Here is a 245,000-nt window from a genome sequence, read left to right as displayed (position 1 = left end):
ATATCTTTTTTTGCCAGGTATAAGCCGGCGCTAATGGGAACCGGTAAATATCAAATAATTGAATAGAGGAATCTCAGATAGTTTGAACTCAGCACACACACGCAGCTGAGTTAGAGGTATAAACGAAGGAAAGTAGAGCATGGATCAGTCTCTTTCTGCTGGAGCAGATTTGCCTTTTACTTTTAAACTGGCAGCTCTGTCAGTATTCTAATAAAATAAGATAAAATGTCAAAATATACAATTGTCACAGCGAGATCATTGTGTACATAAACATGATGTGCTAATCAGTTTTGGGGGAAATGTTCCTTTCTGTAACAGAGCCTAATCTATTCCAGACCTTAAAAAAACCCTACTGTAAAGCACATTCACTTCTGTGAACCATGGCAAGGGTAGTTTTTTACATTTAACTTGAATCGGATGTATTGTCTGAACTCAGTGAAATTGACAGAAAATAATAAAATTAGTAAATAAGTGCATCCCATTCGCCTCTTCAGGAATGAATGTTTTTTGAAAATATTGTATGAAGCCCAACTGAACTGTACCCAACCTAACACTGTGACAATTATATTTTTATTGAGAATGTCAGGCAAAAACAGAACTTTCTATTTTTATCTAATCATTGCGACAGAAGAACATTTCTGTGCAATTTATGCACAGTTTACAGGCTGAAAAATGGATTTACCTCCTCTCAATCTAACTCTTAATTTTAATCAAATACAGTTTCATACACAAATATTGGGGCTTCATACATTCCACATTTCAGAAGAAATTAAAAAAATTAAATTAAAACCAGCCTTACCACCTTTTAGATACCTGGTGACAATTATAAAACAATTAAACGCCAGCTTCTTTGAACTAGTAAGTCACTTTGCATGTTGTAACACATTTGCAATGTTTGAAGCCAGGAGTAATCTCTCATTTCGAATTAGACTACATTCCTAATACAGTATGTTTTAGAGTATTTTCCTAGTGAAAGTTCTGGTGACTATGCTCAGTAGACTCTAAGAGGAGAGTCTAGAGAGGTCTGAAATGTGATGACTGAGGTTCCTACATTAGTAACATTCAATTATGAACTCAGAGCTACCTTCAAGAGCTGCCAGCTCCGACTATAAATATCCACAACAAGCCCATCTGGTCAACTCTGTTTATTTGCTCACTCCTCCCTTTCAAAATGTCTTCAACACTGTGACTTCTCTGCTGCTTGGATTTTAATACACTGCTTCCACTGGTTCCGGATAGACACCTTTTCTGTAGTCCTCTGGCCCGGGTGGCCCACGTTCCTGTGTGTTTGCTGGTTTTGCATTTCTTTCCTTTGTGATCCAAGGTCTCTGTTCCATCTCAAAGCAATGATCTCTGTCCTCAGCATGCTCAGAGCTGTACATCTAAGAAAGTTTTACATTTTTATAGCTTATATAACATGGGACTTTTTTCTTTTTTTCTTCTTTTCTTTTCCACAAGTACTAGACCACAAATGTTTTTAGAACATTATACATTTTCTTTTTCAATGTAAAATTTCTTTATCACTTGCACAGTATCTTAAACACATTTCTGTAATTGAGCATTGGGAAAGTAAAACACGTGTTGCACAAAGATAGCCAAAGTCAAAGCACCTTCCAGGACAAAGATACCCTTTTTGTGGTAAAGTTATGCCCTCTCTGACTGTGAGATGGAAGGGTGTTCCTGGGGAACTCTCTTCCTTGGTCCGCGGTGTTTTCTTTCAGTTCCTGTCATTATACTGGAGATGATGCTTATATCACATGATTCGGCTGAAATACCATCAAAGTACATGCTTTACAAAAAAAGCATCTTTCAAATGTATGTACCTTAGCTATATGCGTCTTATAATTATACCTACATTGAAATAGTCACGAATCCATGAATAATACACAGTTTGGAAGATTTATTTTGAGAAAGGTGTTGTTTGATACATTATTCCAACGTAACTATTTTGATGTGAATCTAAAAAACATAGTTGCAGTACATTAAACATGTTTTTACATATGTTACAGAATAAAGTGAATGCGTACTGATGTCCCTTGACATTGTAGTACAGTACAGTACAGAAGTTGCGACAGTTTATATTAACATAATTCATCCCAAAATGCACAAAGCAAAACTGTACCATAAACTTAGCCCCAGTACAAAAGCTGTTGATGCGTTGCTAAATTACATCCTCTTTTATGAATAAATACCGCCAACTCACATATACAGTAATTCTCAGTGCTATCGTCAGCTAAGAAATGTATCGGGTTATATCTATTCAAGGTCTACATCAAACGTAACATTAATGATGAGTAGTTAAATGAAGAAGACTCTTTATGTAGAAGAAGGAATGTTTTGTATGTATTTTGTGTTTTTAGCATATTCAGATACACACCCTTCACTACCCCGGGCTTTGGAAGTTTCCCGTATCCAAGGTGACTTAAATAGCTTTCATTTCAAAGCACATAGCAACTCAGGGGTCTCCAATCATGAGTCTCGGGGCCTGCTGGTATGTTTTGCTGCTTAGCACTTAATTAACCAATTTGAAAAGTTGATTACACAGTTATCTTGCATCACCACTTTTGATCTTTTTTGGGAATTTTGGCTCTCCACACTGTAAAAAAGTATCCTAGAAAGAACAGCAGTTAAAAAACGGTTTAATGAAAAGCTGTATATGACTACATAAATCCGGTAGCTGAACAAAGGACTGTGCTGTGAAGGGCTGTGGTAAGAAAGGGATCTCCTGTGCCACAGCATTACACGTTTTGCTGAAAGGTTACAGGACTGAACTGCATGGACATCACGCCTGCGGCCTTCTTCTTGTCACACGCACAATTCAGTGAGCCGAGCCGTGAGAGCCACACTGCCGGCTGCACGTTAAACGCTCTGCACTCGAACGCCACGGGGATACGAGCAGAGCCACACTGCCGGCCGCACGTTAAACGCGCTGCACTGGAACGCCACGGGGATACGAGCAGAGCCACACTGCCGGCTGCACGTTAAACGCTCTGCACTCGAACGCCACGGGGATACGAGCAGAGCCACACTGCCGGCCGCACGTTAAACGCGCTGCACTGGAACGCCACGGGGATACGAGCAGAGCCACACTGCCGGCTGCACGTTAAACGCTCTGCACTGGAACGCCACGGGGAAACGAGCAGAGCCACACTGCTGGCCGCACGTTAAACGCTCTGCACTGGAACGCCACGGGGATACGAGCAGAGCCACACTGCCGGCCGCACGTTAAACGCGCTGCACTCGAACGCCATGGGGATACGAGCTGGAGCTTCACCCAATGCTGCAGCTGTGGAGCGGGGGGCGCAGCGAAGGTAAGTGTGGCACCATCCCTAGGGAAACCAACTGTGGACCCCACACTGTACTCTATGTGAATCGCCCACACTGTACTGTATGTGAATTGCCATGTGGTCCCAGGGGTTTCATTCCCGGCCATGACACATTTCGCACTGATCATATCTCTATCGGTAAGTCTCTCTCCTCTTTCCCCACCCATCAACCCATCTGAATAAGGTACCACAGTGCGCAAGAAGGGAGAAAATCTTCTCCAAAAAAATAGATATATATATAACATATAGTCATGGTGGGAGGGGTGCAGAACCCCTGAATGAACACTATACAAGGAAAAAGGCTTTGGTGGCATACTGTATATATCTGCCACTCAGTCACCATCGCCGTCCAATAAATATCACCACAGGACTTATGCCACCATAATGGCTTTGGAAATGGAAAATTATTAAAAATGTAATTTGATTTCAAATTATGCTTATAGATGAGGTTTAAAGGTCTTTATTTCATTAATCTGTGCTCTCTGCTTTTAATTGCGTTGTAGTGGTATTTTTCAAATATATTCCAAAAAACACTTATTCTTCACCATTTATCTATTTATTTTATCTCGGAGACACAGAGGTCAGCCAGGCTCAGGAGAGCCCAGGAATGCTGTCACCACTGGCTGGGTGAAAGTCCTGAGGTGATTAGTTCCCCCCCCCCCTCCAGTTTATAGAATGGTCCAGCCCCGGGTTGCAGGCTATGGGAGTGTATGTGGTTGCAGTGTACAGTGTATTTTGGTATGCCTTCATTACGGAGAGCAGAGTGCTGTTGCGGCTGCTGATTGTGGCGCCAGTGTGATTGTGGCGTGGCGTGGCATGGCTGCTCTGATTCTCGCGGCGCAGACAGGAGTCAACGCGACAGACTAAGTGGGCCAAGTTTATATCCGCCACCATTCTCACACACCTTATAATCACACGTCTTCTCCGACGTTTGGCACGAATGACAGCTTGCCTCTCTGCGCTAAGGCAGGCAGTTTCTTGCAATCAGTCAGTTTAAAAAAAAAAGTTAAAGTAAATATAATTAATAAGACAGCCGCCGTCCTCGTAGCAAGCCTCCTACACAGCAATGAGGATGAGAGGATCCTGGACGGCCATGGCTACGTGTGACTTCCAAACACTTTATTAAACAGCTGAAATGATCACACAATTTTTCTCTTTGCCTTTGGTCATATTTCAGTTTATACATGTTAAAATGAGAGGAGATGGTAATGAACGCTTAGCGTACGTGTTACAGTGAAAAAGCACCCCTGGAGGACCGGCTGAGAGAGAAATGCGTCTTATTCTATCTTCCCGTGGAAAGGGAGAAGGAGGAGGCGTGGGGGATAAAATCAATGTTTTAATATCGCTGCGTTTCTTTGGTTTGCGCTTCTAAAGAAGCGCTGGGAGGCGCTCCCCGGGCGACGCGAGTGGACGCGTCTGTGTGAGGGATGTGAGACGGGGCACGGGCCTCGACGTGAGCGGGAAGCGGGAGGGCTTTGAACGCGGGCGTCTCCGCCGCGGCTCCGCACTCGGCTTCTTGAATGCCGCCATTGATCCGCGGTAGCTCGGGCTCCCGCGCTCTCTCTCCGCCTGAGAAGAAAAGAGGGGCCTGCGGCTACTGCCCCCCAGAGCCCGGCCGGGCCGGGGCCGGGGCCGGGGGCCGGGGGCCGGGGCCCGAGCTGGCCAGAGGGCCGCAAGCGTCGGGGGAGAGGAGCCGCCGCGGGCCGCGGTTGTCTCACAGTAGGGGGCGCTGTTTCCTTTATGCCAAGGTCAGCGCCGGCCTGCGGGAAACCACTTAGCGCTGAAGGTCTTGGAAGGGGCCAGCTGCAAGGATGCGAGACCGTTTTAATATCTGAGATACGAGGGGAGAAGCGATAGTCGGCCCCTGAGTTCTCCTTGGAGAAGAAACGGAGAGACGGGAGCATGGTGAATTTAGCTGACACGAGAGCAAACAGACACGCTTATGTGTTGAAAGCCCCGCAGCTAAACATGTGTCTTCCTCATGCACTTTTGTTACTCTTGCACAGGCGTGCAGTGGAACACAGAGCCCCTTGTGCCATCACCTAGTTGTAACGATAATGCTTATTTCACCCTTAGCCTTAGCATTGGGAAAGTTGTGTGCAATGAAAGTTCTGTGAAACATTTCACTCCATGAAATGATTTTTTCAGTAGTTAGAGATTTTATGTGTAATAAAATAGCTGTTGTGTATATATATGTGTGTTTGTTTCAGCATAGGCCTGATGTACAGGCACATGAACTCGAGGAGTTGAGGATCTATTTGGGTTTTGTAATTATTGTAGACATGAAGAAAGACAAACGTGTTAAGGTCTCTCTCTCTGCCTTTCTCACGTACATATGAAGTTATTCTTTCTTTGTTATTTCTTTGTGTGTGTCTGAGCGTGTGTGTGCAGGCGTGAGTTTATATCAGTGGCCTTCCAAATTCCAAGAGAATAGCTAGATGAAGCCAAACAGGTTGGGAGGGTTTCGACAGTGCACATTTTTTGTTTGGTTTTGTTTAAATGTAAAATAATATAATTAGGGTTAGAGTTAGAATATAATTTCAGGGATGAAGGGCTTTCTTGGCAAATGGAAATTTTTTTTGCAAGACACAGCTGAACTTTGAGGGGCAATTAATATCAGAGCCAGGCAAACCTCGTCAACCAAATTGTACTCAGTTTGGTTCACATGAACTCAAAATTGTCGTGCCATCATATTTAATTTTTTTTTAAACATACCTGTCTTTCACTACTTTGGACACAAAGTGGCACCCTTTGACATGATGTGGTGGGTGTCACATTAAATTCACATAAAACCTCTGTTCATGTATTCTTGGTTTCCTCATAATTTTCTAGCACATAATGTACTCCTTCAAACCGATGTAAAAAAGGTTTCCATTTTGTTCTGAAAAACATAACAGACAAGACAAATAAAAGTGATGAGTAGAATTAAGCAAGCTTATGTTTCTGCACATTCCTACTCCTCTCTTGCGTGGGAGGGCTAAATGCCCAGATTGACACCTATTCAGCTGACACAAACAGATGTCATGTGTTGAAATATATGAAATCTTATTTCACTGCAGAGGAGACAGAAGGCATCACAGGTTATGGCAATAGACAGTGAAATATGTCTTCCTACACAGTAGCTGTGTGTTGATTTGTATCTTTCAGACTCACTTCATATCAAACCGTTAACCTATTCCCCAGTTCCCACTTGCATTTTTAAAATATGTTTCACACGCGCCGAAGTTAAGTTAATGAAAATCTGTCATTTCAGGATGATTAAGCTGTCATAGTCAATGTTCCTTAATAGGCACATGAAACAGAAATGAAAAATAAAAACAATAACAGAATATTTGTAGCAGAGTATGAGTAATTTTGGTTAATTCTCTGCCTTTGTGCAGGTTTCAGATTAAAGCTTTAAAATGAGGTTTGAGGTCAGTTTTTGAAAAGAACATGACATACACAGATAAATCTGGGACCTTCTGTTCATCATCATTAAGAGAGCTGTTCGTTCCAGTCTCATGCTCTATACCTGTTCAACCGTTGCTGTCTCACAAATCAGTAGCAATACAGCGATTCTCATAGATTGCTATGCATAATTACAACACATCCACACAAACACACACATTAGCAATATCTACTATATACAGTAAAACACCACTCACAGTGGTTCATAAATAAATAAAGCAATTATAATATTTTTTACTTTAGAATTTTTACATTTTAAATAAAAGGGCTAGCATATTGGACTCATTGGAATATTTGTGAAAAATGTATGTTCCCATGCAGCACAGGATAGTCTTCTACTGGCCAAATCAAAGACTTCCTTTTCAGCGGGTGGCGCTGGATATCCTAAGCTATAAATACAGTGACCTCTAATGAATGTGCCGTGGCAATGATTTGCAACAGGAATTTATTTCCAAATCATGTCAGACACTCCACTACTGTTATTATTTTTCAACTGGTTATCCAGGGATTTGACATGTTCAATGATTGTTATCTACACTTGAAGAGTAAAGAGAAACAACTGCTATAATTTTAGGGCTCTTTCTATGGAGACTGCACCTGCACTCCATGCTCTGATAATTACCCTGGTTTGACTTGATTAGTTGTATTATTTTGCAAAGGGAAACACACAATTTCACCGTGCCCGTACTAGGTATATTAATCACTGAAATGTGTTTTTCTCCACCTTTAAATGATGCTGTTTAAGGCTATAAGAGACCATGTAAGTGTGGCATCACGCCTCTATTTATGATCATTATGCAAGGTAATCACTTCTAACCACTTCTACTGCGAGATGACACAAAACAATATCGCAAAACATCCTTTATAAACACCCTTTTTAATGTTTCATATGTTTAAGGCCATCTGTTGGCTGATTCTCTTCCTGAGTGGTCAGATTTTAAAATGTATTTCCTGTCTTTAGAATGTATTGTCGATTGTGTGTAATGTGAAAAGAGAAGTATGTATTATGTAACTGTGTGTCTGTGTGTATATGCGTGTGTGTGTGTATTCAGCGGTATGCTGCTAAATCTGCAGAACTAGTACCCAAGATGATTATTAGTAGATTATAGTAATATATACATAGTATTAAAATATAAATAGTAATCAGTAATCAGTTTTGGAATGCCCGGTCATTATCGTTAACCAGTGACATTGTTGTGATGTCATTTGCGAATTGTGGAGGGCCATTATTGGATTTAGTTGACTAAAATCTGCGAGTCAGCAAAACACAGCACATAAATAATATCACCATATATAATGAAATATTCCAGGTTCATGTCAACTTACATGACCCACACCGCACACTGTATGAAACGCTCTGTTCTCATCCTGCATGTCCAATTCACGTGTTTTGCAAATAAAATGCGACTGTTTAGACGAGTACTGCAGGAAGTGGGTCTGAGCTATTTGTCATCTTATCCTGAGAGAGCGGAGGCTACACAGCTGTTAGCCAAGAGAAGGCAGAGCGTGGACTCCGTCGCCCAGCTGACCTACTTACGCAGGCGTTACCCGCCTGCTTCCGAGCCCTCCACTTAGAGCCCTCTGCTCTGAAGCAGCAGGCCTTAGAAACCTTACCTGAATGGGTCTGAGAAAGTAGCCTTCAAATCTGACACACCCAAGCTCACTGCAGAAGGGAGGCGAGATCTTTCCTCTTCAATCATTTCTGTTTTCTCAGAAAGAGAGAGTGAGCAAGAGAGCACATGCTAGAAAGGGAGAGGAGGAAGAGGGAGAGAGAGGTTGCAGAGTGTGATGTGTAGAATACTTACAGTATAGTATACATTTGCTGAATGTGTAAGTTTCTCAATTATATGTATGTTGTATTAAACACTATGTGTGAATGCTATTTTTGATATAAAAAGTGAATCTCACATGCTTTACAAGGAGTCATGGCTTGTCACAAAATTATTTGGTGTAAACATGTGACCTCCTGCACAATTCTCCCATCATCTTCAATTGAATTTCTGCTGATGAAATGTTGATTATTTGGAGCAGGAAGCAGTTCCTGAGTGTAAAACTGGTATGTGCAATCCTAACAGGCAGCGAACATAAGCAGTATGAAATGAAGAGCAGAGGAAGTTTTTGCGGAATGATTTTCCAGTGATTCATGCAAGCTAGTCAGCGAGCTGGAATATAACTTATGTACCATTGTGTAACTTACAGTGTTTCTCTTCTATTACCATAGACAAACTTATACTGGGACATGATGTTCAGCACAAAAATAAAACAATAATTTGCTTGTGCCATTGTTGAGTTAAATATACAAACAGGTTCAGCGGGGATAATCCAGTACGTGGTCGATGTCATAAGCAAAGGGTTGATAACACATGAGCAGTCCAAACACAAGGATAATCCAAAATCAAAAACCTAATAGCCAAACAGGGTCCAAACAAAACGGGTCAAATAAAAACAAAAGGGTAAAATCCAGAGACAGTGGTCTAAAACAAAACAGGTCAAAACAGGTCAAAACAGGAGTCAATCAGAAAATACCGCTGGAGAGTATGGCTAAGGCGCATGACAATCTGGCAACTAACTGCACAAACAGAGTGGTTTTTATACATGACAAATGACAAATGACAAATTAACAAACAGGGGGCGACATTGGCTCAGGAGGTAAGAGCGGGCGTCTGGCAGTCGGAGGGTTGCCAGTTCGATCCCTGTCGAAGTGTCCCTGAGCAAGACACCTAATCCTCAATTACTCCTGGCGATCTGGTTGGTGCCTTGCATGGCAGCCAATCGCCTTTGGTGTGTCAGTGTGTGTTTGAATGGGTGAAAGAGAAGCATCAATTGCACAGTGTTTTGGATAAAGGATAAAGTATATAAATCCAGACCAACAGGTTGGTGCACAGGCCTACCTAATAAATTGCTCACTGAGTGTATACCACCACTGAAAGGAAATAACTAACATGAAAAATAAACTAAACAAAATAATAACAATAAAAAAGGCATAACCCATAAAAACTAGAACATGTATTTATATTTAATGTAATCTCATCTTTTTTATTATGTACAGGCTATATTAAAACAATTAAAAAGCAATCTTTTTAATTTGAATATATAATGTTCAATCCTTTTTAATAAAGCTATAACATCACAATCAAACTTTCTCAGTACGTCCTTCTCTGTGACATTTTCCTCTCCCATTTGGAACTGCCACCCGCTGGTCACACAGTACAATGATCCAGGGCACAATTTATTTTTGTATCATCAGCAACACTCTCAGTTTAGGGCCCATACATTACATTCTAAGTTATGAATATTATGAAATATGCCAGAACGAATTTCAGAACGAGTTCCACAGCAGTACAATGTGATTCCGGCTCCCTAGCACAGCAGCTGCTGCATGTCTACCCCCTGATTCCCTCACTCATCAGCCAGTGACTATTTGTAAACTCCTAGTCATAGTCAGTTCATGACAGTCCTCTGTCTGTCTTCTAAAATAGTCCTTCAACAGCACCAGCGTGGCACCTGTCCTTAATAATGTAGAAACCCTCAATACCGCTCAAACTCTCAATACCCACTGTCGATTAATTCTATAACGCGTTGGATGAGTTGCAGGGGTAAAGAAAAGAGAGGGCAAAATGGTGGTTTCCCGTAACGATTTCAGAATTTCTGATTTGTCTTTTTACATGGTGATTCATTGTGTTATTTCTACATAGGTTCTACGGTGTACAACAAGGTCTGAGACTTTCTGTGGGCATTAATTAGAGGCCTCTGTGGGAAGACAGCGGAGAGAAACAAAGTGTAGAGAGGGGATGGTGAGTTTTTACAGCCATGCAGAGGAGCCTCTGTGAGCCTTACACACATAATGCCGCAGCATGTCTTCAGCTGACCTATTTAAATAATTGCCCTCTTCATTATAAAACTCAGGCTGAAAGTAAAATCACACTTTCACATCAGTATCCAGGTAACAGACAACCCCCTTCTGCCAGACAAATTGCACCGCACAATAACCTCATAGGCTGGCCCGGTTTCCCTCTTTCATCTATAGGATAGAAAGTGGTATTGATTTGATTAATTTGCTCATCGCACGTCTGGGCCAAGGTTAATGATAATACGCACTTCAGCTGTACCGCAAAGATGTGTGCGCTTATTAGTTCTCAATGCCTTCCACTAATTTACTGGACAAGTACATTCCCAATACAGTAACACACTGAGAGACAAAGGTTTAGTAGGGATAATAGCGAATTATTTTAGGCAGTACAAATCTAAGCTCATCACCAATATTCCTCCCATAATAAAACACATGCTTCTATTTAGTTATGACGTATGAACACTGATACTTATATATAAAACACACATCTTTTTGCCATCAAACACTCATATTTAGGCATAAAAACCTTTGGTTTCACAGCACGGGGCATTAAATATGTAGTACGCGAGTTTAAAAAAAAGAAAAATCGATTGATGTTTATTTGCTACTGCTTAAGATGTTAGCCTTCACACCACACTTTGTAAAAATGACGCTCAAGGTCTTGAGCTTGCAAGGACAATTTAAAAAGGGCTCTCTATGTGCTTCCTCCAAGGCTACCAGTACTCAGTACATTGATTGGCAGCCTTGCCTATGTTGGGCATATGGGCCAGACCAGAACCTGTCCCCAAAATAACTTTTTCAATTGTATGATATTTTTTTCTTTACATCAGCCGCACAAGATGTCCTAGCAACATAACCAGTGTAATGCTGGTTATATTGCTAGGAAAAGGTTGTGAAAGCCAACAATCATGTTTTGGGCATAGTTTGTTACCATAGTATTATCGGTTTTAGAGCATATATTCATCTTCAAGCTAAAGGTTGTTTTGCTACACAACAGTCTACACAGTACTACAGGAGAGCTATCAACAGCTGGAAGAGATGCATCTGTGACTGATAACCACTGGTGACCTATGAGTGCCTGGCATGTCTTTGGAAGGGGCTAATGCATTGCTGACCTGAGAAACCCTGGCTTACATACAGCTGAGTTGTGATACTGTGGACTCGCCCGACAGACTTGATTTACAACACAGCCTAGGCTCAGATCAACAATGGCTTAGCTACAGGGCTCGCCCTTTGCTTGTGTTGTGTGTCTTCTGCTAAATGCATTTCTGTTTGTTTGTTTTTCAATTGCTGTGAATGTTTTTTCTCTTTCATCTACATTGTGCAGTGTTAATGTTAATTCTTTCTTTTTTTCCTGCCCTTTCATATAACATGAGAATAAACAAAGGGGTGAACACATTAAAGTCAGAGAAAAACTAGTCTAAAGCTAAACACTCACTCCGCACTGAACCGGCTGTGACTGTGGTCTCTGTACACCCAGTTGAAGGTGCTGTTTGCCCGTTACGCAAGCGCTGGACCCACTGCACTGCGTCTAGCCCCAGAACCCGGAAGGGTACACGCTCTGCACATATAAATAAAGTCCCTGTCTAGACTTTGGAAGTGAAGCACAACAACAGCTCCCCGGTATAGGGTAACGCTGGCTGCAAAACGGCAGCGAGGTTAAATGGAACTACGTGTGCATGTATATATAGGCCAAAGCCTTAATGGTAATGAAACGCAATAGTCCACCATGGACTTCCAATGATGCAACAGAATGGCAATTCGCAGTCTGGAAAGTCCTGAATGGCAAGAGCAGAGCCGCTTCCTTCCCTGCCACCGTTGTCCAGCCAACAGATAAACATTTATTTCACTAATTGTTGCCTGCAGACTCTCATGGTGAATATGCCTTTGTTGAATAATAAAGATTTGGGGCAGGGCAGGAATATGGTGATATGACATAGTTTTTCGGGTGCTGAGTTTGCTCTCCGATGGATGCCAAAGCTGTTTTTTATAGCGTTGATGGGGACTGTGTAAAATAATCAACAGTGTGATCAGTGTTAGCGCTAGTGTAAAGCTGCTAGGTTCAGCTGAGAGGCCTGTTTCCATGGGCAGTGTCTGTGTTCACCAGTACGTGCAGAAATGTCCATTCTGAAAACGCAGTCTTGATCAAACCCAGCCACCTTCTCTAGCACCCAGTGGGCATCCTCCCCTAAAACCAGATGAGACAAAACTCAACTCAGTTCAGTCCACCTCTTTTGGTGTGTGCTCTTATGTTAAATAGTGAAGAATTCTGTGATACGTTTTCTTCATCGCGGAGTGTACATTCATGAGTATGTGGGATACGTTGAGGTAAGAGAAATTGTCGTGATTTCAAACATAGACGTCCAACACATGTTCCACCAGCTGCTCACCACAGGGGAAATTCGGTCTTCAAGAGTTACTTTCCTAAAATACTGTTTCTGGGAAGGGTGCCTGTGTTAAAACTTTCAGATTACAGGTCATAAAGTTTCCACAGCAAGTCATTCATCCAGCCTTCATAACCTGCAGGGGAATGAAGGAACTACCTTTACTTTGAAACGTGAATTAAAACACTATTAAAGCAAATTAAGTAATGTAAGCATGGTGTGTACAGTATCTCTTGGTGAGGCCCTTCTGAAAATAAAGACCAGTAGATACACCCATAGATCTCTGGTCATGGAAAACGTATCTAGAGATTCTTAACTACCACATACCTTGTTGCTCAAAGGAACTCTAAATGAATTTCAGCCCTTGTGACGCCGTTTATACCTTATAAAAAATATTGAAATAGAGTACTCCACACCATATTTTATTCTCAGCATTAAGTGTTCTGAAGTTTACAGATCAGGACACAGTCAACCATAGCAAACGCTTTAAATACTGTTGAAGCATTCGGTCAAAATTAATAAGGTGAAAATTAGGAATTGGAATGAATAGGGATTTCTGTCCATATACACTAATAGATTTTAGTGTCACAATTTTTCACTGTCAATGACCTCTGTATGTTGTGCTGTTTATGCTTTTGCACACATGTGTGTGTTCATGTGTTGGTATTTACTTTAGAGCTTACATTTATTCTTCTGCAGACTTCTGCAGAAAGCGTCATGGTTTCACAGGCCTGAATTCCAGATTAGATACTGTCTCTCTGTGCTTTGTGTTTGCTGTGTGGGTGAGAGTATGGGTATATGTGTGCCTGCATGTGTGCATGCTCACGTGTGCATACTGTTTAGTGCATACACCAGTAATTGGAACCATCTTTGTGTTCTATCGATTTAAAATAGTCATTTCAATTACCTACAGTCTGCCAATGTTTCTCTGTTTAATCATGCATGTCTCTATTTACTTTGGGAAATAACCCGGAAGGGCTCCTTCATAACTACATTTATAATTTAGCGTCTATCCAAATATATGGTTTCAAGAAACGTCCACAATTGAGAAGCAGACAGTTTCTTCAGAATGGTGTATAATCAGATGATTATGAAATGTGAGTGACCAAGGGCATGAAGTATGCACAATGCCCAAATTTACCGGAGGCAGACAGATATTATCAGCTTCATTACCATACCAACACCAAATTAAGCAATGAATTTGAATTTCATATAGCTGATTACTTTTACAACACCCTTAATTTGCATGTCAGTAAACAAAGATCTTACATGCTATCTTTTTCCCTCACAAATTCCTCTGATACCAGGAAAGTAGAGTGAGTAGGTTGTAGGAATGTCATGCGGAAAAAAAAAAGAAAAACACATATGTAGATGGCCTTCAGCAGTCACATACTGCATACTGATACAGTATGCAGACTGATGACAGATTTACTAAGACTGGTTCTAATTACACAAATGAAATTCCCTCGTTCACAGTTTTGTGGACACATAAAAACTGCTCTGAAACAATGTGGTATGCTTACACATCTAGACTGCAAGTCACCAAGAAATGGATATGGAGCAACCAGGCACAACAGAAATGTACAAAGAGGTAATCGTAAAAAAGGGTACAGAATCACAATTATTATATTAATATTATTATCATATTAAAATATTGAAATGCAACAGCCAATATGTACCCTCAGTTTCACAAAGGCAATGAGAACTGGCAGACTGCAAAACTGAGGGTATGGATTGGCAAACTGAGAGCACGGTTTACAAAACTGAGGTTACAGATTTGGCAAACTGAACGCATAGTTTGAGGGCAAAGCAAGAGCTGATTCACCTGATTGAAAGCTTGCTGTGCTTTTACAGCGGCAAGATGCACTTTACAGAGAGCTGACAAATCTGCCCTTGGGAAAATAATGATCCACTTCTTCCACATAACAAATTATTTTTATTTTGAAGCTGGTCCTGATTGGGAATAATGTCACTCAGAGTAGGAAAAAGAGTGGAAGTTATGGGGCTGTGCAAGAGTAATGCTATCATTGTGTCATACTGGAGACATGACCGCTCAGGGGAGTCTCAACCGACAAGCAGGAGCTGAGCTGAACCCAAACTACTCAACAGCATGTTATACTAAAGCCTGACAAGGCAGGGTTCAGTCTACATCGCCACACATTGTTTAATAATAATAAGAATACAATTTATTTGAGACGCCTTTCAAGACACCCAAGGTCGCCTTACAATGGATAAAAGAATACAATAAAAACAGCCAAACAAATAAAAATCCAATTTAAAAACAGTGTAATGTGTACACGACGTGAACAAGACAGGACAAGAAGGTATATGGGGGGGGGGGGGGGGTCATTTGAATCACATTTGAATCACATCCTGTCATGTCAATCAGCATGACCATGGACGGGTCGAGGGAGGCAAGGAGGTAGGGAGGGGATGGGTGGGACCCCCACAGCTAAAAGAACAGGCTGTTCTGAGAAAACATGGCGGGTTGCAGCGATGAGACGGGTTTTTCCCGGGGCTGACTGTGGAACTGACAGTCAACTCACGGACAGGAGCCTCTGCTGGAGATCTGCTTCCTGTCTGACTTCCTTAAAAAACCCAGCGAGTGAGACTGAGGAAGTGACGAGATTCAGCCTAGTAGCACCATGTTCCTCATCACAGCTCAGATTACAGCAGTATTCAGTTATCACCATGATTTAGCATTTACTTCAATGTTGTTTACTTACATTTAGATTAGCTGCACCCACCAAAGGCAAGTTAAACAATTATGTATGTTGCAAAAGGTTGAAGGTAGAGGAAGGCATGTTTTACTCCACATCTGGAGTGGTAGCACATGGACATGACACTTGCTCTAGTGACACATAAAAGCCCCTGACTCAGATAATATGCCTTACATATTTCAAAGTCAGCTTTACAGTACAGTAGAGGGGGACTGTTCATTCTTTGGGGAATGTTTGTTTGTGCCATGCTCATCGGGGAACTGAATGTCCTTCAGATGCATATTATTACTGTGTTGTGGTGTTTTAACTATGTTTTAAATTCCTACGAGACAATTTCTATCCCCCTGGCAACACTTGTCTCACAGACTGCCTTTTTGAAAATATTTTTTTTTAATCACAAACACAGATGGCAATTTTAACAATAATGCATTGGTAAACTTGTGTTTGTCTTTAAGAACTATACATGTTTTATGACAGCATAAATTAATTCAGATGCTACTCTGAAAATATTGTTTAACTTCTATATACCAGAGGTAGGCATGCGAGTCATTGAGACAGGCAAGGTATCACCAAAAACTCACTGTACAGATGCCTTAAGCTAAAGAGGACAACGGCTAACCTCCACGGCAGTGTGGGGTCTATTTCATTTGTTTGTGTTAACCTCCATGTCCAAACTCAGCACCATCTATTCATTTCATCTTGCATTCCTTACCAGAGTGAAACAAATTAACCTCTTGATTCAGACACCTCTAAAACAAGTACATGCTCCAAGAGTTACTTTCCAATACTGGAATCTCTTCAATGTATCATGGAGCCAGGCTGATGAATGAACACACCCGTGTAAACCAGACATGAGGGACTGCACAGTGACCACTCTGAACCACTGTCTGTCAACCAGTAAGGAACTCATTAAATATGTATTTTTTACAAGAGTAATGATCTCACGTGGGTAATTAAGGGGGGAGTCTTCCATAAATGCAAAGCTAGGAACCAAAATGGAACGACACATTCACAAGTCGCTCGACATTTATCTGTATTGAAAGAAATATTGATGCTCATATATGCCACCAGTAAAAAGTAACACCGAGATTATAATAATTTGCATGAGAGTTACACTAAACGCCATAAAGGACTGAGCTGTGTGGTTTTGATATTGGCACAATTACTACGCTTTGGAGGAGAATTTCCCTACTGTGGTCCTAATGGCAGACTTTATTTTCAGTTGAGCAGCTGTTAATTTCATTCAAATCTTTATTTTACTCATCTACACATGCCATCTTCAGCCAATACTTCATCAAAGGAATGTACTGTCGGGGGTTTGCTAATGCTAATGTGGAGATGTGAAGTTGTTTTTCGCATCGTTCTGCTTACGTCTACAATAGCTCCCAGAACAAATTTGGTGCAGCTGTCTCTATTAAGCTTAATTAGTTGTTTAATTGACTGTTCCCAGCCCCATCGCCCAACTAATTACTCTTAATATGTAAGGTTGAATTCCTGTCTGAATTCTCCATTTCTGCTGCTTAAATTAATATAAATAACTGACAGGAACAGATTCACCTGTGTTAATCTGCTGTCTTTAAAATGAAGACATGTCCAGCCACCCAAATCGGAAACAAAGAGCAAGCTGTGGAGCCTTGTTACATGATGTAAAATTCAGATCAGTTTTCATTTAACAGTCCAATTAAACCTAATTGGCAGAGGGCCCAGCTGATGTTTCCCCTGGGATAGGGTTAGGACACACTGCTGTAGCAAACTATTGTATTGTAATGATCTCCACCTCCTATTGGACTAATGCACACAGCACAAATGTTCAGTGTTCAATCAACATACGGCCCTGAGTTGATTTAATACTTAATGTCTCACTGTGCATGTATATGGAAATACTAGGGACTTTCTTTCTGTGCTGTGTTGGATCACATCATATCATTATCTCTTCATCTTTTGGATATGCTGCCATAGTATAGCACATGGAGGTATTTCTATATCATAGTCAGGTCTCTGCATGTGCAATAATACATCAGCTTACTCTTCTGACCTACCTATTAATATACACTTCTTTGCGAAGAATATGTTTTTTTTTTACCAGCTACAGTAATACCCTGGCCTATAATCTTCCTTAGTATTATGATAATTTGGCTGGTAGATTCCCCATTGACTCCCTATTACCATTTGCTGTAACCTCATTTTAACTGCTGACACTGAGCTGATCAGGAGAGTACTGGACACACTCCCCCTCTCTAGCCTGGATCATCCCAAGATTTCTTTCCAGAAGGGATTTTTCCTCACCTCTATAATGTTGTGTCTTCCTCCATGCAAGCTTTTTACCTCAACTGCGGCATTCTTGGGGGTTCAGGTCCAGTCTTTCCTAATATCCATATTTCATGTTTTTCATTAAAGTCTGTGTAAGAATCTATGCATATGCAATTACATTATACGATGTTAAACTTACAGTAAATTAACAAACATTTATGATCCAACTTAAAATCAATGACTTACTCTCAGTTGCTGTACTATGCAGTGAACTTAATAATTTATAGATTAATACTTAATATCTAAAATACATTGTCAAAGTACAGTGGTTCAATTAGCATATCACATGCCATTAAACCATGTCATTGTATACATCGCTGGTTGCTTTACAACCGTTATATTTTCTGGTGTGGTGTGAAGGTAAAAATACTCCAGTAATACAGTATATCTACCTGTCGCATGTCCGAGTTTGGTGGTTCCACAACAACGAATCCTGAATCAGGTGATACCGATCGATCCAGCTGAGATAGGTTGAAACCCAACCATGCGTGTTCATGGTGAACTTTAACAGCCATTTCCAATCACGCACAGAAATAATTATTTAACATGGAGTCAGAGAAACACTGCGCTTCATTTTTCTTCATGTCCATTTCGCAAGAGGCTATGATTAGGGCAAACAACAAATAACTACTGTATATATTTTCAATAAAAAAGCATACCTCAACTGCAGCACCATATGAAGGGAGCTTGCTATCGTGTTTGTTAAAGTAGCTGTTTAAGTTGTTTATATTTTTAATTATAGCTAGTACTAATTGAGTGTAATTTATCTGTATGCTTATGTACAGTACATTTGAGTTATGAGTTACTTATATTAATATTATTCTGCCACAACTGTAAAATCTATTGCTTATGATTTGATCACATGCTTAAATGGTAAATGCTTAAACACTGTAACAATGAATGAGCATGTCAAGGCATCTAGTAATCTAAGTGTGTTTGAAACACAGATGGTTAAATATAACGTTTCACCACACTACTCTTTACATATATAATGCGTAAAATATAAGATAGGCTGCACATGTGTACTTCGCCCTTTAGGTATTAAGCCTGTCAAACATCATGGTTTCACAGTGCATTTGACTACCTGCCCATGTATGTATGCTGCACCTTTGTATGCAGTGCTTTGTTCATATGGTCTACATTTCTAGTGTTATATGAAAAGCTCCCATTTGCTAAAAGGCTGGCCAATGCAGAGGTTTTGTTGTTGAGTGAGTGTAAAAACCCATGACTACTGATATGAGTCTTTAGAAAGTTAAATGAGAAATTAAAAAAAGATAGCGTCCATGAACATATTCTTATTTCTGAATGAGAGAGAATATCTAATCACGGTCAAATTATTATTTTGTGCTGCCTTGCCGAAAGATTCCCATATCCAAAAGGTTTTACAAAACACACGCCAACACAACCAAACTGTATTTTTGCGGTGAAATGTTTGTATGACTAAACATTTACATGATTTCACTGTTTTTTTTTCATATATAATTATAAAATCTGATCAAATAAAAGTATTTCATACAGTTTTTCCACCAGCAATAGGCTAGTTTCTTATTGCCATTTTCTTACAGCACATGATCAGTTCACCTGCTAAATGCCATGTTTGCCTAATTAATCTCACGAAACACGGCAAGCTAAATCGGGTTTGTTCAACTTAAACCTAGATTAGTTTCAGAGCATAAGTTACCATAGTTACTGACACAGGCTTTCTCTGATCCCTGTATTTGGAACCGAATATTCAGGAATTTCTTTCATTTTGATTTAATAGGTCTGGATATTTTCTAATACCACTTTCTGGAACGGACCACTGGTTATGGTGCTTCATTCGAACTTTTTATAAGCAAAATACAATTACAATTGTTCTATAGAACTGTAATACTTGTGCTGTAATCATCTTCACTGGACGTATGGCATAACTGATTCACAGCTTCTCTATGCAGGGAGTAAGCCAGCAGCTTATTTTCTCCTCCCTCTTTTCTCTTTCTCCTCCCTTACTCCGCAGCAGAAAGTGTGGTCAGGGCAGAGCAGGAAGGCTATAATCTTCTGTCAGATTTACGGGGTGGGGTGGCCCTCGTGAGTTCTCTGAAGTCTGAGAGACGGGCCAGATGTTTGATTCTGGAGCGGTACACTGTGGCTATCATTTCTGCCAAAAGACCCCCCCCACACACACACACACACACTTTCTGCTGGAACACTGGATGCCCAATCATTTTATTCATCAAGGGCAAGAGCAAAAAAAGAAAGAAAGAAAGAAAAATTATGAATAATAAATAAAACATCTCTTGGATCGCTCTCCATGAAAGGCTACCAAATCATTTGAGAGCTAAGAAGCAGGGGAGTTCATTGTTTCATTGTGCTTGGCTGCATTCAAAACACCTACAAAAATATATCTTTTAGTTGACTCAACCCAACAAGGCTAAGACCTAAAGCCTAAAGTATGAGACTTCATGGCTGAAAGATTAGTCTGCACACATTTGTTTGAACAGAGTTTCTTTTCATTGCCAATAGTTTCAGAATTATTACTTTTTTATCCTTAGTCTATTGATTTATTCAGATGCCATCATGATGTGATAACAATAGCAATAGCACACATGCTGTGCAACATACTGTATATAATTATGAATATACCATTAGAAGAAAAGAGCTTTCTTCATGCCATATGACCTCTCAAACCACATGGTTTATTAATGATTGTATGTGCATTCCTTAGGTTGTTATACATTATACGATTAATGGCTCGGGACTGTAGAAAGCTTTTGAAAGCAATCGTTATTCTGTTAAAAAAAACAGAAGGAAAACAGTGGGCAGAACGTTAACATCATAAACCCACCTCAGGGTCGTTATTGAGTATTTCTCCTGCTGTCATGGCAACTATCATCACAGTACCATCGCTAATGGCATTGGAGATAGCACGTGAGACAGGTGTGGGTAGCCCTGTCATTTAAGATTAGAGTATTTTTCTGCACTTGACAGAACACCAAAGCATTAATTGATTGCTGGAAACTGACGGGAACATTTAGCAATGTTAATGTATGTATTTTTATATGAATGATGCACGACACCTCCATTGGCTTTCTGAAGTAGCAAGACATGTTGCATTATCCCTGAAATGAAACAGGATGAGTTGGTTCATGTTTTCATTTATTGAACTATACTAGAAATTATAATGTGTCAAAAAGTGTATTATAAATTCATTCAAATTATTCAATTATTAAGAAAGCAGCCCTAAAGTTACACTCACTAAGCACTTTATTAGGTTGACCGGTACACCAGCTCGTGAATGCAAATATTTAATCAGCCAATCATGTGGCAGCGACTAAATACATAAAAGCATGCAGACATGGTCAAAAGGTTCAACTGTTTTTCAGACCAAATGTCAGCATGGGGAAGAAATTGACTGTGACTTTGACTGTGGAATGATTGTTGGTGCCCGACAGGGTGGTTTGAATATCTCAAAAACTGCGGGGACTTTCGGGGATTTTCAGTCTCTGGAGTTTGCAGAAAATGGTGCGAAAAACAAAAAACTTCCAGTGAGCAGCAGTTCTGTGGGTGAAAAAACCTTGTTAATGAGTGACATCAGTGGAGAAGGGCCAGGCTGGTCAAAGTCTAAAAAATAAGTCAAATAAATACCTAATAAAATGCCCACTGAGTGTATATTGTTTATTCTATAATAAAAAGTGCTTCAAACATAAACATCAGTAAATTAACTGTCAACAGATATTCTTTAGTTTGCAGGTCAGGTGGAATGTGTGACCAGGGCCAAGCTGAGAATAATTCTGAAAATATGACAGCAATAACACAAAGAACCAATAAGACAATGTCTTTGGAAACACCACGAGATTCAACTCGGAGAGGTCCTCCACAGGATGCTGAGCGTGTGCTGTACTGCCCTTGAGAAGCTAAATGAGAAACACACCCGACTAACTGGCAGGTGGTTAGGAGAAAGCAAGTGAAACCATGAGGATTTTAAAGAGCAGGGTAGTGGAATATTCTAGATTGATGAGTCCCATTTGGTCAACATGTTTGTAGATACAGGAATGCAGCAGTGGTTGTGGTGGTCACGAAGACTTGGACGGCAGAATTCTTGTGGCTAGACGGCGTTGCCACCCCTCCCTCTCCTGCCCTCGTTTTTCAGGCCTCGGAGAATTGCTGTCCTGCAGTGAACAACAAACTTGTACAACTTCAAACTGAGCTGTTAATTCAGAAATACCCACTCCACAACAATAATTATAACAGCAGCAATATATAACAACAGCGATGCCAGCCCTACCCACCATATACTCAGAAGTCTGCTGTTCCTCAACTGGTAGTGGAAACCTTAGGAATCGTCTACCCAATAACATATTTAAAAAATGAAGAAATACAATCTCATTTTGGTTTAAGGACAAAAAAACATATAATTTTCATTGTATTTGATTAACATTTTAATCACATTTTTATTAAGTATTTTGGATGTATTTAAAAAAGTATAATTATGGGTCAACTTTGAAGGCCCCTGTCTCAGAAATCAAATCACATTGCAAACCTCTCTCATGTACTGTAGGTTAACAATGTGTATAAAAATTGGTTCAAGAACAACAACAAGAAGAACCAGAAGACTTTGTTTCCCTGACTTTTTCAGTTTTGCCCTAGACAATACTTCCACGTATAACATGATTTGCTGATCTTGTTGTTCTTTTGGTATTATCCTCTGGATGAACCTATGCATATACATGTTGTGTGGATTTATAAGGACGACTTAATTAGAGCATCATTGCTGTATTGCGATGGAGTGCCTTGTTATTGCTCCTCGTGGACTCATTAATTGAGACTCAGCCAACTTGCAGGCCGATGCAAGTCTGGTTTTCATCTTTGATGTAATCCAGAAAACTGACATGAGCTGACATGGGGATGGAAGGTCATAAACCTCTTTATTTCATCAACGCCTCCATATGCACACACACTAATTCAGAGAAATCCAGCAACCGCACCAAACGGTCCAGTGACAGCAAATAAGAAAACAGGGATTACATTGTCCTGATCAGGTAATTCACCAAAAGGTTACATCAGCCATTGAAAAACCTCTAGAGAAAAATGCACTCATTCAAAATCAGATATTGCTGTGGAATACATTCCTCGTACTTTTGAAAACACCAAAGTTTTTACAGTGCAGAAAATACTTTTTAATTTGAAGGAACCTGTATTCCTCCACTGAAAAGAGAGGCCACCTTTTATTTGAGCTCTTACCTCTCTATTCAGAGAGAGTCCTTGGAGAGTGATAATAAGATCACAACACAACTTAACATGAAATAAATATGCATCTTTGCATTTCTGTATGAGATGCTTCCAGAACAGCATTAACCCCACAAGTGTTCTTAGAGCCGCTTGGAGCTGTTTATCTTGAATGTCACCCTTAAAGGGTAATTCTGAGACAACAACTGAAAACCTGAATGCTGGTAGATGTGGACATTTGAGGAACTTTGGCCTGCCTGGGTATGCAGAAAAACATTGTTCGTGAATGAATGTGCAAGCGGTGTACATTCCTTTTCGGAGAAAACAAAATGACCAAATTGTGCTGTACAGGGTCGGACCCATAAATGAGGCTTGTAAAATTGCATAGGGCATATAAAACACAGAGCCCACTCAGTGGTATTTAGCTTGCCACAGTAACATCAAAGTTGCACATACGCATTAAACAAAACCTCTGCTTCCGACTCCTAGAACACAGGAACTTAAGAATAGCCTAGATAATGACAAGAACAGGACTTTCAACCCATCTAGGCTTGGAATTTGTCTTGTTGTATCGTACAAGAAATTCATGTGCTAAGAGATCAACTGAAAACAAAGGAAGCATATTAATCCAGGGACTTCTGAACTCCAAACAAACATGCCACATAATTGCACATTAGCTACACCTCAGGTACAAAAAGGATACATTTATCTTTGTAGTGGCAAACCATCAACTGTTAAAGGCAATATCCCAAATCTCTTTGAGCCTCACCATTGTCCCATTGGTCTTGTTCTTCAAATTGTCCCACACTGTCACTTCATGTTGCTGGCTGCTCATGTTGCTATAGACTATTCTGTTTTGTTTGCTGATTAACAGTATTTAAAAGAAAATATTGTTTTCATTATTCAGTCGACTCAGTTTGATTTAGGGTGCCCACTGTTGCATTCTGAACCATGCTAAATCTGTATAATCCATGCAATCCATTCTAAACAATAACCTGCACCAGAACTGCCACAGAGATATATTTTACATTGTTAGGCATTTGGAACCAGACAAACTGATAAGTACAGGTGTTTGCATTTAGTGACACAGAAATCATTCACCGGAAGCTTCTGTGTTTGTAGACTAAAATCTTATTGAATTTACTGTTGTGGATATTGTGCTAATGATTTGCATATCTGAGAATATTTTTGCAAGCTTGGCAGAGAAGAAGACATGTTGCTTAAGAAAGAAGTGTTATTTCTTTGGTACAAATGGGTTTCAGTGTCACAATGTGTCAAACAGTCATCAAACATTAATCAGAGCTGTTGTTATTGTTGAAAATTAGTGAGGATACAGGTATAATATTAGATAATTTATCCAATTTCCTTGATGCCTTATAAACAAATACAACACATAAACTTTTGACTCCTGAAGTTTAAAAGAAGATTCAAATACTTCCATTCAGATACAACATATCTGTTTTGTAATTCAGACAAACCACAATAGGTGTGTAAGGAATATTTCTAATATCTTTAATTAAACATTAAAAATATTTAACAACAAACATAACATAAAGCACTACATTTTTTATTAGGTATATCCTAGTTGGATGACATGATTGCACTCTAAATGACACAACAAATTCTTATTAATATGAACATAATATGAGAATGAACAGATATGGAGCTGCAATTGCCGACTATTTGGTCCATTAAAATAGCTAGAAATATAATAAAAGCATAATTAGCACTCCAGCTTAGTACATCTGCTCGATGATTTGTGATGTGATGTGTTTCCACTTTTATTAGAAAGGCTTTACCTCCATACAAAAGGCCCATTCTCTTAACCCCTTCATCGTCTCAAATGGCCCTCAGCTACTCGGCCTATTTTGCTAGGATGCTCGGCTGGACTAATTCCATTATGTGAGGACGCAGAGTAATTGACAGAATGCGTTACTGTTCCATTGCATCATACGTGTCTGACACAGGGGCTGTGGAAACTCCGAGGCCTGAATGTTGATCCAGACTATGAATACACTCCCCCTGAATGACAGTGCGTCCCCACCCGGGTGGGGGGCTGTCAGCATACAGGGAGGACTGACCGTAGAAGGAGAGGCCGCAGCCCCGGCCCGCCCCAGCCCCGTGCCTGGTTATGTGGCGTGTCCAGCACCCGTGAGCTGACCGCGCGCTCCCTGCCCGGACGCCGTCCCCAGAACCACAGCCTGTCCATCTATCTCAGACCCCTCATCCACACTGACCTAGGGAGTCCTCCCCACTGTCCATCTATCACAGACCCCACATCCACACTGAGCCAGGGAGTCCCCCCCACTGTCCATCTATCACAGACCCCACATCCACACTGAGCCAGGGAGTCCTCCCCACTGTCCATCTATCACAGACCCCACATCCACACTGAGCCAGGGAGTCCTCCCCACTGTTCATCTATCACAGACCCCACATCCACACTGACCTAGGGAGTCCTCCCCACTGTCCATCTATCACAGACCCCACATCCACACTGAGCCAGGGAGTCCTCCCCACTGTCCATCTATCACAGACCCCACATCCACACTGACCTAGGGAGTCCTCCCCACTGTCCATCTATCACAGACCCCACATCCACACTGAGCCAGGGAGTCCTCCCCACTGTCTATCTATCACAGACCCCACATCCACACTGAGCCAGGGAGTCCTCCCCACTTTCCATCTATCACAGACCCCACATCCACACTGAGCCAGGGAGTCCTCCCCACTGTCCATCTATCACAGACCCCACATCCACACTGACCTAGGGAGTCCCCCCCACTGTCCATCTATCACAGACCCCACATCCACACTGAGCCAGGGAGTCCTCCCCACTGTCCATCTATCACAGACCCCACATCCACACTGAGCCAGGGAGTCCTCCCCACTGTCCATCTATCACAGACCCCACATCCACACTGAGCCAGGGAGTCCCGCCACCATGGCAATGGCTTCATGCCACCAGGCCTCTTGGGACTCGACTTGAAGTTACTAATTACATGGAGTGGAAGTGGTAGCACTGTTGATGATAATTCTACAGGATGAACAGTCATTTGGTCCAAGAAAAACTGTGCTCCATTTGAGATTTCCACCACAAAAAAGCACAGAACTGGATTTAGAGATAAAGAATCTCAAAAATAATTTCCCAAATTTTGTCATGCCATAATGTTTCCTCACATTCCAAATTTCCCAGAAGCTTAAGTATGTCTAGACAGCTAGTCTATAATATTTGGTTTGATTTGATATCTTTATTTTGAACATGTAAAATACTAACAAAACAGAAACAGTAGTTAAAAACAGATGAACGACAAAATATAAAAAGACATCATAAATTCCCTCCACCAGCACTTAAACTTAATATTGCAGTTCAAGTCATGTTGGGCAGAGTGTATTCCTAGAAATCCTGCCGGTGCTTAATCTCTGCCCATTAGAGTAAATGGTGATAGATTGCTCTTAATATTTAGGGATACCCTAATGCAATGTGTGTTTGGTCGTTTGTAGTTACAGTGTTTTATTTATTATTGTGTGTGGTTTTACACACATGCCAAGATTACAAAATTAAAAGATTCATTCAAAGGCCTGGCCAGTGTTCATTCAGAATTTAATACTATACGGAGAAAGGTCAAAGGTGAATTTACTCAGGGCTATTTGTACTATCTTGAATAGCTATGTGTGCTTTGTCTTTGACATAATTCATTTGTTGAGATTTATTTAATAGTCTTGTTTTATGTTGTATGTGACGTTGTAACCACCTTCATGTCAATGAAAAGTGACAATTAAGTATTTATACACAGATAACAGAATGTTGAAGAGTGAATATCCCTCTCTGTGTGTGGGGTGTCCTTGTCCCTTTCTGTGGACTAGGAAGTACCTGGAAGAGCAAGGTCACAGCACTGACACTGGAACACCTGTCAGCCATTATGTGAACTATTTTCTGCATGTGACAGTACTTGCCCTTTGACCTCTGAATGGCTGCCACCTGCTCACAGGGCTTGGAGTGGTTGTTGTTTATTGGCCCACTGTTGAAGGCAACATGGGCCATGGCTGCATGTCTCACATACAGAGGAAGGCTCGTTTCTCCTGGGAATCTAGCGCTTGATGCTGGAATCCTCTCCATAGAGCCTTCAGACTGTAAACTCTTATTATCTGTATTGGTTAAAGGTGTATAGTATTGCATCAATTTAAACAGCATAGTGACAGCAGGACCACACAGTGTGTTTCTGAACTAATGTCAGTGAACAGTCCTGCCATGGATTTAGATATAAATTAGATATAATGCAAGGTTTAATAGTAAAATTAAACCTTGCCTTCGCTACACACATATTTGTGTTCGGAGTCATACTCATATTCATGATTCATACAATAAGCAATAGGCATAGTTATGAATGCTGGGAAACTTGCTTGGCATGAGTGATAGCATATTTAGGCAGATGAATAAGATCATATTTGAGCTAAACGTCATTTACCATATCCTGTTTCTGCTCTGGATGATGTTGAGTTGAGCAGCACAAATAAACATCATAAAGATGTTGTGTATGTGGATGCCCAGAAACATAAGAGGAAGGCAAACAGATTCTTTCAAACAGATTTAAACATTCCCTCTAAGACCATTCTAAATACTCTGTCAAAAAATAAATACATGCAAATTGTCAGTATAAAATGGCTGAAAAAAAGTCAAGAAATGCACTTCTGAGAAATAAAATAAAAAAACCGAACAAACATATCACTAAAGCTAAACTTTTGTATCTACTAACCTAGTAGGAACTGAGACCATTTGATTGCTTTTATTTATTAAATCATATAAATTAAGAGAAAGCGAGGGGTATTTAAAAAGGTGTTTGCTGTGTGGGGGAGGGGGCCGGGCGTGTTAGCAGTTAGCGATGTTTATCTGCACGAAGGCTCTGGAACACAGGAAGTGGTGTGACACTGAGAGGGAGCTCTGTGCAGCGTTGTGCGGCAGGGGCCAGGCCATCAGATACGGCTGCTCCACGGATCAATCTCCCAGCTCGGCCTGCTGCAGGGGCACGTTACCCTTCTGATATGGGCAAGTCCATTAAGAGGCCCTTATCCATTGCATATTGGGGTAATTAAAAGGCCAGATCTGGGAAGCCTCGTGCGGCTTGCTTTTATCAGTCATTGGATCCTTTGGTGGATCTAGCAAGAACTGACTGTCCATTTGTGTGTGTGTGTGTGTGTGTGTGTGAGAGAGAGTATGTGGAGACAGAGGCTTCTCCATACTTAGCTGTAAGGGGAGTATGTGACTTTATTGTCTTCTTTCATTTTAATTTTAAGGCAGACACATTTGAAAACTTGTACATACCCTCAGTGAGAACTTTATTAGTATTTAGTATTTATTCGACTTATTTTTTTAGACTTATTAAGTCTTCTGCTGCTGTAGCCTATCCAGTATTCAGAGGTTTGACACGTTGTGTGTTCAGAGATGCTATTCTGCACACCACTGCTGTAATGCGTGGTCATTTGTGTTACTGTCACCTTCCTGTCAGCTTTGACCAGTCTGGCCATCCTCTCTGACGTATCTCATTAACAACGCATTTCTGTCCACAGAACTGCCGCTCACTGGATGTTTTTTATTTTTTGCACCAGTCTCTGCAAACTATATATATATACTCAAACCACCATGTCTGGCACCAACATTTCATGGTCAAAGTCACTTAGATCACATTTCTAGCCCATTCTGACATTTGGTCTTAAAAACAGCAGAACCTCGTGACCACGTCTGCATGCTTTCATACAGTTAGTTGCTGCCACATGAATGGCTGATTAAATATTTACATTAATATTAACAAGCTGGTGTACAGGTCTAACTAATAAAGTGATCACTGAGTGTATACAGTAAATTAAATCTAAATAATGAAGCATAATGAGCTGTAAGGTTGGATTCCCACCGCTGACGCATTCCATTAGCCAGTGCACTCCTTCCAAGCACTCCTCAGTTTCAACATTAGGATAAGCAGCTAAATGACTGGGGCTGCATTCTTCACCATAACCAGTTCATTAAAGGCATCTTGCTGCAGAATAAGTTTCCTTTTTTCTCCATGACAAAAGCAGGGGAGGCTCAGGGAGCAGGGCGGCGAGCAGCAGAGTGACCTTCGCTGAGCCCGTGCTGAAGGCTTTGTTAACTGACACCCTGTCTTTGGGGAGGGATTAATGAAGCGTGTCCCCGAGTCTCGGCAGGAGAGGAAGTCTGGGCTGGACGCGAGTCTCTCCGCTGACCCGCGTGACGTCACAGCGCCATTGCATAAAGAACCAAAGGAAAAATAACCCTTATAATTAATAACCAAAAATATACACGTCTGTTTGTAAAGGTCAGTGGCAAGATGTCTGATTCGAGGCCGCTTTGATAGGACCCTGGGGGAATATTTAATGTCTGAGTGGCGTGCATCATCAAGGTAACGATGAGAAGCAGAAGAAGATTCATTAAACCATAATTGTACATTTAGAATTTGTTTTTACTAATGTTTACATACAATTCTGGGGTTTCATATAAGAAATTATGAAAAGAAAAATGTAAGTATAACAATGGGATTGCCATTAAAAATATTGTCATGAAAATGGGTTCTTCTCCCTTTAGGCACATAGATTGTAAACTTGCACTCTGGCCATTGTCTCACAGACAGAACTGTCAGAACTGAATTGAAGCAGACTGTCAGAAAAGATTTTTCAAAAAGAAACAATTTTAGTTCGAAAAATGTGAAATGCAATGGAAATCCAGTTTCTTTTTAGACTATAGATATAGCTGGCATTCTGCCTGCCCCAGACACCTCCTATATTCTGAATATCCAAATGTTTTTTAGAATAACCTTTTGTCTTTCTTAATAGAAATGCTGTAAATAATCTAGTAATAATTAACGAAAGTGTTATCATTGTTCTCACTTAATTATTACAACAATGCTTATATTAATTAATCTGTATCTATATCTGAAGTTTGATTAAAACATGCATGTGAATCAATGGCAAAAAAATGTATTTGCCATATATAATATTTTTAAATAGTCTATGTGCTATTAAAAACCAGTTTGTTTTCTGTGAAAAGGAAATTAGTTTAGACATAGATCTTTCACGCATGACATTTACTCGTATATGTTTAGTCCCTTTGGTGCACTGTGCTCTTTTTGTTTAAACGTATAGATATGTCTCTCTGAATGTAGAGGTGGTTTGCTCAAGAAATGCAATTAACTTTTGTTTCATTTTCATGCGTTCACAGAAATGAGGTTGTTGAACTGAGTTGAAAAACTGGTTGTTGAAAAAGTGTAAAGTTTATGTTTACTGGTAAATTGAGTTAAGGACAAATATATAGTAGGTCATAAGATAATCTCTTTTTAAGCAATGTTACATAAAGTTCTAGATTTCGTTATAACTGTTTGCATGTTTTTTTCCTGCTGTCTGGTTTATTTGACTTTTTTACATATATTCATTTATATACTGGTTCAGGCCTCAGTGGTTATTAAAATATACACTCAGCGACAACTTTATTAGGTAGACCTGTACACCAGCTTGTTAGTGTAAATATTTAATCAGCCACTCCTGTGGCAGCAAAATGTTCTGTGAGCAGTAGTTCTCTGGGCAAAAACGCGTTGTTAGTGAGAGTAGTCTGAGAAGAAGGACCAGACTTGTTAAAGCTGACGAAAGTGGCAGTAATGCATGTAACCATTCATTACAATAGTGATATGCAGACGAGCATCTCTGAACACACAACGCATCAAACCTCTAAGTGGATCGGCTACAGCCAAAGACCAATAATTCTAAAAAATAAGTCTAATAAATACCTAATAAAGTGCTCACTGAGTGTATGTACTGTAATGTTTCAGAATTTCTTCACAAAAAGCCTTTTCTAGCAAACTAATAATTTGACAAATAAACAATATTTATTTTTATAATTATCAGGAAGTCCCAATGAGCAAAAGCCCGAATCAAGATGTATAGAGAGGTGGAAATTGTGGTCAAGAGACATTTTGACATAGAGGTACTAGGTTAATTCCAATATAACGCAGGTTTTGCCCTGATAATACTACATCTTAGTCAGCTAGAAAACGTTCACTTTTCAACCAAATGCAACTGGGCTTCACCTGAACACCTAGACAGTTTTTCACCACAGAAATTTTCACTGGAGTGTTCATAAACATTCAGATTTTCCCCAAATCTCCTTGTGACTAATCTTATTAAAATTAATCTGAAAGACCTTGATACTGTGGGATTCCTGCATTTTTTTCAGACCCAAGATTTAATGTTGACTAATGAAGGTATTCTATTTCCTTGTGTTATTTTTGGTTACTTCTGCATGCTAATTGCTTGCTTTCATATGTATTGTTTTCAAAATAGGACATAGTAATTACCTCAATTTTTCAGCTGCATAATTCTGGTATGTTTCATTTTTTCGAAAGCAACACACTAATTGACAAAGAAAGGACCTGAGATGCCGGCTCCTCTTGAAATAACATTTCCAGCCACAGAGTTGTACTGTATTCATGAACACTATTGTTCGGTTTGCTCCCATTAACAGAAGAGTATTGATACGCATCAGGAAATATGAGAGATGGCAGTAGTTGTCAAGCAGTAAAACGTGGCATGCTATACATACACAGGCACTCAAATGAAGGCACAGGTAAGGCCTTGACCCCTTTCTACAATGAGTCGAAAAAAGTTGGCAATGGTTTTGTTATACAGCAAAAGCCCCTTTATGGGTATGTGTGTGTACATATATAATGACCATCTAACTCCTTCCTTGTTTTTGTTTGAAGTTTTGTTTAAATTCTTGTGGACACAAAATTGTAAAATACACTTCAAAAGGATGGAAACTCTTCATTAATCCTTCAACATGTGCAATCTCTCTCTCTCTCTCTCTCTCTCTCTCTCTCTCTCTCTCTCTCTCTCTCTCACACACACACACACACATGCACATACACACACTACAGATTTTATCCCTATCCTGCTATTGACAATGTATGCTGAACATACTGCACCTGAAATGGAGCTACAGCTCCTGCAGCTACTGCCGGGGTTCTTAGACATGGTTTAGCTCCAAACAAGGCCAAATCCTCCTTACGCTCATTAGTACTTTACCTTGATAAAAATGTAAATGTTGTTTAATTAGTAGGTACAATCCCAATGACTCATAGCAACATGCCCAGCACTGGAGGAGTGCTGGAGATTACCATTATAATTTGAAAGGTTATTATTCCACTTGAGATATAGTGCACATAATTATGTGTTGTTTCATGGCTCATCCCCACATTTTTCTGCCAACTGATATATCATTAATTCCTATATATCACACACATGGCTTGTCCTTAAATAATTACATTTTACATTTAATTACACTTACATATATGCAAAATATCAACTGTAAAACGTCTGTTTGTAGATGGTCCCACTGGAAATATTTACCTCCAGTTTCATGGTCATAAACAGCAGATCAATGCGAGTCAAGCATCTGCAAGCAGTGTAAACGAGCTCTTGACTGTTTTTTTTTAAATATCAGGCTTTACTAATGCGGGTGGAAAGCCCTTCTCCCGTGACTCCCACTGCTTCCAAAATGTGGCGGTTCAGCCATCTTAATGGCACTGCTGGGAAGATAGGTAGTCTCCATGCTGTGACAGAGAGATTGGACAGCAAGGAGACAAATAGCAGACAGGAGAGAAGGTGGATACTCATTAGCTGTGTGGTGCTATCTGGGAAGTGTCAATACGACAATGCTACTGTGCCACTGAGCCCAGCGAAGGAGAGAGACCTCTGTCAAGGCACCTGTCACGCCTCAAGATAATCATCCGTCGCTCCAAGTCAACGACTGGAGACTGTGTGGTCCTTTTAATGGCTTTTATTGACACTATTTATCTTCTTCCTCACCCACTGCCTGTCAAGAATGTGCTAGCACTGGCAAGCAGCAGTCTGGAGTGGCTTTTTTTTTTCTGAAAGAAAGAAAATAAATTAGGAACGCTAACAGCAGGCTCTTGAAATGACCGAGGAGATTCACCCTGCGCTCCTGCGTGACTTCACTCTCCGGGAGGGCAGTTTTGGCACACTGCAGAATTTAGGTTGCATCTTGTTAAATAAGAATTTCTAACTCCCGTTGGCCCATAACAGCGCATTTACGTAACCAAGAGGAAAAGTTTTTACACAGTGAAAAGGCTTCAGCACGTACGGGTTTCGAGTTTTTTCCAAGTGTAATATTGAACTTAAGTGCGTATCAGTAGCGAAGCGCATGGGCAGCAGGGGATAAACTGACACTCTGTCCGATGAGCAGAGTGCATTGTGTGGGTTGAGAGAATTCACATTACGCTTCGGGATGAACAGGACTGTTCACATCAGGGCTCAAAAGAATGAGACCAGGCAGCATGCTGCATACACTTCCATGTGGATATCTAGAAAATGAGGGCAGCCTCAAAAGTACAGCATCGAAAGGTGGATCCAATAGAAGGGAGGGCGGTCAATTTGAGTAAAGAAGCAATTCTGCATGTCACCCAAATACCGATTCGGTATGGGTCACGTTGTATGTCTAAAAGCAGTCTTTGTTTTAAATTTTTTAAAGTATTTTCCTTCTGCTGACTGAACCACAGTTAAGTGAACACAGGCCGAAAACCAGCCAGCCTGACACTTATAATGCTGCAGTGAATTCCCGCTTTAATACGGACATCCAGGCACGCGAGGGGCACGAGCCAGCCCCGGGAGGACCCTGATGGAAAGGCTCTGGACGGAGGCCACTGGCGGCTCCTCAGACACGTTCAGCAAGACGTCTGCCGCTGTGGTTTCTCAGCTCCAGATGATTCTAGTTTCAGGTGACATGCATCATGCTCTATTAGCAGACTCTTCCGACCGCAGTTTTCTTTGGCAGCCCGTGCGATCTGGAGCTCCGCGCTTTGGGGCGATGGTTTTCTACCCCGGGCCGCCCCCGCTAGCGGCTGTGTGCTTCCCGCTAACGTGGGCCGGGGGAGAGGGGAACCGGCTTCTCCTCCCCCCATGCGGACAGCGAGCGCTTTAATGCAGTCTGGCCTCACTGTTAAAACCAAATGGCAGAGGCTGTCTGACCGCCTGCGTGATTGATGCCCTCACCGTCTTTTAAGATCGGTCTCAGCAGTAGTATCTTCACAAGCCTTCCAAGAAAAGCATATCAATGCATGTTTATTTTTGACCAAGCTAAGTATTCACATATTAGCCGTGCAGAGAGCCCTGTGCTGGAACTCGCACTGAACCACCTTCAGCACTGGGGTTTATGAATTAGGCATATTTATAAAATGATATATAGCATCAGTCTGCGTAATGTGGTCCGTGGCATTCTGTCTTGGGTTGGACAGGAGTACTTGAGTGCTGAAGCACTCCAAATAGGACAAGTGCTCGTGCGTACGTTTCCTTATTATGGAGGATTCTACAGCATCTACAGTATGAATGTGCTTGGCTGAAGCCAAATCCTTTATACAGCTGGCAAGGCCATCTGAATCAAGTGAATGCACAACTCTATGGTAACTAATACGTGCCTGACCACTATACCTTAGATCCAGATATACCAGCATATACCGATGCGTGTGAAGATTTAATTACATCACTCAGAACACAGCCCTAGGAAACTGTCAGTCAAAAACCTCAAGATCTGACAATGATAATTCACATTGTGTCCATTTCGTTATGATAGTAAGACTTTTTTGCACATATGAGCAAAACAAAATGATAACCTTTCCTCCTAATGTCATCCGCTGAAATGCCGATGACATTACAAAGCAATATGATGTGCTCATCCTCCAAGGCTGAGAGACAGGGGTACACAATGCATACATTATTTACAGAACATTATACTTGTATCATCTCACACAATAAGAGTATCATTGAAGTAGCACAGCAAATCGAAGCAATAAGCAGATTCACTAGGTGAAATGTAGTTTATTGGATTTTTGTTTATTTCTTAAATTACCCTATTGACACACATAACATGGTCAGCAGCACATCATTTTTATCAGAGCAGAATAAAGTACCATTGTGTGTGCATACTTGATTTTTCTCAGATAATCAGGTTTCCCACAGGCAAAGATTTCATAATCTACAAATGTGACAGACGGCAGGTAATTGCTTCATGTTATTAATCACTCTGGAAGAGTAAGACGGATCACAGTGAGACATAATATTGGATATTATGTGTTGCTACTTATGGAATAATACTCACAATATAGGATATTATTCAATAGCTAGCATGAAGGATTCCTGTGCAGCTGATTCAATACGATTCAAATAAAGGGTTATCCACTTTAAAAATGACTGTTGTACCTCTTGAAGAAATTATATTCTCACTACTGTACTTATTCTGTCAGAGTTGTCTGGTTTTGACAAATCAAGTCCAAATTCAAAATGGCTATGACAAGGATGTTTAGTCAATACATTGCGTCCCTAGTTACCATTTCTGAAGCTAAATGGAAGTGAGTTCATGCCTTGGACAGCTCCCATCAAACTGTATGCAGAGCTGGGAGACTGCAGTGTGTGTAAAAATAAATCACCCCAGCTCGAATATTTTACAAACCTTTAATGATCCCAAAGTGTTTTCACTCAGTTGAGTGCATGTTTCCCGATAGCCAAAAACATGTTGATATGTGTCATTGGAGATAATGGAGAAATGTCAGCAATTAAGTATAAATGGCAGTTGGAGCAAATTGATACTGTGGGACAGATTAACTACACCACATTTATGAATTATATTACTTCTATTTATTTATTTATTTATTTATTTCACAAAAGGATGAACCTGTTTAGTAAGCATTTTAAACATATACGCAAAGGGTTGTGCAGTAAGCACTACAATATTTTTTTAGTAGATATTTCAGTGAATGCTCTTCAATTGCATTTACAATGATCATTATTCCATTACTTATTCATAATTATTCATTTTATTCATTTAGTTTTGAAAAATTGTCATTGTTGGATTTGAATAAATGCAGTAAGGAGAAGCAATTATGTTTATAGAGGACCAAGGTAATTATGATAATATGAAAGATAATATATGAACATGTGATGGGTCACCTTAAATTTATTTTAGTGAGTTTGCACCAAAACAAAACACAAAAAAAAAACATTCAAGAACAAAATATTCACAGAAAACCTAAAAATTATTTGTTTATATTAAATGTCTTAGAAATTATTTTATAATATTAATATTAGGAACTACCTAAAGTATATATAATACTGTTGTCCTTGGATATACTTTATTCTGTATCCTGTAGTATATATATTACATTATAAAAACAATGAGATGTTGGCTGAGATGGAAAATCCAACAGACCGTTAAACAGACAGAAACATAGATAAACACTTGGTCTGACAGTGATCGTACAGTGAGAAGACACTTGTTCCTCTGAGCCCAAAAGACAATATTTGAATAGACACAATCTTCTAAATACTAAAAGAACACATGCAGTATGAGGAAAATATATTTCCCTGCCCCGTTGCCCACAAATCCCAAACAAGCACATCAAGAGCTCAGAGCAATTGCTCCTCCGTACCACTCAAACCCAAAGCGCTGAGTCATCGGGCGGTGGAGTAAGACTCTCCCTTCATTCAGGATCATGGGAGAACACTGCTGTAGACTCCAAGCCCATGTGTACATGGTGCCTGACTCAGACCACCCATCTGAAAAGCCCTACTTCCTGGTGGCCATCTCGTGGCATCAAGAGGGAAACTGGCAGGCCACTGCTAACAGAGGGTGCTGCTACTGCTTGCTTCACTTTCCTCTGGGATAACAGCCTTTTACTCTTGATGTAGCATTTCACTGTTAAACACAGAAAGGGAGAATGTAAGGGTGAACGGGCATAAATTTACTTTCAAGGCCTGTGGAAGTGAAGCAGATTTTGGGTGTTTCATCTTGATGGTGACCTCAATTGCGCCACAGCCTAAGAAGGAACAATGGGACTGAGGGTAGTCACATTCAAATATATTTATTATTGTTGTATGAAACATATTTGACAACTGGTGTAAGATTACAAAAGCATTACCTGGATTCACATAGAAAAACAAGGTCTTCACAGAGTGCAATAAAGCTTCCCAACGGATCAACCTTGGCCTAGATGTAATCAATGTCCTTAAAGTTGTCTGCAATCACCAACATTAATTTGTAAAAATGCTGTTGTGAAGAAAAAACTACAATTTAACGACAAATTTATCGAATCCAAGCCCTTGATGACAATAATTTTAGAGCTTTTTTCACGCTGTTCCTGTTTATCAGTTTTATTAGCAGGGCACTTCCTGAAAGCATTGTACATTCAAAATATTGTCACTGAATGAAATGAGAATATTATAGTCAATATGCTTTATTGACTATAATCCAAATGTACACAGATCTGGCCATGGTTCTGCAGACATTATTTTGACTTCTCCAAGGAGATTTTCCATGGAAATGAGAGGCTTACCAGCAGAAAAAAAATGCTTCAACAAGGACGAAGGCTGTTCAAGAACAACTAGGGTAGATGCCCTTGTAATTATAAAGGTTGTCTGTTTGTACCTCCAGCAGAACAACAAACAAAGCTGTGGTGTTTCTGGTCCTGCCAAACCATTCCCTCCCTTCCTGTAAATATCACGTTGCCCTGCCCACAGAGTTGGCTGTGGTAGCTATGGAACAGCCTCCGCGAACGTCCACAGATGCCATCCCACTATTCTCACTGCCATTAGACCTGTAGTGCCAAGGAAAGGGGAAAGAAAACCACACCGTGGTCAATGGGCCCAACTCATTTGTGTGAGAGGATGTAGATGCTTTGACATCCTCAATTTGTCTTTTGGAACCTAAACTGTCTTTTTAGAAACATAAACCAAGCCTACACTAGTTCAGTTCACAGCATGTCTCCTCTATAAAACATATAGCTGAGGGCACATAAACAGTTTGAATGAATTTCCTTTTTTTTTTTTTTTTGGGGGGGGGGGGGGGGGATTTTTTCATTGGTTTGGCGAATAGAGAACTTCTTCAGACTAGTTTCAGAGAAAAATCCCTTTTCCAGGATTACACAAACAAGACAAAGTTTAGTTTCTGACTTCTTTTGTTTCACTCAGCAAAAAAGAAAGCGGGTTGGCATTATTCCATTACTTTCATTTGAAGGGTATGTAAATACCGCCCTCCCACAACCTCTGGCATGCCGTTATTAAAGAATCTTAAAATAAACGCTGTTGCAGGGCTTCCGTGGAAGGAGCGGGGGAAAGGGAGACGGAGCAGATCAACCATACTGTCGGGTTCCACATCCGCCCGATGTTCATTCGGGGGGCGACAGCAGGCACCCTCCCGCCCCAGCACCTGTTGGAACCGAGCAAGCGTATTTACCAGCCTCCCGAGTGCTGTGACTGCAGGGAGAATCTGGGGAGGAGGGTTCATAGCCTGGGGATTGCTTTACGCCGCATCATGGCTTTGCCAGTAACACTATCTCTTGGGGTAGGACAGGGAGTTTGTCAGGGCCGCTGGCTTCGCGGCTTCAGGACCAGCTGAAAGATGGACCCTAATCGCAACTGGTCCTCTGGAACGATCCACAACAGCTGAGTGTCAATTTCACCCCGGCCGTCCGGAGAACACTCCTCCCTCCACCCTCCCAGCCGGAGTTGACAGTCTCCCTGGTAACCTCGCCAGTGTGCTCACCACATGATATGACTACTGTACTAACAGTCTGAGTGCAGTTGGGATACATGCTATTTCCACCCTTTTGGTACTTTATGGCTTCGGCCTACATACAACACAATGGGCCAGATTTAAGGTACATGGAACTCTTTCCTCGTTTATTTTCTGTGATTATTTTGGAGGATAACTAATACAAACAAACACACAACCCTGTTTTTATTATTTTAGCAATGCCAGTTGAGCATGCTCTGTTTCTAATAATGTTCTGTCAAAGGCAAAAAGCATGTCTTTCCATAATGGACATAAATGATTAAAAGCAGGATATCGATGCATTCAACTCAACGTTTTTTTAGATTTTTTGAAACTTTAAACACTTGTTACTGTCACTATGGTTGCTGAGCAGGTTATTTCAGTAATTTCCCACAGCTTTGCATGAGATATTGGTTCATTTAATAAATTGTTTTCAAAATATATTCTGTGACAAACACCCAGCCTTAATTATTGCTTGGCTGCAATCGTTGATTAATATTTAATATAAATAATATGTTATTTTAAGAGGCGGATACATTTCGCGCATGAATCGACTGTCGTTAATTACGTGAACTTTACTAAATTCAACGGAATATATAATCAGCCACACTTATAATATCTCCACCATTTATTTGCGCAGTGTGTGATGAGTTGCATACTGTGGTTCTAGCCTTGTGTGCCAGTTTGATACATACAGCGCATGTTTCCTGGGCAGAATGCCTCATATGTGCACCTGAAAAACATCCAAAGAGGCCTAGTAAATCCGGCCCAATGTACTTGCAAATGAACAGATTTTCATTAATATTATTAAAATCAATATATATGTGCTGCAGCACTTAAATGCACAATTGATTTGAAAGAGCATTTCATTTAGATTGAATAGGAGCCTTCCTTTTGTTTGGCTTAGCTTTGATTCTCTCTGTAGGTTATCAAAGCTGACCATGTGATACGAGATAGATTCTTTAAAAGATATTTGTACATTCACACAAATTAGTGAAAATTCTCAGGGGTAAGTGTAAGTACTGTATCTGAAAGGGAAAGAGAACATTAAAAATTAAACGTAAGCAATGGTTGACATTAAAACTAAATATTTTAAACCAAAACTAAGTGAGTGCTTTTGAAAAAAAAAAAAAACCCTCAGGACATTTTAGTGTTAGTATTTCTGATTGGTTGACAGCAGGAAGATGGTCAGAGCCTGGTTTGACGCATCTGTCTTGGGGGCAAATTATATGAAAACAACCCGTAAAGTACAAATCGGATGGAAATCCCTTTTTATGTTCGCTTTAAAGCTGCTTAGAGAACCAGATTTGTAATTGGTGATTAGTGGGTGGACTTTTTTGAGATTTTACTCTGGGAGGGATTGAATCTGCTTTCATTGGCTAGTACAGTGGGAATTCCAGTTTCATGGTTGTTTAGCTAATCAATTTTCCATCTCGAGCACGCTCTGTTTTGAAGAACATGAGCAATGCCAGTGCTAAAACTGATGCTCTAAATACATTTCAGAAAATCAAACGCCACGCTTGTTTTATGCCCCATTTGTTTTTTCCTCTGCCAAATGCACGGATAACGCTGTCAATTAAAATCCATTAGGATGGCCATCATTGTCTGCACCTTCTAAAATAAGTCACTTGGACATCATTGGACACAGTGCTGTTCTACCCTACTACTGTGCAGGCACAACCACTGGGTTGGATGCAGGCAATTCGCTGGATTCAAACATGATTGTTTTAATTGGTCCAGAAGTCCATTGTGAAGATAGATACATCAAGAAGTGGCCGTAATAATTGTTCCTAGATCAGTGTGGGTTTCTGTTACAAAATAATGAACATTGTATTTGAGTGGGGCAGGCTGACCTGGGATTTGGGGAGTGTCTGAGTAGCCCCACTATATGCAGTAGATTTGGGTCGTGCAGGAGGTCCACATTTTGGTTTGCTATGTCACAAGTGTGAGAGTGACCAGAAGATGGTCGAGTAAGGGAATGCCTGACATCAGTAATATTGGCTTTACGGTATGTATCAGGTGGCATTGATGGAATAGTGTAATGGTGGAAAGGAATCCCAGGCTTTGTTTCACTGGATCACGTCAACATCCCACCCCTTTCCACCCCTTCCCTGTTACCTCTTCACCACTTCATCCATCTGCCTCACTAACATATTCCTATACAGTGGCTTCAGAAAGTATTCAGACCCCATCACTTTTTTGCACTTTTTATTGTGTTTTAGATTTAAGATTTTTATTTAGATGGATAATATGTATATCCATCAAAAACATTTTTGCCGAGCAACTCAATAACTTATACTGACTAAGTGAAAACATGTTTTTAGAATTTTTTTTCAAATTTATAAAAAAATCAAAAATGGAAATCTCTCATTTATATACGTACTCAGTCTAATTCAGAAGTATTAAATCAACCATGCAATAAAGTGTACAAAAACTGAAGGGGTCTGAACTTTCTGAAGCCACTGTATGTAAAACATCAGACTACACGGATAGCAGCATATTCATTTCACCATTCTTCCAAAATCAGGGAAACAGAACTCGTGCCTGGTGTAAATATCAATGTGCACGTCTTTACCCATCAGAGATAGTTTAATTACAGGGATGCGTAAGGGAATAGTAGTTTTACAGTCATGCCTGAGCAATCAGATGAGAAAATCCAGTTGCATGCCATTGCCCCCTCAGGTTCACAGCACCTGACAGCTGCCTGCAATAGGTAGGAGTGTGTCTGCTAGCTGGCTTAAATACTTTTATCTTCACCCTTATTTCCAAAGCTTAATAAATAATCGAATCTTTGTACCATAATTACATATTTAGCCATTGCCTTGATTTCATTCACTTCAATCATATTACTTGTAATAATAGTAATGCTCCGTTTTAAAATAGCATTTATGACAATCACTTTACGGTGTGTTGAAATTATTCGAGTACCGTGCTCTAGCTGAAGACAGCTGTGCCCCATTCTGCATATACGTAAACCTGCAATCATCTGATTACCCTACAAATACAGGCGGTGCAAGAGTGCATTCTGAATTAGCAGAAGTGAAAACAGCTCATTATTCAGGAATAGAGAAGCTGCTTCACTGAAAGAAGGGGAATTTTGGGTTTCATGACAAAACTTTGCTGATCAGCTTCCTACACATTTCCCCGCCTGCAATTATTAAAAAAGAATGGAAGGATTTCATGTCATATCAGAAACTTTGCAAAATCCATGGCAATCAGTACGAGTTAAAAATTACTGATATATTTGGTTCTTGTACATCCACATACATTTATATATTGTAAAATTCAAAATACTGTGAAATTTTGATGTGATTTGATTAAAATTTGTTTTGTCATCAAGTTTAGATTTCAGCCACCACTATTAGTTTTCTGTCCTCAGTGAACACAGGGCGATACAGTATGCAATATAAAGTGGCACAGGCTTGACACACATATGCTGTGAATGATGTAACTTCCATTATACCCTTAAAGGTCACACTAAGGTGTCCTGCAGGTGGTCTTCCTGCCTGACAGTTTGCACCCAGTAACCCATGAAAAGTGTTCATGGCTGGGCCTATGGCTGGATGCTGCTGATCCTCCCACTCCTGCTGCGATGCGGCTTTCTGGACCACCAGTCAAGCCGGCCCAGAGCCCTTTCTTGGTTCCGTGCCATTCTCCCGCGATGTTTTTGCTGTTTGGTCGTCAGGGAAACCAGATTTTTTCCTTTTTTTAAAGTTTGCTTTTTCGCTTAGAGTGATTCTCAAGGTGGAGGTTATGAGTTTAGTCGAAACAAACAGATTGTCGAGCGGTTTCAAATGAACCCAGCATTCAGAGCAGTTAAGGATAACGGTCCATATGCCATAACTTCCCAATAAAGTTACATATTCAGATGTCTCATGCAGTAATAGAAAATGTATTCATTTCTCCATTCTGTGGTGTATTTTGGCTGGTTCATTGCAAAATATGAGCTATAAAACATTTGTTCCATTTTTTTATGTTTTTAAATAAGGTCGCTGTGTGAAACCTCTAGCTAGCTTGCTTAGATAAGTGTATTTTATTACTTTTATTGTACATGTGTTTTGGCTGAGCTTAAGTCACACAAATACATTTAAATTGAATGAGTGCTTTCTGGGGTCAGCCCATATGTCATGAGATGCTGCAGAATTGTAATGTTATGTTTCACGATCGAATGTTGTGAACCAAACAATAAGAAACAGCATCACTCATGAAAAAATGAATAATATCTGAGCTGCATCCCACCAATGGGAAGGGCTTTGCAGGTTTTGGACACAGGAAGAGCCCCCCCTCTCTGGTTCAGTGACAGCGCTAGTGAGGAAGAGTCGCTGAGCGACAGCTCAATTACTCTGCCAGCGTCCCTGTCGGCTGAGCCTCCATCATGGCAGCCATGAATGATGAATAATTGATACAAGGAAGGAGAGCCGGTCTTCCAGACTGCCTGAGCGTGACACGAGGGCCCGTGCTGTACAGACTGCCTTGGTTATCGTACGTCACCCCCCCCACCCCACACAACCTCAGAATAGGGAACAGCAGCCCTTCCTGAGAAGAGGGGCTACACTCTGCTGTAGGTAACATTACCTGGGGACCCCGTTATAAACACAAGGTTAGTATGCAACACACCTGGGATTATTATAACCTTTTTCATTTTTGAAGGAATTTATAGTATGATCGCAGGCGCTTTACGGCTGTGAGATTATTCAGCGGGCCTGGATTTGAGTGCATTAACCTCCTGCTGTGTTCGTTTCATCTTCATTAATTTGGTGTTTCCAGTCAAAAATGACCGCCCCATTTTAGCTGATTATAAATCCATAATTATACATATATTATCACCTAATTTTGTTTTAGATATTTTTATCAACTTACGTTATTGTGAACAAGTTTTGAACTTCATTTTTGCTATTTATTGACCTGACCTCATACAACTCTGTATTTGAGTGATGAAAAGCATAATTTATGGATTATTTTGACTATAACAAATACTCAGATAAGTTTAACAAGGACATTGTTAAAAACATTTTTTTTAAACCATTTAAACATTTTAAATAGTGGCACAAAATAACATCTGTTGTGTTCTCGGTCAAAAGTGATTTTAGTGGTAATGAAAGGACAAAGGCGCAAAACTATGCATGAAAACTTTACCATATTACAAAATTAATGTCTGAACACATTAAAGAACAACAGTAACAATAACAGTATTACTAACAATAACAAAAACATTGAAATGCTCACAATCTGTCAATCAATGGTGGTTACATTTTGTGTGTGCACATGTCGGACAATACGTGTTGGTTGTTGCGTGTGCCTTGCAAATATATGCACTGCATTTATGGCACATAATGTTCTCTCTTGGTGCACTTCCTTTGGTACCAAGTTGGTCGTGTTGATTATGATAGTTTCGAAAGACTGTCAGGAACAGTTTGAAGCAGGATTTTATGTCATCAAACCCGGATATGGTAAATGGTAAATGGTTGGCATTTATATAGCACCTTTATCCAAAGCGCTGTACAATTGATGCTTCTCATTCACCCATTCATACACACACTCACGCACCAACGTCGATTGGCTGCCATGCAAGGCACCGACCAGCTCGTCAGGAGCATTTAGGGGTTAGGTGTCTTGCTCAGGGACACTTCGACACAGCCCGTCTCTGCCAGACGACTGCTCTTACTGCCTGGGCCATGTCGCCCCTATATGGATATGGCATATCGCGTTGTCCCTGGGGTCATCCTGATAACATTTTCAGCCGACAGCCAAGCTCTCCTCTCAGGTGGGGATGAAGACCAGGACAAATCCCCATTCTTTGACCTGCATGTAACAACAACTTCAGCAGGGCCCTCTTCCTCATCACAGGATTGTTCCACATCGGTTGTCTCTTGGTCTAGATCAGTGGTCTCCAACCCTGGTCCTGGAGAGCTACTGGGTCTGCTGGTTTTCGTTCTTACCCTGCAATGAACTATAATCAACTGCTCTAATTTAATTAATTAACTCACCTCACCTGGTTACCTGGGTCTCAACAGGTGTTGATTTTAAGGTGAAAACAAAAACCAGCAGACCCAGTAGCTCTCCAGGACCAGGGTTGGGGACCCCTGGTCTAGATCATATTCTGTGTTGTCTTCCAACTTCTGACACTTCCTCCTCTAAAGCATCTTCATTGTCAGTTTCCTGGCCTCTCTCCTCCTCACCAGTGTCTTGATCAAAGATATAATCAAGATCCTCAAATACAATATATTGTTAGGTCATTGTGCTGTCACAGAATGAATTGTGAGCAAGGCCTCAAAAAAGCTTTATTTACCAGAACTGCAAGAAAAGTTCAACATATTATTGAAACAAGGTTGTGATTGTTTGTGAGAATGCCAACAGGTGTGGTTCCCATGGGGGAAAGATTCTATTGGGGAAAGGATCCTGTGGCGGTTTCCATGGAAGCCAAGAAGGGGAGTGTGTGTGTGTGTGTGTGTGTGCTGAAACACACATGCATGTGGGGTTCTGGGAGAGGAAGAGTGTTCATCTGACGAATGGGCATGTGCCTGAACTCAATTTTAAACACTAAATGTAGTCTTACCCATTCATTTCTAATGTCCGGTCATTTTTGACTGTGAACACCACAGGTGTACAAAAGTGAAATAAAACACCCAAGATTTGAAATTTATGATAATTATCACATTTTATTTTGTGTATTCAGATGCCCTGTGTGGACAAAGTCATAGAAACTTATGATAATCAGATTAAATTAACTACAATTTGACTTCAAATTCAGTCAAATTGGAGCGGAACACAATGCGGGAGTTCCCACACCCTCTATTGCATTTTTATATCAGTCTTTGGGGAACAGGAACTTCCTACTCATATCCGAGAAAAAAAAAAAAACAACAAAAAAACCCAATGTTGATCTAAATTAAGTTCTTTTGACATTTTGAAGTCAGTCAGCAAATTTTCTGTTTGTAGACATCAACACAGACTGGAAGCCCACAAGCTATTTTTAGCAACTAAGAAACCAGTTATTGTAACATGTAATTATAGACCTTTATACAGCACTTAATTCACAAACAATATGGTGTCCTTTCAAACAACGTTGTTAAATTGCTAATGATCATGCATTTATTCCGGACACACTGTGTAACAGCAAGCTCCAACTGCAATTTATTGTGCCACTAAGTACGAAAAGCCAAATGAATTTAACTTTTTTCTTTGATTTTAGCTTGCCCATCAAACGGCAAATGACTGGATTTGATCTTACCACAACGTGGCTAACGTTGAATTATAAATATAACATATTAACCAGTCTTTCTTGTTAAATGACTTTCAAATTATTTTATTTTATTAAAATAAAATAATGTACATGTAGGGAAAAAGAGACTTTCTGAAATCTAGAACAAATAGTCCAAAGTTTATTGCAGGAAGAAATCTCATCTGAAAACATTTCACAACATACATAATACCAATTCTAAAAGCTAAAATCTAAAGGAATACATTTGTACTCTTTGGAATGGATCAAGACACAATTTTTGGGTATCATTTTACAACATTACAGGTGGTATGTTGTATTATGTCAAATTCATATTGTTCATACATAGTTATTTGAAGTTATGGAGTCAAATCAATATAATTTGTTATTTATCAATTTGTCAATTGCATTGAATTGACATGGTTTTTGGGTATAGATCCTAGTATTTTTTTTAAATATTAATTTGAATCCATAGTCTCTATTAATTTTAATTGTTAACTCAATATTATCTCAATTCAGCTCTATTTTAGTCTTCAGACAAATTTATGACAATTTCCACATAAAGAAGGCAACTATTGCCTTAGTGGCCTGAGGTCTAAAAAATGTCAAAAGACATCTCTCTCTCTATCTCGTACTTCCCTTTTCCCCCTCTCCCTCCCTCCCTCCCTCCCTCCCTCATTCTCTCGGGAATTGAGGATTCAATTTAGAGCCCCTCAATTCAGAGAGGAAATGACAAACAGACCAAGGGACAGGGAGATCGAAGACAGGCATCAGGGACCCTGTTTTAAGGACAGGAAATGGGAGGCACAAATAGACTCCATCACACCAAACAACGTTGTGATTCTCGGAACAAACTACCTAACCATGGTGCGTGACGACAACAGACTGGAACTTTTCACTCAGGTGTCTGGTGTGGTTCCGGCACCAATTTCCTTCCCAGTGGTCAAGTGTTCTCTCAGTCTCCTACCGCCCCGCTCACCACTCTGACCGTCCAACAACAGTCTCTGAGAGGGCCCCACGCGCCCGAACACTTCCCTTTGCCCTGCAGCCCTGGGCTCTTAATTGGTGGAGATGTTCGCTGCGGGGGAGGCCTAGCGATCGCACAGCCGGCGACTGGCGGAGTTACTTTTGGCGCATTCCTGGCCTGTGCCAGCGAGCAGGAGCGGCTGCCACTCTGCATTACGGTCCCCCCTCGCTTCCAGAAGAGACAGCCATTTCATGCATCCAAGAAATTACGCGGTTTGAGAGCAAAAATTCGATAATAAGCTTATTTTCCTCTCCCCGCAGGCAAGGAAAAAACGAGTGGAGGAATTATATGGTGTGTTAACTTAAAAAAGAATCTCCCGGTGGTATGTCGTGTTCTGGTTCTTCTTTTTTCTTCCTCTTTTTTTTTAAAAGGGGGGAAAGAAACGGCTCTCCCATGTGGAGAGGAACCAGGGCGCCGTCGGTGTTGAAAAGAGGTGGACTGGAATGGAGGCTGGCTTCTCATCCCCGGCAGCCATTCGCAACCCCTGGTGTTGGAGACTTTTTCTTGCCGTTTCAGAGACGGAGAGCTCCATTCCCTCAGTCCACCTGCTGTGTTCTTATCTTGTTCGCGCAAATGGCGTGAAAAATGTAAAGCTGAGCTTTACCTCCGCTGACTCTTTTTCCAGCAGGTAAAGTGAATTAGGTTTTGAATTACACATCACAATGGAAGTCAGCCATCCTGCAAATGAGGAGAAAATGTTATGCGTGGTGCTAAAAGTTCAGTCTGTGATCACTGCCGTCTAAATCTTCCAGAAAGTGCACTCAAAAGTACATTGTTTCTAAAGTTCTAAGTTGATAGCCTTTTTTACTTTGTCCGCAGAATCCAGGAATTGCTTTTATGGCATGACAACATATCTATCGCTTGTAACTAAAGCATCACCCACTCAGTCATTACGCAACCGTGCCATTAACCTACTGATTTATCAACCCTGACCATAACCTATAGGAGTCATAGTGGAAACAGAGATGGTTGTATTCAAGACTAAGGATAAAAAAGTGTTGGGCACCCAAACACAACAAACCTAACATCACTGTGTTCTTATAGCACTATGGGAAAATGATGGGTGAGTTCAGGGGGCACATAATTAGGATTTCAGAAACATGAGTGCCCTGCCCCCCACAAACTCCCATTTCCTCATACCTCCTGTCCCCAAGTGAAGGGGGTCAGCAGAGGCCTTGGGCTAGGACCTATGGCTGTAATCCCTGGAGCCTGGAATAGTTAGCTTCACAGTAGGGTTCCCACACACCAAGATGACCTCCTGGCCCTCCCTGCGATTGTGACCTCAGGTCAGGCTAAATCTCTTTAAGTACCTTTTCCCCTTTTCTGTTTTTTCCTCTTTGTTTTGACATGTCTGCATAATGAAGACACCCAGCAATATAGGCTGGATTCAATCAACAAGTTTAAAGTAAGCCACATATGAAAGGGAATAAAAAGGAACAAATGTTCTCTACACAAACAGAAATAATGAGCTTATTTTTCTGATGGCTGAACTTTACAAACTGCGATTAAAATCAACACTTTCACTTCAGAGCTTGCACAAATGATAACTGTAGACCTGTGTTGTGTTAAGAATGATTGACACAAAATCTAAATTGGCAGATGATTGCTTCATCTCCTTGCCTTGTAGAAATGTATACAATAAAATAGATCATGCGTTAGGACTATGAGCTTTGTATCATCTATAAAAGTTGTCAACATTTCTGTCAAAACCACTTTGCTCATAAATGCAGACATATAGAGTCGCATTTATTCAACACGTTCATAAGCATGCCTCCACAGCTCTTAATTAAATTGAAATATTCTGGCATGAATAATCTTTCAGCTGACTTTTTTTTATAGTACTGAGTGCAGAATTCTTAAACATAACTTAAATTAACACATGCCGAACTTTAATGAAGAAGCAATATGTTCTGAGATTTTAATAAAGGGCACGAGGTGCAATTCAATTTCTGTGTAATGTCATATAAGTACAGAGATAATTTTGAACAAGCAAACTTTGGAGGAGATGAGCGGGAGCATTGGTATTAACCAGAAAAAGTTTATCTTCTTAAAACAACGCAAGACTGAAGTTACTGACCTCTCATTGGATATTGCCAAGTGCATCTCTGCCAGCAGAATTCAGGTAATCAGCTGCAGTATCTATGGAAACTTTTAGGAGTGTGAATACACATAAGGTGGTATGCGTGGACAATGCCAAAGACAGAATATATAAATTACAACGCTTGTTTCATTCACTTTGTCTCATGGGCTGTATTCAGGCCAACAGGAAAAGTATCCTCATGAGGTCTCACCTCCAATACACTGGAAGAGAAAGCTAAACTTTTGGCAAGCACTTTATGAGGGAAAAATGAGTCAAATAAAATCAATTATTAGTCTTATAACAGCCTATTGCATGTATAGTACTGATAGTGTGGTTGGGTGGATTATGGATATAGAAAAAAAAACAATGAAGCCCAAATAAGTAACAAAATGTATAAAAACAAAATAGTCTTATTTCTATCTGGACTTTGGGCAAGCCTTGGGTCAGGCCCACACCTCACAAACTGCAGAATGATCTTCTATCCCTGTACGGCTAATGGCCAAATCAACACACTGCAGAATGATCTTCTATCCCTGTACGGCTAATGGCCAAATCAACACACTGCAGAATGATCTTCTATCCCTGTACGGCTAATGGCCAAATCAACTCACTGCAGAATGATCTTCTATCCCTGCACGGCTAATGGCCAAATCAACTCACTGCAGAATGATCTTCTATCCCTGCACGGCTAATGGCCAAATCAACACACTGCAGAATGATCTTCTATCCCTGCACGGCTAAAGGCCAAATCAACTCACTGCAGAATGATCTTCTATCCCTGTACGGCTAATGGCCAAATCAACACACTGCAGAATGATCTTCTATCCCTGTACGGCTAATGGCCAAATCAACTCACTGCAGAATGATCTTCTATCCCTGTACGGCTAATGGCCAAATCAACTCACTGCAGAATGATCTTCTATCCCTGCACAGCTAATGGCCAAATCAACTCACTGCAGGCCTGAGGAGCCTTTGGCGTAGCATCTTAAATATCTGGGGTAGAAACAGGGGCTGGTTCCAAGCTATAGCTGGGGTATACGCGAAGAGGTAATGGCAAGGTACGTACACATCGTACGCTGTCACAGCCGTAAAGCTGCAAGTGCAGAAAGCTTTACGTATACGTGCACCTGAACGGTAGCTGAAGTGTGTGACGAGCGCATTGTGTGAAGAGGTGTGATCAGGAGCGCCGGGTGGGGAGATGTGTGTGTCAGTGGAATTTCTCCCGTGACAAGCCCAGGGAAGACTATCACCAAACTCGGGGGAGGCAGTGACAGAGTCGGGTGCTGATTAGTGGCAGATGTGCTCGGGCGGGGCCACCAGGACGCCCCCCCGTGTCCTGCGGGACTGTCGCGCGTAATCAGCGGGCCACTTCTGAAGTGCGGACAGTGGCGCCGTGGGCCTCCCGCTGGTGACCAGGATCGCCCTGAAATATGCCAGCTATTTTTTTTTCACCGTGCCACAGCGTTTCACCGTCAAAACAGGCTCGTTGAAATATCTCACTCTCAGCCTCGCTCCCAAAATAGAAAACAGCAGTGACGAGTGGAAGCAGATCCAGCCTGTTTTAATACGGACAGTCAAGGGGTACAGTACGCCAATCGTACTGTATGCCTATGCATCACTGGGCTGTATTCATTTACGAGAAGTTTGTAGTTTGGTGATCTTTGTGTTTTTTTTAATCTTTAGTCCAGGGGTTTTTTGTGACCACATGGGAACATGCGCACTGACTTGTCAATTAGTCTGGTTACTCTCATTTCAGGTAGACAGGCATGCAATGAGCAGTACTGCTGCAAAGGCATCAGAATAATCTGTCTGCAATTTTCAAAGCATAAGCGTCTGTATAAGTATGTGATTAAGCAGCGTAGTATTTTACAAATGGGAAAAGGCTTATTTCCTGCATCTTCCCCGGAAAATGAGTTCTTACAAAACAACTCGGTTTGATTTCGTCAACATCGGGTTATGCTGTGATTTTGGCTTCTGACAACGCGGTACAGTATTATAAAGATTTCTTCACATTCCGCTGTAACAAACCATCCGATTTAAAGAGTCGTGTAATGTCCTCATGTTTTTTAAATTAAATGCAATATTAAATTAAGTAAAAACGTGCAGACAGACCAAGCGGTTCCCTATTAACAAAGCACTCTGGCGAATCTCACGTTTAATAATTCATCACTGTGAGATGTAAGGGCATCGCTAAGAAGCAAATTGGGACCATCCCTGCGTGGCCAGCAAGGATTAGCAGGCTTGAGGCATAACTGTGTTTCTTTAAAGCCTGCAGCTTTTATCGCTTTTAAACTACAGCGTTTAAATGGATAACCCTTGAAAGATATCACATTCTGTACAGACACACACTCAATGTACTTCTGCCCTGTTTAATTGTGTTACCCCCCTGGGGTTTTAATATTTTGGCATTACAAAATTCCCTCAAATCCCCCTCTCCTTCTCCTTTTTTAAGAGGCCTGCCTTATATCAAGGAGAAATAAGATGTGGATAATTTAGACATTTTTAAAAAGGGGTACATTGAATATGATCGGAAATATCGCGATTAAAAATGCTGACTTTAGACTTAAGTTAGACTGAGTTAGAAAATTAGTTTGATATCGGCCCTAACCCCACATCCTCCACCACATCCATACCCCCTGCAATACCCACTGGTTTTTGCCTGCTCTATCTGCCCATTTCATTATCTCTCCCTGTCTCACTCTGTCTCTCTAGCTCCCTCATCAAGAGCGATTGAATGACTGACTGGAGCCACTGAACATGCCACCTTTTAGCATGCATTCCAAATGCCAAATGGAAGTGAAGTGATACCCTGGGTTATGTACTAGAGCTGGGTGATACCCTGGGTTATGTATTAGAGCAGCTGAGTGATACCCTGGGGTATGTATTAGAGCTGAGTGATACCCTGGGTTATGTACTAAAGCTGGGTGATACCCTGGGGTATGTATTAGAGCTGAGTGATACCCTGGGTTATGTATTAGAGCAGCAGAGTGATACCCCGGGGTATGTATTAGAGCTGAGTGATACCCTGGGGTATGTATTAGAGCAGCAGAGTGATACCCTGGGGTATGTATTAGAGCAGCAGAGTGATACCCTGGGGTATGTATTAGAGCTGAGTGATACCCTGGGGTATGTATTAGAGCAGCAGAGTGATACCCTGGGTTTTGTATTAGAGCAGCAGAGTGATACCCTGGGGTATGTATTAGAGCTGGGATTTCCCTTCCCATTCCCTCCTAGCAGGCATTCAAACCACACTGGATTCATTAAAATAATTACTGTTTGTTCATGTTTTAACACTTATATTCACAAAACATAATAATAATAATAATAATAATAATAATAATAATAATAATAATAATATGACAAATATTAATAGAACTAATAATCTAACTAAATATATAATTAATATAATTATAATATAATATAATATAATATAATATAATTAATAACTATAACTATAATAATAATAATAATAATAATAATAATAATTACTTGAAGGTCGTAGTATTAGTTACTAGTGATGCAACTTGTAGCCGAAGCAATAATTCACAAAAGAATATCCAAGAGAAAAATGCTCCTGAGACAACAGGGCAGCATCTCTCACGGCTGATCTAGGCAGGAGAGGGGCCACTCAGAGGCACATTCATCAGAGCGATGGATAAGATCCTGCGCCCTGGAGCCTCATCCGGCAAGACTCACAATCAACACAGGCCTCACTCTCCAAAATGTCCGCTCCCCCGTGATCAATAGACAAGCGGAGCTACAGGGGCTCCGGCGATGGGGAGGGGTGCAGGGCCACACAGGGACTGAGACAGGGGCCGTTCCTCATCGGCCCTGGTGGCCACTGGCAGAGGCTGGGATGGGTACCTGGGGAGAGAGCTCGCAGTCAGACCCCGCCCAAATACCAAAATAAGGCTTGGCTCATTTTTACAGTCCTGTTTTCCCTCCACATAACCACAGTTACTCACACTGTGAAGGGTGCTGTAGACAAATCCAACTGGATTTTCAGTTTTATCAGAGGTCACACTAACACAGGATTCAATTAATTAGACCAATAATAATAACAATAATACAAAATATTAAATATGAATAATATATATAAACCATAATGTAATTATGAATGACATACATTTACTGTGCTGTTCTGAGTTTCCATATTATGGCAAAAATAATTATTTATATCAGAACACAAGTGAATTAATGTAAAACACAGATTTTTGAATGCCTAACTGTCCAAAAGTCACAGCATTCTGTGGGCTAGTGCGACTGCTGTCTATTCACTGCCTGATAATAATGGGGTGCTGTTTTTTTGTTGGCCGTTTGTGTGTGAGTCTGAGTGTTTGTCTGTGGTGCAGGCGAGTATAAAACTAGAATAGAATTTGCACGGGATTAAGTTGGTCAATCCCATATATCACACTGTTTCTGATTTATTCGGTTATGAACTTGGTTATTGCACACCCCACATTATTTCCTTAACCCTCAGAACTACAGAATGCTGAAGACTCTGCCAGGTGTATCTGTCACGGTGGGGAGGACAGAGGAACCAGAAGCAGACACAGGGGTGTGGAAAATGACAGGTTTACTAGCAGATGAAGGGGCAGACAGAGCGTAATCACAAAAAGGCAAGAGAAAAAATCAGCCAGGGGTCAAGCACAGGAAATCCAACAATAAACAAGATGAACTAGTAAGGTGCAACTGAAAAGGACAGGTATAAATACACAGGGGAATGAGACAAACTAGGTGGGAGACTAGGGAGTAGACAATTGCACAAAATCAGGAGATGCAGAGATACGGAGAGACAGGTGCGAATACTTCGCTGAAACTAAGCAAGTAATCAGTGATGGAATAGGGAGGCGGAGTTACAGAACAGAATTGAAACTGGAGGTCTGCACAACAAATAGGAGAAAATGATGTAACCGGCATTCATCAATGTGTAGACAGCATGCAAATGACAATTTGTCTAACGTGGCAGGCTACAAGTCTACAATAGACATAATTGTCAAATAAATTCATATTCAAATAAATAAAACCTAAATATGTGCCCATTAAAGTAAAGTAGGTTGCAACATTTAATGAGACATTTAATGAGACGCAAATGTTTTCATGCAATTACTTTAAACAAGCAAGAATATCAAATACTTCTGATGGCATTTTCTATTTGACAGCACTTAGATGCTGCTTACCTTTCTTTTGCATAAAGATTAATATTGAAGGCTCAAATATATTCACAAGATAATTCCCTCCCCTCAGTACCCAATGCAATAAAATTGAGACAACTGTTGCTCAACCATGACGAAATCCAGAAAACATCCTCCTCTACAGAACAAATGGAGACAAGCACAGAGAATTTGAAAATGTTTTACACAAATGTTAGGGTAGGGCAATGAGGAGTCTGCTCTCAATCATTTAACAAGCCAAATCATTCACGTGGTCGAACATGGTCGTGGTCAAGATTTCTTGACGAGCTCATCGAACTGCTACTGCTATTGTGACCCTACATGAAGCATTTCATTGTAAACCAACCTAAGAGTGAAGCAGTATTATTGTATCCAGGTAATTGGCTAATTGACCCAGGGTAATTGGTGGAAATGAAAACCCTCCAGGAATGGAATTGCCTATTCCTGTATTAGGGGAACAAGGCAGATTGTAGACTTATGGCCCAGTGCTAGAATCTAGTATGCCCCTTGAGAGACATTGAATACTTTTCCATTTAATATTACCCAAAAGAAGAGAGCAGAGAATAGTCATAGACAGACATGGTGTCTTCCTAAAATCTTCAGCAAATCTGTTTAGTAGTTATTAGCTATTTGCCTTACAGTTGTAGTAGCTACTTACTCTATATATAATTCTATATGCCTATTTGATCCTTGTGTTTGCAGTGATTCCAAAACTCGCTACTCCTAAATGTGATTTTCAGCCGCCAATGTAGGTGCTACTGCAAATTAGATGTATTAATAATTCAGTTTTCACCATAAACCCCTGCAGCTTAACCCATGCACTACGGTGTATTATATTTCTTCTACATGAGATGAGGCTGATTAGTAGCTCTCTTGCTGTTTTGATGGAAAAAAGAACAGGAAAGCGATGAACTGTTTCTAAGAAAAAATACTTTCAAATGCATCACCGGAGTGACAAGTGACAATTTAACTCTGTGTTTTTTCACCTAATTTTCAGTTCTTCTGTTATCAAGACACATGCTGTGCATTTTAATTGTTGATGTCATATGTCAGTCTTAATTCATTACAAACAATGTTTAGGGTGCATCGGTTAGTTGGCAAATTCAGTTATCCTAATCTGAAAATAATAAAGCTAAAAATGCATGTATTTCTCTACACACAAGGAAGACTGGATGTATTTAGTGAAAGTCAGACATTTTAAAGACAAGCCTAAATATGTCTGTTCTGAATGACATCAGCCGGAGCAGCTGGCTTTGGGCTCCTCAACCACAGTGTTGGATGGCTCATTCCCCCTCTCTCTGTGTGCAGATGAAGGTAACAGTGGAAACCAGGCCTGGCCCTGTTTGCTCAGGCTTTTGGACAGACACGGCCCCTGGAGCAGACCAGCACTTGGCAGAACCCACTTTTTTCCCAGCAGGCCGAGGGGAGCGGTGTTGAAAAGCCAGCCCTGCTGAAGACAGCCTCGAGAGAATATGTCTGACGAACAGGCTTGGGAGATGTTTGAGAACAAGGCTGAGAAGCCATATGATGACAGCGGTGTGCACGCAGCTTGCCCAGATGGAAAATCCCATTTAGGGATTCAGGAATTCTGTTTTCCAGAGGTGCGCACAGTCACTGACATACAGTACAGCACAGGAATACCTAACCCCTGTCTTTAAATCATAAAAACAGTTCTAGCAATGACAGTGACGCTCCAACCCCAAGCCGTGAGTTCTCGGGTACAGAGATGAAATGGTAATCTGACCCCCCCCCCCCACACACCCTTTATCATTTCCCCTGTTGGAGCAGTGACGGTGGGCGCACTGTGTGGCGCGTTGGGGCTTGTTCAGCAGCACACTGGCTTGAGTCCCTGCAGAATGGTCAATAGAGACCGCTGAGAGTACGTACGTATGAGGGCGAGCGAGGCGTCTCATCTTTCCACCGTCCCCGCTGCACCTGGCCCCCGGCGGAGTGACATCACAGGGCCGTCGCCCTGTGCGCTGTATCTGCCACACTGCATGCTGGGGCCTGTCCTGTCTGAGCGACAGCTCCCTGGAGGTCCACTAACTCTCACCGACAAATTATGACTAGAATGATGAAAAGCTATTCTCCAGCTTCCTTCATCATTTACCGTTTAACTGTCTATTATCCACATTATTATCCAGCTCCCTTTACCATTACGTTTTGTCAATTATAAATATAAATATAAATTTTGAGGCTGATGGACATTTTATCATTTAACATCCATATTATGTGAACATTAGATTAACCTCCCTGTTGAAAATTAATTATTTTACATTTTAGACCTAATAACTGTTTTAGTTCACATCGATGAAAAATATGTTTTTTTTTATTTGTATTAAATGCCCCTTATACAGTAGGTTTTAGCATATTGGAATACATCGTTCTTGAGAGGCTTATGTTACCTATAGGAGACAAAAATAAATTTCTTAAATTAAAATTAAAATATAAAGTTAGACTAAAACATTTACATTATTCTGATTGTCTATATTTTCCAAACATTAAAAAAATAAAATAATGGGTTAACAATAAATGAAAGAAATCGGTCAACATCCAGAAATTATCATCCTGATATTTCCAGAAAAGCAAAAAAGACTATAAAAATATTCAATATAACCTACAAATCTCACCAAACTACAGATCCATAAATTGTTAAAATTTGTCAATAATTTGAGCTGACTCCTTGGGATTTGGCTGACAAGTCAAAACTCCTCTACGGGGATAATATTTACCATTCAAGTCTGGTTATTGCAGCTGTTGAAGAACAAAGACCCCCTGCATTAATCTGTGACAACCATTCTTTTGAAGTTGCATTTAGAGGTCTACAAATTCAAATATTATATAATAATGTGCCTATATTCACACTACTTGAGAATATAGGCACATTATTAAACAGGGTTGTGTTTAAATTTATTCATTCATCTTTAATAAATATATTTCTCTGATAACCTTCCATTAAGAAATGAATTAATCTATCATCCACATACTACACACTCAACAGATGATTACTTTTTACAATGCTTGATGGCCGGAGATTATATTGTAAATGTAAAGCCTTCAGAATCCAGAGATTAGGAAGGGAATTGGCCCAGAACGGGGCAATTTCCATTCACTGAAGAGCCACCTTTAGCCAAATCCTCACTGTTGTGGCTACCCTGTCACCTACAGAACTTCCGAATCCTCAGCAAAGTACAGTATCTTGTTTTGGAGCAGTATGGTGCCCATTCTGTTTTTACTGGTAAAAAAATATTGCAATACATTTTAAAAATATATAAAATCAGTTAGTTTCTCTGAGCTAAACAGGCTTTTTTGGTTGAGAGTTGCATATTTTTTCACAGTGGGTTTTTCATGCTGTTAATTGGCTAACCGATTGGGTATGGCACAAGTGCCCCTCCCGTTTCCTGCCCATATTCTCGCTAATATTTTTATATTTAATTACATTTCATAATCTAATAATTCAGGTTTTTTTCACATTTTATGTGCGTACTCACTGCAGCTTCAAAACGTTACTTTAGTGACACTCCACACCAGTGGGATATACAATGATTAGAATTCATTAGAGGCGCGCAATATTTGCAATTCATTAGCAATGGGCTCTCACATGACATTTAAATATTTACTTAAACTTTTAATATTTTAATATTATTATTAATTTGAGCATGAAACTTTAAATAGCCACTAAATCAATCATGCTGAATCAGTCAGTATGTGAAAGCATTGTTATTCAATTAAAATAATTTGAGGTGAAATTAAATGTGCCAATATGTCTGCCCGTTTTATTTCATGTTTGTGCAGGCAAAAACTGTGCAGATAAAACTGTATAAAAAACAAGAGATAAAATCTCCAGCCAGGATTCAAATTTTATTTTCAGTGAGACTCCATCCCACTTATGTCATACAAAGTAGGATGCACAAAGCTCATCTTAGCAAAAATTCAAGCTAAATGTATAAATCTCTAAGCCAGGATTCGGCCTAAGCTGAGTGGTCTGTGGAATTAATATGCAAAAATGTATTTCTTAAATTTCTACACAATTATATAAACCAATAATTTCAATGTTACCGTCCTGAGATTTATGTTTGGCACTACTCATTCTTCTGATGATCCTCCAGGTGCATGTCGTCTTTTCAATTAAAACATGACCTTGTCAAATTCCACAATGGAACTAACCTTCCGTAAAGGCATACTGAGTAGTATTTGTACTTTGAAAATATTAAAATAAAAATAGCCAAGCTAAGGCATATCTATGATACTCTGGCAATGCCGATCTTTGTGTAACCTTGCCAAATTCATGCTCATTTATCTGAATTTGTTATTTGTTATTATAACGTATTCAAGATGTTTCTGGGCATGTTCTTTTCTATGTGTGGAAGGGTGGGTGTGGCTACAGAGCCTGTGGTGGAGGATCAGGTTTTAGGAGCGTATGTAGCTAGCTAGCTACTGCAATGGCGGAGGTGAATAAGGATAAGAACAATGCAACAAAAACGGCAAGCCAACAGGGCTTGTTCAAAAATCAGGGTCAACCTTGGACTTGCTTTTCCTTGCTAATGACAGCGATAAAAACAGAGATACAAAGATGAAAACAGTAAAACAAATTTTGGAATTTACAAACAGAGATGAATGGGTGGGGTTGAGTAGGGAGGAGGAGACTTCTTTGAATGTATACACAGGACCACAGCAATGAAAAAAAAAAAAAAAAAAAAAAATAAAACCTGCATCGTTTGCCTTTAAACAGAGATGCTAAAAACCTAAAGGCTGGACACATCATCTATTAATACATGCTGTAGTTCTTTATCAACCTCAAATGGTTGGAGGACTGAAACGCAGGCTAGAGAAATGGCTGTTAAAAGCCCATTGCCATGACAATGTGAAAAGAGGTCACAGCTGAAAGTTTGGCTCCTGGCAGAAAGGAGAGCAGCATGGCTTCTGGGCCTGAAGGTCACAGATTTGAATCTCGAGAGATGGTACTGCTGTTCTGTTCTTGGACAAGGTGCCCTGCCTCAATTGCTCTGGTACGATAGTAAATAAATAAATAAATAAATAATGCAGAAAACCGCTAAGTAGGTTACAGACACAAGTGTGAAATTGTACATGCTGCACAGGCGGCTCTCCCATGTTTCTGCAGAAGGAATGGTGATAGAAAGCGACTGTAATCCAGTGTAGACACTCTGAGGGTGTACCCTCTCTCAGTGCTGTCCAGGTATGTCAGGCTGGCCTCTGCCTTCAGAGGGTTTTTAGATGTTTAGATGTTAACTTAAATCACAAAGCTTGACGTGTTTATTTTTTTCACTGTGGTTTTTATGTATGTATTATCTGAAATTTCAACAGGAGGAAATTCTGAATCCACCGGTTTTATTGAAAAGTACACTAACAAAACCAAACCAGTTTTCTTCAGTAATAATTTCAAAACATGAAAAACATGTGGCCAACCTACAGCCTTTTAAATATATTTAGGCCAGCTGCCAAAACATTTTCTTGCACCGCAGGACAATAATATTACGTTTTACAATGAAATCTCATTGTGCATTTGCCAGTTAGCCAATGTTTCTGTTCAAATACACCAGTCCCTTTGTCTCTGTATCCCAGCCCACCTCCACCCAACCAGTAACCGGCACACTCTAAACAAACACTTTATCTCCCTCTCTGCTGCACCCTGCCTCCTGCACGCCTCACCTCGGGTAGAGCTGCTGATGGGAAATGTGTCCGCCGGAGGCAGAAGTGTGACGGAGGTGAAAATCGATGTCATCCGTCTCTCGGGGTTAAGAGGGGGGGCGTCATGGAAACGTTCTCAGAGCTTGCAGCGCAGAGATGTTCACCTGCTAATGCAAAGCAGCACCTCCTAAATCTGCCTTCTGGGTTTCTTTCCTTATTAAACCTAACAGGAGAACAGAAATACCGTGTTAATTTTGTGCTACTTCCTGTCTACCGTATACTGCTCGTTGGCTTTTTTAAACAATGCTAAAATAAGGACAGGATTCATAAGAAGAGACCTGCCTGCCTCGTGTTAAAAGAACAATTGTTGTTGGGAATGCAGGCTTTATTTTGGGCCCATTCAGCTGTAAGACCCAACAGAAGTTCAGTGGTATACAGATAGACCAAACACAAAGCCTTAATATGCAGATTCAGCCAAAAGAATGCCTTAATAATAGTCCTGGAGAGCACATTGTCCCATTACCAACAGGCTAGGAAGGGGCCACTGTCTGCTTAATTGGTACTTTTCACAGCAGAAAACAAGAGCCACATTGAGCAAATGTTCCCCATGAAAAAGCCAGGAAGACCACGCTCTGCTGTGTGTAAGATGGTATACCAGGTGGTTTTGGTGAGCATCAAAATTGCACGCTTGCACAGAAATCCAAGACACTGCCAAAGACACATTGCAGCCTGTGTAGCATGTGCTTTTCTGATGTGTGTGCACGCGCGTGTGTGTGTGTGTGTGTGTGTGTGTGTGTGTGCGCGCACACGTGTATGTGTGTGCGCATACATATGTGTGTGTGTGTGTGTGTGTGTGTGTGTGTGTGCGCGCACACGTGTATGTGTGCGTGCATACATATGTGTGTGTGTGTGTGTGTGTGTGTGTGTGTGTGTACTGTGCAGTCTGTAGTATTTGGACAGTGACAAATTTTTTGTTGTTTTGGCTCTGTACTCCAGCACATTGGATTTGAAATTAAACAATGAATAAGGGGTTAAATTGTCAGCTTTAATTTGAGGGCTTTTGCATCCATATTGGGTGATGTATGTCAGAATTACTGCACTTTAAATAAATAGTTACCCCATTTTAGGGAAAATCCTTTTCATTCAATGACTGCCTGAAGTCTGCTGGGTATTTTCCATTTGCCTGGCCTGTACAGCAGCAACCTTCTGTTCCTGGGTTAGGGGCTTTTTGGCAGTTTTGTCTTCAGCAAGTGAAACCATGTGCAATTGAGAACATTGCACTTTTTGCCCCTGAAAAACTTTGTTTGGTTGCTATGTTTGGGCTCATTGCCCTGCTGCAAGCTCTAGTGCTGTGAGAGTTTTTTGGTTTGGTTGCATTTGGTTTGATCTGAGCATGTTTCTGTACACCTAAGAATTCATCCTGCTGCTGCCATCAGCACTCACAGGATCAGTAACGACAAGTGACCCGGTACCAGCGCCAGCCATACGTGACCAAGCCGTAACACTACCTCCACCATGTTAGACAGATGGGGAGGTATGCTGCAGATCATGAGCAGTTCCTTTCTTTCTCCACACTTTCCTCTTTCCATCACTCGCTACAGATTCATACTGGTTTCATCTGTCCATAAGACTTTGTTCCAGAACTGTACAGGTTTTGATAAGTCTTTAAAAAAAAAAAAGATTTTATAGCAAACTCTGACCTGAGTCTTACTGGTGGATTGCATCTTGCAGTGAACCCTCTGGGGTTATGCTGGTGTAGTCTTATATTTAAGGTATTCTTTTAAATATCTATGCCCACATCCTGCAGAGTGTTCTTAATCTGTTTCATAGTCGAAAAGTAGTTTTTCTTTTACAGCTTTCATTAAAATATTCATCAGTCATCCACTACAGTGGTCTTCTGTGGTCTTCATTTTGACACACCCAATGTCGTGCCTATCTGATTGATTCCTTCTGGTTTTTAACAATAATCTGCTTTACTGGTATCGACTCTTACAGCCTTTGTTCCTTGTGTTGACAGACACAGACAGATTCCAAATGCAATTGCCACTCCTAGAATCAACTCTAGACCTTTTCTTAGCTTTTTTGTGCATTAACTAATGATGTGACACCGAAGATGTACAGCTGGACAAGAAACAATTACTCTATGTCCCCTAAAATCGGGGGACTATTTGCAGAAAGAGCTGTAATTCCTAGATGGATAACCCAATAAGGAAATACCCACAAATTAAATCTGACAGTCTGCACAGAATACAGTCAGACTGTATTCATTTTTTCATTTGTGCTGGAGTACAGAGCCAAAACAACGAAAATGGTCCTAATGCCATAGACGAGATAGCAGTCAGACAACAGCTACAGTAGGCCAGTCATATGTTTGCCATATGACATTCTTTTGAAGTCAAGAGTCATTTTCTGCCTCTTGAGTGTCAATTACATGAGCTCATCTGTGTCATGTCAGCTCTGGTTGCAAAGAAACTCAAACATGGCAGTGTGAACCAGCCCTGGCCCAACATCACTGGCTGCTCCCTTACCCAGGCCAGGCCCTGTCTCTTTACCCAGCACTCAGCACCTCAGATGTGCTCTCTTCTGGCCCAGATAGACACAGCGAGGCCCTGGCTATATTGTCTTTTGTGGGTGCCGCACGTCACTCAGATAAAAGTGCCCGAGTTCGCTGAGGAGATGGTGAGGAATCTTACACCTCCAAGCTCTGTGCTCCAAAAGCAGGTTTTCCCTTCATCTGTAAGACAAGCTACATCTCCCTCTCTACTGATCTGCTTGTAAAAAAAAAAAACCCTTTTCAAAACTAACTGTAAAAACATTATTGGATACTTTTTGCCCAGAATAAGAGGCTATACTGTGTGTATGTGTGTTGTCGTTGTTGTAGTTTTTGTGTGTTTTTGGCAGTTTGTTGGCGCGGGGACAGACAGCGTCGCCTCGACACTGCCCCTCTCAGTGTGCTCTGCGCTCCTTTGTCAGCAGCGGCACTGGCCACATTTCTCGGTCGTTCAGAAGTCAGGTTGATATGCTACTAACAAAGCCACAAAATACAGACATTTACAAACACAGAGGGGAAAATGCAGGCCCTCCACCCAAACGGTGGCTTTGTGTTACTCATGCAGCATTACACAGGCATTATGTGGTTTTCCTGACCAGAATACGAGCCTGGGGACAGTGGGTCCCTCCCTCCAGCTGCCAGGCGTCCTCCACTGCTGTGTCTCTCATTGCTACTGGGTGGAAAGCGCTGAGGCTCTCTGAAAATGGCCCCCGAGCCTGCTGCAGTCCAGCTCTTCGCCTTCTGTACTGAAATACATTATTCAGATATTGGAACACTTATTTGAACATATAAAACAAAATACTATGGAATATAGGTGGAATTATATTTACGTCCATTTTTAAGCTACTATAGTTCACAAGGCAGAAGTTCCACTCAAGTGAATACACATTGTTTGTTTTAGTCAGCTGTAATAAGAACATATGATAATGAAAACAGCCTACCATGGCCCTCATTTGGCTATAGTCTCCAGACCCCTATCGCTTGTGAGTTAAGGCCATAGGTTGAACCCCGCCCAGCAAAGCAAGGAGTCTCTGTCACTACGGTACTCTCATTGACAGACGTAAGACACGCAGGAAGATTGGGAGCCATTTGTAACTTTTTAAATCTGTATATTCAGATTATATTCAGTGGAGCTGCAGAAACCCTGGTCATCTGGACATGGTTTGAGGAAACCACAGGACCCCCACCAGCAGAGCTGGACTGTGTTTTTCTGTGGCAATGCTGACAATTGCCTTTTGTTACTGTATGCGTGACGTTGGGCGACTGACCGCACGCGTAAAAACACAGTTTACACAACGCAAATTCAGCATGTCCAAACCTCCATTTATTTATTTCTTTTTTTTCTAGAACATCCTCCTTTATTCATTGACAGCCCCTGAAAGCGCACCGCATGCGTGGCGTTTTTCGAGCGTGGTCGGATGAGCTTCAGCGGTCGCCCATCGCCAGGGAATAGAGCCCTTTCCACGTCTATTTTTCTTGATCGTGCAAAGCCGAGTCAGCTGTTTTTGAAATCTCCTTTCTTCGGTTGTTTGCCTGTTGTTGTCCTCCACCGACACCCCCCCTCCCCCAGCCCATCTTCCCTTTGGAACCAAAGGAATTCAGCGCAATTTCTCTCTCTTACGATGAAAAATGTGCCCACCAAACCCACGCTCTCTCATTACACCCTTCAGCCGGGATTAGGGCCTCTGCAAGCTCTCCTCATCCGCTCCTGTCACCGTCTTATTCAGCATTTCCACATCCCCACCGTCACCTTCCCAGCCTCTCTGGTCTGATCCCCAGCAAATCAGCAAATGCGACATGTTGCACAGCAAACAGATGGCTTTGCGAGACTACCCGACATAAATTATTCAGGCTAAACTTATGGTGGTGTTTATGAAGAGTTCTATATTTAAAAAGATGGATGCACTAGCATCTATATATAGCTGGATGTGGGTGAGCAGGTATGGAGTGTAGCCTGGGGAGGTTTCTGCTGCACAGTGGTGTGTGACGCTCCACTCATCTGGGACTGAGCTCAGCAGCCCAGTCACCACCATGCGCTGCTTCATCTTTCTGGAATCTTCTTTTATTTTAAATGTTTTTTGGTCAAGAATGGGCAAGATACTTTTTTTTTTTGAGTAATTGGTTTTTGCTATGCCTTTCACTTTCCATTGTCTCTGTTTGTGACAATGTTTTGTGACTGCTTTATGGTGGTGCTGTTACCAAAAATGTCAGTGTCGTTAATTTGTGAGACATTTTTTTGAGAACTTTGTAAGGCACATGACAACATAGAATTTGTCAGTGGATGTGTTTTGGCTAAACTATATTTCATTTCTAACAAATCTCTTTTTATAACAACGGAGGATCAATGAAGACCAATTTCAAATTAATTTCAATTGTACAGGTTTCATTATCAGTCTTTTTTTTCTTAAATAATAATGACATGATCCAATGTATACAGTATTTGTGGTTGGGTTGTAATTACCAGAGGGTTTTCCTAGCCAAATTCCCTGTTAAATTATTCGCAGCTAAAATGTAATTCATTTTCTGCCATATCTTTATAAGTGTCTTATCTCTATGTTGTGCATTTCATTCAAAATAGGTTCATTTTTCTGGCACTCGTCGCGTAATGAGAAGCATTTTGCATTGGCTTGAACCGTATCGGAAATTAATTAATGGCAAATTGTATTTTAGGGTAACCACTTCCAAAGCAGAAAGTTTTGCATGCTATTACAGGCTGTTTTGATACAGTCCTGGAATTTAATTACTCCAGAATTTCATTAAAAGCAACACATTTTCAATTTAATTTGTGCGGAGTGTTTAAGTCACTCCAGAGCTGCAGAATCCCCCTTTGGAACGGGGATTAATTAGCTGAATCAATAAATTCTCTCTGTCGGGTTTGCACTTGTCTAAATAACCCAACTCAAGAGCTGGGCTTATCTGAAGCAATGAAAATCTGAACACCGCTTTATTACCGGGATAATGTGTTAACAGGAAAATTAGAGGCATGTGTGACTCTGCCCATTTCCTGTTGTGGTAATCACTCATCCGTTTGGGATGTACGTCTATGTTGTTGCCGAACCCATTACAGCATATGAGTTAAAGGAGAGTCTGGCTCTGCTAAAGATGGGGTTTATTCTGTTCTTTAAAAAGCATGACAATAGCTGTGCAATTAGAGACCACCTTTTATAGTCTAAGATGCTTAAAGTCAATGAGTGATTTAGACACTTTTGGTTGTAGTTTTTTCTCCACAGTGAACCAACAGAGAAGTTAGTTCCCCTATGAAACCGCCATCTGTCTTTGTAATTTCACTCACGCGATGGAAGGCTATATCGCCTTTCCTGTATGAGACCTGGACACGATGGATGATGAACCAGTATTTGAACACAGATACTTATGAGCAGGTCCAAATATTGAAGATATGATGTTAAAATTTGTTTGAGGGGAACTGTAAAGAACAGCATTCGATATTCACCATATAGTATGTCCCTCCTCCTTGGTTTACACAGAGAGGGAATGGTATTGCAAAAGACAAACATATTACATACATAATGTGAAAGCAGTCTATTATGAATTTCTTCTTGTTGTACTTGTGATCTTTGCATCATCCGCCCACACATGTATACCCAATGCAGATTTTTCATTAATATCTCAGGAGAGTGCTACTGTGGCCTTTCCTTCACATTGACCGACTCACAAGATCGACGGCACCCCTCTTTGTGCATTAGGCAGCAGAGGAGATTTCAACGGGTTCATGGATAATCTGGATGAAGAGATTAGTTAGTTGTCTTCAAAACATCGATTTGATCCCTGCTATATAAACATACAAATGACAAATGTGTAACTGGTGTATTTTACCACAGCTCTAAAGAAGAACGTCAGTTATCTTGTTCAGGACAGAAGTACACCCCACCCCCTCCCCATTTCTCCCTGACTCTGCCGGACTGTGAGTAAGATTCATCGGATGCAAGATCACTTCCGCTCGCTGCTCGTGACTCATGCTTGCTGTTCCTCAGTGGAGAAGGGGGTCCTTCTGTCTCCACTCGGCTCCATCTACCCGTGCAGCCTAGATATTGTACTGTATATATGTACTCTCCTGTATATCACGTCTTGTCGGAAAGGACACTAACTGTCAAAAAGCTCTTCAGTCCCCCAAACTGAAATGTGTGTGTAATGTGCCGTCTGCATTCTATCAACTGCATTAGGGAGTCAGTGTTACATCATAAATCATGTGACAGAAATGGGCAAGTGGAGCAGGCATCAATAGTGCAAAATTATGTTTATTGAAAAGGAGAAGGAATAAACATAAATGATATGTTGTTTCCTTTCTTTCTTTCTCCTTCACCCTCACTTTCTCTTTCTCGCTACCTCTTGCAAACACTGTGAGAAATGTCTAGGTGAAGTGCTGCATTTTTTCTGCCTTTGAGCCCAGAGTGACAGGATTAGCAGAAGGGAGTTGCAGTTTCAGAATGTATTCCATGAATTCAGTATATTTCATGTGTTTCCATACTTCAATTGCATTTGATCACCTTTAAATAAATTTTTTATTCTTTACAAATTATTACTTTAAAAAAAGAAAAGTAATTTTGCAGGTCTCTTTAATATTGTTCTCTCCTCAATTGCATTGCATTATATATTTTCAGAATGACTGAAAGAATCTGTGCATTGGCCCATGGCAATAAATTGTTACAAAAATAATAAAAATAATGACAAAACTGAAAAAAAGTTGACTTGACAATCACTGATTTTATACATGCATGATGTTATCATTTTGATTCAAAGCAGTGATATGAAACTTTACAATGACATACTTTCAAAATGATATTAAGTGCTGCACCCGGTTAAGTATTTTATAACTGGAGGTATAGCTATGTGCTCTTTGGTTCTCAATAACTAAATTGAACCATATGCTGTATTTCACAGCTAAATTACAGGCTTAACAAAAAAGACACATCTGTGTTTACTGGCACTCATCGCATCAAAGCACATACAAAAATGGCACCACATACAAAACAACGTTGTGTGTTGGTTGCATTTTGTGTACCAGATGGTTTTACGAGCGAGAGGGTGTTTCCGAATGAAACAAACCGTGGTTTATGTTATTAAACTGTCACATCTGTGCCCTGGTGCAAACATTTCCTTGGCCAAAACCTCACGGATTTAAAGGAGAAAGGAACCGCTGAGAGTGTGCTGGGTAAACAGCCGTCCGTCATAGCGTGAATGCGTGCGTGCCGTGCCTGCTCAATGTTATCTCCCTCCCCTGGACTGTTCACACTGGCCAACAGCTTCCTCCAGCAAGCTGATGGATTAGAACGGGTATTCAGGGTAGCATGAAGTGCACATGTTCTCTTCAGTTCTTCACACTTGTAACGGATCCGAACATCAGAAAGGCTTATCCACCCCAGCTCCCAGCCTTCATGACTACCTCCTCACATGACCCACATATGGGGTGATCGATGTTTTTTAAGCTGTCCAAACCAATAAACGCCTGCAATAAATGTGCTAAAACACAGTTGGTGCCTCAACCCTGAATTACATTCATTGCCATATATTATTTCTTCTTCTTCTTCTTCTTCTTTTCTTCTTCTTCTTCTTCTTCTTCTTCTTCTTCTTCTTCTGTTTTTTCCCCCTCCACATGACAGAGCTTAAGACCAAATATCAGCAGGAAGACAAGAACCAGGAAGAAGTCCAATGCAATGACTCCATGTCCCTTGGTGGATGCACTCTTCTGGTACCCATAGATATGATCTGATGGGTTCATTTTTCATGCCACACTGAGGCCAGCTCAGGTCTCAGACTTATTTGTAAATTGCAGAAAATGGTAGAAAGGTGTGAGTGAATACAGAGGAATGGGAGGGATTTAACAAGACTGTTCTGGGCTATTAAGTCTGCGCATGTAACGCTCGAGGGCACCTCGGAGGGAATGTTTGAAATGATTATAGAATGTGACAGAGCTCCAGGATAATGCTAATCGCAGTGAGCCGGGCCCAAACAAACAAGCAGGGATTTAATCAGGGGGATTACAACACAGCAGCCATGACAGGGACTAATGGGGGAACACAAGCCCTAATTAAAGTAATGTAACACATTGTACTGAGCAGGAACTTTCAAAAGACCGCAGGCCAAGGCCTTGCACATTTCAGCCATTTTGGGAACAGAACTGAACCCTTGAACTTGATCATGCAAATTTGTAAGTCTTGGGTTGACAATATACACAGCATCCTGGCATCTCCCATCTTTGAAATTAAAATGTATATATATATATTGGTATTTGTGGGTAAATGAAAAAAGGGAGAACTCAGAGACTCTTGAACTGAATGTATATTTTACCAGCCTGTGTAAGCATCCACCTTGTAAATGATATGCAGAGCTGGTCATCAATAAACCATGTACAGTGTGAAGTGCTAAACAATTTTTCCTAAATGTAGGTTAGTATGTACATTTGCTATTCCTGTCAGTATCATATATGTTCCAGGAGTCAAAGTCGATGAATTGCCTTTTAGGGAGAATTTCCCAATTTTCAGAAATCATTTTTTATTGTTTCACTGGTGCTTTAACGCACCAAAAAAATGGCTAAGTCATTGTTACCAAACTATAATCACAAAGGTCAATGTACTGGATCTGCATATACTGTATCTAAAAATATATTTTTGCTGTGTGAGAGTAAAATGAAAATGGTGATGATGTCAATAAAGAACCCAGTTGACTTGTTGCATTTTTTAGTCAAAACCAAGGTGTTTGCTTAGTGCAAACTGCAGGCCTACCAGAACAACACTGACATTCATGCCTTGTGTTAAGTTGTTACTTTATTTTTTAAGTGGAACAAATGAACCTGTCCCTGAAGTCCCTTAATGTCTTTCTGTTTGGCAAGCCTGACAAATGCACCGTGATGTTACAATGGCAAAGATGGAGGCTGATCCCACATTTCTACTGAGGTGATTGTCTTTCAAAATAGACTGTTCTGGAAAACCACAAACCACTCCACTTTTTTCATTGAGATAGGCATTTCCATCGAGGTAAACTCATAATTAGAAGCAAATGTCTCGATTCTGTATTGTGCAGTTTCACTTCATGGTCATCCTGTTGATGTTTGGACCACAAACTATTGGTTTCACTTAACCGCTCTATGAAATACGACCCATAGAGGTTACTGATAGATGTCTCATAATTATAGGCATTCTATACAAATGTCCCTAATTGTAGCCATTCTGAACAGATATCCCTTTACATTACGGTGTTTTGTCCATTCAGTATTAATATACTGGATAACTAGTTACATTTTTAATGTAGTACAAGTTCAATATTCTTAGCAGAAGTATTTCTAATCTAAACTATGATTACAATTTCAGCATCAGTTTTAAGAAGGTGTTGAAGGAACTTAGCATATAATTGGATAATAAATGAACATTTGCTGACTACTACTACTACTACTACAACTACAACTATTACTGCTACTAATCATAATAATAAAATAATAATAAAGAACTAACTTTATCCCAAGCATTTCTCAGGATTGTGAGGAATAATTTAATTGTTAACTAATATTATGAAGATCAAGTTTTGCAATAGGACACATATTTAAAAAGCAGACTTTGTTGGCTACCCAAACAAGGAATATGCCACAACTGTTTAGTCATGGACAGATATGCTTCAGAAGTTAAGAGGATCTCTAAGAAAAAGGGATCACATTTTAATTTATGCCATGTCTGTTTCACATGACAATAATTGCAATTTTGATCCAAAATATTAATTGACTTTGTTTTAATCTTACGTTTCTGCAAGACTTCCCCCTCCCCCCTAAAATCCCACTCTACCCCCCAAGCCTAATATTTCATATCTGTGTCAGATTTCTTAAACAGAGACATGCTGCAGTCCTAGTTGGCAGAGTAGTCGGGCCTGAGGCCAGGACCCAAAAAGTTTCTGCTGTAAAATGGGGCTGCTTTGTGAAACTGGGCTCAGCATGGGCCCCGCATTAAAGTGAAAAGACAATGTAAATCAGTATTACAGTTTCCAATATCAACCGAAGGATCGGAAAATAAAGATTTACCACAGAACTGTTGCACGCTCGCATGCTAGGTCAAGTTCTCACCCTGCCTTGCTTTCTTTGTTCCTGGGTGTGAACTAATGATCAAAATGCGACCATAACGATCAATTTTCTCCATTGTGGACATTTTTACCAGTAAGTGAATTTATCACAATTTTATTGTCATATCATTTACTTCACTCACAGTGGTGTTACAACTCCTGTGGTTACCTCCATTTATAATTTTGTATACAGCAGTGTAGTGCATACAATTGGTTTGTGGCCACTGGCGATATGGAAACTACTGGGTGATATTTAAAAAATAAAAAATCCAGTATTGCACTTCAAAATAAAACATATACATATTTTTCTATGGAGTAAAGCAATACATTATGTCCCTGTGTGTGTATGTGTGTGTGCTTACAGTACATCTGTGTGTGTATCTGTGTGTGTGCGCAGATGTGCAGGCGTACATGTGTTTGCATGCTTCAGTTCGGGAAGGTTGTTTGACAAGGAAGAAACATTTCCTTGCTACTTCACATCATGTAAAATGTGAATTTCACAGAATGATGACATAAAAGCAAACTCCACAGGAGACATTCAAAGACAAGGGCGACTTAGTTTCCATGGACTTCTGCCGATATTTTCATATCTAGCATCCAGACCAAGCCGGAATTCTTCATTATACAATGATTTCACGAATCAGGAACAAAAAATATTGATTTCCCTCATCTCAATGTAATGGATCCGATGGTCAGCTTTCCTACCGAAAATCGATTTGTAACTCAAGTGTTTTGCAAACATTGAGAATGAGATTACATTGAGATTACACAAGCTCCATCCTGTAAAAAAGGACTTGTCATCAGAGCTGATCAGTTCTATTACTATGCTCAGCGTACGTATAGAAGATTCTGATCATAGAGTGTGGTGCAGTCATGTACAAAGATAATAGAGCAGGCCTTAAAATACAACCTACTTAAAACTAACTCCTCTGATAGGATGTCACAAATCTTTACTCTTTGTGGTCTGAATGTTAAAAAAACAAAAATTTCAAATTGCATAATCCAAGGTTCTGCAGCTTCTTGATCATATTACATTAAAAGCAGAACCCTATTCTGTAACAAGCATTCTCACATAGGATTCCTGCTTTTCTAAATGACCATTGACTGAATGGAGAGATAAGGACAGAGCATCATCCAGTGACCTATTCTTCCTGTAGGGGAACTGTCATGAGTCCAAAGAAGCAGGTACCTGTGCCTTGATAAAGTCCAGGATAAGGTGCTCTATACTGGTCATACTAGATGGTAGTCATAATAGCAAAAGGTCAGTATGTTCCTATGAACTGCGAATATGACTGATTTATTAAACCATCTTGGGACATTGCTCTAGTGATAATATAAGAATTATGTCATGAAGGGAGCGAGCCTATGGTCCTGCCAGGTTGTCAGAGTTCCCAGAAAGAAAAATGGTGTTGTTGTCATTGTGTTGAAATGTGAATTAAAAAGTCTTCAGATCATTTGGCAAAGTATCGTTGCATATCATGGGCGATTTTTCTTTTCCTTTATAGGATGTAATGGAACCCAAGCCCTGCCATATATGGCGAGAGTCTTCCTTCAGAAGTCTTTTAACTTTTTCGCCTTTTTCTCTTATAGTCCACCCACATGGGGCATACAGTAAATTTGTCACTTAGCTAAGTAAGAGAGATTATTATGCCTCCTGTTATTTGTGAATGGTACACCTGGCGCCCCACATTCACAGCAAATGAACAGGAAATGGAGGAGAGTTATTTGGCCTTTACAGCCTTTTCACTGAGCCAATGGCAGGTACATTAGCCCTCTTGTGCCAGCCACCAAGACTATAACTCTGAAGGAAACATAAGAGAGACATTGGGTAAAAAATTGACTTCTACCCTCTGATGATCCCTCCTTCAAAAGAACTGAAAACCAGCAGTTGAGTTCCACAAAAAATATTATTTCTGGAAAGAGACGTACGAGCACCCCCTCTGTTTTTCCTCCCTGTGTTCTTTCATTCTATCTTTGTTTTTCTCTTCTCCTCCTTCCTCTTGTGTTTTATCAGATCGCAGGACCCTCCTACAAAACACACAGACCTCGTTTGGAACATCTTTGCGAACTGCTGAAGGGGAGACTTGCGTTCTCTGCGGTCATCGTGCGATGGTGCCTTGTCTCTGCTTCAGGGTGTGGACACACACAGTGCCAGGCCTTGGGACCGAGCGGGGCGCTCTTTCCAAAAGAGGAAGGTCCATGAGAGGACTGGGGAGCCAATGGGAGACAGACCTGAACACTGTCAGAAACAGTCTATGTGCTGGAGACATGTTAACAATGCTGTTTTCACCAGAGAGACTAATCGCAGTGAGCCTAATCTCATTTTATATGGGTGTATAAAAATATACACCCATATCTGTCAGCATGAACATGAATGACTTTGACATGGTGATGGTGCTTTTAATGAGAACTGATGAAAAATAAAGCAAAATGAACCTCCATACTGATGCCATATTAAACAGACAGATGTCATGTTAAACATTCACCAACTGCGCATGGTATACAGTAGCCTGTAATGCCAATTTCTGGAGTGGCATCTGCTCAAATGTGTGCATTGTAAAAGCCTGTCTTGATCTGCACACATATGAAATCAACTTTTTCCTTCACGATCCCAGTTTATGTGGTCTTGAATTAATCAAATTGTGATTGTTAATAAAAACATATAAATATAGAGAAGGACATCCCATTATCTGTCTACATAAAGTTAATTAAACTGAATTTCTATCTACACAGAAGAAAACATGGTTAGCTGCACCTCAAAGCACATGGGGCACTGCACAGCAAACTAGTGTCAAATTAACTCTGATATAGTACATTTTACTCTGATGGAGTACTTTCTATCCTGTTTGGACTCATTGCACTCATAGTGGAATTGGCAGAGGAATCCACACTGAAATAAGGATGTGAACTCCAGGCCAGAGCAGGTTCAGAATTTCAATTCACACAGCTGTAGCAGCATTACGAGGCCCTAGAGACCGGGTCTGCAGGGGCCTGTCTGGTGGGCCGTGGTCAGTGCAGGATTTAATCAACGGTTAGCACGAGGGCTCAGTTAGCACAATGCTCAGCACTCATGAGTCTGGACTTTGATCTTCTTGATTGGTCATCAGTTGTGGTCTACGCCTTGGGAGTCTTTGCTTACGTGGTTGCTTATTTGGTCTTTCTCGATTGATTATTGGGTCTTGCTGTTCGGACAGACTGACTCCTGATGGCTAGGTCTCGAAATCTGCGGAAGGTGGCTTACCCATGAGCCCCTGTTGCTGTTTGTTTGTCAAAACGAAACACCCGGCTTTCAGTGAATGTTTATGAATATTTATTAAAGGTGTGTGTTGCGTCAGGTTTGTCCAAATGTAATATGAAGCATGTGTAAGTAAATCTCTTTTTGGTCATCGCAACTTTGGTCGTCACAAGCCTGTCTCTCTTGTACTCTAATTTGCCAGTTGAACGTATGAAACAGTGCTAGACCAATGAAACACTTTCACTCCCTATGTTAAACTGAGACTTTCAGTCAACATAAGGGAATCCGTGTGGGGAATTTCAGAAGATCATCTATCGCTGCGATATCTAACTGAAACATCCGCTGTCACATAGAAAGGGGCTTCAGTTACATGGGCTATCAGGGCATGTAGTCTGCACATCCACAAGTCAGCACTAGCTACACGTTTAACAGGTGGCTCCATTTCCTTCCCATTTCCCCGCACTTGCTTCCTGTCTGCATCTAAAATTCAAAGCCACAAATCTGGTTGTTTCATTTAGATTTTACCATGATTCTTCTTTGGATTGCAAAGGTCAAACATTGCAAAGTACTGTAAACAAAAAAAAACGTTTTTCATTTACTGTGAATACATGCTATGAATCCTTTCTTTTAGATACAGTCATTATGTATTTGGTGGTTTGGATGTTGTTAGCTGGTAATCTTTAAAAAATAAAATAAAATAAAATAGCCTACTGTAAGTGATGTAATTTGAACATTTCTAGTATCAATAGGATAAATAGCAGTGGGATGATATGATATAATTTAAGTCAAAGATCATATTCCACCATTTAACCATTCCACCATTCCATTTAATTTATTTTTACTCAGTAAAATGTCAATATATTTGTTTAGAAGTAAAGCATTAGAATAAGAAACAAGAGGAAAAGGACTACAGCTGACATTTATTTTTGTGTAGGAGTACACTATGTATTATTGTGTTTACAGCCGCGCTACATGTAGGTTGAATTAACCCAAATTTTCAATTTGACAGAGGAAAAAATCACACAGCTTTTTGCATCTTGCCTTCCATAATTGCATTACATGTGCTAATCCATTGGAAAATTCCTTGGCAAGACTTCAATTAATTGAGTGTACTTATTGAGCATTATACTGAACTAAAAAACTATCAAGACAAAACACTGGTCTAGATATTTTTTCTTTGTATATTTATGTTCACTAAATGAACAAACACATAAGTGAAATGTTCAGTGTTAAATCAACTCTAACAGAGTACTCATGGTCACAATTGGACTCACATTAACACACAACATTTTACTGTGTATTTCTGTTTTCAGGTACATGGGGTAATTATTATAGTAAAAAACAGAAACTGTGTATACTCGGAATGAAAGTCTTTTAAATCCTTCCTTTTTCCTGTCATTTTTAATTATTAAAGGAGATTTGTGGTTATTTATTTATTTCCATGTTACATGATTGCATACTTCTACGGGCAATAACCCTGGGCTCTTGTGCCAGTACTGGGTGTTACTGATATCTGTCAGGGCTAAATATACCCTAAAGTGACAGGGACAGGTGCAGGGGTTGGGGGGAGGTTGCTGGCACTTGTGTTGAAGGATCAGGCACCCTACAGGTCGATGCAAAGTTGGGGGAGGGGGGGGGGGGGGGGGATTGGACCTCTCTCTGTTCAGTGTGGAGAGAGATCTGCGCAAAACACAACCCAAATAGGGGTTTTCTGCTCAAAGCCAGCTGGTCTGGCTTTATTTCTTTTGTCTTTTTTTCTCCCTTTCTTCTTTTCCCTGTTGTCTTTCTTTTCCGTTTTTTACCCGAAACTGGTGAATGTTTGATTGACCTGGCCCACAGCAGGTGCTGGAGGGTGTATCTTCCTGGAGAAGACGGTAAACGGCGCTGGTAAGTCTCGCCGACCTCCTCGCTAACCTCCCCCCGCATGTGCCCCCCCTTGGAAGTGCGCTTGAGTTTGAGTGTGTACTGAAGAACGGGACCATCCACCGTCTAGCACATGAACCTGGGCAAACGGTGAGGGCTAGGGCGCGTACACTGCCTTACCCTTCAGGGGAAATCACCTCGATGGAGCCACAGAAACCACTCCGCTCTCTGCACCAGACATTCCGACGGCTGCCTGAAGGCAGCCAAACCAGCTGCTGTCACTCCGCTCTGTGTATATATCAAATCTCCCCTCCAAAGTCTGAAATGGATGTTTAAATCAACATTTTACATGCTTCCATCTTCAATACCGCCATGCGGTTTGGTTCAGTGAAGGGGTAATTTATGCGGTGCAGTTTGTATTGTTGTACGCAGTCGGTCTAATTTACTGGAAGGTTAATTATTAAAAACACATGCATATACAAAGCCCTGTGATCTGCATGCGAGAAACAAGATGGCTTTGGAACAATATTTGCTGTAAAAACAGCTTCACCCTCTGAAGTATCAAGTATTCAAGTGGCCAAGAAATGATTACACCCAGGCTCAGATTGCAAAACTTGGGTATTTTCTCATCTACTGTAGATAATGTTGATACTAAAGAACAGGCTATTTGTCATATTAAACCAACAAAAGAGTATTATGATTGGAGGAAATTTAACAAAACATAGAAGAGAGAAGAATCATATTCCCGAGGGGAAATATTCCAATACAATGAAAACAAAAGTTGATTTCTATCTTGCCTGCTTCTGTTGTTGAGGAAATCAGTACATGTTGAGAATTCACATAAGTCCTGCAAATGTGTTCTTGAAAATATTTTATTTTTGAAGGGGCATCTTCAGTCAAATGCTAAAGTGTTTAAGGGCACTGTTTCTTTGGGCTTCATTCAAATATAATAAGGAAGGACTGAAATGAAATGCAATTTAACGTTTAAAATTTTTCTTGGCATACAGACGGAAAGTGAGAAAATGCTGTACATAGTTTGAACAGTTTGTTCTCATAGAAATGGACAAATATTATTTGAATATTGAAAAATATTGATCATAAAAGATTGAAAAATAAAAATAAAAGAATATTGAAGATTATTGAAGATGATTTAAAAATGGTCTTTTCAAAGCGTTTGTGTTTGAATAGTTTTTAATGTGTTGCGTTGTGTTTTATTCAACAAGTTCAGACAGTTCAAGTATCAAGAGGTAAACACCCTTGAAACACAGGCATAGTTTAATCCACCCCCTTCCCCCTCCTTCCCACATTTTAAGGGAACGTCAATCTCCCCCCTCAATTTTGAGCGACAAAGCCAAACCCACCAGCCCACCAGTTTTAAAATGAGAACTACAGCAGTGCCTTAAAAGAAAAAAGAAACTGACCGCTGTCATAAAAAAAAAAAAACAGAAGAGAGAAAAACAGCACGGGAGAAAAAGAGCAAGCGTACCAACGTTCTCTCGGCCCTGAAGATAATTCCCCACTCCGAGCGTAAGGAGAGGCTCAGTTCATCTCCATCGTACCTCTCTTACCTCTCCCACTCCCTTTGGGCTCCGCACCTCGCCACAGTAAGGCGGAGCGGCAGCTGAAATGAGTAAAAGGCGAAGAGCGCAGTCATACGCGGCCCGTGAAAGGTATGCCAAGGGCACATTTGGCGAAACGCGTCTCGCTGGCCACAGCGGCGTCTGATTTAACACTCCCGACACACCTCTCGCCCTTTGTTCTTCATTGGTCCCTAAACCCTGAACAAATGACCTTACATTGTTGTGTCTTATATCGATTTCAGCGAAGGAGATTAAAGCCTGTGTACTGTTAGAAATAGACACTACTAATTAGGGCTGCAAATGTTAAAGTGTTAATTTAAAAGACACGTCTTTTTACTCAATTGAACTTGACTTTGCTATTATTATAATTTCCACAAAATGCGCATGTTGTGATCTGACTAGAGAGCTGACCCTACATGATAAATAATCAGCAAGAGAGACTGGAAAGTTTATATGGTACATTTGTTTTCTTCACAAGCCTGTTATCTGAAGAACACATGTCATATGCTGAAGAAAAAACTCTTTGCCTTACCAAAAGCCCCAGGTGAAAGAAAATGTGTACCAATTATAATATAATATAAGTCAATGTCAATTACAGACCTTACAGCCTCGTACTTATTCATGTGATTTATTTATCATTACATCTTCAGGATACATTCACATGTCACAATTGACTAATTAAATGTAATTATGGCTTAATTACAATACAATTTAAAAGTGTGATTAATTACTGCAAACCCTGAAAATAACGAGTTACTACCTACATACAATCTGTTAATCGCAAATGATTTTATTATAAGATCCAGGCAGTATGCAAACTTAAGTAATTACTTTTTCTGGAATACGCATTTAAAGTTCTTTCTCACAGTCAGCGCGTGCCGTTTTTTACATTTTGCACAAAATCAAACGCAGCTATTGCAAACAGGTCATGCAGTGCTGAAGAGCCGCAAAAAGGGAACTTTTTGTGCTGCTGGGGATTTCAAGTGAGCTGCCACCACTCCACAGCTGTACTGCACTAATGGGGAAACTCTGACAATACCATCTCAGTGCTCTGCGAGGCTGTTGTGTCCTGAGGCGCTACAGTGTTGGGCAGAGCCCGCTGTAAAGGGACGGGGCGTGATGGGGCGGGCGGCGTCTCGCGCAGGCCGTGAGGAGACGGGCGGAGGGACGGGGCGGCGTGGGCGTGGGAGGGGCGCCGTTCGCCGGCACGCCCGTTCCGTAGGCCGCCGCTGTAATTACGGACCAGGGACCGACTGTTCCCTTCACTTTCTCACTCGTGCCAAGAGCTGGCCGGCGCGGAATCTCGCCCTGCTCCTGCGCTTCTGTCACGGACCTGTTCTGCCCGGATACAGCCGGGCCGCCGCCCTCGCCCAGTGAGGCATGGGCACGCCCACAGCTAGGGAGGCGATAGGGCAGAAAACACAAGTGCAGTTTTTGCCCTCCCGAGGGCTCAACCCAGCACTCCTGGAGTGTTAGTTCAGAGAGGGGCAAAGACTGTTTAGGAAACAACTCTCGCTGTTGCCACCTTTAAATGTTGGGTACTGTCATCGCTCAAGCGAGCAAGAAAAAAAAAAAAAAAACACTTTCATACCCCTGCACATTTGGTTGAATGCCTTATTCCTGAATTATAACTTATTGTTCTTTTTTCCCAAAATGGCATGGCATAATGCTCACACAATCTCCTCATCACTGCCTGGAAATGAAGCCATTTGCTGAGATTGAGGAAGCAGCCATCAGCCGTATCTGTTGGGCCAGTGAAACATATGGCTGGCATCTTTATTTTGTGTGTTAAATCAGAGCTTAAGCAATAAGGTCAATGTGCAAACTTTCTGAAATTACCGGAAAATTCTTTCATGACCTTTAAGAGGGGTTAAGGAGTTGAAGGCTGCCTCAGACTATGCTTACTTGCATGAGTCAAGGCAGCCATCAAATTATAGCTAGACAAAGGACACTTTTGATAAAGCACGGAGCCAATAAAACCTCAGTGACCGGGCTTCACAGACTAGGGAAAAGACTTACTCAAAAAACAGATGTGTCCCTTATGGCATTCATCATTTGAAAATAGAGGTGCTTGATGGCGGTGGACGTGTTGTGATCTCTCAATGTACTTATCTTTTATCTGACATTATAATACATGCTCAATGCACATTTCAGCACTCTAAGTCGTCCTCGGCAATATATACTTTTTGTCCCAGGGAGTAGTCCCCCCAATAACATGAACCAACATACTATTTTTTTCTGTTTAAAATGCATTTTGAATAGTTCAAGAGGGGCACTTTATACATAATGCTGACGCATGAAAGTTATGAACTTCATATCTTCGTAAGGTCATTACAAATTCCAAAGGCACAAAAAAAAGCAAAGAAATGCAAGGTTTATTTTTCTCTGGTGATCCGGCACCCTCAGAAACAAACTTTAGAGTGTCCCTACTGGTGAAAGCTGGTATTATACTATTCTTCTCCTGTTCTAAATGGAGTCAAGAAACAAGTAGAAGTCAAATAACAGGCGCACACAAAAAAAAGTTCATGCAAGGGACTGGGTCTCACTAGATGCACCAAAAACAAATAATTTGGAGACATGAAAATGGTTACGGTTTTGAAGTGTTCATCAGAAACACAGCGATCACGAGGCAGCATTATGCATTACAGTGTGATTCAGGCTCTGTGACTGTTCCACACACATCCCTTTGTGAGTGAAACGGGAGCATTGCGTGAAACAGAGGAGAGCGTGTTTCCCTTCTTGTGCTTCATTTATAATGAATCACAGGTGTACTGTGGCGCTTGGGGTGTTCGCTCAACACGTCATGCTCATGACCAAGTCTCAGGCCCCAAAGTGTGACACAGAACCATCTGGGCCAAACAGAAAAGTTTCACAATACTCCGGTTGTTTAAAATGTTCGCACTGTCCTGCACACATTTGACACACTTGACACAGAAGTGCTCATATGTGTGATGCAATTGTGGTTGCAGGATTACTGCAATGTAAGCACTTTACTTTGGAAACTCAAGGCTTATATTGGCTTTTAATGATTAATTCCAGTTCCCCCTTATTTTATTCCACGTTTTACCTTCGTGGAATTCTAATCAGTGATATAAACTGATCACCTGGTACTTTCCATAAACAGGGATTTCCATGTAAAATGTAATGGGTGCAAGAATGTTTGGACATTTTACAGAATACCCGAGCATATAGTGAAACTGAAACTGTTTGGCTCAAATGGGTCCCACTTTATTTGACATGTGCCTAAGATTTTGCACAGTACCGTGTGTAAACTTTTTATTTGTCAATTGTTACAACTTACATTTTATTGAAAAAATGGTATTATGGTACAATGTCATGTGCTGCTAGTAGGACACCCCCCCCCCCACACACACACACACACACATGCAAACACACACACACACACACACACACACACTCACACAAATAGGCCCAGATGTGTCTCCATGTATCTATGTCAGGTTGGCATGTTTCATAAACCTTCTTCACTGTTCTCAGGAGCTGAATGCTGTCGAACTGATGCTAATACCTGCCTCACACATGCTCCCTGGGGAGCAAGAGGGAAAAAAGGATCTCTAAAGGCTGTGGGAACACTCACTAGTCTTCAACATATCCACCTGTACTGCAATCCATCGAAGAAGCCCGCACTCCAGATAACATTATTATTCTGCATCCTAAAACCAGATTTTATTTTCCAGCCTACTTACAGTACAGTACTTTGCAAGCTGACTTCCATGTGAGGCACTTAGCAAATCTTTCATAATTAAATGTAATAATTGTATAATATTATATTTACTTTCAAATAAATGTATTTTGCAGTTTAATTTCATTATTACATTCCTCTTAACATAGAGTGGATGGAAGAGCACGCCCTATTAGGGGTGTTCTGTATAAGGGCTTCCTAAGCTGGTGTATGCCTCTTGCTCAGAAATGGTGACATTCTAAACAATTTAAGAATTCATATTTCAACCAGTGGAAAGTAACTTGCCAACTCTTATTGATGCTAATACCGTTCACTGTTGGATCCTAACCCTTGGCAGCTGTTGGGGGAAAATGTTAAACAGTAAAGCACTCCCCTGGGACTGGCTGTGTATGAGAGCAAGAGAGGGTTCTGGGAAATGGTCAATTGGGATGTGTGACGTTTTGTCTTTTTTTAGAGACCATCTCCCTAAAGGTGTGGTATCGATCAGATCACCTGGTACTTCTATGGGATAAGAAAAAAGAAAGTAATGTGTGGTATAATCAGTAATGTGTGGTATGGCATGTGCGGAACCATAGGTTCCTGGTGACATAATTTGGTTTAGCATGAGAGTTATCCTGGATATTCTGTATTCCTCCGTACACAAACTCAGTGTTATCAAATGGTTTTTGTTCAGAGGCTTTTGTTAGAGGCTTAACATGCAATAACAAAAGGCTCATGCCCATGTTTGAATGATAAAACAAAATGTGATCAAGATTTCAAAAGAAATGTACTTCACATACATCTGTAATGCAGTTGTCTTTTAAAACAATCTGGTTAGTCTAAAAATGGGTCTTATGGGAGTCCAGAATTCTTGGAAATAACAACAAGAACAAAACCACTTCTAGGTATTTTGAAAATACCCATCACCACAGACAAGCTTGACAATTAGTTTGCAGAGTTGAAAGCAATTGTTGCGGAAATGCAAAGAGACCTCTGATGCAAAAAGCATGTTTAACAGACTGGTTTTACATAGCTCCAATACTGAAAGACCACAGAGCAACACGAAGGGTGGCACAGTATCCAAAAAGCATGTTAATAAGTGCACAAGACATGGTATTTTTTGACAATTATGACAGCTACATACTGTCTCAGTATGCTTTTAGTAGCATACTTATAAGAAACAGCATTAGCCTGAATGCTAACTATAATCCATGGAATTTTCACCACAATAAAAATGATGGCTGTTTGGTTTGTTTCCTGGTCTCTGAGTGATTGCATTGATACTGGTCGGTCAAAACCACCTCCACCAAGAGGACCTGACCCTGGTTTCTAGTTTCAGAACTGAGGTTGATTTGTCCCTTCACACTTGTCAGGATGCGGAGGTATACAAACTTGCTTCTGAAACAAACTACAAACAAGACCAGTCTGAAACCCCACTAAAGCAGGTTGGATCTTACCAACTCAGATTGAAATACCTCAAAACTCGTTGGACAGTGCTTCACCTTGCAGTAGGACAAACAGACTCATTGAAAGAAAACCAAGAAACCAAGGAGTTTTTCAGGGCCAAAAAATTATAGGCAAAAATCCCCTGAATAGAAAACAGGAAGTGAAGATGGCTGTAGTACAGGCCTGGCATTAGGTGAATCATATGCTACGCTCTTCGCAGTCACCAGATCTCAACCGAATTGAAGACCTATGGGAGTTAGGTGGCGCTCTCCACCACGATCATCAAAACACGAAATGAGGGAAGAATGGTGTTCCATCCAGTAGTGTTCTAGAGACTTGTGGAATCTATGCCAAGGTGCATTGAAGCTGTTCTGGTGGTGCTTAGTGGCTCAATGCCTTAGTAAGACACTTAGTGTTGGTTTTGCCTTTAATTTGTCACCCGTATGTCTATAGGCCACTTGATTAGGTAGTTATTTTTTAGACTAGACTATTTCTCTAGAGACTGTTTTAATAAAATCCCAGGATATCAGCACTTTCTGAGATACTCAAACCACCCCGTCTGGCACCAATAATCATTCCACAGTCCAAGTCACTTAGATCACATTTATTCCCTGTTCTGATGTTTGATCTGAACAATAACTGAATCTCTTGACCATGTCTGCCTACTTTTATTCTTCCGGTTGCTGCCACATGATTGGCTGATTGCATATTTGCATGGATGAGCTGGTTGATGGCCGTACTTCTCTCATTAGCAAGGCACTTTCACCCACAGAACTATCACTCATTGGATGTTTTTTGCTTTTTTCCTCACACTCTTCTCTGTAAACTCTAGAGACTGTAGTGTGTGAAAATCCAAGGAGGGCAGCTGTTTCTGAGATGATGAAACCACCACATCTGGTACCAACAATCATATCACAGTCAAAGTTGCTTAAATCACACTTCTTGCCTATTCTAATGTTTGGTTGAACATGTTTCACTGTCTTGTCCACTAGTCTCTATCGTTGTAATGTTTCCATCTTCATCTCTTATTTTTCCTTTCAATCCTTTATCTGCTGCACTGGTAAACACTTTGAATTGTATTTTCCTGTTTGAAAAGTGCTATACTGTATACATAAGACTTTGATTGATTGATTGATTGCTATGTGTCCAATTTCAGACAGTAACGCATGCTGTCTTGCAGAACAGCAGCGTAAGAATAATTATATTCTGTTGGTTTAAACACAATTTCCGAGATTATCCCGGGATCGTCTTGTGCCTATTTATTATTGTGAATTATGGTTCTTTGTTGGATGCATTCAGTACTAACAGATACTTTAATATTTGACTTAATGTTTATGCACTGTATGTGAATATGATTGAATCATACCAGTCGCATGCTGCCGTTTTTATTGCTTTGATGTTCCATGCCTTTATTAGCTGTCATACCTACATGCACATGTAGCCTTTTCCTTCTTTCTGCATAATATAAAAAAATAGACAAATAAGTAGGCTACTCATATTTTCATAAGTGCCGTGTGTTACTCTGCCAAAATATTCCTGCCAACGCAAATAAATGCTTGCTGGGAGCATTGAGTGGTTTAAAATGAATGCATTTGTCTTTCAGTCAACCCTACCCAATGAGTTTTCCGTCCTGGTTGCTGATGTACCTGAATCCAATGGAAATGCGACATGTCAGTCCACACATCTCTCTCTCCCATTTTCACAAATAGGTGCCAAAGAAAAAAGGGCCCTGGAACCTGGGAAGACGTTGCCCATGAAGTGCTGAACTGCAGAGCAGAAGATAGACGGAAGGATCTGAGGTTGAAGGTTTGACAGAGGGAGACGCGCATGTGGTAGGTGGCAGCTGCTTACGCAGTGCTAAACCCCCGCACAGTGCCTGCACATTCTGCGAATCGCAGAGCCACGCAGGTTTCAGTAAACTTTGAAAAAAACACACTCGATTTCTGGGCTTCCAGGTTATCAATCACACAGAAAGTACGATCATAAATTAAAGTGACACCTAACAAAGATGACATGCAACCAGATCCAATTTCACTTTATTTTCACAGTTCATTCCCTTGTAAACTAGCTTATATTAGTTAAGCTAAATGTATTCGGGTTTGTTTATTTCTATTAGTGAATTCAACATAATCATTGTTCATCTATCACTTGCCTTCATTGGTCCTTTCTAACGGTATCTGTTCCGATTGGTTCCGTTGTCGAGGATTTAATCTCTTCTTAGAGTTTCAGTTGATCTCAACATATTGTATAAGCTTGGTGTTTAATTTAGGCTATTATTATGGAAATGCTCAACTCGGTCATATGGCTGTAACTTTACCAAGACTACAAGCTACACATGTTTTTTTGGGGGTCACACTTTACAATAAGGTCCATGAATTGGCATGAACTAATATCATTGTTAACTAACTACTACTGGGAAGTTAATCTGTACAGCTCTGTTAATGTATTTTTACATGATTAATTAATGTTAAAAACCAGTCAATGTATTTATTATTGGCTAACTAATTATAAGTTCATCACATAGTTTGGTTAATATTCATGTACAACTACGTTTCTTAGTTGTTAACAAATTCATTAACTAATGAGGGGTTAATGTCATGCTTAATTAATGTATTTTCCATCATAAATCCATGCTAACAACTATTTACTCATTATAAAGTGTAACCTTTTTTTGGACAGGTAGGCCCCTGTATTCAATTCCAGGAGATACACCAAAATCAACATTACAACTCAATCCATTTTACAGTAGGCCTAATATAAAAATGGATAAAATCTAATTTCCTGATTAAATAGTAATTACAAAATTCTCATTTCATATATGCCAATTGTATTTAACTATTTTGAATTGGTTTCTTTAATTACCTGTTACAGTCTCTTGCTTTATACAAGTCATTTTACAATTCTCAGAACTAATTCTGTTAAAATATTTGAAACTGTGCTCATTGCCATCACTATGGAGACTGTTCATCACTCATATAGGTACAACCTGTAGGTTTAAAATAAAGAACATAAATCATGTGGTTGCCTGCGAGAGCGTGCAGCCTGCTTGCTTCGTAGCCTAAATCAAATTCCCTTTAGTGTAACTATTTTTCTTTCTTTTTTTCTATTGTGGTCCTGATATACGATTTTAGATCTCCATAACACCAAATACGAATTCCATACTGCATACAAAAAAATACAAAAACAAAAAATATATATATATTTTGCAATCTGCCTAGTTGCCTGATCGCGTTATCAGTATGATTGCGAATTGCGATAACAATACATTAGTGCAAGGCGTCTGTCATTAAACTAGTTGGGGAGGAATTGTGCCCGCCCCTTTTCAATAGCGAAAGCAGCACTGGAGCAAGGCGAGAGAGAGAGACTGGGCTGGGATTGTTGGAGAGAACAGGACAAGACCTCAATATCATTCGGCAGGCATTCCTCGGCTAATCTTTCTTGCTTTCCCCGAGGCACTGCAAGATATTTAAGCACGCTTCCTACTATTATAGAAGGCAGTGCCATTTAATCAGTGTTCCACAATTTCAGTCTGGCCAGTTGTATCACCATTTCAGAGCGACTTTTTACGTTGTTTACTCGAGGTCCATTTACTGCCGTGCTGGATTAAGTGAGTTTTGCGAAGACTCACATTGTACAGTTCAGCTGGACAAGCCACCCGTAGGCTAAACGTCTCCGGTCGCTGACACATACCGGACTGCTCAGCTACATGCGCGATCAAGTAAGTAACGGGCACCAATTTTATTGTTACATTCAGCTGTCAACATCTGACCGTTAATACGAGCTTTTGATAAGTTAGTTCTTCAAAGGGTTCCACTCTTTGAGTCGCGTCCTTATTTTGACATCAGTAAGGAAGTAAGATACCGTCCTGAACATGTGTTCAACTAAAGAAACGCTTTTGTTGACGCTATTATTACACCTTGGTTCGTAGTTGCAACAGTGCAATCTAATATAAAATAAGATGAGCGTTTGCCTCTTGTCTTTAAATGTGTATGAAGGATTTGATCTTGTACCTAAAACATAAAATATTGTTTGACAAAGTGGACTTTTACCTTCACATTCTTTGCCTATATACATGGTAAATTAATGTATACTAGAAATAAATATATAATACATATAACATAAGCAAAACACATTCAACAATGAAAACAGGTTAGACAGAGCGTTCACACCTGTTTTGTTTACCCCCTACACACACACCCACACACACACACACACACACACACACACACACACACACATATTTAATTTACATGATTTTATATCTGTGGATTAGAGATCAGAGATTAATACCTCCTTGCTCAAGGTGTTGCAGAGTAAACTGGAATAAAAACGGAGAAAACAATTTCAATGAATTTCCTTGGAACACAGTGACTCAAATATTAAGATGCTCCGATGGACTAAGACTCAGTAGAGCTGACCAAGTACTGGCATAGAGTCAATACTTCACTGTTGGCCTATGTAAAATTAGTTGCCTTGGCAAAAGTTTGCTTTTCAGTAGTGTGTTCCTGATGGCAGGCTTAATGATGGCAATTTCAGGAGGTGAAGTCGGTCTGTTTTCTCACTGTCGTTACACTTGGTTGTAGGTGGCCAATACTTCTGGCTATGCCAGGGAGAAAATCTGACTGGCAATGTTTCTGTTGGCATTGTGTGGGGGGGATTGTGGTTGCAGAGTGAAGATGGTTATATGGGGCACAATAACTCTGATGCCCAGAGGTTTTGGCAAAGCTGTAGGAATATACCCACCTGTGAACTAATGGTACTTTTGATTCTTGTTGCGCATGCTTACAGTATAAATGAAAGGCTTCCAGTGTGTTAACACTGATTTATTCTTGAAATTTCCATTGTGCTTTACACGAGTATGGCACCATTTACGAAAATAAAGTAAAGCCGGAGTTAAACATGACAATAAGTACCTCAGGTTTTCTGACAGAAATATTAGCTAACAGTGCTTTATTGGTTCTCTAGCACAGGAGTGAAATCTGGACCTCACTGTGCCAATTTCCTCAAAAGGTTGAGGAAATTTTGTTCAGAGAGCAGATTTTTTTCTCCAATTGGAAAAAAACACTTCACCATCTGCCACACCACACAAAACCCCTCAAGTGTTTTTTTTCTCCACACTTTCCTGACATGTATTTTCCGACTGCTGTCAGTATCTGACAAACAACACATATATAATGGAAATGTTTAACAGCTACAATTATATACCTTAAAGATTCAAATGATCAACATTGATCATTTTATTTTATTTTGTGTTTCCTTTGAAAAACTTGGCTGACATTTTGGCTGACATGCAACATACAATACATACATGTATGTATTTTATTTTATTTTATGTCAACATTCTTCAATGTGGAGTTTTCACTGACTTGGTCTTTGCTGCAGTCACAAGGCCTTACAGAAGGGAAAGCACAGTCAGTTAAGTTGCTGAATCTATTCCTTCGTATTTGTTCCAGGGGGCTCAGTGGGCTTTAATCTCCTTATCTGTGAGCTAACAGCACATGCGGACAGACTCTTGCACAGGGCCTCCTGTCTGTTCCCGGTCACACCCACTGCAGTGCACAACTTACCTGCTCCTTGGGGACCTGTCGTCCCTGGGAAATCACTCAGGATTTTTGCGACCGATTCGCAAAAGCAACAGTGACAACAGTGCCCTGCGCATCGTCACAGAGACGGATTAGGCGCTTGACGTGTCGTTGTGATTGGCCGGGGCCCTGAGCTGATCTTCGGGGCATGGCGTGGCGCGCACGGGGCCCGGCTGACGCTTATAAAGGAGGACACCGGTTCCCGGCTGCTCCCTCAGTGTGGAGTGTTACTCAAACGCAGCCGCCTCTCCACAGAAAGCACTGCTGCTGCGCCGTGTAATGGCTTTTTTAAATATGCTTTTTTTTATAACCTCATATGCATTCAGTCCTCTAAAGTCTACAGAGGAAAGGCATCGCATTCGCATACTTTATCACGTCCGCTTCAACATATTTAATTACAGTTTCAGCTTTTAAAGGGGACACTTCTCTGTGTTTTATTTTACGGAACCTACTTTTCAGAAAGTCAGGGAAAAAAATTACGATTCCTTAGACCGATCAGACTGATGAAATTTAAATAAAGCTTTTGCTCCCACCGTCCATGTTAAGGGATAACTGGATATATGATATTGCGTAATGTTCCAAAAAACGACAATTAAAAAAGAAACTGAGCACTGCAGAATTTACAGTAGGTTCTGCTGAGATTAATTAAGTACAGTATATTCTCAATGCTCTTCTTCACAAAAGCTGCTTTTTAAAATGAGTACCGTCTTCACAAATTAGTCTGTTTTAGCTCAATTACACATAAAATGGATATACTTGTATTGGATGGATATACAGACCACATACACAAAGGGCTAGACCAAGGATAACTGGCAAGAGTTAAACTAATTAACCAATGTTATTTGTAACTATGGGAAATTGATTAATTTTTTATTACACTGAAGGTGTACCCACATGAGGAAAGACAAACAGATTTGTTATAGATTTTTGTGTTGTTTGCTTTATGTTATATGCCTGTTTTTTATTCTGTACTCGAGCTTAAGACAATTCTTTCTCACACTGTTTTAATTGCATGGAGCCTTACATGAAAGAGAGGTCTATTGCCCTCACAGACAGATGTCAACAATTATATTTTATATGACGAGGACTCTGTAGACCTCTTATTATGTCTTATTATGTTTAAACGGATTTGTGGGCAGGTGCTGTGAATGGGAAGAAAGGCTAGCTAGGGTTTTCTTTTTTTATCATCATAACAATAACAATAAGAAACCCTGGCCATGAAGCTTACAATAGGCCATCATTTATTAGAGACAAAGTAACAAAGAGCACAATGTGTATTTACATCCTTTTGTAGCCACCTCCATCGGAGGAATGAACATTGAAATCCCGTCTTAACGTCATGAAAATGCACACGTTTTAAGATGAATGACTATATATTTTATTAAGGACTCTCATTTCAAAAAGGAAATAAATTAGCTTGCAGTCTTACTGTTGTTTCCGAATATATGTATATGAGTATATGTATATTAATGTACACTTGGCTTAGCATAACAACGGAACTGCTGCTGTCTCTATCTAGTAATTAACACTGACATTCAGTAACTTATTATTTCTCCATTAAGCAGAGAAGGATGTTCTGGGTAAATTCATCTGGGTATTTAAGATCACAGTGGAATATATCTGGCTTTGATGTTTGATTGTAATTGTGGAAATGCGTTATGGAATATCTCTGCATATAATTTAGCATTAGCTGTGTGTGCAAATGTGTTGTTTCTTTCTATCTTTCGATCTTTCTTTCTCCGAAAGGGAAAGACATTCAGTTTTGATAAATGACATGATCTGGCAAATTTGGCTGAGCAGTCAATGTCAGGCACCCTGGAACATGGCAGAGCAGGGCACTGGGGACCCAGGAACTGGTCCCCTCTGTGGGCCCATGTATGCTGGAGCTTTAGCACTGGGGACCCAGGAACAGGGCCCCTCTGTGGGCCCATGTATGCTGGAGCTTTAGCACTGGGGACCCAGGAACAGGTCCCCTCTGTGGGCCCATGTATGCTGGAGCTTTAGCACTGGGGACCCAGGAACAGGTCCCCTCTGTGGGCCCATGTATGCTGGAGCTTTAGCACTGGGGACCCAGGAACAGGTCCCCTCTGTGGGCCCATGTATGCTGGAGCTTTAGCACTGGGGACCCAGGAACAGGTCCCCTCTGTGGGCCCAAATGTGCTGATGCTTCTTACTTTAGAATGTGATGCATTACACAGGGGCTGGAAAAGGTGAAGGAGTCAGGAGGAGTCTTGGTCAGGACTGACCCTGGGGGTTAAAACTGTGTAGTCATGTGGGCCTAGCCAGTAAACAGAAAAAAGTATGATGAAAGTATGTTGTTCAAATATATTGTTGTTCAAAGAAGTGCATTTCTTGTCATTCCAACAGTTGAAAATGATTCGTTTTTGGTACAGCTTAGACTTATGTATAACAAAATAAAATTTAATTTCACCTCTTTTTTAATTGATGAGCCATTACATTTCAGTGTATACTTCAGAAACATACATCACATTACAGTCAGGCACTTTTATACGCAGAGTGACTAACACAGTGTATATTTTTGCATAGCATCAATGTACATGGCTGGATAAGTAGTGAAGCCATTCAGAGTGAGCTTTGTCCTCAATGGTTCTGCAGTGCTCCACCTGGGACCTCCTTTCCTTAAACATCAAACTACTATACTGTTGATGGATGAGGATGGAGAGGCAGGACAAACATATGGAGAAAAAAACAGAAGACTAGAGGTGAAGGGAGAGATAAAACATGGTCTGATGCCCATTAGTCGTTATATCAGGGCCAGTTCAGCACCATCAAATGCTTAGATCTTAGAGTTTGTCATCGATCGAAATGGAAGCACAGGGCCAAATTCATTTCCATGCTCACAGAACGCCAGTGAAGGTCGGCATTCACCAATTACTGTACAGACGGGGCATTGTGATGTGCAGTTTATTAGCATTATTTTTAGATGGTGTTCATGAAGCTTTCCGTTTCTGGTTTTAATTCTGACAGAACCCAGAAACTTTGTTCCGTCTTCCCTGGAACAACCCGTACATAATCCTCAAAGCAACATTTCTAATTTAGAAAAAGTTTAGAGTAAACGGAATGCTTGTCCCTCTCCCTCCTCTCGCACATTGATATTTGCATTTTTCACCTTTAGCTCCTATATAAACTCTGGGTGGAAGGACCCTTCAGACGTGAAGCACAGTGGCTGACCTGTAACTCTGGACTCACTGGTCCTGTTCACGAGCACCCCCCCCACCCCCCACCCCCTCTCCTCTCCTCCACTGGACATTGCCCAAAAACTGGAAATATTTTCCAGCAAATGTAATTTATCTTTGTCACCGAGGTAAAATAGCCAGCCTCCACCCTCCCCCCCCTTCTGTAACATCCCCCTGTGAGCAGCCTGCACACTGGGCCCTTTCTGCCTCCTGCTGCCTGCTGCACATAGCATTACTCTGAACATTCTCTCTCTCAGAAAGTGAGTGCTAAAAAGGTTATTTTTAGCAGGCCTCGTGTTCACGATCAAGAGGGAGGGAGAGCCTTTTCCGCATCCAACTTTTAATCTTGTCCAAGGAACGCTTTTATGAAAAAAAAAAAAAAGGCTCAATGTTGCCTTCTGCTTTTCTCCTTGGTGCAGGGAAAGAATCTTGAGACAGCCTGAGACACACCGGAGTGAGATTTTGATTTTACCGCATTACGTGCGCGAAAAAAAGTCGAGCCATTGTTGTCACCTGCAGTTCGGACAGTGTTCCCTGTGATATCCTGGCCGTGATGGAGCCAGGGCCGGTGCCTGTCCCCTTCTCCTTCTGCAGTGTACACAGTCAGTGTCCTGCCAAGGTACACAAGTGCATTTCTTTCCACTGTCTCTCGCCCCGATCCCAGCAGATGCAGACAATCTGCCCTGCTGTCAGTGACAGGGCTCGGTCCGTGAAAAGAATGTGTCAGAACATGCCGCAGTGGTCACTCTCACCACTCTTATTTAAGAGTCACCGGGAGTGTGTTTGCTGGTCCAGCTTTATCTGCTCCCTGCAGGTCTCAGAGCCCTTAACTCTTTAGTGACCGGGAGGGCCGCTCCCCGTGGTCGCCGCTAGTTTCAGTCATCTGGAATAGGGTTTGTGTCTGTGTGTCTGTGTGTCTGTGTGTATATATGCATACAGACTCACAGTCCTATGCTGTGTGTGCTTAATGGTCCAGATTAAGCTAAAGGGTCCCTGTTTTTTCAGAGGTTGTCTTATTGTGATAAATTAGCCAACGGCGGCAGACATGCTAACTCAGAGACAATGCTCGTGCTTATCTGTGGCATGGTTGGAGACCGAAGCTCAAGTCTTTCCATGTGGCCTGATCCCCGCGGAGCTGTCCGTGAAGACAACAAACCAGAAACGAATGTGAAAGAAAAACAATCATACTTTTATCATAAAGATTAATGTGACTGTCTGTAACTTAGAAGGTCTTGTTTCTCATTAGCATGCCTGAACTTTGTGTCAGAGAGGCTAAGAGGCAAATGGCTAATCTACGGTTTAGAAGCACGTTTTCTTCATCTTTGTCTCTGACCTTTTGTTAGAAGAGCGGATTAAGTTTCGCCTGAGCTGTCCTGAAGTAAACCCGTGCCTGGGACCTGCCGTCCAGGATGCACGCGTAAAACGGCGCAGAGCACACCGCATTTAACACACCAAGAGGAAATTGCAATAATCTGTTTTGTTCAGCTTGTTCTGGCTGTAATTGGGTTTTTAGTTGAACGAAACAAAAAATAAATAACAAGATGGGCTGGAATAGTAAATGAAAATGGGATCATTTTCTTTGAAATACCAGGAAAAACAAATGAAAATGGTAGCATTTATCACATTTATCTTTCCTCTTGTAGGAGAAAAAAAGACAGAGATTGGGTACTGTTGCTTTTTTTTTTTACTGTCTGCTGGGGGAGTCCTTCCACACTGGCTATTCAAAGATGAAAAAAAGGTTGAAATGAACAGCACTCAGGACCAAATGGTTTATTGAAGATTTCCCTTGAAAAGTTTTTTTTTCTGTCCCGTGTGTTGTTTACTTTGATGTACAGGCTTCCTGTGCCACTCCGGTCCAAAGTGCAGTCAGTGATGTCATTCTTTTCACCCGTGCTTCACCAATACAAAGTCTGACAGAGACGCAGGGGCGATGCAGGAAATTCGCAGCTCCGTGCTGCATGTATAATTAATGAGGGCTGCACTATATTTGAAACCTCATATCCACATTACGCTTCAAGGTTTGCTGGGCAGAGTGCAGCCGTGGCTGGGGGAGAGCCGAGATGGACGCTTTTACCGTTCTTGGCATCGGGGACGGAGCTGGATGGAAAGACAAATATCCTTGTCCGAGTCGGAGCCCGACAGCGGATCGCTGAAGGCGAGGCTGCCGGTGCCGTTGGACTCGAGGCCCTCTGTAACGCGTGCGTTTTAGCGACGCCAGGCCCTCGTTAAGCGCAGAATTGGCTCCTGTCCCGCACTTCCTTAAGAGTTCTCCCACGGAATCGCAGTAGCTTGGCCTTGAGTTCGGCTTTTTGCGTGTCTGTGTGTGCGCCTCAGCGAATCACACTGTTATTCTTTGGGGTAAAAAGTTCATTGTTTTATTTTTGGAGCCTTGCTCCGTTTACAGACGGTGTATAAATAGAAGAGGAAGCGTGGGGTTGCTGTGGATACCTGCCGTCATCCTGGCTTGGTTTTCAAGCGAGCCCACAGTTCTGACGTCACATCCTCTGCCAATCAGCTTTGTCACACTGAGAGAACCTGAGCCATATTCACACCCGCACGCAGGGGCCGCTTAACACCGTAAAGCCATACCACCGGCCGCGTGTCAACCAGCTGCTGTTAAAAGTACATCTGATTAAAACATGGGCTACTCACCTGACAGCAGCAAGCTGAGGAGAAAACAGTTTATGATGTGCGATTCTCACACTGCTTGGCCAGATGAGGACATTTTCCACTGATAAAAAAAAAGTGTATTTCAAATAATGATAAAATACAAGAGCTGCAAAAATGCTAAACAAGGAGGTTCACTAGGCAGTGTCTTTTGGACACGGCTGACCTTCTTACTGTGTGGTTCGTCTCCCTTTAGCCGTAACTGGAATGGGAATGTTGCGGGTTCTCTCCAACATGGCATCGCTCTCACACGCAGACAACATTACTGGAGCCTATAAATACTAGCCCATACATATACATACACCTTCATACTCAGCCCCCTGTGGAGATGTTCCCTACTGAGCAGCTAGCTGCCCACTGCAGCGGCCATTGCAATCCAATTAAGAATGCGTCAGTCACCTGTAGGATTTGCACTTTGAAAAAAAGCGACTTGCTAATAGTGAGCTTTGCTCAGATTTGTTGTTGACGTTTGGTCACGACGTTTTCTTTGACGGTTGCTCCATGAAGGCTATCGGCGGTGGCGGCACTCCTTGATCAAGCGGGAGGAAGAAGAGCGCACGGCCTCCTGTGGAAGGGGAGCTTCGGTCCCTGGCATGCCCACAGAAGGTTCTGGTCTGGTGCAGAGGCGTGCTGCTCCTTCTCCCCACCGCGCTGCTTTTAATTTGGATTAATGGCGTGACTTGATCAAACTGACTCTGCAAACACTGCCCCTGCTTGTTTTTCATGCCTCGTTGAGTTACCTGTGGACCCGAGGGCCCAGCCTGGCCCAGCCTGGCCCGCTCTGCCGAGCCAGAGGAAAGGGCCTTGGACACGGGCCGGCCCAGAGGAGAGGTCTTAAGCAGCGGCGAGGAAAAGTTTGACTGCTTACAGCGTTCGCAGCAAAACCCAGCTCGCGTCACTGTATGAAGCTTGACGATTGGACGGGGAAACTAGATGCTGACACCAGCCTAAGACAGTCTGTGTGTGACCAGATCATTGTGTCTTTCCTTCCTTGCATTTAAGGTTGGTTAAGGTCTGGAAAAAAATAATTCCTCTGCGGACATAGCTTGTGGAATATAAAAATATGGGGAAATAAACCATACACAGTAAAGGCAGGCTATCCAGTAAAGTATTTACTGGAGGTTTGTTGATATTATATTTGAGGTGGCAGATCCCTTTATGAGGGAGGTGCACTATGTACTATGAATCACTCTATGGAGGGAAACATAATCTTATTAACTGGGGCACTCGAGTGAGAAGAATAGAGGCTAGGGTGGAAAGGTTCACTGATGCTACAATAGTAACTACTTTGAACACTGAACTCTAATTTCTCCTGCTTTTTGTGAAGCCCCACATCATTAATGTACTTAACAGCATCGCCATTTGGTGAGTGTGCCAGCATTAGATGCGGCACAGAATGTCTTTTCCCTTAAATAATGGCTTTGTCAGTGACCTAGTTCTGAGATCGTGGAGAGTAAGAATAATCAGCATGGCAAAAGGTAGTTTTCCCCATTTTCTTTCCTTAGGAGGTGGATCTCACATCTCCCCCCCCCCCCCGCCATTGTCTGTGTTCTCAGTCCTCAAGACCAGGAGTGAAATGAATCCTGGGAAAAGTAACGGGGAGCCTGAGATTCCCATTAACCCCCGTAGTTGATTACACATGTAATTATGCCCTTATTAGGCAGCAGGGGGTCTCGTGACTGGTAGAGGGGGATGCAGGTCAGGGGTCTCGCAGTGCTACTTCAGCCATTTTGAGAGGAGCTAACACTGAACTGGGATTTAAAACCACTACTGAATGTTATTCTCTTGAGGAAAGAGCAAACCCCAGCTGTACAAATCCAGTGTCGACCTAATAAACAGGCGTTAAAAACCAGTTAAAAGTGCATCTGATTAAAACATGGGCTACTCCCCCAGCAACAGCAAACAAGCTTGAATCGCAAAATCCCAGGTAAGGTGACTTGTTCCCCTGAGAAAGATGCCTAACCTGACTATTTTCAGGAGAAATATTTAATCTGTACAAATGCACAGCGCTCAGCATGACACGTGAATCTCACCAGAAACAAGAGGCTCTGGCGGTGGGAAGAGTTAGGAAAAGGCAGCGCTAGAACAGGAGCGGAGGAGAGGAAAAATGCACAGTCCTCTGAAATATGCCCACTGGTCTCTGAGCGGAAGAGCACACTAGGTGCTGAAAGTGCTGATGCGTTTGCTATCATTAGCCGGGGGATGGCAGGGGTTGTGAGAACTGTTCAGCTGTAAAGAGCGCCCAGGGATTTGGGGAAACTCCGGACGGATTTTTGCCCTGTAGTTCGAGGCATTCTCAAGCAGCCTTTGGAAACAGGCCTCTGAGGACACGCTCTTCCATCTCCGAGCAGAAGGGCTCATCAGCAGCGCCAGCCCCTGCTGAAAACAGTCCATGCGTGGACGTCTGTGTTAAGATGAATATTACAGGAAGGAGGTATTGTTTATGAGTTATTGTCGTCATGCAATTAGGATATAGAAATAGCCTTGTACAATCATTCTGTATTATAGCAATTTTAATAGTAACCATGATAATGATGAGAAGGGTGATGCTAATGAGAAACAATAATGATTATGATGATCATTATCATTAAGAAATATTAAGGGTTGTTTTTTTTTCTTTCTGCAGCCGGTGAGTGTACAGTGCAGTTGGTAAGCTGTGCCTTTATTGAGCCTTTTTTTGGCAACAGTGTCACGAACAAACACTTTCCTGTCACACATGTGCACGTACACACACACACACACACACTCATGCATACACACGCATACGCACGCGCACAAACACACACACTCCTGCCATCCGCTCAGATAATACGCAGCAGACAGACCTACACAGCCATGAGACACAAATGCAGACACACACACACACACACACACAGACACAAACACACACACACATACACACAGACACACAGACACACACACACACACATACACACACGCACAGACTCACACACAGACACACACACACACACAGACACACAGACATACACACACACAGACACACACACACACACACACACACACACAGACAAACACACACAGAGACAAACACACACACACACACACACAGACACACACACACACATACACACACAGAGGCAAACACACACACACACCCACACACACAGACAAACACACACAGAGACAAACACACACACAGACACAGACACACACACACACACACACACACACACCAACACACACAGACACCCACACACACACACACACACTCTCTAAAGGAAGAGAAGCTATGTAAATGAGCTGGTGCGAGACGGCGTATCAAGCAAGTGGGGAATGACAAACACCGACGCGCGGTGCACTCCCTCAGAGCCGCTCCAGAGCTGCACATTTCAAACGGAGCGAAAAGGCAGCGCACGCAAGATGGAGGAGGAACTTTTTCATGCCAAGCGCATATCATTGTAGCTAAAGTGCCAGAAACAAGAATGCTCTGATAGGCTGTTGTCTATGCCAGATAACTACTTGTAAAGCACCCAGACAACAAGACCTGCAACAAGTATTAGGCAGCCCGACAGGCGCTCCCCCGTCTCAGAGCGAAACCTGGGACAAAGGTGTCCGCCGTTGTCTAAAAATAACGCTTTAATAACAATGTGACAGCCATGTTTTGGCAACGGGGAGGGGGGCCTGCCTTGCCTAATGACCACGCTGAATGCGTAAGTCACAAACCGTTAGCGACATTCGCTCGTTGGGAAGATTCCCATATCTGTGATTACCTCCGTAGCCTTCGTTGTGCCTTGAGTGCGATGCGTTTTTACAGCTGTATTAACAGAGTACTTGATCAGCAGTGCCCCACCTGACTCCCCATCCGCAGCACCGTGAGCCGTTCGGCCCAGAAGGCCGTTCGCGTTTCCCTCCTTTCTCTTCCCATTCTTCCTCTCCGAAGGGTTAAGCTGCAGCAAGCATTATCAGATTATCCGTCTCACTGCCTCACTCCAGCTTCCTTTGAAAAAGCCTGCGGTTTTGATTTGTCGCAGCTGTGCAAGGCCTTTAATCATAGCCTATCGTTTTTGGAGCTTCCCTACAGAACCCCCCCCCCACCCTCTCCTGTAACATATGTTAATTGGCTGCTGTCTGTGACAAATTACGAGCGCGGGCTTTGATGGGGTTCCAGGGCGATCTCGTCAGAGACAGGCACACGTCTCTGCCGGGCCGGGCCCCCAAACTGCCACAGGCATTTGCCTGTCTCTGGAGACTGCCGCTGCCTTCCCCACCCCTCTCCCCGGGCTATCTCATCCCCCAAGGGGGCAGGAATTGAGCACTGGTGGGCCCATCCTCCAGGGGCTCGGGTTATATTCCGGCAAGGCCAAGGGGCACTGTCTTCCTCTCTATCCCTTTTCAAAAAATAACATTTTCTTTTTGCTTTCTCTGTGAACTATTTTTACGTTTCTGAAAAATCTATATCAAAGTTCAAGCCCGGATCCCATCCAGTGTTTCTTGTTCTGAGTTTCGTTGAGTGTTATTTCTTATTTCAGGTGTGGAATACGAGACAGAGTGGCAGTGATCGTCACCGCTGGTGATTTCCAGCACTCTAAATGACAAATCCAGAGTAGCATTGTGAGGTTCTAGCTGATGCTGCCCTATTGGAAGAGATGCTGGAGGGAAATATGAATGACATGGAGGGTGATATTTATCACACTGAGTGAATGCTGAGCACACTGTTCTTGTTAAGTTTATGTACAAATACCACCAAAATTGGGAAGTTTCTTAGAGAAGTGAGAATGATGGATACTACTACTACCCATACTACTACTACTACTACTATTATTGTTATTATTAATAATAATTATTAGTAATAATAATCATCATCGTCTTTTAGCCACGCTCAAATATCACGTCCTTAAACAGCACTGAGAAAAGCGTTGGTCATTACGTTCATGCACAGGTTCAACCCAGACTAGCAGTGCTCTGCTGCTGCCTCCTTCAGAGAGGACAGAGGAAGACCATGGGTGAAGCTACTGATTAGCACAGGCTAACGGTGTTCTGCTGCTGCCTCCTTCAGTGAGGACAGAGGCAGAGCATGGGAGAAGGTGCTGAGACAGCATCCTGGGACAGCTCTCCTTTCTGCCCTGTAATGTGGCTTCTCAGCCTGATTTATAGGTTCAGCTGCGAGCCCAGGCTTTTTTATAGCCTACCAGTTAGCATATGTGGAAAAAGTAGGGCAGAAAGGTTACAAAGGATTACTCTGTGTATTGTGCTTCCGCAAGAACGCTTGAAACTCGCCTCGGAAGATACAGTAGCAATTTATGGAATGGGGTTGGCTTTCAGAGTTTACATTTAGAGTGAAATTTAGAGTGAAAGTGTTTTTTAAATGTGAAAGATCCTCTTGTAATATACTCGTGGAATTCTTCAAATGACACGACTCCCCAACGACCAATCAACATTCTGTCGGAGTTGATTAGCAGTTCTCTCTGCTGCTGTGAAACATGTCAGATTTGGCAGAAAGCAGCAATAGAGCAGTGAATGCTGTTCACTCTGTGACACTGATGATTGCACGTCATTCACCCTCTTTCCATCTTTTTCTTGGTCTTCCCTGTCATTGGCTCTGTCTTTCTCTCTTCCCCTTTTTCTCTCATTGTCACCTTTCTTTCTATCACATGTCTCTTTCTATCACTCTTTTTTCCCCTCTCTCTCTCTCTCTCTCTCTCTCTCTCTCTATTTGTCTGTCTCTCTCCCAAAAGGCAATCATGAGCCCACAAGCTTGAAAACAAAAATAATCAAATCGTCAAATCTCCTCTCGCGGAACGACGCAGAGCAGATTAGGGAGCGCAGTGCCAGCGAGGGGAAGAGAGTGAGGAGGAGAAGAGGAAGTGACTTGGCACAGAGACGAGTCCGTGAGGCCTAGCAGCCTCAGGGCTTAATTGTGGCCAGTAGGGAACATTTAATAATTGCTGTCAGAAGATCAAATTTAATTCTCTTTTTCGCGGGACTGCTGCGGGGTAGGGTGAAACAAATTGTCGTCTGAGACTTAGAGACGAACAAAGCCTTAATTAGGCTGATTAGGATGCTGGCGGAGTGAGATGAAGTAATCAGGCGATCATCTAACTGCTCCGTTTAGTGTTTAAGGGTCGGGACTTGTCCCCCTCTCACTCCCTCCCTGCTCCGGAAGATAAGACGCGGGCGGATGAGCATATGGCGGGGGATCGTGGGGCATTGTCGGGGCTCATCAGATAGCGGGCGTAAGTGAATGTGTCGCTGGTTAGTGCGTTCTTTCTCTCTTCTTAGCTGCTCAGGGCTAAACCCTTGGAGAGATAGTGCCGTGAGCTCTGTTTGTGTCAGACTGCGTGTCCTCTAGGAAGGAGCCCAGTACCGTGTTGTTTTAAGACTGAGTGCCTTTATGTAATGGTCCATTAGAACAGCCAGGGGGCGGAGGAGGAGGGAGGGAGAAGGGAGGTATGGAGGGAGAGAGAGAGAGATAGAGAGAGGGAGAGGGAGAGAGAAAGAAGTAAACAGAGAGCGCGCGAGAGAGACCCGCAACGTGTTTCACACCAAAGCAAGCAGCTGGACCTCGCTAAGCAGCTTGTACCATGAGATAAGGGTTTGAAGCGCCCTGGCGCACAGTGTACGCGTGTGCCTCGTTCGTTGACCTCTCCTGCACTCACAGGTTGCAGGTTAGGTTGTTTTGTGCGCGTGTGTGGGTGTGTGTGCAGGATCATGATGCTGTTTGCTTTCCAAAGCATGTACTTAACACCATTACAGTGTCCAACTGATACACAGGATACTACTACACTTTTTTAGATTGAATCTCTCATTTAAATGGGAAGACGGTTTCCACCTCTCCCCCGCACCGCACGCACACACCTCAGCAGAGCCTTTGGTGAACAGTGGTGGTTCTCTGAAGGCCGCACTCCAGCCGTCTCTCCTCCCAGTGTCTGCAGGGTGCCTCTAATGCCTCTGTGTCCATGTGTCCAGCCCACAGCACTGGGGATATCCCTGCTTAAGCCCTCGTAAGCAGATCGCATCTCACGTGCTTATGGACCTTTGCTGTTGGTTAGGCTGGCGAAAAGACATTTGGATGATAAACAACCCCTGCTGCTCTCTGAGAGCTTTTGTAAAGAAGAATACCAGTCACCTTACATTGTGGTGTGTGAGGTACCGAGTGGTAAAAAATGGACTGTATGTCATATCTCCGTACCTGGGAGAGTTTTGTTTAGTGTTATCCACAGTCCTTGGCTGACTGCAAGGAGAGAAGTGTAATGGGTGAAGGTAACACCTGTCCCCATTTTGGCTCTGACCGCTGCAGTTTCCTGGTCTCCAGTGCACTGTCAACGTCCGCTGGTTCCACCCAGAGAAAAGAGATTTTGAAGCTTTCAACATGAAAAAATGACATTGCTGAATTGGCAAGTTCTAAATGCAAGGGTTTAAAAAAGAAAGTTGAATGTAGCATGTGGGTACGGACCACACTGAATCTCTACTGGCAAACTTTGCTCATTAAAATGCGATGATCATCAAAATGATAAATCCCACAAGACGCTATTTTTATGCACGTATCTGTGAAATGCAATGCATGTTACAGAACATTTCAGAAGAAAACGCCTTAAAGGTTAGAAGTGTCACTTCTGGGCAGGTCTTGGACATGCTATGGCCGTGTCTCCTCTACCTTCTCTTCCACTGCGATTACTGTGAAAAGTGCAGAGATGTCCTTTCGGTGTGATTCACTGATCAAGATTTGCTATATGTGCGTGGGGGGGAGTACTGACTTATCGAACAAAAAAAAAGTTTTAAAAGAGCGACAAACGGCTATTAGCAGAGTGCCCTCTTTCTGTTCCAGTGAGCTATTTAGCTAGCGTAAGCTGAGCGACATGCACTCCTGAAAGAGGGCAGAGGTATTTTAAGGTTGGTCTCCCTTTCAGGGCTATTTAACCTGTTCACAGTTGATTGGTGAAGGAGGAGTAGGAGGAGGGAAAATAGCTCCACCATTTTACCTCTGAAAGAGCGCCCTGTAATACATAAATAAAAAGCGGCACTCCCCCACCCCAATGCTTTAATGTTATGTACCGCCTCAAAAGAGCTATTCATGGAATTCATTCAAACGGAAATGCAGTTCATCTATAATTTCACACATTCACTTGCGGGGGCCCTTTCGTTTCACCGAGGCAATCGGTGGTGGTGAGCGTGCGGTTCAATAAAGCAGACTCAGGTCCCGTCCGTATGGAACGTATGAACGTTTTTGTTTGCCGTGAATTAAGCACATGTTCAACGAGCATCAGGTTTTTTTTTGGTTTTAAGGCCTTGAAAGAGATGCGTCTTCTGAAAATGGACAAGTCGGTAAGCTGGCATACTACGCTTGCGTGCAACCCTCCAAGGCCATAGAAGCAGGGACATCGACTCTTTCTTTACATTTAAGCGTCATATGAATGTGTATAAACTAAGAATCTAAAGGAACAACATCCTCTCAATCCACCAGCTCCACCCACCCCCCTTGTCAGTTTGCGGTGGACACCTCTGGGGGGTGACGGCATACTCAGCCCACCCCAGAGGTGGAGCAGTAAGATTTTGGGTTTCCATTTTGCGTTCCCTGGTCCTGTCGATCTAGGGAAGGAAGCACCTTTACACCTTTTATTGTCCGTTGGCACTGACGTCACATCCTTCCGCAAGTGCCTCACGCAAGTTTCCTGCCATTCAGTCGGAAAGGGGGAGGGGGGTTTGGAGGGAGTTTGTTTTTTGGAGGGGGGTGGGGGGTGGGTGAGTTGCAAGGGGGCTGCAAAGCGTTACTTCCTACTTTAAAGTCCAGTCAGCCTGAATCGCCAAAGTCACTTTCCAGACAGCTCCGCATGCAAGTTCCTCTTCTGCTTTTTCAAAAAGTCATTGCTTATTTTTTTAATGACTTCTGTTTGGACGGTATCTCCTGTGTTAATGGTATGAGGGAGCTCTGTTTCCCTGAGGGTCGGGGGTCACATCAGGCACAGCGATGCATTCCTCTTAGTCACTTAACAAGGCATTATGTGCCTCCCCTTCAGCCCATTCCGCTGTATGTTTACAGAAATCTATCTGAAAAGCTATTCAACCGTGTTGAGTGGTTTTAGATCACTTCTCCCGTGTCACATGGACAGACAAGGAACAATCCAGTGATAGCGATTTGTCACTGTCAGTATCTTACTCAGACTGGCAGAGTTAATGCGTGTCACACTTAAGAGGCACTGACTGTAATGACATTGGACACACACAGGACTGCCTTCTGATCCTCCCAAACCCGCCCCGCCCTTCCCACAAATCCCCGCCGAGATAATCGGCCGCTATGTGGAAAAACGGATGAGGGAAATTTGTGAAGGGAAACCGGTAAATATATTAAAGGAATTTTTTGAAAAAGAAAAACTTTTTTTGGATTACATAGCAAAATGCAGATGTGAAATTGTGCCTTGAATCTACAGTTCTGTTCAAAAGTGCTTGGAAAAGAGCATTAAAGCTGTTTCTCTTCAAGGAAATGGCAGTTTATTTAAAAAGAGTGAGGGTTTATTTAACGTTTCGTACACCTCCTAAAAGGTTTACATACTGCTCTGTAATATGTTATTTCAAATCCTTACAACCGCATTTCCTATGAGGATAGAGGATACTGCCTTTTTTCAGGCGAGCGTTAAGTTTAAATGTTTAGCAGATGTGCAGTCAGACGAAGGCCCAGCGAGGTTGGCTAATCTTGCTGCAATCAACCACCTTCAGATGCTGGATGGGTTGGAAGCATCTGTCTGTCTTCCCTCATGGATACGAAATACGCAGCAACACATGAAAGTGAAGTAGCATTGGGCTGAACTGAACAAATGGCTTTTGAAAGAGAATCAGTAGGATGCTTATCAGTTGGATGCTCATTGGGCCAACGACCATTGCACGCGGGAGCCTGAGCTCTTGGTGATATCGAAACCAAGCGGCCACCGACTCTCCTTCCTTCTGTCAGGGCGGGCAGGAACTTGACGCAAACAAGTCTCGATCTCAGCTTTTGCCCAAAAGAAGAAATGAAACTCAGGAAGGCCTGCAGAAGTTTTTCTTTTTTCTTTCTTTCTTTGCAATCCAAACACGACCACAGATTTTGTAAATCAACAGACATCTGTGGCCGCGTTCAGTGAGAGCGAGGTGTGACATTTTACCTTACACCGTCCGTGCGCACGCGCAGAAGAAACCGTTGGACACAGACGGTTACAGCGTGAGGCTCTTTCTTTACACGTGCTGGGAGACGGTGGGCATGTTTTTCAGGAGAATTGGTAAGCTCCCATCCTAGAGTCAGAGACTGAAACACAAAACCTCTTTAAAGTAATGTGACTTTGTTCATTTCACTTGTTGAAGTGTGAAGTGTACGTCTACGTATTTATTTTTCGTGGGCGAACACTGCAATGAGCCTTTGGGGGAGATGGTCACTGAATTCGGCCACATTATTGCCCTGGTTATGAATGCAGGAGGCTGCTAGGCTGTTCCTCATTACATCCCAGCTCCTTCTGTCCTTCCCTCAGTGCAATACAAGGCCTGATTAGCAGGTGGGAGGGATGAGGCTCTCTCTTCCCTTCCCTGGAGAGATTCCTGGTCCATGTCTTCTTCTGTGAGTCCCCCCCCCCCCCCACACACACACACAGGCACACACACACACACACGCTTCCCTCAGCGAGCTCCCATTAGCACGAGGGTTGCGTGTAGGAGCCACCCAGCTTCACCACCTTCCTGCCTGACTCCCCAGACTCAACCGTGTCTGAACCACGCGAGCTGCTGTAAGCCGATAGTGCCACCAGGCTCACTTTGAGCGAGAGAAAAGAATCTCTTTTTTCCCCTCCGCTCTCTCCCTCCCTCCCTCTCTCTCCCTCCTGTGTCTCTCTTTTCCTCTCTCTCTCTCTCTCTCTCTGTCTCTCTCTCCATATGCATTGGCAGTGGATTAGTGAATTAGCTTACAGCTACAGGGAGAGCTGGTTAGAAGCCTCTGGCTCCTGCATGTGTCTGGACTCTAGCCTTGCCGTTTGCTCTCACGTCAGGGTGAGTAAATAATGAGAAACACAACTTTTCTCCTGCTTTTACACCGGTGCTGTGTGTGTGTATGTGTGTGTGTGTGTTTGTTTGCCTTCTGTTAGCCCTCACACAGGCAGGAGTAGTTTATCCTGTGTGTTGTGTGTGGCGGCTGTCACTGTCCTCCTGGGTTAGGGGCCAGTCTGGCGACGAGAAGGGGAGGGCACAGAGGGACTTTGTGTCACAAGGCTTTAGTGTGTGTATGTGTGTGTGTGTGGGGGGGGGGGGGGTGACCAGAGGGGGTCGTACGCGGCACGTTCAGTAGCCCTGCTGTGTTCGGCCGGCGGGAGGGCAGGGGCCAAAGTCAGGATTAAGTGCTCAGCCTCGGGACATTGGCTTAGCGTTACGTAAGGCGCTGTGGCGGAGGAATTCTCCTTTGACATTGCGAGCGAGAGTGGAGATGGCGGGAGGCACGGTGACGGGGTGTTTTCGCTGAGCGGGAGGGAGCGTGCAGAGTCGCCGAGCCGCCATACCAGCGCTGAGGTACGCGCCGCTGATCCGTGTCACGGACTGGAGCACGGCGCCCCAACATCACTCTCCTTTAGTCGCTCAGTAACTGTGTTAGGGTCTGTCTGATACTGTCTGAAACTGCACATACTTTTGATACGTCAGGACTTGAATGTAAATATACCGAAGTGTGAATGTGCTGGCATGTGTGGAGGTCAGACATAGAGGATAGTAAAACTCAATAATGGATTAATGAATTTCGTATCTGACATTTATATAATACGCAGGAGATGATGCTGTCCGTCCTTCTGCTGATATCACTAATATTGTTTGTGTTGATTTACTATTTTTGTGTAATATTCATTTAATGAGATATTGAATTGCTGTTGTAACTGTCATCATTACATGTGTGCTGTTAAGTGACAGAGAATAAACAGTGCCCGTTTAGGTCATGTACATGCACGAACACTAATTCTTCAGATTCATCATTCTGTTGAATGTGTTCAAATGTGTTGCCTGGTTTATATTGGTATATTCAATAACCAATCAGCTCATAATAAACACCTAATGTGTAGCCAGTGACAGCCAGGAGCAAGACGTGTGTGTTTGATTTGCACATGTGATTTGTGATAATGCAATTATATTTATTGCGAGGGCTTCAGATCATTGATTTGCCAAATGGGCAGATTTCAGTGCAGTTAAATTGGCCAAAGCCAAGTCCCCAGTGTAGCTGTTAGACAGAAACGTATTTGTCACCTGACCTGACTCCAGGTCAGTTGTTACATGGTCGTTTTTCTGGAGTTGATGTAGCGCAGTATATGCACAGCTACAGACCAGCTCCCGTGTACGGTAAATAAAGAGGGGGACACACTGGACCTGCTGATGCAGTGCGACCTCAAAAGCCATGTGCACTTTTCCAAGGTCTTTTGTAATACCCAGAAATGTATCCAGACAAAATACATTTACCTTTGCTTGTTTGATTTAGTGAGTTTTGTGATTCTTAGCGCAAAACTGTGTGACAGACAGGCAGCATTTTGATGCAGACCTGTCTGTCTTCTTCTTGTGATGCTGTGCTCACTGGCATGTCAGGGTTGCTGGTGTGACGCTGTTCCCATACAGAGAAATAACAGGGCTTTTGTTTTTGAATGCCTTCATTGCACACATGCATCACACAGAGCTTAAATAACGAGCTGGTCATTTGCATAACGAGGAACATTATCACCTCTGCTGTCAAAAAAGCACTGCTGCTCTTCCCTCAGAAATGAATTATCTGACCTACTTAACGCACTCACACACACACACACACACACACATGCACACACACACAGTCGCGCGCATGCACACACACTGAGGTGTTTGCAAATGTTTGAGCCTCATATTTCATTAATTTATTTTGGGTTACTTAAAGGTCATTCAGGAACTCTGACATTGAAATAAATAATTATAAAACTATAAAGGTAGAACTTTTATTTCAGCAACACACGCCAGATTGCTGCACAATTAAAACCATTAAAAACAACTCCTATTGATACTGGCAAGGACATCAGATTGGATAGTTCTTATTAAATTGAGAAAATCTGTGTATACTCAAGTGTGTTTTAGCCTGCTTGTTCTCTCATTAATCTTGCAGTGAAGACGTTGCTCACACAAGGATCCACAGCGCGGCTTGTTTTCTTTTATTTGGTAAATGTCAAAGCAGTATCTCGGGAATTCTGTTACTATGTAGCCATATGGCTTCAAAGACCAAACCCAACCGCAGCCAAGGTGTAGAGGAAACATGATTATGATGCATAAGTTACATTCTATTTCTGTCAATCTTTCTATCCGAGCGGAAATGTTAAGACAGCCCTTTAAATGAGATTATGAATAAAAAAATCATTACACTTTTGTTAATGAGCGAAAGCAGAGATCCAACATTGAACATGTGAAATTGATTTCACATTTTCTTTCCCCCAAACATCCCTTATGTCTAGTGTCTTTTTGCCTCTTGTGAATTTTCAGGTGACCTGACACTGCTGTGGTTTTGTTTTTGTGCTTGTCTCTGTCAGGAGCGAATGACGGAGGCTGTGAATTGAGAGTAGCGAGTATCGAAGAGAAAGGTCGCCTTGAGGATTCTCAAGAAGAGTGAAAGAAGAACGTTTATTACCTTGGGGAGTGCGGAGAAGAGAAGACGGGGACGATGGGGAGGAAAAAGATTCAGATTGCCAGGATTATGGACGAACGCAACAGACAGGTAGGACAATGGAGGGGTGTGGACTGCACTGCCTTGCCCCAGAAAAATCACGACCGGTGGGCGATAAGATGGGAGTTGTGGGGGGTGAGTGACGGGGTTGTGGTGGGTTTGTGCAGGGGGCAGATAGGGGGCGGATACCAAACGCAGCAGTGCCCCGGTGGGTGTATTCACGATGCGTTCTAAAAGCATCCCCCTCCCACACCTCCGCTGTGCCTGCCTCACACCACCAGGGCTCCATTAGGGAGACGGTATTCAGCACAAGCGAGCAAGTGGAAAAGGCCAAACAAACAACAAACAAACTCCAGGAGAAAACACGCACGCAGGCACACATATTCACACGCATGCACACACACACACACACACAGACAGTGACACACACACATACATGCACACACACACTGACACACATGCACACACACACACACAGACACACACACACATACAGGCACACAGACACACACTGACACACACACACTCACAGACAGACACATACACACACATACACACACAGACAGACACACACATACATACATACACACACAGACAGACACAAACACACACAAACACACACAGACAGACATACACATACACACACACAGACACACCTGGCCACACACACACATACACACACAAACACACACACACACACACACAAACACACATAAACAGACACACACACACACACAGACACACACACACACACACACAGACACACACACATAAACAGACACACACACACAGAAACACACACACACACAAATAGACACACACATACACACACAGACAGACACACATAAACAGACACACACACACAGAAACACACACACACACAAATAGACACACACATACACACACAGACAGACACAGACACAAACAGACACACACATACACAGACACACACACAGACAAAGACACACAGCCAGGCCGACAGGGGCGTGGGATTTTCTGAGGGGACGCCTTCTAGATGCTCTGGCACAGAAAGGGGGGGGGGGGGGGGGGTGGCAGCTGACATCACCAGTCACAAGACCCTCACAAGTTTCCAAGCTATATTAGGTGCTGCACTTTGCACATGCATTTTGACAATGTTTTGACAAAGATTTTACAAAACACAATCAAGCAGCATCAAGGTAAAGCATTTTCTTCAGCATTTTCCACAACAAATAGAGACACTGCACATCTTGCTAGTGGCTGCACCCAGTCGCTTCATGAGGGTTTGTTCATTTTCACTCAGTTAACACTGAACTCACTTTCAGGTCATCTCGACCTGGCCTTTTGAAATAAACGCTGCATAGCACACTGTGAAGTGAATGACAAAAAAACAGTTGGACGAAGCAGTCCAACCCCACCTGGGCTCAAGGAGCTCCCTGCTGTACGAGAAAACAAAAGTAGATCAGGTGACCCACTTACAGGAACAAACTGTACCTTTTTTTCAAGTTGCAAATGGACCACTGGCTTTGACGTCAGTGTTTAATGGACTTTTTTTGTCATCTCAAAGCTGCGGTTGATTTTTCCCATTTCCTACCTGTCAGATGCATACACAGCACATCCCTTCATACGGGATCCAACGCACAGTGCTGGAATGTGGGAGCGGTCGTCGTTGGATTTAGTGTTGCCCTTCCTTAGCTTTCTGCGGCTGCAGAGCACACAGCACTGCGCTAGCATTGCGTTAGCGTTGCGGTAGTGTTCTCAGCGTCCAATCGTTTTACTTTGGAGGCTATGCTGCGTTGACAGCTTGCATTCGGTTCATTTTGTGGTCTCGTCTTCTGCCCGTCGAAAGCCAGTGATTGGCTTCCACGGAAGGCAGGGCCCTGGAAACGGCGGATGTATCTCGCTTGACGGCGCCACGAGACCAGACTCAGCGCTAGGTAGCGTCTTTTAAAACCGCCCAGGAGATCTGGCTTCGCCGTTTTCTTCTTGTCAGACGGTGAAATTAAACGTCATCCCGGAAGATCGCCGAGGGACACCTCCGCCTAAACACCGGCTCTGTAGGCCTATTCAAGAGAACGGGACAGGATCACGGCGGTTTGACTTCAAAATAAATATGTGAATTCCTGCCGCTATTTCATGCGGAGCGCCGTAACGGAGGACGTCCGAAAGGGGACGAGGTGTGCAGGAAGGAGTGTTTAGGAAACACTGCCTCAGTTGGGCGTATCAGACACCACAGGCTCTGTTGTTCTAGAGGATTAGTCACCGGCACAATGTGTAGATCAAGGCCCGAGACTCAGCGGTGTCTGCTACAACGCAAACCAATTCTGCACAACCGCTTCTCTCTCCTCAGGGGAAACGTAAGCCTCATTTTATGGCCTTCAAGAAAACAAAAACGCTTACAATAATTTAACAGACTAAGTGCCAATAATATATTGCACTAATTTAGGTAACATTTATAAATATAGCTTTTTTGGAGGATTCCAAGAACTGTGTTTCCAGTGATGAACATTGCAGAATATGTTAAATTGCAGAATTCTAAAGCGTTTGAAGCGTTTACATTCTGTTATGTTTTTACTGAATTTGAAAATCCTGTCAAATTATTTAGAGATTTAGAGGCTGATTTGAATATTTGATGCATCCATATTTACTTTCAGGAAAGACTTTTGCAAAGAAAATTCAACGCTTAAGGCGCTGTATTAAAGGCAAGACACAGTGCCTGTCGCTGTTTTAGAGAAGTGAATCTGAAGATGAAATATAGTGTTATGACAAGTGTGCTATGTCTTAAAACCCCAACAGCTTTCATATTGCTGGAGAGACAGACCAAAAAGTGATAAATCTGCCACACCAACGCAAGTATTTATTATGATTAGTTTACAGATTACAGCAGGACATCAAAGTCCTCTTAATCATCGCTGGACCAAGACAACTGGGCTTAAAAAAGCACCTCGGGCTTTATGAACGTAAACGCCTTCTGGCTCGCCTTTATGGTCACACCGCACGGGCACTCTCGCCGGGCTGGTGAAGACCGAAACAGGAAGTGTGCCCGTCAGAGGCCTTTCAGACGACCCCGGTGAAAAGGTGTTAGCAGGAGTCGGGCTTTGAAAAGGGCTCGTGCCGCGCACCTCCGCAGCGCCTCCGCGTCTCCTCCGCCTCGTTCCGGAGGTCTACGCCCGCGTCCCCCCACGCTCGCCCTGTCTCCAGTGGGCCTGCGCTCCAACGCACGCGGGCCGCGCGGCGGCCAGAAACAATAAAGACAGCGAGACAGACTCAACATCATTTTCCATTATGCTTTTTTTTTTTTTTTTTTCTCTAGAGATGGCAGTCTGGTTTCAGCTATTCTCACTTCCCCCTTTCAGACGAGCATTCGGAGAGAAGAAGCGCTTCTACGCTTCAGGCCTCGGAGGTTTTACCCTCCAATCGCTGAGATGGTTAGATCCATCGCATTATAGTAATTGTACTTTTATTGCCATTTAACTCTCAGATTAACACCGGCAAATGATCCAAAGTAACTGACCCCATTAACTGATTTAGGACTGTTTCTGAAGAAGGTGATCAAAAGTGTGAGATAATTAGCTTATTTTGGTCAGTGAAGCAAATATTAAATTCAGGTATGTTCCTGCTTAGAGCTTTCAGTGGAAATAGCGTTTGTTTTCACCTCCAAACACAAGCGTTACAATCCCAGCTGTATGGTATTGAAAAAAAATGAGTAAATATATTTTCTTTTTAATTTCCTGTGCTTCTGGCATATCAACACTCGGCTTTAAAGTTACCTCAGTGTTTTTGTTGTGCTGCCTCTGCTCTCCCCCGTGCACTTTATGCCCTGTTTATGTGTGTGTTCTCAGAAAAACACCCCACTGTGTTAGCGGCTCCTCCGGCTTTTGTAGACACTGTTTCGAAACAGGTTGAGTCTTTTGAGCGTGACACAGTGTCAGATCTGGGCAAAGGGGATCTGGGAGTGCATCAGTGCACCGATTTAAGATCCCACTAGTACACTGATACAATGAACAGGAAATTAGGTATGGACACAGCGTGGAACTCTGCTGGAGAGATACTGTGCATCTCGCTAGTGTCTGAACAAGATCACTTCATTCCCTGAGAACACATCGAAACACAGACACACATGCACAGGGCACACACATACACACAATAACACACCCACACACACAAACCACACAAGCACTCTGGTGTTAACGCAGTTCAATGCCACACCATTGGGTACAATTTTCTATGAAATGTATTGAGGTTGAAGCTGTGCAGCAGGGTGCATGCTTGTCTTTCAGTGAATGAGAGGGAGCAATGAGTGACACTGAGACGGGTGGGAAAGATCACTTTAAAGGAGGCTGTTTTCTTCTGCTGTCAGTCCTCCTCCTCATCACTCTGATTCCCAGAGCTGTGCAGGAGTGTCACACAACCACTTCCTCTTTAAAAGAAATAAAGAACTACACCAGCGCACTGAACATTGCCATGAGTGTCAATGTCAGGCTGCCCCACAGCTGTCTGTCTCTGTGTCCAGAGCGAGCACATGCCCGCACACACGCATACGCACACGCGGTATGCCCACCCACGCAGCCACACACACGAACACGTACACACGCACACGCAGCCACACACACGCACCCACACACACGAACACGCACACACAACCACAGACACACACCCACACACACGAACACGCACACACACACGCAGTCACACACACAGCCACAGGCACATACCCACAGACACGCACCCACACACACACCCGGACACACACACACACCCACAGACACACACACACACATACACGCACATTCGCACACACACACACACACATACACGCACATTCGCACACACACACACATCCGCACACACACACACACGCAGCCACTGGCACGCACATGCACACACAGCCACAGACACACACCCAGAGAAACAATCTGCCCATCAGATGCCAAAAACAAGCAGATTAGAATACGCAGGAAGAAAAAATATGGAACGAGAAGCCAAAATCCAATCAGAAACAGCTGCCCACGGACAGCAGTGTCAGCTACGGGCCGTTCACACACAGCCGCCCAGGAGCCCACCAGTAATTGGGGTTAAACCACGAGGTCCCGGAGCCACGGCAACGCGTAGGCTCGTTCAATTCCGCCACGCGGGGCGAGAAAGGGAGTGAGGCTGGGAGGAGAGGTCACCTCTCACCGCACAGTCAGGGGTGTCTTTCAGCGCCGTCGGGCAGAACCGGGAGAAACTGTGCTCGTTTAGAAAAAGCCGGGTTTACCATGCATGGAGCCAGGTAGAAGCATGAGGCTGACTCTTCCAGGCTGCAGGTAAAAGCGTGAGGCTGTCTTCTCCAGGCTGCAGGTAAAAGCGTGAGGCTGTCTTCTCCAGGCTGCATGGAGCCAGGTAGAAGTACCAGGCTGTACGGGCCAGGTAGAGGCATCAGGCTGACTCCTCCTGGCTGCATGGAGCCAGATATAAGCATGAGGCTGACTCTTCCAGGCCGGGGCCAGGTAGAACCACGAGGCTGACTCCTCCAGCTTGAGTGAAAGCCGTGCGTTTAATCAACAGAGCCGGAGTGAGAAACAATTCATATTGCATTAACAGCAGGGAAATAATGAGGCCCTCTGGGTAATCTCCTTTTCCTCTCCTTTTCCCACCTTCGGAGATAGTTACCTCTGATCAGCTCGGCATTGTGTGTCTGTCTCCTCAGTCTCCGGAGCTTGCATGCGGCACGCTCACCTCTCACACAAACTTTTATATCTTCCTCTGTAAGGCCTCATTCAGGGGAAGAGGGCCTGTTATCTGCCTATAAGTATGCTCTCACAGTTTCAGTAAGACTTCTAAGGCTTCAGTACATTTTTATATTTATATGACTTTACACTAAATCAGTTTTTTCCCAATTTTGAAAAAAAATGACACATCGTCATCTCACGATTTCTCGCAGTAAAAAAAGGTATGGATTTTGAAGTAATGCTTCCCTCAGGCGAAGCCAACAGAGCACAGTGTTTAGTGTTTAAAGTTGGCATTCTTTGCACCTTTAACATGTCAGGCTAATCACAGCTGAAACAGGAGCGGTAGCAATCTGTAAAGAAGTAAAGATGTTCCTTCTCTGCAGGTGAGCAGTGCCTAATTCTGAAAATGTATTGCTTTATAGAAGTATCATCCTTAGTCTAATGCGGGCCAGTTTAGAAATCGGCTCTGTATAAATCGGTTGCCCTGCTTTTGAGTCACAGCTGTTCTTCGAGGGCAGCGCCATGTTGAAAAATTAGATGGATAATGTTAGATACAGTAGATTAAAGGTGAGAAATTAAAGTAAGTCTCTCTAAGTCATTCATTCGAGTCTGTTTTTGGGCCCACTAGCTTCCCTTTTGACCACAACAATGGGACAGTGTTCACACAGACACACACACACACACACACACACACACAGTGTTGTCCACCGATCGTCCTTCTCTCTCCCGGAAGCCCCCAGGGAGAAGGCAGGCAGGAGGCGGGAAGCACTCTGGCTCTTCCTGTTATGACAGGAAATGCACACAAATGTGCATCCTGACCCCTCCCATGGCAAGGAACGAGGTTGTTGTCAACCTTTTTTTATGTTTTCTTCTTTTTACTTGGTGAAGGTTACATTCGATTTTGAACGTAGTCCTTGTAAAAAACAAACAGAAAGGATCTGTGGAGACGTGCTGGTCTGGAACCAGATTGTCTGAAAACAGACCCTTCTGAGAGACTTGATACATTTATCTGAACAGCCAAGGGATGTGCACATTTAAATGAGATAAAATGGAAATATTTGGCTATTCCCACTTATTAAGTTTGTGATTATTATTATTATCAATGATTTGCAAGTTAAAGAAATTAAATTTTTGAAACTGCCAAGCGCACATTCTTGAACAAACACATTTATGAGAATTTAAATAATAAAAAAAAAATTACATTCAATTCCCCCATTGGTGTAGGCCATTTTTTGTTCGCTGCTTCTTTTCCAGCTCAGAAAAACTGAAAACCATGAGGCCTATGTCTGTGAGTAGCATTTTTCCTACAGAGTATGCTAGATAAGTAGCACAGAGGTGGTGACAGCATTTTAAAGGGCTGCACTTCTAAAAAGAATGAATGATCAACTTCACAGTTATGACAGCTTGGTGCCATTCTTTCACTTCCCGTAAACATTGCAAACTGCAGGCGAACGAGGTGCGGTAACTGAAATGTCTGCAGTTCGTTTGGACTTCCAGTGAGCAGAAATTGTGTGGGCAGTGCAGACAGCCAGGGGCTGTCCCGTAGCAGCCGGTCAGGCTCGCGTACCTGCCCCCCCGGTCAGGATCGTGTACCTGCCCCCCGCTGTGTCCAGGAGACAGCCAGTATCTGCATCACACCTCCAGGCGCCGTGTCGGCCAATCATGCTGTTTCCGACCACCACGTAGGTCACATTCTGTCTGTGAGGTCAGGAAGGTCTAATTCTACCCAAATTACCGTGCAACATTAACCCATGCCCAGCAGCCAAAGGCCATTTAAGCAAAAAGGGTCTAAGTTCCCTTAGAATGTTTCCTGTTAATAAATGTTCAGCTCACACGCCTTATTCTGAAGTAAAAAAAAAACTCTCTTAGCACCTTATAACTTTTGCATAGTTATTGTGCCTGACTAGGTTTAAGTCACCTCATTAAATTGGCTGTTTCTGCAAACTACGTGTATGTTTATTTGCCGATTCGGTCATATCAAAACGTGAAGGAAGGGGTCAGACTGTAATTGCATTTGAGACACTTGCTAAGAGGTATGAGCTGCAAGGTCAGTTATCTTATCTGAGTAAGAAAGGCCAGACTCTTCTGCATTCTCTTCATTATCAAAGTGTGACTCACAGGACTAAGCAATCAAGAAGTGTGTGTGTGCGCGTGTGTGTGCGGGCATGAGAGAGAAGCGTTGTACTTTGTCGCCCATTGTGTGTGCATGCCACCTTCCCAGAGTGAGAACTTTGCCCAATATGTTCTGTGTGTGTGTGTGTGTGTGTTCTCTCAGAGTGGAACCCGAAACCGACGGCTGTTTGAGCGCGGTGTCTAGAGTGTGATTTCTTCCCTCAGAGAGTGTGAGAGCGCACAGTGACGTGCGTGTCTGCGTCAGGTTTGGTGGGGCGCGAGACCGTCTCCTCAGGAAAAGCTGGTTCTGGCCTGCGCCTCGGATTAGGGGCTTGAGAACATCACGTTTGCAGGGGCACGAGGGACTGAGCAGCAACAGCGCTCCGCACCGCACGCGCCGTTTCAAACGTAACGCCAGAGTGAAGCCAAAAAGCAGACTTTTCTCAAAGACAAAACTATTCTTCTGCATAAAATCACCCCCACCCCCCTTTAAAAATATCTGTAGATAGCCTATCATCAACCTTTTGGAGTTTTTAATTTGTATTTCTTTATTTTTGTAACGAGAGCAGGATAATCTGCCCTCCATGTGTGTTTATTTTATTGCTTTGTTTTGCTTTATCCAGTCTAGTGGAAAGTAGAGATGGGGGCAGATAGAAAAGTGACCACAGCTAAGAAATAAAAAAGTGCCAAAGCAGGCATGGACCCCCCGTCCACACAGGGGAAATGCAGATGGCTCGAGAGTCAGCTTCACCACATGTCCTGCAACTATATATATATTTTTTTTTAATATGCCATCTTTGAACTACAAATGATATTTGGAAGCAGTGCACTGACGGTCACGTGTGTGAGTGTAGGCTTGTGTAGGCTTCGTCTATGCACTTTCACGATTGGCTGAGAGTCCTGCGGAGCAGTCTTAAGTTCCCATGAGGCTAACAGGCAAACCCACCGAGGCTGCAAAGCCCTAGATCACTGTCCAGACAGACAAACCTTATTGTCTGCCTTGTTTTTTTACTGGTGGTGCCCAGGGCCTCATGATTCATTATCATTCGTGTTCCTGTCCAGGTACTGGGCCTTGGCACTGAAAAGAGGAAGAGAGCAAGATACAATGACAATTAGTCATCCTGATGAGTCTGCCAATCTTTCAGTACTTTGTTCTGATTCATATTGTTATTACATTTATTCAAACTCCAAACTAGTTGTTAAGCCAGTGAATGGATATATAGACTTAAAATAAACTATAAAAAACATGTAACAGAAAACAAAAGAGACAAATAGTTGAATATTTCTCATCATTTCCCTTTTGATTCTGTTCACCAATCACATTCCATCTGTATGTAGTGCAAAGCAACTCGATTTTAAAGATTTATAAAGCAAGATATGATTCACCAAAATCTCCATTTAATGACCAATTTCCAGACCTTGCTATTTGCAATGCAGTAATTCTTTTTGAGACATTCTTCTGGTTTTTTATTTAATTTAGCGGATTACCTTTCTTATATTTGTGTGCATTTTGATGAGGCATAAATGGAATGAAGGACATAACTGCTCAATAGACAGACATATTAACATCACTTCTCGTTTGATCTTGATGTTGACTTAGGATGTGTGTGACCAATCATGCACAACCAATGGTCAACTGCAATACAATTTGCCAATACATATTTGAGGTAGAGGGAGGTTGGATTGAAGAAGTGCCCTGATTGAAGAATTGGATTGAAGAAGTGCAGCTTAGGCTACTTAGGGGGCATTAACAGGGCATTGCTTCAAAAGAGCATGTGTGCTCAGTCAAACTACCCTGTATAAATAAAGGCTAATAAATAAACAATAACTCACTTGAAGAATGTAATCTAAAACTCAAAGTTTCTTTCCTGTGTGTCCCCCAGGTGACGTTTACGAAAAGGAAGTTTGGTTTGATGAAGAAGGCCTACGAGCTGAGCGTACTGTGCGACTGCGAGATCGCCCTCATCATCTTCAACAGCACCAACAAGCTGTTCCAGTACGCCAGCACCGACATGGACAAGGTCCTGCTCAAATACACCGAGTACAACGAGCCCCACGAGAGCCGGACCAACTCTGACATCGTGGAGGTAAGCTCGCTGCGCGCCGTGCACCCAAAGGCTCCCAGAAAATCCTTTATTTAACCCAGGAAGATCCACTGGGCCTCATGCAAGAACCACCCGTACGAGCAGATTTGTTCTTAAATTGATTTAAGAGAACTTCACCATGTTTCTTGTGTTTAGAATTTTTTTCTTAGGTAGGAACAACATTTACGAGTGGTCCTGACCTATCCTACAATCATGTAAACAACACATTCCATTTCTTTTCTATGGAGGGGCTTGAAGTGCATGTCAACGCAGCTCGTTTTGCTCACAGAATTTGGATCAAACTTTCAAACTAGGCATTGCAGATCAAACATGACTCGAGATTTCTTTCCTTGAAACGTTTTTTTAGTTGACTGTTTAGGAGGAATGTGAGAAAGCCAGAACCAATGAACCGCAGTCTACCCAATCATTATGGTTATTGAAAAAGAGAAAGAATCAACATAAATAATATTTTCTATCCGACGGAAACCACCTACAGTTCTGTATATACTGTATTATAATGGACATTTAGGACGGTTTTCTGGAGTGAGGAGAATTTGGTTAGGTCCTTTTTTCATTTAGGGACCCAGCTTCACCTGTTCAGATGCAGTTCAGCATTCCTATATTCCAAAAGGGGGCTGTACAGTTGCCAGTCAAACTCCACTAGGCCACCGTGCTACCCCATTATAACTGTTGAAACAGCCAAAGTCAGTGTTAATTTCTGCCTGGCTACTTTCACATAGATGAGCCGCTGTGACTCAGTGTCACCCACACCTGTCTCCCAGTGGACTTGTTCGCCTGCAGACCTATTTGCGTTCCTGTCTGTGATTCTGCTCTTTGCCCATGTTTGTCTCCGGTGTGCGGTTCTGGCTTGGACCGTGTCACAGGCACGTTGCCACCTGTCACCTGCAGTAAAGATCCGGGCCCGTAAGCCGGGGGCCGGAGGAGGGGCCGGGGTGCTAAATGACAGTGTCAGGTTGGGGATGAAGAGAAAATCTTTTGACGCGGCCTTAGTCCCGCGGCACTTTTGTTATGCGGCGGGGGTTTAGAGGACAGGCAGGTGTGCGGCTCGCTCGCGAGGCGGAGCGGTCTGGAGAGGGACTTATCTTCTCGCTGGCTCATCGCCACCCCGCACAACATGTGCCGGTCGGAAAGGTCACAGAGCAGGTGCTGGCCCTGCGTGCCTGACACAGGGACTTACGCCCCGGGACGGGGCGGGGTGGGAAATTTACGATTCCCGCTGCTTGAAAATGCAGAGCGTGTCCATTCCACGGAAAGTGGAAAGGTGAATGCCTCTGTCTCTGACCCCGCTAAAAATAGACACAGGGCTGTGTCGGCTCAGTGTCAGGACTCCTGTGAAGCCTGATTATCAACGAATAAAGTGGACATGACCCACAGTAGCGGTAAAAGAAGGAATCCTTCAGTTAAGGTTCTCGCAATGGCCATTACATAATAGACGTATTTTATTTCTTTCTTTCTTTCTTTCTTTCTTTCTTTCTTTTTGCATCCACTCGAATCCTTTTATTAGCATAGGTCAATGTGCATCTGATTATTGTTTATAAAAGTAATTATTTATGTAATCTTAGACCTAAATATCAATACTGCAAAATCGATTTCATGCTAAAATGGCTTTGGCAAAAAACACTAGAGCTTTAGTTATTGGTGCCTTGGTACATGGTCCATCTGGGTGAAGTACATGGTCCATCTGGGTGAAGTACATGGTCCATCTGGTTTGTGTTTCGATGCAACTCTTTAGATTTATGAACCGTTTTCACTGGAGACCCTTAATCGATGTGACATGCCATGGAATCAGCGTTGGCCATTGAGTGGGGTGACTGAAGTTCCTGTAAAATGAGCCTAAAGCGGGCTCTCTGTGCTACCATTTTGCCCTTTATGACTCCTTGCCGTACTGAAGTTGATCCTGAAAGAACATGATTTGGCGAGCCAGCCTCCGTCCGGGTAACTAGATACATACTGTGGGAATCGTTACAGCGCAGCCTGCAGGAGCAGATTCTAGCTTTTTCAGGGTGAGGGATATAGAGAGCCGCATCGTTCAATCAGTCTTCACTTTCCCCGCATCGCACCGTTTACAAACAGCGCTGTCGTGCTGTACCTCACCGCGGGCCTGGTGACTGCAGTGACTCCTCAGGCCTTAGCGACACTAAGAATAAGAATAGGGCTGTGTATTTAATTGATACCTGTTGTCAGCGTGTTAGTGGAGGCTGAATAAGAAGCTGGTGGGGGACGTGAGCAGCTCAGTCTCCAGGGTTCAGCCGGTGCCACAGGGCACCGGGGAGTCTTAGATCCGCCCGCCGCCGGCAGGGGAGAGACGGGGGAGGGCAGCGTTCTGCGCGGGCGTCTGGAAGAGCAGCCCGCTACATCAGCAGCACAGCTCTAATGTCATCTGCATGTGTTTGCCTGATAATTAGTGACGTTGATGAAAGCGTATGTGCGGTCTCTGCGCGAGGTGTCTGCCAACTCCCCCATGCGGAGGCCTTATCCACTGCTGCCCGCGGTAAGCCCAGGTCAAAGATCACAGGTTTTTACCCATAACCGCCCTGGTGGCAGTGGCCTTCTCACACGTAACTGTGTGGCAGATGGGTGTGGTGTGTCGCACAAAAGAATGTGTTCACTTTGAGACGCATGCCTCAGGATAGGATTGTGGCATCAAAAGGACTTTAAGAGTCCAAACGGTGCTTGCTCCATTAAGTAGCCCAGACATACAAACTATTGAAATATGCCATTCTGTATTATGTTGAAACACAAACTATTATTCACTCACTCAGTGTAGTGAGTCAGGTCATCTTGGCAGTATAATTCAACATATTCACATTTTCCTCATGGCTTTCAAGGCCTGCATGAAGTTTCACTCAAAAAGCCCACAAGATGGATAAAGTATAAAGGAAAAGTAGCCCTTGTTTAATAATTGATTGTGTTTTATTTATCCTGGACGTGGTGAAATGGCGGCAGCAGCACGAGCAGGGAGACCCCAGGAGAGGGCGATCCGTGCGGCAGGAGCGGCGATGGAGATTAGCGCACGCTGCGCTAATGGCAAAGCCGGTGCGCACATGACAAACCACCTGGCCGCCACGGCAACCCTACCGGGGGCCTGGCAATCCCATTTTCCCCAATTAGCATAATCTGAATATTGTCCCTTTAATCTTGAAGAGCAGCAGCAGGCCCCGCACCCGCCTCTCCCTCCTCACCTACAGAGAACTTTAAATGAGAGGAGAGGGGGGGGGGACGGGGAGCCCACTGTTAATTATTTCCAAAGGTCACGCTGTTAATGACTACCTGCCCGGCTAATGAGATTCTGAAAAGCTCCCTCTTTCGCGATGGCTGACCTCGTGTGTTTTGTCTTGCGCTCAGAGGTGTGAGCAGCGCTGGAGGATTTCGCCTCCTTGTCCTCCTGTCGTGCCGACGCGGAGGAAGGGGGGAAGGGAGGCGAAGAGAAACTTGCGAGAATTTGCACAAGTTCCTGGCGCACCATTTAATATGGCAGTGAGGAATGCTTTACTTCCAAATGAATCAAATACCAGCCTGGCTTAATTAATTGCCTTGATTTCAGGCTAATTTGCTTCAAATGGCTTTCCTCTGACTTGAATAAGATTCCTTCTTCTACTTGCACATCAACAAGATTCCTGCTGTGCGGTACTGCTTTCAACCGTCAGCTGACATGTCATTTTGAGGGGGGAAAATCATTTATTCTACGTGTGATGTCAGGGCAGTTGTTTGGATTTTAGACAAAGAAGTCCTTATTAGTCATGAAAGGGCTCTACATTCCAGAGTGGAGGTGAATATTTTTCTTGCCGTGATATTGACTGTATGAAGCCTAATATTGTTACAGCTTTAGCTACTTTATCCTAGTAGTATTCATAAATTTGCTATGCTATGCATTTTACTGTAGGTCTTTTTTTATCATGTGATGCTGGATTGTAGCATCGTGTTTTTACTGCGTCTTGAGTTCTGTCATGTTGGATGCTTTTCCTTTTCAAAATTAGGATTAAGGACTCAATCAGCTTTGTTCAGCTAAGTGCATTAACCTCATGACTTTGGGAACATAACAACATAAGGTCTGGCAAGGACGTACATTTCCTGGAATTCTAACTGACGTAATTAAAGACATGTGTTGTACACTTAGTGTTACGTGAATTTCCCCTTCTGTTTAAGTGAAATGAATATCTTAGATGTAATTATTATTTAATTTATTTGTTTGTTTATTTACTTATTTTACGAATAACCATGAAGGCAGTCTCCTTCATGGTGGGGGTACTCTCATTTTGGCTGTCAGTGTTGTTGATTTTGGGTTCTGTCTGGCCGTGTACATAGTGTAAGTTGGAAATAGATGGCCCAAACATGCAGTCTACTGTATGTGGCCTCTTTATGAACACATTACACAGTCGACTCCAAAGTATGCCGAGGAAAACGAAAAATATGAAGGGCCTGTGAAAAATCTATGTGCTGGTCAGAGCTCTGTTCCTGTGGAATTTCACAGAGAGAGGGGCTCCTTTGTTTTCAGTCACTTTTCGACTCTCTCTCTGTTCCACAGAGTGCCGCTGTTCTGTTTGCCAGGGGTTATCCGTAAAAACAAGAACATTTTTTACTCTCCTCTCCCTGTTTTCCCCCTTTTTTTTCTTGTCTCAGAGCGAAGCCAGCCAAGCTGCTTGGAGTAGCGCGGCAAGGCGAAAAAGCTTTGTGCTTCAGCCTGGAAGCCGTATCCCGACTCCATCTCCCCTCCTCTCTTTGTGTTTTTGTGTTCTTTCCCTAATAAACGCCTCAAAAAACCGGTAGTGGTCTAAAAATAGAGCGCTGCGCCGCTAAAAATAGCCTTGGCTCGCGGTGGTGCCAGAGAAAAGGGAGAAGAATGGGGCGTGGAGAGGCGTAGCAGGCTGAGTAACAGCAGGCTGTTCTGTTCAGGCAGCTCCCTCTGAGAACGGCACGCACGGTGAGCTCCCATTGGCCAGTGCTGGCATAGAGTCCGATGCACACCACAAGTGTTATGTTTTTACTGTCTGCATATTATTCGTCGGTGTTTTGTATCTGTACAGTTAGCACTGAACAGCACAACTTTTGTGATAGTTTTTTAATGGCTAGAGGAAAGTATGTCCTGGCTGACCTCCTTACACATAGGCGCGGGCACACACACACACACTCACACACACACACACACACACAGACATATAAACACACACACACACACACACATATAAACACACACATGCACACACACACACACACACACATACACACACACATATACGCACACACTCACACAGGGCGCACATACACACACACACACACACAGACACATGCACACACAGGCACGTGCACACGCAAACGCACACATACACACACACACACACACACACACACACACACATATTCCCACACACACTCACATTCAATAGCACTAGTTGTTCTTGAAACCCTGTGGAAAATGTGGAATAATGGATCATTGAATCTATTTTTGCGCTAGGGCGAGGGGGAATCCCGTCTCAGCCCCCTCGGTGAGCGTGGGCAGGGCGTGGACACAGACGCGCTGTCCCGAGAGGACAAACGCCCCGCCATTGTTGCACAAGGCCCCGGGCTGTTTCCTGACGTGCTGCCCGTGATAAGGGCCTGCGAGACAAAGGCCGATAACTGACGGAGAGGGTACCCGAAAGTGGCGGCCTGGCTTGGGCCGACCCCCCCCTGTTTTTCCTGTGCGTCACGGCCTCTGGTGACTGCGAAAGATTGGGGTCACAAGTGCCTTGATTATCCGCCACACTGACTGCCTTTTGTGTCCCGCTACTGGATCACTAACAATCCCGCATGAATAACCGTTCTGTCTTTTCACACTGGAGATACGGGGAAAATACGGAGGAGAGCAAGAAAGAGAAGGAGAAGAGAAACAAGGTGAAGACGTATGCACATGAAAGCTGTGTTGGAGCGTATTTAATGTATGACCACTATAACTTGGGGATCATGTACATACAGTGAGCCAGTTCCAGTGGCAGCCATACATGCCCAAGCCATAGGGAGGTAAAGCGGATGTATCGGGAATGATACTTCCAGTATATCCCTATTAAATAGAGCGGCGAAAGCTAAATATAAGCAAACTATGTAACGTTGGAGTCTGGATTCAATGTATGTGTTTCATGCTTTAGATACATAGCTATATGCTGAATACAATGAGATTTGTAAAAAGTTCTGTTTCGCGTTTGGATCGCTGAGCTAAAACTCAGTCCCCCATAACGCTTTCCCTTTCATAGTGACAAAATGTCCACGACTGGACCATCCTAATGCCACCGACAGTTGTGTCCATATTAATTGATTGTCCCGACTTGTGCGATTTAAAAATCTGACTTAAACGGCATGGTTTTGAATTATACATTTGGTTACATATCAGTAGCCTATCGATGGCAACCTGCAACCGATGTCAAGCGCAATTGGGGGAAAAAACCAATGGCCACAAATGTTTTGGTATGTCCCTTGAAACTGGCCAGATAGATAATGTCATGTTTGTTGTTGTGTTTGGTACACAAATCTGTCCATACGCTCATAACTACAATATTTTTTTAAAGTATTGAAAAGCTGCATGTTGATCATTTGCTAATGATACGGAGCCTTGTAATTTTGTGGTTGCGGAACGATTTAATTCTTCATTTGTTTATACAAAGTCATCGGTGCTGCCATCTATGATGAAATGCGTTAGCATAGCTTTTAGCAGAATACTTGAAATGCAATGGGACATCCGCTTTACCTCCCCATAGGACTACCCCTACCTCTGCCATGTTTCATTGATGAGGTGGTATGCTCCTTTAAAAGTAAAGGGGATGTATCCTGCTCTACCGCTAATGTTGTCTACATGATTCAGTGCCCTTGTGGACTTTACTATGCTGCTGAAACATCAAGGGCACTCAAAGTCAGGATAGCAGAGCACATGAGCGCCATCAGAAGTAAAGACACATGAACCTGGTGGCTGCTCACTTAGCCCAGCGGGGGCAGCATGGTGTCTCCTCTTTGAGACCCTGGGGTATTGAGAAAATCAATTAGCCACACACAGGAGGGAACATTGACAATATTCTTTTTGCAGCAGGAACATTTCTGGGTTTACACACATCAATAGTTTCCACAAATGGGTTTTACACAAACACACACACACACAACCACTTCATTTGGTAGACCTCGACACCAGGTTGTTAATGCATACATCTATTCAACCAATCATGTGGCATGCATAACAGCATGCAGACATGGTCAAGAAGTTCAGTTGTTGTTCAGGCCAAACATCAGAATGGGGATGAAATGTGATCTAAGTGACTGTGACTGTGGACCTATTGCTGGTGGCAGACGGGGTGAAGCTTCTGACCTGGAAAACACCTTGTTAATGAGAGATGTCAGAGCCGAATGTGCTGGAGTACAGAGACAAAAACAACAGAAAGTGTGTCAGTGTCCATATGCCGTACATACAGACTGTACTGTATGTGAGAGCTGGCGAGATGTGCAACCACAGCACCATGGCCCCATCTTTTTTTAAATTTTTTTTACTTTGCTCTAGTTCTTTCTTTTTTATTTCATAGAAATCTCCTCTCTCCGTTACAGTCATCTTGCTTCTTTATCCGGACTGAATTACAGTCCTCGACCCCTCGGTCAGGCCGTCCACCGGTCTTTGTGAAACGGATTAAACCGATTCACTGCGTCCCGTGAGTATTAAATATCTGAAGCTCTCTGCACTTCTGTTTGGCTTAGGCCGTGTGATCCGCAGACAACTGTAATCGTGTATTTAGCAGCGGAAAACACAGCCGCTCGTCTCTGGCCCCGTTAATAACACGTTTGGCTCTTTGATCTTTTATTATAGTGCGCTGAAGGCAAATTACGGTCGCCAGCGCCGCTTTTCCCAACGCTGCCCAGCTGCCTTCGGAGGGTCCGGCCCCCGCTGGAACGCTGACGCCCCTCTGACCCCGCCGCCCTCGGGCGGACCTGGCCCCGAGCCGCACCCGGAAAAATGTCGGGGCTCCTTCTCTCCCTCCCATCTGCTTCCGATAAACGTCCGAGCCTCCCCTCTTCCACGCTTGGATGTTTGGCCTCGAATGTATCACAGCGGTGGCAGGCTCCCATTTGTTCCTCTCTTCTTCTGCTGTTTTTCACTCCCTATGCTCTAAATCTTAAATGTGGGAGAAGTTTTGTACGTTTGTTTTATTATTACCTTCTTAGTCTTATTGGAGACATTGGCCGAACTGGAAGCAGTGCTTCAAGCGTAACAGAAAGCAGGCTCCTGGAAGCAGTGCTTAAAGCAGGCTCCTGGAAGCAGTGCTTCAAGCAGGCTCCTGGAAGCAGTGCTTCAAGCAGGCTCCTGGAAGCAGTGCTTAAAGCAGGAGAGAAAGGCAGGCTCCTGCAAGCAGTGCTTAAAGCAGGAGAGAAAGGCAGGCTCCTGCAAGCAGTGCTTAAAGCAGGAGAGAAAGGCAGGCTCCTGGAAGCAGTTCTTAAAGCAGGAGAGAAAGCTCGGCTCCTGGAAGCAGTGCTTAAAGCAGGCTCCTGGAAGCAGTGCTTAAAGCAGGAGAGAAAGGCAGGCTCCTGCAAGCAGTGCTTAAAGCAGGAGAGAAAGGCAGGCTCCTGCAAGCAGTGCTTAAAGCAGGAGAGAAAGGCAGGCTCCTGGAAGCAGTTCTTAAAGCAGGAGAGAAAGCTCGGCTCCTGGAAGCAGTGCTTAAAGCAGGCTCCTGGAAGCAGTGCTTAAAGCAGGAGAGAAAGCTTGGCTCCTGGAAGCAGTGCTTAAAGCAGGCTCCTGGAAGCAGTGCTTAAAGCAGGAGAGAAAGCTCGGCTCCTCGAAGCAGTGCTTAAAGCAGGCTCCTGGAAGCAGTGCTTAAAGCAGGAGAGAAAGGCAGGCTTCTGGAAGCAGTGCTTCAAGCAGGCTCCTGGAAGCAGTGCTTAAAGCAGGAGAGAAAGGCAGGCTTCTGGATGCAGTGCTTAAAGCAGGCTCCTGGAAGCAGTGCTTCAAGCAGGCTCCTGGAAGCAGTGCTTAAAGCAGGAGAGAAAGGCAGGCTTCTGGAAGCAGTGCTTCAAGCAGGCTCCTGGAAGCAGTGCTTAAAGCAGGAGAGAAAGACAGGCTCCTGGAAGCAGTGCTTAAAGCAGTCCCCTGGAAGCAGTGCTTCAAGCAGGCTCCTGGAAGCAGTGCTTAAAGCAGGAGAGAAAGCCCGGCTCCTGGAAGGAGGAAGATGTGGTGGAATTTCTTGGAATCCAATTGAATGTAAATCTCCCAGTCCTGCTGTTTATTTCAAACTCATTAGTTGTTTCTTCCAGATTGTGAACACGATTAGCGATAAGCTCCGCTGTTGCTAAAATGGTAATCTAATGGTTTTTTTGGACCGAAGCGCCGGGGTTTTTCTCCCTCTCAGTGCGGCACAAAAAGCAGTGCAATCAGTGCTAATGAGCCTGTTATTTCCCAGGGCTGCCTTGCGCAGCTCAAGTGTACTCTTTAGCTCAGTGTCTATGCGGCGTGGGACTAGCCAAGGCCTGGTGTGCGGTGGTCTAGTGTAGAGAATAGCAGTGATGGCCAACCCAGGTCCTGGAGAGCCTCACAAGGTTCGGTCAGTCTTCCAAAAGCAATCTGAAGTATTTTATATTTACGTAAACATTTCTTGCATTTAAAAGATCCAGAGGGATCTACACAGCTATATAGGTTTGACATGCAATGTATCTACCGCTGGATATTCACTGAAGTACCTTGCTGAAGGGTACAATGACAATGCACCTCCTGGAATTGAACCCAAACCTCAGAGTTTAACCCAAAATGCCTATCCAGAGTGCACTATGTTAGTGTTTCTCAACTCCAGTCATTGGGACCCACTTGCCAGAAGGTTTGTTTTCTAACCAGGAACTCATACACCTGGTTTAACTAAAGGGCATATTTGGTGGTTTGATTGGTTGAGAAATTAAATCAGGTGTGTGAGTTGAGAAACACTGTGCTACATTATATGCAGATGTCTTAGTGTGCAGTGCATACATAGTACATAGCACGTAGTATGGCGTTTTTGGACATGGCCATAGATACCTCTCCTTGAATCAGCACGAGGGCTTTCCTAAACATCGACTTCATGCATAGGGCCCCTGTGCCCCTAGCCCATCAATCACAGGACACCTTGGTAAAGACGCATCCCAGCACAGAATATGAGGAGGACAAGGCGGATCTCATTTAAAGTTATCTGAAGGCTGCTGGGTCCTTTTCAGTCAGACCCCTGACAGAGAGCTGTGAGCTCACAGCGTGTGGCTGTGCTACCCCGCATTACGGGGGTCCTGAGCAGTCTGTTAGAACACGGTGCCACAGGGAGGTGGGGAAAGTGGGTCTGAGGGGGGAGGAGAAGCCCGCGTAATGTCAGCAGAATCGGGTCACGGTCGTGTTGGAACGTGGTTTGGGGCCACGGGCCTGCCCTCACAGCACAGAGAGAGGGAGAGGAGAGCAAGAGCGCTCCATTTCTCTTCTTCACCTGCGGCACTGCTCTCGGAGGCTGCGGGGCCCGGGGTCGGACCGGGCCACGGCCCCCGGGTCGACTCGGGGCGGGGAGAGCCCCGTCAGCGGGCCGTTTGCACCCTCTCCGAATCGGCCCGCGCCATCCAGCTACGCACACACCCCACCGCAAATCTCCGGCTGAAGGTTACGGATGCTGAGCGTATGTAGGACACCGTGTCTGCGTTCCGCCAGGCACAGAGAAGTACGCTGACAGGCCGGGCCAAGAGGGAGAGTGATGAAGAAGTAGTTTAATTAGGAGCATGCCTCTGAAGGGGCTCCAGAGGGGTGGGGGGGGGTGGCGTGGGCGGAGTCAGTGAGCTCGGAGTTCCCCCCCTTCCCTCTCCGCCGCGTCGAAGCACCTCGAGCGCAGCGCGAACCTCACCGTGTCTGACAGAGCTCCCATCATCTGTAACAGTCGCGGAGGGTTCACCTTGAAAAGACGCCCCATTAAGTTGTCAGCGACAGACATTAACGCTCTTTTTCCCCGTTCCCGGATATCATCCCGGGTTCTTTTCACATGTAAATGTTGGGCTTTTTTTTTGTTTGTTTTTTTTGCGAGAGGCGTTCTCCGAAGGCATTATTTGCATTTGACTTTGTCTCTGACAAGAGATGTGCGTGCAGAAATGTACCTGGCCCATGTGCTCATTTCCAGTGTGTATTGCTGCTCTTGAATCCTCTCGCGGAGTGTCCGTCGGTATTTCAGATCCAGAACTTTTGAGGACAGCCTCCTTCCCGACGGTATTACCGTGAAGTTGTTAGAATCAGATACACATCAGAGAAAGGCTTGATATTCCAGCTCCAGGGAAGGAAAAAAAGAAGGGAAATTGGTTTGTAGTTTGGCTACACCACTCCGATAGGGCATTTAGAATTGCGTGCCCGCACGCTGACCGCTCAACAGCGCCCTCGGGGGGCGAGATGGCGGAACGGCTGTTTGAGCTTCGGCATGTCACAGATGGTTAGGGGCAGGGGCCTGGGTCGCGGGGGGACTCGGCCCGACGCTGAGGAGAGAGAGGGCCTTCTATGGCCATTCCCCGTCACCCCGGCCTGTGATTGGCTGCGGCCCCGCGCCCTCCCTTCCGCACGGGGGGGGGGGGGGGGGGGCGGGGTACGGCGACAGGTGCAGGCCCCTATGACAGGTGCGGGCGTCTCGAATGAGTGGAATCGCTGCGGGCCACTCGCTGGGGCCACAAAGTGCTGATCGCTGGCAGAACGCTAAGCCAAGCGGCACGGTCCGCTGTCACTCGACTCGCTCGCTCTTTCCACTCCCAACGCGACACTCGATGACCGTGATCCCAACCCCATTCCCCTCCCCCCCTCCGTGTTCCTGAGCGCACGGGTCCGCAGTTCCTGTCAGCGAACATCCTGAGCTCACGGTCAGGGGGTTTTTGGTCAGAACTCACGCCAGGCGAACACGGCCCCGGAGCCACAGGGCCGTGCTTAATCAGTCCGTTATATCACTGGCCACTTGGCACACAGCAGGCCGTTTTTGTCGTCTTTTTTGCCATTTTAGAAGGTAGAACTAATGTTATAGTTTTATAATAAACTGCCATTTTGAATTACCATCAACAAAGAAAACAAGGGTTAAAACAAACAAATATAAAAAAATTATGTTGACTAGTTGATTGATCTGTTCTGCTATTACATAATCTTACCAGGCATTGCCTCAACGCCTAATTGTGAAAGCAGTAAAATAAGTTAAGATCAAATCAGTTGAATGTACTGCTGACTCCCATATATTCCCATAAGTGTTAACAGTGTGAAGTCTCACAAGTGCGAAGTCTTAGAGCGCGGACTAACCTGACCTTTTTCATTCCTGTCGGATCACATAGGGGGCTGCTCCAAAGCAGATTTAATTACTGCCGTCTGACATGAAAGCCGTTTGGGCTCTGTGAAGCGGTGGCCGCTCGTGCAGTTGTGGGGCCGATAATATTCCCTTACATTAAACCCCTTTTACTGCAGTCAGCCTGTCTGCCGGAGAAGGCTTTGATGAGACTAGCCCGCCACACGCCCTGCCTCCCCTTTCATCCGTCGCGGCGCGCAAGACAAATCGCTCCTCGCGGCGGCCGTGTAACCCACGGCGACTCCGGTCCCGAGCGTCAAACGGGGGCAGGTCGGAACGACGGCGGAGGTGTGGAGAGGAAGGGCGAGGCTGTGAGCCTGTCCCGCTTGAAAGAGGTGTCCAGATTTCGCGTGACTCGGGCAGGAAGGCCTGCGGTGATTGATTTTTGCTTGAATGTGGCCATCAGGTGGCTAAAGAGGAAATTTCCCTCCCTGCACAGACCAGTGGCTGGGGGGGGGGGAATGTCAGACCGGGTTTGTGGAATATGTTGTGAAGCGTGAATCACGTTGCTTGAGGTTATTTTTTTAATGCACCTTTGCTGTTACAGCTTACGCTTATTAACCATTATTTTAATTATTCCTCAGGGTATTTTCTCCCAAAAAACGAATAAAACAATCTCTAGACAACAGTACAGGCGACAGCATGAACTCTTCGGATACAAAGTCCTTTCTGAGTCAACGACAAGCTAATGTTAGCTAGCTTGAAAGCGAAACATTTAGCTTAAAATGTATTGATACTTGACTGTGGGGTCCTTGTTTTTGATTTCTCTGTGTTTGTAATGCCTATATAAAACACAGTAACATATATTTTGACGTAGTATTTAATGTAACTGGATATATACAGAATGATATTAGATGTTGTATAAGGTTACTATGGGAATCAAACATTTATCCTCTGGGTTCCGAAATCAGTCCCCCAACATTTATGCTACATGGATCCCTGAAACGTGCCCCTGAAGAGCCTTGCACCCTTTCTCTTCAGACTCTGCGGAAGAAGGGCTTAAACGGCTGTGACAGCCCCGACATCGACGCTGAAGATTCGGTCTGCCACAGCCCGGACTCCGAGGACAAGTACCGTAAGATCAACGAGGACATCGACCTCATGATCAGCAGACAGAGGCTGTGTGTAAGTACCTTACCCTATCACAGTCACCCTTCCTCTTCTACGCCGAGCCTGTCCGTTTGTGCGTTTACTCCAGAAACATGAGCAAGAGAGATTTAAAAAAGCTGTCCATACCATGTTCATCCGTGTACGGGGGAGTAATGAAGGTAATATTGACACAGTTTCTTCAGCTGATGTACAAAGAATTGCATTGTCTTGCAGCAGCAACACAGTCCCGAATTGGTCTCCCTTTGAGATGTTTGAATGTCTGAAAGGACTTTTTCCCCCCCAGTTTGATGAGCAATATATACACGCTACATGAAGAAAAGTATAAAACTACAATGTGCAATTGCAGAAACGTTTTTTTCAGATTTTCTGTTAAAACAACTTAGACTTGTATTGTGAGTGTCAGTTTGGAAATAAATATTTATACAGCAGGTTACATTATAATCAAAGACAGGATGGGCAAAATGAACACGGAAACAGCCAATGACGTAGTTGGTAATGAGATTGGTCAAGAAAGGGCAGTTAGTAGTTCTGAGAGGGGGGCAGTTAGTGTGGTCACCGTGGTCACCGAGCGCAAGCATGGCACATTCCGGAGACGGGTCCAAACAGGAAGGATGGCCCGTTTAAATGACAGCTTGGTCCCCGGGGCCCCACGCTCCCTGGAGTGGGGCGGGGCCACACCCCTCCTCCCACCTAGCCACAGGACGGAGGCGGTGGGGCGGGGAGGGCCAGAGCGGCGGAGGTTACGAAAAGGGAGAGCCTGCCAGGCGGTAATTAAAGAGCGCAACGGTACAGCCGAAACCAACAGCAGTGGGCTGCCATAGAGAAGGGAAAAGAACAGGGAGGAAAAAAAGGAAGAGGGAGAGAAAACGAGAGGAGCGGACGCTAAGCCGCTAGCACAGAGGTCTTCACTGCTGTTCCTCTGAAGAATAATATTTATGCAGCTAAAGGAAAGAGCAGGCCCTGGCCTTGTAGGGGGAAAAAGCGGAGGTCAGATCCAATTTCTAATGGACGTTCCTATGGATGGGTTTTTAAATGACTCATGGCAGCAATAGGACACATGGCAGCAATTACAAGGTTATATGCACTTCCCAAAGACAACATCGTGTGGGGACAGTTCCCAGTATGTTCTTGAGTTGAGCCGGTGCGAGCAACCAGTCAAAGTCAAGTGACCTTGTCTAGGAGCAGGGTGGTGAGAACTAGCCTGCTCTCCTCAGGGACCGAGCCTCAGAGACTGAGCCTGCTCTCCTCAGAGACTGATTCTGCTCTCCTCAGAGACTGAGCCTGCTCTCCTCAGAGACTGACCCTGCTCTCCTCAGAGACTGATCCTGCTCTCCTCAGAGACTGAGCCTGCTCTCCTCAGAGACTGACCCTGCTCTCCTCAGAGACTGATCCTGCTCCCCTCAGAGACTGAGCCTGCTCTCCTCAGAGACTGACCCTGCTCTCCTCAGAGACTGATCCTGCTCTCCTCAGAGACTGATCCTGCACTCCTCAGAGACTGAGCCTGCACTCCTCAGAGACTGATCCTGCTCTCCTCAGAGACTGAGCCTGCACTCCTCAGAGACTGAGCCTGCACTCCTCAGAGACTGATCCTGCTCTCCTCAGGGACCGAGCCTTAGGGACTGATCCTCCTCTCTGATAATAGCCTGATTGACAAACTGCCCACTGCCCCAGAAGCACAGAAACATCTAACAAGGCAAAGCAAAGTCATTCTCTTTGTGTGAAAAACAGGTGGGATAAAAAAAATAAAGAAACGTAAAATGGAAGCGCGCAGCGTCCTGGGGAAGCGCAGCAGTTTCCGAGAGTCTTGAAAGAGGCACGGTTGATTATGAAGGAGCACGCCGTGCCCCGTTATCGAGGGCACGTCTTTGTCAGAATTAGAAAGTGAGGATGGCAGCACGCGAGGCACGCGTTCCGGAGCGTGCCTCACCTCAAACTGGGTCAGGTGCGGGTGTGATGCGGCAGATTGGGTAATGAAGGCGGGAGGAGAGGGGAGAGCGGCGGAGGCAGGGGCCGCCACTAATCTGATTTCAAAGACACGCCGCGGCAAGGTGGCCTTGGCAGGACAGATGACATCCCCCTCCCACACCCCCACCCCAAGGAAGGACTTGTCCAGACTTGTTTAATGATTATCGGGGTATTTCCGTCACCTGGGCCGCAAGAGGGGAGCGCTGAACGCGGTCTGAACGGCGCGCTGAAATGTGCTGAGAGCAAGGACGTCTCCGCTCCGTTTCCGAAACCTCAACACCCAAAAGATCTAGGGCAGCTAGCTGCTGCTGTCCACCTGTCTCCCCACGCGCCTGAGGGAACAGAACCACACGTGACCCACGTGTATGAAAAATGTAACGAGGACATACGCACATAGACACACACGTACGTTCTGGCACACGTGTGCGCACGTGCACGCACTGTATGTTTCAGCGCACGCGGGCGGTGCAAGTGAGCGCACGCTGACACACATGTCCTCGCTCGCGATATGCAGCAGTAGACATGGAGTAGTTGCTAAATAAAGATTTTGTGTAAGAAATATCTTCAATGAACAGTCCTCATCCGGGTCATGTCCGAGGGAGAACCAAACAGAATTGTGATCTTATATGCCAGATTTAGCAAAAAAGCCAAAAGGGGCATTCTCGCACCATTCAACTCCAATGGCGAGAGGATGACAAGGCGCGATTGAGGTACAAAACGTGCTATTCGGTCATATAAAAAAATTGAACTTTCCTAGCATATCGCCATTAGCATGCCAGCGCACGAACCAATCCTTTGAAAGGAGGATGGTCTTCACACACATCTTCTACATTTTATAGCCCACATTACTGTCATTCGTAAATCAATCTACTAAATCTTCCAAAACTAATTTGCTTAGCAACTTATGTTAAGATAGCTAAATAAAGAAGCTGAAAACCATTTTACCCAGCTTGCTAACTAGCTCAAAAGTAGCTATTTAGCAAGTTAACTACCTAGTTAGTAGAAATATGCCACTACTAATTTGCTGAATAGTCTTAAGTTATGTTCCCTTTCCCGGCTCCATAACTAACAGTTTACCCTTTTTGCTCATGACTGGCTTATATAGGTTGTTAATTCGACATAAAGTTAAATAATTTGTACATTGGAACATAATTTCATAGCGCTGCTATAATTTACATAGCTACGTCTGCAGTGGGCGTCAAGATTGTTATTAGAGCCAGTTAAATGGCCTAGATCTAGCAATATCAACATTTGCTGTACATACTGTTTTGCAAGGTCTCATTTTCTCAGTTTTTTATTTTTACTCTAAATTCTATGCTAATGCAGAAAGCTAATGAAATCGGAAGCCAACCATAAGGAAAGTCCACCAGAAGGTCCACCTTACAAACTTTAAATGCTGTAATTTTCAGAACTAGTATACCTGCAACCTTATGCAGTGATGTGCTTTTGTTGTAAATGTGGCGCTATTTTTACATGTATTTTATTACACGCTCCCCCCAAATTTGAGGCGAAGCGGAGGATCCTGCCCTTGTCCCTGACATGGCTGTGTTCCTCTCTCTCCTCACAGGCTATCCCCCCCTCTAACTACGACATGCCAGTATCCATCCCCACCAGCAACCCCAACAGCCTGATCTACGGCCACCCGGGCGGATCCCTGGGCAACCACAACCTCCTGCCACTGGCCCACCCCTCCCTCCAGCGGAACAGCATGTCCCCCGGGGTCACGCATCGCCCGCCCAGTGCAGGAAACACAGGTAAGGCTGGACCCCTGCGGCGCCTCTCCCAAAACATTCAATAGTACACCCCGTACTTATTAGAGTCTTTTTCAGCTCATCTTGGCCCGCTAGCCTAGCTTTTAGAACTGCTTCATGCCTGGTGTTGAACCCGCTTAGGATATGGGGCATGAGCTCATCATGTTTTTTTTTATAGAGGAAAAATTTAAACGAACATTTGTTTGTTCTGAATGACATCTCCGATCAAGTTTTCACGATTTGAGACCTGTCAGCCCGGCGTTTCACCGCTGATGAAAATTTCCAGCAGCATCCATCCAAAGAATGACTCACGAACCAGGAAGATATACTTTTCCTCTTCCTGGGGAGTTTTGGCTTCTGTTCTTTAAACAGAGGGGACATTTTCTATACACATTCATACAGAGCTTTCACTCTTTCAAACTTCCCGTTTTGTGGCTTAAGATTTTATTAAAAGGAAGTCTGAGCAGATGAAGATTTAGCCTAGCACATTATGTCCAGACATTGCTCTCTCTCTCTATATATATAGAGTTTGAGCATTTATGGTGACATATCTGTGGGCAGTGTAATCCTTGAGTCGGTTTGTTATTATTGTCTAAAATCTCTATTTTGTCCTCTGGTCAGCTGCCGGCTGCCCGCAGTGTGAGCCTTGTGATTATCCTTGGCTTCCTCATACAATTTGCTTCATATTACAGGAGCATAACTAAATATGATTTTTGGCCGAGGTAGAGATGCCTAAACCGCACAGACTCCCGACGTTAAAAATATGGCATTTTTCTTGGACGGCGGCGTCAGCTCTCCGAGGCCGTTTCCAGCGCACACGGTGGATATGGGTAAACCTGAAGGACCTTTTTTTCCCCCCTCGCTCTGTCTCGCGTACAGGCATGGCCACTGGAGTTGGAGGAGCGGGGAGGGGTGGAGAGCGTGCTCGTTAATGACTGAAATTACTCGGTTTGACCTGTCGTTAACAGAGGGGATTGTGGGAGAGGAAGCGGGAATGAGAGCCAATAAGTCTTTCCCTAATCATTTCCTGATTCTTCTTTTTTTTCTCGTTTAATCCTAGGTGGCCTTATAAGCGCAGACCTCGCCAACAGTGCAGGCACCAGTGCTGGTAAGAAATGATGTGTATTTTCTGTGCATTTGTTGTTTCAGCATACACGTTCCCTCCACTTCATTAAAATGTAGAAAGAGGACGTCTTTACTCGGCGACCCGAATTCCCCTCTAAATATTTGCTCAGAGTGCGGCTTTAGGATATCCTGATGAATGGTTTCTGGTTAGGAAGTGAAAGCATTAACAGTTTGAAACAGGTTTATATTTCTTATTTGGACTCCTCTAGTTAGCTCGCTGACCCTTAAACATTTGTATTAATGAGCGGAGATTATATCTGTAAAATAACTATAAATCACATGGTAAGATATTTACCCCATGTAAGCATGTTCCTGAAATATATTACCATTACCTTCATCTAATTATTCAACATTTTAAATGTTTTATTACTATATTTTCTATATTACTATATACTATATTATAAGTAAATTATGAAATTTTTACAAAAGCAAATTCATCTTGATTGGTCAGCAGGTCATTCTTTCCGGACTGTTTGTAACTGACCATGATGGATGTTAGAAAGGGTTAAATTTAGGATTGGCACAGACAAAAGTAATTTTTCTGCCATGCGTGCTGCCGGCAACACGCTGCGGATCTCGCGTTAAATGCATCCTTTGTCATCCAGCAGGGAACAGAGCCATGCTGTGTTATTCTCAACTTGAAAAAAGACATGGAAATGGGCCGTACACTTTAACGTCCCATTCAACTCGTCGTCCATTTCAGAAGAAGCAGTATGCATATTCTCTTTTTTTAGACAAGCTCTTATTTTTGGATTAGACTCCTACTGTGGCCTGTAAATTGCTGTCTCATTTACAGCTTAGGCTTTCTCTGATCAGAAAACGGTTGCAGAAAAAAAGCGCAGTAAAATAAATACAGCAGCTATACTCAGACCTCTACGCTTCGGACGGCTAGGAAGAGGGAAGGTTGAGCCAAGCCGTTTTATCACAGTAACTTTATGTCTGTTTCCGCCATTCAGAGATTCAGGCAAACCCTGCGCTAGTGGCTAGCCGATGACCATCGGAACATGGCCTCATGCTTATGGCACACACAAGTCACTCTTATGGAAGCGTAGATGCACTGCACCCGCACCAACGGTCAGGTCATTGGAGTCACCCAGTTTCCAGGAGGGGGCTTTATTTTTAATCGCGTGGCGCCAGTTGTTGTTTTGCCAGCATTGGCTTCATGACCGGTTGTGAAAGCCACTTACACTTTAATATGGGTTTCGGGTCCACATAAATAAATAAGGTTTAGCGGGGGGCCAGCAATTAAACAGGTGTGTTTGATGTTGGCCTTCCCAAGCCTTGCACCTGAGTCTGCGGTTAAGACTACCCTGGTGGCATTAGGCAGATAGCACCAGCGTCCCCACACGCATCACACTCACCCCTCACACCCCAACACTTGCTAGCCTGGCTATACTTTCTACATGGATTTCAATGACGTCAAATGGCAAAAAACATGCGTTTAGAGCATTTACATTCTTGGCAGTTGTGTCTCCGCTGCATTCGTTTAATTTCCCTTTCTTTAAACTCAAAGACACATTGAGAGCAGGTGCCCTCTTCATAAGTGAATGCACAGTGAGTGCTGAATGTACACACGTACTCAGAAAACTGATGTTATCCCAGACTGTGCTGCCGTTAATTTCTGCGTGGGTGTGTCCACGTAGTTGTAGAATTTTGGGTGTGTGTGGAACAGCGAGAGACAGCCGAATGGACCCTCGCACAGGGGGCATATCTGCGGATATGACGTCATTTTTGCCTCGTGGATGCGCCAAGTATAAATTGAGCTTTACTCTCTATAGCATCCCGAGGTTATTGTTCATGGTCAGGACTGTCATATAGAGCCAAATGCTGGTGGATGCTCACCAGCTGTAAGCCTCCAAGAACTTTGGTTTACTCGGTTTATATAGGTATATATTCTTGCACACTGTTGACACAGAATATCCCTGGACTTTTTTAGCAGTCAATGCTTTGTGTCAATTGAGCATGTTTTAAAAAAATAATAATTTCTCCACTGGGTCTTTGTATGTTTTCTGTGTTGTTTTTCCATCGGCGCTGGCTGAGGCAGACTGATACAGATTTAAAGTGAGGCGACGGCTATCGACAGCCACACGTTTGGCCCCGGTGGTAGCCTGTCCTGACCTGTGATTCCCAGCGTGCTGCCTGAAGACGGTGGTGCATGTGCTCGGTGTCACAGTTAATTACACTAAAGGGATGAGCTGGGGGAGGGGGCGGGAGGTCTTCCATCTTTTCCATGGCAGGAGTCATGTGCCCTAAATCATCCCCTCTCAAGCCCTCGCTGGAGAACATCTGACTGATGGGGAGTTCGCAAGCTGTGGCCGTGATTAATGGCCGCCGTCGCGGGGAGGGCCGTGGAGGAAGCCCCCTCGAGCCTCTGGAAGGCCTTCCTCACGCCTTTTACAGCCATTGTGGCTCAATGTCAACGACTACAAAACACCCAGGTTCCCTTCCAAGGCAGTTTGCCTAATTCAAAGGGCCCCTCGTCTCTCGAAAAGAGTGAAAAGGGCGGCCATTTTGTGCCTTTCTGCAAGACTCCTGATCGCACTAATCGCCCCCTGCGCCTGTTTCAGTGCTGTGTGCCACCTGCTGTGACATTTGGTGACTTGTGAGCTGAGACCCTTGTGTGCCTGCTTAGGCTCTGGGACTAGTCCCATCCAGAACTGTTAAAGAGTCAACAGCAATGGGAATAGTGCTCCGTTCAGAGTTTGTGAATACTTACCCTCCATATATATGTATTTATGTCCACCTTTATAATTGCTGTCATGGTTGCTGTTGCACCTCAGCATACTTGGAGAGGCTAACTCAATATCCTGCTTAAACCAACTCTGTGTGTTGCATATATATACACTCACTGAGCCCACCTGTATACCTACTTATTAATGTGATTATCTAATCAGCCAATCGGGTGGCAGCAGTGCAATGCATAAAGTCATCCAGATATGTGTCAGGAGCTTCAGTTAATGTTAATGTTAATGTTAATGTAATGAGAATTTTACGAAAAACAAAAAACATCCAGTGAGCAGCAGTTCTGTGGGCAGAAACGCACTGTTAATCAGAGAGGTCGAATGTGTGTGTTTGTACAAACAAAGGCTGTTTCAGAAGGCTCTACTTTTGGCCAAAGCCAATATCTTGTCGACCTTTAATTTACCTCCAAAATACAAACTGTACTGTTTCCGGGCACGGGGCATTCATTGCCCTTTGGAGCCCAATTGATTGTTAACATGGCAGACATGTTAGGTTAATGAGAGACACGTACCATGGCAGAGAATGCCAGTAGGCAGTAGACTGTATCTGGCAGCAGGGCTTCTTTGTTCCTCTCTCCACTCCTGCCCGGGCACATGGCAGCTCCAGACCCAGCATTAAGTGCCACTCACAGCGGGCTCTCTGGAAGCACGGAGCACCTGAGTGTGCACTGTTGTGCAGGAAGGTGCACCAAGACCTTTGGTGACCATGGTAACGCTGGTCTGAATGGGAGACGGCAGAATATGCACTTTGAGCGAAATTTGCTTGGCAGCGTGGCTCTCCGGGAGTGAGATGAGCAGAGTGCAGTCAGGCTAATTCAGACCAGCCTCCCTGCCTACAGTACTCACTCGCTCTCTTGGACTCACTAACTCTGTTGAGAATACCTTCTCTCGCACTCCCTAACTCTAACCTAGTGCAGGTTGTTTTGGTTTCGTCTCTAACCCTTTAAGGAATTAGATCGGTATGTGATTAGAATGTACTTAACTGAGCATTTTAATGCTGATGTGAGAATCACTACTGCTAATGGAAAGCAACTGGGATTTAGAACGATGTAGAAAAACCTACTCTTCAAAGAGTTAAAAAAGCTTAATGAGGAATGCAGAAGTGTATCAGAGAAAAATGGTGAGGGCACATTGTTAACACTGGGAACATGACCTGTCTGACTACCCCCTCCCACCTGTGAAGCACACCTGCTGTATGTTGGGTCTGCAGTGGAAGACGAGCGTGAGAAAACGAGCAAATCTGCATTCCTTAATTAAGACGACGTGGGTTGTGAGGTGGTTTCCATGGCTACGGGCCATGGATCCGGACTAAGGCAGATGATAGGGAGTATTTCCACTGATTGAGTGGCAGAGCAGGAGGCTACCCGTCTTTGGGCCCAAATTAAAACAAGAAAAGGAGCAGAAGAGGGGGGGAAAGAGGGAGAGGAAGAGGGGGAAAAAGAGGGAGACGAGGGTCAAGAAGAAGAGGAAAGTGAAGATGGAGAAGAAGAAGAACTCTACAGGCTTATGAACCCCGTCTGCTAGAAGACATTCAAAATGGCAAGCTGACTTTGTTGCCATGCAGAGTGTGGCCATAACTGATGCTGCTAAATTTGACTTGCAGTTTACCCACAATATGCTGTTCCGTGCATACCTTTCATCAACTGCTATTAGTTATATATAGCAGGTGACAGGCCTGGAAACATGGAGGAGCACATTACCGCAGCGCCTCTGTCCTTTGTGTCTACAGTATCTATTTTAAAGCCAGGCTTTGGTTTGAACTGCTAGACATTATATTGTGAATTCAATTAAAGGGAAACGGAAGAATAAGTCACCCTCTCGCCATATGAAACCCCCACATACAGACATGCTGATTTATTTCCATGTCTTCTCATGTATATAATATTACTTTGCACACACTGTATGATCTGCAGTCTGTTTTTGCTCGGCAGACTTGGCGATGAAGAGTGCTCAACTGGGCTGATCTGGAAAACGTGAACGTCGGGTTCTAATGTCCGCCTATTCAAAAAAAAAACTACCACACGTTTTTCATGGGTATTACCATGAAATATATTCAGTTCTCCATATTAGGTCACACATTTCGCTGAAAAGGACGGAAGAGATTATGGGGATTGTTTTAACTCACTCTCTCCCATCTGTGAGATTTTCAGAGTAGCTCTACAGAACAGCTCATGTGCTCATTCGCTCTCTCTCTCACTCTCTCTCTCCCTCTCTCGACATCTGCTGTTGCTTTGGTAGGAGCAAACTTTGAGGCGGCCAATATTTTCAGTGCTCCAGAACTGTACACATACGTGTATGTCTTGTCACTATTATGAGACATTTGCCTAATTGGCTGCTAGCAGTAATTTAGGTTCTTCAGACTGTGCAAATTGTGCCTTCAAGACTGTCATTCTGAAACCAAATCGGCCCTCAAGTGAAACAAAGGTCCACAGTGAAACTTCCACAGATGACATCTGTGACTCATTTTCCACTAGTGTATGATTAGGCAATTCATTCAAGTCTAACATATAATTCTTGCCCCTCTTTCATGTGGTCAGGGCATTATAGCACTTTGGGTTCTACCCCCAGAAAACCAGTGCCTTTGGCTGGGGGAAAGCTCCAGCTTTTTTGAAGGCTGGTTCTTCTCTCTTTTTCAGAGAGGCGTATGGGTGGGGAACGGTAGAGACGTGCACTCGCTGTCTGACTCGAGCTCTTTGTTGCAGCGAAACGCGGACATGCATTTAGCACCAGTGGGCCGGTCCCGTGTGGTCGGGAGTCCCGTAATTTAATGGTGACATTGCCCAACGCCTAGATGCCACAAGAATGACATCAAAAATCTTCCTGGAAAAAAACCTTTATACGATGTTGAAACATTTCATGGAACAGCTCGGCAATTTTCAGAACGCCGCTGCCTCATTTGCTGCCCTTTCATGGAATGCGCCCGCAACAGATCACCGGTCACCGGCCTACTGCAGTCTGGAACACACCTAAGCTGTACTATTTGCAGAAACTTGCATTGTGTTCTTTTTTTATACTCTTTTTTGTGAACTATAAGTATTTTCTAAATAATTTATTTAAAAAAAGAGTTATCTGGTCTACTTTTGCTTCTGCTTTAATGCACTTGTGTTGTCCTCTGTATTCTTTTCCTCGTGGGATTGAATTATGCCTATTTTGCACAATACACAAACTTTCCAACGGCATGCTTGTATGGAGTAGAACTGCGTAGAAAGTGCGGATACAAGCGAATCGGTGGCTCAGGAGCATCCCCGTCCCGGCGTAGAGGAGTGACTGCCGTGTCTCCCTCCAGGAAACGGGTATGGGAACCACCGCAACTCCCCCGGGATGCTGGTGTCCCCAGGCAGCATGAACAAGAACCTGCAGGCCAAGTCTCCCCCGCCCATGAACCTGGGCATGAGCAACCGCAAGCCGGACCTGCGTGTGCTGATCCCCCCCGGTGCCAAGAACACCATGCCCTCCATCGTGAGTCAAACTCCCGCCTTCCGCCCCTGCCGGTTCCTCACTCTCCTTCTCCTCTTCTCCCTCCTCTCCTCCCTCCCTCCCTCCCTCCCTCCCTCCCCCTTTCCTGTGTCTCCTCGTCTTCTGCATCCTTCTTAATGTGACATATCCCCCCCAGTATTTGGTTTTTCCTCTTAAAGAGAGCAATAAATCTAGTCCTCGGCCTTAGTTTAGAGGTAGCAAATATTATCCTGTTTACTGAACCTTTAATTGGTAGTCCTGCTCAATGCCAGCCCTTATTTAGAGACACAACATTCCCTGCTCCACCAACACTGAAACTAATTTCAATCTATTGCCCCTCCCCTTTAATGCCGCCAGTCTGAGGATGTTGATCTCCTATTGGTAAGTGGGATTACAGCAGGATAATTATTAGACCCCATCATCATTAATGGTTTAACATGATTCATTTAAACAGAATAAGACAGGGATTCATTCAGTGTGGGATGTACTTTAGAACAAGGTACAATTGTAGCCTCATGATATTCTGCACATGGTTCCCATGTGAAGGACTTTGCCAGAGGCAAGGGTGACATCTAGTGGTGTGTCTGCATAAGCACATCCAGACTGCTCTCTCCATTACTGATAGTTTAACGCGTCTTCTTGAATCATGGAAGAGACAGGCTATTTTTTCATACTGATTTTGAATCAAAATGAAGGCACCAAATCAAAAGGATGCTTTTCATATTTTATCACATTTCAGATCTCCCACCTCAATACAGGGTCCCTTGTACATGTTACTGGTACTGTTGCCTTGGAGACAAGGATGTTTGTGTTACTATAGCAACACAAAGTCCTCAAAAGGGTCTTAAATGATAGGGCTGGCAGAGTTGAATGGAGATGCAGGTAACCTGATGAGTCCAAGGAATTATTCCTGAAGTGTTATTTTGCAGTACCTTAGAGGAAAAAAAAAAAAGTGCACTGCTTTGTGTTTTCATGGAGATTCTTTTTTATTACTATTGCAGAACCAGCGGATAAACAACTCACAGTCTGCCCAATCCTTGGCTACCCCTGTGGTTTCTGTAGCAACGCCAACTCTACCAGGACAAGGAATGGGAGGGTACCCATCTGCCATTTCCACTTCATATGGTACTGGTAGGTACAGCATGGCAGTGCTTTCACCCTATTCACTGCACAGGCACTAGTGTCTCTGTAAGAGTCTGTGAGGACTTTCATACTGACTGCAGAAGGCAGTATCACACCCTTGGACCTGTAAGACACTTCTTATCCCTGCAATAGTCCAGCCCTCGTCCCCGAAGACACTGTTAACAGCAATCTACTTGGGATTTGAAAACTGGATGAATAGTTTGTTTAAAAAATGGAGCTAATCTTTACACATGCACATAGCATTAGATTGTTAATGGAGGTGTAGCTTGGATTACGTGGCTTACATTTTCCTAACGTACTGTAGTTAACGTGCAATGGATCATTCCGGTCCATTCTGGATCATTCATGTCCTGCATTTTTACATTTTAAATGCACCGAAACTATTAGATGAGTTAACATCTCTTACAATCTCTTACAATTCCTCACACAATGTACATATTTTGGTGTTAAGAAATTCTTGATGTTTATTTATTGATTGATTTATGCTCTTGCAGTGTATTATGTATGGAGCACAGTACATGGAGACCTGTGGATGAAAAGTTACAGAGAACAGCAGTGGCGTCCTCACAGTGACACTCTCTCTCTCTCTCTCTCTCTCTCTCTCCCTCTCCCTCTCTATCTCCCCTTTCTCTCTCTCTCCCTCCCTCTTTCCCTCTCCCTCTCCCTCTCTCTCTCTCTCTCTGTCTCTCTCACTCTCTTCCTCTCTGTCCCTCTCCCCCCCTCTCTCTCTCCCTCTCTCTCTCTCCGTGTGTGCAGAATACTCTCTGAACAGCGGTGACCTGTCTCTGACGGGCTTTAACAGCTCCGGTGGCCTGCACTTGGGCTCCATGACAGGCTGGCAGCAGCAGCACCTGCAGAACATGCAGCACTCTGCCCTGGGCCACTTAGGGTGAGCGCCCTCCACACGACCCCTTCCTCCTGCACCCCCCCGGCCTCTGTGGCCTGCTCTCCGCACCTCTGAACCACACCTTTACATGCTAGAGTCACGGGTGGCACCGTTACCAATGCCAAAAGTGTATCGACCGAGTACGTATATGCCCCTCATGGGTGAAAAATAAGACTGGGGATGGTAAAGCTGTTGCTTCTGGGCATACGTTACTCTCAGCATTTTCAGTGGTGTTACTGGAAGGCTGTGCTCTGGTGTTACGGTACTCTGTGTGCGAGCGGTTATCTCTGTGACCCGTTACGCGGTCACCGTTGGCCTTAGCTCTGGGTTTTGGTGTGCAGCCTGCTGTTATTATGTGGGATATAAAGAGTTATTGTACGTACGCCGGGGGCTTCTGCGTGTAGTTCAGGGCCCCCACATCAAGGCCCCGCCTCTCAAAAGCCTCCCTGTTCCCAAAGACGGGCGAGAGCAGAGAGCGGCAGACCCGGTTTACCGAAAGGGGGGGCCGTAATTAAATGGCGGCCACCGTGATGTAGAACCCCGCGCAGAAGCACACTGTCATCTGTGTGGGGTTAGCCTCTTGACAGTAACGGAGTATCAATAAAGCTCAGCCATACGCTGCATCGTAATTTCACATTCCTGAAAGCCAGTGCATATGGTGCGTGTCAGAGCGAGGTTTCGCATTGAACTGCTGTCAAAGACCTAAAACCACGGTCCCCGCAGTGACTCGTGAAAAAAATAAAAAAACATTTCTCTAGCATACGTGGGTAAACACTCATTATGATCAAACACTTGCTAGGCTGAATGTTTTTCTTTAATATGCTGGCACACATTTATACACTATGCTGTACAAGCTGTCGTGGCAAAGTGCACTCTTTAAAACAGTAATGTGTTTAATATCGAAATCATACCCGTAATTGCCGGTTTAAACAAACACACAGGAGTCTTTACAGCAGTATGGGGACTCACAACATTCACCATATGGACCTCTTATATTTCTCTGAACTATGGAAAAAAATACTGAAAGATATAATATTCATGTAAAATACATATTTATGAAAGATTTTTCCAGTGCTGGTAACAGCATGTCACTACTTTGAGAAGGCACTGTTCTATTTGACCTGTGTGTGTGTATGCGTGTGTACGCGTGTGTGTGTGTGTGCGTGTGTGCGTACGTGCATGGTCGCGTGTAAGCGGCGTGAGAGCGTTTGTGTATCTGTGTCGCCGTTTTTTTTCCCGCATTCTGTAACCGCCTTTCCTTTCCTCCTACAGAAATTGCACTAGCACTCACTTATGTCAGAGTTCAAATCTCTCCCTGCCTTCTGCTCAAAGCCTGCACATCAAGTCCGAACCTGTTTCTCCTCCTAGAGAGCACCCCGGGGTCACGCCCGCGGGGTACCCGCCCCAGCACGCCCCGTCGCGCCAGGACTCTGGCCGCTCGCCCGTCCACAGCCTGAGCAGCTGCAGCAGCTCGTACGAGGGCAGCGACCGCGAGGACCACAGGACCGACTTCCACTCGCCCCTGGGCCTGATGCGGCCATCGGCGGAGGAGCGGGGGAGCCCGTCCGTCAAGCGCGTGCGCCTGGCCGAGGGCTGGGCCACATGATAGAGCCGGCCTCTCCCGCCACGCCGCCCGCCCCCTCCCTCCCTCCCTCCCTCCCTCCCACGCTCGCTCCCTCGCTCGCTCGCCCCGGTCGCCCCCCTCCCCCCCCCCCCGCCCCGCCCCGCCCCCGCGTGTTCGCTCCAGGAAGGGGCTCGCCCCGTTTTTCGAAAAATTTTAAGTTTGGTTTATTCACTTATTTTGCGCTGAGTGTGTGTGCTGTTCATGTTAAAGTGATATAAAGATGTATTAGCCGGACTGGGTGGTGTCGGGGAGGGGGGTGGGACAGGGGTATAGGGAAATGGGAGGGTGGTGGGAGGGGAGGGAAGTGCATTATTTGTGTGGACAAAAAAACTATATTCATACATACGGAGACGTATGTGTTTATATAAAGAAATAAACAAAAAAAGGTCAGGTACTCTTGTTTTGTAAAACTACTCTCAACTTCAGTGATATGGCGTAATTAAATGAGTGAGTGGATGAATACATTGCCAAGTCTAAAAGTCGAGCACTTGAGGTGTACAAGTAATACTTCTGTACAGCTTAGCTTTTCTTTTACTCATTCTTTTTTTGCCATCGTCTTTTCTTTGCAGTGCTCTCTTGCAAAATGTATGTTACATTAGATAATGTCATGTTGCAGGTTCAACGTATTTATGTACATAGAGGGCCAGGGAGGGGATTCAAAGTCACTAGGCTTATTTACAAAAAGAGAAGATAAGCTGATATGCAACGATTGAAGAATCATACAGGTATACCTGCAGACCCAGAGCCTGGACCTTTGACAAATATTTCCCCTCAAAGTATGGAGCTAATTCTCAATCAGAACTCAGTAAAAGTGGACCATACTTTTATTTAAGAGCCATGTTAGATAAACACACAAAATTCAGGTCTTGCATTACGTAATCAGAATAAGAAACATGTACGATACATTTTGCGTATATTTTCGTAAAAAAGGAATAAAATGCAAAGCATTTGTGGCTTTTTGTAGTTTATATAAGCCAGAATGTGTTTTTGATAGCTTTGCTATTATATGAAAAGCCTAGGAGACAATAAATTACATGGGTTTTTGTATAGAAAGCACTACCCTAAGCCATGAAGACAGAGACTAAAACCCATGCTTTGCTGAACAAATAACGGTTTTCTCTTTGTAGAGGTTTTTGTTTTTAAAATGTATTTCTTATTATATATAATATTATTAAGAATCTTTAAAAAAAAAATCTGTGAAATTAACATGCTTGTGTATAGCTTTCTAATATATAAATATATAATAATGGTCATAGCAAACAACGTTTTATCTTATTATTAGTGGGGTTATGTATGTGCAGTAGCACGTGCTGTTCTGTTTGAAGGCTAACAGAACTATTCAGGGGTATGTTTAAGTTTAACCTAACCAGCTACAATGATCCGCCAGTAGACCTATTCACAGGTTATCTGTATCATCACAAGACCTCTTTACAGATGATAACATATCATGGGAACTGGCTGGCTGTTCCCATGCACGGAAATGCAACACTCCCATGTGAACATTGAAGCTTGAACACACTTTTGTGTGCCTGTTTGGTGAAAAGAAAACGTAAAAGTCACACTTCGTTGAAACCAAAGTGTTAGAATTTCTACCAAATACCACGGGTGAGGCATGGCGGCGGGGGTTTGTCCTATTTTAAATATTTTGGCAGGATATTGTATATTTAGTGCCCAAACCTTTCGCCTCCACCCCCTTACTCGAGTTCGGGATAGTGTTTGGTCAAGCACCATCCCAAACGAGCTGGAGCTCGAATTGGAGTCGGATGAAAAGCGATGTGCGATTTAACCTCGAGAAATGGAAATTTTGAACTATTGAAATCGCATATTTTATAGCGTTTGTAACCTTGACGGTTTTACTTTCCTTTATTTTTTTTAGTTGTTGTTAATGTTGTGGCTGTTGTTCAGAATTTGGTCCATGTCAAAGTGTGAACGGGGGAAGTGTTGTATCGGTGCATGGCCTGAGGAGTGAGACAGCTAGACAGGGTTCCTCTTTCCCCAGGCAAATGTGACTTGAAATTACAGCATAGCGAAACGAAATGATAGGAAGCCCGCAAGGAGAAGCACAATTTGGGATTTTGACACGTCACTTTTTTATACAAAGCTAGGCATCTCTCTCTGCGTCATTATACTGGATCTGCTGTTACTTATGTTACAATGTTAAGGTTATTGCTATCAATGCTATGTGCAGTTAATATGAGGTTACCGTGTTATACCGCATGCACGCAGTCAGATTTAAGGGGCAGAGCCCTAAAAGTTTTTATGTTCTATGTCTGTTAATTTTTCTATTATTGTCAATGAAACAACACAATCGTCAGTACAGACAGTTAAGGCAACATCAGCATTTTATGTGAAACCAAAACCAGTGGCTTTCTCCATGTTGTAACATTGCGCTTCAATTGTGTGTTGTTTAGAGAACACTAATGATGAAGTGATATCAGATATCAAAATTTGAATGGTTATTTAGGAGTTTTTAATGATTGTTTCAGGGATATGTAATGCATCACCTTGGGGAAAACAAACACACAAATCTGATTCATATATAGTGTGGTTGTAGAGTAAGTTTATATATTATTTGAATTCCCAAACTAACCTTTTTTTTTTGCTTGTTTGGAGGTGTTCACTTAAAATATATCAGTAACACCACTGATACCTGTTACAACAAATAAAGCTGTCAATATTTTTGATTCTCCAGTCACTGGGCTAAAATTATGAAAACTGATTTGCCTAAACTACCTGTGGGGTTTGCTATTTTCAGTAACACGTTATAATATGGCTCAGTTATAAAGACATAATAAAGTATTAATAACTACTGACATATTAAATATTGCTTTTACTGTTGTAATAACTATAATAAATGTTGGTTTATGTGTCATTAGTTACCCCCAACATATTGCAGCATTATTTTCCCAATCTGGCAACACCGGTCTCTAAAAACACATATAATTCTGGTATTAACATTTGGCAAACCATCAGTAATTTGTTAATGATGTACAATTTAGTTATTGCTACTTAATTATGGACTTATAACAGCACCATATTAAAAAAATCTTACCCCATTCTCTGTAACAAAACAGGTCAATAATGTCACATCTGCTATGTGGCTTCCCTGGGCTCTCAGAGATACTTATCAGAGTACTGTTTCTTTTACCGGTAAAGAGCTTCAAAGGGTTAAGATAATGGATTTTGTTCATGTTTTTTTAACCAAAGACATGGAGCAATCCTTCAATCCTTTGAATCCTTCTGATATGTAAAGCAGTGCTTCTGTAATCATTCAATTTTTTAATTTCTTTTTTTTTTTTGCAATTGGATCTGCTAGTTCTGTCCTGAAATCTGTTTGTACCTCATATTGACCCATACAGTACCTCAAATGCTCATTATTGATTCAATTCTGTGTAAGAACAGTGATGACGACCACAGTGTTTCTAAGGCATTGCATAACAGCATTGTATTGGTTTATTATATCAATCACATAATCCACACACAGTTCTAGGATTGCTTCAACAGTTTGTCTGTTTTATTCAGTTTTATTCCGGAAATAAATGTTGTTTCTATTCATAATAATTCACACAAAATACATTTAAAAAAAAAAAAAAACTGTAGAAACAATGTAGCTTGTATAAAACCTGAAATGGGGATTGTCTGAATTACATGTTTGAAACTTTAAAAAGAGGCTTACAGCGGCATAAGCTGGCCTTTGTCGCCACTTGAAGACAAGATGTTATTATATGAAACCACATCTCTGTATCTCAAGGGACTTCATTCAGCTGTCTGTAGTGAATAAGAATATGGAAATAAAGATTCTCTTGTTGGAAAAAAGTTATTTGTATTTTGCAGACAATTCAGTAAATTTACTGGCTTTCGTAGTTACTGAGTGTCTGTGTGTGGTTTATTTGCTATAGTCTCCCACTTAATGTCATATTGCCCTGGAGGGAACTGTGAAGTAGATATTTGACACGGGTGAAGAATCTTGTGTTAAAATGAATGGACAGAAAGCAAAATGCTGTTCTTTTTTAACAGTGAGTAAATATTTGTATTTATTAATATATTCATAGCTAAAAGTTCATGATGAAACATGTTGCGCTTAGACTGAATAGGCCTATTGTATATCTGAATAGTCTTTTCATGAACACTTTATTTGAACACTTCCAAACACATCACTCATTGCACTCATTACACTACAGATCACTTGGAAAGACATGCACGCCTCTGCTAGAGGATGCTTTCCCGCCTCATTTAAGTTAACCCCTTAAGTGGCCGAAGTGGGAGGGCTTTTTGCACTCATTCATGTTTTACAGTGTGACACCTTCCCCACACTGTAAACCAGCTCCAGAAATAACCTTTTCACACATGAAAGAATGAAAAGGTGAAGAAGACGAAGAAGAAGAAGACAATGTTTTTATTTCTGGGTTAGTGATACTCAAGCAGAACTACAACGTCAGTTCACATGCAGACAACTGCTGCTATGCTTTATGGAAACAAAGAAACACGCAGGCAAATGAATTCATATTCCACGGGGGCAAGTATCCCACATAGCGAACGCAATGTTGCACAGTGTATGAAGTCTTGTGTTTCTGTGGCCCTGCAGAGCCAGTACAGTGTTTCTCATGCCCAGAATGGACAGGGTCCACAGGACTTAGTCCAGTCAGCAGGCAGGTATCACAGTATGCCCTATTAAGGGCCAGGAGAAAAACACAGGTTGATTCTAGCTACACAATATACAGTAAATGGAAAATATATGGAAATCATCTTCATTAAAATGTTTTTCTCGCTCTCTCTACACCTGTTCTCAGTGTTGAAGATGGAAATCTGTACCATGGTGACATATCTAGGTAGAGTATTAAGTGAGAGTAGAGAACTCCTGTTTTTTCCCGCCTGCTTCCTTATGTTTTATTCTCTGCTCCCCACTGGGTGTCACCACTTGGTCACACCATCTGCTGTCCAAGGTGCCAATGTCTGTATCAAGCTTTGTATCTGTTACTCAACTTTTACTATTACTGTTACTTTTTTATCAATCTACCATTGTTTCTATGATTAGTCAATCCCCAATTTATATATATATATATATATATATATATATATATATATATATATATATATATATATATATATAAGATATATATTCTGTATATTCAGGATATATAGTAACAGTTGGGTAATATGTGGAAAAGAAAGGCAAAGCATTTTATTTTTCCTGATGTAACTGAAACATAAAATAATAGAAATGTTTCTCTATCATTATGTAGCCCTGCCCTGTCTCCTGTCCTGTGTGACTAATGGAATTGGCGCCATTGACCGATTTAGCGCAAACCTGTGATTAGTGGATCTGTCGAGAGAAAAAACACCCACTGGATGGTGACCACCCTTTTCCACCTCAGCTGAGCTCAGCTATGAGGCTGCACTGCACACAGCTACAGCACATGCTTTTCACTGCACCAATAAAGCCATACTGCAATGACTACATACAGTCAACCTGGGTTACACTGCGTGTATGTGTGTGTGTGTGTGTGTGTGTGTGTGTGTGTATGTAAAAGAATAAAATATGGTTTAATGAAGAATGCAATCAATTAAGGAAAAATCTTAGAATACTTTCTAATCCAAAACGAAATCAAGACATATGCCTTAGGTACTGTGAGGAACTAAATCACTACAAGCACACACTAATAATGAAGAAAGAACAATATACACAAAAACAACTGACAATAATGGAGTCTATGAACATAAATCTGTTTTGGGAAAATTGTAAACGTATGAGTAAATCAAAACATGAGGAACTTACCATACAAGATGGTGGAAAATGGAAAGAACATTCTGAACAACTCTATAAACGAACTCCAGCAACAAAATTTGAACAAACCTCCATCTGCGATAAACTAAATAGCTTAGAAATTATTATTAAAAATAAGGAGCTAAGGAAGGGCATGTGGGCCTGATGGCATCCCCAATGAGATGCTAAAATACAGCAGCAACAAACTACAGGAATCACTGCTAAAACTGTTCAATCTCATTATAAGTGTGGGCTGCTTCCCTAAAATCTAAAAGGACTAATAGCCACTATCTTTAAGAGTGGAGACAAATTTGACCCCAATAATTACCGAGACGTGAACAGTAATCTGGGGAAGGTGCTCTGTTGCATTATTAATAAAAAAAATCTTAGACTTCCTTAGCATGAGCACAATGCCTTGAGTAAGAGTCAAATTGGATTTTTACCAAAACATTGTACTACAGATCACATTTACACCATACACACCCTAATTGATAAACATGTAGATCAAAATAAAAGAAGAATATTTGCTTGCTTTGTAGATTTTCAAAAAGCATTTGATTCTGTTTGGCACAAAGGACTTTGTTAGAAACTTCTTCAAATTAGTGTTGGGGGTAAAATAAGATATGATATAATAAAATCAATGTATACACAAAATATAAACGGAGTTAAAATTGGCAACAGAATTCTTCACTTAGGGGTATGGAGCAAGACAGGTATGCAACCTCATTCCTATCCTTTTTCATGTTTACATCAATTAATTGGCCACAATTTTGGAAAAATCGGCACCCCTGGTCTCACTCAACATGAAGAAATTATGCAGATGACCTGGTTCTGGGCTACAGCAGAACCTGGATCTGCTAGAGCAGTACTGTCAAACCTGGTCCCTGGCAGTAAATGTAAAAAAGACTAAATTATGATTTTTCAGAATAAAATTATGATTTTTCAGAAAAAAAACTAACAACAAACAAATTATACTTTTTACACCTCACATTCAGTTAATCTGAAAATTTTAACTTGGCTCTGAATAAACTGAAAGAGAAAGCCAGAAGGGCTTTTTATGCCATTAAAAGGGGAATAAAATTTAACATTCCAACTAAAATTTGGCTAAAGATCTTTAAAACTGTAATTGAACCTATTGTACTTCATGGCTGTGAATGTGGGGTCCGCTTGCAAAAACAAAATGGGAAAAACACCCAACTGAATCCCTGCATGCAAAATTCTCTAACCCACTACTAATGAACATTGACCCCAACTCATACCATTACAAAGCCCTAGAATGCAAAGAGCTGAGCATAGAGAAAAGTCCTCTCAGTCACTTGGTCTTGAGGTTTACTGCACTAACACCAACTAACACCAATCACCTTCAGGACAACTCCACCAAAATATACACATTAGCGTCAATCTAATTATATCACAACATAAAGAAAATGACATCAGATATTGGAAAACTCAAACCTAAAGTAAACTCAATTGTTACCTGACAGTACATTTTGGCAGATTACCTAACCACAGTCAAAAATAATAAAATGTAGGAAACTATTGACAATGTCCAGGCTCAGTGAGCTCAGTTTGGCCATAGAGACCGGTCGGCACAGCCTGGCTCACCAAAGAGGAAAGGCTGTGCTCACAGTGCCAACAAGACAGAGAGAGGTTTTCATCTATCCAGAGATTGTGGGAGTTTGTGCTTTTGTGAGCATATGCATGGGCACCAAATGGGCAACAAGTACACTCATTGTGGTTGGATAGAAATGTGACAGAAAGGATGCGAGGGTGGAGGGATTTCGTCATTTTAAAAGAGACTCCTGTTATTAAATTAGGTATACTGTACTGTAAATCAAAAACACGGCGTGGCATCAAATCAACATTCTCTGAGCAGAATTATTATTTTTTCTAACCAGAATTTGTTCTAACTGGAGCGTGCATTAAGTATTGCTTGACGAATTGCAAATGTGCGAATTCTTATTTAACGACATGGTAAAATCCAAGAAGGCGACACAATGGGTGCGTCCCAGAGTTCCAATCCTCGAAAAAAATGTCAGCCTTTCCTCCACGAGCACAGGAGGTATGGGGGAGAAGACGAGTTGAGGAAATGTATATTTTATATAGGCCTACAAGTCGTATATTTTCATGCCAGTGTCAATGTAGTTACTGTGAATTTCTAAGGGAAAATCCGTGTTAATAATTAGGCCTATTGATAACGAATGGCTGTAAAAAGGAATCTCATTACAATTGACTACTATCTGTATACACATAAATTAATATAGATCTGTAATTGTATTAGCCTTTAATTCTGTCATATTATGTTGTGCCGTATTCATATAAATGGTGAGAAGCAGAAGCAGGCGCTCACTGGTTTACTGATTTCATCAGTGAAACTATACAATTAGCCAACAGGGGGCATAGGTACACAATCGTCTCCGCCTCACAAGCGATCTCGCTTGCTTGCGTCCCTTAGTACTAATGTTATTTTCAGTGGCACCCTGCTGTCGGAACGTGTATGCTCGCCGTAGCAAAGAGGCTGAATCTGATTTAGGCCTGTTGACAAATGAGACAATAAACAAGTATTATTTCAAAATTAATGAAATGAACAGTTTTAAAAACAAAAAATGTGTTATATATAGCAGTGAAATTAAAAACGAAATCAAATCAATCTTTGCTGTGACCACCCTTCGCCTTTAAAACTGCCCAGCAGTTTTATAAAAATAGGTTGTCGCAAACATATCGGAGAACTACAGTTCTTCTGCTGACTTGCTTGCCTCTGGCTATCCAAGTTATCCCAGACAGGAAGTTTTTATCTGAAAAGTGGTCTATTAGTTAATGTGTTACTTTATTTAACGAAACGCTAAAGTTTTACTCACATTAAATTTTTGGGAAAATGAATGTTTGGAAATCTCAAATTAGCTCTTTTGTACTGACACCACAATGCAGAAAACATATATATCTAAAAAATATATATAACGGGTGCCTAAGACAGTACTGCAATAAATTATACTCTTTACTATACATATATTTTTACTTGCCCGGGTGTTGATCACAGAGGTCTCGATTAAGATCAACAACAGCAATGCATATTATTATTATTATTATTATTATTATTATTATTATTATTATTATTATTATTATTATTATTATTATTATCATTATTAACGGAAACATTAAATGCATTTCATATACATATAAGGACAGCAGACGGAATTTTAAAAGACATAGTCACTGTCTCAATGCATAGCTCATCTTATCTATTTTATCTCTTTTACTCGAGAAGTAGAACTGTGTTTATGGAACACCATTGCACAGGGAATGCATTTGATGTTTCCATCAATACTCATTGATAATAATAATAATAATAATAATAATAATAATAATAATAATAATAATAATAATAATAATAATATGAATTGTTGTTGTTGATCATAATCGAAACCACTGCGGATTTTAAAATTGAAGAAATAAAATTCACAATTGCGCAATATGTTGTAATGTAACCAATGTAAGTACGATGAACTAATTAAAGCACGTATTATATTGGTTTTATTATTTTTGCATATATCACGAATTTGCTTATCTCCGAAATGAACGAAAAATTGTCGGTAATAAAAATGAGAGTAGGCTACATGCTTAAAATCACGACTCCAAAGGACGTCTCGATAATTACGTTACTGGCCGACTACAGGTCGCAAAACAATGATGCTTTCTTTTTTTTTTAACACACATGAAGCGGACAGATTTTTAACATGCAATAAGGTAGCAATGCCAAATATTAAAAATCGCGAGCCATCAGGACTCTTCGAAATCGGTAGGTTATTGCAGGCCTACTCAGTGATCACTTTATTAGGTAGACCTGTAGACCAGCTTGTTAATGCAAATATTTAATCAGCCAACCATGTGGCAGCAACTAAATGCATAAAAGCATGCAGGCGTGGTCAAGAGGTTCAGCTGTTTTTCAAACCAAATATCAGAATGGGGAAGAAATGTGGTCTAAGGGTGGTTTGAGTATCTCAGAAACGGATGATCTCAACAGTTTCTAGAGTTTGCCGAGAATGGTGCGAAAAACAAAAATAACATCGAATGAGCAGCAATTCAGCGAGCAGAAACACGTTGTTAATGAGAGAGGGCCAGGTCGAAGCTGACAGGAATGTAACAGTAACGCAAATAACCACGTATTACAACAGTGGTATGCAGAAGAGCGTCTCTGAACACACGAGTCAAACCTCTAAATGGATAGGCTACAGCAGCAGAAAAAAATAAGTCTAATAAATACGTGCTCACTAAGTATATTTCATTTCCCACGTTATCGAGGAAAACCAATAAGCAGATACATAAGAAAGTGGGCCTAATAACTTTGTTCCAACATTATCATATCCACATCTCGAACCCGCAAACTTCTGATTGCGCTTACAGACCCTAAATAATTATTTCAAAAATAAATAAATAAAACAGTAGATTATTTCCCTGTAATCTGTTTTTTTAGTGCTTAACCTCGATAATGTCAACAACGCCTGTGCACAAATGACATAATTGCTACTGAGATTATTTCAGTCTGAAAGACAATAGCCTATTTGTTACCTACATTATTTGCAAAAGAGACTTATATGCTAAATCTTTCTCAAGTAAACAGGCTGGTAGCAACTGTTGATAGAGACATGGGGGTTGTCTAAGAAAAGGTGATAAACATGTTAATTTTAAGGAAAGACATAGGTCTACGTTTAAGTGTCAAAATAAATTAAATTATAATATATTCAGTTTAATTTTAGGTTTCTTCTTGTTTTCTGCGTATGAATCCACATAGTAGGCCATATAGACGTGTGTGTGTGTATGCGCGCGCGCGTGTGTGCGGGCGCGCGCGCGTGTTTCAACGAATCCACGTGACAAATTATATAATTAATTAATCTTCAATCTTGCTAAATAATCCATGGATCTGTTTTGTCACATGAAAACTGTTCCTAAGCGGATAATCCATCTACAGCATGTTATCCATTCACAAACCTTGTGATTGGCTAACGTTAGAATTTGCAAAATAAGATGGGAGATTGTGTTTGGTAATCATAGGGCAAATAAAACGATTATTCGATTAAAGTAGACCTACTTTCAAAGGAAAGATTCAATTTTTAAGTCATTGGTCTTGTTTCCTTTCTCCACACTACTCGCGTTAAGGATGCTACAATGCGTCCTGGAATTAAGATGGAGGATTTTGAAATTATATATATATATATATATATATATATATATATATATATATACATATTAGTTAAAAATAAAAACAAATCGCCCAACCGAATAACACTAACTTTAGGCATAGCGTATGAAATGCATGTTTAGATACACTATAGTCCTTTAAACAAAATTTATGTTTGTGTCACAATCTAATTATTTTGTGTTACGAGCATTAACTATGGCTCTTAATTCGTTGAAATTGCTATTAATTCAACCCGATAAACATGCATATTCGTTTATGTAATCATAATTCCAAGGACACTACTATGTTTCCATAGCTTAGATCAACCCAAATCTTTAGGCCTATTCAACTGTCCTGTTTACATTTTTACAGAAGATTAAATTGGTATCACCCTTTCCGCACCTACATTATGTGATTTTAAATAATTAAACTATTGCAAGTAAAAATATTCAAGCTATGCCGGTTGGAGCTTTGCTCGAGTTACGTAGGACTCCTGAGCAACCACTGGGTGCCGCAGTCACGCAACAATACGCTTTTGCAGAGGCTTTACAAAATTAAAACTTCTACAAGGAAATCTCGTCAAATATACGAAGTCCGCCAAATCATTGACGTTTGAATGCATATATGCTGTATTGTCAAAAAGCACGACATATGAGTCTGATTGAGGATCTAATAGAATCGCAAGGCAATTTACAAAATATTTTAGAATAATACCCTTTTACGCATTCTCTCTTGCGCGCACACACATTCAATCTTTAATTTAGTCATCGCCATATTGTTTTGAGTTTTGACCTCACTTTCAGGTAGGAGATTTGATAGACTACAGGATTCTATTTTAATACGACGAAAACCATTTGCAATTACACTTTTAGCATTTACTGACAAAATGCTACTTCAATAACTACGGATTTAAACCAGTGATTCACCTATCCATCCATCCATTTACCTATCTATCTATCTATCTATCTTGAAAGAAGCTACATGTAAACATTGTGCAAAGTATTTGAAGGTACCTTCTTACAAAAATGAGTAGGCCTACGACAAAATAATTTAGAATAAAGCTTACGACAAAATAATTGAGAATAAAAGGGAATATTATGCATTACAATTATCACTGTAAACACTGCAAACAAAGGGTGCTTGTGCGTTGCTACAACGAATGGAAAATAAGTATGTTAGATATGTGTTTCTAAATAACAGTAAACGAACATCGATCGTCATTGTCATCTATACTTCCTAAGTGCACAGGACAGTGCGGTGCCCATATACGCACAGATTTGCATGTGTATAACGTGTAATGTTTGGAGCGCATTAAATAGGAAGCTGAAATGTAAAACCAAGTGTCAACATGGTTTACTTTTGTTCATTTACAACAAAACATGTGTGTATGTGTTTACGTATGTGTAAAAGCAATGTAAAGAATATACTTATATTCTTCAAAAAATCTCCTCTATCACTTGAGTCTGTTGGTTTTTGAGAAGAAAAAAAAGGGGGGGGGGGCAAGTATTCGAATGACGGGTGCTGCCGTCTGATTTGTAGTGAAGGTGCATCAAGATGGTAAGGCTACAAGGCCGGTTCAATCTCTTTTCATGCCAACGACTGACAGGGGGATATCGCTTTTATAACATTAAACTTTTGATATTGCGTCGATGAGATGATGTAGCTGTAGGCCTGCATGTTGTTTGTATTTAAATCAGGTAAGCAAACAATTATTTAACAAATCTAGTTCAATGTAGATTTTTCGATAAGACGAAATAACTGGGCATCTTTATCCTCGACGATGGCAGACCTTCAAAAACAGGGACCCATCTGACTGGTTGCAGTCCATCAGTGACACATGGTACCATATACAATCAACGCACGAGGTAGCCGAATTGAAACCATTTAGTCTAGTTAGTGGGGCAGGGGTGAAAAAACTTTTTTAAAATTCATACAGCCTACCATTTCTTCCTAAGTCCTACACAGACCGCAATAATTAGTCTTTATGAAATTGTAATTTGTCCACAGGTAAAGCGTAATTAAAAAACCACACATCATGTTAGACAAATTGAATACTACTACTACTAATAATAAGAATAATAATAAAAGGACTTCAAAGAGCGACTATACACCTCTGAACGTTTAACTCGACTTTCAACTTTTATATGTATATTTATATATATTAATATCGCCTGTAACTTCTTTAAAATGTGCCATTTTTATCCATGCTACGTTGCGATGAAACGAGGACTTCTAAACATACACAGACACACACGCACTATATATATATATATATATATATATATATATATATATATATATATATATATATATATATATATATGACATATCCATGAACCTTGAATTAAAACAATTACATTGAAATAACGAGCATATAAAAAATGAAAGTAAATGCGAATCTACCTTACAATTGAATCAATACTAAAACAGTACAGTGGCTGGACCCAACTGCAACGGAACACTGTGTGAAAGGCGCAATAGCTGTCTCATTATGCATTGACGATTTCCCCGGCAAGAACACTTCGCTTCTTCATAACACGTCCCAGGATTCTCATAACATGCAGCACACATGGAGCTTGGCGGAACAAATATATATAAAGTAAATGAAAGCTTTTAAATTAGCGAAGAAATAAATAGGTTCAGGGAAAGAAATAGTCCGTCTGCTGGAAGAAAGACTATGCAAGCAGGATTTGCATATTTTGATGTGCTAATTTCCGTAATGTATTTAAATATGGCTGCGCGTGGCAAATATACTAGACTACGTCATTGGACGTGACCTCGCTGCTAACCACAACGCGAATGCCTTGGAGTCACACGGATAAACCTACAATGGAAACTTGAATTTCGAGTCCAAAAAAGCCTTCAAGGCGAACGCTGATATTCTGAATTTCGCATTTAAATCTGGTGACAAATTTAATGATCACACAGGATATTATGGGAAAAAAACGAGTTTGAAGATCAAAAACTATTATTTTGAAGGCATTTAAACAACTGGTTGGATAGCAGTTTAAATCCAAAGCGAGTCAACGTTATACCATATATATTAAAAATGCTTGTTAACAAATATTGACATTTTGCCACGAGTGGTTTACACAGAAGGCGCAAAAAGAGCACGTGGTTGTGTGATGTGATGATGGCTAATAAATGCACCTGTAACCGACATATGAGTTTAGAACATACGAATATTGACATAATTTTTAGACGATGATACTTTTCCATTATATATTTTATATTATATATAATGGACATATATTAAACATGCACTTTGTCCCATAATGGGTCGAAGGTCTTGACGATGGAGAGTGAAACTTGAATGGGTGTTAAGTTCCGTAAATAGCCACATACAGTGAAAGGATACGGGTTTCTTTTGCAATTAACGTTAATGGTTATCAGCGATTATATTGCCTAAATTGCAATATATATGAGACGATGCAATGATTAATACAGGCTGATGTCAACCGTTCCTCAGTAAGGCTGAAACACATGACTGTCTCCAGTGTCTGGGAACGATGCAAAGCTGTGGATGAACAATGGGTCGTCAGTTTATATCAGCGAACTAAAGACATTGGTAACTTGTTTGAATTTCAGAGCACGTCCTACTCTAAAAGGAGGGATGGACTATGCCTCGGCCAGCCCCCCAAAACTTGCCCACTCCCGCACAACAGTTCACTTTTCCATTTGGTGCTGAAGACAAATATGTTGTGGGAAAGTTTTTCCCCCTCTCTCGCCCACCATCATGTGGTTGGAATATGTTCCATCTTAACGCTGTAGCCGAAGCAAGTGTAATGAGCAGAGAATTAGCGGCAATTTTAAATGAAGGGACAACAAGAAACGGATGGATTTTCAGAGGGAAGTCTTGAGAGAACCTTGCACATATTCGAAATGCTTTATCCTGGGATGATTTCCGTCAGGACTGTTCACGCAACCAGCTGTAGAATCTGTCACATATTTTGAAAATGTAAGTGCATACTTATTTATTTGGACATATTGTCGCATGCATGCAGTGGATATTGTGATTGTCCAAACACAGCAACCTTATGCTGTCAGGGCCGGAATTTGAGTCAGCTATTTGTTACTTACGATACATTTTGTTTAATTAACAGTTGTTTCTTTCAGTATTCGGTATATTATGATGTTGGATCGATCAAAAACTTTTTTGAAGAAACAAACTTCTGCAGTCTACTATAATAATTTGATTAGTGCCTGACAAGTGTTTCCTTGCGTTTAGAAACGATCATTTTAGTTATCTCCTTAGGTCCATGAGATACCATGTCTTGCCTATTCTCACCAGCTGGCTACCCATCTAGTGGGCCACAGATAACGTCCACATATATCCTACTATACGACGGTGGCTCATTGTCATTTTCAAAAAGAATACTGTAAACGTGACATAACGACCAACATAACATTATTACTGCTGCGTTCGGTGAGACAGTCGTTGTAATTCAAATGTACCACTTGTTTGCAGTTTACATGACATGAGAATCAACGCAAAATATGAAAGAACTGGGTTAATGCCTCCCTCTACAGTGACGTCACGACACTGCACTGATTAAAGCAAATATTTAGCTAATTAGAGCAAGCGGGGATGTTCCAGCCTTTTTTTAGCGTAAAATAAACCAAAATCATCGTCACCGCCCTTCCAAATTCGAAATAGATCCAGACATACACAAAACATGACACATTTTAATTGGAATATAAGAATATTTTATTTTTGGAAATGTATATATAATGTTTACATGTGAATATGATAAAGATGCAAAGAGGACACAACAAATATAGCACAGAAACGTAGATGTCCTCGACCACTTCTGTTTTTGAAGATATGCTGTCTTCATAAAATGAAAAATCACTATATTCCGGAGTACAACAGTGTAATAATATGTGCGCCTTTACGCACACGTGTGTGTGTGTGTGTGTGTGTGTGTGTGTGTGCAGAGAGATTTAAGCTATGTTGCACATATGGGTAACGGAAAAGAACTGTAGTCATTCTAAAACTCAGTGGCTTAAAACAAGATGTTCCGCTCATCGAAGAAAGCTCACTGAATCGTACGACTGTCATCGAATTGTAGTAGCCTAATACGGACGCGGAAACAGCAATGCAGCTTAGTGTGTCAAAGGGTGCGCAACCGGTAAAAGATGTATACTAATGAATGGCGCATGTGCGCAATTTTCATTAGTTGCTTCCTGTCCATTAATTGCAACACACATGTGCCAGCCTATAATTGCTACTGGGACCATTACATTTTTACAGATTGTAGAAAACGTACAATAAGAGACGAATCTATATATTGCACAGAGAGAGAAAGAGAGAGAGAGAGAGAGAGAGAGAGAGAGAGAGAGAGAGAGAGAGAGAGAGAGAGAGAGAGAGAGAGACTGTGTTGCAGATACAGCGTGCATGTGTGCGCGCGTGTGAAAGGGAGGGAGGAGAGAGAGAGCAAGGTGGCGTGTTTGAAAAAAAAAGGCCAACGGGAGATAACTAACTAGCCTTTTAAAAACGTATCAGCTACCAATCTATAATCTGGCAAAACATAGGTAACAGAGAAAAAAAATCTATTTAGTAGTGCGATTTTGTTTTCTATTTCAGGTTCAAATTAATATCGAACTAAGTAAATAAAATCTGTGAGGGGTCGTCTAAATTGCAGGTGATCAGAAAACCTGGAATTCGCTTCCACACTTCTAAACTCGCGTATTGTACCGACATAGGCCATATCTGTACAGACAATGAGAACGGTTTGGTGAGGTTCCTATGTGTTGAGGTGTTCTGTGTTTTACAGCTAAGCGGACGTATACAACATATACGATAATCGTCTCTAGGACGACGCTACTGTCACGATAATGAATAGACGACAAATATTAACGTTGGTATCGAGCTTTTCTGTTAACATAATGCCATCTGAAATATGCATTTGAGCAAGTGTAATGCAGTGTCCTTGCGATTTACAGTAGCCTAAGCTATTTCACAGCAAGCAAGTACGCAGAGAAATGGCTCCAATGTAGCCTACAGTCAACTAAAACAATAACATCGGACGAGTTTGGCTGTGTATGAGTGCGCAAGTTATGAGAAAAGGAAACCTACCTTGTATTGTACCATTCCTGGAGGAGAAACAAAGTACTGTTTTACGGCATATGAGAAAAGTAGCAGATGTGAATGTTTTCGAATACCTGTATATCCCTGTAGATATCCGCCATGCCTATTATATGAGATATGAGGTCATTAAAATAGCAAACCAAAGCAGACGACCAATGCAACAATACACCAACTCACTGTATTACTTAGACCCATATGATCAATAAACCAGGCCCGGAGATGTGTATCGTATCTGATCAAGAAGACAAAATGCGAGAAGTGAGAATGCATCCCCGACTGGAAATTACAGCGATCTTCGTGCAAGAAGACAGTTTACAGGCCACGTAACAATATTCCTTTCCTGGGTTTTTAGAACGTTGACGGAACATGAAATTATTCCAGTCCCATTGGCAATGGCGCGCGAAATCAATGCTCACTCATGCATATAGCTAAATATAAACGTGCACTTGAGACTTCACACGAAATCATCATTACCATATACTCCCGCGGTCGGGGACCTTTGACCTCGTCGGGTTGGTCCAGAATTTGGTACCGCAAACCCCCCCCCCTCTCTCGCTCAATGATGGCCCTTTTCCCTTTCAGACCGTTGGCAGCGACAAACAGGAAGTACGGCATCTCTCTCTCGTGCTCTCTCTCTCCCTCCCTATCTCTCTGCGGTGTTATGCTCGGCGGAGACCCATCGCGAGCTCTCCTCGCTCATTACGTGCAATTAAGTTTCATCTGGGATTTTTTTTATCCGTCAGCGGCATAATCGGAAGCGATGGCGAAATGTGATTCTTGTGTCTTCTCCACGCTCGATTCTGGAAAAGGAGCATACATTTTCCCCCTTACAGTATAGGCTATTCAATTGACTGGCTACGCAGGATTTTGTTCGTACCACAACGTGCTACTAGAGGCAACGGAATATTTTGTGAGAATTATCCGATTTACAATTCAAATACAGGCCTGTCCAAGGATGGATAATTCGTAATAATGTAAATCGTATTGCACGTCGTCATTGATTGTTAATACACTTCATGCCAATAGGATTCAACCCCTTGGATAGGATTTTACTTTGATTGGAAATCTAATTTTTAGATGGAAAAGTTGGGCGAAACTTTGAACGACAGCGGTCGTAATCAAGGGTGGATCATTTTTTTTTTTTTTTTTTTTTTTTGTCTGTTTCGGAGGGGAGGGTGGGTGGGGGTGGTCATTTTGGCTGTAAAACAATACCATGGAGCGAAGATTTTAAACTTCCTTTAAGGACAACGTCAAATACAAAATACTATTGGAAACGTTTGCATGGAATACAGTTGAAGAATGGGAAGTGGGTTGTTATCTTTGGTTATCTAGCTGTATGAGTGTGTTGGTCGTCATAAAGCTAGATAACCGAAAGTAAAAACTGCTTCCAGGATCATCGTGGACGCTGGGAGGATGTTAAAGACCTTAAAGAAGACATTCCAAATAAGACAGGTGTTGGATTGGGTGTTTGAAACGACAGTTTTATGAAATCATAAAAATAGATGAAATTGAAAGGGATGCTACATCTGGATATTTAAATACAGTACATTTGCGGTAGCTTAGACCACAAGCATAAATAATGTAACGTACTTTAGCTTGATCGAATTCAAGAAACAATATATGAGTCCATTCATGAAGTTTGATTAGTCTCTCGGATTACAAACTCAGCGCACACACATAGTCCTCTCTCTCTCTCTCTCTCTCTCTCTCTCTCTCTCTCTCTCTCTCTCTCTCTCTCTCTCTCACACACACACACACACACTCTCTCTCGCGCGCGCGCACACACACACACACACACACATATATATATATTATATACGCCTATCAGAAATGCTATTTTCAACATAGATTTTTAGTAATTATAATATACTTATTTATTTACCAATTTACTTTTTTGTATTATTTATAAAAGAAAAAGAAAAAAATTCCAAGGGCTTCAGTAAAGGAACAGGGCCAAATTAATATACTATAGCTATGATGGCCTTCCTCTGGTCAAAGTACCCTTATAACATTGAAAATTTAATTGGACGTAGAGGAACACACGTGCTCGTCCCCCTTCCCTTTTACTTCGGCGTAATCGAGTCAAAATAGGAAACTGCCTCACGAACTGAAATAATTATGACGTATGTAAACCTGACCAAAGAAATGGAATGGGTAGGGAGAGAGGACTTGGCCTTGCTTAATTGATTCAGTTAAACGGACTGAAGGAGATGTGAACGGACGGAGCCTCCCATTCCCACGCTCGAGGGCAAGTGGCAATGTAGTGCAGGGGCTGAATATGACAGACAGCGCTGTCAGAGTTGGGGGTGGGGGCGACCTAGGTCACCAAAAACCACCAAGTGTCCCAGACTCATCTGCATCACTTAAGAAGGTGGCGATGTTTCCCACCCACAGCACGCTGGTTCCAAAGTTGGAGTGGCAACAGTTTGAATGTTTAATAGAGTACTTAATTAGTGTCTGTAAGGGACAAAAAAAGGTTGTTTTAAATACATTCAGTCACACCAAGAATTTATTGGCAGCGACAGAAAGGCAAAGTAAATCAAAGCTCAGTTTATTCACATTATAAGCCTGGCGCAAAGAGTGGTGGCTGGAATTGATTTTGAACTTGGTAGGCTACAAGTTCAATGTGGTAGCCTACACTGAACTGTCATTCTTCTTCTTCTTCTTCTTCTTCTTCTTCTTCTTCTTCTTCTTCTTCTTCTTCTTCTTATTTTTATTTTTATTTTTTTCATTATCTTTATTATTTGACTATGTTCGTCGTTTAAACGTCGTGTTCAATATTGCATTTGAAATGGTAACTAACTGACCGTCACTTAATTTAGAGATATCTGAAGAATGTGCTACTACTTTGTACTATATTGGTACAGTAACACCACTGAGACAAGTGCTCTCAAAGATGACAAGCAGGTGCATTGATGCGTTTAAAAAAGTGCACTAACGATAGTTGTATAGGGGATGGTTGTGCGTTACTTGGACTTGACCGCCAGTAGGCTACAAGTGCCTGACCCTTTATGCCCTATAGACCGCGGTTCTTTTGTGCAACGTCGTAATGCTATTTACATTCCCCTCCTGTAAAGATCACTATGAAACTATTTACACAGTTCACTGTGATAGATAGATCACTATCTTGTCACAGAGAAGGTCAGAAAAAGAAACTAGCCTAGATCAAGAATACATAAAATAGGCCACCGATTTATTATGTCTTAATCGTTTTACATTTATTTTAGAATTATGTAGCCTACAAGAGAACTGATGTGTAAGTATTTTTTAAACAACCGGGATATCGCGGGATATAAAATTCTAGCAATTTGTACTGCCTAAATTAAAACGTTTATAAAAACTTTTAAGTTTTCTTCAAATGTCGAATCAGGAACAGCTTCTGTTTTAAGACGTGCTGGCTATTTAGTCTACTGTGGCTAGGTGCAATAAGCAAATAATTTTAGCAGGATATCACACATTTAAACTGAAAAGTGTGAACTTGACAAAGGGATGTGACGGTCGCAGGTTGATTCTCAAGTAAAACGGTATTTTTAAACAATGTCAGACAAAAATTTTCATAGAAAAAACATATTCTCAAACACTATGCGTTTGCTATTAAGAAGAGAACATAGTTCTGGTAATTAACGAGCTACAAAGTGTAACAGGGCCCATTTAAATTAAAGTAGCGATTTTTTGATCCACTTGTTAGTGAACAAAGAAGTTGCAAGTATATATGTGCCAGACGTGTTTACTGTAAGATGTAAGAATTCATCAAAAAAGTAATTTAACTCAAACAGGTCTCAATAAACGAAAAAGGAGACAAATGATTATTTTCCATCTTATAGCAAGAAGTCACTGGCCTCTAACACCACAGAACACAACCTTCCAAATTAAGTTTTTTATCTTTGCAAATATATATATAAATAAAAAAAATTAATATGTAACTTTAAAACTAGCAAATTAATCATCATCAAAATGTCTATGGGACTTATATATTTTCAGGCTACTGGACTTACACCTGGCTCAGAAAACACATTCCTCAAATGAGCTTTGTCAGATTAGAGAGAGCTCTCAATGATTTCTATGTTAAAAGTGTTTTTGAACTAGAACTATTCAACAACGTCTGTGCTGATTCCTTTGTTGCAGGGATTTTCCTGAAAATTGCAATATTGAGGAGTTCTTGTCAAACACTCATAGTATTGGGTGTACTGCTCTTTTCAATATGCTGGTGTTTCCAGACATGGACTTGACCTTGTGTGTGCTAGGCAACCCCAGTCTACAGACATCTGGGCACCCCACTGCATTGGAATGTTTCATAAAAGTTGTGTGTGTAGGGTGTGGGCAAGGCCTCAGTTACAGTGACAAGTGATTAATGAACTGTGTGTGCATGTGTGTGTGCGCACATGTATGTGCATTCTGTGTTTATAATTGATAAAACTGTTTCTCAATGTTAGCACATGCTGACATATCAGTACAAACGTCTTTGATAGATGCAAACCTGTGCAATGACTATAAAAAGTGGAGCTTTAAAGATGTTTGGCTGAGAACCATCATGTGTAAATTGCCTGTAGCCTATTAAATACCAAATTCAAGAAAATGAAGTACTAGATACAAAGCATTGGGACAAGCATTTCAAGCTGTATGTGGACAAACATTGAAATCTACGCACACACACATTTTAATACGAAGATCGGGTATATGGGGTGAGAGTTGTTAAACAAGTAACCCTTTGGTGTGAATTAAATACGCCCATCTTTTGCATCTTGGTGCACCTCTGTTGTGTGCAATGGGCTTCCCCTCCTCTGATTGGTGTTGCTATGGAAACAGTGTGGTGAGCTCACTGCGCACGTGCTGGAAGCTGCTCGTGGTGTAGTAGGGGAGGCTGCTGGCAAACATGCAGAGAGCAGGACTGTGGGTAGAGGGAGATCAAGTGTTTCACAATAATTTCTTACATAGTTTATCAACATTTCATATGTAATTTAATATAGAAACTATATATATATATACACTCAGTAAGCACTTCATTCGGTATTTATTAGACTTATGTTTCCGACTTATTAAGTCTTCTGCTGCTGTAGCCTAAAGGTTTGACGCGTTGTGTGTTCAGCGATGCTCTTCTGCATACCACTGTTGTAATGTGTGGTTATTTGCATTACTGTCACCTGCCTGTCAGCTTTGACCAGTCTGGCCCTTTTCCTCTGACCTCTGTCATTAGCAAGGCCTATCTGGATAGTCACTGGATAGTTTTGTTTTTCAGTAAACTCTATAGAGTGGATATATATATGTGTATATATATATATATATATATATATATATATATATATATATATATATATATATATATATATACACATATATGCTTGTATATACAGTACTGTGAAAACTCTTATGCACATGTGAAAAAAAAACATAAAGTAAAGATGCTTTCAAAAATAATGAAAGTAACACTTTCTAAATATCAAACAAATGTACTATAAAGAGGAGTGACAGTTAAAAATATCACATAGATATTTGTTGTAACTGCATTAATTCTGCACTGTCCTGCAGTTTCATAAGAAAATCAGCTAGTAAGTTCTTACAAACATATTGTAGAACTTACCACAGTTCTTCTGCAGACTTTGACTGTCTCACTTGCGTCTGGCTCACCAGCGAATCCCCTTTCAGCCTCAATCAAGTTTTTATTTGAAAACTGGTCCATTACTTAATATGTTACTTTCAATATAAATATTTCTCTGTAACAGGATTTCTTACATTTTTTTAATGAATGCTTGGAAACTTTCCCTCTCATTTTATTAGTTTCCATATGCAGTATTAATAGTTGCCATCATTTTTTCCTGAAGTGATTCCTTTTTATTCCCTTTCACATGGCATTACAAGGCAGTATGCCTTAAAACCTTAAAATCAAAGCTTAGCTGGTTACCAAGCCCACGAGGTCCCTGGGAGGATGAGAGCAGGCCAAGATAGTACTTCATCACTGTTGAGTGATTCAGACCCATCATTTGAGGTGTTTGGACATCTGTTTTCTCCTCCTTTTTAAGATGAAATGCTCTTAATGCATCCTACTGTAATCTTGGCACTAGAGTTTAATGTTCATCTTTTTTGCTTGCTCTTGTCCCCTTGGCAAATTACTTGATAGGTGAATATTGGCATTCTTTTGCTTGAATTTCTTTAATTATGGTTGGAGGGTTTCTTAACCTTAGTAAACAAAGCTCTGGAATGAATCTGTCCTAAACTTTAATTTACAATTAAATACAATGTTTTCCGGTTTGGAAATCCAGCAGTCACTACAAATAACCAAATAGACTGTGTTTCTGGGAAAGAAAGGATTGGCAGCATTTGTCTGTAAGTCAAAGATGCTGAATGACTTCATGCCAAGGTTTCGCAAAATAGTATTCCTGCCTAATTAGAGCCAGTTAGTCAAAGTCCTCCATTTGAGGCAGTACCCCATGGTACTGCCCTGCACTGCTGTGTGACTGAATGAAAACCCCTCAGTTTTACTTATTTTACAACTGTCACCCAATCTTCAGGAATAATTTTCTATATACTATCATCTGCTTTGTATATGGCTAAATTAAAAAAAGATGAGACACTATGCTTTTGAAATGTGAGCTTAAAGATTTATCATTTCAGAAAAAAGTGAAAAGAGAAGGTCAGTTAATTCAATTCTAAAGTTTTTTTAATCACATTTTGTGTGGCATCAATACAAAGGTCTGCACATTCTAAATATGAAATATATATTTTTTTACATAAATTTTTATCTCTCACCTTAATTACTTGCTTTGCAGATGACAATAATGCAATGTAATTATTTTAACTGCTGCTAAATAATGAATTGTGCCTGTTCATTTTTGTATGTAAAACCTGTAAAAGATTAGAATGTAGGACGATGCTGGGGCTGAAATGTCTGTTTTCTCAATTTAGTATTGATATCAGTGGGATAATATGCTGACGTCAATGCTTTGAGAACTAAGGATTGTAAATTAGTACTGTAAATGAGTACAGTAGCTCTCGCTAGTCCGAGCCATCCATAAATGCTGTATTTGTGTGCTCAAAGTAATCTGCACCCTGCAGTATGATTCCATAGCCACAAGATGAACGAATCTAAATTATACATTGAACATCAATTATGTATTCATGCTGATTAATTCCAAATATCTGAGAGGCTGGGCTTATCATTTTAAACTGACCTAAACACATGTGATGATAGAATTAAATTAGAATCATGTTGTGCACACACAGTCATAATAAAACTGATTTCATAAAACTGCAGGCTAAACAGCTCTTTAATTAAGCGCTACGTTGCTGATATCATAGCAAAGACAAAACAAGGAGAGTTTAAAAATGCCGAATCATTTAGGAACAAAATTATTTCACTGTCAAGCTCCTCCTCCTAATGCCTAATGAAAACCAACAGGGTTTCTTTGTTTACACAGGCCGCAGATTATTTCGCAATTAAACATTGGCAGGGCCCAGGTATCGCAAAGGCATATTTATCTGAGCATGTATAATAAGTGCAGTGTGAATTTAGCCACTTTGAGGGGAATTGAAATGGCTGAAGCGAATGTGTGTACATTTGCACAACGCGCTTATGAAAGCACGGTGAATTATAAATTCATTAGAAAGTAAGCCCCCATGCCCTGCATAATCAAGGTATTGGTGGTGGGGGGTACGACATTGTAAGGTTTTGCTTGCTGCTGAGCCAGTACTTGCAATGTGCCACCATCTTATGACAGTGGTGAACAAGGGGGTAGACCTAAAATGTCTGCTGGCACAAATACATACACCGCTCGGTTTGCATGTGTCACTAAACAATGAGTGTGCGTTGCCGCGAATGGTGCTTTTCTAATTAGCGCCGCGGCTAGCCGTGCATGCCATGCGCCACATTTGCATGCATAATTCACATGATTCCAAATCGCATCGTATTGCTGGTAGCATCCTGTCCTAATGTGAAGTGAGCAATTTTTTTAAATTCAAATAATTATGCTGGGATTTGCCGATAATGTCAGCTGGTGCTTTCTGAAAAAGGTGATGTTATTTTTCAGTATTGTGATGCGCGTGTACATAAGGTTTGTACATGTGTGGCTGCATATGGTGCATTCTTGCATGAGTGGCATGGTGCTTTAGTCTTTATTGTGCCATGTTCAATAGACGCTTTCCATATACTCAACTATCACATTTTTAGAGGTAGATTTAATTAGATTTTGCGATTGGCTGATTTTTTCTTATGGGCAATGACAAAAGTGGAGATTTTGGATTGGAAGATTCTTACTGCATCATGTCTTTGTTGAAACAGGCAGAACAATCTTTACTTTTGGAAATTCACCATGTAACTGCACACATATTGTGTAATCCTGGCTCAAAACCATATCACAGCAGAAGAAGGGAAAACTACCGACAGCAGAAATGCAGTGTGTTTGTGACGGCAGGTGCCAGCCGGAATGCAGTGAATCTTACAGTGTAGCCTACCTTGTTTCTCCTTTATTTATCATTATTTCAAAGGTCTTACTCAAGGCTGAAATGATCTTGTTGATGCAGCCATTTGCATTTAATTCCATCTTGGGAGTCACCATATACCAAGGAGCTGGCATGCAAAGCAGTAAACCAATTTAATAACGTGGTGCTGCATGCTACCATCGTCCCTCTTCCAGCTCTTTGTCTTTCCATATGAAAAGCTTGTTGGGTCAAGGATAGCTCTTTGAAAATGTGGGAGCTTCTTGAACTTCCACGATCTTGAACCAAGTGATACAAGTATACACATTGTGCAAATTCCGGAGCAGCACCTCATTGCCACAGAAATCAAAGAGCAGGAGATTATTTGCTCATGCTCACATGGATTATGTGAGATTTCATCTTGATCAGGAGCGAATGTTCAGCCAGACCTTTAATGGAAGAACAAGTATAAACAGCATGTGGATATCTGAACAAGTTTTTATAATAGCAGTGAACACATAATTGGTATCATACTTATTCAACCAAATTAACATTGGAGAATCTAAAGCATTCACACAGAAAATTAATGGATCTGGCCAGTGCATTTAGAAACGTACACACCTTTGAATGCACATACACTACAGAATCAAACAGAATTAGAATTAAATTATTGTCGAATCCTCCTGCTCAGTCGTGTTCTACTGCTTAAAGGTGTGCAAGCTGTAGGTGTAAGCTATGTAGGGTTCAGTGAAATGCCAAAGATGTTTTCTAGTGGAACTATACGCTAAATTTTCTTCCATGATTTAGCCTTGTATTAATGGACCATTAGTGCCTTTTCTAAGCTCGGTGCGGTAATGTATAATGTGGCACAGGAGAAACAGCACGTGGCGAGACTGGTATAGTAGTGTGCCTTTGTGCTGATGACACACAGTGGATAATAACGCTGCCTAGCCTCCTGCTCCTTTTACTGCTTTGTGTCTTGAAAGAGCTTTTTTGTATTTGTCTACATATTTTATACACAAATCTATAGTCTGTGATGGGATCTCTGAAATTGTGCAGTACAGTGTGGGATGTAATGAGAAAGAGGGATGTAATGAGAGCAGCTGCGCCTTACGGCATCAAGAAAAAAACATAAACTACTCTTTTTGTGTAGTACAGGGCATTGCTTGCTCTTGCCATGGAATAGTACAGGCTTTTTGATTGCTCAAACAGTAGTATAGTACAGGTTATCGCTTGGTTATCGTCACTCTGGATAAGAGCGTCTGCCAAATGCCATTAAGGTAATTAATTACTTGCTTATGCTACAGCATAGTACAGGTCATTGCTTGCTCATGGTGTAGTATAGAACAGGCTTCCGGATACCCATGCCATAATATACTCTGGTTAATTACTTGCTTATGCTACAGTATAGTGCAGGTCATTGCTTGCTCATGCTGTGGTATAGAACAGGTTTTCTTGTCGCTCATTTAATTGTACAGCACAGGTTTTCTGGCTGCTGTGAGCTTGGCTGTGCACCTCATGGACTCATCCATGTTGTGTTTCTCGTCTCTGCATTCAGAACACGACTCAGAGTGCCTTCCTTCCCCTTCAAGCCCCACCTCCACCCTGTCAGACTCACTCTCCAGAGCAGCGATACCTTCCCAGCCACAGAGAATCGCACTGCCATTTTGGTTCCACCGGCACCAGCAGAAAAATAAGAAACCCAGAGAAACACAAAAAAAACCCCACAAAAAGTAATTTTATTTATGAAATCAGTGTATTTTCCAAAATGTGTACTATCTCTTATTTTCACTATTTCTAGGCCTCATCTCTCCCTCCAACCAACTCCCAAACCACTCTCAGTCAGCCACTGTGGGGTCCAGTTGATTACCCCACCAAAATATTTCCCCTAGTGTCACTAATATCTGAAATCTCCCCCAAGCAAGAATAATACTGATTCTCTGTAGGCACTGTCTTATAAAAGTACTTAGTATACCTTCACTGCTGCTGTGGAATGCACATCAGTCCCTGAGAAATCTTCTTGTGATGCAATGTTTTGATAATGCTTTTCCAATTGTTAAATATTAGTCATCAGTTACTGACTGCATTTTAGAGAGTGCTTTATAATCAAGGTTGTGTTGAGTTGTATTCATACCCAATAATGAGAATAATGCACCCTTGCTCTTTAAGTTCTCATTGATGTTGGCTTCAGTAATATATAAGAACAGGCATCCATACAGTAATTTTAAACAAATAAATCCACACTTACTAAATAAAATATCAATTGCATGCGATCTGATAATCTGCAAATGTCCACAAAGATAACTTCTGTACCAAGTACCAGGGCTGAAGAAACCCGTTCATGTCTGATAGATTTAACTAACTGTTTGTGCCCCGTCAAGAGTGTACAGTAATTTCCCTTGTTTTGATTGAGTGATTTTTTTTTTTTAAATTCCTCCAGTTTACACCATAACAGTCCAAATTCAAATCACAGCAAGCTGTCATTTACTCTAGAGAATTTTCACACATTTGTGAAAATCGGAATATGATCTCCCATGACCATTAATGTTATCTCCCAGCTACACTATTATGTTCCATGAGTCAATGACTGAGTCACTATCCTTTGTGTAGCTAGAAGAAAATGCTAGACTACACTGCAGTATCCATGGTGAGCTAAAAATGCTATAAGCATGCTATGAACTTTAAACATACTACACTGTACATTATATACACACTCAGATAATATTAGCTGCTGGATTTAATCAGAAGAAATTTAGAGAAGAACATCAGCTTTACTATCTGTCAAACTATCTCGCTTATTACAGTAAGGCAAGTTTATGCTGTCAGTCAGTGTAATATTTGAGTCATTAGTCATAACACTTGATGCCATGGAAGTTCAAGAATGAATTTCAAAGGCATACATTCATGCAGTCTGTCTTTTTCAGGGCCAGAAATGATGAATGTGTAAGACAATCTTATCTTTGCATGAGACCTATTTGAAATTTGTTTGGTAAAATTCATGAATAATGCACCAAAATTGCAATCATCCATTTGATAAACATGGGCTTGTCTAAATCTGTATCTGAAATATTTTAGACAGAGAGCTAATATCTTATAATGCTGGTTTTAAATTATTAGGTTCCTCACACAGTTGTATAATTTTTCATGTCATCACATAAGCCAGCATTTCATCTGTATGCTTTTTTTGATATGAATATGAATAATAAAAAATAAAAAAATGCTTTGCTCTTGAATTCCCGGATGAATGAAAAAAATTATATTTTGTCAATGAGGATCATTTTGTTTTGGATTTCAATAAACATTTTATACTAAAGTTTGAATTTATTTTTTAATTGAGTTCCTTTAAATGATATTGACAAACAGTTGACAGTAATACGGAAATTCAGTGCAATACCTTCAAATTTAGACCATCATGATCTTATAGCTAAGGTTAACCAAAAATCGGTGGCACTGACAGCTATGATATGTAACAACACTAGCACAACATGCACTTTGCCAGACAAATTAAACCAACTTGTGCCAGATGTAGATAGCCATCTTCCACGATGACATCATCTTGTGGAGAATGTAAGCTTTCTAATGATACCAAAGTTATGGCTCTACTCCAGATATCAACGAGAGTGTCCCGTTTCATTTTGAGTGTCACCAAAGCATGTTTTTTTCTGAAAAAAGGCTTCAAAGTTTTGCTGTGAATATTATCGGTGTGGCATATAATTCTTCCCAGTGTATAATTTTCTTGGCCATTTTCTGTTCCATCACATGATTGTATGTCATAAATGAAGTATCGCTAGCCACATATAACACTTATTATGAACGTATTTATGCTCTATGCTATTATTGGGCTGTTAATTATACAAATACATTGAAAATAATCATGTAAATAAATGTTTTTCAAAGAAACGTGTCCGTCTTGTAGGCATACATTATGCGCTTGAGTACATCTAGTAATTCTTTAAAGTTTAAAGCAGGGGTGCAGAACTCTGTGAGGTCTGTGAGCGGGTTTTTATTCCAACCGATTAACTTTATTTTAGTTTTCTGACAGCTCTATGAACTAAGCTGACTCACTCCTGCACGTGACTTGAGCACATTATCATTTTTAGGATACACTTGAAATGTACGGCTGTTGCTGGTCTTACAAATGTCCGATCAAGATATGATTTAGTTAATTAAATAATTAAGCAGATGTTGGCGAAAAATCCTGAAATGACTCGGCCCTGGCTGTGCTCCCCTGTTTTAAAGGGTACGTATCTATAGCTAGCTATTCGCAAGGTGTACACTAGCGTGAATGCTATGTAGGGTAGCACTAATGCTATCTACGGACCTTGAATAAAGTTAAAAAAGCTAGCTAACATTTTTTTCAAAAACATTGACGTTATCAACAAGAGTTTTTTCTGATTGGACATTGCTCAACGTCTTGCTAGTCGTTGAACAGCGATTGGTTATTTGTAATCTGAGAGCGACGGAAGTGCCTTGGAAAAATGATATGCTGGGAAGACACAGGGACATGTCTATGGGAAGACACTATAGTTTACAGCAATCAAAATGCGACGCTTCACGAAAGGACATGGAGGTAATAGTTGAGCTGAGCAGGTCATATACTGACACCGGAACCACTCCATGAACTAGCTACTGTACATAAACTGCAGAGAGGTTGCATTGTGCAACCTAGCAACCAGAATGGAGTTCATGTGTGATATCTAACTAATTTGCATATCAATGAAGTGCCCACACCATCCTGTAAACCAGGACTGGATCAGATACAAGGCTGTCAAAAATATAGCAGTTTTCAAGGTTGGTCGATGTTACCCTTGTCACATAGTTGATAGAACCCACATACCTCTAGTATAACATGAAAATGACAAGATTTAAGATTAGGTTTCCTAAAGTGAAAAAATAAAAAAATCCCCAGGATTTTGGCTATTCTGCTCACGATGCAGGTTTATCATGTCACAGTTTTTGTCTGGGAAGTACTGTTATCTCATTCACTTGTCACTTAAGACCAATTCCTATTCATATCCCATTATTGAAATTAACTGTAAATCATTTCATTAAGCACAGAGATTTGAGGGGAAAAGCAGAAAGCACAAAATTTATGCTAAGTCTCTTGTCATGGCGAGGTGAATCCTGATGGCTTCTTTGCCCACGGTGCTGTTCATTAATCCAGGTGGACAACTCCAACACTGGAGGGCCAGCTTGTGAAAGGTCTGGGGTCTGCTAATTTCTCTGACAGAACTCATTATTAATAGCTGCCCATCTGTAAGGCGCACCCATTTGTTTAGGGCCTTCCAAACAAACAACTGCAAACATTTCCCATATTCTTTTGAGAAACCTCCAACCCTCCCCACCCCAGCTGTTCGGCAACTCAGAGCCGAAGTCACACCTGAGTGAACCAAGCCAGCCCTCGTCAATTCCTTTTAGCTTCCAGGCTTTACAATATGGGTACTTCCTGTAAGCAGTTTTGTTCTGGTCATTTTCCTGTGACACGCTCCTAATCCCTGCTGCAGAATGTCTGCGGTGTGATGTGCTTTCTGAAATGTGCCGCAACAAGCTGAAGCTCTCCATAGGGCTGGGCTGCGGGCAAGCAGGACCAAGGGAGCACTGCAGTCCAGTGTCCTGTCTCTTGACCCCATTTGTGGTGAATCAATCTCTGCTTACCTTAAAATCACTTTGGACTCCCTGTATCCTCTTGGCTAAAAATCCTATTAGCTCCCTGACAGCTGTTATTTGCTCTCCTTTAAGGTGATGATGTTGGGCGTTGATGTTGTAAGTGCAAGCCTATCACATCCTGCTAAAAATGATACATTCTGCTCTTGGCACAATCATCAAGTTGTTTTGAACTTTACCTATGAAAAGAGCTCATTGTTGCTGTCAATTAAAGTGAAAATGCTACAGGAAATAATGAGATGAGATACACTGAATGAGGAAAATATGATGGGGTGCAGCCATGGTGGGGGATGGCAAAGGCTCGATGGTCACTGCACGTTGTAGAAGCTACTAATTAATCTGATATGGCCTTTATAACGTATACTGTCCATTGAGATGAAAGGATCAAGCAGCTCCCTGAGTGTCTACCAATAAAAAAAGCATTCCAAAGAGCTTTGAACGCAAAGTATGAAGAGTGAGATATAAATAAAGCAATAAAAATGTCAAAACTCCACTCCGGGACATCAGCTCTGCGCAAGTGTGGCTCTCCTGGGTCTCTGAAGCGTGAGGCCCAACATGGTGGCTAGGGTGCTGCTGTGGGCCCACGGGGGGTGTGTTTATTAAATATCGTTCACACAGCCCATCTCAGATCTTGGATACAGTCTGCTGCTGCGAGCTCCGGGGAGCTGGAACTCTCTGATGAGGTTTCGCCAAAGGGCCCCGTCGTCAGCGGCAGGCAGCTCCAGCACGTGACTGTGGCAGGTTGGCGGGCCTGGGGGTAGCCTGTGTAACAGCCGCTCAGACTGTGGTCCCCGTACAACACTGGTGTGGCATTGCTGCTAACGCTACATCCAGAAAAGATGACTTTCTCATTAAGATGATGCTAGAAGATCAAATATTTCATTGCGCTTTCTTGAGTGAAATGGTATTATATGCTGATGGTAATCTTATAACTAATGCTATGGTGTCACCATGATATATTTTAAAAGTATTATTGCTAAAGCCACTGAATAAGATTAGGAAACTGACTCCAGTCAGTTCCACAGCAGTGCCGTCTTTCTGGTGGTTGTGAAACCTCTCTTTTATGAAGCTAACATTCATGCATTTTCGTGTGTGACTCTTGTGTGGCAGGAGGGAGGGGTAAGGAATGCCATCTGTCATCCACTCTGCGACAGAGCAGCAGAAGCACTATTTGAGAGTTCCTGAAACCAGCACCAGGTGAGTTGTAGTTCGACAGCTGTACAGCTAAGAACAGTGAGAGGTGTAGGTGCAATACTTTGCATTTTCCATTGTGCTTGTGTGTCTGTATTACCTGGGTGGGAAATCCAGGTTCGGAAAATAAAAGTCCTCCCCAGTGTTTTGTTCCAATTACCTGAATTCACTAATTAGCACAATTCTTGAATCAAGAGGTAGAACCAATCAGTGAAATCAGTTAAATCAGCTGCTATGTCTTCCTTCCACCTCATGGGTGGAAGGAAGACATAGCAGGACCTTTATTTTGACACTTGGACTTTCCACCTCTGATGTACGGTATTAGCGGTTCTGTGAATGCGTCCGTATACAGTATGTATAGGAGAGTGAATGCGTGTTAACACATTTGTATGTGCATGTGTGCATTACGTATTAGTACCTGCATGAATGTGTGTGGCTCTTGTGTGATACATGTGTGTATGTGCAGGTGTGTTTGTCTCTGTATCCATACAGGCCTGTATGTGTGTGTTCGCGCGTGAGTGTATGTGTGTGCACTCATCCGTGTGTGTAGGCATGTGTGTTATATGCTGATGTGTGTGTGTATAGTGTGTCTGTGTGGTCTATGCCTTTGTACAGATTCCTAAAGCACAATAAGCTGAACATTTGGGAAAACCAGATATGGCATTGCTCCCGAGGACACAGTACCCAAATCTGATTTTCAGGGGGATTTGGTCACACAGGCCATCGGCCTATCACCCACTGACTCATTTAACCATTAGTGTCCCCATTGACTTATGGAAAAACTTGGAGTGCTATGCTTTAATGTGGTATTAGTCATAATCATGGCAGTAGTGGTTATGGGTGTGTAAATAATCTCCTGCAGTGATATTTGGTAGACAGTTGCTGCATTCTCTCCTCATTTAAACAAAAAATCTTTATCATACAGCCTTCACAATGCAACTTAAAGAGCTTACACTGTAATGGAAGAATATGAGAATGTTTCCACTTGCCCCAGCAGCGAGGCATGTCTCATCATCAAAAACATAACATACTCCTTCTAACGAAGGCTTCAGCTCAGTGGGATAAACATTCAGAGAAAAATTAGGCTTTCCATTGGTTGCTTCCGGATCAAAATAACCTACTTTTTTTCTGAATGGTCTGTGTGTGCTCAGTGGCCGGATCACTCCGGCCGTGGCTGGTTTGGTGGGAGTCTCCAGCTGTGGGAGGAAGTGGAGACATGCTGTATGCTGTCAGTGACGGCATGCCGTGCTCCACTTAATGACTGCACCCTTCTCCCGCAGACGGCTGTTTGTGGGATGCACTGAAGAGCCAATTAAACTGAAGTTACAGTGTCAAAAAGCAGGGGAGAATCCAGGGAGAATACGTGAAACTACAAGACCTTTGCTTTCTAATAGACTCGCAGCCTCTGCCAGTAAATCCACAGTCTTTCTGTGATACAAACACAGAATGATTTGTCCAGAAGCTTGGTTTGGCAGCTTCTGGCCCAGGAGTGGAATTTCATCCTGATGTTTTTTACTTTATGATTAAGTAAAGGGGTTAGAGATATGTGTTATTTCACTTTGCATTAAGATAGCAAGTTATTTTCTATCCGATTTTCTATGGAGAAGGCAGCTTCATTAGCACCATAATGGTAGAGCTAAAGTTATCCATTTGAACAAATAAAAAAAAAATTCTTAACGCAGTAAAACACTGTGATCACACTACCCATTTTGGGACATGTGAAAACATACTCTTCCATTACCAGTGAAAGGAAACAGAGATGTTCTTCAGACACCATTTGTGTTTGAGCTTCGACCGTGAACTCTCAAGGATGAGGCAGGAGGAGGACTTGAAACCCTGCTGCATTTTGGAAATATTTATATATAAATAAATAGTTATTGAAGACTCGGGGCGCCATCAGGCTCTTGCACTCTTATCACTCCAGTACTCGGAATTGAATACCGATCTTAGTCAATCAATAAAAATAAAAAAGATGCTCCCTTCTATAGAATATAAACAATTTCTGGTTCACCTGAGTGAGCCACTGACAGCCCATGGCCCGTCGCTAGATTTTGCCAATCCATTCTATTATGGCATGGCATCATTTTGCACTGCATGGACTAAAACACTAGGTACTGCCTATACTCTGCCAATATATACTGTATGTCCACCAAGTCATAGTTGAGCTGTGGAACATTTCTTAGACATACCCGAACAACTCTACAATATTGTAACATACTCAATGTGGTGTATGGTCATGTTAATTATGTCTTTCATTCTGTTCTTTAGTTTTTTCCCCACACCATACATGTACGGGGCTTTATTGATAATCGTCAACTAGTTTGAGATTATCACAAAATTCTGAACATCATTTTATTTTTAGCTGAACCAATTTTTTGTTGATAGCGGCTTCTCTTCTTTTCTTTCAGATGTTGGACATTCTCCAATGTCAGAGCTCTCTCAAAAACAAATGACACATTGCTCCATAGATTTCAAATTTGTAAACATACTTGCTAAAAGCCTACCTGTAGAAACCATGGGTTTTATGAAAAAAGTTCCTGTTGTTGTCAAACATTTATAAGAGTTAGCTGCGGTTTTATGACGGTTTTATGGCTCAACATTACGGTTTTATGACCCAAGCATTGAATTAAACACTCTGTGATGTGCAGCCATCATGTTCATTCAAGTTAGTGCAAATGAATACAATACCTGCACAATACCTGTATCTGGACCTCATCCTGTATATATAGCATATCTGTATACAATAAAAAATTTTATCGCCATTTGCACCATTTGGAAAGCTCACTGTGAGCACTGCGTCGGGTCAGTTGAGTCAGAGTTTGGACCCCGAGCAAGAAGGCGAATCCTGTACCATCTATCAGATGTAGATGCAGTGTGACAGAAATAGGACGTTTCTTTGGAAACAAAAGACCTGGCGTCTCATTTTGGCACTCCCTGCCTATAATGCCAAAATTGCTCAACCGTTTTTTTCTTTAATTGTCAAGCAGTATAGAAAATGCTTTGTCAGATATCAATGTAATCGACAATAATGCGTTTCCATGATGCAGTGTTAGACCTAGTGTACGGCACACTGTGAAATTCACCTAGTGGTAACATGTTATGAGCTACTGTACTGTGAGAATATATAGTTTGGTTTTGTGTCCTATAGCTTGTTATTGTTTCCATTGGAAGTAGACAGAATATTCAAAACAATCAGCCTTAAAAAACAGACCCAAGGCAATTCCTTGCACTTGAGTTGGAGTTGATGAAATTAAATAAAAAATGCTTCCCATAATGACGGTTATTTATATGTACTAGGCAGACTGTACCAAGGCCAAATGCCCGGATTGGCCTGTGTCTATTTCTTCTGTAAATGACATTGTGCAGTTATATAACTCCTATAAATGTTATTGGACCATCCTGTAGGTCTCCATGCATTATTACAATTTGACCTGGGTTTTGGTGGTGAAAGTTCATTAATAAGATGAATCAATCCTACCAATTGCATAACCTATTTGTCAAGGAATTTTAGGCGATTATCCATCTCAGTTGATTAGACAGAGTAGCCCAGCTGAGTAGTACACTATGACGGTGGGGAGAGGGGGCACAAGGAGCCAGGACAGAATAAACAATACACACAGATGCATACTGTACAACTTTAATACAGTATAAACAATACATTATAAAGCAAAAATTTTATTCATAATATACAACTTTATTCATAATAAACACATAGTAGTCATAAAAACGGCCATGTGATTTCATGTAAGATTTAATCTTACAATTTGTCGGCTGGCTTGAAAGAGTCAGTGATGGCCTTCCGCTTCTTTTCAGGCATGCAGAAACTCTGAACTCTTCCTTCCTGTCCATGAAGTTACTATAATCAGCAGAGTCGTGGTTCTGCATCCAGTCCTGAATGACATGATAAGCTGCCTGCACTTGTGCTGAACTGCAGGGCAGGTTGGATCAGCGTCCTCGTCAGTAGATTCAGTCTCGGCTGAAATATCAAGCCTTGCTTCTCTCGATTCCTGGCAGATCTCTTCATCGGTGAGATGAATCCAGGCATTCAGGATGGTTATTTTCTTCACCAGGTCAGCTGCAGAGTCTATGTCTGCATTGTTATCTCCTGCTTGACGAATTCTCTTCAACATCTGCGAGTAGTGCTGTGCCTTGAATGAACGTTGCTGGGATGGGCAGTACAGTTGTCCAACAGCAGAATCTTCCTGCACTTTCGCCCCATCTCATGACCCATCTTCTTAACCCACTCAGTGAAGACCTCACCAGTCATCCAGGCCTGCTTGTTGGCATACCAAGGCAGTGGGATTCTGCGACCATGGAAACACCTCAGGTTTTTGCCATGTCCAATAACCAAGGGTGTCAACTTGTCAGTCTCAGATATGTTGCAGGTGAACAAGATGCTTACCGTGTCCATGGCCTTCTTACCACCGATGAAAGTCCTGTTTGGCAATGCATGGAACAGGTCTCATCGCAGTTGTAGATGCAGTCAGGCTCGTACTCATGCAGGATGGTTGGTAGCACATCTCTTACCCAGTGTCAGTGTTTTTTTTTGTGCCCTCAGGAATATAATGCTTTTTCTCACTTTCCACCTGCTCAGCCAGCCTTCGATGGGTTTGAAGTCCAGCTCTGCTAGCGCATTGACTTTTCCCCCCAGAATGGAACCAGACAAAGGCACAGACTCTGCTGTGGCATTCACAAACCACCAGAGAAGAGCATCCTTAACTTCCACATCCTTGCCCTCTCGCTTCCTCTCACGGTTATCCTTGCTGGAGGATGACCACCCTGTTTCGTATTGGCTCTGCACACCTGTGACTGGGTGCACCTGAACTTCAGCCAGCTTCTGCCTGCGATAGCTTCGGCACACCGGTGAGCGTCTGGATGACCTTGACTTTGTCAGCCAAGGTCAAGTCGTTCCTTTTTCTCCCTGACGTTGGAAATTACATTCTGTATCTGATAACAGACATTGTATACTTGAGAAAGAACAGAATGAGACAGTAGGCAGAGTGCAGAAAACCACGGGTGTCACAATTTCAGTAGAAGCTGCCTACCCTCGTAAATTTTGCCGATTGTGCGTCTTTATAGGGGCAACTGTCGGCTTATTTATGCCGCATCTGCTGATTTTGAACGTAGTTGTCTTGATCATTATGCAATGTAATTTGATATAATTTGATGCAACTATCTATGAGATCATGGTTTATGAAAATATGCAATCTCTTTACAGTGGAATGACTGGGAATACTTTGCATAGGATTTGATAATTCTTCGAAAATAGGCAAATTATGCGACAATCAATTATGCAAATAAGTGGATTCTACTATATACATTTGACTTATGCAAATGGAAAAACGGCACATACATTACTTATCTAATGGTTCTTCATTGATGGGTGCCTCTGTTGAATAACTACCCGCATCTGTATGAAGTATATCCCTTTTCCTGGTTCCTCATTCATTAGGAATTTCAGTGAAAGCAGTAGCTAGTTAATCTCACAGCTTTGTTTTAGCTGAATATCCTGGTAGCCGACGCCGCGTTGCAGTCTCTTGGTGCATAGTAGGGATTGCTGGAGCGTCATGACTGTACAGTGATTCACATCCTGGGAACAAAGGCCAAGCGCATAATAAACTTATGCAAATACATGCAAATTGTGACTGACAAGAGGGAGCAGAGGCTTGGTATTTACCTCGACCGGGCCATCGCACTCAGACTTTCTGCTTAAAATCGCGCTTTGAGAATTCTTGACAAAGCAAATTACCGTTAGAAATATGGCACTTTTTTCTTCTGTCATATTTACATTTTCCCTCTCGCCACTGTATTTGAAAAGCAACTCACTTTAATCTCCCTCCTCCTTCTGAGCCAAGATGGATTCACCCAAGACAGTGCTCAACCTAGTTGTAATATGAATATGTGTGATGAATTTCTAATATGAATTGCAAATTCTTTGTGCTGTACTGACCGTCTTCTATTTGTATTCTATTAGCAACATGTCATTTTTTTCCTTTTCTGAAAACAGTGTTGCACATTTCTTTTTTAAACTGTTTTTGACAGCTTACTGAAAATTCACATCTCGTTTATTGGTAAAAAAACCCCAAAGCTCTTGGTTTGTCCAGCACTGCTGAAAATATAAAGGAGAGGTCCATAATGAGACTAATGAAACCTATACCTCATAAGAAGCAACATAACAGGTCAAAATGTCGCATTTTTCTATCTGCCTTTTAATGGCCGCTTATTTCCCAGGTGCAGTTTTTCCTAAAAGGCCAAGTTAAACAACACTACCTCTGAAATCATGTTTTCCTCAAATAGTACTATTGATAACACAATATGCGCAGTGAAAATAGTTGTTATTAGTGTTTGTTTATCTTTATTTTAAATCTATATTTAAACATTTAAAAATCTACCCTCTACTAATGACATCAAAAATGCTGAAGTATTTCCTTGAGTAACATAAATTCTTACTTTTCACTTTAAACCATTTGCAGAGGGTTGATTTATATAATATTAGCAGTGAGACTCCTTTCATAGAGCTCCTGCATTGCTAGACTAAGTGGAAGGCAGCCTGGAGGAGACAGAGGCTGTATTTCAGTTAAAGGGATTTTTAGTCTTTGAAAATACAATGTAGACTTTTTTAGTGCATTTCGATGTGTGTGTGTGTGTTTGTGCGTGCGCATGTCTGCGTGTGTGTATGTTTGTGTGTGTTGTGGTGTGTGTGTGTGTGTGTATGTGTGTGTGTGTGTTGTGGTGGGTGAAAACAATGCTCTTTTGAGAGCCCTGCGCATTTGCATAAAGATGGTGATTTGTGTGAGGCGGTGGATGAGATGGCACTGTCGTTCTGAAATAACACTTCCCCAGCCAGGCACAATGCGGCCGGCCCTCTCCTCAGACACAATATGGCGGGCCCCGGGAAGAGGAGTCCACAGACGCGGACTCAGACACAGACAGACACTGACAATAACGCTCAATAACATTAACATTCCTGCATGTCTAATGTCCTGGCTGCAGTGGGAACAGACAGAGACCCGGCTGGCCAGACCGTAATGATGAATTAATCCGCTCCGCCTTATCTGAACACGGCCGCGTGGCTCCTTAGCATCGGGCAGAGGGTGCTAACCTGGGCTGCTGGGGGCTGTGCTGTTTTTTTTAGCATAACCACCTCACTGCTTAGCCTTCAGTGTGGATGTAACCAGGACTGTCACAGTGTGTCCAATGAGAATCGAGGAAACGTCTTAATGCCGATTCGCATTTCAACAAGGACAAGGTTTTTATTATTTTAAATTATGGCTTTAATTATGAGCCTGGGCAGGACTTGAAGAAGCCCTCTCAGCCTCTTTTGTCTATGGCAGTTAATAAGCAGAAAGGCTTGGGAGGGTTGCTAATATTTCTACGGTAATAGAGGTGGGGGTTTTCTGTGTCGAGGGAGAGGGGGGGGGATCTGACTATGTTTGGGCAGAGATAATTTAATGCGGATGGCACTTAAGGTGTGCGTTTGAGTCGCAGGGAATCTGCATGCCTGGAGTGGGTTCTGAAGGAGGGGTTTTGTCACCAATGTCTCTTCAGTGCTTTGCATTTGTAGTTCTTTTTTTCTTCTTCTTCTTTTTTAGCAGCATCCATTGGCAGGTTCATTTTCGGAGTCCCGTCAGTGGTGTTCTCCCTGATCTGAGGTTTGGCTTGTAGCACACGGGATACTGGGGTGGAGGGCAGAGCGGAGGGGTGGGGGAGGGGGCATAACGAGTATATGAACTGTATGCCAGTGTGTGAAAATTGGTTGCCTGTGCTGTGGTGTAGTGGGGGAGGGGTGGGGGCGATTCTAGATCTCATTTGAATGCAGCACAGTATCAGGGATTAGGCTGCTGATTTTCATAAAGGATTTAGAGGCGAAAAGTATTAGGTGGTTCACAGACCTCCCTCAGGAAAGCTTGTTTCCACTCATAGATAAAAATAAATGTTTATTTTTGTATAATATATATGTATTTGCTGTATATGTGTGTGTTGTTGGCATGTGTGTGTGTGTGTGTGAATGAATATATTAATTTGTGGATATCCTCACACACACACGCGCACACATGCACACACACACAAAAGGACCTTTTTCTGTGAGTATACGCTGAAATTTATATTTCTTTACATATGCATTCACAGTTGAAATTAGATAGTTTGTGGTCTGTTGGGTTCCATTTAAGTATTTACCAATTTTATTATATATAAGAATTGATTAATGATCAAAAAATAATTTTTGTTTCGTTGCAAATTCTGTACTCTTTGTGTGAGAAATGAATTGAAATATTGTTCGACAATGGCTCACAGATTGGCTTCTTTGTATGTCAAATTCTATATTTAGCCTTGTACTCTCAATTTTAAAACGACTGCAGTCTAATTTCTGACAACCCACTGTGTCATATATAGTAGGTCCAAATATGCAGCCATTAGAAAAATTAACCATTTTACACAACTCATCTAGCAGGATGTGGCTTCTCACCTAACACATACAGTCAACAAGCCTTCAGCCTCTTCTTGCCCTAGATAACTACAGCACCCCATTACAATAGGATAACTATCATAACCTCTTTGACTGTGCCTGAAAACAAGGCTAACATTGTTATTTTCTTTGCAAATTCAAAGCGCTGTCTCAGTTCTCAAGACACGTGAAGCCTTCCAGTGATCAGTAGGCTTGTGAAAATGATGTTGGAGTTTCTGTGAAGGTGCTGCACTTGATTTTGATGTAGTTCAGGGAGTTGGCATGTCTTGTACTGGGTAATGTCCATAATCCAAATTATTTTCTTACAGACTCAAAAACACCACGCCAGCTTCTGTAACTTGTCCAGTGGTGACCGCCATTTTGTGTTTGCATGTAACGGATGTAACAAATGCGTAACAAGTCTTTGCTGTACATTTGCGTGTAACATAACAGTGGAAAAAAAGTGGCAAAAGGTACGATACGATGCCTGTGACAAGTTGCCTTGGGGCAATGATAACCTGGAAATGGTGCAACCCCCCCCCCCTTTTTAAATAAGCAGTATTCCCCTTGTTTGTCCAATTTTCTATGATTCTGTGCTTTCTAACACCCATTCCCACTGTATACTGTATAAGCTCATCTTTGATCCCCAGGTCTCCATAAACGGTCCTGTTAATTATTATGAGCGAGAGAGAGAGAGAGAGAGAGAGAGAGAGAGAGAGAGAGATAAAGAGAGCAAGGCAACTAGGCAGAGTAGGGCTCTGTTTCGTTATCATGGCAGCTGACCAGATCTAATATATGCTGTATTTAGAATAAAAGCAGATGCAGATTACAGTAGATGTATGCTGGGAACAGCGTTTTTTTTCTCAAAGCTGGCAGGGAGGTGTTGAAATAAACTATTTTTATATGTTCATATGTACAAAACTGGAGTGTGTAATTAGTTGTTGTGGTAGCATTCTTTTGTAACGATTCTATTATTTTGTATAGGATTTTGTCATCAAACCTAATTTTGTATTCAGTGTCAAAAGAATACGTTGCTTCACTCTCGGCTCCTATGGTCCCTGCATTTCAACCTGCGAAACATTTCCACATTCCACATCATGTGCACACGTGACCAACAGCCCAGCCAAAATGCTGGACAAAGACAGTAAAAATATCCCTGGGTGGTCTTCATTATTACAAAATTTTGTTGATTTAATGAAAAGCTTCTGATATATTTAGCTCGTCTCTTACTCATTCTGCGGGTTTTTGACAAATGTACAGTTAAGAGATGCTTAACCATCTGGAAAACAAACTGTTCCTCTTTGAGGACAGCTTGCATACACCGCTAAAATAATTCACACATAATTCTGTGTACCGCATGGAACATGTTAAGGTGCCTCTTGAACCATCTGTTTGATTAGTATGACGTAGGAGTCCTTATTTAGAGCTACAGTTGAGTCATTTTAAAACATGAAGGACCATTTCAGTGTGTGTAATGCTGCAATGCATCTGTCCAAGCTTCTAACGTGTATTGTGAATAAATATCTTGTATAATAAGCGGCGCTTTCCCGGTGTCATGTACTTGAAATATGTTTTGCTGCGAACAGTAATTAGTTTTATGTGTATTCCTTTGTGCCTGGACTGTAATATAGTGTGCTATATTTTAGCGGGAGGTGTGTGTGTTTGCGGACTGTGTGTTCGTCACTCAGTCAAACGTTGATGTATGCCTGTGCCCGATCGAAATACAGCCTCGCGTAAGCCGGAAAAATGATCCACAGCTCATAAAATTATGCATATTCACCACGCTGTTCTGCATATCACTCACAGCGTTTACCAGGCGGGGAAATGTGTGACTGTGGGACGTCTTTGCACGCTTAATGCAAATGCTCCAAAGAGCTAGGTGTGCCGCGCAACTAGGCTGGCATTTTCTTTCACTGATTTGGAGATGCTTTATTTTTATTTATTTGTTTGACATTGCGTGAACAAGTTGGCATATGCCACACCAGAAAAAGGTTGTTATAAAATAATTAGCACTGTCCTCCGTCATCAAGGATAAATGGACAGAGAGAGAGAGAGAGGGTGGGGAAAGGGGATTTCGGTGCAAGGAATTTAGGTTTTTCTCATTTCTGCCATTTGCTCGAGATGCTTGTATCTTTGCCGTTCTTTTTTCTTTCATTCTCTTTCTCTTTCTTGCTCCTCTTTCATTACATTTTCCCACCATGCACAGCAGTGTGGATTTTCTATGCTTGGACTTGGAACATAGCTGGGCTGTGTGAAGGATTGGGGCAGCGGGTGGTGATGAGCCTGTTACAGTTAAAAAGGGTGTGCCTCTGTGTGTGTGTGTGTGTGTGTGCGTGTGCGTATGTGTGTGTGCGCGCAATTGTGCGTATGTGAGAGAGAATGAGAGGGAGAAAATGAGAGAAAGGAGTGATAGAATGACAGAGAAAGAGAGAGAATGTGAGAGAGAGAGAATGGGAGAGAGGGTGGGAGGGAGACTTTGGGACACAGGGGCAGAGGAGGATGCCTAGTGGCTGTCTCAATAGCCCCTTTGTGCTGATGCGGAGAGCAGAGTTAATCGGGAGCCCTAGAAGTAATCAACGGCAGAGTTTGGCTTGAACAACGGCCTGGGTAAACACCGATTGTTCTTTGGACATGGTTCCAAACAGAGCCAACAATGGCGGCATTGTCCCCTCGCGCTCATTAGGGGGAACGCTGGGGGGGCCCCGGCAGCGGGGCCGGAGTCCAGGCGGGTGGGAACCAGCCAGGGGAAGAGCGCCACGGAGCAAGCGCGCTATCTCCCCTTTTACAGCGGGGCCCGGGCCCTGCCATCAGCTGCACTGGCTGGGTCGGGCCAAGCCAAGCCTGTCATACCATCTTCACATCAAACAGCCCTGTATGGCCACGGAGGGGAAGGGGGGGTGCGGGGCGTGGCCTCGCATTTAATGAACGCAGAGGAAGCAACGCACAATAGAATACATTATGCATTCAATTAGCGGACCGCCAGCCCGCCTGGCACGGCCCTGGCTTAGAGTGCGCCTCACCCACCGCGCGGGAGCAGCCCGCTCACGCACCCTTCCCCCCCCCCCCCCGCCTTTTCAGTTCCTCTGTATCCTCATTTTCTATGCCATTTCCAACAGGATTTCTCTCTTCATTATCTGAAAATGCAAAAGAATAGAGAGCTTATTGGGGGGCGGATTTGTGAGAAACAGTGAAGCGGTAATGACCGGCCCTGTACGTCGGAGATGAACACGCAAACTTAAAGGCGGGCTGTTCCGAATTACCGACTGCGAGGAAGCTCCGGAACAAAGAACATGTACATTTTGAAATAGATTTTGTATGTGTGTGTGTACAGTATTTCATATAGTGTTATATATCATTTTATTTAGATTTCTTTAGTTTTTTGGGGGGTATTTTAATAACTGTTGAAAAAGCACTGTATCCATTGTTCTTCAAGGCGCTTTCCCCCTCAGCTGCAGCTGTCTTTGTATTAAGATGGCAACTCTTGAGGAGGTGCCATCAGGGAGGGTGTTAGGCTTGCTCATTGCGGGCTGCCCGTAATCTAGAATTCCTCTGTAGTCTTTTCTCTTTTCTGATCTTTAGGTGTATGCGGCGCCTTGATTACTCGCCTTGTGTATTGCCCTTGTACACGGGTTTGTTTAATCTTATGTGTTTAGTCCTTGGCAGTGTTTGACAATGTTTCAGTAGCACGGCACTGCCCCTCCAGTGGCTGAAAGTGTTAACGATTCAAAATGGAGACGGGTCTACTGAGACCTGCAGTTGAGACTCTGACTCTGATTTTACGTCTGACTCTCAGATTCCAACGCCATTACAGCTCCTGTACTCTCAAACTGTCTCATTCCCACATAATGCAACAATGAAATACTGCAGTTCTGAAGGAGTCTGATGCCTAGGTTTACTGCCATCTAATTCTCAGATTCTAATGCAGTACAATCCCCATATTTGAAAGACATTTGAGAACTAAATATTCAAAAAAATATATTATTTGATACTCCAAGATATTCTTAGATAATATGAGACAATATACACACTCACTGAGCGCTTTATTAGGTAGACCTGCTAATATTTAATCAGCCAATCATGTGGCAGCAACTAAATGCATAAAAGCATGCAGACATGATCAAGAGGTTCAGCTGTTTTTCAGACCAAATGTCAGAATGGGGAAGAAATGAAATGTCACCACATCTCCATGCTTTTATGCATGTAGTTGCTGCCACATGATTGGGTGATTAAATTTGCAGTAACAAGCTGGTGTACAGGTCTACCTAATAAAATGATCACTGAGTGTATAAAGGCCTTTCCTTTCTTTATATTGAAAAACTGCCAAGAACAAACTACGACCCATATAGTCACATCAGATTCTTCCTTTTTAGTTGCTTACAATTGAAATGTATTTATTTATCTAGTAGCAATTGGCTGTTTGTCTAAATTATCTTGAAGATAGTGGTGTGGTCGTAGGCTCAATTCATCAATCCAAAAAGCATAAGAAATCCGGTGTAAGAAATCCAAGAAAACAATAGCCCTGATCAGATGTGAAAATGGAGGTAGAATAATTTCTGTAGAAAAGCACGACACAGGCAGACCAAGCTCCTGGTAGAGCAATGGCTTTGTGTGTTTCGAGCAGAAAGCAGGCGGAACTGAGGGATGCAGTGAATGCAGCATGCTGGAGAAAGAGTCCACTGGGGCTCAGACGTATGCATTGTTTACCGGATGCTCCTGCTAAAGGGATGCGTGTCCGTTGATCAAATGACTTGCTTTTCACAGCCCCAGTAAATGATGCTTTTAAGTCGACATAATACTACACACACAATTTGTGTTAGGTCATTGCGCCCCTAAATGTAACTGCACACAATGATCCAAGGCCACTGGGGGTGACTCTTTTAAAAGCGGCCTATAATATAGCATAACAACAACTCAGACCATTCACTGCATATGACTAATGGCAAATGGACGTGTTCTATTAGAGGTCCCTATTGTCTGTTATTGCTACCGAATTCAAAGAAAATGATTGCCACTAATTGCACTGTATAAACTGCCAGATTTAATCCATGCTTTTTTATTGTAGCCACCTACAGAGTGGATTTCTCATCCTTTTGAGTGTAAAAGCATTTCATACTGTTCAGTATGTCTTTGAGATCCTTTGATTTATAAGAATCACAATGTCGGCAAAGCTGCATTTTCTAGAATAATTATTCTCCTATTTTGCAAGTTTGATTTAGTGTCCGCCTTTTCTAGAGTAGTCGTTCACCTACTTTGGCACTTTAATTCAGGGTTCAGAAGAAGTGGAAATTTGTTCATGATGTTACATATCTGAACGTACAGACACACAAACACACGCGTACGGACATTCCTTTCTCTTGTGCGCACATACATACACACATTGAGCAATGAAAATGTGTTTTACATTGTTCACTGTAGCTCCTAGCCCTGAGCCAGTGTACAATGCTCTCTATTGCATAGTGCCTTCAGAAAGTGTCCAGGCCAATGTCCTGAGTCACTCTAAAATACAAATCAGACCTTCGGATCATTCTCGAACCACAAGGAGGGAAAGTGTTTTCTATCGCAATGCTCCATTCAGATTCCCAGCCAATACAGCGCATACTTTGTACAGAGTGAAGATAAGTACACGGATCAGTACTGACATGTCGACATGGGGTCATTCAAATTCTTTTTTAAATATATGAAAAAGAAACAGATATAGACAAGAAAGCATAAGGTCAGTGCTTAAAAAGCAGGAGAGGGGCTCCCATTTTGACAAGACTAAAGTAGTCAGCAACGTTGGAGTAAAATGGCGGAATCCTAAAATGTGGCTGTGCATGCTCGCTTTTTTGGACAGTGTGTTGAGCTGGTGTCCACATCTAAACAAATTGTGAAATTCTCACAGGGTGCAACACCATTACTACCTCTCAACCAAGCTTCAGAATTAGACATGTGTTGAAGCTAAGCTCTGCAGAATGTTAGTTAACCTGCTGATTTTCAGTTTCACATTCAGATAAGATCGCTCGCAAAGGGAAACAGCTTGCAGCACTGGAGCCACACCTCAACTCTGACAAATATGCTTTAAACATTAATATGTGACTCATGTTCTTACAGTGCATCTATGCTTGCTGAGATGTTGCCAGGAAGAAAATAAAGACTCCTATCACATTAATGATGTACTGCAGTGAACCGTTCCAAAAGAACAAATGTGTTTTAAAGCTATATATCATTCGCTTTACTGGCTTGCCGGCACCAATGTCCAGGCTATCCTCTTTATTTAATGTGCACTGCTTTCATCGTTAGCAAACCTATGTTCGTAATGGTGAGCCGTTACAGGAATGGTTTATATTCGCTGTGTTTTATAGTGCCGCGTCTCCACACAAAATCACTCCAGCTCCAATCGCAATGATACTGTTGTTTCACAGGAGAGTCAGTATTGGAATATATACCAATATGGGTTCAATCATTGTGCTGCATGCTAAAAACAAATATAAGAATTTGCCCAGCGTTCAGGGAGGCTTTTGACTCACGGCTCAGTTAAAGAAATCTGGTCAGTCACAAAGGAAAGAAATCCATCGATAGTTCTGAATGAGAGAGGGAAATTAGATTTACGTCTTCTTCGGTTTGTAGGCTCCAGAATCATGCAAAGCCCTCGTCGGAAACAAATGGATAGACTGCCTTTCACAATTTCTCAATCAGTGTAGCTAAGTGGCTGAATTTCTCCATTAATGCTGAAAGCACTTCAGCTTTCAACAACCCTCGGTCCCATTCATGAAGCTCAAACTAAGCTGTACTAAGTTGTACTATTTACTCATTCTATTAAAGTGATGAGAATATATTTCAGTGCCTACTAGGGTTCTGTGGGTTCCCAGCAGCGTACTGATGCACTGGTCATCTTAGATAAGAGCCGTTTTCTTCCATTTTGAGCTTTGGCAGAAAGAAAAGGCCAGAAAGGCTGGAAATCTCTCTCTCTCACACACACACAAACACGCGTGTACTCACAAACAGGAGTGCCCACACACACCCTCACACATACCGACACAGACACACGCATTTTTAATACTCGGTTGGGTGCAACATGCATAGATAGCAGTAATAATAATAATAATAATAATAATAATAATACAAAATAAAAGCCTGAATGAAGCTACCGCCGGTGCAGTAATGCTCTGCTGTCATACAGAACAGATGAAGGCCAGGCGTGGATCTCTGCACCCCTGTCACATGACCCGTGTCATCTCTCCCAGGTCACGTGGTGCTGGAACATCCCTGTTCAGCTCCACCCACCCGGTCCTGTCTGTGCGGTGCCTGACCTGCGGGGAACGTGCGGCAGGAGAGCTCTGCTCCTCAAATAAACACACCCCTGCAACCCCGCCGTTGCAATCCATGCCCCGTATGCAGCTGCAGTCTCACCACAGGGTTCAAGTCTGAATCTAAACATCACTGCCTTAGTGTGACCAAGGCATTGCGATCTTATACCTGTTTATGTGAGAAATTCATTTAGCACGGTACCAGCTTAACTATTTCATGGAAGCCTTTATTTAACTGAACGACTGTCCGTTTATCCACGTATTTACCTGAGCAGTATTCCGGTAAAGACGTTGCCTGTCCTGAAAATGATGCGGAGATCAGATAAAACTGCACAGGGAGCTGACGTGCAGCAGAGCATTACCTGGCATAACAAAATCAGCTATTTCGGCAGTTGTACTGTGTCTTCCAGGTCAGCTGGATTTGTGTTTAAACACGCGCACTGACAGCTGCGGAGCCGGGAACGGGCGTTTACACACGCACACACGCCGTGTGAACACGGCGGGAGGAACCAGTCATTCATGTGTGCTGGGTAAATCTATGTCGGTCATAATCAGTGCAGGGTGTGTGCGGTGAGGCTGGACACGCTCAGAGCCCATAGCCTGCAGGTTTAAGGAAACGGTCAGCTTCAACACTCCCCGAAGTTCCCACTGTTTGACTGAGCTTTGTGGGTACTGAAGACTACGGGCCGATACGAGCCTTGTTATTCAGCCCAGTGCTGCATCCGGCGCCGTTTAAAACCAGCGCAGCGTCGCTGAGCTTGACCTGCATATAAAGGGTGTCAAAGCGCTCTGTGTCTCTCTCTGCCAGTCTCCAATCAGGGCTCTCCTTCCTGCGGCTTCACTGGAACACAATGTGTGAAGCGTGCAGCGTTCCCCCCCCCCCCCCCCCGCCCTGCGGCTACTGTGACCGCGCAGAGCGCTGAACTCTCGCGCCGCGACCCGGGCAGCCAATCAGCTGTCGGACGGCAGATCCTGCTTCGATGCGGGTGCAGTCGAGCCACAGGCACGGCCGCTGCCCTTCCCGGGGAAATCTGGGTTCCCCCCCGACGCTAGCGCGCGGCTAGTAATGACATAATGGCAGAACTGAGCATTGCGCTCGTCACTGCGTTTATGCCCCTGGGGCCCTGCTGCTGGTCAGCACAGCCTCCGTGTAAACACAGCCCAGCCTCCGTGTAAACACTTTGCCCGTAGCGCTCTGAGGGCGGAAAGGCTGGCCGGCTTCACTCTCCCTCCTCACCTCGTTATGCTACAACCGCTTACAAACCCCCCAAACCCCTTTAGTGACAGAACGTTCTCCTGTGCTCATTAATGGGGGTGAGACGGGTTTTGTGGGGGGGGTGGGGGTGTGGGTGGTGCGGTCTGGGGGGTGTCTGGGAACGGGGACGTCGGGGGGAACCCAGGCGACGGTCGCCGGGCGGGGCAGGAGGCCCAGCTGCGAGAGCTGGCACCCACCGTGGCTGTAGCCATGGGAATGAAAACCGCCAGGGTTCAAGGTCAGCTCAGGCGCTGGGCCACCGCAGACCGCATTGTCTGGGGCCGCCCTCCCACCCTCCCACCCTCCCGCTTCCTTTTCTCTTTCTGGGGAGAGTCAGACAGTTGATGCCATTGCACTTCGCTGACATGCGCTCTCATCTCCCTCTCTCACACGGAGCCTCCAGCTGAACCCATAGCTGCTGGTGATCCACCGCTTGGCTCGCCTTTCAAGATTTGTGGGTTTTACACATTTCTGCATGAAAATTCCATTACGTTTCATTTCCTTTTTCTCATTCGATAAGAACTGAAGGCAAGGGGAAGGAAACTGAAGATCATGGGGGGGGGGTGGCGGGGGTGTGGGGGGGGGGGGGGGTGCAGGAGGTGGCAGGGTGGCAGCGGCTGAAGAGAAAACAGTAACAGAATAGTTATTCGTTAGGAAAGCGCTAGGGTAGTCAGGCAGGGAGAGGAGAGCATCTAGGCGAGGGTCTAGGACGAGGCTGTGATTAGCTCCATTGTTGGAAGCCTTTTCAGCATCATTGGCTCTGAAGAATAGCAGCATAACGAGTCTATCCAAGCTTGGCACAACTTTGTATGGAGGAAAAACAAAGTGGTGGTGGCCTTACAGAACGCTTGGCCATATGGACCCTGATTCTCTGCATCAAGATCCCACTTTCTCACCACGTCATTTTCACTGTGCAGCTGTGCTAGGGGCATGGACAGGCACACATGCAGGCACACACACACCTATGCCCACCTGCCCCAACACATTCAAGTGCATAACGCCTGTGCAACATACCATATATACAATCACACAAACTCATACTGAAAATGAATAATAACAATTGAAAACTTGCAGGAATATTTCCTGAAAGCATACCTTCAGAACAAGTACCACCTACTTCCTACATTTTCTAAGTTATACACATGCAGGTGTGTGTGTGGGCGCGCGTGTGTGTGCGTGTGTGTGGTCTGGGCGCATGTGTGTGTGTGTGGCTGCATATGTGCGTGTGTGTGCCCATCTCTGCTTGTAGTTTGGTCTTCCTGATGCTCAGCTAAAGAGACATCTACCCTCCAATACTGTGGCACAAAGAGCTCAGGGCTGTGTTTCTGATAGAATCAGGTCTGACATCTCAGCTTCACCTTAAACAAAGAAGTCTGCCGGAGATTGAGCCATATTTCCAATCCAGCTCCCGGACATGCAAATGGAGCTCCCAGAATTCCTACAAACATCCGCTAACAAGGGCGTGAATGTGGTATACAGTGATGAACTGGGATTGCATTTACATTCAGGCATTTTGGAAATGTAGGAAGCGAACCAGGGCATCATAATAAAAGGTTTAGGCAACAAAAGGCTGCTTATTTGTGCCACGTAGCAAGTAGCAAGCAGATTTGAGGGTGCCAGCAAGGGTGTGCGTGTGTGGGTGAGTGACTGTGAGAGTGTGTGTGTGTGTGTGGGTGTGAGAGTGTGTGAGTATTTACGTGTGTGCATGTGAGAGTGTGTGTGTGAGTATGTGAGTGTGTGAGTGCTGTGTGTGTGTGTGTGTGTGAGTGTGAGTATGTGCGTGTGTGAGTATGTGAGTGTGAGAGTGTGAGAGTGTGTGTGAGTATGTGCATGTCTGAGTGAGTATGTGAGTGTGAGAGTGTGTGTGTGTTTATGAGTATGTGCGTGTGTGAGTATGTGAGTGTGAGTGTGTGTGTGAGTATGTGCATTTGTGAGTGTGTGAGTGCATGTGTGTGAGTGTGAGAGTGTGTGTGTGTGTGAGTATGTGCATTTGTGAGTGTGTGAGTGCATGTGTGTGAGTGTGTGAGTATGTGTGTTTGTGAGTGTGTGACTGCATGTGTGTGAGTGTGAGAGTGTGTGTGAGTATGTGCTTTTGTGAGTGTGTGAGTATGAGAGTGCGTGTGTGTGAGTGTGAGAGTGTGTGTGTGTGAGTATGTGCTTTTGTGAGTGTGTGAGTATGAGAGTGCGTGTGTGTGAGTGTGAGAGTGTGTGTGGGTGACTGCATGTGTGTGAGTGTGAGAGTGCGTGTGTGTGAGTGTGAGAGTGCGTGTGTGTGAGTATGTGCTTTTGTGAGTGTGTGAGTATGAGAGTGCATGTGTGTGAGTGTGAGAGAGTGTGTGGGTGGCTGGTGGTTGTGGGGACCAGCGGGAGACTTTGACCCTCGTGACTCCCGGGGGTTTGAAGCTAATGGTTTGTGTCGGGGTGGGAAAGGCCCGGTACGTCCAGCGCCCAGTACCCCAGCCGGAGTGTAAAGGATGAGCCCACTCTGTGTCTGCACAGCGGGCCTGAACGCCGCCCGCTCCAGCCCCAAACTGTCACGCAGAACAGCTTCATTGTGCTAAATTGGAGTTGAAAGCGAGCGAGGGCTGGGAGAGGGAGAGTGGAGCGCGCGGTCAGAGCCGGCCAGAGGGGCGTCGTGGAGGGCTCGGGCCCGCCACAGGGCCAATGAAAGAGCCCGGACCCCACCAACGCACCACATTGTTTCATTCTCAAAGCCAAAGAAAACCAGAAATGGGATGTTAATTTATTAAAATGGATTCCCGCCCGCCGTCCAAAAAAAAAAGTTTGGAGGTTTTCGTTTTTTTTTACTTTTTTGGGACTGGGGTGGTCGGTCATTTCTCTCGTCTCCCTTCCCTGGGTTAGACCCCCCCCACCCGGCCCCAGCAGGAGAATGACGCATCGGCATTATCGTGCCACCATCTTCTCCTTTTTATAGTGGGGGTGGGCCAGAGAGATCCAACAATGACTAATGGTGGGCTGCGGGGTTTCTCATGAGTGCTAAGGTAAAGTAACACTGAGCTCCCCCCACCCCACATCCTTTCGCCACCCCCTACCCTCAAATCCCCTCCATTCTGTGGGGCTGAAGTAGTTCTTCTACAAGGTCCCGTCCCCAGGGGACAAAGCGCATGTTAATTCCAGTCAGCTTTTCTCCCTCCGAAGAATAGTTTTTTTTACAGAACATCTACACAAAATAAATACCATGAGGAAAGACCAATGAGAGTGATGAGCTTTCCGCAGTTCTTCTGACGTCGTCGAACTCTGCGTTCCTCGCGGTCGGGGGGAGAGGTTACCTGGTGGCTCTCGAGTTTCGGCTAAAGTGTGATCCGGGGAAGCGGGATCCCGGACAGGGCGAATGCGAGGCTCCCCCCCTCCCCCCCCCCTCGGAGTGGCGTGGGGCTCAACAATAGGCCGGCTCTGTGCATTGTACGACCGCGTGTTTCCCACGAGAGCCTCGCCGCAGAGGGGGCCGATCAGCTCACAGAGCCGGGGAAGCTCCCGCTCGCCAGCAAGGACTCACCTCATGGACCTGACGAGGGCCACGAATCCAAAACGACCCTGCCAAGGACAGCAGGGTCTGGAGCGGCAAAATGTGCATCCTTTGATGGCGCTCTCCATGCCAGAATTTTCCTGCCCCTCCCTCTCGACACAACCATTTTACGCAGATTTAAGCTGATGCTCGACAGGAGGAGGTTCTCCCTGGTACTCGGTAGATGTGTGATGCAAAGGGTTTTCAAACACATTTTCAGCTGTATGGATTAGCATTGCCTACTGCTGGCAAGTGTGACTGGTCTGCGCAGATGGGATAGATCAGCTGGCCGTTCACTTAGACCACAGTGATGGAAAAGTTTCTTATTCTGAGCCCTGTTAAAATAAAGCTCTCAAAGAAGAGCTTTGTGGAAAATCTTAGCCTGTGATTTTATGTTGATTACAATTTAAATCAATGCACACACAACTTGAATTTCACAGCATTTAACCATCTTGCAGTTTCTTACAATTCAATGCAATTTCTAGACCAGCATGGATTTCCACTGAAGAGGAACAATTACACCAGAGAATGCTCCGATTGAATGTGTGTGTGTGTGTGGGTGTATACATGTCTTTGTGTGAATATGTGCATATATAATAACTGATTACATGACAATGTATAGTTTACGGACAAGAAACACACCAGGATAAACGACTCAAAATATTGGAACTACCTGCATGTGTATATACCATCATAGTCTTGAAATTTATTTGCAAACAACTTTTACACTGACCTTCTGTATTTCAGGGCAATGGAGGGGGTGGGGGAGGGGGCTGACGGGAACATTAAAGTACAGAAGTATCTACATTCAAACAGGGCTTCAATACTCTGCTTTGTTCCATTGTAACTGGACGCCACACCAAAATGTTTGATCCTCAGTGTTTGAACTGAAAGGCTTTTAAACTGAAAGATAAGCCGGGCTCAGCCTTTGCTTTGGCACTGGACTGAGGCTGCTGGGATACCTGTGGTACAGGGATCCGATTGTCCGCAGGAGCGAACATCTAGGATCTTACGTTGAGTGGGTGGCTTAGGCAAAGGGTGAAAGAAAAGGACTGCAACAACCGTTTGATTCTCCTGAATGTTGGCGTTGATTTGCCCGTGTCATCACCGGCATTTTGGACAGCGCACTGGGCCAGTCGGAACAGATTCATGACACGTCTGGACTGTTCTGCCTGGAGAACACTCATTTGGAGAGCAGTTCCGTGTGTCTCCTGGGCATTACCGAAACAGTGATGTTCTGTGAAACGCGTATAGAGCTAATTCTGTCTCCTGTAACGGTGACAGAGTAAATGTCCTTTCTTTTCCACGCAGCGGTTATAAGGTTGAAGAGACATTCCATGTGTGTTCAGCATCTGGTGTGTATGTCACTGGAATATAAAAAGGGCTCCTGAGTCGCACGGTTGGCAAGGGCACTCACTTCGCGCACATTCTGGAATTTATATTTGCTAGTTAAAACCTCAGGCTTGGCTACATCAATGGGCAAAGAGCTGGAGCATACAGTGCTAGCTCTCTCCAGTAGAACTGCGTGTAGGAGCAGAAGCATACAGCAGCTAGCTCTCTCCAGTAGAACTGCGTCTATGAGTAGAATCGTAAGGCGCTAGCTCTCTCCGGTAGAACTGCGTGTAGGAGCAGAAGCATACAGCGCTAACTCTCTCCAGTAGAACTGCGTCTATGAGTAGAATTGTAAAGCGCTAGCTCTCTTCAGTAGAACTGCGTGTATGAACAGAAGCATACAGCGCTAGCTCTCTCCAGTAGAACTGCATCTATGAGTAGAATCGTAAAGCGCTAGCTCTCTCCAGTAGAACTGCGTGTAGGAGCAGAAGCATACAGCGCTAGCTCTCTCCAGTAGAACTGCGTGTATGAACAGGAGCATACAGTGCTAGCTCTCTCCAGTAGAACTGCGTGTATGAACAGGATCATACAGCAGCTAGCTCTCTCCAGTAGAACTGCGTCTATGAGTAGAATTGTAAAGCGCTAGCTCTCTCCAGTAGAACTGCGTGTATGAACAGAAGCACACAGCGCTAGCTCTCTCCAGTAGAACTGCATCTATGAGTAGAATTGTAAAGCGCTAGCTCTCTCCAGTAGAACTGCGTGTATGAACAGAAGCACACAGCGCTAGCTCTCTCCAGTAAAACTGTGCGCATGTACAGAAGCGTACAGCGCTAGCTCTCTCCAGTAGAACTGCGTGTATGTACATATTGCTGCTTGCTGCTACGGATACAGTGAGATAACAGAGGCAGGCTGTGGGGAGGGAGACATGGACGCACCCGAAGGCGCTTCGTGCAGATTAGAGCCCTGCACTGCCTGCATGGGACGTGCTGAATTATACAGCGCAGGACAAAAGCATGCAAATATCACTGCTCCACCGCACGCCCTTTTTGTTCCGCTGATTTCTTTTTTGATCCCCAGAAATAAAAAGGGGGAGATTTGTGTGCATCCATCTGTGCTTCCAACCCTGAGTAACGTGAGAAACTGTAGCCTCATTAGCATAAGAATAATTAATACATCAAATAAGCTTTACAATCACAGAAGGCCATTTACCCGGGATGGGCAAGGGTGGACAATGCCACCACACTGGAAAAAAATACAAATAAAAAATGAGAAGAACTGAAAAATAGAGATGAAAGAATTTACCCCTATGGATGGTGTCGCAGACTAGCCGTCGGTAACTGCAAAGAGACCTTCGGTTTGTGAGAGGTAATATCTTACCATAAACAAGAGGACTACTAGGAAAGGATAAAATAGCATGCACCTAAAAAGAGCTTAAATCATTTATATATGGTGGTTTGTATAGTTTCTAATGTACATCGAAACAGTGATAAATATTCAATAAGTTGTTTTGGGGGAAACAGGTTATTCGATATTGTTAATGTTCTCTGAATTTCTTTCCTGAAAGCATTTTTGTTGCGGATCACATAATGTACATTGTATTCCAAAACTCAATTACAAGCGCCTCTATTGAAACTCATGTTCACTTCATTCATTGTGAAGGGTGCGCGGGAGGCTACAGCACTCCGCGGGCGATTTTTCTCCAGATAATTACAGCGGTTGTGTCGTTTTCAGATTAAAATCATGCAAATGAAAGGGTTAAGTCCTGGGAGGTGTGGTCTGGAGAAAGAGAGGGATAGCGAGGGGCTGGGGACGGTCCAGGCTTACAGTTCTGCTCCCCGGTGACAGCGGTAAGCTGATGGATGAGAAGTGTGAACAGATGATTCCTCAAATAAACTGCATATGGCATGCGCCATACTTTGCCATGGAAACGTATTCATCCCAAACTGTCACGCCACCTTTTGTTTTGAGCGCAGCCCCGGTTGATGATTAATTTTAAAAACACTCCCCCTTTTTTCCTGCACCGGCATGCTGTAAAATGTCCGACTACTTCAGAAAAGCAGTAACCCGTTTCATTTGTTCAGTGGATCGGTACGTTTAATTAATATTTATTTTCATTATTATTATTCCTTTGATTGTTTAAGATCAAACGGGCGGCAGTTCTACTTAAGCGGAAATCAAAGGGCTGCCCTGTAAAGGACCATCAGCAAAGCACTCTTGCGCACTGCTATATTTTATATATGTATATGTATGTGCATATATACATACATTACGCAAAGACCACCATGGAAAATGTGTTTCAATTGCTTTTGTGTTATTTTGAGACCTTTCTACAGGCGGGATGAGGCCGGTGGTTAAAGAAAAAATAAATCTGCAATTTAGTGGAAGACCAAACTAAACAGCCGCCATTAAGATTGTTATACAATGGCATTTTCTGTTCTAGCAGGCCTGTGTGTTTGTGCCAGAGCAGTTAAACCCTATTATTTCTTAGTCTAGACACGATGTCAAGGATTGCCTTAACTGAGATGTTTTTTTTGTTTTGTTGAGAAACCTTGAGATCCTGAGCTGATTTTTTGAGCTGACCATGAGACTAGCCCCTCCTGTGTAGTCTTAAGAAACAATGGCAGCAAAGGTGGGCGGCATTGATTGGAAATATACATGCAAATTGAGCATTTGTGCTCATTTCAGGCATGAAAAGGACCACGAAGAGTTCATATAGTGTGGAGAATTATTTGTACTTTCTATATTTTCTTGGTAATGTAGTTATAGTTTGTAGTTGTAATGAGGTTGTAGTTGTCTCGGTATGATAGTTACAGACTTGGCCTATCTACTAACCTACAACCAGTCATATATGAAAAGTACCTCATCTGACCTGTTCGGTTGTTTGTTCCGTGACCGTGATGTGCACTGTTTTGTATGTCGCTTTGGATAAAAGTGTCTGCTAAATAAAATGTAATGTAATGGAGAAGGTATTATAGTGATGTGGGAGGTAGAAGGAGCTTGTGGTGAATAATTGATGCAAGCTAATGAAAAGGAGCATTTTAAGACGAGTCGCTGAAGGTGTGTTTGGGCCCCCGTGGGTGGCAGAAAGCGACTGTATGTCTTAGGCGCATATTAAGTTCCCTCTCTTTTAAACTCCGCAAACCTGACTTAATATTAATGTGTTGGGAGGCTGTCGTTCCCGGCGAAGGTGTGCCAAGGGGGCTCTTCATCCAGCCGCCTGTTGTTAAACGAACAAAGCCTGACGCGTTAACGACCTGTTCCCAGAACCTTGGCGAACGTTGGGTTTTGAATTACACAAGTGCGTATAATTACGGTTTTATACGGCTCCGGCGTGGAGCTGGGACCGCTGCACGTGACGTACAGGTGAACTGGGATCCTACCGTAGACTCGTTTCCCTGTTGTGTTTGCTTACTGGCCTCTAGGGAGGAAACCTGTTCACAGAGGCATGGACGAAAAGAGGACATTAATGAATCTCTCCCGATATTAAGTGAACGTGAAAGGAAGCTGCGATGGAGACTGTAGCTCATGTCGGCAGTGGTCGCTGCGTTAGCCGCGCAGAATCCTTCGCAGTCACATGTCGACACACCGTGCCTCCATGCATCTGGGTATCCATGACAACGCTCCCGTGTGCCCAGGATGTACCAAGGCTAACCCCTCAAGGGTATTGTGAGGTTTTGAGATGGTGCACGCCGAAAATGAAAACATCAAAAATGTTTTGAAGGTCTTTGTTGCATTTGCAGATGGTAGTACTGTCGTCAAATAGTTTTAAAATCATTATTTTCTGCTGTTCTGCTGTCAATTTGGAATATATTTTCGAATTAGAACTTACTACTAGAACTACTAATTGTGGTTCCACCTGTGTGTGCAATCCTTTAGTTGCATACTATTAGTATTATCCAGTGTACTAACACTGTGTTCTCATGTGCATCCATTATGTAGATAATCTGAAGAATTATAGTCTGCATTTTTACTAATACTATTTTTACTTTAAATCTAAAGAAACTGAATGGCTAAATACATGCAGCATTGATAAGTGGGATATATTTAAATGCAAGACATTTAAATGTGAAATTCTATAGAATAAAAAATCATGATGTTAAATGTATCTGATTGCAAAATTATACTACTGTACATTTTACTGAATGATAAACTGGCTTTTTGGTCCAAACTGGAGTTTGTCAGAAAATAAGTGAGACCTTACATCTTTGGTCGTTTTCTTCATCTGGATGTCAAATCTGTCCCTTTGTGAAATGTACTTCTCCTAACAATTACACAATGTGCTGCAATTACGGAATTCACACCAGCATACTGCGGGGCAGAGGGTGAAGGAGACCCTGTGGAACGAACAAACGCCCTCCCCTATGCCATCCTCCATCTCGTCATCCCTGCTCCCATCCCTTTGTTTCCAGAGAAATGGAGCGCGTTTGTGTGTCCTCTCTGTCCTGTCCATGACCCTGCTACTCCTAGCGACTTTCAGCAAGAATCTTTTCCATTGAAGCAGTAGCACTTGTGTTAAGAGCGCTAACATTCAGTCTGTCTTGAAAACATGCTTAGCTAACCACTAGCACACATGAGAGAGCAGGGCGAGATGGGGAACGGACTCTGCAGGAAGAGTAGTGGGCGTACTGCCACATTTTCAGACAATTTGAATGGTGCTGTGTTTAAATATTCTTTTTAATAACTAATATTTTCTATATTCACTTAAATATAGAAAATTAGCCAAAGGTCAAAATATGTGAGAATCAGCAGCCTTTATCTCCTGTATCTATCTAATTTGCAACTGTATGACAGACAATAATTGGAATTTGTGTCTAACTGATGATGTAATACAATTACGTCTTGCAACAGAGGACCATTTTCACATTTGGCATGGTATGTGCTGCCTCCTTCTAAAGCAGGCATTAAAGCCCAGCCAGTCGGGGTCACAAGGCTGAGCGGAGAATCCTGCCGATTTTCTGTAACGTCCCGAACCCTTTTTCTGCATTCCTTCCAGAGGAAAACAGAGCGCACATTCTGCATTTCATATTTGCTTGCAGATTAGCAGCATGGCCCCGCTCTCATCCATTTATTTATTTCGTAGGGTACGATGGGGGAAAAGAATGAAAGTAGGTCAAGTCATTTGCCCAAGGTCATTCAGAGAGGTGAGGCCTGATCTCGTCTGACACATGAAACTCTCTTATCGGCCTCCCTCTTGCTAAGACTTTAACAAAGAAAAATAGAAATACAGAAAATAAAAATCTGTGATTATTTAATGTTCTTTGAGAGAGGAAGCATCTGTGGGGAGAGCACAGTGGAGGGCTTAATTTTAAGGGAAGGCCAGCACCAGCACTCAAGAGTAGCAGTCGCTTACGGCAGGTGCAGTATTGACTCCACTCCTATCCCATAAGCACAGATAAATATGAGGAATATGGCGAGGCTACAGCGGGCCTCCAGAGCCAGGTCCTGGTCTTGTATTCAGGTGAACTGAAACGGCCTGCTTTTGTTGCGTCCATTGTTGAAAAAGTGGAAATCAGTGGAAATCAAGACCATTCTCGCCAGTTTGTGCTGCCAGAAATGCTTTGTTATCATTATTTATTTGTTTCTCTATGGTCACGGAACCCCCTAGAAAGTTAATAAAAATCCCAATAAAATCATATATGTGACCCGTTCTATCATAATCAGTCAATGTTTATGTAAAAATATATACTTTTGGATGTTTTAGGATATCATCTTAATTTTTGTAAAACAACATCTTGGCTTTCATAATCTGCATGTCTTAATGGAAAATTCGGAGTAAAAATATAGTTTTTAAGCTTGGAAACGCAGGATGTCACCCCAGAGTGCATTAGCCAGATTGTCACTAGTCATAAACCACCACATCAGCTGCGTTCATGGCTACATGTTAATGTATTTGCTTCCATTGGTCTGCCTTAATGTCAAGAGTAAATGTTCAGAGTAAAATATTATTTTAAAGGGTTTATGCATAAGATCACCAGTTATAGCTGCGGAGTTTCGTTAGCCCAGTGTCAGTAGTCTCCCGGCCTCACGTAACTCATGTTGAAATGGGACAACACCCTTAATATCGTGAGTTGAGAGATAACTTTGGTATCGTTATGAAGCTTACATTCTCCTCTTTTGTTTCAAAAATTCATCAAAATATATTTTGGGGTCAATGCGACTGATTTTGATGGAGCAGGTCAGGTGTAAGGGCAGAGGTGTCTTGCATTATCAAATTCTTGGTATCTGAAAGAGGACATGCTCCATAGTCCAAAATCATTTTCCTTTGGACCTATTGTGTCCTGAGCAGTTTGTGTGTGTGAGTGTGTGTATGTGTGCAATACTTATTTTAAATGGCATTCTTTTCAGTTCCAGTAAGTTCAGTTCAGTACGCCTACACTAATCAATACTGATTAAAGTGTGAGATAATTTCACAAAGTTGGCATTTAATAAGCCTAAAAGAGACTAAAAGATGCTATATATACTTCAGATTAATGATTAAGATTTTTAGCCTTAGTTTGACTTTAAAATGTGTTATTATTAGAAGGGCATGAAGCACATGGTGAGAATTTGCTGTAAGTTCCTCAAAAGGGTGATCAGCATTCGTAAAGCTACATTTATAATAGCTTCTTCCAAGGTTGGACACACTTACATTTTTCTCCCCCATCAGGTTAAGTGAGAATCCTTTCAATTGCATGTTTCCCTATACAGTACAGTTCGTGGGGTTTTGTATACTATACTATAAGATTACTATTATAATAATAGTTAAAAAAGAGTTCACCCATTAGTGGCCCCAATGTCAGTGAATACTGCACAATGAATGGGATGTCAGACCAGGTTGAATACTGGCCACCTTCATCCTACACCATGTAATCACACGGCTTTGCAATGCATGTACCATTAGCTGCACTTTGTTTAGCATCTGCTTTTTATATTTTTCAAAACCCAAACTTTATCTTCAATTTTGCCTGCATTCCATATCGGACAATGTAATTCAGTTCAATATAAGTATACGTTAGATGGTGTTTAGAAGGCATTGACCCATTGTGACCAAATTATCAACTAAACATTCCAATGATGCATTCTAATCATTTCTAGTATCATCTGCATTTACACTGCCGGCCAGCTCTGGAGGGATCTAATATTTGTGATGGAACGTGCAAAAGGGTTAACCAGCACAATTTTAGATTAAGCAACCAAAGCTAAAACTTTGAATTCACACGGTGCAAACACCACCAAGATACACACAGACTTTTGTAAACAAATACAAATACAAAAAAAAAAATACAGGTGCTTTCCATGGAAGGAAAACAGACCTGTGTTATTTGTTGCGATGTGTGAAGTCACATCCTACGGTATAGCAGGCTGACTTGCATAGCAAGCTCTGAAAAACTTGTGTGGTCTTTTATTTTTCTATTTTTTCCTTCTGCAAACACAGAGAAGGTGAAGAGGCACAGAACATGTACATGAGCGGTGAGATAAAGGCTGTTCGCTGTAAAAATAGGCGTGAGACATATCAAGACAGTGACAACACTAACAAAAATGTCTCAATGTGATGTCAGTTACATGAGTTGAAGTCATTTACCTTATCCAGCCATTTTTTTTTTTGTTGGAATGCACAAACATTTGTCATATGAAAATGCTTTGAGCCGCCATTTTGTAATACACATACTGAATGGGAATGCTAGGCAATGATTGATGTTCAGTGAATCATTGCATACAGACAGTAATGCCATTCCAGGTGTTTCACAGTCTACATACCTCTTGCTTAAGCCATCCTTCCAGGTGTTTTCATCCATTGTGCCACTCGCCAAATATTATTTATCTCAATTTAAATGGTTTCCCGATAAAAATCTAACATTTAAAAAAAAGTGTCTGCCCACTGACATGTTTCCTGGTCTGTCCTGTTCACTCTGCATTGGTAGGAGATGAGATACATAGGGATTAACTACGCCTGTGAGCTTCTCTAAAGTATTGTGATCATGTCTGTTCAATGAGCTAGCCTGAAATGAATTAGCATGCATTGCAGTGTGTCTTAACAGGGGTGAGGTGGGTCATTAAATGCATATCTCAAGTCAAATGCTGGGGGGGCCCCTGATTTTTTACATTTACCGCTGCATCTGTGCAGCAGTGCAATTTACAGATGAAAGGCACAAGAGAGTTACTGTGGAAGCTAAGGTACAGATGTGGACATAATCTAGAGAGATAAAAAGGTCACTTTCAGAGGTGCGATCAACCCTTCACAAAGGGTTGGGAGTCTAATTTCAAATGCACCTGATCCATACTGAAATTCTTATTAGTCGACATGGGAAATGCTGCACAGGTGGAAGCCAGCAGCCGTCCCCAGCACATGGCTAACATGCTGCACTGGATGCAACAGCAGCTAGAAACGGTGCACCATTGGTCATCTCCGAAGTGCATTCATTGACATAACGGAGCAGAGGCTGATCTGATTCTCAGAGAAACTTCAGTTGGTCAGTTGAGCGAATGAAGAAGCGTAAAGGCATGGTTAAAGATGGTTACGTTCAAAATAAAATACATTACCCACTTCACCTACCTCTAGTAAGTTTACATAATCCCTTGTAAACACTGTGGCCCTATAGCTGCCACAAAAGGCTTTGCACAATGACCTCTTTTATGTCATCGGTCTCCATCATTTCAGGAAACACAATCCCATAATACCTTGTTATAAGAATCAAATAATTTTCCCCAATCTGATGCAATTTGCCGGGCAGTCCATCCAAGAAGAAAAACGGCATACACACATATGCACATACTACAATGCACTCTACATAAACCAAATTGACAATTCAGATTTGAGTAATTTCATGATAAACTCATTTGAAAAAGAATCTAAAGAACACTACTGGTCATTATGAAATATGGAGAATGCCTCATCATGCATGTTGGTCATTATATTTATTTGTGCAAACAGCATGAATCTTTCCATATACTGTATAAATAAATCATCTTATGGAAATTGATTGAATCTATTTTTCAGCCAAGGTTAAGACCACCATCCTGTGGTAAAAACTGCAGAAGTGACCCGTCTTCACATGACAGGCAGCTGACACTGCTGTTTTTCAGCAAACCAAAGATCCCACAAGACCCCTAAAACATGGATGCCTGCCTCTTTTGGCTGTGCTGACAGAATATGTACCCTGTGTTTCAGGTGAAGTCTGGGAGGGAGCCATCACAGCGGAGAGAGAAGGTGATGTCATCGTTTCCCTGCTGTCTGCTGGCAGAATTCTCTTTCACACCTGAGAGGGAAATGTACAGCTTCATTTGGATTGATGCAAAATGAAAAATGCATTGATTGATTGAGGGATTTTATCAAAATTTAACAGTGAATAATATAATTATTAATTAACTGTACTTACAATTAATTCTCCAAATAATGAAGAGCTACAAGTAGGTTTATATTGACCGGATTTAGTATTACAGTATGCCAATTTATATTCATTTATATTGTCAAATGCTAAAAGTGAAACATGTATAATGTATTTTCTATGAACTTTCAATGTATTCAATAAATATATTTTTTATTAAACATAAACATTGTGTTTGGTGTATTTTATGCTTTTATTGAAACTGCCACCATGTTATCTAACAACTGCTTTGGAGTTACTTGAAGTGCATTTCCTTGTTTTAAACCATGAACCTGAGAATGACCAGCCATTGTAAAACCAGCAGGTCATCAGAAACTATTACAAGAACCCAACATATCCTTCACCACACACAAATACTGTCTTGGTCAATCATAAAACAAACATTAAAATGTATTATGCACAGCTTGTGAGCACTGTGAATGGGGGGCTATTGCCTGGTGGATTGTTTGGTTTGCCTGGAGGACAACACGTGTCTTTCTGAAATCACTTTCTACGTTTACGCTTTAGTCAGTATATTTTACTAAGCTCATTTAATAATTTAACACTTATTACAAACCTTTAAAAATTAGTCCTATTTGACATTGTAGCCCAACTGTTTGAGGAAGCTCCTTGAAATTCCACTAAAATAATTGATTTGGGTGATTTCCAGTCATTCGGAATGTAATTCCACACCACGCTTATAGCACTTCAACCAGCATCCAGCTGAAGGGGCGGTCTCCTTCGTTTGTCACACCAGCTTTAGGGTTACACTCCAGCCGTCTTCAGCAATCTTCTGAGAAAGCTCATATTGCCACTGCTACTTTTCCCGCCCATTTGCCCCATCCCTGTCTGCAGAAGAGCTCTCTCGTGTGTCACATCTAAGTGTCCTGCTCAATTCCTGCCATCGTCACCTTTTGTGCAATTACACGGCCGATATCACGGCCAGGGCGTGGGTGACAGAGATGAGAGACCGTGAGGATTGTGTTCACTTTTCATCGCCACTCTGAGACCGTAAGAGCAAACTGCGGTCAGAGTTATTTACTAGATCAGGAAGAGATCGGGAACCACAAAGCTGACCTGCTTGCTATGACACTTTGGTCGTTGACACAAAATATATATATTTTTCCTGTGTGACAGGTGAGCCAGAGAGTCTGTGTGAAGTCGACTAACAGTCATTTCTTTATCTTTTTTTTTGCTTGTTCATTCATTTAAGAGACAATATATTGAAAGTACTCTTTTTACGAGTATTCTGTGATTTAAAACCAGCACTACAGTACAATTATTTACCTGAAACAACAACTGCATTTATTAGCATTTCTTAGCATTACCTGAAAAGGCAGCTTCAGCTTCTGTTGGGATCATTTGACACACAAACCACAGCAGTATTAATATTATGCCAAAGTAATGAGCTTCATATTCCAGTAAAGATGTTTTTCCTCCACACTGCTGTATGCATCAAAGCGAGTCAAATCCTCTGTCAACAGTAAACAAGATAGCAGGGTATTTTACTTTGATACATGGACATACTGTATGTACAGACTAACCTTTAAAGAACTCTGCCACTAATAAAGAAAAAGTTCTGTTCCCAGAACTCCTGAATTCAAACATCGAAATAGAAACAGGGAGAGACGCGTGGGGTATCGTTTTTTGAAGAACAGGTGCTTCAGTATGCAGAGCTGGCATCTGTTATAGCCACTTGTGTTAACAATAGTCACTATATTTGATGATACGGATCAGCCACTTACGATTTTTTTTTTCGGTTCACTGTGTTTTGTGTAAGTTTCCAATTTAATGTTAAAAATCTAGGACAGTTGGCTTTGGTGGCCTGAAATATTATTGCATTTTCAGATAGTTTGATAATCTGGGAACACCGGTGAGCAGCTTTCCTGGAAGAAACAATAGAAAGGTTTTTTTATTTTAATTTGCCAGAAATAAAACTAAATGTTCATTACTGTCCTGTGATTTATCAGTCAATTTATCAGTGAACTGATTTACCAGATCTATTGATTGTTTTAGCTTATGCATTGAACACATGTTTAAGATAGACCTGTGTCTTTCTGGGAAAAAAAATAACAATTGAAGAGCTGGCTCAGGCAACAACTGAAAGCAAGGCCTCTGCTGAAAAATCACTCAGGATTGATCCACAATAAACAGCCTGCAAAATAAATGCCTGCACTTTGATGTTGACACTCAGAAAAATAATGCTTTTAGGCCAACATGTATAGCCTTGGTGAAGTCAGTGAGTGGTATCTCATTTAGAAACTATTCGTTTTTAGAAACAGCAGAAGGGATTTTTAAATCTTATTTCATTGGAAATATCTGTATAGTCTCCCATATGAGGTTCTCATGTAGGTATATACTGAATATACACTCAGTGAGCACTTTATTAGGTAGACCTGTACGCCAGCTAGTTATGAAAACATGTAATCAGCCAATCATGTGGCAGCAACTAAATGCATAAAAGCATGGAGATGTGGTATATCATATAATTTTTTGCATGGAAAATAAATTTATGTAAAAAAATAAGATTCCTGTAATATATGTTGCAATTTGTACCTTTTACATGGCATTGACACTACTTGGGCAAGGTACTTGGGTCCAGATCACTTCACTGTGCAAGTACAGTCTTTATTTTTCATTTCTAAGAAAATCAATGGAAGGTTTATACTTATATCAGTGCAAAGCAAAACAGTACCCAATGAGTACCGATTTAATGATGGAATGAAAGCATGTTAAATGTAGTGTTGATCCAACCAAGTACAGGCACAATACACACGACCAGGGATGGGAATCTCTAGCCGGTGTGTACGCATTTCTTGCTATTAATTACCCTACCTAAATCAGCGTATTAGCCGTATACACCAGTACTAGTTCACTTGTAGATTATACCAGAGTAAAACATTCATACAGGCACCCACGCACATTCAATGGGGGTTTTCATGTGCTTATCAAGGAATCACTTACTGTAAATTAATGTACTAATTCAATAATTATTGCAGGAAGAGAATTAAAATGTCATTTTTATCTTCAACTTAAACAGGTGGAACTGGATGAGTAATGTACTGCAGCATCTCCTCACACCTCTCAAGTCACCGATGTGCTTGCAGCCATGTTGTCTTCCTGCTCCTTCCTAATCAAACTCAGTGTGCTCTTCCATCTGGACAAAAAATAAAATAATGCCCCAGTAAACTAACAGATTCAACTCGCCACAAAAAGGTGGTTCCAAAACCATGAGTTTGTGGGACGCATAATTCATTTTCCGCGATCCACCCCTAATTATTATTAATTATTTTATACTGTACAGTAAGTTTTTCCTTCAGCCATCTTTGTTTGTCGTCAGCCTCTATCCCTTCCATGATCTACCACTGGAACACAGGCCACGGTTTTGGATGCACTGCTGCAGAGGAGGGCTTACAAAAGCAAATAAATATGTACTGTGGTCTGCAAAGATCTCAGGACATTATCTCATGGCGCTGTCATTCAAGCCATCTGACTATGCCCCAGTTAATTTGGAAATATGTATCTTAATGTATTCCTCTCCAGCTCAGCTAGTCTGTGATGAGCATTCTGGTGCTCGATGGTCTTAGTGCATAACTCAGAAGTGTACAGTAGATCACTCACTTACATGCGTCATCTGAGTGTGCTCTATGTCTTTGTGGGACACTGTATCGTGTTCAAGGGCATTGACATCCACTATACACAATGAGCTCCACATTAACTCATTTCATTTAAGCCTTGATATAGCACAAGGCCATCTCTAACATGAGAAACCCTATGGAAAGCGTTATAAGTGATCGGTGATAGTGGAGAAGTTGTGCTTGGCACTGCTATGGTGAACTCAGTGTGCACGCAATACTACAAGACTTTAGTTTCAAAAGGAATTCATCTGATAAGTAGAAATGAAGTGCCCTCTCTTTCTCAAGAGTAAGAGCCATATCGTAAGTACTGCGTCCTCAAATAAAGTAGACTCCTGTACTCACTGTCTAATCTGATCCTGATCAGCAAACCTCCGATTTGTATTTTCTCACTTAATTCAGATGGAGGAAACCATAGAGCCTTACAGCTGGTGAAGGGATTGTGTAAAAGTGAGGAATACACGCCCCTGCCATACAGTAAGATTCGTAAATGGGTTTGGCAGCTGTATCCTACAGGCTGCGCTACACGTCTCACCACCGAGGTTAGGAATATAGCGAATCGTTGCAACATTACTGAGAATATACATCTCATTTAGCCCTGTAAAGAAAGACAAAAGTGTAGAACTTTGAAATCAAAGGATTGTGAAGGAAGCTGTCCTTTTTTGTGGACAGCAGCGTATATATTTCTACATTCTGAGGGCCCGGGGCAGACCATCACCAGGATATACTGCCTAAACCGAGAACAGAGGGAATAATGTTTACACTATCCAAAAGGTATCCAGAAGCATTTCCGTTTTCTTTTAATGGTGGATGTTCAAAAGCCACATTAAGATCTGGCTGACCTAACATGCCTTGTTTGGACTACATAAAGTATTTATGTGTGTGTGTGTGTGTGTGTGTGTGTGTAAACACACAATTAAAGCTTGACCCCCCCCCCCCCCAGCATTGCCTTGATGTTCTAAAAGGGGAGGACTGCACAGACATGGTCCGTGGGCTCCTGATATTCTCACAGAGACGGGGTAGAGCTTGGGATGCCCTTGCCTCTCTGCTCTTATCACTTTCACATCTGTGTGTCTCCGAGCCCCCTGGCTCCATGGTTTAAACAAGCGGAATACTTTCTGCCTTTCAATTAGTATGTACCCTGCAGCACAAAACCGTAGCTGGGTAGGAGTGAGTGTTAAGACCATTACACCAACAGAGTAAAAACTGGCTTTTTTCCCCCTCTGGTATTTGTAGTGATTTGCCATCACTACACACAGACTTCCCATAAATGATATATTTTCTTGAGGCCGCCCTTATTTGGAACAACTCAACTGAACCTTCATTTTACAAATGATTCATTTATACTGAGGACTCATTCATCAGCCATGCGTATGCACACATTTCACTCTAAACAGACCCAGACTTCCATCCATGCGTATGATTTAATGCCGCACAACAATTGCATGGAAGCTGTGTTCACAACCTACACATGCATTCCTGACCCCATGCATAGTACAGTATAAACCAATACAGGCACTGCCAGGCTGCAGTACCCTTTCGGATTTCCACATTCATTTCTGTAATATTCTATAATATTCATCCTAATATGTGGTGAACAGTGATTCAAACTTACATTTTTCACAAAAATAGGGTGGGGTACTTCTACTCAATTTCCAGCCACTCATCTTCTGAGTGACACTTGATTGGTTTTGCCTCACATTCAGAAATCAAGCACAAATTAGAATTTTTGTGGTTTTTGTTTTTAATGCTTTAAAACCTTTAAAAACATTTTATGCTCCTGCAAATGAATGTATATTATTTATATATTCACAAAACTGAGTTTCTTAAATGTAATTAACCTTTGTTTCTGAGTCGTAGCAGTTCAGAGAGAAAGTAGGCTACATATACAAATCAATTTCTACATACACAGCTCATTTCCACAAATGATTGAACTTGAATAGCAACATCAAATATATAGTAGCACTTGATACTGTAAGTAATATAAAATCTGTAGATTTGTCTAGAGATACGAAAGATGTACTTTCTCATAATGCAAAGACCTGTAATGCCTCACGTTGTAAATGACCACTTGACTTCCTTCACAGTAGAAACTGCTTTTCATTCACACAAACATTTTTTTCAGTGTGAAAATAATAGAAAACAGAAAACAACTATAATTTAAAAATTAAGGCTTTTTAGAATTGCATATAGGGTAGAAGTAAATTAATTTAAAAGATCTTATTTTATCGGCAAATTCATTTCACCGAACTCCATGTCACACTGTTCCAGCTATGAGCAATGAGTTCATACTTTTCATCATGGCAATTAAATCAACAGTTCCTTATTGATGCTTACAAAATAGCTCTGACCGCATCTTACATCTCCAATCAATCTGTATTCAATTCTATATTTTCTTCTTGTAATACCATCTTTAACACAATACCATCTTTGACACCCTAGGCCGCAAATAAGAAACAATTAGCCCTTCAAACTGTTGGCACGATGCCACGTTGTTTTAGCCTATGGTGGATGCGCTTAGTTTTTCCCATGAAATCAAATGTGCTCAGTTAAAAAAAATAAATCACAGTGCTGATCTGAAAAAAAATAGGTATGAAAATAAGAGTGGGGGAGGGGCACTCTGTGACAGACACCGAAAAAGTCGTCACAAAAAAAATAAATGACTGCGACACCAAAGATGGAGCTGGCAGGGCTCCTGCCTCAGGGCTGGGGCCCAGGCTTGTGTTCCTGCCCCGGGGCCGGGGGCCCGGCCTGCGTCCGGCCCTCTCTGACCCCTGGCTCTGGCACGAGCGGGGCCCGGTGACGTCCAAGCCCGGGTCAAGTGTGTCCATTCAGCCGGGACGAGCCAGCAGACCAGGGGATGTCCCAGCCACCGAAGGGGACCGTCTAGACGCTGTCACTCCACCCGAATCTGAAGGCCGTATTCCCCAGGGGGCTATAATGCAATTGTTCTGGTGTCTGTGGTCTCATTCCAGCACCAAAGCCCATGCAAACAGCACTCTTACACACCCCCGAGTGAACGTACTGTTTTGCAGAACATAATAAAGCTTAAACATTTTTGAATGAATTGCCTGTAACCATGTTTATGATATAATGGAGAATAACTAATGAATAAAACGAATTTTAAAGACATTGATCTGTATAAAAATGTTTCATTGCTCATCACAAATGCTGATGAGACCTATTTGCAAAATGCAATGTTTAACATCATTCAGTTTCGATTGAATTAAATTCCGATGAACAAATTAGGAACATAAAACAAAGAAGAATGTAAAATGCTATTGGATTCATATTTTAAAAACAATTAACTGCAAATATTGTGTTTATGCATGTATGTTGGTTAGGCTGACATTCACTTGAGCACTAATATGTTTTTTTATACACATTGTGAGTTAGACAGCATGCCACATTGGAAATAATGGAGCAAAAAACACTGAGCTGTACACCAATCACCACAGCGCAACGCACATCAACCACCACAAGTCAACTCTGTCAAGTTTGTGTGTGCGCGTGTGTGCGTTGGAGGGGGGTGGTTATTGTGACTTAGCAATGAATAATTGGCTGGAGGGGCCTTGTGGGTTGAAGCACAGTTTCGGACAGGTGCGAGACAGTCTTATTAGACGGCTATTAGTGGACGAGACAGGAAGAGACCACTCGTATTCAATGACCCCCAAGGGAACACGGGCCGCCATTTCGTTTCTCAGCAGTAAGACCCCCAGGCTGTCATACGAATCCGACACTGGCAACCTTACATGCAAATATGGCTGAGACACATATGATTGAGAAATATATGACTGAGACACATTTGAAAAACCTCCAACAAAAAAGGCGTCTAAACTACAGCAGAGGGCTGCAGCCAGACAGTCGGCTGACTGCAGCCACCTCTGCCTCGGTAGCGCTGCCCTCTGGCTCCCTGCATATGCTGATGCTCCAGTAAACAGGTAAACATTTACTTTGCCCACTGCTGTCTGAGCGGTCAAAACACCAGGCTGAAGGGCTTCCCCTTTGTCTGATGCACAGGGGCATTGTCTTAGGCACTTTTCTGTCCCCTTTCATGGTATCTGATGGTCTGATGATTATCAAAAACACAACAAAAACAACAAGAAGCCGGAGTGGGGAAATCAGAGCCATCCCGAACAGGCCCAATTAGTTCTTGCATAAGCTTTTTTTGGAAAAAATGGAGCAATGGAGCAATTACTGCACTGGCACCTGAAGCCTTTGTTCTGAGCCTCCTTCACTTGTAAAAGGCTCTCTGGGGCTGCCTGCAGAACAACATTAAATTATAATCAAGGACAAAAAAAAAATGTTGTTGACATTTTTGTTAGGCATAGCTCTTTCGAAGGGCAGGAGGTTGATAAAAAACAAACAGTTTAAACGAGGCTGTTCTTGTTCGTCTCATACTGTATGTACAATGTAGAAGGGTAGTCTGGGTAGTCTGGTACCCCAATCGTTGCCTGGCTAATACAAAGCATTTAGAAAATGGAGAATATTCCAGTTGGACTTGTGAAATAATTTTATGATGTAAACAGTCTGAACAACAGAGTATGTTCCCAACAAGTTCTTCCATTCACAGAAAAAATCGTATTCCAGACACATGTTCCGAATGTAATCATTGGGAATTTTTTAGCAGGAGTTTGTGTGTTATTTTGATGAGAGCCGGATAAGTCTGGGTTTGGGTATGTATGGAGCACCCGCTTACTGCCAATTCCTATAGATATGGTGCAAAGCATATTACATGTGCTTTTCCTTCCCACTGGGGAGTATTTTTTTGTTTTTGTTATTCTTTGTTGAGTTTTTGTCTTGGGCTTTCCCAATTTTTCTATTTTCTGCTTTCCTGTACTGGATCTTTGTGATGATGTCTCCGTAAAAAGGCTAGCAGAAACAAAATTGAATTGAATGTTTCTATACTTTTGTCTTCACCCATTTCTGCCCTTTTCTACACCTCCTGCTTGTAAGTTCACCATCTTATGCGCAGTGTAGCCAATTTAGGAGATTTAGCCAATCTCTCCATGTACAACTTCAGACTTAATGCAGTCATTCAGACAATTAATTTCTGACAGAACTGTGATGTCTCAGCAGTTTTCATGCAAACTATAACATCCACAACTAGGACAGCTGCTGTTGCACACCTTCAGTCAGGCAGCTGCTCTGATCAAGTCCCCATCTGTTAAACACCTGCCTGCCTCCTGCCTCCTGCACGCTGTTCCTCGACGTCATTTACAAACTGGGGAGCGACTGCCAGATTGAGAGCAGACAGGTAACAACAGTTAGAGCTCTTGAGGTTTCAAGGTTTAAGCTTCTCACACGGGTGGATAAACATTTGGTGTAAAATACACATTTTACTCTTGAGAGGGCACATTCCATCGAGTTGTGACTCAATTGCATCCTGTTTACATGGAACATGGACTACGCAGCATGGCAACGGCGTCACCATCCATGAGGGTCTTGTGTGCAAAACAAGCTCCGCCAATCACAGGGCAAGGTCACACAGCACAGGGTTACTTTGAACGGGGACTGTCGTCGTTTCATTCACGACTTAAGAGGGCCTCCGTGGTGACATCACTATTTACTGGAAAACCGGGAAGAGGACTGAGTCACATACTATCTGAACGTTAGGTGAAGAGCTAAACGACCTCACCCCGTGCTGTGATTCACCTGGTCCTTCCAATCAGAGCATGTTCTGCCTTCCTGCTGGCTCGCCAGGCCACAGCATGGCGGTTACGTCACCCTCCCCGTGCTCCATCACCGTGGGACAATACAGTGGAGTCGAGCTGGGGCAGGCAATTCCAGTCCAGGAGGGCCGGTGGGTATGCTAGTTTTTGTTCCCACAAATTACCCAGGCTAAATTAACTAGTTGGCTGTATACACCAACAACGGTTCACAATAGGAACACAAAATGTAGCTAAAAATGTAGCTAAAATTCCAAATGGGGTGTAAATGTTAGGGATAATTCATTAAAGCCAGAGGGGTCGTATCAGCCTGATTTAGACAGAAAGGTGACATCTCAGAATTGGTCTGACAGCATAGGACAGAAGTGAGGCTGAGCCCACTGCAGCCTGTGTTTGGCTCATGATGTATGGTGCGATTTCTGCAGTTTACTGCGCAGTCAGACCTGCGCACAATGGAACAAGCACCGTTTTCACAATCTGGGTTGTCGTGTTTCTTTGTCATCTGTAAGTTCTGCTGCAGACAATCACATTAAAACTACCAGCAGGAAACCAAATTACTGCTGCTTTTTCCATTAACAGGTGGAAACCTGTAGTTGGTGAGACACAGCATATCCATCTTTAAGAGGCATGATTTGACAGATTTTATGTGATATTAAGCGATATTAAGAACATTTTTGTCAAAAGAATGCACAAAAGAATGCACATAAATATATAAAACCATACCTAAAACAATAGGGAACAGTATAAGGTATAGATTAAAATATAAAACATTATAAATTGAACTACGTCAGGCCAGAGACACATATTGAGAACTTTCTGCCAGGTGTTGACAAAAATAGGTTGGTTACAACGGGGTGAGAATATGAAATATTTTGATGCATATACATTTGTCAGTCTGATAAGCAGCCCCACTAGCAATAACCGTCTACTGTAATTGAAGGTAAAAGATAATCATTACATATTTTTGTCTTTAGAAATTCAGCTTATGAGTAGTACTTGCGGTAAATATAGTTTTAAATGTTCTAAATGTCTACTGTCTACTCCACTTACAGAATGTTATGATGGTTGAAAAGGTATCCTATCCATTTCAATTGCAGTTGTCCATATTGTAATGAAGAGTGCTGCTGTTGTAAGGGGAGGGCATTTTTATGAAAGCATGACAAATTAAACAACATAAAATCAAAAATTACACCAATTTTTGTCTCTACATACAACAATTGGTGTAATTTTTGATTTTATGTTGTGTTTTCTAATGTTTGCCTATAACAGTGATAGTAAAATGGAAATAAAGAAGAGCTCAATTTCTAACAGACCAGGTTTTGATCGAAGTTTATTGCAATTACCACATTTCTTAACATTTACCATTCAAAAGGTGAAGGCTATTTAGCATGTCAATACAGAATAACTTGTAACCTAATCTTTCTTTCATATGCATGCGATATGAGGAATTCTACAGAACAAATTTACAGCATAGACTCTATGAACACAGAACTCACACAGGGCCAGCTGAAAAAAGGCCGACCCCACCTAGCTGGCTAGAAACAGTTAGGAGTGATGGTAGAAGAAACAATGAAATCAAATTCTTCACAAAGGCTTTGACAGATGCAGAGAGAAACACTCGGGTCCATGTATAAAGCTGACATTAGCTAATACTTTGGGAATGGGGAGGGGGCGGTGCACTTTTACATTGGAGAAGCTTTTATTCTTCGCCATACAAACGTCGTCCGAGACGCTTTTTCTAAAGGCGATTGTAAGAAAGTGTAAGCAGGGCCAGCATAAGAAAAAACGAAATAATATCATTTCACCCACTGTGTGTGTGTGTACAAAATGAATTTGTGTTACTTTTGAGGTTTGTGCAAATAAAAACAGGGGAGAAGTGGTTAACACACAGCCCATTGCCACCACGGCAATTTGTCCCCTCCAAGTTTAGACGGTTCCATTCTGAGAGTTAGACACGGTTGAGAGGTTTTCACGTTCAAGTTGGAGGACAGACTGAGAGCCGGTTCAACTGCCAGCCTCTTGCTTTTCTACAGGCCCTCCTCGGTGTTGTTGATATTCGTACATTTCAATTGAGGAGGCCAGAGACTGCAGCTGCCTGTCTTGCACGCATGAATAGGGGAGACTCTCTTTTTTTCCTTTTTTTTGGAGGGGGGGGGGGGTGTGTGTGGAGCAGCACTGAATGCTTTCCCGATGAGAGATGAGGCATATTGAAAACTATATTAAATTACCCTGATTAAGAATTTAGCCACGAACAGGGAGCGGTGGAGGATCTCTATAGGCAGGCCTGGGGCTATTCATCCTGGGAGCGGTCGGGTCGAAAGGTTCCCCAAGTTCACAGGCTCCGGTGCTTTGTTATGCTAACGCCCCATCTCAAATCAGCAGCCTGATGGAGCATGAAACAGAAATGATTCCTGAGAACTTTCAGTAAGTTGTCATCCTGCATCCCGCCAATACCAGCGCTGGTTTGAATCTGAAAACTTTTTTTTTTTTGTCAGGAAAAGGGGGGAAAGGACCCTCGGTGCTAATGAATGCCTCACTCCAGCTAACTACCCATAGAGTTGACTCTCTCCAGACTCGTAGTTCAGCAAGTCTGAAGTGGATTGTTTTAGAATGATAAAGCCACTTTGTCCTCCGGTTTGTGTGGAAAAAAATAAGTTTGCAAAAACAGAAGCAATGGTTCTATATGGCCTTATTAGTCATTAAATAAAAATGGGAAAATTTCTGTAGCAAACATGTACCAATTCAATTGTAGAAAATATATAAACATTTAGGTCTTACCGCATGGTTTGTGACAAAATAAAATACTCTTTTAAAAGGTGGCAACTTCATGGTGGCAACATGTCATTCTACTGTTTTTTTAAAGCTTGAAATGGTATACCATTGACAGTTAAATAAAGACCAAAGAATTGTGGATATTTAATAAGAACTATTAATTTCATGATCAGTTATTTAATGTTGCAGATATTGTATTAGTATATCCAATACTGTCACTGAACTGATAAGTGCTATTTGTTACTACTCAGCATGTTGCATTATCAATATTTTTACAGGTAAGAAATAATTGTATAAATAAACAAATGTTATAATTATCAAGTCATGAAATAATCACACAGAAAAAAAAAACTGATGGATTGAAGCCAATTTCAAAATCAATGATAAATAGGGTCCAAGGAAACAAAAAATACAGGATAGTTTTTTAAAACATTACAAAATGTTAAAACATTTTATAGTACGAGTCAAGTATAATAGTTGTATTATCATTTCTAATCCACTTGGCAAGAATACTACATCCTGTATAGGCCTATATTACTTGCGTTTATTAACTGCACAACAAACATCAATTAGATATTCAATCAAAATGCTCATCAATACCATAACTGGTATTGAATAGATTGATGGTCAAAATATGAAGCTTTACAGTATATTAAACATACAACATTTATACCAGACAACAAAAAGGAATGCCACAATGCCTATTTTTATGACCATGCTTATTGTAGTGGAATCTAAAACTTATTTATAACGCTGAATACATATCTGATAGTACTACTCAACAGATGCAGCTTTTTCTAGTGATAATTTGACCACAAAGATATCTCTACAAAAATGTTTAATTCAAAATTCAAAATGTTCTTATAACAAAAAAATAAAAAATGACGTAATGTTTTTAGTGCATTGGTGACATATAACGATCTAAAACAAGTCTGCAAAATGTATGAGGGATCAAAGGTGAAATGTCAGTGAAATAATTGTATCCCCTTGGGTCACAAGCTGAAACACCAAAGGCTTGTAGTATAATGTAACCTTTGGCCGAATGTAGCTTTCTACACACAAATTCTATGAAAACATGTTGCTCCTTTTCAATTGCATTCAGTTACCCTACTCACCTATTTAGTAAAAAAGGATCATAAAAAAAATCTAAACAACAGCTTAGACAGACAAATAATTACAGGCATACACATATACATCTGCACATAGACAGACATAATAATGCTTACATTACATATTCTATATATTTTGTGAGTAATTTAAAAATATTAAGCTACTGGCCTATATTGTTTTAAAATGATAAATAACTGATTACGATCATAATGTATTACAAATGTATAATAATAATAATAATAATAATAATAATAATCATAATAATAATAATAATAATAATAATAATATCCAGATGTTAGCCTCCTTGTGCATTCCAATAAGCCACAATCCTCACTCACCTTTATTTGACATTTTCAATTCAAGGGAAATCCATTGTTTATCAGAAAGTTAAAAAAAGAATGATATTTCCCCACGCGATAGGCAAAATGTACATTCTCCTAAACACCACGAGCCCACCATTTTAAGAGGCTTAATGACCATTCTGATTGCGTTTCCAACTAACAAATAATTTACCAGAGCCTGCCTTGCATTTCATTAAAATCTCATTAAATTATCTGTGGTCCAATGGAAAATTCTGCCTTCAACAGCCTGGATTGGCATCCATGCTAATCATTTATTTGAAAGAAAAATGTAAAATTGAAAGGACTGCGCTGGACGAATTATGGAAAAGAGGAAAAGAGGAGAGAAATTACACTTTCTGAAATTACAAAAGAGACACAGAGAAGCCATTATCACATAGTTAACGCAACTGAAATGGGTTTATCCTACTTTCCTGCAATCCATTACACACCTCTCGACAAAACTAGTTTCACAATAAAAGTAAATTCTTTGTAGCATTTGTGTCCTTTCAAACTTTAATTTTATTGTGACGGTTGGCACATGAATTTTAATCTTCCACTCAGTACCTACAGATACTTCTGCCCTGCTCTTCCAATGTAGCCTAATATTTTTCCTCCTGATATGGGAGAAGAATAGGTGATCACTCTTTATTCTGGCAGAATATATTGGTAATGCTCAATCTTACAGTAGGTAACTAGCAGGGCTGTATGCACCATATAACCTCCAGATATGGGAGAATTGGCTGGTTTTCCAAATGCAGTAATCCAAAAGGCTTGTTTTCACAGAGAAACTCAGGGTGACATAACAATTTAAAATTCACAACAAATGGTCAGTAGTGATCAATATGCATGAATTGGTTTACATGAGTGACCGCAGGCTTGCAGCCTGGAATCCAAAGCCTGCAGTACACGGCCAGACAAGGCCTAGTGGCTGTGTGTCAAGGACGCTGGTGAAAACCTCAACAGCAATCTACAACAAAGCAAATCAGTGTGATATGCATGTAACACACCACGCTCTGCCCACGCGATGTTAATAGCAGCTGGTCTATTTTCCTGTGACAAAACACAAACAGTGCAGCAAATAGAATGAAAGTGACGATCATTATGACAATGCATAATTTCTATTTATTTAGATGGTAGGTTGTACAGTAAGAGGCAATACACTGTTGCTCTAAAACACTAAAAATTGAAAGTTAAAACCAGATAGATTGGGAGAATTTTTTCAATCTCCAAAATGAAGTCTGAGAAGAGGCTGGACAGGTCAGAAAAAAAGCTAAAAGAAATAGCACACTATTCAGCTTTCAGGAAAGCTTGCATAGTGACCCATCGACATGAAAGACAATGGTGCACCCTAGCCCACCTATGCCTGAATAGATAGCTGTGGAGTAGAAAAAGACGACAGGCCTGCTGGGGCCCTCCCTCTTCATTAAGACACCTCATTGAAGCAGCGGGGCGGGGTGGGAGGGATTCACAGGAGGGGTCAAGCTGACCCAAAATGCCATGGAAGTGCATTATCATCAATGTTACAACAAGCACAGCAGCAACCGGTTGGTGACATGCAGTCCAGTACAGCATGGTAACCAGTTAAATTATATTACATTACAGTCATTTTACAGACACTCTTGTCCAGAGCAAGTGCCAATCATAACCAGGGACAAGTATGCTGAAAACCCTAGAAGAAAGTATGGTTCCAAGTCCAAGAGTGATCACAAAATCAGAACTGTCCAAGGGGCAATACCACAGTTGGCAGATAGAAAACCCTGAATAGTAAGCTAATTAAACACAAGTGCAATTATTACATATAGCACATCCAAACATACATGGCTAATTATTACAGGGAGGGAGGGAAAGGTGCAGCCTGAAAAGGCGAGTTAGTTAACTGAGCAATGCGTGTAAGCCCTATGTCCCTCTCCCATCTTGTAGGTTTCCTGTATTAGTGAGAACAGCACCTTTGTGGACACAGGTACAACAGAAGGGCTCGTTCCTGGAGCATGTGGCTGTGGAGTTTGTTAGAAAGTGATCACTCTGAAAGACAGACAAGACTGATGTAATGCAGCACAATCTGTCAAATCAATTTCAAGACCTTATTTTGTGTGGGTTCCACAAAACAAAATCCCATGTCCACAAATTCACGCAAAGTTAGCGCGTAGTGGCATTATATCACTTCCATTATTGAGACAGAGCTATGAACTGCTGTGAGAACCACAGTTGTGGTTGAGCTGTCAGCAACAGCCGGGTTCTCCAGACCACACATTATAGGAACACAATGAAACCATCATGAATGCTTTTCTCAAAGACCCTGTTAAATAGGGTTAGTGGAGGGAATGCATAGAGGATGGTGTGGCATGACTATTATGGGCTATTATGGTGGTTGGATAGAACCTGTCAGCACAGTTCATTGAGTCTACCTTGTGCACAGGACCATAAAACTGGTGAAAAGCAGAAAGCAGGTTACAGATATGGCTTCGATTCATTTATTAAGGGGAATGTTCATTATACTGTACAATCAGTAAGAAGAGAATACAAAGACTGCATCCTGGATAAATGTCTTCAAAATATCAGCTGTCAGCAACCATTGTTGCTATCGACCAAACATGGAATATATGACCATATGTTTCATCACGCAACAGGATAATGATCAAAAACATACAGCCAAAGCAACCAAGGAGTTTTTTTCAGGCCAAAAAGTGGAGTGTTCTTGACTGGCCATGTCAGTCACCAGACCTCAATCCAACTGAGCATGCATTTCACTTGCTGAAGACCAGACTGAAGGAAAATAGCCCCTGAAACAAGCAGGAGCTGAAGAGGGCTGCAGTACAAGCCTGGTAGAGCATCGCCATGGGAGATACCCAGCATCTGGTGATGTCTATGGGTCGTAGACTTCAGGTAGTCATTGATTGCTAATTATTTGCAATTAAATATTGAATATAATGATGTGAAGGTTGGACTTGGTGTGCAGGAAGGAAGCAGGGAAATCCGAGGACCACACCAACTGGTTAAGTAGGCACACACACCTGGACGGCATTATGAATCAGTCCAGGAGTTAAAAGTGTGCTTTTTTCCACAGTAGATATTTTTTTAGTTTGATGTGTTTTTATCCTGATCCCATGAGGGTGACGGACAAAATTATTGTTATGTGCTGGTTCTCTCTGGAAAACTTGAATAATCGGCAGTGGAAACCGACATTTTTCTTATCTCTCTGTGTCAAGCTCTTCAGTCCACTCAGGGGTGTGTCACGGCCTGTAACAAATCTGTCCAATTAGTTTTGGTCCCCTAAAAATTGGGAGACTAAGTATAAAAAGGGCTGTAATTCCTACAGGACTGTAATTCTACAGACTGGTTCATACATACATGAAATAATGTCAACAGGTTTGGTACACAGCGTAAATTTTCACTGCCACAAAAACAGTGAAAAAGATTTGTAGAATCTGGCAGGGAACATTCCAAAATTAAAAATGTGACATTTTATGTAAGCATATTGAGAATACTATATTGTTCTACTATAACTGTGCATACTTATTTAGAGTATACAGTAGATCTGCTGGACTATATCTATTCAAAATTCAGAGATTAAGAGTTAAATGAAGATGACAAGACTGAGTAATTGACACCTGGATTAGATAAAAGACAGGTACATCACTTCTGAAGCAGAGCAGTTTCAGTCAGAAATAGGGGATCACAGCTCAGAGCAAACAAATGCATGCACTTCTGTTTCTGGCATGCAGTCAATGATTCAACATTGTGTTGTCAATTCCTTTCTCCTATATGGGAATAAAAAGAGGAAAAAATTCAGTTTGCAGGCTTTGTGTAGTATACCTCCTGCTGAGGCCTCTTCGGTCCTTTGTGCCAGGTTGGGTCTTCTGTTGCATATTCTGGGGGAGTATACATTATTTTTTATTGGGTATTGGGGGGGGGGGGGTGTTTGTTTCACTTCTTTATATAAATGGAAGTCTTAGATAAGAATAAACACAACATAGTTCATAGTATCTATATGCCCAACATTTGTGTGGTTCACCGCCAAAGGGCCATACATAGCATGCACACACACACACAGAGCTGCAAGCAACTTTCCTGAAATCGCCCGCTATTGGCAGTTGGCACCACAATATTTTATGCCTAATACTGTATGTACCATTGACTAAATATATCAATATCCAAGTTTTTTTTGCACCATTCTTTGCAAACTCTAGAGACTAATGTGCGTGAAAATCCCAGGAGATCAGTCATTTCTGAGAGTTTAAGTTTTTTCCCTATTCTGATGGTTGATGTGAAGATTAACTGAAACTTCTGACCTGTATCTACATGATTGTATGCATTGCACTGCTGCCACACAATTGGCTGATTAGATAATCACATGAATAAATAAGTATAATAAAGTAATTCCTAATAAAGTGCATGTGAGTGTATATAGCCCATTATGAACTCATTCTCATATTTAGACGAGACTTTGAATAATTAACTAAAATGTTATGCTAAAATCTGTCAAAGATTCAAAATGGGTGTGTCCATATGATGCATTGTTACACTGCAGCTGTACTGGTTGTTGTAGCTTTGTAGATACTGAGGGCCTGTACCCCATAGCTGTTTGTGGTGCTTAAAGCAAAAAATAACTTCTGTCATTTTTTAACAAGATGTAGTTACTGTGATTTTGCAGTGTCACGAATCTCTAGAGCCACACAATGCCCTCAACAACATCAGACATGCACTCATTTTTAGTGAGCAGTGAATCCAGACCAATTACTCAGCTCTCTAGGAGGGAGTTAACTAGATCTCCTGGCTTGGAGCATGAATGAGGCTGTCCAGTTGTTTGAATTAGTACCCATGGAGGATGATTTGAGGGGAACGTCTGACTGCTCTTGGTTCCTCCAGATGCATGGGAAGCGAGCAGGGACTGTGGGTAGTCCTTGCTGCCTCCCTCCCGTCCCTCATTTTTGGTCTCCATTTGTTTAGGTCCCGTGAACTGTGTGATAAGTCCAGTCATCCCTGGCCTTGAAAGGCTTCCAGTCTGGCCGGGAGTGCACCCTAAATGGGGACAGGCAGAGACAAGTCACGGCCAAAACTCTGAAGGCTGCAGGCCAAGGGAGAGGAGACATTGGTCATGGCACGACACACCACTCTTCGAAGGTACCCTCCTGAAAACATGGTTCACATTCAGGCATTTTGTTACGATTCACTTTAAGAATCAGTCGGTTCCTAATGGGCCCTCCTGCATGGGGATGTTTCTGAGAAGGTATTGACTGGCAGCAGACTATTCCTCACCAGGAGATGCCATGCCATGGGGGCGAGATGGCTCAGGCAGTAAGAGCAGTCATCTGGCAGTTGGAGGCCAGATGACTGCTGGTTCGATCCCCCGCCCGGGCTGTGTCGAAGTGTCCCTGAGCAAGACACCTAACCCCCAAATGCTCCTGACAAGCTAGTCAGTGCCTTGCATGGCAGCCAATCGCCGTCGGTGTGTGAGCGTGTGTATGAATGGGTGAATGAGAAGCATCAATTGTACAGCACTTTGGATAAAGGCGCTATATAAATTCCAACCATTTACCATTTACCATTTACCATGCTCCTTAGCAAAAGAATCACTTTTGCTGAATCTCAAATCCACAATACTTGGGGGGTAGGATTTGTTTCCTTTTCCTTGAACATTCTGTTTTCATTCCAGCTGCAATAGTTCTGGTGCAGTAACATCAGTCACAAAATGCCCCTCCAGGTGCAGGAATCCTAAAGGTCATACTTGCTTGAGAGAAGGTGCCATTTCCGTGCACATTTCTTTTCCTTGATTACCTTATTTGTTCTTTGCTGTATGGCTCTGCGCGGTTCCTGTGCTTGACAGAGAAGTTCTTCTTTATTGTCATGCAGAGGCAAACACAAATCTCATCTGATTCCTAGTTGTGTATTCTGCAACATCCAGCCAGGTTAACTGAGAGTGATGGTGGATCTTGTGGGGATTTGGTGTTTCCAGTGTGGTAGGAGGCAGTAATGACATATTGGAAATGCCAATATGTACTACAGCCTGCCTGCCTTACATGAATTATGCACTTGAAATGAGTTTCTGAGACAACTCCTTTCTGTAGATACCATGGATAATGCACACAATGCCAAGATTTTAAACATGACCTTTTTGTCTTTTGAATCTAATTTGCTTTTTTGTTCCATCATTGTTGTGCATGCCTTTTGTCTGATCTCTCCAAAATCATAGTCTTTGTAAAATTTTAACTTCCTTACATTTGGCTATATTCCAAATAATATGGAAGGCCTGCATGATTTAGGCCTAGATTCAGTTCACAATGTGCCTTAACATTGAATTAGGAAGTTAAACAAGTGCTTAATGTAATATGTTTTTTAAAAGTGATTTTAAAGTATTACAAAGCAAGTTAAATGAAAAACTAGTTTACTAACCACACTGAATTTAGTGTTTTAAAAGTTATCTGCATAATGACTGAATAGCTGAGAATTTATTGTGGATTATTTAGCCTTTCAAGCTTCCGCGATTGAAAATGTAATAAACCTTGAAAATATTCATTGGATTTGAATGTATGTTCTAGCTGGCCTGTAAACTAACACACCTATAACGTTAGCACCAAACTCATAGACACCAGGCATAGTAGGGTGTGTTTTTCCCAGGGGAGCAATGCAAGATAATAATCACATAAAAGTGATTATAAACCCAAAGCTTTCTACAGGGCTGTGGCTGGGACAGCTTGTAAAACTTCATAGCTCTTAATCTTCAGGCTTCAGGCTCGTAACAGTTCTTCTGGCAACCCGTTTCAGCTGCGTAATGGTGGGTCGGCTTGTTTTTACTTTTTATTTCAGTTGTGTCTACGGAAAACATTAAAACATCACACTGGCTGTCATGGTGGCTATAGCGTGATCTTCATTTCGAAGCACTTATAATCATGGTTTGGCATGGCGCGGAATCTACGCGAGGACAGTCAGGAACAATGCCAGGCCAGTTACAGGTGGTGTTTTACAGCTAGCTGTATGCGGTGGAATGGTATAGCATGTGTTTAAGCACTAGTACGGCGGTGGCAGTCGAGGCTTTGTCTACTTTTGCCTGTGATCAGTGATCATTGGCGTGGAGATTAGTGGGCTCAGGGACTGGAAGGATGGCCTCAGCTCTCGTACTGGCACACTGTAATTAGCCTGTTCCACCTGTCACACGGGCCGACTGCCGGTGCGGAGACAGTGTCAGAGAGTCGCGAGGTGTCTGAGAGATTTTCTTATTCTTATCTTTAAACTTCTTATCTTACACTATAAACTATGGCACTTCCAGCAAATATTTCAGCCTAAATGGTGGCTCTGTCTAGGCTATATGGTAAAGTCTATCAAAATGGTGTGTCGCTTTTGGCGGGTCCCCGTTAAAGCATTCTGTCTCCATTTTGTACATCAACACTTCCAAGCTGGTGTGATGAGACTTCTTCCAAGACAGCTGTGCCTGGGCCATTCTTTCAGATTTAAGAATCACCCCAGTGAGCATTTGACGGAAGGGCAATGTGTAGAGGAAGGACCAATCAGGTGCAGGCGGGCTGGGCTTCTTTTTAGCATGGATTTCAACAGTAAAAAAAAAAGCATGCATGGCATATAGGTAACATATTTATTTAGTACAATATCAACTATATTAATCCTAGGCTACTGGTATTCTGTACTTTTACAATTGCATTCCCTTTGACAGGTGCAGGAAAAGTGGTTATGTATCTCATATGAAGCTAAAATAGTTCAACGTTAATTCAAGGTTGCTCTGTGGTGGTTGGGTTCCCTACCCTTCATAATTCATTTCTGATATGTAGCCATACACACTTTTCTGTTTTATAAACCAGGCCTTGAAGAACACAGTGGAGAGCCCAGGGCAGTACAGCACAGTTGAACACAAGCCTACTCCAATTCAATCAGGCTCTATGGATTGCTGGCCTACTTCAGTTGTAAGTCTTTGTCACTTAACAAAATAATATGTACAGCATGGCGAGTTGCTGAATGGTCATTCTAAAGAGTTGACCTTCATATCCACATGCATCTGGGTCCTTGACCATGCAGCTGAGCTCTACAAAACACAGGACTTATTTTGATGAAATGAGCCACAAATGCAAGAAACAGATGCATCAGTGTGGTTTAGTTTCTAAAGAAACAATATGTGGGTAAGCACAATATTTTTTTCTAACTGCTATAATTACACGCTATCCACGTTATTTATACTTATGCCTACCTTTATTTTAACACGGACGATAGATTGGAAGAGATATTGGAAAGTTTTCATGTCGTCCAGACTATAATGAATACGATTCTTGGCTCATACAAATCTATTTACACTGTGTCTTTGAACAGTTCTTCAATTTCATAAACGTATTTTTGATAAGATTACCAAATGTATAGGTATGCCACTCATGCAGAAAGAATGATATCTTATGATAGCTGGGCCTTATTGTGGATTCAGATTGGTTTGCTTGCTGTTTTTGTATGGGGCATCTGCACATCTCTGTACACAGGCACACACCAGAATTTTGCAGGGCTTTATTATTTAAATAATTGCAGCAATAATAATGCCTTTTGTTTTGGCACTTAGGAATGTCAGTGCACATTTGGACAAAATATTTTCACAAGTATAATTGCACTGTAATGGGATCACAAACATCTCCGGTGCAAAGTCTGTCTAATTGATGATCAGCAAATTATTATTTTTATAGACGAACATGACTGGACATGCCTTTTCTGCATTGCATTAAATATTCCTAGTGGCTTATTTCCTCCCACCAGGGTGTGATTGGCTTGCAGCCATTGGTTTCCATGGTGATGGCTGGTGTCATTCAAAATATACCTCGCTACTCTTTTTTTTGCGAGATGGCTGCTCAGCAGGTAAGGAGAGAAAACAGGACCTGGTCCAAAATAGTGTTGCTTGTGTCTCCTGTTTGCTGCACTCATCTACTAGTGAATTAAGCATCCTAAAGACAATCTACATACGTAGCTCACACGAGAGCTGCTCATTGCATTACTTAGCGATGAGTGATTTCACCATCAGGACAAAGATCTAAGGGCTATCATCAAATATCTGGCCAAAACCACATTTTTCTCTCATTAGCACTGCATGTGTTTTAACAGTAGATTTTCTGAACATGCTTAATAATTAATCAGCGGTTGTTTTAGTCTGGTGGAAGCACAAAGTTCCTTAATTAAGTTTTTCATCTTAAAAAAAAAAAAAAAGTAAACAAACATGAGAAAAAAAATAAGAACAGCCCAGTTGCCTAAACCCCTGCTAGGCTCATGTTTTTGTGTAACTTTATTTTTATTTTTTTAAAAATAAAGATTAAAAAAAAATGTCTGGTCTTCAAAGTACTGAAAGGGGAAGCTTTTTAAGTCTCTTGAGAAAGAGAGCTCGGACTGAAATACTGAAATCGTCTTCCTACTCTTTTAGAGGTTATATTGGCAAAAATGTTGAATGCTGTGACAAGTACAGAATAAGAAGATCTTTTACAGTCTTTGTGGCGAACCAAGCCAAAACATACCAAATGAGTGACAACAGGCTATTTACGCATGCTATTTACACATGCTATTTTATGCAGGATAAAACTAGAATGAGTCTGCATCTGTAATTATGATTTTGATGGAGGTATGTTGTACAGGCAAGCAGATATACACTCAGTGAGCACTTAATTAGGTATGTATTAGACTTATTTTTAGACTTGGTCTTCTGTTGTAGCCCACTTAGAGGTTTGATGCGTTGTGTGTTCAGAGATGCTATTTTGCATACCACTGTTCTAACAACAGCTGAAGCTGACCACATCTGCATGCTTTTTTGCATCTAGTTGCTGCCACATGATTGGCTGATTAAATAGTTGCATTAACAAGCTGGTGTACAGGTCTACCTAATAAAGTGCTCACTGAATGTACCTTCTTCCCCAGCTGTCCCCTTTATAATATTCATGTGTTTTTATTAAATTTAAGAGATTACATAAGTGTCCTACCCAAGCATTTGGTTAGAGATTAAGGCACATCCATGAAACACAGCCTAGTGGAAACTGATATTATTTAATGTGCAAAGGTCCTTCATAATCTGCCAATTTACTGCCTTTCATATTGACATGTTTTATCAGTAAATGTAGGTCCTCTGCCCTTGACCTCCTGCTTGTTCGTCGTTGTTTGCATGGGAGAATGTATGAGTGCATTTGTGTGAGTGTATGTATGTGAGGCAATTAAAGAGATGTGTCTTTGAATGTGTGTGTGTGTGTGTGTGTGTGTGTATACAGCTGTATATTCCTCTCATAATGCCCCACCTCTCCTCTTCCCCTTATTCTTGCAGTTGCTGAGGTGATGTGTTCCTCCCTCATCCTGCAGGCTGAAGGGGTGCTGAGAATTCCCACAGGAAAACAACAGAAAGCAATGAATGAGAAGGAGATGGAGAACTCCAAAATACTATGTCACTCCTTCGCCACAACTTTACGACAACACCATTACGAGCAATATTACAGAGAGTATGCACAAGGCTTGATGAACATTAGCAAACTTATAGTATTTTCTAAGTAATTTATTCGGTGACAATCAGCCTATGCTGAAGATTCAGTTAATGTAGACAAATTGTTGTTGAAACAGTTGTTCAAAAGTTTGGCTTTTATTTCTGTGGTGCCATTTTGTACTTTTCTCTAAAGAGCTCTGTACTTTTTTGGGCCCCTAGTAGATGTCTGATATTGCTGTTTTTACACGGGGCAGTGATTACTAGGCAACGTGATGAAAGAGAAGCCCTTTTGCAGAGCCCCCCCGAGCTGCCTGTTGTCAGATCCTATATTGGGGTGTTGAGACGAATTACAGAACCACTAAGCACAGTCTCACAAAGGAGAATATGCCTTGGTGATTTAAATTGAAGTCAATGGGAGATACATGTGTTTCCCTCATTCTTTCTGGTGGCATGGTTCCCTTTTAAAAATGTAAATCCTGGGCCACTTGCCTGCGTGCAATTATAATATGGATTTTTGTGCCTTTTGTGGTCCTATAGCCGGCCCTTGCTGGGGAAGATTTAGAGCCGTGAGACTGAATGGGGTGAGAGCGTGTTGCCAGAGCGCTGTACTGGGGTTTTATCCTCAAAGCTGCCCCACTAGCCGGGAAGGCCTGCTTAAGGGAGGCCCCGAGAGGGGGGCGCGGGTCCCAGGGACAGCTGGCTCTCCATCACGGGGCCCGAGGGCATGGCGCGACGCTTATAGGCTCCCAAACAGCTTCCCTATGCTGGTCTGGGTCCTCCCTGTTGTAGGACCAACCCTGAGGCCCCATTCTACCTACAGACGAGACTGTTTCTTATCCCCTCTTTACCTTAGGCAAGTATCCATGTCCACCACTAAACACTCAACTATGGACCCACTGATAAAGTTATTTTTCACTTTCTTCATGGATTTGGATTATTTGCCAAGAAAATATATATTAAATGTGAAAAAATGTGCCATTAAAAAATAAGTACTCTCTGTTAAATCAGCTGTTCAAGTGAAGGACAAACTGGCATAGCAGTTAGATTGAACGGCCCCCTAAGTTGGATTTGTTCAGTGGGGATTTTTTTAATCCTCTGCTGGGAGAAAAAAGAAAAAGATGGTTGATTTCTTCTTGGTTTCCCTTGGAAACAGCTAAACGGCTTGTAGGAGTGGTAGCACGCTGTCGCCACAAAGCTTGTGGGCCAGCAGTGGGAAACATTCCCCCCGTATGATGCAATCAGGAACACTACCGGTCCTGCTCACAATCCTGGTTTGGGTATGGGTATGTGCATGCTCCCCTTACGTGCTGGCCAAATCATAGCGTTGCTGTTGAAAGAAAGGGCCGGAATTTCTTTCTTACTTATGTAATAGACTCAGAGACACGGGGAGTGCTCGAGACCAGGTGACCAAGTTAGAGATCTACTGCAGAGAACCAAGCTGGCATGTACTACAGAACAGCTTAATTTGCTGCTTAGTACTATAGATTAAACAGACAATGAATTCAGTATCTCAGGTACATTTATTCTACAACATTTACCCCATTGTGATCCCCATGTGAAGTAGAATAGGCACTGGGTACATGACACGTCCCTGCCTGTCATTGCAGATCCAGGTAGTTCATGAATAAACTCAAACTCATTTATATTATTTACTTAATTACTCTATTTTTATTCTTCCTGTGTGGATCATCCCCATTGAAACGGTCATTAAAACTCTTCCCTACCTTTAAAAACTGTTTTTAATTCTAAAACCATTATCACTCTCCCTTCTCTATTCCCCCTCCGTCTTTAAGCTCTCACTGTTTCTCTGAATACCAGCGGCTGCTGGATTTCACAGTGGCGGCCACTGCAGCGTACCTCATTACCACAGCGTACCGCGGCCTGTCCAGACCCAGCCGTCAGATGGACATCAGCGTGGCGTAGAGCCTGCTGCTTCTGCCTTTTGTCAAGTGTCCTTTTCTGGGTGATCCCCTGAAATGTCCCAGGAGCAGCAGGGGGGTGGTGAGGAAAGCACTTTCTGCTCCCTCCTCCTCCTCTCCTCTTCCCTTTCACATCAGGTCCCCTAACACAAGAGCCTAACACATGCTCCCTGTAAGGGCTTTGATATGTTTTTGGAAAGGCATTTATGGCCATTAATGGGCCTGACAGACGACATGGTTGGGTGGCATAAGTAAATTGGCAGAAGAAGCAGAGACGAGCCGTGTTGGGCTGAGCGTGTTCAGCTAACGTTCTCAGAGCCGTTGGGTAGGCCGCTTCTCCCTTGTGTTAACTTTACGTATTTCAAGAGGCCATGGCTTAGTTGGCATTTTCATAGTGTTTTTTTTGTGTGTGCTCTAGCATGCGATAAAATATCTAAGTATGTGTAAATGCAATATCTGTACAGAGAAGGAAATGGTGGGCACTGTTCTCTTGTTAGAAGCTGTATTGCTGGATGTCATTAGCAAGACAATGACTGGAGTATGAACTCTGAACACCTACTGTAGTGTTCAGCATTTTATCAATGAACACCTGAGAGACCAGGTGCGCTGGGCCAGAACAAGTGCTATTCAGGATTTCTCACTTTTCATTTTAGATGTTTTATTTATTTATGAAAATATGCAACTATTAACTTCCACAGACTTTGCATTTTAACAGCATGGGGGTCACTATCCAAGCTTTCTCTGAGGCATGTGAGTATAGGAACTCCCAGACCTGTTTTTTTTTTATTTAACCTTGTTTGAAGGGGGAATCTTAATGTTCTTTCCATTGCGTATATTCAGTCAAAACATAATAAATCTGACTAAATGTATAAATGGGGAGTGCCTAACCTCTCTTTTGAGGGCGGCTGAGAAAATACAAATATACAATCAAACACATCTCTATTTGTCCCTGCTAAAAGCTAAACACGTTTTGGGTTAGTTCCTTTCTGCCTTGGCTCAACACCAAGTGGATTCTTTACAATCTACCCCCGCTTTGGGTAAAAATGTTGTAAGAATGTGGGCATGAGGAGCAGAGGTAAAGACACTGTTTCCTAGCTTATGCATTGGCGCCATTTTAAATGGTTCACCTTCCCTAATGGAACCGGGTTCTTTTCTTTTCTGCATTGTGTTTTGTGTGGATGGACACAAAGAACAGACTGCAGCTCTTTTAGCAAAAGGTTTATTCTCACCGTCTGCATGAAAAGTGAAATGGTAGATGCAAATCCAGCACGCAATGCTCTCATAAAAAGTTAAGCAGACACGCCCTTCTCACGTGAAGTGAGAAAAAAAGAGAGGTGATGCATGTCAGCGGCCATACATTCACACGTTAGCCTATGCATTACAATTTTGTATATGAAAAAAAAAAAATGTATGACTAGGAATACAGTGCCTGAATTAATTCCCTATAGTCACCCATACAGTATATAAATGACATGACCAACACATAACTACATGAAAAGTGAAATGGTAGATGCAAATTTGGCAGCCAATGCTCTTATAATAGCACACTCTCAGCACGTGTTGGATACATGTCAACAGTGAGCAGCATTTGGTGGCAGAGCTAACTTGAGAATCGATAAATGCTTTGAACCTGGTTCAAACATGCACACTCAACACAGACATGATAACAACAATGGTAAGCATGACTAACATACGTTTATTTGTATGTAAAAAAATATGGGGCTGAGGAAAATGTCAACATCTCACATGAAGGGAGAAGACAAGAGAGAGCTAACAGATATGGAACAGGTGGTTCACAGACTGAATGGAACAGTCCGGAAAAAGATATTTAGCTAGCATATTGCATTTCAAGAAACAATAAGACAGACTACAGACAAAATAAATACACAAGAAAAGTAGAACATTAGTACAAAATTGTATGGACAATTGACACTTCACAAAATGACACTTCTCAACTTCAAGATAAAAACCCCTGCATAAATGTATGTGTATGTGTGAACTAAGGATGCGGTGCAATTCTAATGAGTATAACGACTTTGCTATGCTGGAATAACGTTGGCTCCTTCCCATGGTGACTTTGTGAGCAGGCTGCAGAGGGGCCGTATTTACGCTTGATTGAGTTGTTTCTGGGGCCTGATTAAACCTGGCGGCTGGCTCCATTTTCCCCGTGAACCATAGATTGCGCTCCCGATGCATACGTGCAGGGGCACAGGACCCAATCACGACCCTGGTGGCAGCGGGCCACATGAGCAAAATCCCCCCTTTGTAGCAGTGTGCCTAAACGTGGAAGTACTGCTGCATTACCTGCCTATTTCCATATAGGGGTTTATTTCATTCGGCTTCCATACTAATAGGCTCTGCTCTCGGTGGATTGGCGCAGTATGTGTCTCGGAGCTTCTTCTTCTGTGCAGACAACGATCTGAAATGCTGAATTCTGCCATCAAAAGCTGATTGGTGGGAAAGTGGGTAACTATATAGATGGGCTCTGCTGGGCCGTACCTGCTACTTTCTTCCAGTAACCTGTCAACAAATCATAAGCATTATCCTCGCCACAGCCTCAGAGGTCCAGCCAGCCAGCGCGGGGACGCTGGCGTGGAAAATCGAAGATCCAATTTTCACGCCACACCTGATTTACCTGGGAGGGGAGAGAGAAGAGGAGGTGGAGTGGAGCGGGAGAGACAGTGATACGGACGCGCATGCCAGAGACCCACTCAAGCCTGGCTATATTTATACCTGTCAGACAAGCCCCTGAAACGACTCCCACTGTGTGAATGTGGAATGTCCTCCCTGACAAAACTGTCTTCTGGTTTACTCCAGAGCAGAACCCTGAGCTCCTCCTACTACTGAGGAGCTAATGAAGCGGAATCACACACTCTACTGTACTGCGGCTGTTATACCTGTGGTCATGTTTCTAACCAACACTTACCAGAGTAGATAGAAATGACTACATAGATACGATATAACATAAAGCACAGCTTTCTCACGCCAGACCCGGAGAGATACAAGTACCTGACATTATGATAAAAGCAGCACTTGTGGTGCATGAGAGAACATACAGTCTCAGGTCCTCGGCAGCCTGTCCCAGTGCCAACTATGGCTGGGGATCAGATGACTCCTGTTGGCTGTCCGGGCACCTTTGGCTTGCTTTCTGTGTATGCGTACGATTGGGTCTCCTCCACTCCCACTCTGCACATATGCGGCTAATGACTGCACTGTGAAAAGAAGCTGCTGTCTGGCACCACGTGTCCTGGAGGAGAACTGCAAGATGGTTGGCTCCCCTGGGCCAGCAGCAGGGAGCATATATGTACATAGTTGGCCAATTGGAAATACCAAATTAAAGAAACATCAATGACCAGCAGACCCTGTGAATCAACAAGGCCTCACCATAAAGCAATCTGTGTTCAATATCTGCAACAACAAGAGGTCCTGAAACCTCTTCCGTCTTACACTTTAACCTGCAGCATAACAACATGACATAATCTGCTAAATGTAAAGACAAAAGCCAGTGGACCTTTCATCATTACATGGCTAAAAAAGGCATCTCTCTCCCTCTCCTCCATGCCTTGGTTGATTCTGCTGCGCATTCAGAACTATGTGTGGAAGGCTTAGCCCGAGGGGTGGGTGTGTTTTACAGTGGTGACTGCTGCAGTGGTGCAAGATGACAGATCATGATGGGAAGCGGCAGAGATTTCCTCAGGCCAGGGATGCTCTCTCGACCTTAACCGCTGCATTAAGTTGCGCTTACAGTGCCAACTTATTATTTATTATTTTTCACATGGACACCCTCACGCATGCACACGTGCACACACACACACACACAAACTAATGTATTAATGTAGGTTCTGTGTGTGCATTGATCACCATTCAATAAGAAGGGCCATGGCACGTGTACTACTAAGCAGCCCACTAGCCCCAGTTATGTCCCAAAACTTTTCATTTCCTTCACTCGTCTCCTCCTCCTATTCGGAAGTATGGGCCTTAGGTAGATTGTCCAACAGGGCAATGACTCCAAACATATGTACATCAAAATCATAAATGCTTAAAACAACAACCATGTTCGGTAATGGCCATCTCATTCTCCAGACTTGAATCCGATGAAAAAACCATGGTCTGAAATTAAGGATATCAAATGATTCTGAAAATTTGTGCATGGAGGAATGGTCAAAAATCTCGAAAAATCTGTGTTCTCGAACTGTATCACCAATTATAGGAAAAGTCTCATGGCTGTCATCTTTGCCAGGTGTGTTTGCACAAAGTATGAAATCAGGAGTGGCAATAATTGTGGAACCTGTTTTTTGTGGAAATATATTTTTATTTGAAAAATAGACTTTTTGATTCTATTGAATCATTAATAAAGCACATTGCTTTATACATGTTGGAAAATAAAGCCTATGCAAATAAAAAAAAATTTGTGCATATTTTTCAAGGGTGCAACTCATTCTGGAGCCCACTGTATATCAGGCGAGGGTTGATAGCCAGCAAACAGAATCAGAATAAGCAGTCCGTTAGTGAGTGTCCAGACAGAGGTTTGGTATTCCAGCAAACAGAGATAACAGGGATAATCCAAAATTAAGTTGAAGTCACAGGTTGATAACTAACAGGCAAACCAAACAAAAGCAGAATACAAAAGCGGTTCAAAACAAGATAGATGGATAAAGCAAGAGGGTGAAGTCTAGGACAGACCAGGGGTCGTAACAGAAATCAATCAGGAAATAACGCTGGACAGTATGGGACACATAACAATCTGGCAACAAACTATACAAACAGTGGGGTTTTTATACACAGGTAACGAGAGCGAAATGACAACCAGGTGTGGGAAACAATTAGGAAGTTGGAGACAGGTGAAATGAATGACAGGGAATGAATGAACTGACAGCCAGACTACGGTGTGCACAGAGGGTAAAAATGAACAGAAACACTAAGGACAAAAACAGAAAACAGAAAACACAGAACCTGACAATTTTGACTTTGCTACACCTACTTATTCATGTGATTATCTAATCATCCAATTGTGTGGCAGTGGTGCAATGCATAAAATCATGTAGATATGGGTCAGGAGCTTCAGTTAATGTTCACATCAACCATCAGAATGGGGAAAAAGTGTGATCTTTGACCATGGAATGATTGTTGGAGGGTGGTTTGAGTATTTCTGTACTTTCTTTGGGCCCCTAGTAGATGTCTGATATTGCTGTTTTTACACGGGGCAGTGATTACTAGGCAACGTGATGAAAGAGAAGCCCTTTTGCAGAGCCCCCCTGAGCTGCCTGTTGTCAGATCCTATATTGGGGTGTTGAGACGAATTACAGAACCACTAAGCACAGTCTCACAAAGGAGAATATGCCTTGGTGATTTAAATTGAAGTCAATGGGAGATACATGTGTTTCCCTCATTCTTTCTGGTGGCATGGTTCCCTTTTAAAAATGTAAATCCTGGGCCACTTGCCTGGCCCAGCCGTCAGATGGACATCAGCGTGGCGTAGAGCCTGCTGCTTCTGCCTTTTGTCAAGTGTCCTTTTCTGGGTGATCCCCTGAAATGTCCCAGGAGCAGCAGGGGGGTGGTGAGGAAAGCACTTTCTGCTCCCTCCTCCTCTCCTCTTCCATTTCACATCAGGTCCCCTAACACAAGAGCCTAACACATGCTCCCTGTAAGGGCTTTGATATGTTTTTGGAAAGGCATTTATGGCCATTAATGGGCCTGACAGACGACATGGTTGGGTGGCATAAGTAAATTGGCAGAAGAAGCAGAGACGAGCCGTGTTGGGCTGAGCGTGTTCAGCTAACGTTCTCAGAGCCGTTGGGTAGGCCGCTTCTCCCTTGTGTTAACTTTACGTATTTCAAGAGGCCATGGCTTAGTTGGCATTTTCATAGTGTTTTTTTTTGTGTGTGCTCTAGCATGCGATAAAATATCTAAGTATGTGTAAATGCAATATCTGTACAGAGAAGGAAATGGTGGGCACTGTTCTCTTGTTAGAAGCTGTATTGCTGGATGTCATTAGCAAGACAATGACTGGAGTATGAACTCTGAACACCTACTGTAGTGTTCAGCATTTTATCAATGAACACCATATCTCACCATAAAGCAATCTGTGTTCAATATCTGCAACAACAAGAGGTCCTGAAACCTCTTCCGTCTTACACTTTAACCTGCAGCATAACAACATGACATAATCTGCTATATGTAAAGACAAAAGCCAGTGGACCTTTCATCATTACATGGCTAACAAAGGCATCTCTCTCCCTCTCCTCCATGCCTTGGTTGATTCTGCTGCGCATTCAGAACTATGTGTGGAAGGCTTAGCCCGAGGGGTGTGTGTGTTTTACAGTGGTGACTGCTGCAGTGGTGCAAGATGACAGATCATGATGGGAAGTGGCAGAGATTTCCTCAGGCCAGGGATGCTCTCTCGACCTTAACCGCTGCATTCTCACAATGGGCATTGCGCTTACAGTGCCAACTTATTATCTATTATTTTTCACATGGACACCCTCACGCATGCACATGCACACACACACACAAACTAATGTATTAATGTATGTTCTGTGTGTGCATTGATCACCATTCAATAAGAAGGGCCAAGGCACGTGTACTACTCAGCAGCCCACTAGCCCCAGTTATGTCCCAAAACTTTTCATTTCCTTCACTCGTCTCCTCCTCCTATTCGAAAGTATGGGCCGTAGGTATATTGTCCAACAGGGCAATGACTCCAAACATATGTACATCAAAATCCAAACATAAATGCTTAAAACAACAACCATGTTCGGTAATGGCCATCTCATTTTCCAGACATGAATCCCATGAAAAAACCATGGTCTGAAATTAAGGATATCAAATGATTCTGAAAATTTTTGCATGGAGGAATGGTCAAAAAACTCCTCAAACCGTATCACAAATTATAGGAAAAGTCTCATGGCTGTCATCTTTGCCAGGTGTGTTTGCACAAAGTATTAAATCAGGAGTGGCAATAATTGTGGAACCTGTTTTTTGTGGAAATATATTTTTATTTGAAAAATAGACTTTTTCATTCAATTGAATCGTTAATAAAACACATTGCTTTATACATGTTGGAAAATAAAGCCTATGCAAATAAAAAAATGTTTTTGTTTACAGCATTTCCTATGCATATTTATCAAGGGTGCAAATCATTCTGGAGCCCACTGTATATATATATATATATATATATATATATATATATATATATATATATATATATATATATATATATATACAGTGGTGTGAAAAAGGGTTTGCCTCCTTCCTGATTTCTTATTTTTTTGCATGTTTGTCACACTTAAATGTTTCAGATCATCAAACAATTTTAAATATTAGTCAAAGACAACACAAGTAAACACAGAATGCAGTTTTTAAATGAAGGTTTTTATTATTAAGGGAGAAAAAAAATCCAAACCTACATGGCCCAGTGTGAAAAAGTGATTGCCCCCTAAACCTAATAACTGGTTGGGCCACCCTTAGCAGCAACAACTGCAATCAAGCGTTTGCGATAACTTGCAATGAGTCTCTTACAGCGCTGTGGAGGAATTTTGGCCCACTCATCTTTGCAGAATTGTTGTAATTCGGCCACATTGGAGGGTTTTCGAGCATAAACATGCCACAGCATCTCAATAGGATTCAGGTCAGGACTTTGACTAGGCCATTCCAAAGTCTTCATTTTGTTTCTCTTCAGCCATTCAGAGGTGGACTTGCTGGTGTGTTTTGGATCATTGTCCTGCTGCAGAACCCAAGTTCGTTTCAGCTTGAGGTCACAAACAGAAGGCCGGACATTCTCCTTCAGGATTTTTTGGTAGACAGCAGAATTCATGGTTCCATTTATCACAGCAAGTCTTCCAGGAAGCAGCAAAACAGCCCCAGACCATCACACTACCACCACCATATTTTACTGTACTGTACTGTATGATGTTCTTTTTCTGAAATGCGGTGTTACTTTTACGCCAGATGTAATGGGACACACACCTTCCAAAAAGTTCAACTTTTGTCTCGTCAGACCACAGGGTATTTTCCCAAAGGTCTTGGGGAACATCAAGATTTTTTCTGGCAAAATTGAGACGAGCCTTAATGTTCTTTTTGCTCAGCAGTGGTTTTCGTCTTGGAACTCTGCCATGCAGGCCATTTTTGCCCAGTCTCTTTCTTATGGTGGAGTCATGAACACTGACCTTAACTGAGGCAAGTGAGGCCTGCAGTTCTTTGGATGTTGTTGTGGGGTCTTTTGTGACCTCTTGGATGAGTCGTCGCTGCGCTCTTGGGGTAATTTTGGTCGGCCGGCCACTCCAGGGAAGGTTCACCGCTGTTCCATGTTTTCGCCATTTGTGGATAATGGCTCTCACTGTGGTTCACTGGAGTCCCAAAGCTTTAGAAATGGCTTTATAACCTTTTCCAGACTGTTAGATCTCAATTACTTTCTTTCTCATTTGTTCCTGAATCTCTTTAGATCTCGGCATGATGTCTAGCTTTTGAGGATCATTTGGTCTACTTCACTTTGTCAGGCAGGTCCTATTTAAGTGATTTCTTGATTGAGAACAGGTGTGGCAGTAATCAGGCCTGGGTGTGGCTAGAGAAATTGAACTCAGGTTTAATAAACCACTGTTAAGTTATGTTTTAACAGGGGGCGCAATCACTTTTTCACACAGGGCCATGTAGGTTTGGATTTTTTTTCTCCCATAATAATAAAAACCTTCATTTAAAAACTGCATTTTGTGTTTACTTGTGTTGTCTTTGACTAATATTTAAATTTGTTTGATGATCTGAAGCATTTAGGTGTGACAAACATGCAAAAAAATAAGAAATCAGGAAGGGGGCAAACACTTTTTCACACCACTATATATATATATATATATATATATATATATATATATATATAAACAGAGGCATGGCAGTACACTTGCATTCAAATAGAATTTTTGTCAGGGCTCAGAACAACAGGACCCACTAGCAAGACCACAAGATTGAGTTCAGATTTTTTTATTATCTACGTGATGGCAGAATATACAGGCGAGGGTTGATAGCCAGCAAACAGAATCAGCAGGGAATAAGCAGTCCGTTAGTGACTGTCCAGACAGAGGTTTGGTATTCCAGCAAACAGACATATGGCTCAGGCAGGCAGTAAGAGCAGTCGTCTGGCAGTCGGAGGGTTGCTGGTTCGATCCCCCGCCCGGGCTGTGTTGAAGTGTCCCTAACCCCTAAATGCTCCTGACGAGCTGGTCGGCGCCTTGCATGGCAGCCAATCGCCGTTGGTGTGTGAGTGTGTGTATGAATGGGTGAATGAGAAGCATCAATTGTACAGCGCTTTGGATAAAGGCGCTATATAAATGCTGACCATTTACCATTTACTATTTACAGATAACAGGGATAATCCAAAATTAAGTTGAAGTCACAGGGAAAGGGTCGATAACTAACAGGCAAACCAAACAAAAACAGAATCCAAAAATGGTTCAAAACAAGATAGATGGATAAAGCAAGAGGCTGAAGTCTAGGACAAACCAGGGGTCGTAACAGAAATCACTCAGGAAATAATGCTGGACAGTATGGGACACATAACAATCTGGTAACAAACTATACAAACAGAGGGGTTTTTATACACAGCTAACGGGAGGGAAATGACAACCAGGTGTGGGAAACAATCAGGAAGTGGGAGACAAGTGAAATGAATGACAGCCAGACTACGGTGTGCACAGAGGGTAACAATGAACAGAAACACTAAGGACAAAAACAGAAAACAGAAAACACAGAACCTGACAATTTTGACTTTGTTACACCTACTTATTCATGTGATTATCTAATCATCCAATTGTGTGGCAGTAGTGCAATGCATAAAATCATGTAGATACGGGTCAGGAGCTTCAGTTAATGTTCACATCAACCATCAGAATGGGGAAAAAATGTGATCTTTGACCATGGAATGATTGTTGGACGCAGACAGAGTGGTTTGAGTATTTCAGAAACTGCTGATCTCCTGGGATTTTCACATACACTAGTCTCTAAAGTGGCGAACACAAAAAAATCCAGTGAGCAGCAGTTCTGCAGACAGAAACACCTTGTTAATGAGAGATGTCAGAGGAGAATGGCCAGACTGGTCAGGAAGCTGACTGTAACGCAAATAACCACACATTACAACAGTGGTA

The 245,000-nt window shown here is 42.2% G+C and overlaps 1 protein-coding gene and 1 long non-coding RNA gene across 8 annotated transcripts; both read left to right on the top strand.

Moving 5' to 3' along the window:
* Nucleotides 1-75,510: 75,510 nt before the first annotated feature.
* Nucleotides 75,511-149,375, top strand: LOC133141441 (myocyte-specific enhancer factor 2C-like). 7 transcript variants are annotated; one of them, XM_061262009.1, is made up of 12 exons: nt 75,511-75,744; nt 84,138-84,260; nt 106,947-106,999; nt 107,365-107,549; nt 117,184-117,387; nt 130,689-130,832; nt 134,350-134,536; nt 135,594-135,641; nt 141,686-141,858; nt 142,857-142,986; nt 143,755-143,887; nt 145,157-149,375. In XM_061262009.1, the coding sequence occupies exons 4-12, from the start codon at nt 107,496-107,498 to the stop codon at nt 145,488-145,490; spliced, it is 1,407 nt and encodes a 468-aa protein (XP_061117993.1). In that variant the 5' UTR covers nt 75,511-75,744; nt 84,138-84,260; nt 106,947-106,999; nt 107,365-107,495; the 3' UTR covers nt 145,491-149,375. The 7 variants fall into 7 exon arrangements, with proteins under 7 accessions (XP_061117993.1, XP_061117992.1, XP_061117996.1 ...); XM_061262008.1 differs by lacking the exon at nt 106,947-106,999 and adding an exon at nt 104,738-104,839; XM_061262012.1 differs by lacking the exon at nt 106,947-106,999 and having other exon boundaries at nt 145,253-149,375.
* Nucleotides 149,376-160,043: 10,668 nt separating this feature from the next.
* LOC133105532 (uncharacterized) lies at nt 160,044-208,968 on the top strand. Its single transcript, XR_009703862.1, has 3 exons — nt 160,044-160,406; nt 177,723-177,809; nt 208,797-208,968. It is a non-coding gene; the product is annotated as an uncharacterized LOC133105532 (long non-coding RNA).
* The last annotated feature ends 36,032 nt before the right edge of the window (nt 208,969-245,000 follow it).

This window comes from Conger conger, chromosome 12 (genome assembly GCF_963514075.1).
Source record: "Conger conger chromosome 12, fConCon1.1, whole genome shotgun sequence".
Taxonomy (NCBI): domain Eukaryota; kingdom Metazoa; phylum Chordata; class Actinopteri; order Anguilliformes; family Congridae; genus Conger; species Conger conger.
The sequence above is the reverse complement of the archived record's forward strand: the minus strand, read 5'-3'. Positions and strand labels throughout refer to the sequence as shown.

What these genes read in the sequence shown, in the direction of transcription:
- LOC133141441 (XM_061262007.1), top strand. Translation starts at nt 107,496, where the DNA reads ATGGGGAGGAAAAAGATTCAGATTGCCAGGATTATGGACGAACGCAAC. An exon ending in CCAACTCTGACATCGTGGAG is followed by an intron (nt 117,388 to 130,688) that starts GTAAGCTCGCTG and finishes CTTTCTCTTCAG; the next exon opens with ACTCTGCGGAAGAAGGGCTT. An exon ending in CAGTGCAGGCACCAGTGCTG is followed by an intron (nt 135,642 to 141,685) that starts GTAAGAAATGAT and finishes GTCTCCCTCCAG; the next exon opens with GAAACGGGTATGGGAACCAC.